The following is a 288,358-nucleotide window of genomic DNA, read 5'->3' on the forward strand; positions in this document are numbered from 1 at the left end:
CAATCCTCCAATGTGCCATCTGGTTGCTGATCCATTGAGGGAACACTAAAAGTGGGATCGGCACTAGTGAGGAAGCAATTTGGCAGACTGGCAGTGCTCACCAATCTTGACTGTTTCCCCTCAAGAGACCAGTTGTCCAGCAAAGAGGTGAATCTGAGATACAGGCTGATGTAGAGATGTAAATCTGGAAAGCGACAACCTTGTAGTCACCTGCAGGGCGAGATTTATGATGAACATCTCAGTGGACGATGACCAGGTGACAGTGTGAAGAAGAAGATATCCTATAGCAAGAGTGTATGGTCAGCAGATTAGCCAGCTCCAAGTGATGGCATGATAATGTAACCTCACTTGAGAAACTGCCACAAATCCTTGTACCAAGGTAGTGGATTAGCTGAAGCTGGTTAGTGTTAACAGTTACCTGATGCCAGTGCTAGTGAACGTCACCATAACCCGTACATTCAGTGCCTCCTGTTCATGCCAGGAATCCAATAGAGACTTGAGTGACATCACCCAATTGACTACTAGTTTTTCAATCAACTTGAGGATTGATGTCTTCTTTAGTAGGGCCATAAATATGTAACTATTTTACTGACATCACTAAGAATGCAGGACTTTACAAAACGGTTGTGATTTAAAATGTCTCCTTTAACTTAAAGTGACACAGAATGTTTGGATGGGGAAAGTGATGGTCCTACTGAACATCTGCCCAGTGACAGACCTATGTGATCTGTTTGACATAGGGAAAGACACCCAAACCAAAGTCTATGACAAAATCAAGTGATAACTTTCAGACTTTGATATAAAAGAGCACAACAATATCTTTTGAAGACAAAGGCTCAGATCTTCAGGACGGAGCTGGAGCGGGAATTGGAGATTCTGGAAGCTGAGTTTGGAGTGTGTGTGCGGGGTGGGGTAAGAACATCAATGGAAGGGGATGGGTTTTTAATGGAAGGCAGCATGAATATTATCTGGCAGGTTGGGGGAGACATTCTCAAGAAGGTAACAATTGTCTGTCGTGGACAGGCATGCTTAGGAGGTTGAATTGTCGGTGGGATGATGGTGGATGGGTGAATACTTCTGGGAGTTATAGAATATAGAGTCAAGCAGCACAGAAAAAGACTCTTCAGTCCAGTCACTCCATGATGACTATGTTCCCAAACTAAACCTGCCTGTGCTTGGCCCATATCCCTCCAAACATTTCTTATTCATGTCCTTATCTAAATTTTGTTTAAACATTATAACTATCCTGCATCCACAACTCCCTCAGGAAGTTCATTCCACACACAAACTACTCTCTGTGTTAACAAAATTGCCCCTTATATATTTTTTTATCTTTCTCTTCTCACCTTAAAATATGTCCCTTAATCTTGAAATCCCCCACCTAGCGAAAAGACACCTGCCATTCACCTTATCTATACCCTTCATGATTTTATGAACCTCTATGAGGTAACCCCTTAACCTCCTACATTCCAATGAAAGACATCTCAGCTTATCCAGCCTCTTCTCCATGACTCAAACATTTGTGATAAACATTTCTGGGAAGATTAACAGTGTTTGGAGGGTTTGAACATTATCAAAATGTGGGAATAAACATTGTTGGCAAAGGAAGTGAGTGTTCACAAGTGGGTGAATATTGTTAGGGAAGCAGTGTATATTATTGGAGAAGAGCAGTATTGCCAGGAGGGGTGTGAAAGTTGGTGAGTTTGCTCTGGGGCTGGTGTGCTTTGACACTGGAGTTGATTTATTGTGAGCTGCTTTCCTCTGCAGGCTTTAAAGCTCCAAGTAAATCTCTCTCAAACCAGACTAAGTACCAGATAAATAGACCAAAACATTATAGAAATATAGAACATAGGAGCAGGAGTAAACTATTAAACCCTTTAAGCCTGCTGTCATAGCTGATATTCCAACACATTACCCTGTTCCTACTTTCTATCCTTATCCTTTGAACCCTTTATCCCCAACAGCTACGGCCATCTGAACTCTCTGCCTCACTGATGCTTCCCATGAGACCGCAATACTTTTGCTCTCAGAGGTCCTGGAAGGTATTTCTGGGGGAGCCAGGCATTTCTCTGTTAGTGGTCATGAAGAAGTTTGTTATAAGTACAAGACACAGAAAGAGAGAGAGAGAGAGAGGGAGAGAGACGGTGTCGTGGGCAGTGGTTAGAAGTGGTGTGCAATGAACAGGAGCAACAGCACTATTATTGGGAGAGTATGAGTGGCATGCAGAGAGGTACTTATTCAATTGGCTGAACATGGATGTTTCTGGAACTCTCCAGGAGCAGTCCTGGTCTTTTCTTGCAAGGGCAAGAATTGTCATCACATAGTGGGTGAGTATCTGAATATCAGACAACCCTGCCTCCCCCAAACCTGTTCAGACTCCCTCTGCCCTGTTATGGGCTGTCTTCTCCTGTTATAATGAAAGGTGTAGAATCATTGAGGTAACAAGATGGCATGGTGGCATGTGGGGAAAAGGTGGTAAGGTGTTCCAAGGGACATTGCAGAGGGCATGCAGGATTACTAATATGGGAGGTTGGGGCAGATCGAGAATGTGAGAAAGAAGATGTCACATGCAACAGTGAAGGTGACAGGTCATGAGCCTTGGTAGCTGAAAATGTGTTGCTGGAAAAGCGCAGCAGGTCAGGCAGCATCCAAGGAACAGGAGAATCGACGTTTAGGGCATAAGCCCTTGGTAGGCCAGTCCTCCATACCCTGGAGATGGCACTGACCCAGGTGGTAACCTGTGACCAGGCTAGCAGGGTATGTTGGTGCAGTCTGCTCTGGAGACAGGATATCACTCCTATGGACCAATTAGACCTCCAGGTCCCCTATTGGAAAATCACGGTGTCATCTTCCCCTTTTCTGACATCTTCCAACTCTTTCCAACAATGAGCAGAGCAGCTTCAGAATGCCGATGTTCAACCAGGTGCATAGTGGTCTTTTAAAGATGGTGCAGCCACAAGGTGTGTTTGTCCTTTGGCAGATATCTGCTGAGTAGTAGTGGATTTGGCACGTGGTATAATGGGGCACACATTGGGCATGAGAGATGCCATAGGGACAGGGTAGGTAGTCAATGAGGTGTACTTGGTAAGAAATGACAGGAAATTTTTTTCAACTTTGCAATGAAAAACCCTCAAAAAAAAACCCAGTGCAACTTGAACCAAATGAGTGTAAGATTCAACCCTGAGTGCTTTAATTTTTTAGATAGTTAAGTAAAGCCTCCAAAGTTAAATCTCTCTGATGTGTGCTTCCCTCTTTGTATCTATTCAAATATATGGATAAAGTTAAGAATCACACAACACCAGGTTATAGTCCAACAGCGCTGTTCCTCCATCAAGTAACTAGTGGGGCAGGATCATAAGACAGTTACTGGATGAAGGAGCAGCACTCTGAAAGCTAATACTTCCAACTAAACCTGTTGGACTATAGCCTGGTTTTGTGTGATTTTTAAAAAAAGTTTTGTCCATCCCAGTCCAACAGACACATCGACATCAAATATATGGAGCAACAGCACAAACCTGTGTCTCTATCCATGTAAAGATTTCATTCATATTCATAATCTCTCCGTGGTTAGCTTGATTGTCTGGATGGCTGGTTTATGATGCAGAATGATGCTTATAGTTTAGTTCAATTTCTACCCTGGCTAAGATTACTATAAATGTCCTGCCTTCTCAGCCTTGCCACTTACGTGAGGCGTGGTGACTCAAAGTTAAATTACTGTCACATTTCACTGTTTAATGAGAGAGCAGCCCTGGTGTCCTCTGGGAAAATGGTGATCAATATTGGACTCTCAACAAACACAATCACTCTGTTGTCTTATGCTGTCTGTGCTTGATGTACCCATACATGAAATGTTGAGAGCCACTATGCATGGACTTTGTACAGACAGAAAATTTAGACTAAAAATTGGTAATAAATTGCATATGATAATTCTACAATCTTGGACAACTTGAAGGAGTTTTCTTCCCAATATATGGTAATCCTAGTGAGAGAACTTTGTGTGCCTAACTAATCAGCTATTGAAAGAGCTGCCATATTATCCAACATAAAAGCTGCAAAAGTGGACTGACAATATTCCCCTCAGTATCTCTGTCAATTTTTTGATTTCAAAAGTTTCAGATTTTAATAAGAAACAAAATCCTGGATTTTCTCTTCTTCCCCGCTTGCAAAAAATTGCATTTATTCAAATTAATTAGCAGAAGAATGGAGGTGGGCTTGTCCCAGAGCTATCATGTTTCCAACTGTACAGTCTTGACAGGGAGTCTTACCTGGCATGATTGTATATTAGATTCACTGAATGTGTAGAATTGGGACTGGAAAATTAAGTTAAATTTTGCCAGCCCTCTACACCTTCACCTATTTCTTGTGGGAAGACTGAAGGTGAAAGACAGGTTGCCTTCCCAGCACGTGGAATTCTGTCAATAGCATGGGTCTTGGCATTTAGTGAGAGCTCCTGGTAAAACCTGCTGGTTTGATTCTGGGCTGTGTTCCTGATCAACCACACAGTGGCCAAAAGAAGGAGGTCTTTGGGAATGCCCCCTTTCACTCACTAAGCCTCCCTCACTCCTCATTGGGACCTGGCTAATGGTTCACAGCATCTCCCAATGAGACATATGGACTGTTTAACATAAAGACTGTATTTTGATGGAAATATAATGTATAAAAAATATTTTCATGATGATGTATCAGATCCCTGAAGTACTTAGGACATATTGTACTTTTAATTATGTGTATTATTTTTTGGTAAGAAATATAGCAAAAAGATGATCATGGATGTAAGTTCAGTGGCTGTTTAGAGAAAAACCCTGCAATGCCCGATATTAAAGTGCCACAGGAACTTCAAACAGCAACCGGTTAAAAAGAGAAAGAGGCAAGTCAAAACAAATTGGACAATGATTTCCGGTGGCAAAAGAGATAATGACAGTCATCTCCTATACAGACATGTTAGTGTTCTCCTTTTCAAGAACAGGGATTGAAGGCCAGCTTTAACCTGGTCTGGGTACTCCAGTGGGCAGAGGGTGGTGGAGGGTTGTTTTTCAGGCTGGAAGCCTGTGACTAACAGTGTTCCACAGGATTGGTGCTGGGTCCACTGTTGTTTGTCATTTACACAAATAATTTAGATGGGAATTTAGGAGACATGGTTAGTAACTTTTGTGGATGACCCCAAAATTGGTGGAATTGTCGACAGTGAAGAAGGTTATCGAAGATTACAAAGGGATCTCGATCTATTGGGTCAATTGGCTAAGGAATGGCAGATGGAGTTTAATTTGGATAAATACAAGATTTGAGAAACTTGGTCGGCATGGAGAGTTGGAATGAAGGATTTGTTTCTGTGCCAGATGATTCTATGGTTCTATATCCTTTTGTTGATAGTTGCAGTTCAGCAGTGGTCATCACTCCTGGTGGCACTGCTAAGCTTGAAGAGCTATTCACTCTACAATTGATTCTTGGAGGCGGCCTGCTGTATTTTAAAATAATGACAGCCTAGAAACAAATAAAATTACATTTTGAGCATCACATAATGTGGCTGGGTGGCCCTTGAATGGCTGAGATGGAGTTGGCCCTGGCTTTCTGGCCCAGGTGTGAGTCTTCCAACCTGGCAGCAAAATGTATCCCATTGTGTACAAGCAAGCCTGAAATTTCCAATACCTAAGCAAGTGAAGCCAGCAAAATTGCAATTAGAAAGACTGTTTAGTAACCTTATCAACAAGCTCACTGTTATGTCTTACTGGTTATTACTGCAGACTGGGGCCAGCATTGAGACAGCACTAAAAATAAGTATTTATTTATCAGGACAAAAACAACCGAGTCTCATCAATCACACAGTTAAGTCAAAAACTCGAATTCCAATTCAAACTATGTGACCAAGGCTCTCATGTTTGGCTATTTTCTCATCCATCACACCAAATTACTTGAACAGTATAAAGGATCAAAGAATGGAGTCATATTGCAATAATTTTTGGTGATCTGCAAAGAATATTGTGTGCAGTGGCCAATTCTTCAAAAATGCTGATCAGCTCTTATTATTGAATTTTAAATACTATGTTTATACAAATTAGAGTAAGAAAATATAGTGAATTGTTTAATAAGATTCAAAGCCACAAATAATGGGACAGTGATATGCCATGACTTTCTATTGCATTGTTGAGCAACAGGTTTTTGAACCAAATACATTTCCTTTCTGCAGCTGATGTTAAATTTATTTTTGGGTGTTCATGGAGCTTTTCCTAATTAGGAATATTTTATTCAGAGAAACAAGAGTATTTTGATGTTTGCAGTGGTGAATCTAGCTGATTGTGGAATATCATGCGGTTTCTTGAGCATAAACTATTAATTTTGCTTTGCCTGTTCTCTGATGATCTTTAACTCATAATGTGAGTACTTACTGGTGTTAGCCCAGTGACTTCAGTATTGCTTTATATCATGCTTGAGCTTCACAATACTCTGCTACTGCTTCACAATGATATTTGAAATGATGTAATGGTCAATATCATCCTTAATTAGGAACTGAGCAAATTGGAGAGATCTCAGTTCAGGTGCCGTATTATCTGAAGCATTTGTGTGGCAATCCCACTGGCTAGATGTGAGATGATTGCTTCCTAACAAATGTTTCAAAAACATACAGGTCTTTATTTCTTCTTCTTATTTTCACCAATGCTCAGTACATCACCCAATGAAATCTCTTTGTGTTTCATTTGCAACTTTCTCATGAATGGATACTTTTGGCCATCGCTGGAGTCGGTGAACTGTCATGAAGGAGCTCATGAGGGAGCAGCAGGAACTGTGCATCTGGAAGTGATAGCGTTTGTAGTTGTGGAAATACAAAGGTTGTTATTGGAGTAGCCAAACCCCATTTACTACAGTTGCACATTCAACTATGATGTGGCATCTGATGACCATTGCTGTGTAAGCAGAAGCCGCCAATTCCTGGGTACAGTTCTGTAATGCAAGGTCACTGTGCTACCAAAGTTCAGACTGTTCTCATACAAATTCACATCCCTGCAGGTTTAGGATGCCATCACAGTTGCAGATATCAGAGCTCCAAGGAGCTTACGGTGTGCCATAGTATTCAAGCAATTTGTCCTCCAGCAGTTTCCAAGGATTGCTCAAGCTTAACCCCATGGACATGGCAGTTGTTCCATAGTGCACAAACCTGCTGTGCCCCTTTAGAAAGCAAGTTCTGCAAGCACTACTTCTTATTTATTATGCTTGCTATTGCCTTTTTAAAAATTCATTCATAGGATGAGGGTTTCGCTGGCTAGGCAACATGTATTGTCCATCCCGAATTGCCCAGACAGCAGTTAATAGTCGACCACATTGCTGTAGATCTGGAGTCACATCTAGGCCAGATGAGATGAGGATGGCAATTTCCTTCCCTAAAGGACATTAGTGAACAAGATAAGCTTTTCCTGACAATCAACAATGGATTCACAGCCATCATCTCTTAATTCCAGACTTTTATTGAATTTAAATTCCATCATCTGCAGTGGCAGGATTTGAACAAGGGTCTCCAAGGCCCCAGGACATTACCTAGGTCTCTGGATTAATAGGTCAAGTGATAACAGCACTCGGCCATCGCCTCCCCTGGCTGGCACGAAACAGAAATTGCAGAAGCAACTCAGCAAGTCTGGCTGTGGTCTGTGAAGGGTCACCAGACTTTAAACATTAGCACTGTTTCTCCCTACAGATGCTGCCAAATCTGTTGAGTTTCTCCAGCGATTTCTGTTTTTGTTTCAGATCTCCAGCAGCTGTAGTTCTTTGGTTGATTTCGGTGCCATCTATGTTGAGATTGTGCAATCCAAAATTAAGCACACCAGGGCGAGAACTGCTCAAGGTAATCTGTACAAACATCAGGGATCTCTTTCAGTGAACGTCAACAGCCCTCATGCTGCAGCCATTGGAGTAGCATTTTGTTAGCATCAATACGAAAAGAACAAATATAAACATTACCAGGAACATGTTACTTTTTTGAAAAATGCTATAATCTACACATGGAGATATTCGATTGGTTTCAGTTGTCGGGTCTGGAGGTAACAAAGACACTAGAGGTAATAGCGCAGGGTTTGGAAAATAAACCTTTTCAAGAGGTCATCTGACTGTGATGAGATCAGTAAAAATGGAATGAGGTGCAAGCAGTCCCACAGTTGGATAACGTTGGTGAGGTATTGGAGAAGGCTGTTATGGTCAATTATATCAGAGTCTGTATGCAAGACAGTAAAGGCAGAGGAGGAATTTTGTGCCATTATCAATTTCACACAGGAGGCCATTTGCAACAAAGAGCTGTTTCAGTACTTTAACCAGGGTGGGGAGAAATGTTAATGGAGGAAATAAACATAGAGTCCCTAGACCATAAGATAGATCATGTGATATAAGAGCAGAATTAGGCCATTTGGCCCATCAAGTCTGCTTCAATCAAAATCTGGGAAAGACAGAAACAGATTTGGAAGATGACAATACACTTCAGGACTTTGGAGAGATGGAGGATTTTCGGAAATTGGATATGTGGTTGACATGTTGCAAGCATGGAGAGACTTAGAGTTGTTTGTGTTTTGAGATTATGACAGCAGATGTAAAGGATAGAGAGACATAATCCTAGGTGAGAGAGTTGTTGATCGTATTGGCTAATAAGGGGATCAAGAGTTGGAGTTAGGTGGTCAGCGGTTTCATGGCAATAGGGTTGAGGAAATAAGACATGGATTTCATGAGCATGGTAATTCAGAAATGTCATGACAAGAGCTACAAAACAAGGTGGAAAAATCTGTGATTCAAGGCTTGGACAGAGGGATAACATCAGAGGAAGTTTGACTAGGTAGCCAATTGGAAGGGAGGGACAGGACAGAGTCAGTGACTGAATGGTCTTTAGTGGCCAGCAAATTATGAAGGCCTGAAAGTTATTACTGGAGATTATGGTGAAGGAGTCAAAAAAGAGGGGATTGTTGCAGAGTAAAGGAGTAGGGGATTATGTTTCTATTTGAGATTGGGTGAGTGAGCAGTTTTAGCATTTGAAGATGCTCATATGTTCTGGCCAGACTGGGCAGTGGATGGCTCAAACCAGATCTCTGTCATATCCTTTTAAACCTGCCCTCCTCGAACTTAAGGGAATAAGACTTAGCACCATACCACATGTCACCTCACCTCTAGAGTTCAGCTTTTGTGTTGATACCTGGGCCAAGGTCATAATGTGATCAGGAGTTGAGTGGCACAAGTAAAACTCAATTTCAGTGTCAATGAGTAGGTTATTGCTGAGCAAGTGATAGTACCGTTAACAACACTGTCCATCAATTTACTGAAGATCAAGAATGGACCAATGTGGCAGCAATGGGCAAAGTTGGATTTGTCTACCTTTCTGAAGTTAGGAGAACTAGGGGAATATTAATAGAATAGAATAGCCTTTATTGTCACATACTCAATGAGTGTAATGAAAAGTTTATATGTTGCCAATTACAGCGCCAATTTAGAGACAAAAGTATTTAGCCCAACTTCTTTAGTTACAAGATCTTAGACAATAGAGAAGTAAAATGTCCAGCATTACAGAACAAACTAGGTTCAGACCACGCTGGGACCTAGCTTCCAGTCTGCACCGGGCCCTGGCTTCACACTGCGCCAGCAACACGCCACCCCAGAAGACCGCTGTACCAGGTTGGAAGTCATGGCTCATCAGAGGTCGGGAATCGTTGCTGAACAGAGGCTGGCAGTCGAAGAGAAAAAAAGGAAAAGAAGAGAAAACAAGCACTAAGGGGAGGAAAAAGAAATGGAAAAGAGAAGCGGAACAAATGGGGTGGTCAGGGTCCGGCTGGAGTGTCTTCTCTGCCACCATCTTGATATTGAATATTTAATGTTGCTGCGTAAGTATAGTGGAAGAGTTTGGCTAGGGGCACGGTTGGTTCTGGAGCAGAAGTCTACAGTACTATGGCTGAAATTTTGTCTGGATTCATGGAATTTATGATAAAGCATTTTCAGGTGTCCTGATGATGAGAGAAGGTGCTTCTTAAACAAAAGATTTTACCCAAAACTACGAGATTATGAAGGAAGGGTTCTTGACTCAATTATTAGTCAGGACACTCATTACTGGAGTAGTAATCAAATATTAACGATGCTTGAAACAAACTACTTGGTTTTGCATTTTCAGGCACATTGCTATAACTTACCTTTTAAATTGCTCTGTGGGGACTCTCCAGACAGAAATTGAAAATGGAGGTCTAAATAAAACAACTTAAGTGTAGAACTCAATTGAAGAAGCCCTATTGCATTTTCTCTTATTACTTAGGGAAGTGTTTTGAACTCTTTCATGCTAAAACTTGAGACTGCTGTAGCAGAATGAGATTACATCTGTCAATAATTTGACGATATGTAAACAGAGACATCATCAGGCACGTACTATCGAGATTCTGAGTGGAAGGAATAACAAGCTGTAGGACAAAGGTCAGTATTAAGTAAAATTGTCTGTAAATAAGATAATTTATTGAAACTCCAGGGAGTTAGACAGTGATCACTCTTAGGTTAAAGACATACATGCAGTCCTCCAAAACACTATAGTTGTGTTCCAGTAAAACCTCACTTAACAGAAAATCACAATAGAAATAACGGGGCTATGGGAAAAGTGGGGTTAGGGGCAAACCAGCAAAAAATATCACTCACAATTGCTCAAAAATCACCCAAAAGCCTAACACAAAGTATAATACAGCATGAATTAAACTGTAAATCATATTTATCAACAAAACAAAAGTAAATTTAACAGTACAGTATTGTTAACACATTACAAAATATTGTTAATGCAGGGACTAGGGGATCATGGTGCATACAGTAGACTCTCTCATTCCTGTTAAACGAGCTATATCACATATTCTCTCCTTGTGCTTAAAATGCTTTATAATATCAAGCTTCTCTTTCAGTGTTTTTGCCTTTCATTTGCATTCACCACTCAAAACTTTATCACTAGGATGCTTCTTACTAACATTCTTGTCACTATGCCCCTCCATTTTTTCAAAAAAGTGATAATCTGGGAGTGGTGTCCCTTTCACAAGAAGCTGCTTAATGTATTTCTCTCAGAAACCTGCTGTCTGTATAGTACCTCCCAAGAAGCTGCTCTATCGGCATCTGACACCAGCGCAGGTGCAGAACAGCACAAAGGCTTCAGTGCGGACATTGGCACATGCGCAGAACGAAGGGTGAGAACTGATCACTGCTGAAATCGCATTATTGCGAACAGAGATAAACATTCTTGACACCCCTGTTCCTTAGTTCCTCAGCAACATTATGAGCAAATTGCACTGTTGGAGTGGCGTTATCCAAGAACTACGTGTACTGCATCGTCAGAGCAGGGACAGTAGAGTCTAAGAGAGTAGTCTCTCAGTAGTGCAGGACTGACCTCTGACGCCCAAATCCTGGTATCAGGCTAGACCATGGTGTCACCTCAAATTAATTACTTCTTGTATTAAAAGACTGATTCTGTAATTCTTACATTTTAAGGGGATAAACATTTTATTAGGACGAGTAGAGATTTCATTGTTTCATTATAGACCTTTACAGATAGTTATTGTTTTTAATATACATACTTTTAAATGAACATTCAAGCAACCAATGTAGGTAACCCCTTCACGTCAAAGAAAAATACACTGGGAATAGAGTCTTAGAGACAAATGGTATAGAAAAGGCCATTCAGCCCAATTGAGTTTGTACTGAGCTATCTACAGTAATCCCACTTTCCAGAACTTTGCATATTGCCTTCAATGTTATGACTGTGCACCACCACATACCTTTATAATGGTTATGAGCTTTCCCAATTCTACTACTCACCACACAGTCCATTCCAGATTCCCACCACCCTCTGGGAGAAAATCATTTCCTCAAATCTTTTCTAAACCTCCTGACCTTCACCTAAAGTGATGGACAATAGACAATAGGTGCAGTAGTAGGCCATTCTGCCCTTCGAGCCAGTACCATCATTCATTATGATCATGGCTAATCATCCTCAATCAGTATCCTGTTCCTGCCTTATCCCCATATCCCTTGATTCCACTATCTTTAAGAGCTCTATCCAACTCTTTCTTGAAAGTATTCAGAGACTGGGCCTCCACAGCCTTCTGGGGCAGAGCATTCCATACACCCACCACTCTCTGGATGAAGACGTTTCTCCTCAACTCTGTTCTAAGTGGCCTACCCCTTATTTTTAAAATATGTCCTCTGGTTCAGGACTCACCCATCAGCGGAAACATGCTTCCTCCCTCCAGAGTGTCCAATCCTTTAATAATCTTATACATCTCAATCAGATCCCCTCTCAGCCTTCTAAACTCAAGCGTATACAAGCCCAGTCACTCAAATCTTTCATCGTAAGATAATCCCACCATTCCGGGAATTGACCTAGTGAACCTACGCTGCACTCCCTCAATAGCCAGAGTGTCTTTCCTCAAATTTGGATACTAAAACTGCGTGCAATATTCCAGGTGCAGTCTCACCAGGGCCCTGTACAGCTGCAGAAGGACCTCTTTGCTTCTATACTTAATTTCTCTTGTTATGAAGGCCAGCATGTTATTAGCTTTCTTCACTGCCTGCTGTACCTGCATGCTTGCTTTCATTGACTGGTGTACAAGAACACCTCAATCTCGTTGTACTGCCACTTTACCTAACTTGACTCCATTTAGGTATTAATCTGCCTTCCTGTTCTTGCCACCAAAGTGGATACCCACACATTTATCCACATTAAACTGCATCTGCCATTCATCCGTCCACTCACCTAGCCTGTCCAGGTCATCCTGTATTCTCCTAACATCCTCTGGTAATTACAGACCAGTGAGTTTCACTTCAGTTGTTGGTAAAGTGTTGGAAAAGGTTATAAGAGATAGGATTTATAACCATCTAGAAAAGAATAATCTGATCAGGGACAGTCAGCACGGTTTTGTGAAGGGTAGATCGTGCCTAATGAATCTTATTGAGTTTTTTGACAAAGTAACCAAGCAGGTAGGTGAGAGTAAACCGGTTGATGTGGTGCATATGGATTTCAGCAAGGCGTTCGATAAGGTTCCCCACAGTAGGCTATTACACAAAATGCGGAGGAATGGGATTATGGGAGACATAGCAGTTTGGATCAGTAATTGGCTTGCTGAAAGAAAACAGAGGGTTGTAGTTGATGGAACATGTTCATCTTAATGTCCAGTTACTAGCGGCATACTGCTGTTCGTCATTTTTATAAATGACCTGGATGAGGGCTTAGAAGGGTAGGTTAATAAATTTGCCGACGACACTAAGGTCGGTGGAGTTGTGGATAGTGATGAAGGATGTAATAGGTTGCAGAGACACATAGATAGGATGCAGAGCTGGGCTGAGAGGTGATAAATGGAGTTTAATGTGGACAAGTGTGAGGTGATACACTTTGGACGGAGTAATTGGAATGTAAAGTACTGGGCTAATGGTAAGATTCTTGGGAGTGCAGATGAGCAGAGAGATCTCGGTGTCCATGTACACAGATCCCTGAAAGTTGCCACCCAGATTGACAGGGTTGTTAAGAAGGCATACAGTGTTTTGGCCTTTATTAATAGAGGGATTGAGTTCCAGAACCAGGAGGTTATGCTGCAGCTGTACAAAGCTCTGGTACGGCCACACTTGGAGTATTGTGTACAGTTCTGGTCACTGCATTATAAGAAGGATGTGGAAGCTTTGGAAAGGGTGCAGAGGAGATTTTCTAGATTTACAATGGTATGGAAGGAATGTCTTACGAGGAAAGGCTGAGGGCCTTGAGGCTGTTCTCGTTAGAGAGAAGAAGGTTGAGAGGTGACTTAATAAAGACATACAAGATAATCAGAGGGTTAGATAGGGTGGACAGGGAGAGCCTTTTTCCAAGTATGGAGACGGCAAACACGAGGGGACACAACTTTAAAGTGAGGGGAGATAGGTATAAGACAGATGTCAGAGGTAGTTTCTTTACTCAGAGAGTAGTAAGGGTATGGAATGCTTTGCCTGCAATGGTAGTAGATTCGCCAAGTTTAAGTGTATTTAATTCATCATTGGACAGGCAAATGGACGTACATGGAATAGTGTAGGTCGGATGGACTTCACATTAGTATAGCAGGGCAGCGCAACATCGAGGGCTGAAGGGCCTGTACTACGCTATAATGTTCTATGTTCTATGTTCACATTTCACCCTGCCACCCAGCTTTGTGTCATCAGCAAATTTGCTAATATTACTTTTAATACCTTCATCTATATCATTAATGTATATTGTAAAAAGCTGCGGTCCCAGCACTGATCCTCACGGCACACCACTGGTCACTGTCTGCCATTCCGAAAGGGAGCCGTATATTACTACTTTTTAATTCCTGTCAGCCAACCAATTTTCATTCCATGTCAGTATTTTGCCCCTAATAAAATGTGCCCTAATGTTGCTCACTGACCTCCTATGTGGGACTTTATCAAAGGCTTTCTGAAAGTCCAGGTATACTGTATCCACTGGATCTCCCTCGTCCATCTTCAGAGTTACACCCTCAAAAAATTCCAGAAGATTAGTCAAGCATTATTTCCCCTTCATAAATCCATGCTGACTCTGACCTATCCTGTTACTGCTATCCAGATGTGGTGTGATTTCATTCTTTATAATTGACTCCAGCATCTTTCCCACCACTGAGGTCAGACTCACTGGTCTATAGTTTCCTGCTTTCTCTCTCCCACCTTTCTTAAAAAGTGGGACAACATTGGCCACCCTCCAATCTGCAGGACCTGATCCTGAATCTATAGAACATTGGAAAATGATCACCAATGCATCCACGATTTCTAGAGCCACCTCCTTCAGTACCCTGGGATGTAGACCATCAGGCCTCGGGGACGTATGATGACCTCTTGTTATTGACTCTTCAACTAAGGAAAACAGCTAGTTCCTATCCACCCTGTCCATGTCCCTTACTTTCTTATACACCTCAAAAAGATCTGCCCTCAGTTTCCTCTTCTCGAAAGAAAGCTACCTAAGCCTAACCAGACTTTCTTCAAAGCTAAAATGCTCCATTCCAGGCAACATCCTGATGAAACTCCTCTGTACCCACTCCAGGGCAATCACATCCTTTCTATAGGAAGGGACAACAACGTCACATAGTACTCCAGTTGTAGCCTAATCAAAGGTTTATACAGAGCCTGCATAACCTCCCTGCTCTTGAATCCATCTCATAAACAATAAAAGCAAGTGTTTCATATGCTTTCTAACTACCCTATTAACCTGTCCTGCTATCTTCAGTGATCTGTTGGCAAGATCTCTCTGCTTCTCTGACCTTCCTAGTGTCCAGCCATTCATTGAGCATTCCTTTTCTTGTCATTTCTTCCATTATGCACCGTCTCACATTTTTTCAGGTTTAAATTCCACCTTAAATCTTAAGCAAAAACAGAAAATGCTGGAAAATCCCAGTAGTTCTGGCAACATCTGAAGAGAGATATCGTTGACAGTTGACATATCAAGTCTGATTTTAGTTTTTTCTGAATCAGTTTCTTCATACACTTGAACTAATTCCCTTTAAAATTAAAGTTCCTCATCCTTTAGTTACAAGCTTTGATACAAAATTCAGATTGTGCTATAAGAAGATTGCACAATCTTCTTTCCCAAGACCGCACGTATCTGTATCAGAACTTTATACTGCAGCAGAATTGGGTTGATTGAGCGCTTCTGACAGTTTGATGAAATGAAGAAAGTGGTGAGTTCAATTACAGTAAACAGCTCAACTTTCTATTCTTAACACTGATTCAAAGGACAATTCAGGGTGGTTTTAAAGGCTTTCAGCACAACAGACCTGCTGCATCACCCATTTTTCAAAAAGTAACATTGTCTTGAAGCTGACTGCTCATTCTACAAAACCAGTTGCAATCCTCAGATTGACATTTACTTGTAACTGACCCAAAATAGATCGTTTTCAAATGTGGAAATCAGTCTTCATGACTGAAAGTGCTTTTCCATTGATCTGTGAGAAACATTCCAGAACCATTTACACACATAACAATGGAAGATTGAAGTTCAGATTTGCACTGTAAACAAGTAATAAATCTATTGTTATAGGATTGTGGTTCCATTCACCTACAGTATTACAATGTTTAGGGATCTTATAATTATTTTCACAAAGAATATACTTTCACTGTTCACTGAAAGATTCCATTTCTAATTTTGATATAAACTGACATTTATATGAAGTAGCTAGAATAGCCAGAATGGAAACTTTATGTCTTTACTGGATGTCTGCAGAAACTCTCAGAAATATTGAGTTTAGCAATTTGAAAAGGCTGTCCATTGTAGTTTTTTTTTCTTTGAGCTCCCCTGCTGTTCTCCATTAATTGATGGGCACAAATAGTTTGATTGATGCATTTAGTAAGTCAGCAGCTGCAAGTTTAAATGTCTCAAATTGTTTTTATAATTAATGCCCTTCTCTTGAAATTCACAAGTTAAATTACTGGGTCTCACTGCAGGGTTGTTCAAGGGAGTGGATCCTCTATAGCATCAATCTTGTGCAGGTATAAAACAACAGAAGGGCATGGTTATACCTGAATCAGATGCCTTTGCCTCTGTGAAACAAGTTTCTGTTGGTAACTGATGAAACTCATCAGATCAGAATACTGAATATTTGGGAATTGGAAGTGTAAAGCAAATGATTTTAAAGCTCCATCCCCAGGACACTTTCATCTTCGGCAACAAATTGATGAAAGTGAAGTTTTGACTGTCAACTTTTGATCATCTTAACTGAGCATAAAATAATGAATCAAATAAAGGAGCACTGTAATATTTAACTATAATTATTAGCAGGATTGAGGCATTTCACAATGATACATTAAATACATATCTTAGACGCATTACTCCTGTTCTTATGTTGATTTTATCCTGAAAGTGCTAACATGGAGAAAATCATGAATTTCATCCTAAGCAACATTTGATTTTAGATTTCTTGGGTCAGTTTCATTCTTGTAAAGCTGCAGTAGCAATTTTATGCAGTTAATGAGAAAGATATTTTGAGCACTTTAGACCATTTACACAAACCTTGTGCAAGATCCAGTGACCTTGGAGGTCCCATATATTGTTTGCATCACATATAACAGAAGCAGGCATGAGAGTAGCCAAGGCCAGCAGTGAATATAGCCATCCCACTGTTTCTGACAGAACGATTCTCTGTGTGCGACAGCGTGTGTATGCCATTCAATGCCAAATTCAGCAGACATCATGGACGGGCAATAAACATGGAGAGAGTAGCTTACTGAGAGGCCAGTGTGAAGCAAAAGGATAAAAGAACTAGTATCAGCAAGGCATCATACAGCAGGTGGATGACAACACAGTGAGCTATCTGGGCCTCATAAATGATCAGTAGTTTAGACAGCTGTGACCCAGCAGGGGAGGTTTGTTGATCTTTACCATCTCACAAAACAAGACCCAGAAGTACAGTTGATCACCTGTGCTTGCCACTGCCAGTTAAATTTATCATGGCAGTCAACCTCCTGGTTCTGTGTTCCTACCAATCACTCACAGGTCACAAATCTGTGGTTAGCAAATGTGTACCACTGCATTAAGCATCATGATATCCTGTATTTCAAAATGTGCACATTTAGGATCAATCATTAAATGACAGTAGGAGCAGAGAGTCATAGAGTCAGAGAGTCCTACAGCACAGAGACAGGCCCTTCAGGCCAAACTGGTCCATGCCAATCAAAATGTCCGACCATGCTAACCCCATTTCCCTGCACTTGGCCCGTACCCTTCTAATCCTTTCCTATCCATGTATTTGTCCAAATGCCTTTTAAATGTTGATAATGTACCCACCTCAACTACTTCCCCTGGCAACTCATTCTATATGTATACCACTCTCTGTGTAATACAGTTGCCCCTCAGGTACCCATTTAATCTTTCCCCTCTTACCTTAAACTGATGCCTTCTAGTACTTGATTCCCCAAATCTAGGAAAGAGACTGAGCACATTCTCCCTATCCATGCCTCTTATGATCTTATATACTTCTACAAGATCCCCTTTCAATCCACTACGCTCAAAAAAAAGTCCTAGCTTGTCCACCCTCTCCTTATAGCTGAGTCCCTTGAGTCCTGACAACATCTTAGTAAATTTCTTCTGCACTCTTTTCAGTTTAATGACATCCCTCATACAGGAAGGAAACAAAAACTGAACACATACTCCAAGTGTGGCCTCACCAATGTCTTGTACAACTACAACTTCTTGCAGGACAAGCAGAGGCATTTCTTTCTACTGTTTTATGAATATGACCACATATACCTGTACACAATGCCTTTGTATACATTAACAAAGGAATAATATGTGATTATTGTTCTTTTATTGTATTGATTTTATGCTCACATCCATGAGTTTGATTTCAAGACAGACTGGCCAAGAAAGCGCAGGTCAGGGATAATGTTCAAGTTTGGACTGCTTTAGTAAATTGTGAATTACATATAAAGATGAAATTTACAACACATGGTATACAGAAATACTCCTGGCTCTAATCTTATTGCTACATTATTAAAAGACTATTCCATAAAGTCTAATGCAAAATGCTAGTCGGTCTACTCTTGCTTCTCTGCATGTTTCATGCTTTTCACTACATCTCTCCCCAACTACTTCTCCCTTCTCATAAACATTGATGAATGTTTATACATATTACCAAATGAGTTAGCTAGGATTCATCTTTTTCAAACATTTTCTGGGTAATACTTTTCCTTCCATTTTCCACAAATCTTAAAATATTTGACATGATTTATCTGAGTTGGTATGTGGGTCAGGAATGTCTATGACACTCCAGGTAAACTTGGTGAACTTTCCTTTTCCTGACTGGCATCTGTTACATTAGCAATGTTTGGGGAAGTTGTATTGTTTCTTGTCCACTGTCATTAGCATTTGGATCCAATCGTGGTGTTAATTCTCCAATAAAAGTGGGGTTTCTTTGTCTATAGGTAGTTGTTCCTAATATAAAGAAATTTGTTCTATTGTGCTATTGACCTGTTCTTCAAAGTTCTGATCCAAAGAATGAAAAGATATGTTGGTTTGGAAACAATTTGGTTTGATGCTTGGTATGTTCTTTAGATAGTGGCACATGTTTGAGAAGTGAACTCTTTTTCAACAATGAATGTGTGGTTGATGTTAGTTTAAATATTTTCTTTTCAATGATTTTGGGTTTTGGAACCATACCTGTAGCAGTAGCTTATCGAAGATTTTGCATTGATATGATCAGATGCAATATATTTTTCAGATGAAACACAAAGGGACTTGGGAGTCAAAGTTCAGGATTCTCTTAAGGTTAATATGCAGGTTCAGTTGGCGATTAGGAAGCAAATGCAATGCTTGCATTCTTTTCAAGAGTGGAAGAATACAAGAGCAGAGATACACTGCTAAGACTGTCTAAGGCTCTGGTCAGATCACATTCAGTATATTGTGAGAATTTTTGGCCAACCCAAGGAAACCTAAACACATAAATAGAAAGTGGGTCACTAACACCAGTTCTTCACCGGAGGCTCACTGATGATGTTACCTAGTATGGTGATGAAACATCTGAAAACAAACTTTTAAGCTCAGTAAGCAAACCTACATCCAGTTTTGGGCCCTATATCGAAGGAAGGATGTGTGACATTGGAAGGATCCAGAGAAGGTTTCCAAGAATGATCCTTTGAATTAAGGGCTTGCTGATGAGGACAATTGAGGATTCTGTACTTGGAGTTTAGAATGATGAGGGGGGATTTGATTGAAACTTACAGAATGTGGAGGCCTGGATAGATTGGATGTGGAGGAGATGTTTCCACTAACAGGAGAATGTAGGATGAAGGTCATAGCCTCATAGTGAAACTTAAGTGACTCTTTAGGACTGGAATGAGGAAGAATCTCTTCAGCCAGAGAATGATTAGTCTGTGCAACTCATTGCTGCAGAGCGATACGGAGACCAAGTCATTAACACAGTGATAGATAGGTTTTTGTTTGATAAAAGTATCAAGGGTGACCAGCAGAAGGCAGGAGAATGTGGTTGAGAAACATAACAGCCATGAGCAAATGGCGGAGCAGGCCTGATGGGTGAAATGGCCTAATTCTGCTCCTGTAGCTTATGGTTTTATGATTTTATTTTATATTGATATTATCATGGGCAATATATTTTTCAGATGAAACACAAATGGACTTGGGAGTCCTAGTTCAAGTTTCTCTTAAGGTTTTATGTTTCTAGATTGTCCAGTCAGGAGAAACAACCTGATGTAGCCCTGAGTACCTGGACACAGTGCCAACAGAAATTCAATAGCCTCCCAAGAATGATCAAGCTTAGTGAATCCATCTTCAGAAGTGATATCCCACTAACTGTCCTATCAGTTGCAATGCACAGCATCCCCATTTCTTGCTGGCAACATTTTCTATCAATCACAATTTATGCCTTCAATATAGCTTGTTACCACCTTCACTCACTTTGCATTGCCGAAAGCCTTAATCCCATTTCTCTCACACTGCCAGCCAAATCATAATGGCAGTGCATTACCCAAAGATATTCCATCAGTTTCTTTAATACTTCATTGCAGATCAGGACGCAACAGCAGTCAACCAGAAGATGGCAGCTACAACTGTCTGAAGGAGTTGGTGACTGCCATCATTTCAGGTGTCATCAGGAGTGGGCTTGTTACGCTGGCATTTATCCAACAATGTGGAAAATTGCTTAAGCATGTCCTGACCTCAAAACGTAGGACAAATCAACTCCAGTAAATTACTGATCGATCAGTCTGCTCTCAGTCATCAGCAAAGTGTAGAAGTTGTTAACAACAGTCCTATCAAACATGTACATAGCAATAAACTGCTCACTGATATTCTGTTTGGGTTCTACCAGAGCCACTCGGCTCTTAACCTCGGCCTTGATCCAATCATAGACTGAAAATCCGAATTCATGAGGTAAGGTTAGATTAGATATGAACAACTTGAACCTTGCTTTTTCGATATATGATGACATTTTCAGAATTAGGTTAATACCTTGTCATTTGGACCATATATTATTTACTATATTAGATGTGATGATGACAGTGTTCACTGATCATCAGTCTTAATTGAATTGTATTCTTAGGAAAAATTAAATAATAAAGGTATATTTTCCAAAACCAATCAGTCGGTTCGTAATATGACATGTTGTATTTTCGTATTAATGGCATCCTTTCTGACCACAGTAAGCAAGAGAGAAATACACCATGTTCACCATAGATCAGGACACCACACTTTAAAAACATAAAATTCAGAATATGAATAGAAGCACCAGAGGGAAAGCCAAGTTGGTCACTTCAAATGCAAAATGTAATGGGTTTTATTTGAGTATAGCTTGGAGTGTCAGTGTTCTTTTTGGTTAATGGACACACATTTACAGTTATTTCCTCCTGCTTGGTTTTTGGAGTGTACTCTGCAGCTTGTCTTATCTAAGAAATTAGATAGGCTAGGGAGTATGTGGACAGTGAGCATCAAATTACCACATAAAGGTTAATATTAAAAGAATTCGTGCTGGTTCAGTTTACATTGCAATTTAGTGCAACTGATGCAGCTATTAATTCCTGTCTTCTGAGGAGAGATACTTAAACTGTAACAACTGGAAATCTACAGTGTGTCATTGCTTCTGTTCACTTATCCATTTACTACTTAATAAATCTGGTGGTTTATAGCCTAAGACACGGTCCAATAATTCTATTTTACTACCTTCCAAAGTCAAGAAAAAGCATGAGGGGGAATGTGTTGTCACCAGTGAACCAAAATACTGTAAGAATGGTTTTCAGTGTGATCTGTGTACAAGTTCCAAAATAAATAGAGACTATGGCTAAAATAATATTTCTAGCAAAAGGGACAATGGTGAAGTTTAGGAAAATACTAGACTTAAAACTGTACAGTTAATGGCTTGTTTATCTGGTGGTCTGGGATTTGCAATTTCAATTGAGCTTTGTTCTGTCAGGTAGACCTTTTTGTCCACAATAAATTACATGATTAATCATACAAAAGTGAATGCTTTTACAAGATCTGTATGAATCAGAAATTACAGCATTATTAATGGATTACTTTTACATGCAGTATAATATTGGGAAGACAGTGAGGAAACTTCTTTTATTTATACAGCCTCCAAACTATAACATGGAAATATTTGAATGAGACATGCAAAGTCAGTGGGAATGCAATAAGTGGAGTTTCTGTTTAGTGTAAATTATTATTAGCTTATTGTTCAATATGATATAGTCTGCAATATAACATGTAAATTTACAACTTTTAAATTGGACAGAAAATCTAAGAGAATAATTAAAATTAGATATTTTACTTGATCCTCTGTTCCTAATTACACAGACTGGATCTAATGTTTCTTGATTTATTTGCATATTCTGATGGATAAGATGATTTAGATTAGATTACTTACAGTGTGGAAACAGGCCCTTTGGCCCAACAACAGTGTTACAAGGGGACATAAATTTAAGGTGAAGGGTGGAAGGTATAGGGAGGATGTTCTTTAGCCAGAGAGTGGTGGGGGCATGGAATGCGCTGCCTGTGGGAGTGACAGAGTCAGAATCATTGGTGACCTTTAAGCGGCAATTGGATAGGTACATGGATTGGTGCTTAAGCTAGGACAAATGTTCGACACAACATCGTGGGCCTAAGGGCCTGTTCTGTGCTGTATTGTTCTATGTTCTATGCTCTAACAAGTCCACACCGACCCATTCACCTACATTTACCCCTTCACCTAACACTACGGGCAATTTAGCATGGCCAATTCACCTAACCTGCACATTTTTTTTTTGGACAGTGGGAGGAAGCCAGAGCACTCGGAGGAAACCCATGCAGACACTGGGAGTATGTGCACTCTCCACACAGAGAGTCGCCTGAGGCGGGAATTGAACCTGGGTCTCTGGCGCTGTGAGGCAGCAGTTTTAACCATCGTGCTGCCCACAAAATGATGGTGGGAATATTACATTTTACTGGTTTTAACATGCAGACAACTACCAATAGCAGACAACTGATTTCCAAACAGCTCATCACCCAATCTAGCTTAGCCACATAAAAACTATCAGGTCCTCCTCTTGCCTCTCAGTACTATTTACTATTCCAGGATCATCCAGGACCACAAAGATAATCTTATCCTTTTTCTTCTCTGTTGCAAACAATGTTCTGAAAACATTCTCCTTTGTCCCTTTCACCATCACCGATAACAACACATTCATTGGCTTCTTTGCTGCTAAAATTGAGATCACGTGATCAGCTGCCTCTGCCACTTCTTTCTATTCCCTTGCCTACTAACAATCAGCCACTAAAGCTTCCTCTTGTCCTAGTAATGAATTTTACTTCCTTCCCTGCTTCTTAAGGAAGCTAATTTTGCTAATTTTCTCTCTTTTTAGGTACCGTAACTCTCCTTCTTAAACATGTCATCATTGTCCATTTCTCAACTAAATTCCTTGACCACATTGCACTTATAAACCACCATCCCAACTCCAACATCCTTTTCCTCTCCAAAATCCTTGAGCATGTCATCCTTCCCAAATCTGTGCATTTCTTTCCTGAACTGCAACGTTTGAATCCCTTTAAACGAGCTGCCCCCTCGCTACTGGAGCGAAACAGTTCATATCAAATCACAAATGACATTCTCTGTAACTGTGACTAATGTAAACCATCTCATCTCATCCTACGCAATCTATCCCCTCCCTTTGACTTGGTTGAAAACCATCCACCTCTAATACTTCTTGCTGTTGTTCAGTTAATCAGATTACACTGTTCTTATATATTGAAAACAGCCATTGAGTTATCTGCAATGGTTTCTCTTTGCATTCTTGCACTCTTACCACCCTTCTATCCTCTAAAACATTCCTAGTCATGTACTTGCCCAAATGACTTTGAGATGTTGTAATTGTATCTACCTCTACTGCTTCCTCTGGCAGCTCATTCCATACACGCACCATCCTCTGTTCCACATCCTTCTTAGATATCTGCATTCCTTGAATTTGGATCTCCTGAGTTTTATTTCCTCCATCATTGGTTGCTGTACCTTTAACTGCTCTAAATTGTCTTCTCTAACTCTCTCCCTAATTCCCTCTGCCTCTCTATTTCTCTTTTCCTGTGTTCAGACATTTCTTAAAACCCACTTCCTTGACCAAGCTTTTAATCCTTTCAATGGATATTTCTGTATGGACTCTGTGTCAAATTTTGCTACATAGTCGTCCTGTGAAATACCTGGAGGTGATTTATTATGGTAAGAATACTTTATAAATACAAAGTATTGCTGTTAATCAGCAGGACAGAGAGTTAAAAAGAATGGAAATCACCCAATATTCTGGCTCCTGTAACTAATTACTTTTTATGAATATAGAGAACAGTAAATGGCCCCCGTAGTTCAGTAAACCACTAAATCATGATGTTAGCATTCATACAATTACGAGCATTTTGGCCAGATGCTGAGTATGAATTACTGGGCGGAGACTTAACCCCTCTAAGTACTTATACACTTAATGGTAAGCCCTGGGGAGTGTTGCTAAACAAAGAGACCAAGGTGTGCAGGCTCATAGTTCCTTGAAAGAGATGTTAGGAGGACTCAATAATCCTCAGTTTCTAGTTAGGAGGCTTTTTCAGATGCTTGCTGAGTTAAACCTCAGTGGGACACATCCAAAGTCCGGAATATCCTAGTAATGGCAATATATTATGATAAGTGCATAAATGGCCAAATCTAATTGTCAACACACAACCGACAGCCAGCTTGTTGCCATTGCATTCATCCTGCTACTGGTAATATTGATCAGTGGTAGAAACATATCAGGGAGATAATCGAATATGTCATCTTCAAATTTAATTCCAAAATCCACCTTAGCCCTGTTGAATTGCACAATGCAGTGGATGCAAAGGTAATGAATATTAATCCATGAAGATACAAGCAATTCAGGGATAAAACATTCTGTATATCAGTCTATTATTTCCATCAACTGTACCAATACATTTCATCCATTCCTCAAGCAAGATACAAGATTGTTTGCCTTTGTCAGAGAATTTCATTCTTAACAACATATTTACACGTATGACTTTAAGATTCCCATTAATGAGAGGAAGACATAATGAACCTTACAACAACATAATTATGAAAAACACGCTATTCATTTTTCATAATTTAAGAATGACATCAATCATCCTGAACACCGTGAAAAATGGCTTGACAATTACCTTTACAATTTCATGTTTCAGATCTCAAAGTGACAGAGGATATTGAGAAAAATGTGGCTCCAATGTTTTGTTCATTATCTGGACTATACTGCCTGCACCACAAAAGACTTTACTTTGATATTATATAACTAATAGATAAAGATTGAAACATTTTGAACTTTTAAGTGTCATGAATAAAGAATGTGTTGTTGAATTTATAAGCAGTATAATATGCTTTCATTCATCATAGTCAATACAGAACTGGTAAGTAGTCAACAAAATTAGAAAAATTACAGGGATACTAATCTGTTGATGGAAATCTCATGCATAATTATTATGTGTTTCACCTTTCCAGCTGCAAAGTATGATTGGAAGCTGCTTGGGTAAGTTTCAAAGAGTGTTTGGTAGCAGATGAATTCCATTGTAAGATTTAATGAATGCCAAAATTTAACTCAAGGTACACCAATTCTGAATTGGGATGTGTTGATTTTTTACACTGATTTCAGAAAGGTAGTATACCTTCAGGACAGCTAGATGCTGTCACAACATATGACAATCCCATATAAAAGATGTCCATTGTACTCCCTATAAAGCCAATCTGACAGCCGGTCAGTTGGTCTGTAATTTCAGCAGACAGCCAGCCAGTCTGTTAGTCAGTCAGGCAGCTAGTCAGCTATGTACAGAATGGAACAGGAACCTCAGCATGGATTGCATATGTAAGTTTTGAGAAGTCATAGCAATATACAGAGTTAATTGTTAATAAACTTCCAGACATCTGTTTCAATATAAATCTGACGGATGATTCTTCATATTTTTGGCTAATCATGATTGTGGGTATGTTTGCTGAGTTGGTAAGTTGATTTGCAGATGTTTTGTCCCCTGTGTAGGTGACATCTTCAGTGCTTTGGAGCTTTCTGTGAAGCGTTGCTGTTTTCTAGAATTTATGTAGTTGTTTCTGCTACTTCTGTTGACGGTTCCGTTGTTTGTTATAGTGACCAGTATATTGGGTCGAAGTCAGTGTGCTTGTTGATGGAGTCTGTGGCTAAATGCCATGCTTCTAGAAATTCTCTGACTTTCCTGTGCTTACCGTGTCGTATGACCATTGTGTTGTCGAGTTGAATTTGTGGCCCTTGTCATCTATGTGCATGGCTACTAGGGACATCTGGTCATGGTGTTTAGTGGCTAGTTGGTGTTCATGGATGCGGATTGCTAGTTGTCTACCTGTTTGTCCTATATAGTATTTTGTGCAGTCTTTGTATGGAATCATGTAAATTGCATTATTCTTGCACATGATGGGTGTAAGGTCTTTTGTCCTGGTGAATTGTTGTCTGAGTTGACTGTCGGTTTATTGGTTGGCATGGATCCCAGTGGTCAGTCAAGTCTGGCTGTTAGTTCTGAGGTTTTTTTAATGTAAGGTAACATAGCTAGTGAGTTACGCATCTGTGGAAGAAGTTGCAGGGATATCCGCTCTTGGTTAAGACTCTGTCGAGGAGTTCTTCTTCTTCCCCTCATAGATCGGGAGTGCTGCAGTGTGTTGTAGCCCTTTTGAACAGGGTCCTAATGCAGCTTCCTTTGTGTGTGTTTGGGTGGTTGCTGTTGTAATTCAGGGCCTGGTTGGTGTGTATGTGGCTTTCCTGTACAATTTTGTGGTACATTTACTGTTCTGTGTTCTTTGTACCATCACATTCAGGAAGGGGAGTTGACTATTGGTTTCCTCCTCTCCCATAAATCTGATCCCTGTGAGCATGGTGTTGATGATCCGGTGTGTGTTCTTGATTTCTGTTCTCTTAATGATAACAGAAGTGCCAACAATGTGTCTGATCCAGAGTTTGGGTTGGAATTAGGGCTGTTTGTTCCAACCTTTGCCTCACTGCTTCTGCTATGGGCCCAGAGATGTGTGAGCCCATCGGTGGCCCATTGATCTGTTCATATATTTGGTTGTTGAACGTGAAGTGTGTCGTCAAGCACAGGTCTAGTAGCTTGAGTATGCAACTCTTGTTGATAAGCTCCCCATCGTGTTGTCTGTTCTGTTATCCAGGAGGTTGCTATTGTCTTTCTGGCTAAAGTTTTGTCAATTGAAGTGAATAATGCCGTTACATCAAATGAGACCATTGCTTCATCCTTGTCTATGTTTATGTTCTCGATGTTGTCTAGGAATTCCTGTGATGATTGTATGGAGTGTTTGGATCTGCTAAGAAGATGTTTTAGTTTTTGTTGGGAGCTCTTTTGCCAGTTTACGTGATGGTGTTCCTGGGAATGCGACAATGGGTCTGAATGGTGTGTTTGGTTTGTGTACTTTCAGTAATCTGTTAAATCTTGGGGTGTTGTTGCTTTCCGGTTTCATCCTTTGTAGGTCAATCCTGGTTATCAGTCCATTTTTTTTAAGGTTCCGTCATGTGTTTATTCTATTGGTTAGCTGTGGCATGGGGTCTCACTGCCTCTGTATGTAGATGTCTGTACCTGCAAATTGTTTCTCTGCTTTCTGAATATATTCGGTATTGTCCATGATAACCATCATTATCTGCTGCTATTATGATTATGTTCTTGCCATTTTTGAGTATTTTTAGGGCTTCTCTCTCTTTGGTGTTGCAGTTGTTTATTTGTCTTTTCTTTGTTAGTAAGGGTACAATAGGTTGTCTAACTGTTTGCTGTGTCTCTTCAGTTCGTCCGTTAGTTCGGAGTTTACATTCTCATGCAGCTAGGAAGTCTGTTGTATTTGCGTTCCTGTGGCTGTAGTTGAGTCCCTTGGCTAATATAGCTTTTTCTGTGTCTGTAAGTTGTCTGTTGGAGAGGTTTTTAACACAGGTATCTGTCGTGTTGTCTTCTCTGCTGTTGGTTAGTTTAGTCATTTTGTCTTGTAGTGCTATTCTCTTTCTATACGTGGTTCTGTTCTGTCTTATGGGTGATGTCCTGTTTGATTGTGGCAGTCCACTCCTGATTGGTTGTTTTTAGAAGTAACGATTTTTGATGTGCAATTTCTTGTCTGTACCTGTGTAGACTGTTGTGTGAATCTGTAATCATAACCTGGATCATCCTGAGACAATTTTGTCTGACTGTTTCCCTGATTTGGTGGTCTGTATCTGACACAGGGTAGTAATATTTGATTCCTTCAGCATCCACATAGGAATCAGAGTTGTTCATAGGCAGCACTTAATTGGTTAGCACAGGATTCCCATGTCCTTGCTTTCTTAGAGGTTCATGCCTGTAGATATTGTGTAAAGATTTGTAGCTCGGGTGCCAGTGGTCATGGCTTTAGGACTTCTCTCTCTTTGGTATTGCGAGCATGTTTACCGAGCTGAGAAGTTAATTTGCAGATGTTTTGTCCCCTGTTTAGGTGACATATTCCATGCTTTAGAGCCTCCTGTGAGGTACTGCTGTACTGTGTCTTCTGAAATTTATTTGGTTCCACTTCTGTTGCCTCCAGTTGCCGGTTCTAGTGATTTGTTGCAGTGGTCGGTATATAGGGTCTAGGTCAATGTGCTTGTTGATAGAGTCCATGGCTAAGTGCCATGCTTCTAGAAATTCTCTACCCCCTGAACCCCCAGGTACCTTCCCCTGCTGTCGGTATAGCAGAACCCTCACCTCCATCCAGGGCCCCAAACAGTCCATCCAGGAGAGACAGAGGTCCACCTTCCTCTCTTCCAACCTAGTTTACTGCATCGAGTGCTCCTGATGTGGTCTTCTCCACATCAGGGAGACTGAACATAAACTTAGGTAACAGGCCCGTAGGAGTTGATCGGACCTCCCAGTCCCTGCCCATTTTAATTCCCATTCCCAATCCCTTTCCGACATAACCATCCTTGACCTCCTCCATTGCCACAACGAACCAAATCGCAAAATGGAGGAACAACACCTCATCTTCTACCTGGGCAGCCTAAAGCTTGGAAGACTCAACATTGAGTTCTCCAGTTTCAAATAACCCCCTTCCCAACCCCTGACTCCCATCCCAGCCCTTCCCATCTCTTCCACTGCTCCCTGCCACCAACCAAATTCATTCCTTCCATTGACTAACCAGGTTGTACCCTCTACCTGTCTTCACCTATCCCTACTTCACCACCCTGCCCCTGCATCCCCATTTGTCTGCAGCTCCCTCCACACCCACTCCCTGTCCTGAAGAAGGGTTACACCCGAAATGTTGGCTTCTCCACATCCTGAGGAGAAAGTGAGGACTGCAGATGCTGGAGATCAGAGCTGAAAATGTGTTGCTGGAAAAGCGCAGCAGGTCAGGCAGCATCCAAGGAACAGGAGAATCGACGTTTCAGGCATCAGCCCTTCTTCAGGAATCATTCCTGAAGAAGGGCTGATGCCCGAAACGTCAATTCTCCTGTTCCTTGGATGCTGCCTGACCTGCTGCGCTTTTCCAGCAACACATTTTCAGCTTCTCCACATCCTGATGCTACTTTGCTGTGTTCTCTAGCCTCCTGCCTGTCTACTTTAGATTCCAGCATCTGTAGTTTTCTTGTCTCTAGAAATTCTCTGGCTGTCCTCCGTTTAGCTTGTCCTATGACCATTGTGTTGTCCTGTTGAATCTGTGGTCTTTGTCATCTGTGTGTGTGGCTACTAAGGACAGCTGGTCATGGCATTTAGTAGCTAGTTGGTGTTCAAGGATGTGGATTGCTTGTTGTCAGCCTGTTTGCCCCATATAGTGTTTTGTGCAGTGTTTGCATGGACTCTTGTAAATTACATTAGTCTTGCACATGATGGGTTTAGGGTCTTTTGTCCTGGTGTGTTGTTGTCTGAATGTGACTGCTGGTTTATGGGCTGTTATGAGCTCCAGTGATCAGAGAAGGCTAGCTGTTAGTTCTGAGACATATTTTATGTAAGGTAATGTGGCTAGTGTGTTGCGTCATGGCATATCCTTGTCACGCTGTTTGTCTGTTAGGCATCTGCGGATGAAGTAGCAGGGACATCTATTCTTGGCAAAGACTCTGCTGAGGTGCTCTTCTACTTCCCCTCGTAGGTCAGGAATGCTGCAGTGTGTTGTAGCCCTTTTGAACAGGGCCGTAATGCAACTTCTTTTGTATGTGTCTAGGTGGTTGCCATTGCAATTCAGGACCTGGTCAGTGTGTGTGTGGTTTTCCTGTACACTTTTGTGGTGTATTCACCATTCTGTGTTCTTTGTACCATCACATCCAAGAAGGGGAGTTGACTGTTGGTTTCCTCCTCTCCCGTAAATCTGATCCCTGTGAGCGTGGTGTTGGTAATCCAGTGTGTGTTCTCGATTTCTGTTCTCTTAATGATAACAAAAGTGTTGTCTATGTATCTGGTCCAGTGTTTGGGTTGGACTTGTGGTAGGGCTGTTTGTTCCAATCTTTGCATCAATGCTTCTACCCAGAGATGGGTGAGCCTGTAGTGTCCTGTTGATGTGTTCAAATGTTTGGTTGTTGAATGTGAAGTGTATCATCAAGCACAGGTCTAGTAGCTTGAGTATGCAACTCTTGTTGATAGGTTCCCCATTGTGTTTTCTGTTCTGGCTGTCCAGGAGGCTGGCTATTGTCTCTCTGGCTAGAGTTTTATCAATTGAAGTGAACAATGATGTTACATTGAATGAGGCCATTGCTTCATCTTTGTCTATACTTACGTTCTTGATGTTGTCTAGGAATTCCTGTGATGATTGTACAGAGTGTTTGGATCTGCTAAGAAGATGTTTTAGTTTTTGTTGAAGTTCTTTTGCCAGTTTATGCGATGGTGTTCCTGGGAATGGCACAATGGCTCTAAGTGGTGTGTTTGGTTTGAGTACCTTGGGTAATCTGTAAAATCTGGTTTCATCCTTTGTAGGTCAATCCTGGTTATTAGTCTGATTTTTTGAAGGTTCCGTAGCTTGGTGTTTACTCTATTGGTTAGCTGTGGCATGGGGTCACACTACCTTTGTAAGTAGGTGTCGGTATCTGCAAGTAGTTTCTCTGCATTCTGAAGATATTCGGTTTTGTCCATGGTAACCATCATTCTGACCTTATCTGCTGCTACTATGATTATGTTCTTCTCATTTTTCAGTGTTTTTAGGGCTTCTCTCTTTTTTGTGTTGAGATTGTTCAGTGGCTAATTTTTGCTTAATTGTAAGTTTTATCAAGCTTATTGGAGGACCTTTTGCCCCAAGGCCTAACAATGCTTCCCGTCATATCTTACAAGATTTGCCTGATTAACTACCTACCCTATCCCTATTGGTGCCTGTCACATTTGTTTCTGGATCCATCTTATCACACACTGTACCCAGGATAAGTCACCACTCAATGAATATCCCAGATTCCAACAAATTACTTCATTCCTATGTCACCTTTAAAGGCACTGTCGGTCTAAAGATGCCTATTTTCATTTGTAATCTTTGTTCTGGACATGATAGACAAGGTGAAATTGATAGGCCATAGTGTGCTCAGGAACCTGGATGGAGTTGTGGAGTGATGGAATTTCCTCTTTCTCCAGGACAAGGAGTGGAGGCCACAACACCAGACCAAGCCAGCCTGGTCTAAGGTCACCATTTGGGTTAAAGCAGTCTCAGCTCTCTAGAGGAATGCAAGATGCTATAGGAAGAGGATCAATGACATTCTCCACTTTGCCAGCATAAGTATCACCATCTCCACTACCTCACAATCACTCTATTTCTGCTGTTACACCCTCTTCCCACCAAAGCACATCCACTATCGCTCTCCCTGATTGCCTGCAAATCTTCTGTTCTTTGCTATCACCCATCCAAACCACTGATAGCTCTAATCCTCTTTGCTCTCTGTGCTACCTACTCACTTGTTCAGGTCACTTCCCTCCTGCACCAAAAGTAACAGATGTGCCATTCACTTTCATCTCCCTTAATACCTACTTCTCTTTAATTCCAGGAGGAAAACAGTCCCCAGTTGGCAGAAAGACTCAAGATGAGTGGAGGACTACCTAACCTTTAGCTCCTCATCCCTATGTGGAAAGGATCCTGACTATGACCATCAGAGTGACAGACTGACTGGGTCCAATTCTCTGGACTGGAATTGAAACTGCCTTTGACTTAACGTACTGGGACCCCATGGGCAATGGCTGCTCCCCTTGACTTGATTAGCACCTGCTGAGTACCATGACAGGGGTCTGGCTTTGTTTCTTAGCTAATTGGTAGGGCAAGACAGAATTAATATAAAGCTTGTAATTCTGGCTTGGAGAATAATGTACAAAAAGCCAAGTCAATGCAAGGCAGGGTTGCAGTGAGCATCAAGATAGGCCCACAGTGAATTAACACAGTGACAGCTAGTGAAGAGCCTGAATAGGCAGCCTGGTCCAGCCTACAAGCTTGGGTGTGTGCCTCTGAGTGCAGTGTTTCTTTGCTGCATCATCACAATGGTAGTTGCTGGTCCACAAGAAGTGCAGCATTGGAGTGCAGAAGTATCTTGTCAGTGGAGCAGTGCCATGGGGGATCTTCAAGGCTGGTACATATTGGATGCTAAAGTCTGTGGGTATGGCCTGTGCTCATGGAGCAGGCGCTGAGATGTTGATGCACAGTTTGCAACATGGATGCCTTTTTCCTGAAGAAGGGCTTATGCCCAAAACGTCAATTTTCCTGTTCCTTGGATGCTGCCTGATCTGCTGCGCTTTTCCAGCAACACATTTTCAGCTTTTGATGAAACAGTAAGCTGAATTCAGTAGGTTTTCATGTCAAGTTTTATCAGTGACCAGCTTACTTGTCATGTTTGGTAAAATTTAAAGTTGAATATTAATAAGAAAAGTTGAGTCATTAAGATCATGTAAAACAAACCATAATCCCCTTAAGTGGCATCTCACTTCATGAGAAATTTGACAGGCCACTTGTGAAAAACATAGAAGGGGCAGTGAGATGTATACCAACCTCACTGCAACACTATAATATGGCTCTGCAGTTCCATGCTGCACTATGCAGTGCACCAGCACCTTTCATTGGAATGCTGCCATAAGCACATGTTACATGCAGGGACATAAACACATCTCATCAATTGGACCATGCCTGGTTGCTGTCTCAACGCTTGCTTGCTTTGAATTTGTTTGGATACTCACAGATCCCAGCCTTGCCAGGTTATGCTTTACCCCTTAGCCAGAGCTTAATTGTTCACAATACACCTTTCGACTTGCCTTTTAGAGCAGACACAAAGGCAGGCAACTTCTCCTGGTTGTTAGCAATCACCAGTCAATGGATCGTACATGTAGCTGTACAGCACCCTGTGAAATAAACCTCATATTGCCATCAAGTGCCAGCATGGCAAACACACTACATGTGCTTCAACCAAATAGCTAAATCGCAATTTCTAAGGAGAGTAATCATCAGTAAAGTCACCCTTTTGACAATTTTGACACAGTAACACTAGGCAGTCTCCAATATCAGTCCAGGGGTTTGGGCTTGATCAAAAGCCCCTCCAATCGCCACCAGGACACAACCTCACTAGTCCTTACCTTCCACCCACCAACCTCCGGATACATCGTATTGTCCTCCGTCATTTCCACCACCTCCAAACAGACCCCACTACCAGGGATATATTTCCCTCCCCACCCCTATCAGCGTTCCAGAGAGACCACTCCCTCCACGACTCCCTCATCAGGTCCCACACCTCCCACCAACCCAACCTCCACTCCCGGCGCCTTCCCCTGCAACCGCAAGAAATGCAAAACTTGCGCCCACACCTCCCCCCTCACTTCCCTCCAAGACCCCAAGGGATCCTTCCATATCCATCGCAAACTCACCTGCACCTCTACACACATCATTTACTGTATCCGTTGCACCCGATGTGGTCTCCTCTACATTGGGGAGACAGGCCGCCTACTTGCGGAACGTTTCAGGGAACACTTCTGGGACACCCGCACCAACCAATCCAACTGCCCCATGGCTGAACACTTCAACTCCCCCTCCCACTCTGCCAAGGACATGCAGGTCCTTGGCCTCCTCCATCGCCAGACCCTGACCACATGACGCCTGGAGGAAGAGCGCCTCATCTTCCGCCTAGGAAGCCTCTAAACACACGAGATGAATGTAGATTTCTCCAGCTTCCTCATTTCCCCTCCCCCCACCTTATCTCAGTCCCAACCCCTGGATTCAGCACCGCCTTCTTGACTTGCAATCCTCTTCCCGACCTCTCTGCCCCCACCCCCTCTCCGGCCTATCACCCTCACCCTCACCTCCTTCCACCTAGCGTATTCCCAGCGCCCCTCCCCCAAATTCCCTCCCCCTACCCTTTATCTCAGCCCACTTGGCACACCAGCCTCATTCCTGAAGAAGGGCTTATGCCCGAAACGTCGATTCTCCTGCTCCTCAGATGCTGCCTGGCCTGCTGTGTTTTTCCAGTACCACATTTTTCAACTCTGGTCTCCAGCATCTGCAGTCCTCACTTTCTCCTTTGGGTTTGATCAGTCAGCCATTGGAGTTGACAGGATTAGGGGAGCTACGTGTCCCCAGTCAGGGGAATGGGCCACAACCAGCACTGGAGATTCAGTGTAAATGGTCTGGAGAGTTGCAGGAAGTCATTTGGGGAGTTGCATGGAATTCATTATCATGTCTGGTCAGTCATCAGTCAGAGCTGCACATCCAAGTTTGTTAAGGAAGTGGACCACTGTCAGTCACTAGTGTCTATTTACTAAACAACAAGGGTTGTTATCAGGGATCACTGTTTCATGAGGGAAGCTGGTGATCAATTATGCATATTGGAAGCAGCATGCTGGGATGGAGAAGGGGTAACAATTGTGAAAGGGGATGACTCACTATTTAAGGGGAGAGACAGTGGAGCATGGAAGGGAAAGAGGATACATGGATGTCAGGATGATCAATTGTCAACTGCACCTTGGCTTCAATGGGCGTTGGGGGAGAGGTGTGTGGATGTGACCGTGGACCACTATATCCAGCTTGTTGACTCAATATGCTTGGGACTGAAGGCATAAAATGGAAAAATGAGTAGATAATAGACATGTTGGTTCACAATATGCGGACTTTTGAAGCCTATGGGTTTGATGGGGACGGCTACCAAGAAGGGAGCATGTAGGTTTGATCATTCCCCAGTGTAAGGGGCAGTGCCTTGGACTCATTAAATGAGGGGTGACTGATATTTTCTTCCATCGTGATACAAGAAAGTGTGTAATAGAGCTGAAGATAATTGCCATGATACATGGAATAGGTTCTATGAGAGAGGAGGCTTTACTTTTGAGGGATGTGAGGGCCTTCAGAAGCCAATAGCTTTGCACAGATATCGATATAGTGTAGGTGAAAGACATCTGTGAGCACTACATGCTGTATGTGAACCCTTTAGGCATTACTTAACTCTGTGGACTACAAATCCTTGCCCTTTGCATTCTTGACTATGTCTTGGAGCATCAGGAGTCAATCCCAATACTGATTGGGCAAGTAATGCAGGGCACATCTGGACTGACAGCATTTACTAGCTGTAAATTGGTCTTTAAGTACAATGTGGCCAACATTTCAACTCCCCCTCTCATTCTGCCAAGGACATGGAGGTCCTGGGCCTCCTTCACCGCCGCTCCCTCACCATCAGACGCCTGGAGGAAGAACGCCTCATCTTCCACCTCGGAAACTTCAACCCTAGGGCATCAATGTGGACTTCAACAGCTTCCTCATTTCCCCTTCCCCCACCTCATCCTAGTTTCAAACTTCCAGCTCAGCACTGTCTCCTTGACTTGTCCGAACTTGTCTGACCTGCCTATCTCCTTTTCCACCTATCCACTCCACCCTCTCCTCCTTGACCTATCACCTTCATCCCCTCCCCCACTCACCCATTGTACTCTATGCTACTCTCTCCCCACCCCCACCCTCCTCTAGCTTATCTCTCCACGCTTCAGGCTCACTGCCTTTATTCCTGATGAAGGGCTTTTGCCCAAAACGTTGATTTCGCTGCTCATTGGATGCTGCCTGAACTGATGTGCTCTTCCAGCACCACTAATCCACCAGGAATCCCAGTCTATCTGACAGCAGTGAATGCTTCCAATTACGGTGAATGGGTGAATTCAACGAACAGGGTGCCTAGGAGCACGCATCATTGCAAGTTGGTAACAAAGTGAGTTGTGATGATAGTGTGAAAATTCATACCAGACCTCACTGAAAGAAACCCTCCATGAAACTTGCCAAGTCGTCTTGGCTACTTTATTTAGGCAATTTCTGGTAAATTGTAACCGACTGCATCATTTGGACAGTTCATATTTCTCCCTGTCAAGAGCCTCTTCTAACGAGTAGATAATTCACTCTCTGAGTAACCATTGTCAGGGTTCCTTAAGTGGATATGAATTTAAATGAGCAGTAGTAGGCTATTCAGCCCATCAAGTCAGCTCTGCTGTTCAATGATGACTGAACTAATAATTTTTAATTCCACTTTGCTGTCTGTTGCTTATAACCCTTGATTTGTTTACTAATTAAAGTTCTGTCAATTTCAGCTTTGAATATATTTACTGGCCCAGGCCTCAACACCTCTCTCCATTAAAGGATTCTACAGAATAAATTCATCCTCATCTCTTAACTAAATGGCCCCTATTTCTGAGTTTATGGCATCTGGTCATAGACTCTCTCACAAGGGGAAACATCGTTATCCATATCTACTCTGTCAAGTCCCCTAAGAATCTTTCATGTTTCACTGTGATCATGTCTCATTCTTCTAAACTCTAATGAGTATAGGACAAATCTACTCAACATCTCTTCATAAGACAGTCTCTCCATGCCTGCTATTAGCCTAGTGATTATTCTCCAGACTACCTCCAATATCAGTATATCTTTTGTTACTTAATAGCTTTAATCTGTTTATGGTAGTCTAGCTGTGGTCTGACTAGTGCCCTGTACAGTTTTAGCAAAACTTGCACACTCTTATACCCCTTCCTTTTGAAAAAAAAGGCAAACATTCCATTTGCCTTCATATGTGAAGGATTGGACCTTGCCTATGTCCCTGCCCTGTTTAAGGCATAGAAAAGTAACTTAGGAAGTTACAGGCCAGTTATTCTCATCTCAGTTATGACTAAACTCTACTAAAACAGATGAAAAGCCACAAACATTTCAGAAATCATGGAGTCATCATCAACAGTCAACATGGATTTATAAAATGCAGTTCATGTTTGTTTTTAAACTTTGTTGGGGTGAAGTAAAGGTGCAGATAAGGGGATTGCAGGAGACATTATAGAAAGAGGTTTTCAGAAATCATGAGGAGAAGTGCCATAAGAAATTGGCTCTGAAAATAAAGGCAGATTAGGGTCAACATTTCCAGATGTGAGCATTTATAAGTGCAAGGATACATATTGAGGGACTTTCAGCACTGACCCCAGCAACCTTTGTAAGATATGGGAAAATCCTTTTAAATGTCATTTATAAATGCATACACTGCTGGTGGCACATGTTGAATAGGCTGCAGGGGTGGCCCCCCTCCTAGAGAAGGCTTTGAAGTATCTTCAGCAGCCCTCACTGCGATTGAGGCACATTCAGCTCATTTTATCAATAAGTTTCATTTTGTTCTCCTGAGATCCACTCCTCTGGCCAAATTCCACAACTGACACCCAAACATGCATCTGGTACTATATGATGTCTTCCCCAACCACTGTCACTAGCTTTGTAACAGATTGGCTGAGGCGTCCTTGCCAAACAGGAGTAGGAACACAGACATTCAACTTAATTTCTAGCTCAAGACACAGCAGGACTTGCTGAAGCGCCCTGGATTTTCCTATCTATTGCATTAAATTAAATTAAATTAAATTGAAAGTAATTATCATATAGTTGGAGAGATGCATATCAATAGAAAGCAAAGTGTAGTGTTACATTTTTTGAAGTAGTTGATAAAATGACAGGTATTTTCAATAAATCACTTTTTTTTACAGAAATTGTTTTGCAATTAAACACAAAAAGAATGAGACTGAGGTTTGTTGCTGATACCAAATTAAGGGATATTTCAAACAATTGAGATTAATGTTGGCAAGTACAAGAGGTCAAAGCAGGTTAGTAGAGTGGGATATTGTGTTCAGAGACACTTACATATGAAATAAGAAGTTTTTTACAAAAACGGACATTGAGAGAAATTAACTGGAATTACCTTGAATGGTAATTTCCTTTAAGAAAAATTGCAAAGCTACAAATAGACCAAGGGGTTTAGATCTTTACAAAAGAAAGTGGAGGGAGAAGAGATAATCAAGAAGAGAATAATATTATAGGGCTTAAATATAAGGTCACTGCAATAATAACTAGGAAGTGCTGCTGAATTTTTACAAGACATTTTCGACCACAGTCAGAGTGCAGTGAGTAGTTCTATGTATTTCAATATAAGAAAGAGAACAAAGAAAATTCACTAGACTTATGAGCAATGAGCAGTTATAATAATGAAGGAAGCTTATAAAATTGGTACTTTACTCACTAATATAGAGAACATTGAAGAGAGTTTTAATAAAGGTTTTCAAGTCTGAAAGATTTTTAAAAAATAGATAAAGCTTTGGTCCACTGGTTGGATCATTGTTGAATAGAGAGATTATGTTATCTATTATTATTAAAATAAATGTGATGGTAAGTTAGAAAAATTGTTATTATATGGGGAGTTATTAGAACTTGGAATATATTACCATAAGTGGCTATTGAAGCAAAGATTATAATACCATTTGAAAGGAAATTTGGTAATTATTTGAAAAGGAAGAACATTAAAGGGAAGTGCAGATACAGAGAAGTGGGATTGCAATAGATAATTCCATCTAAAGCATTAGCATCTGCAGAAGCACGGTATTGTGAATGGTCTAGTTTTATAATATAAATGTTCATTGGAATTTCCATTTAGGCCTGTATCCAACACTTCCAAACTCCTACTAAAGTTGCAGTGAGAGAGTTTGATAATCCAGCCTTGTGATTCAATTGTGCATTCACTAATTTGCCAGAATTCCATTATATTTATATGGTGCAGGGAAGGAAAATTAGATGATATCACATAAGATGTTATTCAGTCTATTCAGTATTTTAATTATTAAAATGGCTAAGAGTTCAAGCTATGAGAAGCATATCTTTAAGTAATAATGATTGTTATGCTATTTATTCAAATTTTATCCATTTTTATCCATACATTATCCCGGATAATGATGGTTTATATATACTGTATTAATATACAAATAATAAAGTTATACTCAAAGTTATCTTTACACTTTAATACTTTGTAAGCTAAATTCATTTGTCTCACTTACTCAACCAGGAGCTTGTAATGTAAGAACAATAGTAGGCAACTCAGAATCTCAACCCTGAACTGTAATTCAGTTACATTAACTTACCACGGTTCTGTATCTTAATTCAATTTTATTGCTCTAGTTTCATTTCTGTTAAAACACTTATTTTACAACAACTTTTTGGGAGCAAGATCTAGATATCCACTGCCCTTTGTTTGAAGAAATGCTTTCCAACTTCACCCCTCGCTCAAATTTAGAATGTGAGAATGGTTCTCCGCCATATACTCACTAGTGTCCTCATTAATGCCCCACAGTCAGCTGGACCAAACTGCTCCAATTCACACCATGATATTATTGCCTAGCCCTCAGATTACAGGGCTACATGTGGTTGCCAATTACAGCCATTTGAAGTGCCCATTCGAGTGCCCTCACTCGAAGCTCAAGTGCATTCCCAAGCTGTGTAATGACTTTGTAGGAGTACTTGTGAACTGTACATAGAGGCTACAGGCTTGCACACGGGTGATTTATAATTATTTTTGGATGCTGTTAAAAAGAGATTGACTTGCTTGACACAATTATTTTACAGCTTCAGTACCAATGCATTGAATTAAGTCAGCAGAACCTGATATGTCAATATTGTTCATGCCTTTGCCATGAGGGACACTGAGCCTTCTCCACCACTCAGGAATTACAATGATGGAAACTCCACTGTACACAGCAAGTGCTCCCAGGAGGACCAATTCCACCATTATCTGCTCCCAGGAGGGCCAATTCCACCATCATCTGCTCCCAGGAGGATCAATTCCACCATAGCTACCTGGACAACATCTCCTCCCATCCCACCTCCTATAAAAACACCATTCCTTATTCTCAATTCCTCTGCCTCTACTGCATTTGTTGCTGGGGGACCAATTCCACCATGACAAGCAGGTCCTGGGCCACCTCCAACGCCTGGAGGAAGAATGCCGCATTTTCCATCTTGGGACCTGCAACTACAAAGGATCAATGTGGATTTCACCAGTTTCCTCATTTCCCCTTCCCCAACCTTATCCCAGTCCCAAGCCGTCAACTCGACACCGTCCCCGTGACCAGTCCTACCTGTCCATCTTCCTTTCTCCTACTCATCCGCTCCACCCTCCCCTCCAGAATCATTTCCACCTCCACCTTCATCTACCTATTGCATCCTCAGCTACCTTCCCCCAGCCCTACCCCCCTCCCATTTATCTCTCAGCACCACCGCGCTCCCCCCACCCCCTGATCCACAAGCCTCATTCCTGATTAAGGGATTATACCCAAAACATTGATTCTCCTGCTCCTCAGATGCTGCCTGACTTGCTGTGCTTTTCCAGTACCACACTCTTGACTCTGTACACAGCAGGTGCTGTCCAATGGCCTGTTTAACCTCCCACTTGTACAGCTCCTGCCAGCTGGCCAGGGCTATAACTAAAGCTCATGGTTTCATTATTATTCCAGAACTCTTCATTTTTTGCCAGCAGCATAAGCTATTTGCAGTTAAATCCATCGAAATGGGTATTATCTGGACTAGTCTCATTTGCATCCAATGGATGATATGTGTGTGGATATTTTTCAATCTCTTATTTTGTAAGGCTATTTGTAATGCTCATTACTGATGGGAATAATTCTTCAAGGAGATAAATGCCATTCAGTCAATTACAATTGAACAGATCAATTTTTTTTCCCAAATCAAAAGACGTCTCATCCGCTCTTTTCTTGATTTCTATTGAACCTTTTTTACCAGCTTTTTACCAGCAACTAAGCCACAGGGCAAGATTCAACTCATGTTGCACTGTCACATGCTAACATTAACAACATGACTTATTAACAAAACAAAGCTTATGGCAGCATAAATAATACTGTATCTGCTCTTAATAGACATAAAGCCAATAATGTAAAAAGGAGTTGACCAGATAAAATGAAACTAAGCAACAAAATCCACAAGCAGCATTCCATTCAGTATCAACATTCTGTATTGCTGTTGATCAATATGAGCAGAAAGATGAAGGGAGGAAGGAAAGAAGGAAGAAAGGATTGCTACAGTGCAGTTTATCACCCTCAACTAATTAGTTATTTTTGAAGTACAGGTAATGTTTTAATGTAAGGGTATGCAGCAGTTTTTTTTTGTGTACATCAAGGTTCTACAAACAGCAATGAGATAATTCATAAAGAAGTAATTGTTGAGTACAATTGGATATGGGTCCAGTATTACCCAAGTGTCTCAGAAATGTCCCCATCTAATTAAATGCCCTTTCTGCCTCCAAGCTCAAACACCTCATAGAGTATTGTCATCATAGAATCATAAAATCCTTACAGTGAGGAAACAGGCCATTTGGCCCAACACACCCACACAGACCCACCGAAGAGTAACCCACACAGACCCATTCCTCTACCCTATTACTCCACATTTATGCCTGACTAATGCACCTAACCCTGAACACTATGGACAATTTAGCAAGGCCAATTCACCTAACCTGCACAACTTTGGACTGTGGGAGGAAACCGGAGCACCGGGCTAAAAGGGGTCATGAAATAACGTTAGCGAGCAGAATTAAGGAGAATCCCAAGGCTATTTATTCATATATTAGAAGCAAGAGGGTAACTAGAAAAAGAGTTGGTCCACTAAAGGATAAAGAACGAAGATTGCGTGTCGAACCTGAGAAAATGGGTGAGATTCTCAATGATTACTTTGCATCAGTGCTCACTGAGGAGAGGGATATAATTAAGGTTGAGCTTACAGATAGAAGTTTGTTTATTCTGAATCACTTTGACCTAAGGAGGGAGGATCTGTTGGGTAGGCTAAAGGATATTAAGGTGGACAAATCCCCAGGACCAGATGGGATCTATCCCAGATTGCTGAGGAAAGTGAGAGAGTAAATAGCTGGTGTCCTGACAGATATCTTTGCAGCATCCTTAAATACAGGTGAAGTGCCGAAGGACTGGAGAGTTGCTAATGTTGTCACACTGTTTAAGAAGGGTGGTAGGGATATCCAGGTAATTACAGACCACTGAGCCTTATGTCAGTGGTGGAAACGTTGCTGGCGAAGGTACTGAGGGATAGGATCTATTTTTATTTGGAAGAGAATGGGCTTATCAGTGATAGGCAACATGGTTTTGTGTGGGAGAGACCATGCCTTACCAATTTAATAGAGTTCTTTGAGGAAGTGACCAAGTTGATAGATGAAGGAAGGGCTGTAGATGCCATCTACATGGATTTTAGCAAGGTGTTTTATAAGGTTCCCCATGGTAAACTGATGGAGAAAGTGAAGTCACATGATGTGCAGGGTGTCCTAGCTAGGTGGATAAAGAACTGGTTGAGCAACAGGACACAGAGAGTAGTAGTTGAAGGGAGCTTCTCAAAATGGAGAAAGGTGACCAGTGGTATTCCACAGGGATCAATGCTCGGGCCACTGTTGTTTGTGATATACATAAATCATCTGGAAGAGGGCATTGGATAAAAGCAATTTACTGCGGATGCTGGAATTTGAAACCAAAAGAGAAAATGCTGGAAAATCTCAGCAGGTCTGGCAGCATCTGACAAAGGATCGGTTAGACTCGAAACATCAGCTCTTTTGTCTCCTTACAGGTGCTGCCAGACCTGCTGAGATTTTCTAGTATTTTCACTTTTTGAAGAGGGCATTGTTGGTCTGATCAATAAATTTGCAGATGACATGAAAATTGGTGGAGTAGCAGAAAGCATAAGGGACTGTCAAAGAATACAGGAGAATATAGATAGACTGGAGAGTTGGGCAGAGAAGTGGCAGATGGAGTTTAATACAGGCAAATTTGAGGTGATGCATTTTGGAAGGTCTAATTCTAGAGTGAATTATACTGTAAATGGTGGAGCCTTGGAAAAGTTGATGAGCGGAGAGATCTGGGAGTTCAGGTCCATTGTACCCTGAAGGTGGCTACACAGATGGATAGAGTGGTCAAGATGGCTTATGGCAAAAGTGAGGACTGCAGATAGTGAAAATCAGAGTCTAGATTAGAGTGGTGCTGGAAAAGCACAGCAGATCAGGCAGTATCCGAGGAGTAGGAAAATTGACGACTCGGGCAAAAGCCCTTCATCAGGACAGATGGCATATGGTATGTTTGCCTTCATCAGATGGGGTATTGAGTATAAAAGCTGGCAAGTTATGTTAAGATTGTACAAGACTTTGGTTCGGCCACATTTAGAATACTGTGTACAGTTCTAGTCACATTACCAAAAGGATGCAGATGCTTTGGAGAGGGTGCAGAGAAGGTTTACGAGGATGTTGCCTGGTATGGAAGGTGCTAGCTATGATTGTTTTCATTAGAAAAAAGGAGATTAAGTGGGGGACCTGATTGAGGTCTGCAAATCATGAAGAGTATAGACAGGGTGGATAGACATAAGCTTTTTCCTAGGGTGAGGGATTCAATAACGAGGGGTCATACATTCAAGGTGAGAGGAGAAACGTTTAAGGTGGACACATGCAGAAAGTACTTTACACAGAGGGTGGTAGGTGCCTGGAACACGTTGCCAGCAGAGGTAGTAGAGGCAGGCATGTCGATTCATTTAGAGTGTGTCTGGACAGATGCATGAGGAGGTTGGGAGCAGAGAGATACAGATCCTTAGGAATTGGTTTTAGACAGTGGATTTGGATTGACACAGGCTTGGATGGCCAAAGGGCTTGTTCCTGGGCTGTACCTTTTCTTTGTTCTTGTTCACCCAGAGGAAACCCACACAGACACAGGGAGAATGTGCAAACTCCACACAGACAGTCCCCTGAGGCTGGAGTCGAACCCATGTTCCTGGCACTGTAAGGCAGACGTGCTAACCACTGAGCCACCATGTCACCCATAGTGTATTAATGGCCTCTGAAGTATGGATACCAGTTGATGCCAGTGACACCAATCCTGACTATTTGCCATGTAACATGTACTGAATGCCATGCTACTGAGGATGTTAGTATAGGCACTATATCCATGGTTTGTGAATCAGGCAGGTTCTCCTACTGATCTCATCAGTTTATGCCCGAAGTGCATAATGATGAAAATGTGTTCAAAACAGGAGGATTGCTTACCAATGCTAACTAAAACCATTACTACTCCACTTGCCGGTTAGTTAATTTTTGGGATCTCATTACTTTATAGAGTCAATGGAAGTACTGACTTATTGGAAGAGTTGTGAAAAGATGAGAAGACAAGCTGTTCATAAAGGAAGAAGGGGGAGGAGGGCACTCAGCAGCAAGTCTTACTTATGTAGAATCTTCAAGGGTTCTGAGCTATACCCAAGCCAGAGCCAGTGTTCTGGGCAGCTGTGTTTCACCATTTCTGAGATACTCTAGGAGGCAGACCTGAAGCCATGGAGCAGAACAAGGGTACTGCAGCCAGTGATCGGTAAGGATTCTGAGACCCTGAATTATTCTATCATCTGATCCTACCAGGCTGGAACTGTTGACATTGCAAAAATGCACAGTTTACCTTCCATTCTGCACTTAGATGGATCTGGAACGAGGACTCCCGTTTCACCTGGATGGAGAAGGCATGTGGGTTTGTCAAGATAGTAGGATTCCTCTTGCTGCGGGATGTCATTGATTATGTACATAATTTTAGGGACAACATCTTTAAAACCTGAGATGTACTAAAATCACACACATTACCATTCTGCCAAAATGCAGTTGACTTCACTGAGAACACCATTCTTGCAGAACACTCAGCGCCATTTGCCATACCTTTAAACACTGAAACAGGCAATGTCCAAATGCAGTGCGATCCAAACAATTTCTGGATTCGGGCTGATAAACAATGTCAGACGATGACCATCTCCAGCAGAAGAGAATCTAAACATTGACTTTCATTGGCATTACCATCACTGCATCGCTGTCCTGATAGGATTAAAAAAAAACTTCAAACTGATCATTAAGGTTTAATTGGACATGACAACGGGCAATTGAAATAAAATGGAAAAGTACTGGAAGACAGGTCTTGTTTGAAAACAACTAGTTTTAGCTGAAAGTAATTACACAGCATGGACTTCCCTATGGGAAATGTTGGGACAGGCTGTCTGACAGGGCCTCCTGGACATGTTGTTTTCTATATAATGGAATGTCTGGGGAAGTACAGACAAGTGCACAATAGTACTAATATCAGGGACATGGCCCCATTTGGGGTTCTTTGTTTTTGCCTGGGTTTTCGTGACTGTAAGAAGGTAATGGCTCCATGCATTTGCACTTTGTACTTTCGGTCTTCATTTCGGACCAGGATCAATGGACTCTTCAGGTCTGCCATCAAGAAACATGGTCCCTGATGGGTGGAACAGTGTGGGATTTGTTGTTTTTACACATATACCACTTAAAATACATACATACATACACTACTTTTATATTTGCCATATATATATATATATATATATATACTAATTTACTGCTTAAAATATATTTGTTGCTTTCCTTATATTTATCAGTTAATATTATACATGTAATATTATATATCATTGCTAATACATGTATCGATATAATTTAATTAGTGGAGTGTGTTTTTTCACATTTCACTGAATCTACTGTTGAACCATAACAATTGTCCATAATCAATACCCTGGAGACTAGCATTGATCAGAAGCTGGACTAGCCATATAAATACAATAGCGCAAGAACAGGTCAGCAGATAACTCACCTCTTGACTCCTCAACACCTGTCCACCATCTAGAAGAAAGAAGCTAAGATTGTGATGGAATACTCTCCACATGCTTGGATGAGTGCGGTCAAGAGGCTTGACGTCGTGCAAGAAGCCCACGTGACTGGCATCACATCCACAAATATCCACTCCCTCCACCATTGATACTCAGCAGCAGCAGCAGCTTGTGCCATCCTCAAGATGTAGTGCAACTATCCACCAAGAATACTTAGACAGGACCTTCCAAACCCACAACCACTTCCATATAGAACAACAAGGGCAGCATTACTTAGGAACACAGCCAATTGCAAGTTTGCCTCCAACTACTCATCAGCCTGTCTTGGAAAAATATCGCCATTCCTTTAGTGCTGTTTGGTTTGAATCCTGGACCTCCTTCCCCATTTTGTGGGCCTACCTATACTAATGGACTGCCACAGGCAGCTCACTACTACTTGGGGTCACCAGTGATGGGCAGTAAATGCTGGCCCAGCCAGCCACACCCACAGCCCCGAATGAAAAAAAAACACCATGTATTCAAGTTAATCCAGCCTGCTGTTTAATAATCTGTCATGGACTATAACAACCAGAGGATGGTTGCTTTGACAACAAGAGCTTTCCACCATATACTTGGCTGTTGGCATCCTTTCATAACCATTGCACAACTGGCCAGCAAACAGATGGTGAGAGACATACTGAGATGAGGAATCTCCTTGATGGAACCATTGCCACAATCAAGCAAAGGCTCTGCAATTTGGATCATTTTGGATGTAACTTCCAGTATTTGCTCGAATGTATATCCTAAATCCTGATAGTCTGTTGCATCCTCCACAAGCTGGCCATCATAATGGAGCTGCCCTTGTCATAAGAGGTTAGACTTTTTCTCAGGAAGTAGAAGATGAGAAGGAGAAGGAAATGAAGAGGCAGCTGGTCTATCTTGGTTTGGAGACGCTAACTGAAAGGGTCTCAGTCTCTTCCCTTGAATGATACATTGGATTCCCACAGTGTAACATTTTTCTACCTTAACCATCACCCTGTTATCATGGTGTTCTCCTGGTTACTTTCCTAAAAGTATAAAAAAGCTACAGAACAGCTATTCCATAACAACTTATATCCAACAACACAATCAATTAAAACACAAACCAAGATTAGATTACTTACAGTGTGGAAACAGGCCCTTTGACCCAACAAGTCCACACTGACCCACCGAAGCGCACCCACCCAGACCAATTCCCCTACACCTAACACTACAGGCAATTTAGCATGGCCAATTCATTTAACCTGCACATTTTATGGACTGTGGGAGGAAACTGGAGCACCCGGAGGAAACCCACGCAGACACTGTGCAAACTCCACACAGTCAGTCGCCTGAGGCGAGAATTGAACCCGGGTCGCTGGTGCTGTGAGGCAGCAGTGCTAACCACTGTGCCACCGTGCTGCCCACCAAGGAACTGTGGACGCTGGAAATCAGAAATAAAAATCAGAACTTGCTGGAAAAATCCAGCAGGTCTGATAGCATTTGCAGAGATAAAACAGAGTTATCATTTCAGATCCAGTGACCGCTCTTCAGAATATATCCTATACTTCATATAATACTCAACTACTCGCCATCGCATATTGCCTCATTGCCTGTCTTGCAGATGCTTTGGTCTGGCCTAATTCTCCTTCACAGTGCTATGAACTGATTGCAGTATGGCTGGAAGAACGCTATTGATGCCCTCAAGCAGCTCTAGGCTGTAAAGACCTGGCCTCAAATAGCTACCCCTCTGTTTGGGTGGTGTTCCATTTCACTGGAGCAATGCCTCAGCAATCCTCGTAATCTACTGGGGCACAGATCATTGGACTGATGTTTTGAGTACTTGTATCTGCATTTATAGTGACTCAGATTAATCCTCCTGATAGCAAGCAAGATAACAAACAGGGATCCCATGATCTCAGCCTGAGCTTTCCCTGCAGTACTCAGATATCACATGGCTTGTGATGGCTGAAGGAGACAGGAAGAAAGTAACAAAGGTGCATTATTACATGCTTTGCATCTTCTATGTTATTGCAAATTACAGACTGAGGGTGAAGTGGGATTTGACAAGACCAATCATGCTTTGGGGATGCCAGTGTTGGACTGGGGTGGACAAATTAAAAACAACACAACACTAGGTTATAGTCAACAGGTTTATTTGAAGGCACTAGCTTTTGGAGTGTTGCTCCTTTATCAGGTGGTTGTGGGGTGTAAGAACATAAGACAGAATTTATAGCAAAAGTTTACAGTGTGATGTAACTGAAATTATCTATTGAAAAAGATCTGGATTGTTTGTTAAGTCTCTCATCGTTTAGAATGATTATGTTGGTTTCAGTTCTTTCATATGTCAATCCCAGAATTTTCCTAAAGTTACATTATCAAGTGAACTTTAACAATAGGTGCCATGTTGGCCCAGATAATGCATTGAAGGTGTGAAGTGCCCTGTGTGAGGCTGTCTGAGCCCCAATCTTCAGCCTGATTCTAATCTAAAACAGGATCTTATATGGATTCATGCAATCTTTGAGCAAAATAAAATATAATTCTGCAAGTACAAATTCACCTCACAAATTTATATGAAGGGGTATAAGTCTATGGGCGGGTGCATGTGAGTGTATGTGAGCGCATATGAGAGAGAGCTTGTGTATGAGAGAGGGTTTGCGTGAGTTTATGGGTCTGTAGGAGTGTATGAGTGTGTGTGTGCGCGCACATATGGGTGTGTGCACGGGGGGTATGAGTGTCTGTGAGAGATTATGTGTGTGTGTGTGAGTGTGAGCCTAAAGGGTTATAAGTCTATGGGAGGGTGCATGTGAGTATGGGAGTGCATGTGAGAGCATATGAGAGAGAGCTTGTGTATGAGTTTATGCATGAGTTTATGGGTCTGTAGGAGTGTGTGTGTGATTGTAGGAGTGTGTGCGGGGTGTGACTGTGAGTGTGCATGTGCGTTTCTGTGTGTGTGTGTGTGTGTGTGTGTGTGTGGTGCAGTGGAGTCACCTGTAGTGTGACATGAACCCAAGTTTCCGGTTGATGCCATCCCCATGGGTACCGAACTTGGCTATCAGCCTCTGATCGGCTACTTTGCGTTGTTGCCTGTTCTGAAGTCAGCCTTGGAGGATGGTCACCAAGCAGTCATCCTCAATACTGCTGGCCACAGTCTTGATTATGGTCTCTTCAATTATCTTCAGCCATCCTCTCCTTCATGGAGGTTATCAGAATTTAGCCCCATCAGCTTCTTAGGGTAGATTCCAATAATCTCCTCACAACTGATTTTAACTGACAAGCCTGACTTCTATCTCTATCCCTGAAATGATGGAATGATGCTTGGAATTTTTCCAATCAGTAACATACTTCCTAGATCTAGAGAGCTTTGGAAGCTTATTACTCACATATCTGCAGTTAAATCCCAATTTCCTTTAATATTTTAGTGTGAATCATTAGATGTGTATATCTTAAATCTCATTTCTTTACCGGTTACAAATTTTAATGTTATATTCAACAAACTAAAGTTATTTCAATGATTTTCCTTCGGGACCCTTGTTTCTTTGGTATTTTATCCTCTTTCGCTGTTTAAAAACAGATATGTATTCATTTTAACAAATCTGCCAGATTCCTCTGTTCATTATATGCATGCATCAATCTTTAAAGATCTGACATTTCTCTTTGCAACTCACTTTGTCTCAATAAAAAAGTCTGCTAATTTTAGTTACAATTGCAGATCCTTTACTGTATTTTTTTTTGCACCTCCTTATTTTCTTTCAAAGCATTTGCTTCTTTCTCTAATATTCTCTATACTTCTTTTCACATATTGGTGTCCCATTTTACTTGTTGACTGCAGTTGCTTTAACACACAGTTGAAAGATTTATACTTTAGAAGCAGACACTAAATTTGTACTGTATAAAATTTTCCTTCAATACATCATTGTGTTTGTTGATTTCTCCATTAACATTTCAACCTGGTTCACCATGAATAATTTGTTTCTCATCCCTTTAACATGTACAGTATTGAAATTTAAAACATTGACATGTGACTCTCCCTCCTCTTTCTCAAACTTTAGGACAAGGTTAAGTGAAATGTGATTATTAATCAATTGAGCTAGGTTTGTCAAGGAGTGTTAATCCGACACAGCCACTCAGTTACTTCTTTTTTACTTCACAACAGAGGTTCGAGTTTCTGTTTTGAGATTCAGATCAGGGCTTCTTCAGAAACACAGAACTGTACCTTCATTCTGACAGTTGCCTCATCGTGCAGATCTCCTGCAGAAGGCAAACCATGCCCATCTTTCTCACAGCAATCAGATGCTGTATTATGAAATTAAAAGTTGCAAACCCATAGACAGCAACTTGATAACTGTTGTGAAAAGGTAAGTATGTTAGCTAATGTGTGATTAGCATGCTTGGAGAATGAGATGCAAAGTAGGATACCAGGTGGGTAGAGTGGCAGCTGGTAGGGTCACACTTTGCAAGGCTACCAAGTAAGTGATGGAGTGTTTAGGATAGGTGGTGTGTGTTACAGCTGACAGGTCTGGTGAAGGAAGGGGGCATATTGAGTTCCAGGGAGAGGGGTAATGTCTGGTGGTAGGTTTGGGTCAGGGAAAACAAGAATTGGGTATAAAGCAAGGAAACAGGTGGTTTGGTCCAGAGCAGCAGAAGGGGAGGTCAGGTCCTGGGGGTAAGGAAGTGGTTGGTTCTGGAGTGGGCAGATGGGATCTGGACTGGCAGCAGAACAGAAATTTCAAACTCTAACAAAGGGAGGGAAGAGAAGCAGTTTCGGGGCAGAGTGGTTTGGCGGGGTGGGGGGTGGGTGGTGGTGGGTTGGGAGAAGATGATCTGGCAATGGGGAAAATATGTCTGCTGCAGAGTTGGGGAAGTAAGGTTGGTCAGGTGCAGAGTGGATGAAGCAGGGGTTTGGTTCCCAGCGGACATGGTCTGGTCCCTGGTGTAGAGGGGACAATGTGGAGTTTTAACAACCTGATGGCAGGGTCAGTTCAGGGTCTAGAAGGTGCAAGGAGTCCAGGGGAGATATTTTGGGTCTATATAAGATAATTTGGGAAGTCATTTTAGCAGTTATTTATGTGCTGGACGTGGTATCTAACAGTGTAACATTTCCTGATGAACTGTTTACTTAACTGCAGTGGAACCTTGCAAATTCTTTGATTTAAATGAAGACTACCAGAAGGTTCCAGGTGTAAGGGAACTGCCTAGCTGGATCTTCAATTTTCAGGACAATTCTTTGAGAGTCTACTATACTGGGGATTCAACAGGGTAAGTTCCATCTACACTGGAAAAACAAATGTTAGGTCATTGGAAAAGCCTGGCCAAGATTTGTCCTTATTGTCAGATTGTTAACTAATTCTTATTGATCACTAATCACTAAATCTTGGGTGGCCTGGGCCTCCTCCATTGCCAAATCCTAACCACCAGATGCCTGGAGGAAGAAAGCCTCATCTTTTGCCTTGAGACCCTCCAACCACACAGGATCAATATAGATATCACCAGTTTCCTAATTTCCCCTCCCCCCTTATCTTATCCCAGTCCCAACCTCCTAACTTGGCACCGGCATCTTGGACCTGTCTACGTGTCCATCTTCCTTCCAACATATCTGCTCCACCTTCCTTTAAGGTCTATCACTTTCACCCCCACCTTCATCTACCTATTGCATTCCCAGCAACATTACCCCCATCCCACTGCCCTCCCATTTATGTCTCAGCCCCCGGGCTGACAGCCTCATTCCTGATGAAGGGCTTATGCCCGAATTTTTGACTCTCCTGCTCCTCAGATGTTGCCTGACTGGCTGTGCTTTACCAGCACCACACTGTTCGACTCTGATCCCCAGTCCTCACTTTCTCCTGACCTATTCCATTGTAGATATATTGGGTGAGTTTTATTTTACATAAAGTAGCTCCTTGAAATGGTTCCTCTATGTTTTTCTCAAAAGCTACCCCAAGTATAACTCAGAAATGTATTGCCTTTATTGCTAAAGTTCTTCTGCTTCACAACATCCTTGTAAACATTATGATTTACCAACCTGTGCCATGCAATTTGTGAAAGTACTGATGGTGACAATGCCAGTGTTTACTGACATTTCTCCTTTAAATTTGATAGAAACCTTTGCTAATCAATCGTCTTGGATGACATGACTGGGAAAAAAAATTAAAGGAGGCCTGGGATGTTTTGTTGGAAGAAAGGTGCAAGTTGTTCACTGGTGCAGACAATGAAAGCAGCTTCCATATTTCCCGTTGCTATACTGCAGCACTCAGGGATGCACACCCAGCTCATGCTCTGGACCAGTTAGCAATTCTTGGTTCTTCACTTGGTCTGATAGTGCTGACTCACTCTGACCTTACCTGGATACTCACAGACTTGTATTGCCTTTTCTTGCCTTTTCGCACTTTCCCCACTCAGTCAAAGATGCCAAACTCATATTACTGTTGTCTTACTGTGCTGTTTAGCACAATCACAAGGCAGGAAGCTTGCCATTGTTGACAACAGACTTTAGATTAGATTAGATTAGATTAGATTACTTACAGTGTGGAAACAGGCCCTTCGGCCCAACAAGTCCACACCGCCCCGCTGAAGCGCAACCCACCCATACCCCTACATCTACCCCTTACCTAACACTACGGGCAATTTAGCATGGCCAATTCACCTGACCTGCACACCTTTAGACTGTGGGAGGAAACCGGAGTACCCAGAGGAAACCTACGCAGACACGGGGAGAATGTGCAAACTCCACACAGTCGAGGCGGGAATTGAACCCGGGTCTCTGGCACTGTGAGGCAGCAGTGCTAACCACTGTGCCACCATGCTGCCCACGTCAAAGAGGACAGTCTTTGCCTCGGGTTTGACCACACAATAAGTCAAGGGCAGTGTCTGGCACCAGTCTAGGCTGTGTTCAGGCAGTCAGTCACAATTCCTACCTCATAAGGGGTCTGGAGTTGAACGGTACCATTTGTCCTAACTCTTTCTGTCCTATGGTAGTTCTGTTTTCCTCATGGATCCTTGCTTTTCCATGCTGGAATGTGCAGATACAAGACTTACCCTTGTCTCCCTGGTCTGACAGTGGAGGTAATGACAGCAGACTATACCAACCCTGATCTAAGTTGCCACTCAGTTTAAAGCAGCCTCAGCCATCTGGAGGATTGCATACTGCAGCAGGGAGAGGTCATCAACTTCTCTCCAATACCTTATACTGTACTCAGTCTACCTCACACCAAAGGTCATGCTCGTTCTCGCAATTGCTTACATGATCTTCCCTCACTCACTCTCCTACCCCAACCCTGTCCTCCAAGGCAGCCTTCAAGATACAGAACAACGCAGAATCATTGAGCAAAGACTGATAGCCTGGTTCTCCATCCATGAAGATGGCCTTAATCGTGTTTCTTGGATTCACGTTGTGCTACATGTAACCCCACCATACTATTCTGTACCTGTAAAATCTTCTTTACTGTCCCATTTTGAAACCAACACCTTGATAACTTATTATAATCTCTCTATCTTACTTAGATTGTACAGTTTTGGATTACTTGTTACTATGGTTAAATGCCGGCATGAGACTCATATCCCTGGTATGTTATTCCAGCCATTTGGTTTGTCTCTAGCATCATCTTATTTTTCATTTTTTGTGATTATCTCTCTGCCTCCAATTAATCAGATTTTTGATCATTCCTTCACTTGTTATTCAGCTGTTGACATTTTACTCACACTGTCTGACACTTTTGATCACCTGTAGAGATTTATTATTCAGTCTGTCGACACTCCACACACACTATTTGTACAATCTTCTGATCTCTCTGCCTGTAAATTCTGAGTCTGCATGCTTTTCTACACTTCACTTGAAAGAGCAACGCTCCAATAGTTTGTGATTTCAATTAAGTCTGTTGTACTATTAACTGATGTTGTGTGAATTCTGACTTTGTCCACTCCAGTCGAACACCAGTAACTCCTCATTTCTCTTAGCAAAGACCTTCACCCAGATAAATTTAAACATAATAATAAACTTCAACATTTATTCAAATGCTCTTGAGTATGTGAGAGAGAACACTTGTTAAAACAGGCCGAAACTCAATGCAGTACTGGTCCATGGTGTAGCAATTATGAGGCAAGCTTCGCATTTAGAGATGGCAAAGTGTAAACTTTAGGAATGTGCTACTCATGGAAAATTCATGTGCCTATACATATAATAAATTAAACCATAAATATTAAGTTAGCCTGGAGCAGTGTTTTGTAGAGGAATAAGACAGTGCTATTTTCTGGGTTTGTAGATTGGAAGAAGCAAAAATGGCCTTTAGTAGAGTGAGATGCTCTTCTTGTTGGCTGTGGGAGTTTAGGGAGAGTTTACGGGTTACTGAAGATTATATCTGCAATAAATGCAATGGGTTATGAATCCTATCAGATCGAAGGGTTTGGTTGGAGAGACATTCAGTGTGTGGATGTACCTACTAGAGAAGGTGTAAAACTTGACCTACTCTTGGGAAATAAGGCAGGGCAGGTGACTGAGGTGTCACAGGGGGTGCACTTTGGGGCCAGCGACCATAATTCTATTAGGTTTAAAACAGCAATGGAAAAGGATAGACCAGGTCTAAAAGTTGAAGTTCTAAATTAGAAGAAGGCTAATTTTGACAGTATTAGGCAAGAACTTTCAAAAGCTGATTGGCGGGGATGGGGGGAGGGGGAAGGAGTTGGGGGAACATGCTTGCAGGTAAAGGGATGGCTGGAAAATGGGAAGCCTTCAGAGACAATATATGCCTGTTAGGGTGAAAGGGAAGGCTGGTAGGTATAGGGAATGCTGGATGACTAAAGAAAGTGAGGGTTCAGTTAAGAAAAAGAAGGAAGCATATGTCAGGTATAGACAGGATAGATCGAGTGAATCCTTAGAAGAGTATAAAGGAAGTAGGAGTATACTTAAGAGGGAAAGCAGTAGGGCAAAAAAGGGACATGAGATAGCTTTGGCAAATAGAATTAAGGAGAATCCAAAGAGTTTTTACAAATACATTAAGGACAAAAGGGTAACTAGAGATAGAATAGTGCCCCGAAAGATCAGCAAGGCAGCCTTTGTGTGGAGATGTACAAGATGGGGGGAGATAATAAATGAGTTGTTGGGGTTCTGTTCGTCGAGCTGGCAATTTGTGTTGCAAACGTTTCGTCCCCTGTCTAGCTGACATCCTCAGTGCTTGGGAGCCTCCTGTGAAGCGCTTCTGTGATGTTTCCTCCGGCATTTATAGTGGCCTGTCTCTGATGCTTCTGGTTGTCAGTTCCAGCTGTCCGCTGTAGTGGCCGGTATATTGGGTCCAGGTCGATGTGTTTGTTGATAGAATCTGTGGATGAGTGCCATGCCTCTAGGAATTCCCTGTCTGTTCTCGGTTTGGCTTGTCCTATAATAGTAGTGTTGTCCCAGTCGAACTCATGTTGCTTGTCATCTGAGTGTGTGGCTACTAGGGATAGCTGGTCGTGTCGTTTCGTGGCTAGTTGGTGTTCATGGATGTGGATCGTTAGCTGTCTTCATGTTTGTCCTATGTAGTGTTTTGTGCAGTCCTTGCATGGGACTTTGTACACTACATTGGTTTTGCTCATGCTGGGTATCGGGTCCTTCGTTCTGGTGAGTTGTTGTCTGAGAGTGGCTGTTGGTTTGTGTGCTGTTATGAGTCCTAGTGGTCGCAGTAGTCTGGCTGTCAGTTCGGAAATGCTCCTGATGTATGGTAGTGTGGCTAGTCCTTTGGGTTGCGGCATGTCCTCGTTCCGTTTGGGTTGATATGTCGATGACACCTTTGTAACCATTGAAAACATAGAAATAGAGAACACACACCGGATCATCAACACCACACTCACAGGAACCCGATTCACGAGAGAGGAAGAAAAGGACAACCAACTCCCATTCCTAGATGTGATGGTACAGAGAACACCGAACGGAGAATTCACCACAAAGGTTTACAGGAAAGCCACACACACAGGCCAAGTCCTAAACTATGAAAGCAACCACCCCAACACACACAAACGAAGTTGCATCAAGACACTATTCAAAAGGGCCACAACACACTGCAGCACACCAGAACTGCAAAAAGAGGAAGAAGAACACCTATACAATGTATTCACCAAAAACGGATACCCTCGCAATTTCAACAACAGATGCCTAAGGGAAAGACAACGGAATGAGGACATGCCACAACCCAAAGGACTAGCCACACTACCATACATCAGGAGCATTTCTGAACTGACAGCCAGACTACTGTGACCACTAGGACTCATAACAGCACACAAACCAACAGCCACTCTCCGACAACTCACCAGAACGAAGGACCCGATACCCAGCATGAGCAAAACCAATGTAGTGTACAAAGTCCCATGCAAGGACTGCACAAAACACTACATAGGACAAACAGGAAGACAGCTAACGATCCGCATCCATGAACACCAACTAGCCACGAAACGACATGACCAGCTATCCTTAATAGCCACACACGCAGATGACAAGCAACATGAATTCGACTGGGATAACACTACTATTATAGGGCAAGCCAAACAGAGAACAGCCAGGGAATTCCTAGAGGCATGGCACTCATCCACAGATTCAATCAATAAGCACATTGGCCTGGACCCAATACACCGACCACTGCAACGGACTGCTGGAACTGACAACCGGAAGTGGCAGAGACAAACCATTATAAATGCCAGAGGAAACATCACAGAAGCGCTTCACAGGAGGCTCCCAAACACTGAGGATATCACCTAGACAGGGGACGAAACGTTTGCAACACAAATTCCCAGCTCAGCGAACAGAACCACAACAACGAGCACCAGAGCTACAAATCTTCTCCCAAACTTTGAATAATAAATGAGTATTTTGCATCAGTGATTACTGTGGAAAAGGACATGGAAGAAAAAAAATGAAGAGAAATACATGATGACACCTTGCAAAATGTCCATATTACAGAGGAGGAAGTGCTGGATGTCTTGAAATGCATAAAGGTGGATAAATCCCCAGGACCAGATCAGGTGTACCCTAGAACTCTGTGGGAAGCTAGAGAAGTGATTGCTGGGCCTCTTGCTGAGATATTTGTATAATTGATAGTCACAGGTGAGGTGCCAGAAGACTAGAGGTTGGCTAACGTGATGCCACTGTTTAAGAAGGGTGGTAAGGACAAGCCAAAGAACTATATACCAATGAGCCTAACATTGGTGGTGGGCACGTTGTTGGAGGGAATCCTGAGGGACAGGATGTACATGTATTTGGAAAGGCAAGGACTGATTAGGGATAGTCAATATGGCTTTGTGCATGGGAAATCATGTCTCACAAACTTGATTGAAGAAGTAACACAGAGGATTGATTAGGGCAGATAGGTCGACATGATCTATGTGGGCTTCAGTTAGGCATTCAACAAGGTTCCCCATGGGAAACTGCTTAGCAAGGTTAGATCTCATGTAATACAGGGAGAACTAACCATTTGGATACAGAACTGGCTCAAAGGGAGGAGACAGAGGGTGGTGGTTGAGGGTTGTTTTCAGATTGGAGGCCCGTGACCAGTGGAGTGCCACAAGGATCAGTGCTGGGTCCTCTACTTTTCGTCATTTATATAAAAGACTTGGATGCGAGCATAAGGGGCATTGTTAGTAAGTTTGCAGATGTCACCAAAATTGGAGGTGTAGTGGATAGCGAAGAGGGTTATCTCGGATTACAACAGGATCTTGATCAGACGGGCCCATGGGCTGAGAAGTGGCAGGTGGAGTTGAATTCAGATAAATCTGAGGTGCTGAGTTTTGGGAAAGCAAATCTTAGCAAGACTTATACACTTAATGGTAAGGTTCTAGGGAGTGTTGCTGAACAAAGAGACCTTGGAGTGCAGATTCATAGCTCCTTCAAAGTGGAGCTGCAGATAGGTAGGATAGTGAAGAAGGTGTTTGGTATGCTTTCCTTTATTGGTCAGAGTATTGAGTACAGGAGTTGATAGGTCATGTTGCGGCTGTACAGGACATTGGTTAGGCCACCGTTGGAATATTGCGTGCAATTCTGGTCTCCTTCCTATCGGAAAGATGTTACAAAACATGAAAGGATTCAGAAAAGATTTACAAGGATGTTGCCAGGGTTGGAGGATTTGAGCTATAGGGAGAGGTTGAATAGACGAGGGCTGTTTTCCCTGGAGTGTCGGAGGCCAAGGGGTGACCTTATAGAGGTTTACAATATCATGAGAAAATGGATAGGAAAAATAGATAACGCCTCTTCCCTGCAGTGGGGGAGTCCAGAACTAGAGGGCATAGATTTAGGATGAGAGGGAAAAGATATAAAAAAAACCGAAGGGGCAACTTTTTCATGCAGAGAATGGTACGTGTATGGAATGCGCTGTCAGAGGAACTGAGGGAGATCCTGATTGCAACAGTTACAAGACATCTGGATGGGTGTACAAATAGGAACAGTTTGGAGGGAAATGGGCCAGGTGCTGGCAGGTGGGACTTGTTTGGATTGGGTTGGCATGGACGAGTTGGACCAAGGGGTGCGTTTCCAAGCTGTACATCTCTATGACTCCATGACATCGCTAAGATAAAAATCAGCATAACTCTGCAAAGAGCATTTCCCCTTTATTAATTTATTTCATCCCTTAAAGTGATTAGGTTGCTTGTATTAATATTCCTCCTGCTCATGCAATCTTATTCTGTTACAGGACAGCTTCTTGGCCTTGGCCACCGAGGGGAGACTAAACCCAGACTGAAATTTCTGGAGAATGGGGAAGCAGACCATGCTTTAATCATTCAGCTGTGAACTGTGCAGACAATTGCAAAAAATATTTACTCTTGACACCTAAAGCCATTATCACAAGCCAAGTAGAACTTAAAATTAATAAATAGATAGTCTTTTTTTTTACTGGTGTCAAGATATGGACTAATAATCTTTGAATTTCATTGGCTGATTTAATACCTAGAACCTCTTGGTAGAAAATTATGTTAATTAAAGGGCCAAAGTACTGATTTAAAATGGACAGAGAGTGTAACTGCCCCACACAGTTTGGCCAATTTTCCTGAAGTTAATTTGGATTAGCTCAGACAATCAGAACTGAAAGAGACACCTTGCCCAAAGACATTGAAATAAGTGACACAGCACAGTACGAATTGGCCCTGATCTTATATTTAACTTTTACCATTATGAAAGTGTTCGTGTTGAAAGGATCTACTACAAACACTGAACTAGAAACAATAACCTCCAAACTGAATGTATAATTCCTTCCATCTTTCCAGAAGTTCTTTGCTCCTCTCTTGCACCTCTCGGCAAAGTTTAAAACACTTACTTCAGGCGTCGGGACCTCCATTTGCCGAGAGGTGTGAGGGAGGAGCAAAGGACTTCTGGGAAGGTTTTAAGTGGGTGAGATCTAAACCCGAGACCCTACACCATAGGGCCTCCCTCTCCTCCACTTCCTCTTAGTAAGGTTAGAGTCTGTAAACTCGGTAAGCTTTCAGGTTTCTCTTTTTTCTTTCTTCTCTTCCTTTGTTTAGTCCTGGGCAGGCTTTTAGCATAGCGGGATATGGATGTTAGGGCAGTTGCATGTTCCTCCTGCAGAATGTGGCAGGTGAGAGTCACTTCACATGTCTCTGCCGACCACATCTGCGGAAAGTGCACCCAACTCCAGCTCCTTGAAAACAGAGTTAGGGAATTGGAGTTGGAGATGGATGAACTACAGATCATCTGGGAGGCTGAGGGGGAAATTGAGAGGATGTACAGGGAGGTGGTCACTCCCCAGACACAGGATAAGGACAGCTGGGTTACTGTCAGGGGGCGGAAAGGGAACCAACGGTCAGAGCAGGGATCCCCTGTGGCTGTTCCCCTCAGCAATAAGTATACCATTTTGGATACTGCTGGTGGGGACAGCCTACCTGGGGAAAGCCATAGTTGTCAGGTCTCTGGCACTGAGCCTAGCACTGTGGCTCAGAAGGGAAGCAGGGGAAATAGAACAGCGCTAGTGGTAGGGGACTCAATTGTTAGACGGATTGACAGGAGATTTTGTGGTCAGGAATGGGACTCCCGGAAGCTATGTTGCCTCCCTGGTGCCAGGGTCCGGGATGTCGCTGATCGGGTTTACAAGATTCTGAAGGGGGAGGGTGAGCAGCCAGAAATCATAGTATATATTGGCACCAATGATATCGCCAGGAAAAGGATTGAGGGTTAGGTTGGAAGCTGAAGAGCAGGACGAGTAGAGTAGTGATCTCAAGTTTGCTACCAGTGCCATGAGATAGAGAGATGAGGAACAGTCAGCGAATGCAGCTTAACACGTGGCTGCGAGGCTGGTGCAGGAGGGAGGGCTTCAGATACCTCGACCATTGGGATACCTTCTGGGGGAGGTGGGACCTGTACATGAAGGACTGGTTGCACCTGAACTGGAGGGGCACAAATGTCCTGGGTGGGAGATATGTTTGTGTTTAAACTAGTTTTGCAAGAGGGTGGGAATCAGAGTCACATGTCTGAGAGGGGGTCAGTTGCACGTGGGGCAGTGACAGGATATAATGAATCTATCAGGAAGGTTTCTCATGCGATGAAATAAAGGGATCAATTAAAGTGTGTCTGTTTTAATGCAAGGAGAGTCTGAAATAAGAATGACGAACTTAAGAGCATGGATCAGTACTTAGGGCTGTGATGTTGTGGCCATAACGGAGATATGCATTTCACAGGGGCAGGAATGGTTGCTTAATGTTCCAGGGTTTAGAACGTTTAAAAAGAACAGGGAGGGTGGAAAAAGAGGAAAGGGTGTAGCATTGCTAATCAGAGAGTGCATCACAGCTATAGAAACGAAAGTTGTTGAGGAAGGGTTTGTCTACTGAGTCACTAGAAGTTAGGAACAGCAAGGGAACAGCCATCGCATTGGGGGTTTTCTACATACCACCTCACGGCAGTAGAGAGATTGAAGGACACATAGGCGGGCAGATTCTGGAAAAATGCAGAAGCAGCAGGGTTGTTGTTATGGGTGATTTCAACTTTCCCAAGATCAACTGGAACCTCCTAAGTGCAGATGGTTTGGATTGAGTCGTTTTTGTCAGGTGTTCAGGAGGGTTTCCTTATTCAGTATGTAGACAGACTGATGAGGGGAGAGGCCATTTTGGATTTGGTGCTCGGCAACAAGCCAGGACAGGTGTCAGATCTCGCGGTGGGAGAACACTTTGGTGACAGTGACCACAGCTGCCTCACATATAGCATAACCTTGGAGAGTGAAAGGACCAGTTACCGAGGGAAAGTATTTAATTGGGGAAAAGGAAATTATGATACTATCAGACAGGAGTTGGGAAGTACAGATTGGGAGCAATTGTTCCACAGAAAGAGCACAACAGACATGTGGAGACTATTCAAGGAGCAGCTTTTGCGAGTGATGCACAAATATGTTCCTCTGAGACAGGTGAGAAGGGGTAAGATTATGGAACTTTGGATGACAAGAACAGAGGAATTTCTCATCAAAAGGAAGAAGGCAGCTTACGTAAGGTTGAGGAAGCAAGGATCTAGCACAGCTTTAGAGGATTATAACTTGTGGAAAGGAGCTCAGAAATGGACTGAGGAGAGCCAGGAGGGGGCATGAAACAGGCTTGGCAAGAGGATTAGGGAGAACACAAAGGCATTTTACTCATACGTGAGGAATAAGAGAATGATCAGGGGGAAGGTAGGGCCGATCAGGGACAGTGCAGGGAACTTTTGTGTGGAGTCTGAGCAGATAGGGGAAGCCCTAAATGAGTTTTTTGCTTCAGTTTTCACCAAGGAGAGGGAACTTCTTGTAAATGAAAACTTTGAGGAACTGGGATACAGTCTTGACCAGATCAAGATTAATGAAGTTGATGTGCTGGAAATTTTGGCAAACATTAAGATTGATAAGTCCCCAGGGTCAGACCAGATTTATCCTAGATTGCTCCGGGTAGTGAGAAAGGAGGTTGCTAAGCCGCTGGTGAGAATATTTGCCTCCTCACTCTCCACAGGAGTCGTACCGGAGGATTGGAAGGAGGCGAATGTTGTTCCTCTTTTCAAGATGGGGAATAGGGAAATCCCTGGCAATTACAGACCAGTCAGTTTGCGTCTGTGGTCAGCAAGATTTTGGAAAGAATTCTGAGGGATAGGATTTATAACTATTTTGCAAAGCATAGTGTGATTAAAGGCAGTCAACATGGCTTTGTGAGGGGCAGGTCATGCCTCACAAATCTTATTGAGTTCTTTGAGGAGGTGTCAAGACAGGTCGATGAAAGTCAAGCAGTGGATGTGGTGTATATGGACTTCAGCAAGGCATTTGATAAGGTTCCCCATGGTAGGCTGATTCATAAAGTCAGGAAGTATGGAATACAGGGAGATTTGGCTATCTGGATTCAGAATTAGCTGGCTGACAGAAGGCAGAGAGTGGTTGCAGATGGAAAGTATTCTGTCTGGAGGTCAGTGTTAAGTGGAGTCCCACAGGGCTCTGTTCTTGGGCCTGTGTTCTTTGTAGTTTTTATAAATGATTTTGATGAGGAGTTTGAGGGGTGTGTTAGTAAATTTTCAGAAGACACAAAGGTTGGAGGTGCTGTTGATAGTATAGTGTGCTACTGCAGGCTACAGCCTGTCACAGACAGGATGTAGAGCTGGGCGGTTTTGCTATAGCTCTACAAGTCTCTTGGACCACACTTGGAAGATTGTGTCCAGTCTGGCCGCCCTACTATAGGAGAGATACAGAGGTTTTGGAGAGGGTGCAATGAAGGTTTACCAGGATGCTACCTGGACTGGAGGGCTTGCCTTATGAAGAGAGGTTGAATAAACTCGGACTCTTCTCTCTGGAGAGAAAGAGGAAGAGAGGAGACCTGATCGAGGTATACAAGATAAAGAGTGGAATAAATAGAGTCAATAACCAGAGACTTTTCCCAAGGGCAGGATTAACTGGTATGAGGAGTCAGAGTTTGAAGATATTAGGAGGAAGGTATAAAGGAGACGTGAGAGGTAGGTTCTTTACGCAGAGAGTTGTGAATGCACGGAATGCGTTGCCAGCTGAGGTGGTGGAAGCAGAGTCATTGGGGACATTTAAGTGACTGTTGGACCGCACATGGATAGCAGTGAGTTGAGGGGTGTGTAGGTGAAGTTATTATATTTTACATTAGGATTAAACCTCGGCATAACATTGTGGGCCAAAGGGCCTGTTCTGTGCTGCACTTTTCTATGTTCTATGTTCTCTGAAGGAACTTTTAGCAGGTGAAAATAGATGGCATTATGAATGACAGACGTATGAAATGATACATTATGGTAGCAATAATGCGGAGAGATAATATAAAATAACACAATAATTTCAATCTCGAAGGTGTGCAGGAGTAAAGCAATCTATCTGCATAAGTCATTAAAGATGGCAGGACAGGTGGAGCTAGTGCTTATTAACATAGAGAGTGTTCTAGGCTTTATTAATAGGCATTTAGAAATTCAAAAGCATTTCTAGTTTCCCTCCTATAGGAGGACTGTTGTGAAACTTGAAAGGGTTCAGAAAAGATTTACAAAGATGTTGCCAGGGTTGGACAGGTTGAGCTATAGTAAGAGACTGAATGGGCTGGGGCTGTTTCTCCTGGAGGGTTAGAGACTGAGGGGTGATCTTAGGAAGTTTATAAAATCATGAAGGACGTGGATAGGATAAATGGACGAGCCTTTTCCTTGGGGTGGGGGAGTCTAGAACCACAGGGTTTAGATTTAGGATGAGAGGGGAAAGATATAGAAATGACCTAAGGGGCAACTTTTTCACACAGACAGTGTACATATATGGAATAAGCTGCCAGAGGAAGTGGTGGAGGCTGGTACAATTACAACATTTAAAAGGCATCTGAATGGGTGTATGAATAGAAAGGGTTTAGTGGGATATGGGCTAAGTGCTGGCAAATGGGATGAGATTAAATTTGGATATCTGGTTGGCATGGATGAGTTAGGCTGAAGTGTCTGTTTCTGCTCTTTAAGTTATTCTTAACAATGTAGTCCTCAGATAGAGTACTGGACATGATATTTTAGGAAAGATATGAATGCATTCGAGAGAGTGCAAAGGGAGTTTATGAGAATAGTTGCAGGGTTGAGATACCTTAGGTATGGAGATAGATTACAGAGTTTGGAATGTTTATTTTGCAGAGGAGAAGGCTAAGAGGAAACTTGATTGAAGTTTTCGAAAAGGTGAGAGGTCTGGGAAGAGTAGAAAGACAGAAACTGTTTCTACTCAGAAAAGGACCAAGAACAAAAATGCATGGATTTAAACTGAAAATGTATTGCTGGAAAAGCGCAGCAGGTCAGGCAGCATCCAAGGAGCAGGAGAATCGACGTTTTGAGCATGAGCCCTTCTTCAGGAATTCTTCGGGCTCATGCTCCTGCTCCTTAGATGCTGCCTGACCTGCTGCGCTTTTCCAGCGACACATTTTCAGCTCTGATCTCCAGCATCTGCTGTCCTCACTTTCTCCTGCATGGATTTAAAGCAATTTTCAAACCTCCACATTGAATATGAGAAATATTAGTTCATAGTTAGTTCGGGTCTGAAATGCACTGTCTGCAAGTGCAGGGGAGGCAGATTAACTAGAAGCATTTTCGAGAGCATTAGATGATTATTTAAGTAAAAACTTTATGCAGGTTTAGAGGGAGTGAGTGGGAGAATTGCACTAAGTCATGGCATTTATTTGGACAATTGATGCAGATATGAAGGGTTAAATGGCCAATTTATTGATATTGTGAATGTAAAGCTGAACAAAGGCTAAGAAGTTTCAATTTCTTTCCCTCTCAAGGAGAGCCCAGTTGACAACACAGACTGGAAAGAGTGCATACTCTGAGCCAAGAAGTTCTAAAACTTGAATATCACCTATCAACAGTTAAGGGAGCAGTTTGATTTAAATTGCCAACACAACAACCTCACTGTATTGAAACCTTGGTAACCACTGGAAATATAATTTATTGTTGGTTATTGGGTTTTTTAAATTATCGCTGCAATTTCATTGCCCTCCTGAATTCTATAACTTGTTTTTTTTTCTCTTTGCATGCTATGGTGCACGTTTGTGTGATAGTGAGTTTGGGAAGTGGATTATTCTTGATTTCTATTAAACAAGGTCCTACATGTACTGCTGTAATTATCTTGCTTTGTTTAGAATGACTAATATTTTGTTTTTAATAGACATATTTTAAAAAAATACAAAAACGTATGTCCAGTTTATTTCTCCAAATTTTGTAAGATTAAACTACCCAGAATTGGACTTTAAAATTCAACTCTGTGGTAACAGTCTCTGAGATGAGGAAAGAGAGGGTATTTACTCACCCCACTGGACTGATCATAACAAAACTTAGTAACAAAACTGCTCTGTGCAAGATTACTTAAAATGGAGTATTGCTGAATGTAAGAAGTAGAATAATAGAAGAATGTTATTCTGACCACATCCTTCTGTTGATGCTGGCTCTGAATCAGAGCTATCAAGTGTAATCTGATTTCCTTGTTCTTTATACATAACCTTTAATACTTTTCTTCGACAGATGAGTATCTCAGTTTTCACTGTTCGTTATGCTTGAATCAATTTCAATAACAATTTGAGGCGATGCACTCCATATAAATTAACCATGTGCTAAATCTTCAAGGGCATAAGTTCAAGTGCTCAGATGATAGCATTTAATATAAAGCTAAGATAACAAAAATAAGGTTGTATAAGGCACAGGTGGGAGCTCATTTGGGATAATATGTTCAGTTTTGGTTTCACTCACTCCATTGGTTCTTCAGAGAAGGTATAGGAAAGGATAACAAGGATGATGTCCTGATCATTGAGCTATATGAAAGCAGACTATAAGTTAATGAGGGATTGAGTAAATGCTGTCAGGCATTTGTAATAAAGTGACCTGTGCTGACTCTAACATTAATAATGTGAGTACTGTTCTGGTTTTTAAGTAGCGCCATAAACTCTTTACATCTCCCTGAGAGTGCAAATGGAGTCCTTTATTAAACACATTGTCCAAACGTCAGACTTCTGACAAGCAGCACTCCTCCATGACTGTTTCTTTCCTTCATAAATAGCCTTTTAGTACCAATGAAGATTTTCTTCCACTCTGGCGATATAGTTTCTGAAGTGACTGAAGAGTCTAATGTTGGATCCACAAACCTTGCAACACATGGGGAAGGTGATACTTGCTGAAGTGGGTGGGTAGAATGTTTAGATTTCTGCTGATCCTTTCCCTTTTCTGGACTTGGCTTCCATCTTGATCTTTTGGAGATGTTTAGAATGGTTGTCTCCTTAGTGGATGCTTCTTCTTCAAATTGAGAAATCTTCAACAAGTGATTCCTACGAGTTTTTGAGGATTTTCCATTGTTTCCAGGGAGGCTTTGATGATGTCCTTGAGCAATCTGTATGCCCTCCTAACAAGTGCTTGTCATAACAAAGCTCAGAGTAGGGATTTTGTTTTGAGAATTCTGTGTCAGGCCTGTGGACAATGTGGCCCATCCAATCCAGTTTATGGACCGTGACCTATGTCCTGACACTGAGGATGTTGCCTTAGAGGAGAACACCGATATCGGAGTGTCTATTCCATGAGTGGATTTGAAGAATTTTGCAGAGGTTGCTGATATTTCTCTCAGGGCTTGAGATGTCAGCTTTATGTTGAACATGTCTCCAAACAAGAGAGCAGGTAGATGACTTATCCATGCTAAATTATCCATAGTATGCAGTGATATATAGGTTAGGTTGATTAGCCATGGGAAATGCAGGGTTACAGGGATAGGGATGTGGATCTGGATGGGATACTCTTTGGAGAGTCAGTGTGAACTTGATGGACCAAATGGCCTGTTTTCACACTGTAGGGATTCTATGAATCACATCCCCAGTGCCATCAAAACTTTCACTGCTCGTCTCACTTTTTCCTACATAGGAAGGTAATAGGCCAAATATATAGTTTTTGCACTAGTGTCTTATGGGAATAAGTAAAACCGAGAGACAGAGAAGTGTAGGGAGAAAACTGAAAAGCTTAGATCAATGATTATGTGATCAACTATGATTTGAACAACCTGCACATGAAAGAAGTGAAACTATTATGATATTCGAACAGATGAAAGACTCAACAGACAATCAAGGTATTTTTCAATGTATAATTTCAGTTATATCACACTGTAAACTTTTGCTATAAATTCTGTGCCTTAGAATTGTGTCCTCCACAACCACTTGATGAAGGAGTGTCGCTCCGAAAGCTAGTGCTTCCAATTAAACCTGTTGGACTATAACCTGGTGTTGTGTGATTTTTAACTTTGTACACCCCAGTCCAACACCAGCCTTTCCAAATCATTGCTATGGACTGTCCTCCTTTCAAGGTCTGTTGTTATGATTCAAATGGACCTTGTATCATGGTGGAAAAACTTATTTGGTATATTTCAATTGTCCAAATCCATTCCCCCTTGGGAATATACAAACATTTTAAAGTATAGACATCATAAAATATTTAACATAATTTAACATTTCTAAACCTCTCTATGATATTTGGAGATTAATAGCCTATCAGGGCTATCACATATGCCCTTTAGTCAGGCCTTCTCAGTAACAGCAAGTTTTCTCCTTCCCATTGTTGAAGAAATGTATCTCTTTCCTGATCCATATCACACCCAGGAAAACATCAAGTAATCTGTTGTTAAATGTTACACTCCTTTTAAATATCCTGAATCCATCCTTGCTCTTTCAAAGTGACCTAATTCGTCACATTTGATCTTTTAATATTTGAGATTTTACCTTTCAGCTGAGCAGGACACTTGCTGCAAAAAAAAACTAGAATGATACTTAGGACCCATGTTGAATTGGGAGATTCTGATGTACTGAAACCTCTTCCAGGTTCCAGGGCTCCAACATCCACACTCAGTGCAACAGCATAACCCCACGGTCCCACCTCAACTCAGTGTCTCAGCGCACCTTCCTTCCTCTCTCCTCTCACTTAGGGTCCCAGAACAATCCCCATCCATTCCCCCACTCAGGGCCTTTGCATACTTCCATAGTCTATAATATCAGCTTATAAATACACGCCATTCAGCTCAGTTAATGCATGTGCCAATTATGTTCCAACCCAACCCCCAGCCATTCAAATACTGCCCGTACAACCATATCTTTTTATTCATTTCTTCTCTTATCTAATTTTCTCTTAAATGCACATATGCAATTTACCTTGGCAACTCCTTGCAATATAGTGACCCACATTCTTACCACTTTTTCATTATGGAAGTTCATTTTCTGAATTCCCTGTATTACTAATGATCCCGTGGTTAGCCCTGCTGCCTCACAGCACCAGGGTCCCAGGTTTGATTCCAGCCCCAGGTGACTGCCTGTGTGGAGTTTGCACATTCTCCCAGTCTCTGCGTGGGTTTCCTCCGGGTGCTTCAGTTTTCTCCCACAATCCAAAGATGTGCAGGTCAGGTGTATTGGCCATGCTAAATTGCCCGTGGTGTTAGGTGCATTAATCAGAGGGAAATGGGTCTGGGTGGGTTACTCTTTGGAGGGTCGGTGTGGACTTGTTGGGCCGAAGGGCCTGTTTCCACACTGTAGGGAATCTAATCTTATATTAACGACCTTTAGTCTTGAAGTTCTCCCACATTAATTCTCTGGACTTCCATGAAACAGTCTGGAATTAATGATCTTAGTTCTGTAGATATGTGTGGATTTGTCCAAAAACAGGTAAAATAATGGACAGTAAGCACCAGCAAAATATTTTATTTTTGACACAAGCTATTGATTTATGGTAATAGCCTAATGACCAAACAGACGATCATTGCAGACTTAAAGCTCAGTTGGGAGACATTTGAGTAAATCCCAGAGCCAGTCATTATTGAAAACATTTATTGTATTTCAGTCCCAATTAGGTGGGTAGGAAACTACAAAATATGCAAGGGGACATTGTTAAGTGGTTACTACACCAATCATGTTACTGACTGGTTTATTACTGACCGAGCAGAACTGATTATCTTCTGTGAAAACAAATAGCCATTTCCCTCACAAATAATGACAGAAATAATTTGCACTCTAGTTTTAATGGGAACTGACTTCCTTTCAAAACATTATGCACCAGCATGTGTTTAGCCCCTCCAAATGATTCCGTTATATATTTCTGTAAAATGTTAGTACTTCACAATGTATGCATGGAGGTATGTTCACTGTAATAGAACACAAAATACACAGGAGGAACAATTTTCACTCCATCTCACAGAAACTGGTAGGGGTGGGAATTAAAATGGAACGTGTCAATTTTATACTCTATTACCGTCCCATGATGATTCCATGCAGCGTTTTGGTTCAGTGGCCTTGAAAAGCAGCTGCCTATATTAGACAGCAGCATCTTACATTTAGGCAAATACATGTCCTAGGACCTGGAATCATAATGAATTTATAAACTGCTGACTAAACAAAACATTCCCAGCGTTATCCCATTCAGTGATGAGCATAAAAGGACCATTTCGACAGGTTTTGAAAATGGTGGAGCCAGGAGATTTATGAGTCTGTTTCGAACCAAATAGGGGACATCTTGGCCTCTGCTAGCCCAGGCCCTATCCTTCACCTCACCTACAACTCAAGAAAAGGAAATGACATTACACGCAATTGTACATTCCTGCACCATGACTGTTATCCATGGAGTTGATTTTAACTATTAGGTGACTGCTTGACGAGAGATATTACTAAGATGGCTTTTTTGTTTCATCTCTAAGGCACATTTTAGAGGAATCACTTCAGACAAGAAAATCTAGAAACTACAGATTTAACAAAGGATACAGAGAGAAGTGGCCAGTTAGTAAGGCAGGTGGGAATTACTTGTGAGAAGTTTACTAACATACTTAAGCCAATTTAAGTCTGGAAACTGGGGCGGCACAGTGGCACTGCGGTAAGCTCTGCTGCTTCAACAGTGCACTGCGGTAAACACTGCTGCTTCACAGTGACACCACAGTAAGCACTGCTGCTTCACAGTGACACTGTGGTAAGCACTGCTGCTTCACAGTGACACTAAGGTAAGCACTGCTGCTTCACGGTGATACTGCGGTAAGCACTGCTGCTTCACGGTGACACTGTGGTAAGCACTGCTGCTTCACAGTGACACTAAGGTAAGCACTGCTGCTTCACGGTGACACTGCGGTAAGCACTGCTGCTTCACAGTGACACTGCAGTAAGCAATGCAGATTCACGGTAACACTGCAGTAAGCACTGCTGCTTCACAGTGACACTGCGGTAAGCCTTGCTGCTTCACAGTGACACTGCGGTATGCACTGCTGGTTCACGGTGACACTGCGGTAAGCACTGTGGCTTCACGGTGACACTGTGGTAAGCACTGCTGCTTCACAGTGACAATGCAGTAAGCACTGCTGTTTGACAGTGACACTGCGGTAAGCACTGCTGCTTCACAGTGAAACTGCGGAAAGCACTGCTGCTTCACATTGACACTGCGGTGAGCACTGCTGCTTCACGGTGACACTGCGGTAAGCACTGCTGCCTCACAGTGACACTGCAGTAAGCACTGCTGTTTGACAGTGACACTGCGGTAAGCACTGCTGCTTCACAGTGAAACTGCGGTAAGCACTGCTGCTTCACAGTGACACTGCGGTAAGCACTGCTGCCTCACAGTGACACTGCAGTAAGCACTGCTGTTTGACAGTGACACTGCGGTAAGCACTGGTGCTTCACAGTGAAACTGCGGTAAGCACTGCTGCTTCACATTGACACTGTGGTAAGCACTGCTGCTTCACAGTGAAAGTGCGGAAAGCACTGCTCCTTCACGGCGACACTGCGGTAAGCCTTGCTGCTTCACAGTGACACTGCGATAAGCACTGCTGCTTCACATTGACACTGCGGTAAGCACTGCTGCTTCACAGTGACACTCCGGCAAGCACTGCTGCTTCACATTGACACTGTGGTAAGCATTGCTGCTTCACATTGACACTACGGTAAGCACTGCTGCTTCTCATTGACACTGCGATAAGCACTGCTGCTTCACATTGACACTGCGGTAAGCATTGCTGCTTCACATTGACACTGCGGTAAGCACTGCTGCTTCACATTGACACTGCGGTAAGCACTGCTGCTTCTCAATGACACTGCGGAAAGCACTGCTGCTTCACAGTGAAATTGCGGTAAGCACTGCTGCTTCACATTGACACTGTGGTAAGCATTGCTGCTTCACATTGACACTGCAGTAAGCACTGCTGCTTCACAATGACACTGCGGAATGCACTGCTGCTTCACAGTGAAATTGCGGTAAGCACTGCTGCTTCACATTGACACTGCGGTAAGCATTGCTGCTTCACATTGACGCTGCAGTAAGCACTGCTGCTTCACATTGACACTGTGGTAAGCATTGCTGCTTCACATTGACACTGTGGTAAGAACTGCTGCTTCACATTGACACTGCGGTAAGCATTGCTGCTTCACATTGACGCTGCAGTAAGCAATGCTGCTTCACATTGACACTGCGGTAAGCATTGCTGCTTCACATTGACGCTGCAGTAAGCACTGCTGCTTCACAGTTGAACTGCGGTAAGCACTGCTGCTTCACATTGACACTGCGGTATGCACTGCAGCTTCACAGTGACACTGCGGTAAGCACTGTGGCTTCACGGTGACACTGCGGTAAGCACTGCTGCTTCACAGTGATATTGCGGTGAGCACTGCTGGTTCACAGTGACACTGTGGTAAGCACTGCTGCTACACGGTGACACTCTGGTAAGCACTGCTTCTTCATGGTCAAACTGCGGTAAGCACTGCTGCTTCACAGTAACACTGCGGTAAGCACTGCTGCTTCACAGTGACATTGCGGTGAGCACTGCTGGTTCACAGTGACACTGTGGTAAGCACTGCTGCTACACGGTGACACTGTGGTAAGCACTGCTTCTTCATGGTCAAACTGCGGTAAGCACTGCTGCTTCACAGTGACACTGCGGTAAGCATTGCTGCTTCCCAGTGACACTGCGGTAAGCACTGCTGCATCATAGTGACACTGCGGTACACACTGCTGCTTCACGGTGACACTGCGGTAGGCACTGCTGCTTCACGGTGACACTGCGGTGAGCGCTGCTGCTTCACGGTGACACTGTGGTAAGCGCTGCTGCTTCACGGTGACACTGCGGTAAGCACTGCTGCTTCACAGTGACGCAGTGGTAAGCACTGCTGCTTCACAGTGACACTGCGGTAAGCACTGCTGCTTCACAGTAACACTGCTGCTACACAGTGACACTGCGGTAATAACTGCTGCTTCACAGTGACTCTGTGGTAAGCACTACTTCTTCACGATCAAACTGCATTATGCACTGCTGCTTCACAGTGACACTGCGGTAAGCACTGCTGCTTCACAGTGAAACTGCGGTAAGCACTGCTGCTTCACATTGACACTGCGGTAAGCACTGCTGCTTCACATTGACACTGTGGTAAGCACTACTGCTTCACAGTGACACTGCAGTAAGTACTGCAGCTTCACAGTGACACTGCAGTAAGCACTGCTGCTTCACAGTGACACTGCAGTAAGCACTGCTGCTTCACAGTGAAACTGCGGTAAGCACTGCTGCTTCACATTGACACTGTGGTAAGCACTGCTGCTTCACAGTGAAAGTGCGGAAAGCACTGCTCCTTCACTGCGACACTGCGGTAAGCCTTGCTGCTTCACAGTGACACTGCGATAAGCACTGCTGCTTCACATTGACACTGCGATAAGCACTGCTGCTTCACAGTGACACTCCGGCAAGCACTGCTGCTTCACATTGACACTGCTGTAAGCATTGCTGCTTCACATTGACACTGCGGTAAGCACTGCTGCTTCACATTGACACTGCGATAAGCACTGCTGCTTCACATTGACACTGCGGAAAGCACTGCTGCTTCACAGTGAAACTGCGGTAAACACTGCTGCTTCACATTGACACTGCGGTATGCACTGCAGCTTCACAGTGACACTGCAGTAAGCACTGTGGCTTCATGGTGACATTGCGGTAAGCACTGCTGCTTCACGGTGACACTGCGGTAAGCACTGCTGCTTCACAGTGACACTGCTGTAAGCAATGCGGCTTCGCATTGACACTGCGGTAAGCACTGCTGCTTCACAGTGACATTGCGGTGAGCACTGCTGGTTCACGGTGACACTGTGGTAAGCACTGCTGCTACACGGTGACACTGTGGTAAGCACTGCTTCTTCATGGTCAAACTGCGGTAAGCACTGCTGCTTCACAGTGACACTGCGGTAAGCACTGCTGCTTCATAGTGACACTACGGTACGCACTGCTGCTTCACATTGACACTGCGGTAAGCACTGCTGCTTCACAGTGACACTGCGGTAAGCACTGCTGCTTCACAGTGACACTGCGGTAAGCACTGCTGCTTCACAGTGAAACTGCGGTATGCACTGCAGCTTCACGGTGACACTGCAGTAGGCACTGCTGCTTCACAGTGACACTGCAGTAAGCACTGCTGCTTCACAGTGAAACTGCGGTATGCACTGCAGCTTTACGGTGACACTGCGGTGAGCGCTGCTGCTTCACGGTGACACTGCGGTAAGCAGTGCTGCTTCACGGTGAAATTGCGGTCAGCAGTGCTGCTTCACGGTGAAATTGCGGTCAGCACTACTGCTTCACAATGACACTGCGGTAAGCGCTGCTTCTTCACAGTGACGCTGTGGTAAGCACTGCTGCTTCACAGTGACACTGCGGTAAGCACTGCTGCTTCACAGTGACACTGCTGCTTCACAGTGACACTGCGGTAACACTGCGGATTCACATTGACACTGCGGTAAGCACTGCTGCTTCACAGTGACACTCCGGCAAGCACTGCTGCTTCACATTGATCCTGCGGTAAGCACTGCTGCTTCACATTGACACTGCGGTAAGCACTGCTGCTTCTCATTGACAACTGCGATAACCACTGCTGCTTCACATTGACACTGCGGTAAGCATTGCTGCTTCACATTGACACTGCGGTAAGCACTGCTGCTTCACAGTGAAACTGCGGTAAGCACTGCTGCTTCACATTGACCCTGCGGTATGCACTGCAGCTTCACAGTGACACTGCGGTAAGCACTGCGGCTTCACAGTGACACTGCGGTAAGCACTGCTGCTTCATGGTGACACTGCGGTAAGCACTGCTGCTTCACAGTGACACTGCGGTAAGCATTGCTGCTTCCCAGTGACACTGCGGTAAGCACTGCTGCTTCATAGTGACACTGCGGTACGCACTGCTGCTTCACATTGACACTGCGGTAAGCACTGCTGCTTCACAATGACACTGCGGAAAGCACTGGTGCTTCACAGTGAAATTGCGGTAAGCACTGCTGCTTCACATTGACACTGTGGTAAGCATTGCTGCTTCACATTGACACTGCAGTAAGCACTGCTGCTTCACAATGACACTGCGGAATGCACTGCTGCTTCACATTGACGCTGCAGTAAGCACTGCTGCTTCACATTGACACTGCAGTAAGCACTGTGCCTTCACGGTGACACTGCGGTAAGCACTGCTACTTCACGGTGACACTGCGTTAAGCACTGCTGTTTCCCAGTGACACTGCGGTGTGCACTGCAGCTTCACAGTGACACTGCGGTAAGCACTGCTGCTTCACGGTGACACTGCGGTATGCACTGCAGCTTCACAGTGACACTGCGGTAAGCACTGCTGCTTCCCAGTGACACTGCGGTATGCACTGCTGCTTCACAGTGACACTGCGGTCAGCACTGCTGCTTCACAGTGACACTGCGTTATGCACTACAGCTTCACAGTGACACTGCGGTAAGCACTGCTGCTTCACGGTGACACTGCGGTAAGCACTGCTGCTTCACAATGACACTGCGGTAAGCACTGCTGCTTCACAGTGACCTTGCGGTAGGCACAGCTGCTTCACGGTGACACTGCGGTAAGCACTGCTGCTTCACATTGACACTGCGGTAAGCACTGCTGCTTCACACTGACACTGCAGTAAGCACTGCTGCTTCACGGTGACACCGCGGTAAGCAATATGGCTTCACAGTGACACTGCGATAAGCACTGCTGCTTCACATTGACACTGCGGTAAGCACTGCTGCTTCACAGTGACACTGCGGTAAGCACTGCTGCTTCACAGTGACACTGCGGAAAGCACTGCTGCTTCACATTGACACTGCGGTAAGCACTGCTGCTTCACATTGACACTGCGATAAGCACTGCTGCTTCACAGTGACACTGCGGAAAGCACTGCTGCTTCACAGTGACACTGCGGAAAGCACTGCTGCTTCACATTCACACTGCGGTAAGCACTGCTGCGTCACATTGACACTGCGATAAGCACTGCTGCTTCACAATGACACTGCGGAAAGCACTGCTGCTTCACAGTGACACTGCGGTAAGCACTGCTGCTTCACATTGACACTGCGGTAAGCACTGCTGCTTCACAATGACACTGCGGAAAGCACTGCTGCTTCACATTGACACTGCGGAAAGCACTGCTGCTTCACAGTGAAACTGCGGTAAACACTGCTGCTTCACATTGACACTGCGGTATGCACTGCAGCTTCACAGTGACACTGCAGTAAGCACTGTGGCTTCATGGTGACATTGCGGTAAGCACTGCTGCTTCACGGTGACACTGCGGTAAGCACTGCTGCTTCACAGTGACACTGCTGTAAGCAATGCGGCTTCGCATTGACACTGCGGTAAGCACTGCTGCTTCACAGTGACATTGCGGTGAGCACTGCTGGTTCACGGTGACACTGTGGTAAGCACTGCTGCTACACGGTGACACTGTGGTAAGCACTGCTTCTTCATGGTCAAACTGCGGTAAGCACTGCTGCTTCACAGTGACACTGCGGTAAGCACTGCTGCTTCATAGTGACACTACGGTACGCACTGCTGCTTCACATTGACACTGCGGTAAGCACTGCTGCTTCACAGTGACACTGCGGTAAGCACTGCTGCTTCACAGTGACACTGCGGTAAGCACTGCTGCTTCACAGTGAAACTGCGGTATGCACTGCAGCTTCACGGTGACACTGCAGTAGGCACTGCTGCTTCACAGTGACACTGCAGTAAGCACTGCTGCTTCACAGTGAAACTGCGGTATGCACTGCAGCTTTACGGTGACACTGCGGTGAGCGCTGCTGCTTCACGGTGACACTGCGGTAAGCAGTGCTGCTTCACGGTGAAATTGCGGTCAGCAGTGCTGCTTCACGGTGAAATTGCGGTCAGCACTACTGCTTCACAATGACACTGCGGTAAGCGCTGCTTCTTCACAGTGACGCTGTGGTAAGCACTGCTGCTTCACAGTGACACTGCGGTAAGCACTGCTGCTTCACAGTGACACTGCTGCTTCACAGTGACACTGCGGTAACACTGCGGATTCACATTGACACTGCGGTAAGCACTGCTGCTTCACAGTGACACTCCGGCAAGCACTGCTGCTTCACATTGATCCTGCGGTAAGCACTGCTGCTTCACATTGACACTGCGGTAAGCACTGCTGCTTCTCATTGACAACTGCGATAACCACTGCTGCTTCACATTGACACTGCGGTAAGCATTGCTGCTTCACATTGACACTGCGGTAAGCACTGCTGCTTCACAGTGAAACTGCGGTAAGCACTGCTGCTTCACATTGACCCTGCGGTATGCACTGCAGCTTCACAGTGACACTGCGGTAAGCACTGCGGCTTCACAGTGACACTGCGGTAAGCACTGCTGCTTCATGGTGACACTGCGGTAAGCACTGCTGCTTCACAGTGACACTGCGGTAAGCATTGCTGCTTCCCAGTGACACTGCGGTAAGCACTGCTGCTTCATAGTGACACTGCGGTACGCACTGCTGCTTCACATTGACACTGCGGTAAGCACTGCTGCTTCACAATGACACTGCGGAAAGCACTGGTGCTTCACAGTGAAATTGCGGTAAGCACTGCTGCTTCACATTGACACTGTGGTAAGCATTGCTGCTTCACATTGACACTGCAGTAAGCACTGCTGCTTCACAATGACACTGCGGAATGCACTGCTGCTTCACATTGACGCTGCAGTAAGCACTGCTGCTTCACATTGACACTGCAGTAAGCACTGTGCCTTCACGGTGACACTGCGGTAAGCACTGCTACTTCACGGTGACACTGCGTTAAGCACTGCTGTTTCCCAGTGACACTGCGGTGTGCACTGCAGCTTCACAGTGACACTGCGGTAAGCACTGCTGCTTCACGGTGACACTGCGGTATGCACTGCAGCTTCACAGTGACACTGCGGTAAGCACTGCTGCTTCCCAGTGACACTGCGGTATGCACTGCTGCTTCACAGTGACACTGCGGTCAGCACTGCTGCTTCACAGTGACACTGCGTTATGCACTACAGCTTCACAGTGACACTGCGGTAAGCACTGCTGCTTCACGGTGACACTGCGGTAAGCACTGCTGCTTCACAATGACACTGCGGTAAGCACTGCTGCTTCACAGTGACCTTGCGGTAGGCACAGCTGCTTCACGGTGACACTGCGGTAAGCACTGCTGCTTCACATTGACACTGCGGTAAGCACTGCTGCTTCACACTGACACTGCAGTAAGCACTGCTGCTTCACGGTGACACCGCGGTAAGCAATATGGCTTCACAGTGACACTGCGATAAGCACTGCTGCTTCACATTGACACTGCGGTAAGCACTGCTGCTTCACAGTGACACTGCGGTAAGCACTGCTGCTTCACAGTGACACTGCGGAAAGCACTGCTGCTTCACATTGACACTGCGGTAAGCACTGCTGCTTCACATTGACACTGCGATAAGCACTGCTGCTTCACAGTGACACTGCGGAAAGCACTGCTGCTTCACAGTGACACTGCGGAAAGCACTGCTGCTTCACATTCACACTGCGGTAAGCACTGCTGCGTCACATTGACACTGCGATAAGCACTGCTGCTTCACAATGACACTGCGGAAAGCACTGCTGCTTCACAGTGACACTGCGGTAAGCACTGCTGCTTCACATTGACACTGCGGTAAGCACTGCTGCTTCACAATGACACTGCGGAAAGCACTGCTGCTTCACAGAGAAATTGTGGTAAGCACTGCTGCTTCACATTGACACTGTGGTAAGCATTGCTGCTTCACATTGACACTGCGGTAAGCACTGCTGCTTCACAATGACACTGCGGAAAGCACTGCTGCTTCACAGTGAAATTGCGGTCAGCACTGCTGCTTCACATTGACACTGCGGTATGCACTGCAGCTTCACAGTGACACTGCGGTAAGCACTGTGGCTTCACGGTGACACTGCGGTAAGCACTCCTGCTTCACAGTGATAATGCGGTAAGCACTGCTGCTTCACAGTGACACTGCTGTAAGCAATGCTGCTTCACAATGACACTGCGGTAAGCACTGCTGCTTCACAGTGACATTGTGGTGAGCACTGCTGCTTCACAGTGACATTGCGGTGAGCACGGCTGCTTCACGGTGACCCTGTGGTAAGCACTGCTGCTTCACAGTGAAACTGCGGTAAGCACTGCTGCTTCACATTGACACTGCGGAATACATGCAGCTTCACAGTGACACTGCGGTAAGCACTGTGGCTTCACGGTGACACTGCGGTAAGCACTGCTGCTTCACAGTGACACTGCTGTAAGCAATGCGGCTTCGCAATGACACTGCGGTAAGCACTGCTGCTTCACAGTGACATTGCGGTGAGCACTGCTGGTTCACGGTGACACTGTGGTAAGCACTGCTGCTTCACGGTGACACTGTGGTAAGCACTGCTTCTTCACGATCAAACTGCGGTATGCACTGCAGCTTCACGGTGTCATTGCGGTAAGCACCGTGGCTTCACGGTGACACTGCGGTAAGCACTGCTGCTTCACAGTGATACTGTGGTAAGCACTGCTGCTTCACAGTGACACTGCAGTAAGCACTGCTGCTTCACAGTGACACTCCGGTAAGCACTGCTGCTTCATAGTAACACTGCGGTACGCACTGCTGTTTCACGGTGACACTCTGGTGAGTACTGCTGCTTCACAGTGACATTGCGGTAAGCAGTGCTGGTTCACGGTGACACTGCTGTAAGCACTGCTGCTTCACAGTGACAGTGTGGTAAGCACTGCTGCTGCATGGTGACACTATGGTAATCACAGCTTCTTCACTGTGACACCGCACTAATCACTGTTCCTTCACAGTGACACTGCGGTAGGCACTGCTGCTTCACAGTGACACTGCGGTAAGCACTGCTGCTTCACTGTGACACTGCGGTGAACATGATGAGGGTGACTGTGTGGTGTAAGCACGCTTTCCCCGTTTCTCTGTGGTTTTTTTCCGATATTCTGGTTTTCACCCACAGTCCAAAGAAGTGCAGGCCATAATAGATTGCTTTTGGTGTCCAGGTATGTGCAGGTTAGGTGGGTTAGCGTTGAGAAGTGCAGGGTTACAGGGATGGGAGGTAGTGCAGACTCCATGGGTTGCATGGCCTCTGTCTGTACTGTAGGACTTCTTTGGTTCTATGAAATCACTTGAATAGCTGTGATTCATCCTCTGATTTAAACCAGGGGATCGATATTTGGGCTTTGGCCAAGTCATAGGAGGAACATCACTGGGGACCTGATAAATCAGCTAATGTGCTGGTTGGAGAAGTGTCCAAGAGGCGCTGATGCTCAGAGTGAAAGATAAAGCAGGGATTGTGGGAGCTTATAGATTTCATTAGGGTCCTAAAGAGGGATTTCAGCTCCTCTTGGTCTAATGGAATTGCAAACCAAATGGAAACCCTGTTAAATCTTGTTTGGTTTTACTGTGGAAGTGCTAAGATTCAGGGCATTGCAGTGGTTCGGTGTTTGAGGAACTCAGTCTGCTAAACAAAATTATGTTAGAGTCTATATTACGCTGGGACTTCTACATTTTAAGGATGCCCTTATTGGTATTGTTTTGGACTGCACAAAGTTAAATGCATCTGAATTGGAATCTTATCATCCCTTTCTCCAGAAGTGAAAGTATTTGCCACTGCTGGGAGATCAGGGATTCCTGAAACCAGCGATGTTTTCAAAATCCAGTGTCCACTAGATTGAGTGCTACTAGCCAGGAATTGTCATTGACCATGCACTGTAGGAGAATAACAAAAAGAACTAAAACAAGTCCTCCTCAGGACATATACGTGGCAGGGTTGACACTTCACTGCAAATACAAGTGAACATTTGTAAATGTATTGCCATTTAAGAAACAAGCTACACAGGTCACCTCATCCCACTTATTAAATGGAACTTTTTTCAGTTGATGAAATCTGCTACTTTATGATATGGCATTCCCTATGTAACGTGTCTATTGTTCCCGGCACCTGGAGAAAGCCAGCTATATTGGCAAAGTCTACTGCCCAGACTATAGCACTGACATCATCATGGGGAAATGAGATGAAGTGTTTGATCTGGTACAAATTACATTAATACAGTTTCGATACTTTTTATAATGAGGGTTGTGAGGTAAAATTCAAGTCTGCAGTGGATCTGTGAAATCAGCCAGATGCATTCTGGTTTACGACACCTGTAACCTTAATGGCCATTGAGATAGGATGACGATCCAGCTCTTCATATCACAGGCCCCGGTCCAGCAGATCACATCATTCTGAGAGTGTCCTGGAACATCCTCAGTCTGTGACAGCAATGCACATTGCTCAACTAAAGGAACTGATGTGAGGATGATAGATTGTACCTCCTGTACCTCAAAGAGGAGGCTGTTTTGCAGCAGCAGGAGGTTGCTATTGGTCCTGGGCTTTCTGTTGCATATGTTGTTCCTCAGTTTCTTTGCATCTCTGTTGCACCACATAAACAGTGAGCATAACCCTACTGCAGCTGGATCCATTGGTTAAAGTGGAGAATATCAGAATCAGAACAGCGCCTTAGTAATGTGAGCAGTCAGCATTCACATCACTCACACAAATGACATTTAATATCGTCCTCCATACAGAGGGAGGACAAGGAGGACCAGGAAGACCTTTGACGTGGGGTCCACATTCTGATGTATGCAGTACAAGCCATGTACTACAAACACAGTAAGGAACTGGAATTGCAGTATAGTTACCAATACCTTGTCTTCCTGACCCACATCCCTCAAGAAAGGTAACAGTATATTTGAAGAAAGTGAGGACTGCAGATGCTGGAGAGCAGAGTTGAGAGTGTGGTGCTGGAAAAGCACAGCAGGTCAGACAGCATCAGAGAAGCAGGTGAATCGCCATTTCGGGCATAAGCTCTGCATCAGGAATCAGGCTTATGGGCCGGGCCGCGCAGCGATAAATGGGAGGGGGATTGGGTTGGGGGAAGGTAGCAAAGAATGCGATAGATATAGAGGAGATCAGTCCCATGCCCTTGTGCAACCCCTGGTGTGGTGAAGCTGGTATTTATCTGAGGCTAATGTCCATGAAGGACGATTCCTGGGCGGTCACTGCCCATGGAGCATACTCTGAGATGCTGTCAACTGAGGTACAAAAAAAGCAAGTGGCCACCTTGCATCTTACACGCTCTTACCTTCACATCAGGAATCAGCTCCGTCTGTGTTTCTATTTGAAGGATGGGAGAACAGTCCATCAATGAGGAAAGGTTAGGTAATCATGGAATGATAATGCATACAAATGAGTCTTTTGCCACTCATTACCCAGATTCCATCTCATCATTTAAAACTTTGCTGCTAAATCAGATTTCTTCCTCTTGATATTGAGAGTCTAATTTCTATTGATCTCGCCCTATTTCCCCCAACTGACTAACCAATGTCTATGTCATTCAGGAGCTGGGAAGATTACATCCATCATTACCATATTTTGAACAGTATTCGATGATTCTATCATCTTGAATATCTAGATGTCTCTGCTGCACATCAGGTAAGGGTTTGCTGCATTTGCGGCACTTGATGTGAACACCAAGTCAAAGTGATCACTCAAATCTGTAATTGATTGTCTAAGGCATCAACAAGTTTTACTGATGCTTTCTGACCAATAGATATCTGAAGTTATCTTCTATTGATTGGAAAGTACTGGTATAGCAGTAGGATCAAGCCCAATGACTTAGTTGCCGTTCTCAAAGAAGCTCAAAATCTCACATTAATCATTTCTCAAAAACTCCATAAGTAATCACTCACAAATAATATTCACAAGGTTACCTTACACTCACACTCTTAGCAGTCCTGCTTTGCACCCACATCTCATACCTTGCTCAGATTGCCAGCTATTCAACCATAATAGCATCATCATCCAAATATATTGCATCACAACCCACAAATAAAATTAAAACCTATGGGGATAATGTAGAAATGTATCTTCAAACTATGACTTCTCATACCAGTCAATCCTGCCCTGGGGAAAAGTCTCTGGCTATTGACTCTATCTATTCCTCTCATTATTTTGTACACCTCGATCAGGTTGCCTCTCTTCCTCCTCTCCATGGAGAAAAGTCTGAGCTTATTCAACCTTTCTTCATAAGGCAAGCCCTCCAGTCCAGGCAGCATCCTGGTAAACTTTCTTTGCACCCTCTCCAAAGCCTCTGTATCTTTCCTATAGTAGGGAGACCAGAACTGGACACAATATTCCAAGTGTGGTCTCACCAGGGCCGTGTAGAGCTGCAGCAAAACCTCACAGCTCTTAAACTTGACCCCCCTGTTAATGAAAGCCAAAACATCATATGCTTTCTTAACAACTCTATGCACTTGGGTGGCAACTTTGAGGGATCTATGTACTTGCACACCCAGATCCCTGTTTCTCCACACTGCCAAGAAACCTGTCTTTAATCCATTATTCAGCATTCGAGTTCGACCTTCCAAAATGCATCACTTCATATTTATCCAGGTTGAACTCCATCTACCATTTCTCAGCCCAGCTCTGCATCCTGTCTATGTTGCGCTGCAGCCTGCAGTAGCCCTCAATACTATCGACGACACCTCCAACCTTTGTGTCATCTGCAAATTTACTAACCCACCCCTCAACCTCCTCATCCAAGTCATAGAGTCATACAGATGTACAGCATGGAAACAGACCCTTCGGTCCAACCTGTCCATGCCAACCAGATATCCCAACCTATCTAGTCCCACCTGCCAGCACCTGGCCCATATCCCTCCAAACCTTTCCTATTCATATACCCATCCAAATGCCTCTTAAATGTTGCAATTGTACCAACCTCCACCACATCCTCTGGCAGCTCATCCCATACACATACTACCCTCTGCGTGAAAAAGTTGCCCCTTATGTCTCTTTTATGTCTTTCCCCTCTAACCCTAAACCTATGCCCTCTAGTTCTGGACTCCCCGACCACAGGGAAAAGACTTTGCCTATTTACCTTATCCATGCCCCTCGTAATTTTGTAAACCTCTATAAAGTCACCCCTCAGCCTCCGACGCTCCAGGGAAAACAGCCCGAGCCTGTTCAGCCTCTCCCTGTAGCTCAGATCCTCCAACCCTGGCAACATCCTTGTAAATCTTTTCTAAACTCTTTCAAGTTTCACAACAACTTTCCGATAGGAAGGAGACCAGAATTGCACGCAATATTCCAACAGTGGCCTAACCAATGTCCTGTACAGCCATAACATGACCTCCCAACTCCTGTACTCAATACTCTGACCAATAAAGGAAAGCATACCAAATGCCTTCTTCACTATCCTATCTACCTGCACTCCACTTTCAAGGAGCTATGAACCTGCACTCCAAGGTCTCTTTGTTCAGCAACACTCCCTAGGACCTTACCATTAAGCGTATAAGTCCCACTAAGATTTGCTTTCCCAAAATGCAGCACCTTGCATTGATCTGAATTAAACTCCATCTGCCACTTCTCAGCCCATTGGTTGATCTGGTCAAGATCCTGTTGTAATCTGAGGTAACCCTCTTCACTTTTGGTGTCATCTGCAAACTTACTAACTGTACCTCTTATGCTCACATCCAACTCATTTATGTAAATGACAAAACATAGAGGGCCCAGCACTAATCCTTGTGGCACTCCACTGGTCACAGGCCTCCAGTCTGAAAAATAACCCTCCACCACCATCCTCTGTCTTCTACCTTTGAGCCAGTTCTGTATCCAAATGGTTAGTTCTCCCTTTATTCCATGAGATCTAACCTTGCTATTCAGTGTCCCATGGGGAACCTTGTCGAACGCCTTACTGAAGTCCATATAGATCACATCTACTGCTCTGCCCTCATCAATCCTCTTTGTTACTTCTTCAAAAAACTCAATCAAGTTTGTGAGACATGATTTCCCATGCACAAAGCCATGTTGACTAACCCGAATCACTCTTTGCATTTCCAAATACATGTACATCCTATCCCTCAGGATTCCCTGATTCCTGAAGAAGGGCTTATCCCTGAAACGTCGATTCTCCTGCTCCTTGGATGCTGCCTGACCTGCTGCGCTTTTCCAGCAACACATTTTCACCTCAGGATTCCCTCCAACAACTTGCCCACCACCGAGGTCAGGCTCACTGGCCTATAGTTCCCTGGCTTGTCTTTATCACCCTTCTTAAAAAGTGGCACCGCGTTTGCCAACCTCCAGTCTTCCGGCACCCCACCTGTGACTATGGATGATACAAATATCTCAGCAAGAGGCCCAGCAATCACTTCTCTAGCTGCCCACAGAGTTCTCGGGTACACCTGATCAGGTCCTGGGGATTTATCCACTTTTAACCATTTATAAAAATTACAAAGAGCAGAGGCCCAAGAACCGAGCCCTGTGGGACCCCACTCATCACTGTCTTCCAGGCAGAATACTTTCCATCTACAACCACTCTCTGCCTTCTGTCAGCCAGCCAATTCTGAATGCAGATAGCCAAATCTCCCTGTGTCCCATACTTCTTGACTTTATGAATGAGCCTACCATGGGAAACCCTACCAAATGCCTTGCTGAAATCTATATACACAGCATCCACTGCTCGACCATCGTCGACCTGTCTTGACACCTCCTCAAAGAACACAGTAAGATTTGTGAGGCATGACCTGCCCCTCACATAGCCATGCTGACTGCCTTTAATCACACTATGCTTTGCCAAATAGTCATAAATCCTATCCCTCAGAATTCTTTCCAAAACTTTGCTGACCACAGACATAAAACTGACTGATCTGTAATTGCCAGGGATGTCCCTATTACCTATTACCTTCAACACTATAATTCCAACCAAACTTCAAAAGCTGGGACTCTGCTCCCTCCTCTGTAACTGGATCCTTGACTTCTTGACCTGCAGACTGCAATGAATAAAGATAAACAACACGTCCTCCATAAAAGTACTCAATACAGGTGTCCCGCAAAGCTGCGTACTCAGACTATACTCCTTATACACGCATGGCTGTCTGGTCAAATTCAGCTCTTACTCTGTTTACGAATTTGATGATGAAACAACCAAAGTGTGTCAGCGTATAGGAAAGAGATTGACATGTTAGTGGCATAGTGTGAAGACAAAAATCTCTTCCTCAATGTCAGCAAAACAAAGGAGCTAGTCATTGACTTCAGGAAGTGGAGTGGAGGACACACCCCTCTCTGTATCAATGGTGCTGAGGTCGGCTGGTCAGGAGCTTCAAGTTTCTAGGAATAAATATCACCAACAAACTGTCCTGTCCATCGATACAACAGTCAAGAAAGCACACCAATGCTTCTACTTCCTCAGAAAGCTATGGAAGTTCAGAATGTCCACAATTTTTATAGGTGCACCATAGAAAGCATCCTATCTGGATGCAAACAGCCCAACACTGGAAGAAATAACAGAGACTTGTGACCCCAGCCCAATCCATCATGAAAATGAGCCTTCCTTCCATTGATTCCATCGACACTTTCTGCTGGTTGAGGAAAGCAGCCACATCATCAAAGACCCCTCTCTTCTATCTTCTTCCATCAGGCAGAAGATACAAAAGTTTGAAAACATATACCCAACTGATTTAAGAACAGCTTTACCCCCTGCTGTTATCAGCCTTATGAAAGGATGTCTCAAATGTGAGAGTTGATCTTTCTCTGCACCTTCTCTGTAGCTGTAACACTATATTCTGCATTCTTTTATATTATCCTGATGTCCTTATGTAAGGTATGATTTGTTTGGTTAGCATACAAAACAATATTTTTTACTGTATCGCAGCACATGTGACATAATAAATCAAATCAAATTAAATACATCAATTGATTTGATGATAGTCATGACTTGGAGATGTCGTGTTGGACAGGGGTGTACAAAGTTAAAAATCACACAACACCAGGTTATAGTCCAACAGGTTTATTTGGAAGCACTAGCTGTCAGAGTGCTGCCCCTTCATCAGGTAGTTGCCACTGAAAGCGAGTGCTTCCAAATAAACCTGTTGGGCTATAACCTGGTGTTGTGTGATTTTTATTTTTGATTTGATGGTGGTTGCCTTATCAGAAAGATCATGACTGTACAGTTGAAACTATTAAAGTTGATGGTATGCTTATAGATAATCTTCCTCTTCATTTCTGCTATGATCCTAGCTGATGCTATTACTGGACAAGGCAGATCCTAATTTGAAATCTGGCTTGATAGATCATAGTTTGATTTTTTTAAGGTAGTCTCTCACTGAAACATCAGCTGCAATTTTAGTTATAGCAATAAAACAAAAGTTTATTATACAAAAAAAAGATAAAATTGAATATGCCAAACTATTTATACATACATAAGATTAATTATTTTCAAACAAAGGAAATGTATTACAATCTTATTAATCCCATAGTACTCTTTTATAAGATACCAGAGAGAGAATTCCCTTCTTTATCAAAAATAGACGCAGCTTCAATTCCTCAGGGTCAGGAAGTTGATTGTCTTTTCCTTGAGTCTTCATACAATCAAGCTTAGATTTTCTCAGCTTCAATTATATCCTTCAGGTTGTAACCAAACACTTCTGATATGAAACTTTAAAACTAAACTTCTTACTCTGCATTGACCTATTTCTTAGCAATACTAATCCATCTCCTTTCATAATTAGCAACTATTTTACACATACAGGTTTAGACAAGACAGTCACAAAACTGAAAATTAAATCCTAATTGGATTTTCCCAATCTATGGGTGTTTCTCGTGATCAAAAGAGAAAAGTCATGTCTCTGACCTTCTGGATAAGTACTGGAACTAAAACAGCAGGTGAAATACCTACTTGTAAACTTTGAATTTTTAAAATAGTATTTCTTTGGGTTGAGTATGACTCATTATTGGAACACTGGTCGGGATTTTAAGAAGTAGCTAAGGCACCATCCATTGGGTAAAATGTTGGCGAAAACATCACCTGAAATGGTGAGAGAATTCATGACTATTTATATGCGCAATTATTTTCCTGCAGTCAGATCTGCCTCTTTACGAGATGATGGCCTTTCCCTAAGACCTGCTGTTGAATCAGATGATCAGTGGCACTGCCAGTTGCTAATTCTGGAAGTGCACCTATTTCAATCAACAGCAGTCTTAAAGATCCTAGGTTTGAAGTGAATTTGAGCGGCTTGTCATGACTAATCAGGCAGGCTCCAGTGAGAATGCAGCTAGTTGTAAGGGCAGGGAGAGGAAGCTTCTTTCCGTTGGGAGAGGCAACTTGGAAATGGTGGATCATCCTGGATCACAAGATGTCTGGTCAGAATCTCTGCTCCATCCTAAGTCCAGCAGCCTCTCTCTCTGACAAAATGTCATCCCTTTAGTGGTTACATAAGTTCTTCAATTGGTGTAAGGATGGAGGGTAGGTGGGAATCCAATAGGCCACTTTCTCCCCCAGTGTTAAAGGAAGAGATTAGTGGGTATATGCCCCCCTGCTATCCCATCCAATGTTAGACCTCCCCCACCACCCCCCTTAGTGAACCTATTAGGAGCAAACATGGGAGAGAGCAACCTTAAGGCAGAGGAGAAATGAGCTGGTAAGTAACCAAGTGAAAGCTTTAGGAAATTATAACTGATCATCTCTTTTTCTTTTTCTTTTAATAGCCTAGATTAGAGACCATTTGGTCATGGAAATAATGTTGAACATAAGTCATACTATTTCCTCCATTACTTTTTTACAACTTATACTTAATCCACTAGCTGACTACATTTAACTGATTATTATGTTCCCAGATACAAAGTATTCTTTTAATAATTCTGACATTTTCTTATTATCCATTATAGCTGTACTTGCATCAATCTTTAATAAGGCTATATTTCTCCTTTCTATGCTCTTTCATATATTTTTTAAAAAAGGTATAACTTTCATATTCAAAACGTCATTTTTAATAATTCCCATTTAGACCTCTTATAACTTACCTTGTTCTGTCGTAAAATGTAATTATAATATTCCCCTCTCTTGGAATAAGTTGCTCATGTGAAATTCAGCCAAACTAGCATCGTGCACATCAACACATGCATTTCACTAACTGCAAAGGAATAAAAAGCAAAATAAACTTGTTTAATTTATATGAAATATAAAAAGAAATAGAATATAATGTTTACATGATGTCTCTCAATTTTAGATTAGATTACTTACAGTGTGGAAACAGGCCCTTCGGCCCAACAAGTCCACACCGCCCCGCCGAAGCGTAACCCACCCATACCCCTACATCTACATCTACCCCTTACCTAACACTACGGGCAATTTAGCATGGCCAGTTCACCTGACCTGCACATCTTTGGACTGTGGGAGGAAACCGGAGCACCCGGAGGAAACCCACGCAGACACGGGGAGAATGTGCAAACTCCACACAGTCGGTCGCCTGAGGCGGGAATTGAACCCGAGTCTCTGGTGCTGTGAGGCTGCAGTGCTAACCACTGTGCCACCGTGCTGCCCTTCCACTTTTTTCTATATTTAGAATAATTATCTACTTTCAGGACAGGTGAATGTCAATTTGGTGGTTCAATAACTATGAGCTAACCATCCCTTCACTTGCTTGTATAGACTTATTCACTCTACAATTGTATTGCTCACTAATTAGATATAGCCATGCTCAAAAGGTGATATTTATTGCCCATCTCTAGTTGCCCTAAAAAGGTGATGGTGAAGCTTTTCTTTTGAAAATCTCCTGTCTATGTAGTAAAGTTGTCTCACAATGATATTGTACAGTTAAAGGAATTTGGTCTGACATCAATGAAAAATAACACTATATGTCCAAATCAGGAGGAAATAAGACTTGAATCGATTAGGCCTCACTGCACCTCTTGCCCTTGCCTTTAAGAGAAGTGAAGATCAGAGATTAGTAAGGTATTGTTGAAGGGGAAAAAAAGAGATATAGAGAGAGAGAAAGAGAGAGGAGGGAGGTTAAAAAAAAACAGCTTGGACCAACCTTTTCACAATAATATTAATTATTTAGATGAGGGAACTAAATGTAACATCTCCAGGTTTGGAGACAACAGAAAGCTGGGTGGAATGGTGAGCGGTGAGGACGATACTTCAGTTTGATTTGGACAAGTTGAGTGAATGGGCAAATGCATAATAGATGAAATATGATGTAGACCAATCTAAGGTTGTCCACTTTGAAAGCAAGAACAGGAAAGTATTAATCTGAATTGCGATAGTCGAGGAAAAGGGGGAGCTGCAATGAAACTTGGATGTCCTTGTGTATCCAGTTGCTGAAAGCAAGTGTGCAGCTGCAGCAAGCTGAGAAGAAGGCAAATTGTATGCTGACCTTCGTAGGTCAAGAACAAGAGCGGAGATATCTCACTGCAATCATACTGAACCTTGATACGACAACACCATTGATTTGAATTGATTTATTAATTATCACATGTAGCTTGCTATGAAATACAATGACAAGTAAAGCATGGTTTTGCCACTCTCCAGTGCCATCCTAAAAGACTGAAAACCAAATCAAAACATAGAATATAAAGGCAGAAAAATAAGGAAATAAAGAAAATGTCCAATTTCATAGTCCTTCTTGTTAAGTGGTCTGCCATGTCCCATGGGAGTGGTGGCCATCCATAAGCACCCTTTGCCATGTCACCACCATTGGAACAAAAGTTGCCACTCTTTGGAGCCATCTTGCCTCCAGCTGAATAACCAGCATAATCTTGGCTAAACACTTGGTCACAAACTACTGGTATGGCACGGCAGTGAACCCTTCTGTTGTTTAACCCAAACACCCAGAAAAGCTCACATCGCCTTGTAATCTGTCAAAGCATGAGTGACAGAGAACTCCCAAATTCAACTACTTAAAGAAAATAATATCAATTTATTCCTTAATTCTAAAACTGAACATTAAACAATGACTCTTCACAACTCTCAGCTGCCCTTTCTCTTAATGGCTTATTATCTGCCTCCAACTCTATAACAGCATGCTGTTCCAATAAACACTTATTAAAATTATATCAACTTAATTTCAAAACCATACAGTGGCTGTCATCGTTGGTGTCTTTTTTCTTTCAGCTAAAGATCTCCCTGGGTCACCTTCTTTCTTTTACTGTGAATATTTTTAAAATGAGAAAGGTACCTTTGATAGAGATTGTGTCAATCTTTTGGGTCTATCTCTCTGTCTCTCAATGGCAGTTATTTTCTAGATGGCAAATTACTCTGTCTGACTTTCAAAATGCCTGCTTTTTTTATACCCCCCAACATCGGATCATCTCATTGGTTCGATGTTGGCAAGAACAATAAATTCAAACTCAATTAGGTTTTAGTTTCCTGGGGCATAATTAAAACTGATTGTTTCACTTCAAATTGTTGCCAAAAGAGCAACTGTCTCAGGTACCCATTTCACAGCTAAATATTACATATTTTCAATTTTCCAGTACACTCTGAGAATGCTAGTTAGTCATATGACTGGTGCTTGTAAGCTCTCAGTGCAAAACAGCATTCATACTCTCTTAAAAGTCCAGTACACGACTTCAACTTCATAACACTACCTGGAGTATTGTGTCCACATTGGTATATTTTGGTCTTTTTAACAGAGGAATGATGTTTTGTTTAGGGAGGGAATGCAACAAAAGTTTACCACACTGATTCCTGGGATGGCAGGTCTGATGTGTGAAGAGAAACTGGATCAATTAGGACTATATTCACTGGAGTTCAGAAGAATACAGAGAGATCCTGTGTAAATCTATAAGATTCTAACAGGATCAGACAGAGTAAACACAGGAAGGATGTTTGAGGTGACCAGGGAGGCCAGAACAAGGGTTCACAGTCTAAAGATTCAAAGTAGGCCATTTTGGACTGAGATGTAGTGACATTTCTTCACCCAGAGAGTGGTCGATCTGTGGAATTCTCTTTCACAGTAAGCAGTTGAGGCTAAAACATTGAATGTTTTCAAGAAGGACTTAGATATAGTTCTTAGGACTAAAGATATCAAAGGATATGGGGTTGGAATGTGGGAATAGGATAATGAATTGAATGATCGGCCATGATTATGTTAAATTGTTGAGCAGACTTGAAAGACAAAATAGCCTTCTTCTATTTTGTATGACAGATATTTCCCAATTGGAAAGATTAGATTACTTACAGTGTGGAAACAGGCCCTTCGGCCCAACAAGTCCACACCGCCCCGCCGAAGCGCAACCCACCCATACCCCTACATCTACCCCTTACCTAGCACTACGGGCAATTTAGCATAGCCAATTCACCTGACCTGCACATCTTTGGACTGTGGGAGGAAACCAGAGCAAACCCACGCAGACACGGAGAGAATGTGCAAACTCCACACAGTCAGTCGCCTGAGGCGGGAATTGAACCCAGGTCTCTAGCGCAGTGCTAACCACTGTGCCACCATGCCGCCCACGGTGATGTTGTGATGTTTTGTGACATACCTCTGGAGCAGGTGGGACTTGAACCAGGCCTTCTAGCCAGAATAGGGACAGTACCACTGCACCACAAGGGCACCAAGATGTGAAATTATGCACAACTATTTTCTTCTTTGTTTACTAATTAATATTCCAATTAACACCATAAACCATTTGGGCTTCACATCTGATCGTGGATATTGAATTAAACAATCCAGGACTGAACATATTAATGAACATTGTGAATTTACTAAATGTCATTGAGCCAAATCTCAAATAAATGCACTGCCACTCAGGAGTATGATTCTCAGGGAATACATTAATGAGATTGAGAATAAGTGAAAGCAATGAAGAAGGATTTTGTTCAATTTGAAAAAAAAATTGTATAGTTGTGCTTGGAACTGATAAGTAATTGTTTTGAATTTGTGAAGCAGCTTGTCCAATGTCAGGAATTGAAGAGTGAGCAGGAAATAATTTTCTTTAATTATGATTGAGGGTTGTGAGAAAGAATTTTTTTTTAAGGAAAGTCTATGGTCTGCTCAAGTAAACCACAATAGTTTTTCCAGTTTTGTCTATTTCCAGTCTCAATAGCTTTGGAATGTACTGTGTTGTCTTTGAGTTGATTCTTTTAAAATTTTTTACAGAGGTACGTAGGAAGTATCTACAGTAATAATTTCAATAACTAATAACAATTAGTTATTCTGTATAAGCAAGTATTAAATATAAAATTCCATTGAAAGCCCTTGAGCATACAATATGAAAATATTTGCATACCCAGGAGTAATTACACATGTATACACAATGAAACTCTCAGATCAAATTAAAGATTGGCTGGCTAATAAACATCACAGACCCCCTTAATAAGCTTTTCAATGATATATTTATATATATGTATTTGCCACATTTATAAAATATACTGTGATGATATTTGGAAGGGTTGTTACTTTTGTTTTAATTCTATTTTGTTTGCTGAAAACACCATCACATCTGATTGCCATGACCAAATAAAAACACCAAGCATTTAAAAAAAAACTTAATTTCCTCTGACAATATACTTGTGTTAAATGTGAATGGTCCAAAATAGATCTGATGCAATAAATCTGTCCTTTTATCATGAAGAATTACAGAGAATGAAGTTTTGTAGCTTTCAACTGTGAACTTTAATTCAATGTGTCTTGTTAATTATAATCAGCTCAATTAGTCCCAATTAGTTTCCACTAAAGTAACCATCTGATATAACTACTTTGGTCATGAAAATTGTGGCTGTTTGATCCCAATTATTTAGATCCACTTGTGAGAATCTCAGTTGCATGAATTGTTCTTTTTCTATTCCTAAGCTTCTATAAACATGTTTTATGTATTCTGCTAAATGTCATTTTAGACATTCTCCCCACGTAACAGTGTCTGGTGTAAATTGCAACACAAAGGGCTCTACCGCTTGTCAGAATCATCTGCAGTTAAATTTTTCTTCGTGCTCAATCAATTTACCACATCAGAGAAATATCGTTCTGAAGAACCTCACTGAACTATAGTTGACAGGGTGAGCACGAGGTCACTTGGCTTGTAAATCAAGGCAGCAATGACTTGCAACAGTAAGAAGGAGGGATAAGAGATTAGTGCAGCCAGCTTTAACATGTTAAATTGATGATTCTTCACTTCAGTTTTTGAATACTCTTCAGAAGTGATCTTTTTTCCCTGATGAATAATTTTGGTTTAATTAAGATTGATTGTTAACATCAAGATGAAGATTTTTAAGTAAGATGTCTGTGAAAATATGCAACTTGCAATTTAAGCCTGTGAAATGTGTTAAATTCCAACTGAGGTAAGCATTAAAACATTGGGCTGGATTTTCCCATGTACAGTGAAAGAGCAGTGATGGACATGTTTTAAAGTGTCAGGTCTGCCATAGCCTGGACAAATTTTCTTGCTTGGTCTTCCTGAATTGTTGTGCTTTTCCAAGACTACAGATTTTGACTCTGATTTCCAGCATCTGCGGTCCTCACTTTCTCCTTCCATTTTTCACCCTTACTAGTGATGCAACTGAGATGTGTTTTTTGGGAATCATGCAGCAATGCAGGAGGAAGAGCTTGTAAAAGTATTTAAATGTATTAAGTGTGGAAAGCCCAGTTGCACATCATTCGAAAGCTGCAACCCAGAAACTATTTGCATGTCACTACATTGTTGTCACACAAGTCTGACATCCTGAGGTGACCAGTTCAGACTTGAGAGAAAAATTGGAAATGCTTTCTTGATGCCGAGAATTGGATTTTTTTTCACATCCCATGTTGTCAGCTTGCTTGCCATTATTCTCACCCCACTAGAGAAGGGAAAAGTCTGCCCAATATCTTAAGGTTTTTAAAATATTTACTCATGAGGGTGTCAATGGCTGGCCAGCACTTATAGACCATCCATAGCTGCCCTTGAGACTGTGATGGTGCAGTCGATGTGCTATGCTGTAGATTGACTCATAATCTCCTTAGAGAGGGAATTCCAGAATTTTGATCCAGTGACAGTGAAGCAACAGAGATATATTTCCAAGTCAGGATGGTAACTGGCTTGGCAGACAACTTGTAGGTTCCTGTGTTCCCACATATCTCCTGACCTTGTCCTTCTAGATGGAAATGGTCATGGGTTTGAAAAGTGCTGTCTAAGAATATTTGGTGAATTTCTGTAGTGTATCTTGTAGATAGTACACACTGCTGCCAATAAGGATCAGTGGTGGAGTGAATACTTGTGCATATTGTGCAAATCAAACAGGCTGTTTTGTCCTGGGTGATGTCAAACTTCTTGAGTATTGTTGGAACTTCACTTATTCAGGCAATTAGAGTTCATTCCATTACAATCCTGAATTGTGTCTTTAAATGGTGAGCAGTCAGTGATGGGGGATTCAGTGATGGCAACACTATTGAGTGTTAAGGGGTGGTGATTAGATTAATTATTGTTGGGGATGGTGTTCGCCTGATGTTTGTGAGGAGCAAATGCCATTTGTCAGCCCAAGCCTGGATATTGTCCAGATTTTGTTGCATTTTGACATGGACTGCTTCACTATCTGAGGAATCACAAATGGTGCTGAACATTGTGCAATCATTGATGAACATTCCCACTTCTGACCTTATAATGGAGGGAAGGTCATTGATGAAGCAGCTGAAGATGGTTGATCCTAGGACACTATCCTGAGGAACTTCTGCAGAGATGTGCTGGAGTTGAGATGACTGATCTCCAACAAACTCAACCATCTTCCTTTGTGCAGATATGACTCCAACCACTAGACAGTTTTCCCCTGATTCCTATTGGTTCCAGTTTCGCTCGGGCTCCTTGATAGTCCATTTGGATGAACGCAGCGTTTATGTCAAGGTCTGTCACTCTCACCTCACCTCTGGAATTCAGCTCTTTTATCCATGTTTGAACCAAGGCTGTGATGAGTTTAGGAGCTGAGTGACCCTGGCAGAACTCAATTGTTACTGAGCAGGTTGTTGCTGAGTAGGTGCTGCTTGACCGCACTGTACATGACATTTTCCATCATGTTACTGATGATCGAGACTAGACTGATAGTAATTGACCAGGTTGGATTTGTCTTGATTTTATTGTGATCAAGCAACCACAGGACCCACAGGTTAAATTGATCCACAGAAATAAGGCCTAACAGAAAATTAGCCAAACTAAATTAAATAGCAGAATCAGCTATTGACAACAGGGACCAGTGGAAACAAAAGTCAAAGAGATCACAAAGAGTCGGGGTGACCAGTTACAACTAGCCTGAGGATTTAGTATTGGAAAAGTTTTGATCAGACTTTCTGGCACCTTGAGTTCCAGCCATTGCATGAGGACGTGCACTTTATACCTCCCTAGCAGAGCAACAATGAAGGGTGTTGACGTAACCCCGTTAGATTCTTTCAACCCTCCTCATGACCCCATTGGCCAAAGGCCACAGCACATTGTAGAAGGTCTGGACCAAAGAAGGAGTAAAAGCACAAGCCTGGAAGTCAGCTCCTCAACGACAACTTGCAGCAAGACTCATGGCAGTAGGCTGCACAGCAATGAAGTAAATCCCTGAAGAAGATCTGCCCTAACCTGTAAGATCCACCTTCATGGAAGAGACCCAGCCCTATGTCAGAGAGGAAGGATATTCCAATGGCCCAGCCCCAAAACATGGATCATGTGAGTAACATCCTTTCTTCGATGGTTAGAGCTAAACAGAGCGTAAATATTGTGGAAATTTGGGAAATGCTCATATTTTATTTATAAATAGGAATATTTTGTTACTAAAATCAAGTTGAATCATAAACTAAATTCAGTGTCCCTTTGTCCTCCTCACTGACAAAATCACTTGGGGAAAGTGTTTTTAATACATTAACTGATCAAAGTGTCTAAAGCACTGCCAACAGTGTACAGGACATACCTGGGCAACTTGCCACATGTCAAGTAGATGTCAATGTTGTAGCCATTCTGAAAGAGCTTGGCTAGGGGAATGGCAAGTTATGAAGCACAAGCCTTCAGTACTATTGCCAGAATGCCCACAGACTTTGCCGTATCCAATTCCTTCAACCAGTTATTGATATCAGGTGGAGTGAATCGAATTGGCTGTAGACTGTAGATTTGTAATACTGGGGATCCTGGATGAGGCCAAGATGGATCATCCACTTGGCACTTCCGGCTGAAGATTGTTGTGAACATTTCAGCTACTGGAGTAATATGAGTTCCATTCAAAACCAACTGTTCATGTTTGTGGAAAGTTAATACATTGTTTGGTATACACTATAAACTTTAAGTATACATTCTGACCCTCGATAAGTTGCCAGTTCAATATGGTCGGGGTGCTGGTGAGGTATTCCTTGCCCTTTGGTAGGTGGAGGAAGCCAGTATTTTACGGAAAAACAATTGAGTCCATATCCTGAAAACTTCCTGTGTCCATCTGTCTTTCCCAGAGCTGATTTCTGAGACTCGGCAAAATATGTATCAACAGGAGGAAGACAATTCAAGGATTTAAGGAGACATTTGGGAGATATATTGTGTGCTCTCCTTAGCTCCTTAATATTGCTCAATGTCACCACATGCCAGGGCTTTATCATTGCCAAGTAGCCCTCGGTCCTCTCAATTGCAGCACCTACTCCAAGACCTATATGTGAGCTGGTTCAGCACTGTCACTGACCAAATGGGCTGTTATTTTGGACATTTTTATGGAAAAGAGTCACAAGCTGCAATGGGGCAAATTCAATGCTACTGACTGTCCATTTACGACTAGATCCCAACACAAAACCATCCAATTCAGATGTGTATAAATTCATTATTCTGCAATTTTGTGGTTAATACTCTGGTTTGGTCAAAAAAGTGGTACAAAATATGAACTAGGAGAAAGTGAGGACTGCAGATGCTGGAGATCAGAGCTTAAAAAATGTGTTGCTGGAAAAGTGCAGCAGGTCGATTCTCCTTCTCCTTTGATGCTGCCTGACCTGCTGCGCTTTTCCAGCAACACATTTTTAAGCTACAAAATATGAAGACCATTTCAAATTTTACTTTCTGTGTTAAAGCTGCTGGAAATGTCAAAAGTTATCCATTTCCTCAAATTTCTTTTGCCACTTTTTTAGTAACCCATTTATTCATTAACACATTATAGCTGGCATTCATGTGACATTCTAATGTACTCATAATGTGAACTTCAAATTTCTGGCCTTTCCAAATTAAAAACACTAGCGGATTGACCCTGAAGTTGCTTCAAAGTAACATTTAAAAATTTTTTGAACTGATAGAATCTGAGCTGATATTACAGTCAATATGGCCAGCTAAGAAATTGAGTCCCATATTGATCAGCCCCTTCATCATTGTATAATTTTCATTCCGATCTTGTGGTGTTATAGGTTTAGTTATGTCAAGTTGTTTTCTTAACCCATTGTGTGTGGAGGTGAGATTACGCTTGTGATTATCGGTCATAATAGTTGAAAGGGAAGGACTTTTTTTTTCTTTTTTATATCCTTCCATGACAGCTGGGCTTTGCAGTCAAGGCCAGTGTGTATTGTTCATCCCTAACTATCTCTTCATTGAGAAGAGGAGGGTGGCTGCCTTCTTAAGCCACTGCAGTGCATGTACTGTAGCTAGGAAGGCAGTTCAAAGATCCAGCAATGATGAAGAAATTAGTATGATTTCAAGTATGGTTTCAAGTCAGAATAGTAAGTAGCAGGAGAGGAACCAAGTGGTATTGTTCCCACACATCTGCTGCCCTTGTCCAGAGGTCTTGGGTTTGGAAGGTGTTGACAAAAAATTTTTTGAGAGTTGTTGTAATGCATCTTATAGACAGAATACTTTGCTGCCGGTATGCACCAGTGGTGATGGGAGTGAATATTAATGTCAGTGCTAATTCAATTGAGCTTCTTTGTCCTGGATGGAAGTAAACAGCTTGAATGTTGCTGGAGCTGCTCTCACCCAAACAAGTGTATTTCTGACTGGCACCCTGTAGATAACAGACAGAATTTGAGGAGTTAGGAGAGTTACTCTTCGCTGAATTTCCAATCTCTGATTTGTTCTTCTAGCCACATTATTTACTTGTTTTTTTTTCCCAGTTTAGTTTCTTTTCAATAGTAAACCCCAGATAATCAATTGTTTAGAAGAATGATAGCAGGGGGAGGTGGGTTGATTCTCTTTATTTGGAGATAGCTATTGCATGACACTTGGGTAGCATGAATAGCACTTGCCACTTATCAGCCCAATCTCTGAATATTGATCTGGTCTATTTGCATAAAACTCATTATTTGTGGAATTGTGAATAATATGAACATACATACATTGAAAACAGGAGCAGGAGTGGGCTATTGGATCCCACGAGCCTTCTCTGCTATTTAGAAAGATCGTGGCTGGTCTGATTGTAACCTTAACCTCACATTCCCACCTACTCACATTAATCTTTCACCCGCTTGCTTATCAAGAATCCATGTAGCTCTGCCGTCAAGATATCCAAAAACTCTGCTTCCAATGTCTTTCAAGAAAGTCTGTTCAAGAGACTTATGAATTTCTGAAAGAAAATATTTCTCTTCATCTCTGTCTTAAGTGCCCCCTTATTCTTAAACCATTACTTCTATATTTTCCCACATGAGGAAGCACTTTTTCCACTTGAAGGGCTTTTGCCTGAAATGTCGATTTCGAAGCTACTTGGATGCTGCCTGAACTGCTGTGCTCTTCCAGCACCACTAATCCAGAATCTGGTTTCCAGCATCTGCAGTCATTGTTTTTACCATTCCAATTAAGTCATTCTTACTTTTTTAAACTCCAGTGGTTGTGACACTAGCTGTTCAAACATTCTTCTGAAGACATAGCACCTATTCCAGTTATTAACCTAATAAATCTTATATGAACTGCTACATAAACTGCTTCTAATGCATTTACATTTTTCTTTAAATAAGGAGACCAACATTGCAAACAAGACTCTACATCTGGTCACACCAAAAATGTAAAACCCAGGGAGTTAGTAGTAAGACTGAAATCGTAAAAGAGATAAATTTACAATGCACTCTTAGTTTAAGAAGGGAAAATATTCTTGACCCTGGTGATGTTAATTCCACTTAACCTTTGAAATCTAATCACATTTCAAAATATTCTATCCACAGTGATTGTTTTAAAAGGTAAATTGTTATAGCAAATGCAACAAATCTATAAATCTAGTCACTGAGGACTGACTGGTTTCCTTTTTAAAAATTAGTGTGCAGATACATACTCACTTAATGCTACAAATTCTGTTTTACAATAGGCCGTGCACTTTTGGTTTTGACTACACCTGATAGCATTTCGGTCAAGGTGTTAGCCTGTGCATGGGGCCTACTCAATTGGCAGACCATGATGAATTCAATCAGCATGCCACGTACTTTCAAAGTCATCACTGCCATTTTCTCAAAGGTTAGAAATCTCTTCTGAGGACATCCAAAGGTGGTTGGGCCCATAACCTTCACCCTGCCTGTCCACTCCAACCCTAGGAAGTTCAACCTAATGTGAATTCACTTGCCTTTGGCAAGAAGACCCTCAGCATGACTGGGCCAACCAGACACAAACTCCCCAAGGGTTGCCTGACCAATCCTTCAAGACAAACAGCCTCCATTTCCAAAGAGGTTCCCTCCATCCCAGCTACAGAACCTTGGGTAACATAAAGATATAGTAGGAGGAAAGGTAGGCCAATAACCTTGATGATATTTTGATGGCACAAGTGACAGTGCACTGTATATCAAGTCTCACAATTTTATAAGTTTGATTAACTTCGGACTATTTTTTTTGCATGAGTCTCTGTGAAGTCTGTTATATAGCTGTGCCAGCATGATGTCTAACTTTGCATTCATACAGTATGTACCATGGATTGATGTCTATGTTGAGAGCTTGCTGCACCACGCATACAGGGAGCCAATGTCTCAGGATTACCAGGGATCATGGGCCCACAGGACTGTGTCCTGTGTCGCAGTAATTCTGCATAATGTTCTTGCTCTCAATATAGCCTCACATTGGTGGGTCTTGCCACATTCTTCACAGTCATTGCTTCTCTGGATGTGCTGTCAGACATTTTATTTCCTGTTGTGCGATTTCAATTTCTCACACTACTGAAGGTGATACTGAGTGCTGTTTGCCAGTGGCTTCCATCGTCAGTGGGGCCCAAACATTCAGTTCACCTTTCTCACAGCTCTTCCGTGCAACCCCACAGATCTCTCACCTCCCCAAGTCTACACCCAATATACTAACATGTGCTTAACTTTTCCACAAGCCCATTGCATCTGAGGTGATCATGCCAGGTGCAGTAATACATCTATATTCTACTATTAAACCACCTTACAAATTCAGCTGTCTCCCTTAAAAATTGTCAAGCCTGCAGACCCCATCCCCTCAAATAACTCCCTACTGCAGTGGCCTATTTCAACACACACTCCCAAATCCTCTCCTCCCAATCACTCCTATTTTTCTTAGTTTTTCTGGAAGGACCACTTGGACTGACTGTGGCCTATCCTTACCCCTGGACTGGAAAGGCATGGACTTCGTGCCCCAGCACACCCTGACCACTGCCTAACTGTGTCCAATCCTATAGATTGCTATGTGAGGCTGCCCTTAGCATACTGTTCCAGGATCCCTTGACTGACTGGTGCCTCCATGCACTTTGGTGAGGACTACGCCCCTAAGCCTGTGAGACATGGTTGTCTGCTTTCTGCACATGCAGAATGTTTGACACAAACTGCTGGCACATGGTGCAGGTGTAAGACTGACCTAACACACTGTTGTACAGCAAGATGTAATCCTCCTTGACTGAGGCATACTGATCAGCAAGGCCTATTTGCGTGACTGCAGTAATGGGCATGCCAAAATAAGACAGGGCATGGATGCTGCAAGCATGCAGGTAGGCACTAAATGAGCAAGCACAAAGAGAGAAAGTGATCACCTTGTCCAATCTGTGAATTGGGTATCTTTCCTGCATGCAAAGTATTCTGGTCATGAGCCCTTCGGTGCTAGTTACTGATGTGCCCAGCAATATAGCTCTGTGCCTCCTGAATGGAGACCTACCATGATGATCATGAGAGATCGGTATTCAAGATTTGCCTATCACCATAGGCCAATTGTGTGTGTGGCTGGTGCCTATGAACTATGCCCTGAGGGGCTGTTCTGTTGTGAGCTAGCACTGAGGTAAAATTACCAGGTACCAACTCTGATTTTCATGACAAAACTGCCATATCAAGGTTTCTAGTTTGTTCAGCATCTATATTAAGACTGAAATCCAGTATTAATATGTGAGATGTGCAGTTAATAAGGCATTTAACATGCATAAACCCCCTTAATTTGTAACTACCTCACGAGAATCTCACCTCAAAATATGGCAAATGCATAAAAGATGTGGCAATTTGCTCCCAACGTAGACCTTGTGGAACTTCTTACATGATTCGACCATACATTTCCCCATAGCCAAATCATTCAGGCTCCTATAAGATTCCACCCTATGTGCTGTGATGAGGAGTTTTTGGTTACATATGGAAATATGATATAAGTGGTTTACATAGTCTACCCTCACCCAGTCTCACCATTTTGAAGTATTTATTTAGAGGACTGGCTATTTTGGTGACTTACACCAGTCTCTCTCCAGTCAACAAAATGGTTTCAAAACAAAATTATTGTTAATGACTGGATGACTACACATGACTGGACTAATTAAGAAATTACTAAATGAAGAGAGATGAATTAAACAGATATTTGCAACCCATCCAGACTGACCACTGTCTAAAGCCATATAGCTCCCATGCATTCCTTGTTTTTCTGAAGAGTTCATTTTAAATTCTGTCTTAGTGTTGCACAATCATCTGCTTATATCTTATGGTTGTTAGAGTGCAAATGGAAAGAAATGCTTAGAATTGTAGCTCTACATTATGAGTTAGTACAATGGGTTTTTAATGAGCATTGCTGGTTAAAAAAAAAACATCCAGAAAGTTGAATGGTGATATTTGTTGGACTTGCCCTTGTCCATTTACCTTCTACAATTTGCTTTCACAGCGACTTGTTCTACCTGTGTGGTTGTATTGTGTTTTGCCCTCTGTACGATTTTGGAGACCCATATATACAAGGCAAATAAGTGTGCCTTCTCTTAACCATTCAGATTGAACGATTGATAAGGAGCAATGTCTAAACTCAGAAATGTGATTTAAAAAGTAATTCAATGTCAAAAAAATTGTAGAAAGCAAAACAATGAGATGAGAATATTAGTTTGACAGAAAGAGAGAGAAAAACATTTCAGATGACTTAAAAATTTCCACAGCAAATAAAAGTTGAAGGAATAAGTCTTCACATTTGTAAAAGTTCTTTATCAGTGAGTGAATAATTGCTTGAAAATAATTAAGAGGGCTCACATTATAAAAAGGTACTTAAACTGCAATGGACCAGTCCTAACTTCCTCAGGCATATTTAGTCTGTACCTACCTTGTACGTAAATAAACTTTGTTCTATACAATATGTATCAATGATGAGTCAGACAGAATGATGGCATTTTGTGAAATGCAACAGTGGACTAGTGTATCTCAGACAGAAATTTCCACATTTTCATTTTTAAAATGCATCAGTTCTGGAAAGACATTGTTGTGTGATTCATGCATAAATAATGGTGAACTCCATTCACAATTACTTTGATGATAAATTCCGCACTAATTAATTCAAGAAAAATGTAGGGAAAGGAATTTGATGATGAGAAACAAAACAAACACCACAACACATCTTGTGGATCAATATCCTGTTTGTGCATGAAGCATACATCATCTAGACAGGGAGACCATGTGACTATCTGAGATACTAGACAAACACTGACTTTCAGCATCAATAGAGTTTTTAAAAAGAAATCAAATATTTGTTCTTCTATTATGGTGACGACACATATTAGCTATGGTATAAAAGGACAGGCAAAATTATATTTTACCTAAAACGTAAAGTAAATTGCTAGTTCCACATAGAGAATGACAAATTAACATAACACCCCTGTTTAGGAAGGGAGGGAGGCAGAAGCGAGTAAACTATAGGTTGTTTAGCCTGACCTCAGTTACTGGCAAGATTTTAGAGTCCATTATTAAGGATGAAATCGCAGAATACTTAGAAATGCATGGTAAAAAGAAAGGCAGAGTCAACACAGCTTCACCAAGGGGAGATCATGCCTGACAAATCTGTTAGAAATCTTTGAGGAGGTATTGAGCAAGTTAGACAGAAGAGAGCCAATGGATCTGATCTACTTGGATCTCCAGAAGGCCTTTGACAAGGTGCTGCACAGGAGGCTGCTAAATAATGTAAGAGCCCATGGTGTTAGGGCAAGGTACTGGCATGGATAGAGGATTGGCTGACTGACAGAAGGCAGACAGAGGGGATAAAAGGGGTCTTTGGCAGGATTTCCACAGGGGTCAGTGTTGAGACCACAACTATTCACGTTATACATTAACAGTTCAGATGAAAGACATGAGGGCAGTGTTGCTAAGTTTGTGGATGACACAAAGATAGGTGGAGGGGCAAGTAGTGTTGAGCAAGCAGAGAGGCTCAGAAGGATTTTGATAGGCCAGGAGAGTGGGCAAAAAAATGGCAAATTGAGTACAATGTGAGAGATGTGAATTTAAAGGAAGAATAGAGGCATAGACTATTTTCTAAATGGGAAAGACTTCAGAATATAAAGCATAAAGGGACTGAGAAGCACTAGTTCAGGATTCTCTTAAGATTAACATCCTGGTTCGGTTGGCAATAAGGAAGGCAAATGCAATGTTAGCATTCATTTTCAGAGGACAAGAATGCAACAGGAAGGATGTACTGCTGAGACTGTATAAGCCTCTGGTCAGACTGTATTTGGAATAATCTGAACAGTTTTGGGCTCCATATCTAAGGAAAGATATGTTGGCCTTGGAGAAGGTTCAGAGGAGATTTACAAGAATGATCCCAGGAATGACAGTCATATGAGGGGAAGGTTGAGGACCCTGGATCTGCATCTGATGGAGTTTAGAAAGATGAGGGAGGGTGATCTCATTGAAACATATATATTACTGAGAAGCCTGGATGGAGCGGGTGTGGAGAAGATATTGCCAGTGACAGGAGAGACTAGTGTCCAAGGGCACAGCCTCAGAGTGAAGGTGCAACCCTTTAGAACTGAGATAAGGGGGAATTTCTTCAGGCAGCGAGTGGCAAATTGCCACTGAAGGCTGTAGAAGTGAAGTGATTATATTTAGGACAGAAGTAGACAGGTTCTTGATTGGTAAGGGGATCAAAAGTTACAGGGAAAAGGCAGTAGAATGGGATTGAGAAACAAAGCATCCATTATTGAATGGCAAAGCAGACTTGAAGGGCCAACTAGCTTTATTTTGCTCCTATATCTTATGCTCTTATGCATTTATAGAAGATAGTGGAGATTTCACGGTGTCCAGCAACTGAAGCATGTTTGGCTCAGACATGATACATAATGACTAATGTGATGTCAACTGTAATAAATGCATCACAACCATCACATTTTAAAAATCTTGATTATTACAACATCAGTAAATCTCAGTCATAAAAGTCCCTAAAACAGAATTATTGAAGTAATTGTCCACAATTTGTATCCTCGATAACAATGTGCAACTGTCAGCTAGCTTTGCCTCTGATACTCTAAGTTTAGACAATGTACTACAATCAGAAAATGTTTCACAACAACTATTTACTGAAGTGATATACTTTAAAATTGAGGACACCCAGGCCTTGCAATGAATTTCAATGTTTTTTTGTTGATTTCATGGATATGCACTCGTTTATCAACTTGTCTCCATAATCATTCTTAACTGGAGTGAAATCATTATCAACTATATTATTTTTATTTTAATTATTATTCCCTCATGGCCTGGCCAACATTTATTGTCCATGCCTAGTTGCCCTTGAGGTGATGATGGTGAGCTACCTTCTTAAACAGCTGCCGTCGATATGGTGTAGGTAAATCCACTATGCCATGAGGGAAGGAATTTCAGGACTTTGACCCAGCAACAGTGAAGGAATGGCTACATATTTGCAACTCAGGGTGAGTGGCTCAGAGGGAAACTTGCACACAGTAGTATTCCCATATATATCCTTCTAGATAGACGTGACATGGGTTTGGAAGAATCTGTTTGAGGATCTTTGGCAAATTACGTTGAGGCATGTTGTAGATAGTACATACTAGCACTATTAAGCATCAGTGTTGGAGGGAATGGATGCTTGTGGAAGTTTTGATAACATGAGAAAATATAATTTCACAATAATAATTGATTAAGGCAGAAAGAAATACAATACTTGTCTGAGACAGTGGAAGAGCGTCTCTGGGACTGCTTGGAATTGGTTGATTGGACCGTGTTCAAGTACTCAGTGGAAAACCTGATGAGTACACCAACATCACAAACATCTTTAGCGAATGCATAGAGTTACAGAGTCATAGAGATGTACAGCATGGAAACAGACCCTTCGGTCCAACCCGTCCATGCCGACCAGATATCCCAACCCAATCTAGTCCCACTTGCCAGCACCCAGCCCATATCCTTCCAAACCCTTCCTATTCATGCCTCTTAAATGTTGCAATTGTTCCAGCCTCCACCACTTCCTCTGGCAGCTCATTCCATACATGTACCACACTCTGTGTGAAAAAGTTGCTCCTGAGGTCTTTTTTATATCTTTCCCCTCTCACCCTAAACCTATGCCCTCTACTTCTGGACTCCCCAACCCCAGGGAAAAGACTTTGTCTATTTATCCTATCCATGCCCCTCAAAATTTTGTAAACCCCTATAAGGTCACCCCCCAGCCTCCGACGCTCCAGGGAAAACAGCCCCAGCCTGTTCAGCCTCTCCCTGTAGCACAGATCCTCCAACCCTGGCAATATCCTTGTAAATCTTTTCTGAACCCTTTCAAGTTTCACAACATCTTTCTGATAGGAAGGAGACCAGAATTGCACGCAATATTCCAACAGTGGCCTAACCAATGTCCTGTACAGCTACAACATGACCTCCCAACTCCTGTACTCAATACTCTGACCAATAAAGGAAAGCATACCAAACACCCTCTTCACTATCCTATCTACTTGCGAGTCCAATTTCAAGGAGCTATGAATCTGCACTCCAAGGTCTCTTTGCTCAGCAACATTCCCTAGGACCTTACCATTAAGTATATAAGTCCTGATAAGATTTGCTTTCCCAAAATGCAGCACCTCGCATTTATCTGAATTAAACTCCCTCTGCCACTTCACAGCCCATTGGCGCATCTGGTCCAGATCCTGTTGTAATCTGAGGTAACCCTCTTCGCTGTCCACTACACCTCCAATTTTGGTGTCATCTGTAAACTTACTAAGTGTACCTCTTATGCTTGCATCCAAATCATTTATGTAAATGACAAAACGTAGAGGGCCCAGCACCGATCCTTGTGGCACTCCACTGGTCACAGGCCTCCAGTCTGAAAAACAACCCTCCACCACCACCCTCTGTCTTCTACCTTTGAGCCAGTTCTGTATCCAAATGGCTTGTTCTCCCTGTATTCCATGAGATCTAACCTTGCTAATTAGCCTCCCATGGGGAACCTTGTCGAACGCCTTACTGAAGTCCATATAGATCACATCTACTGCTCTGCCCTCATCAATCTTCTTTGTTACTTCTTCAAAAAAACTCAATCAAGTTTGTGAAACATGATTTCCCATGCACAAAGTCATGTCGACTATCCCGAATCAGTCCTTGCCTTTCCAAATACATGTACATCTTGTCCCTCAGGATTCCCTCCAACAACTTGCCCACCACCAAGGTCAGGTTCACCAGTCTATAGTTCCCTGGCTTGTCTTTACCACCCTTCTTAAACAGTGGCACCACATTTGCCAACCTCCAGTCTTCCGGCACCTCATCTGTGACTATCGATGATACAAATATCTCAGCAAGAGGCCCAGCAATCACTTCTCTAGCTTCCCTAGGATTCACTCGATCTCTCCTGTCTATACCTGACATATGCTTCCTTCTTTTTCTTAACCAAACCCTCAATTTCTTTAGTCATCCAGCATTCCCTATACCTACCACCTTCCCTTTCACCCTGACAGGAATATACTTTCTCTCTCTGGATTCTTGTTATCTCATTGCTGAAGGCTTCCCATTTTCCAGACATCCCTTTACCTGCAAACATTTGCCTCCAATCAGCTTTTGAAAGTTCTTACCTAATACCGTCAAAATTGGCCTTTCTCCAATTTAGAACTTCAACTTTTATGTCTATCCTTTTCCATCATTATTTTAAAACAATTAGAATTATGGTCGCTAGCCCCAAATTGCTCCCCCACTGACACCTCAGTCACCTGCCCTGCCTTATTTCCCAAGAGTAGGTCTAGTATTGCACCTTCTCTAGTAGAACATCCACGTACTAAATCAGAAAATTGTCTTGTACACACTTAAGAAATTCCCCTCCATCTAAACCGTTAACACTATGCCAGTCCCAGTCGATGTTTGGAAAGTTAAAATCCCCTACCATAACTACCCTATTATTCTTACAGATAGCTGAGATCTCCTTACAAGTTTGTTTCTCAATTTCCCTCTGACTATTGGGGGGTCCATAATACAATCCCAATAAGGTGATCATCCCTTTCTTATTTCTCAGATCCACCCAAATAACTTCCCTGGATGTATTTCCAGGAATATCCCCCCTCAGCACAGCTGTAATGCTATCCCTTATCAAAAATACCACTCCCCCTCCTCTCTTGCCTCCCTTTCTATCTTTCCTGTAGCATTTGTATCCTGGAACACTAAGCTGCCAGTCCTGCCCATCCCTGAGCCATGTTTCCATAGTTGCTATGATATCCCAGTCCCATATTCCTAACCATGTCCTTCCTTGCTAGGCCCCTTGCATTGAAATAAATGCAGTTTAATTTATTAGTCCTACCTTGTCCCTGCCTGCCCTGACTGTTTGACTCACTTCTGTTCTCAGCTGTACCAGTCTCAGATTGATCTCTTTCCTCACTATCTCCCTGGGTCCCACCTCCCCTTTCCCCCCCCCCACCCCCCCATCATAAGTTTAAATCCTCCCAAGCAATTCTAGCAAATTTCCCTGCCAGTATATTAGTCCCCTTACAATTTAGGTGCAATCCGTCCTTCTTGTACAGGTCACTTCTACCCCAAAAGAGATTCCAATGATCCAAAGATGTGAATCCTTCTCCCATACACCAGCTCCTCAGCCATGTATTCATCTGCTCTATCCTCCTATTCCTGCCCTCACTAGCTTGTACCACTGGGAGTAATCCGGACATTACTACCCTTGAGGACCTCCTTTTTAAATTTCTGCCTAACTCTCTGTAATCTCCCTTCAGAGTCTCAATCTTTTCCCTTCCAATGTCATTGGTTCCAATGTGGCCAATGACCTCTTGCTGGCCCCTCTCCCCCGTGAGAACATTCTGCACCATCTCTGAGACATCCTTGATCCTGGCACCAGGGAAACAACACACCATTCTGCTTTCTCTCTGCTGGCCACAGAAACGTCTGTCTGTACCTCTGACTACAGAATCCCCTAACACAATTGATCTCTTGGAAGCCAACGTACCCTACCGTTGCATTAGAGACAGTCTCAATACCAGAAACTTGGCTGTTCATGCTACGTTCCCCTGAGAATCCATCACCCCCTACATTTTCCAAAACAGCATACCTGTTTGAAATGGATATATCCACAAAAGACACCTGCATTAGCTGCCTACCTCTCTTACCCTTCCTGGAGTTAACCCATCTATGTGACTGTATCTGAGACATTCCCCCCTTTCTGTCACTGCCATCCATCACATACTGTTGCTGTTGCAAATTCCTCATCGCTTCTATCTGTCTCTCCAACCGATCTACTCGATCTGATAAGATTCGTATCCAACAGCATTTATGGCAGATATAATCCGCAGTAACCCTTAAACTCTCTTTAAACTCCCACATCTGACAACAAGTACATATCACTGCAAAGGCCATTTTTGCTCCTTCACAATCTACAGACTCAGAAAATAACACTGTCTTATTCCTCTACAAACACTGCCCCAGGTTAAATTAATAGCTATGGCTTATATTTTAAGTTTAATCAAGAGACTTATCTCCAAAAACATATAATCAAGAAAGAATCCACTATACCCACTACTGCAGCCTTTCTCTTGGACAGATTTAAAACAACAATTAACTTATCTGATTCTGTGCTGTGAACTTCGCCCAACAGTTCCTCCAAGATTAGTTGTGAATTTCACTGTTTGTTAATTTTCCCAGGTGCACTCCGATGTCCAGCGATACACAAATTCAAACAGCAAAGGCGGTAACTGCAGGTTCTCTCTCTCTCTCTCTCTCTCTCTCTCTCCCTCTCTCCGCTACACTGTCCTCACCATGTGCTTCCTTTGTCTGCTCTTCTCTCTTTTAAACTGCTGTTGTTTTGACTTTTTTTTCCCAAAGTTCCAAAACAATGCAAGAGCATATAAGACTGTAATTGCTTCTCCTGGAATTCGAGGAAATCACGTCCAGCACCTAAAATACCTCAAAAAAAGGAGCAGCTCTTACAGCCAGAAATGTTTCCCGTCCTCCATCTTGGATTAATGCATGGAGGACTGCGTGCCAAAGAAGTCAATCTGAGTGTCCCCCCAAACAGAAACCTTGGATGAACCATGAAATCCACACTCTGCTGAATACCAGGCATGCAACAATCAAGTTGGATGACACAGATATCTCCAGAAAGTCCTGATAGGAGTTCCACAAACCCATCAGAGAGGCGAAGAGGCTGTACCACACCAAGTTAGAGGCCCAAACCAACCATGTAGACACACGCCACCTGTGGCAAGGCCCACACAACATAGGATCCACTGTGAAGCAGAGCAAGACAGCAGTCAAAGGCACACCCATCCCTGATGCACTCAATGCTTTCTGTGCTCAGTTTGAGCAGAAATCCAGTGGCACAGTGTCACCCACCCTGACAGCCCTGGTTCCCTCCGTCACCGCTGCAGACATCAGCGTCAACTCAAGGAAAGCAACAGGCTCGGAGAGTGACCTGGCTGTGTTCTTAGATCCTCCATGGACCAGCTAGCTGAGGTATTCACTGACATCTTCAGCCTCTCCCTCATGCAAGCTGAAGTCCCCACCTGCTTCATGAAGACTACTATCATTCCAGTACCTAAGAAAGCACACACAATGAGTATTGCCCAGTGCCTCTGACCTCGATAATCATGAAGACCTTCAAAAGGCTGATCATGGCCAACATCAACTCGAGTCTGCCAGCCTGCCTCAATCCCTGCAATTCACCTATTGACGTAACAGGTCTACAGTGGATGCTGTTTCCTTAGCCCTGCACTCATCCCTGGAACATCTGGATAACAAGGACACCTATGGCTTAGCCATAAGGACCCTCACCAACTTTTACAGATGCATCATAGAAAACATACTAGCTCAATGAATAAACTCCACCTTCAATTCATAATCCCCCACAAATTGATCTCTCAAAACTCCGATACCTATGTCTCAGCTCCACCCTCTACAACTTGATCCTAAGCTTCCTGACCTACAGACCACAATCAGTGAAAATTCCTCCACAATAGCTTTCCAAACTGGAGCCCCCCAAGGATGCATTCCCAGCCCCCTACTGTATTCCCTGTATGCCCACAACTGTGTAGCAAAATTCCAAATGAATGTCATCTACAAATTTGTTAACAACCCCATCTTGGTTTTTTTTTATTTCAAAAATATACTTTATTCATAAAATGATTTTATGGTCTGTACATTTGATCATGCCATACATATGTCCATATTTACAAACACAGATTCGACTTTATCCTTGTCATTTACAATCCTGTGCATTTTTCAATCTTGTACATATACATATATTTGGCTGAGGCATCAGCAGAGCCCAAAAAAACGTCCGCATGGGCCCCCTGTTCTTCTTTAGGCAGGCCGATCTTACACGGTGGTCTTTCCCCACCGCGCCTTGGCGGCAGCTGCCCCAAGCTTCAGTGCGTCCCTCAGCACGTAGTCTTGGACCTTGGAATGTGCCAGTCTGCAACACTCGGTCGGGGTCAACTCCTTCAGCTGGAAGATCAACAGGTTTCGGACCGCCCAGAGAGCGTCCTTCACCGAGTTGATGATCCTCCAGGCGCAGTTAATGTTCGTCTCGGTGTGAGTCCCAGGGAACAGGCCGTGGAGCACGGAGTCCCGCGTCACGGCGCTGCTCGGGACGAACCTCGACAAGCACCACTGCATTCCTCTCCAGACTTCCTCTGCATAGGCACATTCCAGAAGGAGGTGTGTGACAGTCTCGTCCCCCCCGCAGCCACTTCGAGGGCAGCGTGCGGTGCGGCAGAGAGTCCGGGCGTGCATAAAGGATCTCACAGGCAGAGCCCTTCTCACCACCAGCCAAGCCACGTCTTGGTGCTTGTTGGAAAGTTCTGGCGATGAGGCATTCTGCCAAATGGCTTTGACAGTCTGCTCAGGGAACCGCTCGACAGGATCCGCCCTCTCCTTTTCCTGAAGGGTCTCAAGGACGCTACGTGCTGACCACTTCCTGATGGACTTGTGGTCAAAGGTGTTTTTCCTCATAAATTTCTCCACGAAGGACAGGTGATATGGAACGGTCCAACTACTCGGAGCGTTCCGCGGCAGCGAGGCCAGGCCCATCCTTCGCAACACCGGGGACAGGTAGAACCACAGTACGTAGTGACACTTGGTGTTTGCGTACCGGGGATCCACGCACAGCTTGATGCAGCCACACACAAAGGTGGCCATCAGGGTGAGGGTGGCATTGGGTGTGTTTTTTCCCCCATTGCACTGGTCTTTGTACATAGAGTCTCTTCGGACCCGGTCCATCTTTGATCTCCAAATGAATTGGAAGATGGCCCGGGTGACTGCGGCAGCACAGGTCCTGGGGATAGGCCAGACCTGTGCCACATATAGCAATACTGAGAGTACCTCACACCTGATGACCAGGTTTTAACAACCCCATCTTGGTAGGACAGATACCAAACAATGATGAGTCAGGATACAGAAAGGAAATAGAGGGCTTGGTGACATGATGTGATGAGAACAACCTCTCTGTCAATGTTGGTAAAACTAAAGAACTGATCATTGACTTCAGAAAGAAAGGAGGAGAACACGTCCCTATCTACATCAACAGAGTGGAGGTTGAGAGCATGATATTCCTTGGAGTGATGATAACCAACAACCTGTCCTGGATTTCATATGTAGATGCCAAGGTCAAGAAGGCACAACAATGCCTCTTCTTCCTCAGGTGGCTCAGGAAATTTGACATGCCCATAAGGACTCTCACCAACTTTTATAAATGCACCATAGAAAGCATACTGGCCAGGTGCATACTGGCCTGCTACGGCAACTGCTCTGTCCAAGATCGTAAGAAACTACAGAAGGTGGTGTGAACAGCCCAGACCATTACGGAAGCCAACTTTCCATCCATGGACTCCATTTACAAAGCTTGCTGCCATGGACAGGCTTCTAATATCATCAAAAACCCCTCCAACCCCAGTAATGATCTCATACAGCCTCTTCTGTCAAGCTGAAGATACAGGAGCTTGAACACGCACCAACGCACCACCAAGAACAGCTTCTGCCCTGTGGTTATTAGACTGATGAATGAATGGACTTTCCAGCTTCAAATAATGCTGATCTTGTTAATGTTGATCTTATCTACCGCACAGTGTAACCTGTATTCATTACTCTGTCCAAGTTTTTTCTCACCTGCTGATCTGTATGTCCTTGCTAACTAGGATCTGTCTGTACTGCTCACAAACAAAGCTTTTCACTGTAGTTAGGTTAATATGGCAATAAATCAAATCAAATAATCAACCTATTTGTAAATTTTGTTTTGGTTATTATTGTATCACGATATTTACTCACCTAAAATAAAGATTCAATAAATTTATATCTGTGTTAAAATTGGACTGAAATATCATGTGAATGTGTTGTATTTTCATATGTTCAAAACACAGACATCTCTAGTTTCATATTTTGTGTTTTTCAATGAAGTTGACCAATTAGGTCATTTTTTTAATTTCATGTCTCACAAATTTGTATATGCCACGTAGTTAATCTAGTTAACAATAAAATTGAGAAATTTGACATTAAAAACAGTTTTCATTCATTTTCTAATTCTTAGGTCTGTAAATATTTCAACTACTAAAATAAATTTGGGTGGCATAGTGGCTCAGTGGTTAGCACTGCTGCCTCACAGCACCAGGATCCCAGGTTCAATTCTAGCCTAGGGCGACTGTCTATGTGGAGTTTGCACATTCTCCCCGTGTGTCTGCATGGGTTTCCTCCCACAGTCCAACGATGTGCAGGTCAGGTGAATTGGCCATGCTAAATTGCCCATATTGTTAGGTGCATTAGTCAGAGGGAAATGGGGTGGGATGGGATACATTTCAGAGGGTCAGTGTGGACTTGTTGGGCTGAAGAGCCCGTTTCCATGCTGTAGGGAATCTAATCTAAATTATGAAATATCAGCAGATGAAAAATGATGAAAGGACAAAGAGAGGCGGTGACTTTGTGTTGTTCTAGGAAACGGGCTTGCTATTTTTAATACTTGGAAAGATGTAGGACAGAGAACAGAACATAGTTCTGTACATTTTATATCTAAAGACAGTCCAAGTACACTGGACCCCAATTATCTGAATGAGAATAGACAAAGAATCTGCTTGAATAATCAGATGCTGACAGACATAGTTGGAAAAATATTCACTTGATCATAAATTAGTTTGAAAATTACATCATATTGAAATTGCATATTAATGTTTGGTTAAATAGGATACAGGTTGTTATTGAAGATGGAAAATCCATGCCATTAACATGCAAGTACAGACATTGTTCTGGTAATATACCTCATGCACAAACTCAAAAATAGTTTTCCGTGCTAACGAATGTCTCGATGACTTAAACATAAAACATTTTTTGGTGGAAGAGATCTCTGCTGTTGGCACCTGGTTATGGATGGATCTTTACTAGGTGGATACACTGCTACCAAACTTTCTCCCAATAACCATTTATGGGCTTGCTTGTATTAAGCAGTGAAGGATTAAATCAATCTTCAACAGAAAAGGAACACACTTCAATAACAAGAAGCTGTTTAATAGGTGAAAATTAGAGAACAAGCTATCTGAGTTCAAAACTGGTTAAGTACATTAACACTAGTTTAGATACATCGCAATCACCTAAGAGATAGTACGTGGTCTATGCTTTATAGTTATAAATGATCGAACTGACTGTCTGTAGCATTTAAAAGCAAAATGACTAGTTCCTCCCAGCAACAGTCATTTTTTTTGAGCTGCAGAGCTATTTTAAAGCATTCAAGTTAATAAAAGACCTTTCTGCTCAATACTTTTACATATTGACATTTTCAGTTACTGTGTTGCAAAATGAAAATCATTGACTCAGTTGCCAAATTTGAAGCACTTTACATTATGGATGTGGATAAAGTTGAAACTGTCAGAACTTAGTCCATCGATAACAGTTTTTGTCAGTGAGTGCTCGTCTCACAGAGTGGCCCCACTCATGCTAGATGTGTCATTTAGCTGTATGACAGAAAGTTAACCTTGTGTAATAATGCAGTGAAATTACTTGGAAAAGGTTTGGCTTTTAGAAAAGTCAAAATGCGTCTAACATTATGCTGCTATGAATGTGAGTGAACATTCATTTCAGAAATAAAAGCAAATTTTCTAAATGTGTTTTCATCTGTTGTTTATGAGAATGGTAGCATTTTATCAAGTTGAATAGGGAAAGAAAGCTAATGAGAACATAAAATGAGAGCTGGCTGAGAATTTTGTATATTTTTGTGGATAATATTTTTTACAGAATCAGAAATTGCTGGAGAAACTCAGTGGGTGTGGCAGCATCTCTGGAGAGAAATCACAGTTAATGTTTTGGGCCCAGTGACTCTTCATCAGATTTCAAATCTTCAGCATCTGCAGTTCTTTTGTTTTATTCAAACTTTTTGTTTCAATGTGAATGGGATTGATGGCATTAAAGACAGAAGGAACTCACATTTATATAATGTTTTAGGTAGTTTTGAACAGTCATTACAGTATCGTAGAATTATTATGCACAGAAGATGCCATTTGATCAATCATGCCAGCACCAGCTCACTAAGTGAACATTGTGACTTAGTGCCATTTACCTGCTTTTTCCCCCAAAATCTTATACATCAAGATTCTGATAATTTACCTCATTTCCAAGAGCAGTGCCACTTTTCTTGTTGGACTGGACATACACTGTTGGGTGTATATAGAGAGAAGGTATGGGCCGGGTGGGGGAGGGGGTGCAAATGGAGAAGGTAGGTATGGGAGGGGTGCTGGGTGTTGGGGATATATATAGAGTGAGAAGGTCATTGTGGGCTGGGTGGGAGGGTGTGGGCAAATGGAGAGAGTAGTTATGCGTTAGGAGAGATGTGGATAAGGAGGGTTAGGAGAGACCTCACCCCTTGCGCCATCCCACCCCATCCCCTTCACCCCTGAACCCCTAGGGCAGGCTGCTTCCTGGAAGGGAGAAGGAAAACTCCGGTTTCAAACCTCTGCTGCCTTGCGGTCAGATCCATACATGTGAATGGCTTCGGGAGTAAACCTCGAGGAAATATCTGGAACCAAGGTCCCAAAGGCAGTTTGTCGTTACCTACAACCTCATTCTGGCAGTTCCTCTGATGTCACTGGTACCAAACTGTAACGGCTTTGCTGTTCCTTTGGATGAGGCAGTGTCATGGAGAGGCGGGGGGGGAGACGTGCTTCATGGGCAACAGCTTGTTCCCCATACCACACCACCTAGGCTTGCATCCTACTACTGCCGCACCTGGAGAAGACATGCCAGCTTCACCCACACCGTCGATACAATATGGGGGGACAGCAGATACCGGAGTTAAGGCATCGCTAGATTGGCATAGAGTGTGATGCCAGGAGTTGCTCCCGACGGTGAGAGGGATTTTCGGATCCCAGTGGACAGCTATTACCCACCTGAAGGTGGCCAGCCCCCAGCCAGTAAGGTGCTGTCCCTCCACAATCTGCTATCCTCCTTGGGTGTATGGGGATTAGGAATTATCCAAACAGCAGATTGCGATCACCGCACCAAGCAACAAAAAAAAGCAACAAATGTGACCAGCTCTGAAACTGGGAAGTTGGAACATCCGGACAATGATGACCTGTCTCTCAGAAAACCTCCAGGACATCAGCAAATCAAGGAAATCAGCTGTCATAAATAATAAACTCACAAGACTCAACGTGGACATAGTCACCCTCCAGGAAACAAGGCTGGCAGAGGCAGGCTCACTGAAAGAGAAGGACGACATGTTTTACTGGTTGGGGAAGGACTCTGATGAGCCCACAGAGTACGAAGTTGGCTTCGCAGTAAAGGACAGCCTGATGGACACAATAGAACCAGGCAGCAATGGCTCAGAGTGACTCATGACTCTTTGCCACAACACCACCGCAGGCCCAGTCACCCTCGTCAGCATGTATGCCCTGACACCGTCCTCCACGCCAGACACATAGGACGAGTTCTACGACAATCTCGCCCCTTTCGTTAGTAGCATCCCTAGGAAGCAGAAACTTGTTCTTCTGGGTGACTTCAATGCCAGAGTGGGAGCAGACCACAACTTGTGACCCTCCTGCCTTGGGCATTTTGGTATGGGCAAAATGAATGAGAACGGGCAGCGACTGCTCGAGCTGTGCACTTACCATGATTTGTGCATCACCAACTCCTACTTCCAGACAAAGCCTCAGCAAAGGTTTCCTGGAGACACCCACGATCAAAGCATTGGCACCAATTTAGGTGCGCTGCTATCAAACACATTCTCCATACACACTCTTATCACAGTGTGCACTGTGACACAGACCACTCCTTAGTGTGTTGCAAGATCAGGCTGCAACCTAAGAGATTCCATCGCACTAAGCAGTAGGGGAACCCTCGCATCAACGTCAGCAAGATGTCCCAGCCAGACCTTATGTAACAGTTCTCAGAGGCTTTTGAGAGAGAATTCAGTACCTCGCAACACAGAGAAGTGGGAAACGTTGCAGGATACCATGCACTGCACATCCCTGGCTCAGTTTGGGAAGAAGACCTGCAAGATACACAACTGTGTTTGAGGCTAAGCCAATCGAGGTGACCCCCGTCATTGAAGTCAAGCATGTCGCCCTAGCTGAGGACAAGTGGTCAACTAGCAGGAAGAACCTGCAGATTCTCAGGGCTCCCAGGAACAAGGTTCAGCAGACTGCCAGGCATTGCGCTAACATGTACTGGATGCAGCAAAGTGAGGAAATTCAGACAGCTGCTACAATGGGCAACATGAGGGAAATGTACGGAGGCATCAACAAGGCACTAGGACCAGCTCAAAGCAAAACAGCCCCCCTCAAATCCTCTAGGGGGGAAATAGTCACAGACAAAAGCCAGCAGATGGAGAGGTGGGTTGAACACTACTCTGATCTCTACTCCAGAGAGCATACCAGGTCCGCTTCAGCACTTGCTGCCATCATGTGCTTGCTGACCATGGACGAACTAGATGCAGAGCCATCAGGAGAAGAGCTCAGTGAGGCCATTGACAGCCTGGCCTCAAGTAAGACCCTGGGTAGCGAGGGGATTTCTCCTGATCTGATCAAGAGCTGCAAGCCTAGCTTCCTGCTCCCATTGCATGAAGTCCTCTGCCAGTGCTGACAGGGAGCTGTACCGCAGGCCATGAGGGATGCCAAGATCATTGCCCTCTACAAGAACAAGAGTGAGAGAATCGACTGCCACAATTACAGAGGCATCTCTCTCCTCAACACTGTCCGCAAAGCCCTTGCTTGGGTCACCTTGACTTGCCTGCAGAAACTGGCAGAACGTGTATACCCAGAGTCACAGTGCAGCTTCCGAGTTAAAAGGTTAACAGTAGACATGATCTTCTCTCTTCTCCAACTGCAGGAGAAGTGCAGAGAACAGAAAATGCCCCTGTAAGCCACTTTCATTGACCTCACCAAGGTGTTCAACCTGAGCAGCAGAAATGGCCTTTTCAAGGTTCTCCTAAAGATCAGCTGCCCACTGAAATTGCTGAGCATAATCGAATCATTCCACAGTAACATGAAGGGGACAGTGCAGTTCAACGGCAGCTCTTCTGAGCCCTTTGACATCTGCAGCAGTGTCAAACAAAGTTGCTCTTTGCTCCCACACTCTTTGGGTTTTTGTTGCTATGCTCCTGAAAGATGCCTTTGGCACCAAAACGGAGTGAATTTACCTACAAACCTCAAGCTGACAACAAAGACAAAAATGTCAGTCTACAACACCTGCACTAGATCCGATGGCAGGCTCTTCAACCTGGCCTGTGTCAGAGCCAAGACAAAAGTACGTGCGGCACTCATCAGGGACATGCTGTTTGCCAATGACACTGCAGTTGCAACACACACCCAGCAGGAAGTCCAGTTGCTGACAGACCGCCTCTCCCACACTTGCAAGGATTTCAGGCTGACTGTCAATCTGAAGAAGATGAGCATCCTGGGACAGGACACAGAGGCACTGCCGATCATCACCATCGATGACTATGAACTCAATGTTGTCCATCAGTTTGCGTGCCTTGACACAACTATCACTGACAACCTCTCCTTGGACACAAGAGATCGATAAGAGGATTACGAAAGTAGCCTCAACTCTTGCTCACCTCTTGACTCGAGTATGGACAAATCTCAAGCTGACAACAAAGACAAAAATGTCAATCTACAACACCTGCGACATAAGCACACTGCTGTATGGCAGTGAAGCATGGACTACATATGCCACACAGGAGAGAAGACTGAACTTGAGGAGTATCCATCGTATCCTGGGCATATCCTTATAAGGCAGAGTGTCCAATGCAGCGGTCCTATCTCACGCTGGTCTTCCCAGCGTGTACACTCTGCTCAGGCAGCAGAGACTGCACTGGCTGGACCACGTCCACCGCATGGAGGATAGCCGAATCCCAAAGGATATCCTCTATGGAGAGCTTGCAATCCAGAAGAGACCCAGTGGGTGTCCCCAGTTGCGCTACAAGGACGTCTCCAAGAGGGACATGAAGGCGTTTGATATTGCTGCAGAGTCCTAGGAACAGCTGGGAACAGCACGAGATGGAGAAGCACCCTGAACCAACACCTCAGAACAGTGGAAAAGAAGCTAATGAGCACTGCAGCAGACAAGCGGGCACCAAGGAAGGAGTGCAGTAGCTTGAGCAGATCAATGACCATATACAAATGTGACATCTGTGACCGGGACTGTCACTCCAGTATTAGTCTCTTCAGTCACAAGCGATGTTGCTTCAGGGAAGCAGAAAGCTAGAACAACGAGGATGCAACCAATGGTCGGCCATGATCGAAAGGGACATATACTGCAAAAAAATATTTTCTGAATACAGTCTAGCTATGTTTGCCCCTCACTGCCCTTTACATTACTGCTGTCTCAATCTATATTCAAATGATTATAACTACCTTATGATTTTTGCACCGATGTGTAATTTCCTGTACTTCCTTCACACTCATCAGTTGTTTGTAAATTATTCTGATGATGTAATTGCACTTTTTTTGTTCCTTAGCTCCTTACTTCCTGAGTCAAATTGATTCTGTCCTTGACCCATCTGGGATGTCTAACAGGGTGTATGGGAAGAGATTGTGGCAGGGGGAAGGTGCAAGCGGGGAAGAGAGCGAGCAAGTGGGAAGCAGAGCTGGGCATTGGTGAAGAACCAGGGGCCCACAGCGAGAGCAGAGGGATACTGACAGGCAGAACACGTCGTCGGTCCTTGGGTCTCCCTGTCATCACCCTGTCCTACTAGCTTCAGGGCCCTCTTCCCTCTTTACTCCGGGCGGTGTTGGGGGGCCTCTCCCATCTCATTTCCCTCTCCCCACCACTGAAACCCTGTTCAAAATCTTGCATACTTTTCTGAACATGCACATTAATGCATTTGCACCTGATATCACACGTCAAGTCTACATGACGACATCAGTGTGTGGAACTGTGTGTTTGCCAGTGATCATGCATGTCTATTGGCCTGCAGTTGTTAGTGTCAGTAAACAATGCTGTTAGTGTATCATCATAATTCCAGCCGGCAATCTATACCTGTACCTCACTAACCATACTAGCTGTATTCTTATACATACATACCTTTTTAATATGAATATCTCCCTTAATCCAAATCCACCAATTAATGTACGATTTGCTATTTTTATGCTAACAGTCTCTCTCAATATTTTGTGTATTTTATGCCCTGGTATTTATCTCTGATATTTTCTTCTGTTTCGCACAACCTTATCAAATTATTTTAACACCACTCCTCCCAGAACCAGTGCTATGTTCCAAGTATCTTACACCTTTTGTCTTACACTTTCTTTCCAGTTATGCATTCATTTGTCTTATTTTCCTATTTCTTTACTCACTTATATATAGCACTATGAGTCATGCAGGGATTACTACTTTTGAGACCATGTTTTTCTTTTCACAGAATCCTTACAGTGTGGAAACAGGCCATTTGGCCCAATTAGTCCAACCACTGACCCCCCTACCTTATTACTCTGCATTTCCCCTGACTAAAGCAACTAACTGACACATCCCTGAACACTCTGGGTAATTTAGCATCGCCAGTTTACCTAAACTGCACATCTTCGAGGGAGGAAACTGAAGCACCTGGAGGAAACCTACACAGACAAGGGGAGAATTTGCAAACTCCACACAGTCAGTTGCCTGAGGCTGGAATCAAACCCCAGTGCTAATCACTGGGCCACCATGCTGCCCCAAATGCATGCTAATTGTTTATTCTTGCAAGAGATGTGAATGTTGTAGTTGCCCATCCCTATTGGCCATTTAGAGGGCAGTTTGAAAGTCAGTCAGTTTACTGGCTACCGGATAAAGCCCAAACCAGGTAAGGATGATAGATTTCAACATCGGCTTTCATGACAATTGAGAATGGCTACATGGTTAATTCCAGATGTTATTGAAATCAAAGTTGGCCATCTGCCCTGATTCAAGTCCATAGTCTATAACATTCATCTTGGGCACTGGATTACTGGTACAGTGACATTATCACTATGCCATCACCTTCTTTAGCTCTTTAAATTCTGGCTACTCGACTACATACCCTTTCCTCTCTATATCAATGGCACCTATGTGGATCACAACATCCAGCTGATTACCCTCTCCCAGGAAAATACTGAGCAGCTACTCTGGGATATCATTGACTCTGGCACCAAGGAGGTAACTCCTGGAGGCACGCCTGCAGTCTGCAGTACCTTGTGCTTACTTGTGAAATATTTATTTTGTATTTTCTAAAAGAGAGCAGAAAGTAGATTTATTCACCTTTCCCCACTGTCTCTCTCTTTTGTGCCTATAAATTGAATACTTAAGCATCAGAGGAAGGACCAATTCCTACAGGGTGGAAATATTAGAAAAAGAAGTGAAGTGAGCACACCTTTCTCCTCCGCCCATAGTTTCTTCACTTCCTCAACTCCCAGCCCTCCAGTCAAGCTCTACGCCTACTCACTGTACTAATGGAGCAAAGTTCTCTGGAGAAACTAGAGTACTGATAGAAATATAGTCTTCAACCAGTTACTGATTATTTAATGAACTTCCCATTATTTCACATTCTGTAAAGCTTCCAGAGAAGGGACCATATATATATTCATGGTCCCTTGAATTATCATTATATAATTGCTTATACAAGGATAAGATTTCCCTACTCTAAATTGAACCATTTGGGAAAGTAATTATGTAAACAGTTTCAAGCATCATTGACAAAAGTTGTTCTATATGGGATTTATCAACAGTATTTGTTTCAATGCAAATATATTAGGCTGCACTGCTGAGGGAATGTGACCATTTCAGATGAAATATCAAACTTACCTTTCCTTTCAGATGGACATGACTCTATTTCAAAAAGGAACGATGAAGTTGGTTTTATCCCTCAAACATCACAGAATCAGATTATCTGCTTGTTATTACTTGTTTGTGAGAGATTGTTGTGTACATTGGCTACTGTGTTTCTGACATTAAAACCATGGCAACACTTTAAATCAGCTTCATTTGCTGCAGAGTGATTTGTGACATCCAATGGTCATGAAAAGCACTATGTAATGCCATTCTTTCTTTTTACTACTTTCACAAGCAGAATACTTGTAGTTGACTACAAGCCAAAATAAAAGGTTTCAGCCAGAGAGAGTGTTAAGCAACATAAGAAAGATTTTTCTGGGATCTTTTCTTAATGCTGTTGAAATTATTTTGTGCCACTGACATCAATGACAAATTGTGCAGAATTATATCAATTGTATCAGAGTCAGTGAAATTACTTAGTGTTGTCACCATACATGTCCAAACTCACTGGACATTACACAAAGCAGCAGAAATGACAGGACATGGAAGAAAGCCAAAATAGTCAGTGAAATGAATAGAACATTTGTTATCAAAGTAAACTGATTACTCTCCAATGAAAGAAGTTGATTAGGAGATCACTTACTCTGAGAGTGGTCAAAAGAAACTAGACTTTTTTCAGACCAACATGAGAAAGTGATAGCATCATTTCATTATCTTGCAATATCCAATATCTTTCGACTTAGCACTTCCTGTGTTGTCCAGTAGCACAGCGTTCAGGGTTTCTCACAAATATTTGGACTCCTCAGCAGCATTGTGCAGGTTTGGACATTTTAGATATCGACAAATATATGTTAATAAGGGCATCAGATCATGAGTGAAATAAATCTATTGACAAAATAAATATCAATAATTTTTTCTACACAATGCATTTGTAATACTTCATTTTGGTATGAAAGATGCTCATCTTTGCAACTTGTCATGTATTGTAATTAAGAGACTAATAAGTATCTTTTAAGATTCCTTTGCATTGAGCTTCAATTCCCAAAACACTTTTGTGCTGGGGCAAATTTAATTTGATTTGCCTATTGTTTATCAGCATGATGGCAGAATTAAATTCACATTACACTACTCACCAACCTGTGACCATGCCACCATCATATTTACAGAAGATCTCCATTAGGCAGTCCAGACATAATTACAAACCTCCTTGCATCATAATTTACCCCACTGCTGTCCATAAATTAAAGCCCTTTGAAATTTATTGATCCTTTTTGTAATTTAGAAGGGCAATTGTGCTCAGTATGTTCAGCTGAGCCGAGTAGTGCTGAGTAAAAAGTTCCAATAATGTAATAAAATATTGCTTTGAGGGATAGGAGCACCAGGTAGTGCTCCTCCAGGCTCTAATGCAGCAATGTGTGCTTATGCTGCCCTCGGCTTCCTATTTGTCCTTGCAATGTCTTTTCCTGGACTTGGCCATTTATGTGCTGAATTAATCTGTTGGTTTCCCAATATTGCACCAATCCACACCTTGTGGGTTGCAGTGGGATGATCATTCATGAAAAGTAATTCCCCATGGGTGTTGAAATTAGATCTATTGTGGGGCAAGCATTCTTTAATAGAAAAGGTGTGTGTTCTGTCCATGACGAGGTTGTTACATGTCTGGAGTTAAAATTTCCACCAATGTTTGGAAAACCCTTACCAAGAGTCTGTCACTACCACAATGTTTATAATTACATATATCCTAGCTTCTAGACTGCTGAAAATGGAAAGACTACTCCAATACGCTGATGGAGATTGGTTGCATCTTGAATGCAATGAAAGGAATTGGTGTGGGCTAAATCAGTATCGTCAGACCGCTAAGGATCAGATATGTTCTCAGCTCTTGACTTACAAAAGTGAATCAATCTTCATGACAACTGTAGGAGATTTAATGTGTTGCTACCTATACTCTGAGGAAAATTGTTTATGTCTTCATCACTAAAGTACAGAATATTGAATATTCTCTTATCACTAGACCTACATTCTTACCACTAGATAATTAAAGATTGGATGTGGCCAATAGTCCTCTTGGCTTAGTGCAATGACTCTGACAGTGGATGCACCTTTGAGATTGGTGTTTTCCAAGTGTCATGGTTCAGACGCACTGCAGACGTAGCCCCCTTTCTTGGGCAGGCCTAGGATTGGTATGTGGGGAGCGGCATCAATAGGATCAGCAGCCAAAATTCTTTATGCCCAAAGATTAACCTTGAGGAAATGTTTAAAATAGCATGCTGTTAATCATTTGTAGTATCTCAGGATCCTACAAGCCTGTTGAATATCATTGTTTTTTGGGGTGAGTTGGGGCAAGGCTGGGGTAGGGGCATCTTTCTATTTGTCCTTGAAGTGCAAATGAAAAAAACTTGAGGTGGAAGGTCAGGACTACACTTAGTTCTTTTTGATGTTGGTCTATATTCCATCTATTCTGGAAAATCCTAGAAAGCAGAAAAATGGGGCTGACCTGAAGCAATTCTTTTTTTCCACTGTAAGGGAACTGAACATTTTCTAATCACAATGAAGAGGAAAATCTGCATTGCTATGTACTAACCTATATATTATTACCATACCCAGGATTTGGATACATCCTCTCTATTTACTATCAATTATTGTACCTAAACACTGCCATGGTGACTTGAAACTCAGTACTTTTTTTCTGGATAACATTTCAACACATTGACAAAACACTCAATTGAAAAGCTGTTCTAAAAATTCTTTGTTTTAACATATTTAACCCAGAATTGTTACACATTCAGCCACAAATAATTGAGAAGTGTATACTCTATGTAACTATGTTTAAAAATTCAATACATGAATACAAATTATCATATGGAGTAACAGTAATAATTCTTGACATTAGTGAGATATTCAAATATTTACTTTGTGCAAAATACATGTACAAATGTAGAATTTGAATTTTGGACCAACAAAGTTATCTTTTCTGCTAATGTAGTGAGGCAATACCAATGCAGTATTAAAATAATCACAATGCTAACCAAGAAAACATGTGAAAACTAAAGAGCTCTTAACACCACACATTTAACTCCAGTTACTGATCATATTGAGAGAAATCTATAATCTTAGTAGTGAGTTTGCAGAAAAATGTAACTACTGTATGTCAAGACTTTGATCAGCTCCAGTTGTAACCAAACACTCATCAAACTATAACAATTACAAAGATATTAAATGTGCTTTCCACTTATCTCATGTATCAATTCTTGGCTGTATCGAGAAGCTCATGAAAGCATACTCTTATTGATTTTCATACTCTGGAGAATGGTATTATGAAATACCAAAGTGAAACTAAATTCAAAGGTTACTGTAAGGATTCTGAAAAAGTGCCTATTTTTAACAGTAAAAACACAATTCCAGCAAACTGCCTAAGGCTGGTATAAAGTTAGCAATTTTTGGTTATCATGCACCAATTCAAAGTAATGTAGGTAACATATAAGCTTTATGTTGCTGATAATTATAATAATGTTGGCATGTAGCCCAGTAGATAAAAGGCTGGTGTGCAGATACTGGCTTCAGCCAGGATCCCAAGGTCATGTGTCTAGCACCATTTAAAGCAAGCCTGCTTCTCTTTTAAAGTTGGTCTGTGTCATTCAAATCATCACTGTCTACAGGAATAGTGCCTGAGGACTGGAGGATAGCAAATGTGGTTCCCTTGTTCAAAAAGGGTAGTAGAGACAACCCTGGTAATTACAGACCAGTGAGTCTCACTTCAGTTGTTGGTAGAGTGCTGGAAAAGGTTATAAGAGATAGGATCTAGAAAAGAATAATCTGATCAGGGACAGTCATCACGGTTTTGTGAAGGGTAGGTCATGCCTAACAAATCTTATTGAGTTTTTTGACAAAGTGACTAAATAGATAGATGAGAGTAAACAGGTTGATGTGGTGTATATGGATTTCAGCAAGGCGTTCGATAAGGTTCCCCACAGTAGGCAATTATACAAAATGCAGAGGAATGGAATTGTGGGAGACATAGCAGTTTGGATCAGTAATTGGCTTGCTGAAAGAAACAGAGGATTGTAGTTGATAGAACATGTTCATCTTGGTGTCCAGTTACTAGCGGCTTACCGCAAGGGTCGGTGTTGGGTCCACTGCTGTTCGTCATTTTTGTAAATGACCTGGATGAGGGCTTAGTAGGGTGGGTTAGTAAATCTGCGGACAACATTAAGGTCGGTAGAGTTGTGGATAGTGACGAAGGATGTAGCAGGTTGCAGAGAGACATAGATAGGATGCAGAGCTGGGCTGAGAGATGGCAAATGGAGTTTAATGTGGACAAGTGTGAGGTGATACACTTTGGACGGAGTAATTGGAATGCAAAGTACTGGGCTAATGGTAAGATTCTTGGGAGTGCAGATGAGCAGAGAGATCTCGGTGTCCATGTACACAGATCCCTGAAAGTTGCCACCCAGATTGGCAGGGTTGTTAAGAAGGCATACAGTTTTTTGGCCTTTATTAATAGAGGGATTAAGTTCCGGAACCAGGAGGTTATGCTGCAGCTATACAAAGCTCTGGTATGGCTACACTTGGAGTATTGTGTACAGTTCTGGTCACCGCATTATAAGAAGGATGTGGAAGCTTTGGAAAGGGTGCAGGGGAGATTTACTAGGATGTTGTCTGGTATGGAAGGAATAAGGTAAAAACAATGACTGCAGATGCTGAAAATCAAATACTGGATTAGTGGTGCTGGAAGAGCACAGCAGTTCAGGCAGCATCCAACGAGCAGCTCGTTGGATGCTGCCTGAACTGCTGTGCTCTTCCAGCACCACTAATGCTGGTATGGAAGGAATGTCTTATGAGGAAAGGCTGAGGGCCTTGAAGCTGTTCCTGTTAGAGAGAAGAAGGTTGAGAGGTGACTTAATAGAGACATACAAGATAATTGGAGGGTTAGATAGGGTGGACAGGGAGAGCCTTGTTCCAAGTATGGTGACGGCAAACACAAGGGGACACAACTTTAAGGTGAGGGGAGATAGGTATAAGACAGATGTCAGAGGTAGTTTCTTTACTCAGAGAGTAGTAAGGGTATGGAATGCTTTGCCTGCAATGGTGGTAGATTCGCCAAGTTTAAGTGCATTTAAGTCATCATTGGACAGGCATATGGACGTACATGGAATAAAGTAGGTGGGATAGGCTTCAGATTAGTATGACAGAGCAATGCAACATCGAGGGCTGAAGGGCCTGTATTACGCTGTAAGGTTCTATGTTCTATGTTCTATATGTCTCTTACAGCAGTGTTTCCCAAACAGTTTCCCATTGTGATGCTGGGTCGAGGCTTGAACGTTGTCACAACCCCTTTGTGGAAGTGCAGGGAGATGGTGAAAGCCAATGACAGCATGGACAGCTATTGGTGCCTCAGAGCCTGTGATCCCAGATTTCATTTGGAATATCAGCCCCTTGAATGGGTAATTCTGACTACTGAGATCACTCTTTCCATGCTGCTCCACACGCAAGCATCTTTTCTTCTTATTCAATGTCTTTGATGATCTTCCTTCCAAACTGAAACTCAAGGAACCCTTTAAGATTGCGAGCAATTAGTAGGCAAAGAACACTGCAGTCACAATAACATTATCACCACATGTAGGATCACCCCTGCAGACTTCAGCAACTGGAAGCAACACCTTAAACAAAGTGCATTCCATAAATTCCAGCCACCAGCAAAGAATCAACAATGGGCTCACAAGTAAATGCCAATACCTTTTCATCATGCTGATAAGTCTTTCCCACTGCTATCATTTTGATATGATTACACCCTTATTTATCCTCATGCAGTACCTGCCCAGCTGAATGAGTTAGGAGAGGCTGTTAACAGGTGGCAATACAGGTATTAATCTGTATTACACATTAAAGTCACAGCCTGTCTTCTCTGCACTCTATCACTCCAAGTCCATTATGCTTGCACTAATATCCTCACCAAGGTGATGACCAGAAGGAGCCACCCTAAATGTGGTTACAAATAATACAGGTGATAGTGAGGGAATATATGGCCCCAGTATCAAAACCATGGTCACTACCTAACTAAATTCTGTGACCAAGAAGCAAGAAAAACGGAGTTAAATATAGAGCCACACGGAATGCAGAATAGCAATGAGTGTCTCTAGTGATGCTTAACTCCAGGTTCTCTTGCCTTCTCAGATTGAGCAACTAAATATAGATTATTTCCTTACAATTCTCACTTTTTAAAGCTTGAAGTGTTATTGCTGTAATGAGATGTGCAGTAAGGTCATTTTCGATTCAAATATTTTTGATATCATACAATATCTATTTGGTCTCATTGTAATTATTAATTATTTCTTAACTATCAAAGCATTATAAATGTCTCGACAGTATTTTCTCATGAAGGGAGTCATTTATCACTGGTCAAAAAATGGGTGAAATGAAATCAGCGTCCATGTTACATGTTGTCCCTGATTCCAGACTATCAAGGTCTGCTGCTATTTACATTACATGGTATGGCAAAGTGACCTGTACTTTAAGAAGACTATCGAGCAGTGGCCATCAGCCACTTTTTCTTATTGGTGGTACATCACTTAATGTGAAAGATAAACTGAGAGTCTCCTTTTCAGACTGCTGATAAAGACCCCTTAGCATCATTTGGATAAGCTCAGTAATGTGCCCTGTTTGACATGCCAGTGTCAAGCAAAAACAGATTGATCATGCATTCAACTGATGAGAGACAGATCTTGTGCTTGGGATATTAAAACTACTCTTTGCTTTGGATATTAAACACAGCTTAAAAATGTGTTACTGGAAAAGCGCATTAGAGTCAGGCAGCATCAAAGGAGCAGGAGAATCGACGTTTCGGGCATAAGCCCTTGTTCAGGAATGAGGAGGGTGTGCCAAGCAGGCTAAGATAAAAGGTAGGGAGGAGGGACTTGGGGGAGGGGCGTTGGGAATACAATAGGTGGAAGGAGGTTAAGGTGAGGGTGATAAGGTGAGGGTGATAAGGTGAGGGTGAGAGGCCGGAGAGGGGGTGGGCGCGGAGAGGTCGGGAAGAAGATTCAGCACCGCCTTCTTGACCTGCAATCTTCTTCATGACCCCTCCGCCCCCACCCCCACTCCGGCCTCTCACCCTCACCTTAACCTCCTTCCACCTATCATATTCCCAACGCCCCTCCCCAAGTCCCTCCTCCATACCTTTCATCTTAGCCTGCTTGGCACACCCTCCTCATTCCTGAAGAAGGGCTTATGCCCGAAACGTCGATTCTCCTGCTCCTTTGATGCCGCCTGACCTGCTGCGCTTTTCCAGCAGTACATTTTTAAGCTCTGATCTCCAGTATCTGCAGTCCTCACTTTTTCCTATTAAACACAGCACCTAACAATTTATGAAATGTTGATTTGTCATTGATAAAGCAGCTAAACAAGGTTGAGCCATACTTGCCATCCCAAAAAGCTCTGACTGTAATGACTTGGTGATGTACTGATTCAGTTTTGACAAACACAATCATTTTCCTCCATGTTAGGTACAAACTCAGCCACTTCAGAATTTACTGATTGACCTCCATGAACTTCAGTTTTGTTAAAACTCCTTGGTATCAGACTCAAATGCTGACTTGATGCTGAAAGCAGCTCTCTTGTGGCGTTCAGAATTTATATCCATGCTTGGATCAAGGCTCTGACAAGGTCAGGAGCTGAATGAATTTGGCAAAACCCAAACTGAACATCAGTGGACAGGTTATGGGTGAATAAGTGTTGTTTGATGACACTATTAATTACTTATTCCATCACTTTGCTGATGATTGGGAAGAGGCTGATAGGGTGGTAATTGACTTGGCTAGATTCATCCTGCTTCTTCTTGATAGGACATACTTGAGCAATTTTCCACATTGTTGGTTACTGATTAAAAAAATACCTTGGGTATCCATCTTTAAATTGCATCTATCAAACTTTCTTCATCTACACATATAAAATGAATTACTGCTCTAGAAATTTCATAATCTGAATCTTGTTTGCAGACTTGCAGTTTATTTCAATTTCATTTAAGTTAAATCTTGCTGCTTGAATAGCAAGCGGCTGGGGCACTTTTTTTTTCAGGGGATGAATGTTTAAGATTTTATAAGTCAAGACCAACTAGAATTTGAATTCCATGGGATTACAATTGTCGAAAAACATAGAGGGGACACATTGGAGAAGCACATAACAACCAGGAGAAACCAGAAGAGAGACAAAACAAAAGCAGCAAAGTGTATAAACAGGGTTATGACTACATTTCCAACTGGGTTCTGATGGCAGATTGTGCGTAGCTCTAAAGAAATTCCCAGCCAACGTTGCAAGAAAGAGAGTGAGAAAATATGGAATAAACTGACTGTTTGGAAACTTGTATGAAGTACAGAAGAGAATCAAAAAGAAATAAGATGAAAAGAGCTGGAAGGGTTACTTTCAATTTTTGTTACATTTTCAGTACATAGCACAGCACTCGTAGGCTGTTAAATTAAACATAGGATAGGAGTAGGCCATTCAGTCCTCAGGCCTGTTCCACCATTCAATGAGATCACTGCTGATCTGCAGCCTAACTCCATATATTTGCCTTTTGCCCATATCCCTCAACACCATTGTTTAAAATTAGCAACTGATCCAGCATCCACTTTTGCTTGTGGGAGAGAGTTCCAAACATCTACCAACCTTTGTGCCTTCCAAAATTCTTCCTAATGTGTTTCCTAACATCCTGAACAACTGGCCTTAATTCTCAGACTATGTCCCTTAGTTCTAGAATCCTCAAACAGTGGAACTAACTTACTTTTGTCTACCTTGTCTTTTCAAGTCAGTACCTTGAAGACTATGATCAGATCACTATTTCGGTGTGTTGTTTCAGACAGGACAGCAAATTCCTTTGGTGCTAATTTAACTTATATTTGGTTCTTGGAATTTGTCCAGAGGAGGAGAAGAGTTTTGACAACATAGAAAAATAGTCTTAGAAGTATGTGAATGACCTTTGGATTACTGCTAATGATTACATGATAATATGAGAGTAATCTGATTAGATAGGTTCCATTTGGTGCTGTTAAAGTTGCAAGGAAATCCTAGATATCTCCTGATTATCCCACACATACTTTACATATTCCTGTTCATCTTCTGCTATCTGATATCAGGTTTTCAAGGGCCAAGTGACTTTACACTGCAATTGGGGAACATTCTCTAGCAGCATCTTTCAGAAACTAAATGAAGACAATGAATGATTTTCAATGATTAGTTGAAACGTCAGATAAAGCATCTGCAACATGTAAGCACATTTCAATATATACTATTAGATTAAATCCTAGAATAGCTACAAGACTGGAGGTCATTCAGTCCCATCAAGTTCATGCCAGCTCTATGCAAGCTCAATTTAGTTAGTCTGCCTTATGTGCTCTTTCCTTACGGCCCTGGGAATTGCTTTTTCCTTCAAGCCCTCAGCCAATTTCCTTTGAGAACCTCAGTTTATTCTCCCTTAACTATATTCTTTCATGCATTACAGATTCCAACTACTCAACACTAGGAATGAAAGACTTAACACCAGGAGCACTACAGCTTGAAAATAAGCACATCTGTGGTATCTTTGAATTTGAAGACAAGCAAACAGCATTAAATGCAATTGCAGTTCAGGAATTTAATGCTGCAATTCTGTAGAGAGAGGGCAGATCACATCTGAGATTTCAAAATTTGACTGGATTCTGGAAATATTAATTCACTTAGTAATTTCAAGGCGTATACAAAGTTACAGATGCAACTTCTGAAAGAGTCAGAACAACTGTCCCATACCTGTACCTAATGCTGGCCTAGTCATTTAGAGTTCTTGACAAATATAGGCTTACATTCCTCTGAGCAGGGACAAATATGAAGAACATTACATTTAGCTATGTTTCCCCAAATAGCTCATTGACTCTCATATGCTGCAGGTTGATCTGGGAAAATCATTGCTCCCCATGCAGCCTATGGCACAGCATACAGATTAGCTTTTCCCAGCAAACCCTTCTTAATATTCCTGTCAGCTGATCAACATTCTCTTCGATTTGGCACAGCGTGTGGCACATAGATTAACTTCTGAAGAGAAGCATGTATTCTTTTTTCTTACTTAACTTGATAGGATTACAATATTTTAAATACTGATATACTATCAGGATATAATTTCAATACAATTATTATTAGAAAAATATTATAAATCACTGAACAATTAAAGTTAATTCGATAATAAAAATTGTAGACCAAATTAAAAATGTGTATTTGTAATAATTATCATTTTAGGAGATATAAATGGTGTAAACTAAATGGGACAGAGAAGTATCTATGCTGATAAAGACAAGGGTTTGTTGTTTGCAGTGTGTCCAGTATGAGTCTGTCAGACAATAAGATAGCCTTCCACCTTCACTGCTTTAATCATGGAGCAGACAGTTTGCTGCTTATTAGACCTGTCTGATTGTTATTCCACTCATTTTTTATGGACTCAATAGTATGATCTATTCTGAAAAATTATTACCAAGGTGATAAAGACAAAAAAACCCCTCTACTTTACAAAGGAAGAAGGCAGATCTTGATTTGTATGTTACCAATAAAGATGTCCATGCTGTACATCTCTATGACTCTATGACTATGTACAACCATGTGAACTAAAGTACCAGTGCTGATCTACTCCTGAACATGCTATAGGGTCAGTAAGAGGCTGGCAGGTATGACAACCTATTCCAAAAAAAGGGGACTGAAATTAGCCTGGAAAATATAGGCTGGTTAATTTGATCTTAGGTGTTTGTACAGCTGTATAACAGTTTAAAATTATTAAGCTCTTGAAAAACCAAGTTTGTCAAGTACAATTACATATGTTTCTAAAAAGTATTAACCAAAATTAAGGACTTTTTAAAGCTATATTTGTAGAAAAATGCAGTAAATTTGGCTGATTTGCTAAAAAAAAAAAGAATAATGTGTTTAAAAGATATTAATTGTATGAGAAATTAAAGGGGAGTTTGTGAACTTTTGGAAAGAAAGATTGTCCCAAACCAAAAGGAATTTGAAGTAAAAGAAAATGGTCCAGCCTCTCTCTTTGGTCAGATGGATTTTGTAACACAATGGGAGGATCATGAAATGGTCAATAACTCAGTCAACACTTGTTATACCTTATTTAGCTATTTCCATCAGTTCTGATTGAGAGGGTAAGAAACATTTTCTTGAGCACCGTCTAAAGCTTTGGTTTCTAAATCAGAGTCTGCAAGACTGAGAAATCTTCCATTTTTTCATGCTAAGTGCACATTATGTCAAGTTTTTCACTATGAGGCCGAGTGAGATTTCTCACAGGATGTTACCAAACTCACCTTGTTAACTCACTCCTGATGAAGGCCTTTTGTCCAAAATGTTGCCTTTCCTGCTCCTCGGATGCTGCCTGACCTGCTGCGCTTTTCCAGCACCACTCTAATCTTGACTCTGATCTCCAGCATCTGCAGTCCTCACTTTCACCTTGTTAACTGCCTATTCTACCCATACAGTGTCCTTCAAGTCCAATTTAACCTCTCTTTACCACGTAACCTACCTGGAAAAATGTGCCACTTACTGGATATCTGCTGAAAGACCACCATCGCTGCTGCCCGTACCATCTTTAAAAGGCCATTTTGGTAAATAAGCATTATTCCACACCTAAATGTAGTGGCAGAGCAGCTACAAAGCCACCAGGCTCACAGCTTGTAACCAGCATGGCTTACACTCCCCCATATGTACAACTCCAATCTATTACCAAAGTCAATGTTTGATCATCATTTCACGCATTTTACCTGTTCTTAGCTATATCTTGTCTGAACACGCTCTGTAAGTTATCACTCACCTGTCTCCAGTGCCAACTGTGGACACTCATTGTCATTGTCCACGAGGTGAAAGTCACATACTGGCACACACTTGAACAATTACAAATATATCGCTTTTATTTATAGCCAGCCAAAATGATGAACACAAAATACAAGAATCGAGGCTGCATTTCACCTCCACTATGCCAACCAGATTCTAGCATGATAACCAGTGACTATTTTATGGTGCAAGATGATCTGCAGCATCTAGTTCTCGTGTGGGCGGCACGGTGGTACAGTGGTTAGCAGTGGGCGGCACGGTGGTACAGTGGTTAGCAGTGGGCGGCACAGTGATACAGTGGTTAGCACTGCTGCCTCACAGCGCCTGAGATCCGGGTTCAATTCCCACCTCAGGCGACTGACTGTGTGGAGTTTGCACATTCTCCCCGTGTCTGCGTGGGTTTCCTCCGGGTGCTCCGGTTTCCTCCCACAGTCACAAAGATGTGCAGGTCAGGTGAATTGGCCATGCTAAATTGCCCATAGTGTTAGGTAAGGGGTAAATGTAGATGTAGGGGTATGGGTGGGTTACGCTTCGGCGGGGCGGTATGGACTTGTTGGGCCGAAGGGCCTGTTTCCACACTGTAAGTAATCTAATCTAGTCTAATCTAATCTAATCTAATCATCTACTAGAACCGAGTGTCAATCAGATTCCATTTACCTTGTTGCACCCGATGCAGCTGAGCTCTGTCATCTGTAAGGAGGGTTTTTTGTAGCTCATTGTGCTCCTCCTCTTCCTCAGATGGCTGTCCACTCCCACTGTGCAGAGCACAGTGCGCCAGTATGATGCGGCACACTCTAGCTGGACTGTAATGTGGGGCATTACAGTCCCAGGACTAGAGTCGTGGAGTCATAGAGATGTACAGCATGGAAACAGACCCTTCTGTCCACCTCATCCATGCCATCTAGCTATCCTAACCTGATCTCATCCCATTTGCCAGCAGTTGGCCCATATCCTGCTAAACCCTTCCTATTCATGTGCCCATCCAAATGGCTTTTGAATGTTGTAATTGTACCAGCCACTTCCTCTGGTAGCTCATTCCAAACAAGCAACATCCTCTGTGTGAAAAGGTAACTGCTTAGGTCCCTTTTAAATCTTTCCCCTCTCACCCTAAACCAATGCTCTTTTTTAGACTTCCAACACCCCAGGGAAAAGATATTTACCCTATCCATGCCTCTCGTGATTTTGTAAACCTCTACAAGGTAACCCCTCAGCTGCTGATGCTCCGGGGAAACCAGCCCCAACCTATTCAGCCTCTCCCTGTAGCTCAAACCCTCCAACCCTGGCAACACCCTTGTAAATCTTTTTTGAACCCTTGAACCACATCTTCTCAGCCTGACCATCTATTCTACCACAGCTGAGGTCACACTTTGTGCACCAACTTGGTGAAGGTGCTGCACTGCCTGATTGATGAACACAAGACCACTAAAAGAGAGTGACTGCTCCTGTCTAAACACCATCCCACCCGAGAACCATATCCACCATGACCATTATGGCCTCACCTCGTCCATGTCCCCTTTTGCCTCACTTTGCTCATTTTTATTAATTTCTCCCATGTGGACACCACTATTGGATCTTCACTTATAACTGCCCTCCCCACCCCTTGAACCTGAACATTACACCTAAATGATGCTCACACACTTAACATATATCTGCATGCTTGCAGCATCCATGCCTTGCCTTCCAATTTATGTCTGCTAACATAGGAGTTCACTGGTAGGGCAAAGTTACAAATAATAAGGTCCTTCAGCAAGTTATGTATGACAACATGCTGACTACTCTCCAGAAAATTCCAGTTATACGGCAGGCCATTTCTCATATGATGACTACGTGATCCTCAAGGAGATCCTTTGGAGGGAAGTTTCAGGGCGAATGGAAACCAAAAAAGAGACTTACAAACCTTTACGTTGCAGACCTCCTCTCATTGCAAAACCATTGGTTCAGCATGATTTGGGCACCATTGATGCTAAACGTTTATAGCCAATATAGCCAGAGGAAGGTCAGAACTGACAAGCCACAGGAGTTCCATCAAGCATCAGTGACAGCCTATCCTTTCAGTTCCAGTTTTCAGTCATGAGCTGATGTGTAGATGATGATGAAATCATTCATAGATTGGACACTATCATTATTTGAAAGGGGTTAAAGGCAGGAATTTCTTATGTCAATAGATTTCTGGTTCTGTGATCTCAATGGAATCCAAGGAATGTTTGTATACAAGGATACCTCCTCTCAATCTTTTTGAATAGGCCACACTGAGTGTAGGGACTGAAGGACAGTGGTTTAGATTACGATTAGTCTTGGATCCAAAGATACTTGAATAGCTTCATGACATGGAGGCACCTCACCAGGATAAACAAATATGTTTAGCAAGCATTTGCCATAAGCATAGCCCTCCACTGCTGCAGCCTGATATTGCAAACTCCACTGCATAGTTTTACAAACTGCAGGGGGTTTAGAGAGAGAGCTTTGCAAGGTGTTTGCTTCTTTAAATAACTTATGGAACTGTGGTTCCATGCATTTTTGAGACTAAACATTTCAGAACTGGAAATTGTAGTGAGTGGGGCTTCATTGGGGTCAATTTCAGAGTCAATGGGGTGAAAAACTAACACAGATCTTGCCACTTGATACACACCTAAAAATGAGTGTATGAGCTCAATGTCAGCATCACTTCTAAAAGAAAATCATGGAAGTCATGACAAGCCAAGACGTAATGGCAGGACGGCAAGAGCATCAGATCTTAACCATTGTACCCTAGATCTTTCTGAAATGAGGGAGTTCGGAGGCAGAAGCTATGTTTCATTTTTCTTTGTAATCTCTGCCACAGAACATAGTATCAAGCAGAGTATATCAAAACAATTAACCATATACATCTGATTTTTATATAAATGTTAAAAAGAAATAATGATTTGAGCTGAATTTCTACTCCTTTGTTGTATCATCAATCAACTAAAATTATTCTTAATGTAGTTTCAAATCTCTTCCCTCTTCCTTCCCGGCTGGGGAACACTTCAGTGGTTCAGGACATTCGATCTCGGACCTTCAGGTGACCCCTCTAAGGCGGACTTCGGGACAGGCAGCAGTGAAAAGTGGCCGAGCAGAGGCTGATGGCTAAGTTCGGTACCCACAGGGAGGGCCTCAACTGGGACCTTGGGTTCATGTCACATTACAGGGTGATCACCATTGCACTATACACACACACTCCTATACACACATACACGCGGACACACATATACACAGACGCGCACACAGAGACCCACACACACCCTTACAGACACACACACTCCCACACTCACACATGCACCCCCTCACAGACTTAAGACACTCTACACTCACTACACGGACGCACATTTGCTTTCTCACATTTACAACCCCCAATCCAGACAGACGCACACACACAGACAGACAAAGACCCACATGCACACATATATTTTGTGGGGTGAATTTGTACTTTCAGGGTTACATTGTACTTTGCTCAAAAACTGCATACATTCATGTAAAACTCAGTTATCTCACTTTTTAGATTAGAATCAATCTAAACATCATGGCATAGATAGAGAACACAGGGGGCTAACACCTTCAACATATTGTCCAGCTATCACCATTGTTAACAGCTAACCCGAGAATGCACCTTTTTAAAAAATAGGTTTTGTGATTTACACATGAAAGAAGTGAAACTATCATAGTATTCAAACAGATAAAAGACTTAACAATCAATTTTTCTGTGTACACTTTCAGTTACATCACACTGTAGATTTTTGCTATAAATTCTGTGTGTTAGGATTGAGCCCTCCACTACCACCTGATGAAGGAGCGAAGCTCCAAAAGCTAGTGCTTCCAATTAAACTTGTTGGACTATAACCTGGTGTTGTGTGATTTTTAACTTTTCCCTCTTCAGCATTCTGGTCTGTTGCTGCATTTATAATGTGCCATTTTATTTTTTTAGAAACTGGGATAAGGTATATGACATAAAGGGTTGGCTTAGAGTTAGCATAGAGTGGAGAGAATATTGGGAAAATCTGTGCTGAATGTGTTTTTTTCAAGTAAAGCTATATTGATTATAAATTTATGAGTCTATTTCTATGACTGTTCAACTTTTGGAAGTTGTCAATGCCAGGGAACTGTAGATTCTTGTCTTACCAAATACCTTGGCAGAGTAGCGCCACACATAATTGCTTTCTCAATGTGGTATGTGCCTCTGGGATCTCTCACACCATTTATTACCACGACTGATATTAATAGCAATAAACTATTTGAACATATAGTTAACCTATTGGAAATTATGGAGAAATGGGTCTTAGTCTTGCCTCAAAAAGGAACTTGCCTCAAAAAACCATTACTTTTAGATGAGAATTCAGGTATATTTTCTTTGTGATGAATTTCAGATTGTATTCTTTAAGAACCCATTTCCTCTGTTTTCTGCCAAATCATCCCTAAAACAGATGGTAATTCAAAGGGAAATTCTGGCTGTGGTCTCCTAAGCTCATCTTAATTAAGATCTTTAATAGCCATTTAAAAAACACTATCAGTACTCCATCTGTCTGGATTCAAATCCAGCTCCCAGATGGTTGTACAATTGATACAAACTGAAGCTTGTAACTTCGAAATGAAGAATGTGTTTATTAAAGTGGATTGTATTGTTGACCTTGTCAGAATGACCAGTGTGACAATAATGTTTCTATTCAGGGCCCGGGTTTTTGCGAGGATACTCAATTACCATTATAGTTGATACAGATGCAGTTTTCATTTTCCAAGTATTCTACTGGGGAGGTGATTGGAGAGAAGAATTCCATCCAAAGCTAACCTTGGAGTGCAACTTGTAGAATATAAAGAGGAATCACATGCTGTTCATGGTAATGGGAAGAAAAGTGGGGGTACTTATTTGGACATGAGATAAACTGATAGAACCCTAAGATGAATTTTGCAATTAGGTTCTAGTAACATGTAAAGCGGGTTAAGCATTCCACTGGAAAGTTTCAGGAAAACCATTGTGCGCATTTGAATAGCACACATGCACATTAAAAGACCAGGTCACCAGAATTAGTTCCCCTTCCCAGTTAAGTTCTTCATGACTGAACAATACCAGTTTTCAGATTCATGATTGCACAACAGAGGTGTATAGCAGATGAGATAGTCATCTTCCTGGATCTCAGAGTAAATAGCTGTTGCTTTGCCTTCTCTGGGGAGCATTTGAGTATGGGTGAGCAAGTTTAACTTCAGGTAGCAGCAGTCTAACTTGCAAGGGACACAGAGGATGAAAGAGGAAGAAAGTGCTACGTGCATGGGGCGATAAGGCAAGCCAAGGGTGGGTGTGCCTTGCCAAGGATAGCAAAGTCTGTTTGGTCAAGGGGTGCAGGCTAACTGAGGAAGGGGAGAAAGGCCATAATGTTTAGTTACAAGCACCCAGTCTGAGAGCCCAAGTGATGTTCCTGGTTGTGAGGAGGGATTGCTTGTCTCACTGCCCTTTAATATGGTTTTGAGGATCTTCTAGCTCAATATACTGTAATGGCAGGACTGCTCCTCCGTATTGCAAAATTAACCAAGCTATTCATTCATGTACATGTACTGAGCAGAGAACCGTTTAATTTTGAAATCAAAACCGATCTATACCTCGAGTGAAAGTAACACTCACTTCCATGCATCTACTAATCTTAAATTCTGGAATGGAAGATTCCACCAATATTGTATTGTTTAAACTGGAAAATAAAAAGAAAAGATCACAGGAGTCTAGGAGGACAATATTGGTGTTACCAAAAATAAGTTTTATCATCAGCCAACAACTGAAAATCAATATGAAGCTGTGTTTAAGGCTGGAGTAAATGTAATCTCAGAGACTAAATGTCCTATACTTTATAAAATATACATTAACTCCATTCTCTAATCCCTAAAAATGTGACTGAAATAGCCCAGTTCTACACATTCCCTGTTATTACTACCAAATCTGATCATCTTATAAAATGATTTCAATGCCACAAGGACATTTGTGGTTTTGTTCATTTGCCCATTGATCTTTTCCCCCCCTGTCTAGAAAAGCTGGGTTACCTTCACTGTTCCCATTTGTACAGTGCTATTTAACCTTAAATTCATTATGGATTTGCCCTGTATTCCGTTACCATCCAGAATGTGTATAACTATGTTAGCTACATGCAGCTTTTGAAATACTGCATTCAGAAAATATGTTATACCACTGTGAAAATCAATGTGCAATAATCTATAAAGAAGAAACAAATGTTTACACCTGGACAATTTTAAAAATGGTAACCAGTTGCCTTGTTTCAATGTGTTCATTTTAATAATTGGCTTATTAAAACAAAACGAGTCCATATTAAAATAAGCCAAACCATCAGTAGGTGTTTAATTACATTTAGCAGCTATACAGAGAGTCAGCTATCTTTGTACAATATCTCCATAGTTGTCAGTTCAACTAGTGATAGTAAAGTTTTCAATTATTCCAATTTCATAAATTTCCAAGAATGTCTTGAACGTCTGTTTAGTTTCTTTCTCTGACCACAGGTTTGAAGGACGGCATGGAAAACAGTCAACCGATACCCCACATAGGCAAACACCAAACAATTCACAGAATCTCTGTGTAATACAAGTGTTAGAGCACTGAAGCAGGCCACTCAGCTCATCTTGCCTGCATTCACATGTTAAATAAGCTAGCTACATCACCGACTGCCAACCTCTTGCTTTTCTCCATACCCTCGCACATTAATTTTTATCAAATAATTAATCAATGTCTTCTTTAATGATTCAACTATTCCAAGCAGTGGCAACTCAAACAGCTTGCCCCTGCACTCCTTGTTTTATGAAAAGAGACAGCTTTGCATATTCGCCTTTGTAGAACAAAACAATCTTATTTTTAATTAAACCTAAGGAGCAAAAGCATTTGTACATAAAGTCATTTCTTAGAGTTCAATACAGCTGCTTTATTAAAGTACAGAAAGTCTTTGAGAGGAAGCTTGTTGTCAATGGTGCTGATATCCACAAATTTGTGAGTGATTCTCCGTGATCAGCTCAATGAGCCAGGTGACCAACCTTGCACTCACTCTTTGAAAAGGGAAAGAATCCTTAGAATCATTGTCCTTGAAATATCTTGGTCTGTTTGCTTTCAATTGTTTTGTTCTACTTCTTGTTCTCACCCAACAGACCAGCACCAGCTTGTTTCACCTGAAGAGGGCTGAATGTAAGTTGATAGTCGCAGTTTGGCCTTTTGATGTAATCTCAATCTTCAACTTCAAATCATGGTTTCCTATCAATTGTTTATTGTTGAAGTATGCATTTGCTTTCCCTTGTAACTCTGATATTTCTTCTGCTTTCGCTTGGACATTCTCATTGGATGACAGTGATGGCTTAGGAATGGTCAGCAGCTTCTGCAAGTTAGAACCAGTTGTAAGTTCAGCTGTTGGCTTTCCAGTCAGAGAGTTTGGAGGGCATCAGCGTTTGTAAAGTAAAATATGAATGTTTTTTTCAAATATTTTCTCTTCCAGCATGTTAGCTATCAGAGTATCCTTGATCATGTTGTTGAATTATATGATATCACCATTTGATTGCACTTGGTATTGCAGTTGGTATCAGATGGTGGTGAATTCCATTGCTTGTTAGAAATTGATTAATTGACCAGAAACAGATTGCTGTTCATTGTCTGAAGTCATGTTTCTGTCAAACCCATTTTCTAGATAACTTCCCTCACATATCAATGACCATAGTAGCGTGAAGGGAATTTGTTGTACTTCTGGCTATATCTGGCCATTTGCTACAGAGAACATAGAAAACACAAAATATCAACTGGGAGTTGTTTCCATGATTTTGTAGCCATGGGGTCGAGCATAGAATTTGGAACATTGTTTAACAGATTTTTATTCAGTGTACAAGCCACTGATATGAATTTTTAAAATTAACTTGTGGGACGTGGGCATCGCTGGCTGGCACAGCATTTATTATCCATCCTAGTACGTTTGAGAAGGTGGTGGTGGTGAGCTGCATTCTGGAGCCATTGCAATCCAAGTGCTATAGGTTGATCCATAATGCCCTTGGGAGGGAATTCCAGGATTTTGACCCAGCAACAATGAAGGAACAGCAACACATTTACAAGTCAGGATGGTGAGTGGCTTGAAGGGGAATTTGCAATTGCTGGCATTCCGATGTATCTGCTGCCCTTGTCCTTCGAGGTGGAAGTGGTCATGAGTGTGGAAGGTATTGTCTAAGGATCTTTGTTGAATCTCTGCAGTGCATCTTGTAGATGGTGCATGCTGCTGCTACTGAGTGTCAGTAGTGGAAGGAGTGAATGGATCTGGTGCCAATCAAGCGGGCTGCTTTGTCTCGGATGGTGTCAAGTTTCTTGACTGTTATTGGAGCTGCACCCATCTAGACAAGTGGGATGTTTTTCATCACAGTCCTGACTTGTACCTTGTAGATGGTGGACAGACTTTGGGGAGTCAGGAGGTGAGTTACGTTTTGGAGTATTCCTAGCCTCTGACCGGCACCTCCAGCCACTGTGTTTATATGGTGAATCCAGTTGAGTTGCTGCTTAATCATAACACCAAGTATGTCTAAAATGTGGTGTTCAGGGATGGTAACACCATTGAATGATAAGGACGGTAGTTAGATTATCGCTTGTTGAAGGTGATCATTGCCTAGCATTTGTGTAGCACAATTGTAACTTGCCACTTGTTAGCCCGAGCATGGATATTGACGAGATCTTGTTGCATTCAAACATGGACTGTTTCAGTATCTGAGGAATAGTGCTGAACATTGTCATCAACACACATCCCCACTTCTGACTTTATGATGGAGGCAATGAAATCTTTATTCAGTGATCTGAACATCAGATTGCTTCAAGGGATTATTGTTTCATTTTAATGACACCTGCATGTCCATCAAGGTCAAGAAGCAATGCATATTGCTGGAGCACCCTTGGAATGTCTGTTCAAGTTCTACATCCAATACTGTTGCATAAAACTATTCAAGTTCATTCATTACACAGTTGTAGGGGACTAATTCTTTGTTAATTTTATGGAGCCACTATATATTCAGAGTTTCTAGGCACTACCTTGTTTTTTCGAGTACACTGTCACTGATTTTGCCTTCATCTCTTCTCATGTAACAAGATTCCCAGTCATATATGAAATCATCACAATCATATTGTTTTCAATGTCACAGTTATTTTGCTGAGGCTGTCTGTAATAGTATTATGGCTAAGCATGTCAGATACTTGGTTGCATAAAACTCTGAGATGCTGAACATTAATGATATACTGATGAACTTGATCTGACTAACTGTAGACATTGATGAACAAATCTAGATGTAGCTAGCGATCTAGTTTGCAATTGGTGATTTGTTCAGAGAATGAATTTTCTGTCATGGAGATATCCACAGTGCAGATGACAAATTGTGTTACCTAATTGCCAGCAAAATATTTACATTCAGCAGCCCACATTAGGAAGATCTGTACAAATATTTTTGGATTAGCTTCCTCCATTGCATTGTGAGAGTATAACTCCAATCACATTTCCTGATGCATGTGATGCAACATATAATTTCACATGTGGGTTAAAATCCATGTGATCTGGCAAAAATGCGATCTTTTTCTTTAATGTATCCAACACAGTTTGCTGTGAAATCATCCAATCTCATTGTGCATCTTCATGCAGTAACTTCTGGAAACACTCCATCGTCTCTGCGTACTTAGGAACAGATTTGTGAGAAAACTTGGTAATAGCAAGAAACTATGCCAAACCTTTCACATTAAACAGGGTAGGGAGCACATGAATGTTTCTGGTGTAGTTGCAGATATGCATTTCTCCAGCTGCTATCATGCTGTTCCCAAAACATCAATCTTGGATGTGAAGAATGTACATTTTTCCTTATTGACTTTCAAATTATGTTGGCTAAGTCAAGTGAACATTGCTGAATGGCTTATTATGTTTGTTTTATATGGCAATGGTTTCGAAAGAGTTTACTTTGAAAATTGCATTAGGCTCCACCCAATCTGATGATGTCATGCAGTCTTGTGTGAAGAACCAGAGAATGTAGCATAAGGTCCAAATGGAGACACAGATGCCTTCACTGGCTCGTGCTGTTTGTTTGTAATTATGTCAAACTCATTCTTGTAGCTTGGACCTATTGCTATCATATGAACACATGACTTAGCCCATTAGCCCCTCAATCCAGTTCTGCCATTCAATAAGGTTATGGCTGATCTGATTACTACACATTTCTGCCCAGTCTTACTTAGTAAGAATCTAAGCATCTCTGCCTCAGAAAATATTCAAGGACTCTGCTTTCACTGTCTGTTGAGGTTCAAGGAGAGTTCCAAAGACTGACGACTCACTTTGAGAAAAAAAACACTTTAGTTCTCATTTAAATGAGCGACACCTTGTTAAACAGTGCCCCCCAGTTCTAGATTCTCCCACAATAGGAAATATCCTTCCTTCATCATGTAAAAAATGACTCTATTATTAAGTCAAGTGCTTCTTCTGTAAATACTTGATTTTGGTTACCTTTCTCTGACCACCAAATAAAAGCTCATTTCGAGTCAGGTTAGAAAAGAGGATTGGCGAGAGCTCTTGTGGTGCAGTGGTTGTGTCCATATCTCTGAGCCAGGAGGGCTGGGTTCAATCCCCTGCTAGCTTAGAAATATGTAGTAACATCTCTGAACAGGTTGATTAGCAATCAAACAAAAAAGTATTGGTTGAAGCATTCTACCCAATCACAAGCTGCCAGCAGTTGATACCACAGTATTTTATGGTGTCTATGGACAACAACGTCACTAAGCAGGTTGAACGATTGCCTCTCAGTGCCTGATAAGATCAAGAAAATTATCTTTGGAATGCAATCTGTGATGTATAGGTATTCTGTATAATGAATGTGAGTAACAAAAGCTGTCATATAATGGCTTTGCTCTACAAGTGTTAACTAAAGAAAGATTCATCACAAATTAGTTGTAACTTCATTTAATCCCTTGTAAAAATAAATGTTGGGTTATAGCCCTATTTCAAACAGTTTATAAACAGAACCATCAATCAGACTGTGAGTTGACAAGCAATTCACTGCCATAATGAGAGACTGTTACATCAGGGAGAAAGTGAGGACTGCAGATGCTGGAGATCAGAGCTGAAAATGTGTTGCTGGAAAAGCGCAGCAGGTCAGGCAGCATACAAGGAGCAGGAGAATCGATGTTTCGGGCACTTGCCCTTCTTCAGGAATGAGGAAAGTGTGCCAAGCAGGCTAAGATAAAAGGTAGGGAGGAGGGACTTGGGGGAGGGGCGTTGGAAATGCGATAGGTGGAAGGAGGTTAAGGTGAGGGTGATAAGGTGGGGGTGATAGGCCGGCGTGGGGGTGGGGGCGGATAGGTCAGGAAGAAGATTACAGGTTAGGAAGGTGGTGCTGAGTTCGAGGGTTGGGACTGAGACAAGGTGGGGGGAGGGGAAATGAGGAAACTAGAGAAATCTGAGTTCATCCCTTGTGGTTGGAGGGTTCCTAGGTGGAAGATGAGGCGCTCTTCCTCCAGCCGTCGTGTTGCTATGGTCTGGCGATGGAGGAGTCCAAGGACCTGCATGTCCTTAGTGGAGTGGGAGGGAGAATTGAAGTGATGAGCCAAGGGATGGTTGGGTTGGTTGGTCCGGGTGTCCCAGAGGTGTTCTCTGAAACGTTCCGCAAGTAGGCAGCCTGTCTCCCCAATATAGAGGAGGCCACATCAGGTGCAACAGATGCAGTAAATGATGTGTGTGGAGGTGCAGGTGAATTTGCAATGGATATGAAGGACCTCTTGGGGCTGTGAAGGGAAGTAAGGGGGGAGGTGTGGGCACAAGTTTTGCATTTCTTGCGGTTGCAGGGGAAGGTGCCGAGAGTGGAGATTGGGTTGGTGGGGGGTGTGGACCTGACAAGGGTTTCATGGAGGGAGTGGTCTTTTCGGAATGCTGATAGGGGAGGGGAGGGAAATATATCCCTGGTGGTAGGGTCCGTTTGGAGGTGGCGGAAATGACGACGGATGATACGATGTATATGGAGGTTGGTGGGGTGGTAGGTGAGGACCAGTGGGGTTCTGTCCTGGTGGTGATTGGAGGGGCGGGGCTCAAGGGCAGAGGACCGGGAAGTGGAGGAGATGCAGTGGAGAGCATCGCCGATCACGTCTGGGGGGAAATTGCGGTCTTTGAAGAAGGAGGCCATCTAGGTTGTTTGAAATTGGAACTGGTCCTCCTGGGAGCAGATGCAGTGGAGACGAAGGAATTGGGAATATGCGATGGCGTTTTTACAGGGGGCAGGGTGAGAGGAGGTGTAGTCTAGGTAACTGTGGGAGTCGGTCGGTTTATAGTAAATGTCCGTGGTGATTCGGTCACCCGAGATAGAAATGGAGAGGTCTAGGAAGGGGAGGGAGGGGTCTGAGACGGTCCAGGTAAATTTGAGGTTGGGGTGGAAGGTGTTGGTAAAGTGGATGAACTGTTCAACCTCCTTGTCGGAGCACGAGGCAGCGCTGATACAGTCATCTATTTAGCGGAGAAAAAGGTGGGGGGTGGTGCCAGTGTTGCTGCGGAGGATGGACTGTTCCACATATCCGATGAAGAGGCAGGCATAGCTGGGGCCCATGCGGGTGCCCATGGCTACTCCTTTGGTTTGGAGGAAGTGGGAGGATTGGAAAGAGAAGTTGTTCAGAGTGAGGACCAGTTCAGTCAGTTGAAGGAGGGTGTCAGTGGAAGGGTACTGGTTGGTTCAGCAGGAAAGGAAGAAGCGGAGGGCTTTGAGTCCTTCGTGATGGGGGATGGAGGTGTATAGGGACTGGATATCCATGGTGAAGATAAGGCATTGGAGACCAGGGAAGCAAAAATCATGGAGGAGGTGGAGGGCGTGGGTGGTGTCCCAAACGTAGGTGGGGAGTTCTTGGACTAAGGGGGACAGGACCATGTCGAGGTATGTAGAGATGAGTTCAGTGGGGCAGGAGCAGGCTGAGACAATGGGTCGGCCGGGGCAGTCAGGTTTGTGTTTTTTAGGCAGGAGGTAGAAACTGGCGGTGCGGGGTTGTGGGACTATGAGGTTGGAGGCGGTGGATGGGAGATCCCCTGAGGTGATGAGGTTGTGGATGGTCTGGGAGATGATGGTTTGGTGGAGGGAGGTGAGGTCATGGTCAAGGGGGCAGTAGGAGGAGGTGTCCACGAGCTGGTGTTTAGTCTCAGCGGTGTAAAGATCGGTGCGCCAAACTACTACCGCGCCTCCCTTGTCTGCCGGTTTGATACTGAGGTTGGGGTTGGAGCGGAGGGAGTGGAGGGCTGTACGTTCCGAGGGTGAGAGGTTGGAGTGGGTAAGAGGGGTGGAGAGGTTGAGGTGGTTAATGTTGTGGCGGCAGTTGGCTATGAAGAGATCGAGGGCAGGTAAGAGGCCAGCACGGGGTGTCCTCTTCCACCTAGGAACCCTCCAACCACAAGGGATGAACTCAGATTTCGCTAGTTTCCTCATTTCCCCTCCCCCCACCTTGTCTCAGTCCCAACCCTCGAACTCAGCACCACCTTCCTAAACTGCAATCTTCTTCCTGACCTCTCCGCCTCCACCCCCACTCTGGCCTATCACCCTCACCTTATCACTCTCACCTTAACCTCCTTCCACCTATCACATTCCCAACGCCCCTCCCCCAAGTCCCTCCTCCCTACCTTTTATCTTAGCCTGCTGGACACACTCTCCTCATTCCTGAAGAAGGGCAAGTGCCCGAAACGTCGATTCTCCTGCTCCTTGTATGCTGCCCGACCTGCTGCGCTTTTCCAGCAACACATTTTCAGGCTGTTACATCAGCCACGCAAAACATATGTCCTGTCCTATGTTTCAGACCTTTGATATTTCAATTCCCAGACTTCATTCAAATATTAGTGGCCTACATTCTGCCCTTGGTAAGTGACATAATGTTTTCTGTAGAATCTCATGGTATGGAAGGTTGTTCCAAAGTTGGAGAAGCTAAAGTTATCTTGTGAATTCTGAGGGATTTACATTTTCCTCCTGGCACCTAAATAACAATCTTTACTTCTCTGGAGCATGTTTACATGCTCCCCAAAATCTGACAGCCTGATTCCACCTGGCAGGAAGGATGTGGAACATAATTTCAACCCATAGCAGAGACATCAACATAATGGAAGACTGATTTATGCCTGACTGGAAAGTAACACCTCATCTGCCTACAAAACCCTGCAGATGAACAATAGAAGTGACAGAAAAGGATGACGTTCTGCACGGGTAAGTACTCTCCCTCTGACTGGCTCCTAATAAACAAATAGGTTGAACAATGACATGAGTCCTCCTTGTCTCAAGTCAAAGTGGTGGTACATCAGAAAGCTTTTTTGTCCTGACTCATCCCACAGTAGCAGCTAATGGGTCAACACTACAGCTGTTCTGACAAACTTCAGGCCACACCTGAAAATGTCTAAATATGTACAACTGCTTGACTGTAGATTATAAATGTTAGACTGCATTTCTGATAACAACCTAATGGCCAGCATGAGTATTATAAAAGAATCATGTATCACAATAAATTGCTGTGCAAAGCCATTGAAAGGTGTGCATGCTGCAGAGATTTAAAATTGTATCGTCACAGTGTGCCACACTGAAGAAGGATTCATACTAAATAAATTGTAAGTGTATAATGATATAAAAGAACAGTAAATATAGAACAAATTACAGTCACTCTTTATGAAATGTAATCTTGGATTGTCTCCCGGGAACATATATTAGATATCCTATCTTGCTGGTTTCTGTAAAATATGGCGTCTCTTTTACACTTGTTTTCAGGTTGTATGGTTACTGTATACAGCAGAAGTCCATTGGCTCTTGCTTGATCCAGTTCTGTCTTGTTGGAAGGTGACCTCAAGTACCAAACAGCATAAACTTTGCCATCTCCTCATTTTCCAAACAATCAACAAGTGTTCCAATGCTGTACCTTCCCAGATAGTACCAAATGGTTCGAATGCTATTTTCCTGTTGTCTGATGTTCTAACAATCTCACTACTACTCTATAACCTTCCAAGGCATCCAGAGGTATATGCAAACTACTTATAGCCTATCCCAGTCATGCTGCAATCACAATTCCTGCATCTAGACCACCATAAGAACAACAATGTTAAAATGATATAAATGATCTAACCTCAAAATATACTCTAGGTTTCTAGATCCAGCCATCTGTGGTGGCTTCAGCAATAACCTTGCCTCCATTATTAGGTCAGAAGTGGGGGTATTCACTGATAATTGCAGAATGTTCAACACCTTTGACATCAACAATCTTCATCTACATCCAAGTTTGGACTGATAAGTGTCAAGTAACATTTGAGCCACAAGTTTCAGGCAATGATCATTGCCAACAAGAGAGATTTGAACCATTGTCTCATGACATTAAATGGTAATATATCATTGAAGCTCCCACAATCAACATCCTGGGATTACCATTGCCCAAAAGCTGAAATGCACCAGTCATACACATATTGTGGCAACAAGTGCAGGTCAGAAACTTAGAATTTTACAGAAATTAACTCATTCTTCCCAAATTCTGAACTCTATCTACAAGAGACAAATCTGGAGATCTCTGCACTTGCCTCAATAGTGCAGTTCTAGCAACTGTCAAGAAGCTTGTCACATCCAGAATAAAGCAGCCTGCTTGATTGGCATTCCACCCACCATCACAACTTTCAGTCTATTCAACACTGACACCCAATGACAACAATTTATGTAGCCATCAAAATGCACTGCACAAACTCATCTTGTCTTCTCCTGGACCATCTTCTAAATGCATGGCCTCAGGTCCTCAGATCTAATCTATATACTCAGGGTGAGCTTCTGACAGATGATTCCCTTTTTGATTTTTTTCCATGGTGACCACTGCTGATATCGTGTGGTAGTTACCATCTCTAACAGAATGTGCTACACGTTAAGAGTGATTGAGGTAGTTCGCTGCCACCAATATTCCTTTATCTTTACATTGTCTTGGATTTATTTAACAATGAGTGATAAAGTAATTAATGATAAAGGATGCACCACTGTTAACTATCCACAGAAAAGTCATGTTCTTGGATAATGAGCAAGTTTACAGCATGAAAGCAACAAGTACAAATTCATTTGATCAGGCATTGTTACTCGGACATTAGGAAACTGGGTTTAAATACCCTTTTCCTTCTGAAGCCAGAGTAGCACTCATTGTTTCCACTTACACACTGTATATGGCCTCATTGAAATAGGAGGTGCCAATGTAACATGAACACTAATCTCTTCAGAACCATTATACAACAATTCCTGACAAAACACTCCTTTTTTGGACTCACTGGCATGCCAAAACATACCACTTTTCATTAAATGAAGAAAGTTGGATGTGCCTCTCAGCATCAAAGTTAAAAGAATATTATGAATGCCATGAAGAAAACTATTGTTGGCAATCTATTCATAACGTCCTTTATTTTGATCCTCAGGGAACTGATTGAAATCACTGCATCTTAAGCAAGTCAAGGTTGTCCAAAAGGATCTGAATCTATTATTATATTATTCACTACCTCTGTAAAATAAAATGGGATGCTTATCAAATCATAATTATAAAATCAGTTTATATCAAGCGTCAATCAATTCAGGTGGTTTTTAACTGAATTAAAGTTTCAACATAAAGCATTAGTACCTGATGACTAAACACCAAAAATATTCAGTAAATGTCAGTCTCTGGGAATCACAATATGCTGTGAGATCATCGTCAGCAATCGCTGGCTAATGAATATGATCTATGAGATAAGGTTATCTATTTCTTTTTTATATAATTTTGGGTCATTGCTGTTTCACAGTGCAGATTGACAGAAGAACGGTCTACAGATTACAGAGAATGAGACATAATGAAATCTGTTTTGTTAACACATGGAAAGCTATTGAATGCTAATTTTATAACACGACAAATAAACTTCACATATTGTTCTGGAGTAAATGAGGCTTTCCTTGAATCATTTTAACTAAAGTATAGCATTGAATCCTAAAGTATTTTTGAAATAAACGTGTCCCAAATGGAATGGACATCAAGCAAGATACTTAATTAACGAAACAGTTGCTGAGAGTGATGCTGGCCATGAAAGTAGACTGAATTTTGGCATATTCCTCGGTGTATTCATATGTTACTCCATGTCCCATAAAAGAGGAAGTTGCTTGAAATGCAAATTTGCAATACAGATTATTATTGTCAAAGTGAGAAGACTGTCAATTGGTTGGAACTACTGAGATTGCATTTTTAAAAATCTCAATTAATTTAGTCATCCTTGCTTTAACGTTAGAAACTGAAGATATATTAATTTTACTGTCCTTCTCTACAAATACTATGATGAAAATGTCCAGTGAAAAGTCAGAATTATAAATAACGATACAATAACAAGCCCGTAGCACTTTTGAGCTTTAACCAAAAATAAGGACAAAAACTATAATAAAGCTTTATGGTTAAAGAGATGAAAGGGAACATGTAACAGCATTTTACTGAAAGGAAGCTAGAACATGGCAAAATAGAAACATAGTAAGAGGGGTAGGCTGTCAGCTCCTTGAGCCTGTTCCATCATGGCTGACCTAATTCCACATACCTGATTTTGGCCCATATCCCTTAATACCTTTGCTCAACAAAAACTTATCTATTGCTGATTTAAAACTAACAAGTACAACAAATGGCATTAAATGTCATTAGTGGAAGAGGATTTCAAATCTCCCACTATCCTTTGTGTACAAAAGTGCTTCTAAACATCCCTTCTGGATGGTCTGACCTTGACTTTTAGACTATAGCTCCTAGTGGAAGTAGCCTAACTTTAGCTTTTCCTGTTAATAAGTTAAAGACTCAATTGGATCACCTCTTAACCTTCTAAATTCTGGTGTAAACAGGCTTTCTATAATCACTTGTCAAATCATTATGCCTGAAGGTCCAGGATAATTCTTATGAATCTCCATTGTACCTCCCCCAAGATCAATATATCGTTGCTAAGGTGTGGTGCCCAGTTCTGCTCACAGTACTTCAAGGGGGGTCTAACCAGATTTCTATATAACTCAATCTTTGTACTAAAGTCCTCCAGATATATAGGTCAGCATTCCATGAGCTTTCTTGGATTATTATCTGTACCTGTTCATGACATTTTAAAGATCTATGTACCTGAACCCCTAAGTCTCTTTGGCATCCACTGTACTTAACTTTATTTTATCTAGAAATTACCCTGCTATTCTTCCTTGTTATGAAAGAGATAATCTCACACTTACTTCCGCTGAACTCCATCTGTCACAGTTTGGTGTATTCACCTAATATATTAAGCTTCCTTTATAATTTAATGCTATCATCTACACTGTCTACAATGCCACCTGACTTTGTGCCATCAGTAAATTTGGATATATGACTTTCCATGCCAGAACTTTGCAATAGCTTTCTGACCTGTTTCAGCTAAGTTTTAGGACTAAAACGATTCTTAGGAATCTTGCACACAAGGTTTAAATTGACTTTGCTACAGAATAGTTTCCTTGGTTCTGCTTTGGTTTTGCTCATTAGCTCCAGACACAGCAAACCAGGCTAAAATCCTCGAATAGTTTCAGGCTACAGTACTGTTATATAGTTAATGCTTCTGTCGGGTTAATGTTAATACTAATTTGGGTCAACCTTTTTTTGCTGCTGTCACAATGTGTAGTTGGACACAAGAGATTCCACTCCAGGTTTTTGTGGGAGCATATATATCTGAAACAGCTTCCTAAAATCCTGGTAATTGTGCTGCAGTTTTGCTTTCTTTCTTGCTAATGTGCAACAAAACTTTCTGTTAGCAATAGCAGTGCCTCTCCTGGAGGTACTCAGCAATAGTGTAATCTCTACCACTAGTCACTAGGGAAATCCAAGTCAAAGCAAAGGCAAAGGAGGATTAGTGGCAGCAAATTACCTCAATCAACTCTTGCCCAGTATCACACACTGGTAGAGGTGGCAAATTCAACAAATTACCAGGAGAACTTTGTCAAGGAAAATACCACAAGCACCATTTTCCACTTGAATTGTCCTTGTGACCATTCCAGGTGAGATTGTTAATCTTCCTGCCAATCACTGCTGAACTCAGGAGAGCTTTTATTTTTAGAGCCTTTGTCAACTTGAATAGGCAACACTCAGGGGTGGGTTTAAAAACAAACCCATCAAGTTCAGCTGCCTTTGAACCCAGAATACAAGCTGAAGAGCTGTTTTTCAATCTAGGCGTAAATGAGGACTGCAGATGCTGGAGGCTAGAGTCAAGATTGTGGTGCTGGAAAAGCACAGCAGGTCAGGCAGCATCCGAGGAGCAGGAGAATTGATGTTTTGGGCAAAAGCCCTTCATCAGGAATGAGGCTGGGAGCCGAGGAGGTGGTGAAATAAATGGGAGGGGGTGGGGCTGGGGGGGCGGGGTGGGGGGGGGGGAAGATAGCTGTGAGTGCAATTGGTGGATGGAGGTGGGGGTAATGGTGATAAGTTGGAGAGGAGGGTGGAGTGTATAGGTAGGAAGGAAGGTGGACAGGTAGGACAGGTCATGAGGGTGGTGCAGAGTTGGAAGGTTTGAATTGGGTTAAGGTGGGGAAGGGGAAATGAGGAAACTGGTGAAATCCACATTGATGCCATGGGGTTGGTGGGTCCCAAAGACGAAGAAGAGGCATTCTTCCTCCAGGCATCGGGTGGTTAGGGAGTGGCAATGGAGGAGATGCAGGACCTGCATGTTCTCAGCAGAGGGCGAGGGGAAGTTGAAGTGTTCGGCCGTGGGGCAGTGGGTTTGACTGGTGTGGGTGTCCTGGAGATATTCTCTGAAGCGCTCTGCGAGTAGGCTGTCTCTCCAATGTAGAGGAGACTGCAGCGGGAGCAACAGAGACAGTAAATGATGTGTGGAAGTGCAGGTGAAACTTCGATGGATGTGGAATGCTCCTTTGCAGCTTTGGACAGAGGTGAGGGGGGAGGTGTGGATGCAGGTTTTGCAATTCCTGTGGAAGCAGGGGAAGATACTGGGGGGGGAGGGGGGATGTTGGGGGGAGGCGTGGACCTGACGAGGTAGTCGCGGAGGGAACAGTCTTTACAGAACATAGATAGGGATGGGGAGGGAATTATATCCCTGGTGGTGGGGTCTGTTTGTAGGTGGCAGAAATGGTGGAGGATAATGCGATGTATATGGAGGTTTGTGGGGTGGAAGGTAAGGACCGGATGGTTCTGTCCTTGTTGCAGTTGGAGGGATGAGGTTCGAGGACAGAGGTGCAGTAAGTGGATGAGATGCACTGGGGGACATCATCAACCATGTGGAAGGGGAAATTGCTGATTTTTTTAAAGAATGAGGCCATCTGGTATATTCTGTGGTGGAACTGGTCCTCCAGGGAGCAGATGTGGCCGAGGCAGAGGAATTGAGAATAAGGAATAGCATTTTTACAGGAAGCAGGGTGGGAGGAGGTGTAATCCAGGTAGCTGTGAGAGTCGATGGGTTTGTAGAAGATATCAGTGTTGAGTCAGTCACCAATGATGGAGTTGGAGAGGTCCAGGAAGGGGAGGGACATGTTTGAGACGGTCCAGGTAAACTTAAGGTTGGGGTGGAATATGTTGGTGAAATTGATGAACTGTTCAACCTCCTTGTGGGAGCATGAGGTGGTGCCGATACAGCCATCGATGTAGTGGAGGAAAAGGTGGGGAGTGGTGCCAGTGTAACTGCAGAAGATGGACTTTCCTATGTAACCAACAAAAAGACAGGCATAGCTGGGGCCCATGCGGGTGCCCATGGCTACCCCTTTCATCTGGAGGAAGTGCGAGGATTTGAAGGAGAAATTGTTGAGGGTGAGGACCACTTCAGCCAAATGAATGAGAGTGTCAGTGGAGGGGTACAGGTGGAGACGTCAGGAGAGGACAAAAGGAAGGGCTGGGAGGCCCTAGTCATGGCAAATGGAGATGTCCACGGGCTAAATGTCCACGGCGAAGATGAGACATTGGAGGCCAGGGAAACAGAAGTCTTGGAGGAGATGGAGGGCATGGGTGATGTCTCAAACATATGTCGAGAGTTCCTGGACCAGGGGGATAGGACAGTATCAAGGTAGGTGGAGATGAGTTCGGTTGGGCAAGAGCAGCATTTTCAATCTAGTCAGCTGAACTGAACTATTTACTGACTTTGACCCACAAGGATTGATTTTTCTTTCCTATTCTTGTTGTTATGCAATGCACCAGACCCAAATATAACTTGTATCTTTGGCTTTCAAACTACTATATACAATGTCATAAATATGAAGTTTGTAGGAATCTGACTGCATGACACTGAAACACCTGGCTGTGCTTTCTTCCAAAGAAAGTGAGTGATTTTATCATAAGACCATTTCGAGTGAATTCAACCATATATCAGTCAGAGGAAATCTCTTGAGCTTTCGTTTTACTATCATTCCTGCAGACACTGCAGGTTTAACTGGTCCCCTGTGAATAAGTAGGTTTTGCTACTGTGTTGTAGAAATACTTTTTAAAGCACTGCACTTCAAACACTGCAAACCAGACTAAATTCTACAGCCACAATTAAACAGATCCAGTGGGAACAATTCCTTTTTCACACTGATAATGTTTAAGTAGTTTTTAGTTCATTCTCACAAACCAGCACATCTGGATATTACCTTCTGAGTGTAGCAGAGTTGTAATATAAGTAGGAGATTGATAATGAAGTATTCAACTGATTGGCATGACTGACATGCAAATATGCTACTTGATGATTTCCTTGAGGCATTGTAAATGACAGAGAGGCTCCATGTGAAACAATATTAAAATGCATCCATATATTCACAACTGTACCATGTTAGATTCTGTGGGCTGGATTTTCAAAGTTGGTGTGAGCATGAGCTGATGACTGCATTCTTGAAGTTATCCTGGATCTCAAAGCAATTGATCATGTTTGAATTTTCAAAACGAGGGCTGGAGAAGGTGGTTCAGGATCCAACAACCTCCAATTAACATTTTGACAAGCTCCTTGAGAATTTCATAATGAGCCAGGGAGACAATTCTTAAAGTGCAGTATGTAATTGTGCTTCTTGAGTGGGGAATTGTTGGTAGCAACAAGATTAGATTAGATACAGTGTGGAAACAGGTCCTTTGGCCCAACAAGTACACACTGACCCTTTGAAGAGCAACCTACCCAGACCCATTTCCCTCTGACTAATACACCTAACACTATGGGCAATTTAGCATGGCCAATTCACCTAACCTGCACACTTTTGGACTGTAGGAGGAAACCGGAGCACCCGGAGGAAACCCACGCAGACACAGGGAGAATGTGCAAACTCCACACAGTCAGTCGCCTGAGGCAGGAATTGAACCCGGGTCTCTGGCGCTGTGAGGCAGCAGTGCTAAGGTTGGCTTGGATAGCAATTCAAAGTGAGAAAGAAATAGGGCAGGTGAAAATAGATTTGCTGGCATACATTCGGTCATTTCAATGCACTATAATGGGAGTTAGACTGCTGATCTGTCGCCTGCACCATTCAACAAGACTTGTCCTCCAACAATATAGTCTACCATCACTGACTCCAAACCAGTCCTCTCATTGATGATTGAACCAAAGAGTTGATTTAAATTTGAAAATTCTGCCATTTCACAAATGCATCATCACATTGAAACATGGAAAATTCATTTCCATTCACCTCCCTTAAGATGATAAGATCTAGAAGCAGCAGTAGGCCATTTAGCCGACCGAACCTGTTCCCCATTCAATGTAATCATCACTGATCTGAAAGTCCTCAACTCCCCGTTTCTCACAAACCAGCATATCTGGATATTACCTTCTGAGTGTAGCAGAGTTGTAATATAAGTCGGAGATTGATAATGAAGCATTCAACTGATTGGCGTGACTGACATGCAAAAATGCTACTTGATGATTTTCTTGAGGCATTGTAAATGACAGAGAGGCTCTATGTGAAACAACATTAAAATACATCCATATATTCACAACTGTACCATGTTAGATTCAGTGGGCTTTACCCCATAACCCTTGATTAAAACCTGTCTCTCTCAGCTTTGAATATACTTAGCAATCCAACCTTGATAGTTCTCTGTGGTAAAGAATGTTATTGGTTCACTGCCCTTTAAGAAAAGGAATATCTCATCTCTTAAATATGTGACTCCTTACTTTGAGATTATGCTCTCTGGTCCTAGACACACCCACAAAGGGAAACAAGCTTTCAGTAGGTAACCTGTCAAGTCCTCTAAGAGTTTTACATGCTTCAATAAGGTCTCCTCTCATTCTTTTAATCACCAATGAATACAGACCCAATATGGAGTCATAAGGCTATTCAGCACAAAAACAAACTCTTCAGTCCAACTTGTCCATGCTGACAAGATAACCTAGATTAATCTAGTTCCATTTGCCAGCATTTGGCCTATATCTTATTAAACTCTCCTATTCATGAGAGTTATCAGACAGAGGTCTTTTAAATGTTGTTATTGTACCAACCCCACCACTTCCTCTGGAAACTCATTCCACACACGCAACACCCTCTGTTGAAAATGTTGCCCTGAAGGTCCATTTTAAATCTATCCCCTCTCACTGTAAGCCTATTGCCTCTAGTTTTGGACTTCCCTACGCTGGGAAAAAGATCTTTGCTATTCACCAAGCGGCTATCTATGCCGCTCATTATTTTGCGAACCTCTATCCCTCAATCTCCGATGCTCCAGGGAAAGTATCTCTCGCCTAATCAACCTCTCCCTATAGTTCAAACCCCGGCAACATCCTTGTAAATATTTTCTAAATGCTTTTCCTACAGTAGGAAGGGAAGAATTGAACACAGTATTCCAAAAGTGGCCTAACCAATGCCCTGTACAGCTGCAACATGACATCCCTACTCCTATAATCAATGTACTAATCAATAAAGGCAAGTATACCAATCGTCTTCTTCACTATCCTGTCTACCTGTGACTGCACCTTCATGGAACTATGAACATGCACTCCAACGTCTCTTCATTTGGCAACAATCCCCAAGATCCTATCGTTAAATTTATAAGTTCTGCCCTGATTTGCTGTACCAAAATACAACTCCTCACCTTTATCTAAATTAAACTCAATCTGCCACTCCCCAGACATTGGCCAATCTGATCAAGGTTCTATTGTACTCTGAGGGTTATTTCAACCTCTCCTGATAAAATCTCTTCTTATACCCTTGTATTGTTCAACCTCCTTTAGACAATGTGGACCACATTTACACAGCTCTGCAGAGGTGACATTGGAGATAGGACAGTGATGCTGTATTTAAGGCTGAACAATTGCCTAATCAGTCTGAACCAAGTAATGGTCTTTGACAGAATAATGCAAACATATATGATGGCCACATTCTCCAAAATTTGTGTAAATTTGGGGAAGGAGTCTGCAATTAGATTCAACTGCTCTCGACAAAAAACTGTAATATAGTTTCAACCAATGAGTAGGAACTGGAAAGTTTATCTATCAAATAGCTGCAGGCTTACCCTTTCTCCTCTATCCTGGTCATTTATTACACGGGCACCTTGAATCGACCATGTTTGCAGAAATATGTTGGAAACTTTTAAACAAAGGTAGAAGAAATGTACCCTACATCACTCTCATCCTGGTGTCCACCTTTGTGCATGGCTGCATCAAACTATGTGTAAATCTTCAGTATGTAAACAGCAAGTACTATTAATGCTGAGGTCCTATCAAACCCCAATGTTGCAAAGGGTCTGGCAGTGTTGTGGTAGAATGCTCCAAGCAGTCAGAACAACCTCTCCTCTGTGGAAAAGTTTGTGTTAAAAAGCCCCTTTGACTACAACTCAAATCAGCTCAAAGTTTGCACATGATCTCTTACAGGCCTTATGGGAAAAGGAAAATGTAGACTCTGCAAGTTGTTCCACTGAGCAGACTGTCGGAAATAACAGAATGCCTTATCAACATTATAACCTACAAACAAGTACCAAGATGAAGCTTGTTTGATGGTGAGAAAGCACCCCTCAGATCCATCCTACATCCCCAGAGTGTCACTGACTTTATATATTGCCCTCAGGGTGACTGTGGTGGAGTAGAGTCTTGTGCCCATCTCCTTCTGGAATGTTCTGTGTAAAGAAGATCTGGAGAAATATAGAGTGATCTTGTCAAGGTTCTTGTTGAATTGTTCTTTGTCAGAGGTCTTGGTACTTTAAAGGCCATTCCCAGAGATGCACATTGAGGTAAACATCAATTTTGCTACAAGGACAATTAACTCAGTGAGCGACACTCTTTGCCCTGTACAAAAATTGCTGTGCTTTCAGTATAAAGTGCTATTCTTGATGAAGTCTTGTGCAGACTGGTGCATTTCAAGGCCCAAGATTCTATGCTAATGGACACTTGGCTCTCACACATTAACAGTGGCAAACCAATTAAGACACTTAAAAATGGCATTAAATGTATTGTAGGTGGAATAATGCACCTCCCATTGATTTTCTCCTCAGCAGATGAAAGGGGACAGTTTCACAGTGAGAGGATGCAGCCTCAGAACTACTAGCAGTATATAGCTGTCTCACCTATCACAGCATTGCCAGTCAGTTCTGAAATTGGGAAAATAGATTGCTCTGATGGTCAGATGCATGTCATTGTTCATATGGATACTAATGCAGAACACAATACCTACCTCATACTCCATCACTCTGGCCCTCAGCAGCTCTCCATTACTCTCACAGTGGGGACTGTTGACCTCCATTATTACGGGCACTAAACCCCCATGTTACTGCTTTGGAAAGCTGCCATCGCTGATTGGACAATGGATACAGAAGTCACTTGTTAATTACCTGCCTCTTGTAAATGAGAGCTAAGGGTATATTTCCAAAACATGTGAGATTGGGACCTGCAAGTTATTCTGATGTCAAGTTCCCTATGTTCTTGGAAAATTCAGTCCCATAAAAATCAGGATATTTTGGGACAAGTATATTTGTGTATTTTGCTTTTGGGTCTGTATGTTAAATACTGACTTATTTTGTAATGTTGTCAGATCTAATTATGCTGAGATACCTTGGCATATGCCCCAATCAAATTGGCTCAAATTAGTTACAACTAAGAGGAGTAGAAACCTGTACAGAAACAAAATCTAATTAGGTTGCAGTGTCACTGTAGCTACCATTATACACAAGAGCTAAGTAAGAGAATGTAATACTGTTGTTTATATTCTATACTGTATGTATATATTGTATATATTTATGACTATATTTAAACATAATCCTCTTAAATCAGTCTCTTTAAGTGAAACTGAAAGACGAGGCAGAATTTGGCACATATTTAAAGTAAATGGTTTCTGAACTTGATTAGTTTTACGATTTAATTATGCAAGGATGTGCTTGTTCTTTTGCCTCTCATCTGCGCATCTGGCTGATCTAATTCTATCCTATCTGGTGGAAATACTGTTTTTTACCATTTAAGGGCAGACAATGTATTGGAGGGACTTTCAATCTAGGTCAAAACAGAGTCTATCTCTCTTAAATGTTTGGCTATAAATAGAATTTTCTGAAAGGAGCAGACATATGTCTTCCATGCTCCTTTTAACATTATTAATTTTTCAAAACCAAAATGAGATCAATGATCCCAAGAGAGAGAATGCTGGAAAATCTCAGCAGGTCTGGCAGCATCTGTGAGGAGAAAAGAGCTGACGTTTCGAGTCTAACTGCCCCTTTGTCAGCTCTTTTCTCTCCTTACAGATGCTGCCAGACCTGCTGAGATTTTCCAGCATTTTCTCTTTTGGTTTCAGATTTCATCATCTGCAGTAATTTGCTTTTATATGGGATCAATGATCACTGCATTGGAAAATTAATTATAAATAATCATTATTATGGCGTTGTAAAACTAAATGTCTTGTCAAAATATCAGTGTTGCTAAACAAAATCTATGTATAGGGTGTCTCTTTATTAAATACATAATTACAGTTTTACATTTCTATTTATTGTTATTGTCACAACCAAATAAAAGCTGCGAAGTGATAGTACAATCTTATTTCACTTTTAGTGTTGTTCATTAATGTTTCAGAATGTAATTATGCCCATAGGCGCAAACTGTCTGACAGGCCGATGACACAATCCAATGACATGGGCAACAATCATAGACTGTGGTTGATTCGATGCGTGAGCCATCAGCACTAGTAACTGAAAGGTGGCAGTGCTGAACTGTCCTAACCCTGGGCAAGGTTCTCCAGTCTGCAACAGTTGTCTGAGCTCCACAAAACTCTACATGACAATGATCTCTACTGCCTCATTCAACGCACAAGTTTTTCTTTCCACATTGTAGTTGTTACATGAAAAATCCTCGCCATTGCTCATCATATTTCATGATTGGAAGACTGTAAGGACTGCAGATGCTGGAGGTCAGAGTCAACAGAAGTGAAGCTGGAAGAGCACAGCAAGTCAGGCAGCATCCGAGGAACAGGAAAGTCAACATTTCAGGCCAAAACCCTTTGTCAGGACTGGGGAAAGGGAGGTTAATTATATTTATCACTACCCCACCTCCTTCAAAGTCTCTGACTTCACAAATTTAGGCACTCTGGTAGTATTACTTACTCTGCTAAAACACATTCTCTTCAGGTTTGGTTTATTATCGAGCCATAGAGATGTACAGCATGGAAACAGACCCTTCGGTCCAACCCGTCCATTTCTGACCTGATATCCCAACCCAATCTAGTCCCACCTGCCAGCACCTGGCCCATATCCCTCCAAACCCTTCCTATTCATATATCCATCCAAATGCCTCTTAAATGTTGCAATTGTACCAGCCTCCACCCCTTCCTCTGGCAGTGCATTCCATACACGTACCACCCTCTGCGTGAAAAAGTTGCCCCTTAGGTCTCTTTTATATCTTTTCCCTCTCACTCTAAACCTATGTCCTCTAGTTCTGGACTCCCCCACACCAGGGAAAAGACTTTGTCTATTTATCCTATCCATGTCCCTCATAATTTTGTAAACCTCTATAAGGTTACCCCTCAGCCTCTGACACTCCAAGGAAAACAGCCCAGCGTATTCAGCCTCTTCCTGTAGCTCAAATCCTCCAACCCTGGCAACACCCTTGTAAAGCTTTTCAGAACCCTTTCAAGTTTCACAACATCTTTCTGATAGGAAGGAGACCAGAATTGCATGCAATATTCCAACAGTGACCTAACCAATGTCCTGTACAGCCGCAACATGACCTCCCAACTCCTGTACTCAATACTCTGACCAATAAAGGAAAGCATACCAAACGCCTTCTTCACTATCCTATCTATCTGCGACTCCACTTTCAAGGAGCTATGAACCTGCATTCCAAGGTCTCTTTGCTCAGTAACACTCCCCTAGGGCCTTACCATTAAGTGGATAAGTCCTGCTAAGATTTGCTTTCCCAAAATGCAGCACCTCACATTTATCTGAATTAAACTCCATCTGCCACTTCTCAGCCCATTGGCCCATCTGGTCCAGATCCTGTTGTAATCTGAGGTAACCCTCTTCACTGTCCACTACACCTCCAAGTTTGGTGTTATCTGCAAACTTACTGACTGTATCTCTTATGCTCGCATCCAAATCATTTATGTAAATGACAAAAAGTAGAGGGCCCAGCACCGATCCTTGTGGCACTCCACTGGTCACAGGCCTCCAGTCTGAAAAACAACCCTCCACCACCACCCTCTGTCTTCTACCTTTGAGCCAGTTCTGTATCCAAATGGCTAGTTCTCCCTGTATTCCATGAGATCTAACCTTGCTAATCAGTCTCCCATGGGGAACCTTGTCAAACGCCTGACTGAAGTCCATATAGATCACATCTACTGCTCTGCCCTCATCAATCTTCTTTGTTACTTCTTCAAAAAACTCAATCAAGTTTGTGAGACATGATTTCCCATGCACAAAGCCATGTTGACTATCCCTAATCAGTCCTTGCCTTTCCAAATACATGTACATCCTGTCCCTCAGGATTCCCTCCAACAACTTGCCCACCACTGAGGTCAGGTTCACTGGTCTATAGTTCTCTGGCTTGTCTTTACCACCCTTCTTAAACAGTGGCATCATGTTTGCCAACCTCCAGACTTCCAGCACCTCACCTGTGACTATCGATGATACAAATATCTCAGCAAGAGGCCCAGCAATCACTTCTGTAGCTTCCCACAAAGTTCTCCGGTACACCTGATCAGGTCCTGGGGATTTATCCACCTTTAACCGTTTCAAGACATCCAGCACTTCCTCCTCTGTAATCTGGACATTTTGCAAGATGTCACCATCTATTTCCCTACATTCTATATCTTCCATATCCTTTTCCACAGTAAATACTGTTGCAAAATATTCATTTAGTATCTTCCCCATTTTCTGTGGCTCCACACAAAGGTCGCCTTGCTGATCTTTGAGGGGCCCTATTTTCTCCCTAGTTACCCTTTGGTCCTTAATATATTTGTAAAAACCCTTTGGACTCTCCTTAATTCTATTTTCCAAAGCTATCTCATGTCCCCATTTTGCCCTCCTGATTTCCCTCTTATGTATGCTCCTACTTCCTTTATACTCTTCTAAAGATCCACTCCATCTCTCCTGTCTATACCTGACATATGCTTCCTTCTTTTTCTTTACCAAACCCTCAATTTGTTTAGTCATCCAGCATTCCCTATACCTACTACCTTCCCTTTCACCCTGACAGGAATATACTTTCTCTGGATTCTTGTTATCTCATTTCTGAAGGATTCCCATTTTCCAGACATCCCTTTACCTGCAACCATCTGCCTCCAATCAGCTTTCAAAAGTTCTTGCCTAATACCATTAAAATTGGTCTTTTTCCAATTTAGGTCTGGTCTATTCTTTTCCATCGCTATTTTAAAATGAATAGAATTATGGTCGCTGGCCCCAAAGTGCCCCACCACTGACACCTCAGTCACCTGACCTGCCTTATTTCCCAAGAGTAAGTCAAGTTTTGCACCTTCTCTAATAGGTTCATCCACATACTGAGTCAGAAAATTGTCTTGTACACACTTAAGAAATTCCTCTCCATCTAAACCTTTAACACTATGGCAGTCCCAGTCGATGTTTGGAAATTAAAATCCCTACCATAACTACCCTATTATTCTTCCAGATAGCTGAGATCTCCTTACAAGTTTGTTTCTCAATTTCCCTCTGACTATTGGGGGGTCTATAATACAATCCCAATAAGGTGATCATCCCTTTCTTATTTCTCAGTTCCACCCAAATAACTTCCCTGGATGTATTTCTGGGAATATCCTCCCTCAGCACAGCTGTAATGCTATCCCTTTTCAAAAATGCCTCTCCCCCTCCTCTCTTGCCTCCATTTCCATCCTTCCTGTAGTATTTGTATCCTGATTGTTAGGTCTTTGTTCTGAGGTCTGTTGATCTTGCTTCTACTCTTGACAGTGTGATCTGAAATGTTCCTTTATTCTGAAGGACATTTTATCTCATAGTCATCCTTCACAAAGACATCTTTTCCATTGAACAGACAACTGTTCCATGACCTTGTCTCTAGGAAGTTTAATCTTATAGATTTCCTCTGGAGATGATAGTTCTCCTGCTGAATGAGGCATTTGCTCTACTATATCATCTGGAGGACTTTTACTGTTTTGAATTATCTTCCTGAAGGATTGCACTCTATTTAAACAGATACTTTTTTTTGTTGTTTCCTGGATTTTTGAACAATGTAATCTTTTTGTTGCAGCATCCTCAGTCGGGGAGCCTGATAGTTCCTCTTTGATTATGCCCAGAATCTATGGATATTGGTCATTCCATCTCACTTATGGCTGCTAAGAAGTCACTTGCGATCTAACTTAAATCTGTTCAAGAAATTGTTGCTTTCAGTCTCCCATTAAGCTTATAATGAATTGTACAGATGCTGCATTTCAACTTCTTAATTAGATCAGACATTTACATTCACCAACTGTGGTTGTTTTATGGGTGAAACCAGTATGTTCAACATGTTCACCTTCTCAGTCATGCGATTTGAGGACTGCTGCTTCCATGTGAGATGTCTGTCATTGGTACTGATGAGTCTTCCTTTGCAGAGGAAGAAATTAAATGTTTTATTAGAACTTTCACCTCTTCAGCAACTGACATTGGGTTCAAGTTTAACATGACAATGTTTTTTCATCAGGCTCTAATTAATTAAAGCTTCATAATTAAATAAAATAATTAAAGCTTCATAAATGAGCTCAAGTAGGTTATAAAGCTCATTGCTTTTTTCTTCTTCTGTATCTCCTGATAAACTTTCCTGCTCTTGCCATCTGAACTCTCTTCAGTGTGGAAAAAAAATTCTGCCAAATATGTAACATCACAGATTTATACCTTACTGATGGGGAAAAAAATTCTCATCCCAACATAAGTAATGTCTGTGGATTCTAACTTTCCTTTTGACGGCACCATGATTCTAAGAAACACCATGAAATCCTTGACTGGTTGTTTGCTGACTGGTTGTTCAACAACAATCAACTCCTTAACCTGTCGTGCCATGACTGGCTGTTCCTTCAACATTTGCAGCAGGAATGGTCACTTCTGCAACAGTTGTTGCATATTACCAGCAGTTACTTGGTCAGTTGTCTATAGGCTGTAACTAGCTTAACTCTTTCAGCATGTTAATTAGAATTGAGGACAAGACACATATTCATGCTCAAGAATCAACATTCTTATTTGTGAAGTATGTAGACTTTCCTATCAAATAACACTTGCAGAGTTGCATAGAGCTTGCATATAGTTTCAATATCTCAAGCAATTCTCCATGGCTCACCTCATTATGCTTTGATGATATTGTAAAATGCATATTACAATTAGTTTCTGCAAGTTTGAGTTCTTGGATTTTTAACTAAAATGTGTGGGTTTGTCTGTGTGTTTGAAGTTAACAATTAGCATTTTAGAAAAACAAAATTACACAATTTCAAGTGAGAGGAAATTACCCATAGTCCTCAGGAACTATCCAGAGGGCTTTAGGGCAGAACTTTCCACACTGATTTTCATATTTAGTCAATGATGGGAAGTCATTTAAGACAGAAGGATGTACCAAGCTCTGAATTGCTGGGAAGTGTTTAAGTGGAATAACCTGTGCTGTGTAGCATTCCTAAGAATGAAATTATTATTAGTCCCCAACTGGATGTTGGGATACAGTCAATCAAATGTTGCTCCCAGCCTGGAATAATCCTTGACAGTACACATAGTAGGAGGAAAATGAGAAAAAAAAACTTTTGAGATCACATAGGTGGCATGGACGACATTTAATTGGAAATAGAATCTGACATGGATAAATGTACTGCCTCTTTATATCATCACCTATCTGATTGACTGTCATTGTAACTGCAGGTACAAGGATCAAGGGACTACCTGTCCTTTGCTGCATAACACATAAGTTGAAAGAGAGATTCTCTTTCCTTAATACCCAAAGAAAATTAGATTTTATCATGTGATGATGTTAACTTTTATTGGACAGTAGGAAAAGTGGAGAAACAACAAGCAAACAGCTGCATTTGTTGTTATGAATTAACAGAGAATGTTTGCATAGCAATAAAGAACAGATTTCAATTTAAAAGTAATGACTTTGCCCAACTCACACCCATTGGAACCAGGTGTCAATCAAGTCATGTCGGGCTTGAAACCAATGGTCATGCTCTCCCAGTTCTTCAACATCCATCACATCCCGTCTTTGCCTGCTTCAACTGTGCAGAGCGCAGCATGTTCAGATTATGCAGCACTCAATGTATGGAGTGTACTGTGAAGCTCCCCCATACCACTTCAAGCACCAGAAGCTCATTTTCAGAGGGCATATTCATAATGGCTCAGGTAAAAGAATGAAGTTCATGTATTAATGTTCAACCTCAGTCAGGAGGTTGCATAACAGACTATTTAGCCATGGCTGCAGAGGGTAGCCCCAATCCTCCAGTCACCATCCTTGTAGAGGATCTAACCCTTGAAAGAAAGCAGGGCCCTCAGAGTTATCAAGGATTATAACCATCAAGGCAGCTGAACATTATTTAATGTATTGATGAGCTGTAAGTTTTCAGCTGTAGTCCCAGATGAATATGAAAGCATATTGATTTGCTTAGCTTCAAGTTAGTGTCTTATCCACAAACAATTCTGTATCTTAACTATTTTCTCCAAGATGTCCAATTCTGTATTCTGTTCAGAACATATTGAAATTAAATTTTCCTTGCATGTTTTTTTTCTGCTGCCTAATTGATTATTTGCTGATCTTCTTTTAAAGACTTTCAACTTAGCAGTATAAAAATGCTGGTTTATCCTCCCTGCTGTAAAATATTTTGATTCTGTAGTATTATAATGTTATTGCTTTTTATAGCGGAATGGATGGAGTTTTCATGCTTAAGGAAGACAACATGGTGTTCTGCTGCCAAACTGATGGATTCCTGCCTTCTGTGAGTAAAATAGATGATCTCTACCTTTTTTTTGAGCAATATAAATGATGCCCCACTTTTCTTTTGTGACCTATATCGATGAGTTCCATCTTTGATGGCCTAATAAACAATTCCCATTCTCTTCAACAGCTTTGCTGAATAAATCCCACAGCTCTTTGCTTCAAAGATGATTCTCTTCTCTCTGTGGTTTTATTGAACAAATTGTACCACTCATAGCTTCACAAAATCAGGTGAAATGGCCATGCTAAATTGCCCATAGTATTAGGTGCAATAGTCAGAGGGAAATGGGTCTGGGTGGGTTACTCTTCGGAGGGTTGGTGTGGATTTATTGGGATGAAGGGCCGGTTTCCACACTGTAGGGAATCTAATTTTATTTTTTTAATTAAACTTAATTTTAAATTTAAATTTAAATTGAATCCCATTCTCTTTAGTGGATTTACTGCTGGGTTGCTTTACGCTGTTGTGTGTAGCACTACCAACCATTCTTGTTCCTTATTATTGTCCCTAGATGAGTCCCACTGTCTGAGGCCACAATTATTTTTTCTCACCTATGCCAGTTTAAATAATGGATCTCCTACTCTTACTGCCCCCTTCAGTGGTCTCATTACTTTCTACTTCTATTACCCATTGTCTGCCTAAATCTGAAGAAGGGTGATTGGACCCAAAATGTTAACTCTGATTTCTCTCCTCGGATGCTGCCAGACCTGCTGAGATTTTGCAGCAATTTCTGATTGCGATCTTGTTTCTGATTTCCAGCATCCACAGCTCTTTTTTTAATGTTTGTGATGTATAGTGATGTCAACAGTGTGGGCTCAATTTCCACATGAGCTGCGGTTACCATAAAGGACTCTCTTACTCAATCTCAGCCCTTACCAGATGCATGGTGACCATCAGCTTAAACCACCAGAAAGAGCATACTGTGGTCCTCTGGGACTATAGTGACTTCACCCTTACCTTACAGTGTATCTCATGGTTAAAACTTCAGGATGTCTTCATTTTCATCCTTGCAGTCAAGTCTTTGGTTTAGGGCATCTCTGTTTTGCTCACTAAAAGCTCTAGTCATGTCCATATTTTATTCTGTGCATGAGCTAACTCACATTTTGCAGGTATAGAAAGACTAAATGAATGGGAAAAAAAATTGGCAGATAACCAATAATGTGGGAAAATGTGAGGTTATGCACTTCAGCAAAAAGAATAGAGGAGTTGAATATTTTTTAAACAGAGAAACACTGCAGCACTGAGGAATTTGGGATCCTAGGGCATGAATCACAAAAAGCTAGCTTACAATTTCAACAGGTATAAGAGAAGACAAATGGAATGTTGATGTTTATTTCAAAGGGAATAGAGTATAAAAATAATAAAGTCTTTCCAAAACTACAAAAGGCACCAATTTGACCACAGCTGGAACACTAAGTAGTTTTAGTCACCTTATCTAAGAAATACTGGCATTGGTGGCAGTCCTGAGAAGGTTCACTAAATTGATCCCAGATATGGAGGGAGTGTCTTATGAGGAGATGTGGAGATTGGACACGTATGCAGTGGTGTTGTGAAGAATAAGAGTGGACCTTATTGAAACATATCAGATTCTTAGGGAGTTTGACAAAGTGAATATTGAAATGTTGTTTCCTTGTCTGGGAAAGTCAAGGACTTTCTGACCTTAATGTCAGAGTAAGGAGTTACACATTTAAGGCAGAAATGAGGTGGGATTTCTTCTTTCAAAGTGAAGTGAATCTGTGGAACTCTCTAACACAGAGGGCTGTAGGAGCAGGATGGTTAAGTATATTCAGGCTGAGATAGTCAGACTTATAGTCAGTAAGGGAATCAAGAGTCATGTTGAAAAGGCAGAAACATGGCATTGAGAATGGTCAAATCTGCCATGATCTCACTGAATGAGGGAGCAGACACAATGGACTGCATGGCCCACCTTTGCTCCACATCATATCGTCTTAAGGAGATGGTCACCAGCATCCAGTTAATTACTAGCTTCTCTAAGCAGTAAATCTGGCAGAGATGGTTTCAGGCATTGTGGAATGGAACAGGTTAATGGTAACATGACGACTGCCACGAAACTGAGGGAGACAGCTGTTCATGTATACTCTAGAGTCACGATACAAAGCACACAAGCCAATATAAGCAAAGGTAATTTTACACAATCAGGACCTCATTCTTCTGATGTATTGACTCCATTGTCATCCTACCCTTTACTGAAAAATGTGTTGTTGGAAAAGTGCAGCAGGTCAGGCAGCATCCAAGGAGCAGGAGAATCAACGTTTCGGGCATAAGCCCTTCTTCAGCCCGAAAGGTCGATTCTCCTGCTCCTTGGATGCTGCCTGACCTGCTGCGCTTTTCCAGCAACACATTTTTCAGCTCTGATCTCCAGCATCTGCAGTCCTCACTTTCTCCTACCCTTTACCACTTGACATCCTACACTCATCGATCCTTACCCACTTGGAATCCTACCCACCTGAAACTCTCTTCTTAGCATGCTCCCCATCAGGAGGAGGGAATCCATAATCTTCTTGATAAAAGACAGCCACTGCCATTGACTAACAGAGTTCTGTTCAACTGTTGCAACTTAGAATGTCATCAAACGTAAAAATTCCAAAGCACTGTCACGGTCAGCCACAAGAATGTGTGAACTGATGTTCAACAGCAGTTCCTGCTCTAATAGGTGTAACAGCCCTATAGTGGACTGCCTAGTGAACAACTGGACATACCACTCTTTACTGAGCTGAAGGCATGATACTCTTGTCTAGTAAACCCGTGAGAGGGTAAAGCCTTCTTCAAGTTCACTTCCTGTGGTCCCTGAAGTTCTTTGCAGACTTGTTTCCTGTCAGTTAGTCTTCCAATGCCAATTCTAATTCAAAACTGAGCATCAGATTCAGGTAGCCCAAGGACATTTGAACTGAAGTTCCTTAGCCAAATTTCCAGTCCAGCTCCAAAAAGATAATTTCAGCCAGATGTGGCAGCAGAGCCAGAAATAGGTACAATGGTTAACTAATATTTAAGTGATTAACCATGTACACCAGCTTGGAATTGCTTCAAATAATCTTGGTGTAGTATTCCTTCCAACAATTAGCTGAGTTTAAGATTGACTGAATCTAAACATTGAAGAAACTGTAAATGGGGGTTGTAGTCCTGAAACAGGCACAGAGGGCTGATTGAAATATGCAGATCTGGTACTTTTGCCTCTGAGGGGGAAGCTTGTTGATAGCTTACATGAGGAACTGATCACAAAACTGAAGTTTGAAACTGCTGCTCAGCACTTTAAGAAGAGGTTTTCACATGAGAAGGCAAACCAAGGCCCTGTCTGTCTCCTCAGTGCATATAAAGGAACTGGCAGCACTCTTTTAGAGAAAAGCAGGAATCATTCCTGTTATCCTAACCAATATTATTAGAGCAGATTTTCAGATGGCCAGACAGTCGTTATTCTCGCGTAAACAGGTGAACCTGCAGAATCTGTTTTGAAGTCAATTCTGAACAATTGTCCAGGAAACTGAATGTTACGGTTGGCATTCCCCCTGTGCCTGGGACCCTCCAAAAGTATTCATTTAAAGCCAGGGATTTCCAAGGGCTGTGATGAAAAGAAGTTAATAATTATTCAGGAAAGGTTAGACAATGAAACACATAGTCTAACTCCTAAAATGATTACTCAATTGACTCCATACCTAAATCACATTCCTCCAATTGCACTGCCCTTGACTCATTACACCACTAAGACCCTGATCTGGTATCATCTTATGTGACCCAGGCCCACACCCTTTTACCATGCTTGAGACCTGCTGCCCTCCATTCCACCTTCTTTCCCCTATACCCTCCATCCACTGCACCAGATCTGCCTCTAGGTCATTATTCCAACCCTTCCACACTATGACTACCATGACTGGTCCAGATCCACTGCAACCCCTTCTCTCACTTCAGACATTCTTCCAATGCTCCACTTTCACCTCCTGTCCTATTCCTTGTTACCCTTTACCTCCACTCTAGACCCAACCTGCCTCTGCCCCTTCATCAAAAACCCAACGTCCCCTTTTCTGACCCCACCAGAACTCGATATCCACCTTACCCACATGCAAGTAGACCTGATATCTCCCCCATCCACACAAACCTTCCTCGAAATACTGCATCACTCACATGATCCCTTTGTCACCTTGCACCCTATCGAGCTGGCATCCTACCCTCTACCACTTGACATCCTACACTCCTGGCACCTTACCCATTTGGAATCCTACCCAGCTGAAACTCTCTTCTTAGCATGCTCCCCATCAGGCTTCCTTATCTAGAAATGAGATGAGATGCAAACCTGGCACCTGATTCCATCTGGCACATGTTCCCCTCCCACCTAGTGCCCTACCATCATGGCACTCCTGGCAACTTCACATCTACGTAATGTACTTGCTATTTGACAGCAACTTTGAAAATGGTTCCCTGTGAATTTGAATCTTTAGGTTCCATAATACAGCAGTTGACTGCTGTGCAAAAGGGACATGGTTTGACTTGCCATGATACATCTGCAGATCGATCAGAATGGAAGTATGGCTATGCATTTTTGAACAGGGTCCTGATCAGAATCTTCTCTCAGAAATGTGGAATTCTCTAGTTTAATAAAATGATGAGATTACCATGACTCAAAAAGTTCAACCCTTTGTCTCAACAACATAATAATAAAAGTTGATTTTGCCTTTGGTGTCTGTGGGAGTCTGATATGCACAATCTGGATGCTGTGTTTTCTACATCACCACAGCGAGTACACTTCAAAAACACTTCATTCTTATGAAGTGCAACACAACATTTTGTGGTTGTAAAATATGCTATATCAATGCATTTCTTTCTGTTATTATTAGGCTCCTCCAATTTCTGTTAGGCATTTTATGTGATCAAAGCAAACTTTCCTGCAGTGGCATCAGATAAATTTCATTACCCGAGTGAGGCACTTACAAAATTTGTAGATGTGTTGTCCATTTTTCCAGAGCCAAATGGGAAGCCATAAAATGCACATCACCCCCAGTATATCTTAATTTCCTTCATTTATTCAATGAGTTAATTCCAGTTCAATTGCTTAACACAGTTGAAAAAACATATTAATGTAATTGTGAACCTGGAAGTCATCTAGAGGTTCTATCTAAAGCTAGGGATTGAGTTATCGCAGATTATACATAAAATGCAATGAATATTTAATTGGATAAAAAAAATTAAACCAAATTGGATTTCTTGAATTTCATTGCAGTATTGATAAAAGCTAAATAAATGGTCATACTTCCATGTAAAATCCCAGTTGTTGAAATTTAAATCTTGGAACACAAAGAATTTTTGAATACAATTTTATTTTGTCAATTAAAAACCCCGGTATAATATATGGTATTGGGTGAACAACTTAATTCATAAAAGTTACTGTTAACAATATAACTTATATATTTATAGAACACCTTAAATCTAACAATACTGCCCAAGGTGCTTTACAGAAGCATTAAAAAAATATGACACTGAGATGCATAAGGAGATATTAGGTCTGTTGATTAAAAGCTTAGTTACAGATTTTTAAGGGATGTTTTAAAAGAAGGAAGTGGTAGAGTAGTGAAGAAATGTTAGAAGGGGAATTCAGTTTTATTGCCTGAATTACTGAAAGCAGAGTCACCAGTGGTGGACCAATTAAAATCATTGATATTCAAGAGACCAGAATTATAAAGGAGTCCCAGATATACAGGAGGGTTGTGGGGCTGCAGGAAATTATAGAGACAGATATGAGGTGGTGGAGGCATTTGGAAATAAACATAAGAATTTAGTTTCAAGACCCCTGTAAATACTTGAGTCAGTGCAGGTCAGTGAGTACAGGGCTTATAGGTGAATAGAACTTAACAGGCATCAGACCTTTGGATGTATTTAGAAGGTAGAAAGTGGGAGACCAAAATGCAATAATCACGTTGAGAGATAACAAATATATAGCTGGACTGCAGCTGGACTGAAGTAGAGGGAAGACAGGCAATGTTTCAGAGGTGGAAATAGGCAATTTTAGTGTTGGTAGGAACATGTAGTCAAAAGATAATCTCTGGATCAAATGTAATACCACGGTCAGACTGACTTCAAATCAAGAGCATTGCCAAGGAGAAGGATGCAATCAATGAAGTTGAAGCAGAGACTGAAAATAATGGAATCAATCTTCCTAATATTTAATTGGAAGAAATTTCTGTTTGTTCTGAACCTGATGTAAAGTGAGGAATAATTCAGTGACAGTAGAGGATGCAAAAAAGATGGTAGAGATTCATATCACCTGGTGCCCATATCTAATAAAAATCTGTCAATAGACATTTGGTTAATTTCAATTTATCCGCCATCCATAACCTTCTGAGGAAGGGAACGGCAGATTTTTATGACAGTTTGTTTGAAAAAACTTTGACATGCTTTCGCTCTGAAATAATTTAGCTTCAATGTTAAAATTATATCCAATGCTCGGGATTCCTCCACTGAAGGAAATTGTTTCTGTATCAACATCAACAACAGCTTCTATTCCTATAGCTTGTAACAGACGTAATATAAAAGTTCAATAATTAATATCAGCCTGTAAGAACATGAGAAAAAATCTAACAGGGATGTAGAGCAGAACCTAGATGCTGAGAGTACTACCAAGTAAAAGGAATTCTGAGGTAACTTCAGAGGAGGAAAACGTCCAAATATAGAATACTGAAAATACAGGCAAACTTTAAAAGGAAAAACAGCCTACCAAGATGGATAAAGAAATACTAAACAGAAAAGAAATTTAATTTAAAGTATCAGAACAGTGATACATTATGGTGAAAGAATGATTAGAATATGTAAGATAAGCAACAAAGGATAAAATGCTTTGGATAGATACTGAAGCAGATTCAGACAGGAGAGAAAATATTGTGGAGGGGAAGGATGTTCATTTCACAAGTTTGCTGAGACTTTTGAGTGTAACATGACAAGTTCATGACAAATGTTCATATCAATTCATCTGAGAGTTTGGTTTCAGATTTGCCCCTCAAGCCAAATAAGTAATGCAATGCTGAAGGTTGACAACATTATACAAGTAATTTACAGGGCATTATTTTTATGATAGAGGGATCACCCACCCACCCCCCACCAGCACCACCAGTACCACCACCACCGCCACCATTTGAAGAGTGGAGGGAAACATATTCTTGCTAATCACAGTAGCACTGTGGTGTGTGTGTGTATGCATATATAAGTTTGATTGAGTGCATACACCTACATGGGACTCTGTTAGCTGTGACTGTAATAAGTCCTGTTACAGATGCCATGGGTGAAGAAGCACCCATGGGATGTGGACCTTCTCATAATGGCCAGCTGATTTGAAAAGGTCTCACTTGATGCAAGCATATTCCCTTTCCTGCCTGCGGCCTGAGCAGGTTAATTGGTCAGACTTCACCCTTACCCCTGAACTCCCCCTGCCCATCTCAAAATTGAGGACACTTGGCTGATAGCTCTTTAGAGGCCAATTATTGACGACTTAAAGATTTTTATGACTGGGATGAGGATAAGTGGACTGCCTTAGGCCTTGTTTACTTCATATAAAATTATTAACAGTTGAAAGTTAAACAGGAAGTCTGCTGGGGAATTTTAAGCAACATACATTTCCTGAATTATTTGAATTGGTCACACCTGGTGTTTAAATTGATAACATAAACTTATTCTATTTGAGTATCTTTGAATTTTGCATTTACATCCGCATTAACCTATCCAATTTGGTGCTGTGAGTTCCTACCTATTCACTTGTGTAAATCTTGAAATTAAAGAGAGTCCCAGTGAAAAGTGGGTCAGACACATTTGTGCTTGATGAGTGGTTTGTCACAGATACAGCAGTTTGCTTTGAGGTTTAACTAATAGTCTATCATTTCCTCTTGTTACCCTTACCAAAGGTCATTGTGAATCACTTGAAATAGAGAGAATTCCAATGGTCTTAATTGAGATGTTACTGTTTTAGTGAGCAAGATGTGAAAGCTTTTCTAGATTCAAAACAATGCCTAACAAGCAGAATGACACCTCTCAAAATTATTATTCCGCACTTGGGTGACAACAAAGGGTCAATACCAGAGATTGCTGTTGGATTTGTAATGCACAGCATTCAAACTTCCAAACTAACATTAAATATTTTCAATGCTGCTGTTTCAGCTCCTTTCTAAATAATTCCCTTCGGCCTGCAAAATCTTGACTTGTCACATGAGACTCATCCAACTATAAAGCTCATCATTCATATTCCTAGTCACGACTATATTCTGTAGCATCCCGGTCTAGAAGGAAATATACACTCAGCGCTTTAATCCTCCCAGGCCCAATTCAGAAAATTGCTTTTAATTAATTGTTCTGTTTTTCTAAGATTAATTCCTTTTGATAACAAATTTATTAAGCATAATTTACACATTTCAAGATTAAACAAACAAATGTTCAGTGGTTGTAAAATGGATCATTAGAAAATTGACATAATTTCTGTTAATACATGACTAGTTCAAGATTACAAGTTTATTCATCTGGTTTTATGGATACATTATGTTGCTGCTCACTTCGGACACTATTCAGTTTCATGAGAATTATTTTCATTATTATCAAAAGCTCCACTACATAAACATAAAAACTAAAAATTTCATAAATCAAGAAAACCTTGTACATTTAGGTAAAGCAAAACTGCTTTTCGCAGATTATACATTCAGTTGTGATTTTCCTTTAATGAATAAATTATTTCATTAAAAAGAAACCTTCTTTTAACTCAAATGTAACTGCATATATATGCTAGAAAAAATTAAATCCAATAAACAATTTCACTTACCATGTAACTCACTAAATTAATGCTGTTTGTGTGATAGTGAAATCATTGCCTGTTTGTATTGATTTCCTACTGCTCATCTTGTTTTGCACAGTGGAATGTGTCATACAGATCCAATTGAATTCAATATCTTCAATCATAACCTGCCCAGAAATATAGAGGAAAATATCAGCATTTATTGTCTGTTTTGCATGAGAGATTTAATCAATGGGAAGAACAATTTTAGGTGTTATTTCCATGCCTGATCACCTCTGGTAAGTGCTACAACCACCAAATTGGATGTTGGGGAATTTTAGCTTTCCACAGCAGTTCCCTGAAGTTGTCATTAGACTGTTTGTATTTGCAACTCTGGGCTTTAATTCTAGTTGTAGGAACACAATTAAAATTTGTTTACAAGTACCTATGCTAACATGTTATTCCAGATTTTGTGTGACGTAGCTAACAGTTCTAACTGGGACAGTGGGAGGTTGCTGATGAAATGGCAAGAGTTAAAAGATTCATTTCTACAGTGTTGGAGAGCTCCTCTTGGCTTTGTGAAATTCTGAAAACCATTGACAGCTCATGTTTATCACACAATACCTAAATGAGCCAGCCAACCCTTTGGTGATCCACCTACAAACCATTGTGAGGTCAGAACTCTCAGAATTCATCAGACCCTAACAGGAGAACTATATCTCATGTTTGCCTGTTTCATTCAAATGAAGTCAATGACAAATTTAACTCTGGTCTCTTGCAAATATGATTGGATATATTTTCAGATCTCTGACTTCCAGCAGCAATTGAATTTCTTGGCTGTTGGCCATGAGTTATATTTTGTGAGCGATTGCATTCCATTTCTACAATCTCTCAATTTTGGAATAACAATCTTGTTTTTGAAGACAGATTTATGCCTGTGTTCTATAACAGGAAAAACAATTATTTTTAGATTAGTGTTCATTGAATTAGTTTTTTTTTAAATCAATGCTAATATGGTTCATTTTCACATTAAACTGACTTACAGTAACTGTGTTTAAACTGCTTTTTTTTCTTTCTCATCAATCTGTCAGTAAAATTAATCCACTAATACTCAATCGTTCTGGCACACAAGATTTTAGTATGAAAAGATTTCATTTGATAATATGTGTAAGACATTTTTATGGAAATTCTCATTCTGAATCTTTCTGCAATGTCAGCCAACCATTGTGATGTTACATATCTTTAATGCCAGAGTGTGCTTTGCATATATTACAGGATAGTAACTGCAATAATCAATTTCATACTTAAGAAGACACAAGATTTGCATTTATACAATAACTTTCATGACTTTAAGATGTCCCAAAACACATTATGCCAACAAAGTTATTTTGAATTGGAGTGACTATTGTAATGTAATATTCAATTTGAATGCAGCAAACTCCCACAAACAGCAAAGTGATAATGAATGAATGATCTGTTTTTGGTGATGTTAACTGAGGGTTAAATAAAGACCATTACAGGTTCCTCTTCAAAATAGTGACATGAAATCCTTTACTCACACCTTCAGGAGCAAATGGAGCCTTGGTTTAACATTTCATCCAAAATGCAGCATATCTGACAGCCCAGAACACCACAGGAATATCAGGCTTTATTGTTGTACAGGGATCTCTGAAATGGCACTTGACCCCACCAATGTTCAACACTTAAAGGTTAGCATGTTCCTGCCTGAGCCAAGACTGACAAAGAACAATTGCATGATATTTCTTCAATCCATTTTGTAGTTTTGTGCTAAAGACAAAAAAAATTGCTAGAAATACTCAACAGGCCAGGCTGTATTGTAGAGAGCAACAAAATTGATGTTCCGATCAACAATTTTTCACCTGAGCTGGAAGAAAATCCAATAATAGCAATGAATAAAGAGCCAGGAATAAGGAGGCTGTTCCTCATTCATTCACAGGGTATAATGCTGCTACATTTATTGCCAGTGGGGCAATTTCGAGTCCACCACATTTTTGTTGGTCTGTAGTCAGATATAGGGCAAAAAGGACAGGAAATTTCCTTCCCTAAAAGATATTGGTGAACTAGATGTTTTTTTGTTCATAATTGACAATGGTCATCATTGATCATCATTATTCTCTAAATTCTAGATTTTTAAATTGAATTCAAGTTCGCCTATCTACTATGGCGGACTTCAAACTTGGGTCCCCAGAAAATTACCTGGGGGCTGTGGCTTAATGGTCTAGCAATAATTCCACTAGGTATTAATACCCAATGCTGAGCATTTATTTCATTTAAGGCTTAAATTTAAGATTTCTTTTCTTTCTTTCCTATTTTCCTTTCCCAAGGGTGGCACAATGGCTCAGTGGTTAGCACTGCTGCCTCACAGTGATAGGGACCTGGGTTCAATTCCAGCCTTGGTGACTGTGTGGAGTTTGCACATTCTCCCCATGTCTGCGTGGGTCTCCTCTGAGTGCTCTGGTTTCCTCCGACAAGCCGAAGATGTGCAGTTTAGGTGAATTGGCCTTGCTAAATTGAACATGGTGTTCAGGGATGTATAGGTTAGATGCATTAGTCAGGAGTAAATATAGGGTAGGGGAATGGGTCTGGGTGGGTTGCTGTTCAGAGGGTCAGTGTGGACTTGTTGAGCCGAAGGGCCTGTTTCCACATTGTAGCGATTCCATAATTCATAAATGGAAACAACAAATTTTAAGTAGGGACAATGTTGACCAAGTCATAAAAGATTTATAATTTTGCAACTAAATAGGAAGCTGGTATACTTTTCATAAACCTTGAATTATTTCAGTTAGCATTAAATAGTGTTGTTGCATACTACTTACATCTCAGAAACAGATCATTCAACCTAACTTGTCTCTACAAAGGAGCCTTATGTGCTCTTTTAAAAAAAAAAGTTCCATAAACATATTCTTCTACACCTTCCTCTACTATATATTTATCTAGCTTCCCCTTAAATATGTCCATATTAGTCACCTTAACTTTTTTCTGAAATGAGTTTCACTGTTTGCCTAAAGATGTTTCTTAGAAATCCTGTTTGAATTTTTGCATGAATATCTTAATAATGTAAGTGCTAGTTCTGGACTCTGTACATGTAGAAATATTAGAGGCTACATTCAACAGTCTCAGAAACAGTTCACAGGAATCATGAGTAACTATTCATTCCAAGAGATCCAAGTAACAAGCCAATTTTATCTGCCTACTCATTTTTATGATTTCAGCATCCATCTAGATGTAGCCATACTGTTTATGAGTGAATGCATGTGTACCAGTATTGCAAGCAAATGGCTAGCACTACTTACAACTAGTCTGCATTATTAGAAACTAGCCATGATCTTTTAAAGGGGAGATGCAGTCGAGAACTTCGGGTTCATCATGTTTTTTTTGCAAGAAGTGAGTCCGATCTGAGAAACTTCAAAGAATGGCACAGAATGGGAGCGAGCAGTCTGCATGTTTTGAATGTTGTGCTTTGGAAATTGTTGGATGGTGTGGAAAGGAAGAGTGATGTTCTGTGTATGTAGGAGACCGAAATGCTTTCTAGGTATCTATTAAGAGGATACATGGATGATGCTAGGAGTCAAGTCCATCTAATCTCCATACAATTAGTTTCCTGATGAAGGGCTTATGCCCAAAACATCAACACTGCCCTGCTCCTCGGATGCTGCCTGACCTGCCGTGCTTTTCCAATGCCACACTCTTTGACTCTGATCTCTAGCATCTGCAGTCCTCACTTTCTCCTGTACAATTAGCACTATAAGATTTTGAATTTGGGAGCAGCAGATACTGAAGGTATGCAGTCAATGATTTTGTCAGTAATCTAAGGTAATTTATGAAGTTTTTGAAGAAGCAACAGCTTAGAGGTAATGCAAAGGTCAAATAAGCAGCAAAAGTATACAACCATTACTGCTGGGAGTGGTGCTGACACAAAAAAGTCATAGAGACATGGCAACATAGAAAGTGACCCTTTGGTCCAACTCATTCATGCAGATTTGGCACAATGTATCTTGATCTCTTGTATTTTGTGACAGCAAAATCCTGTTAGAGCTGATTGTTATGAACTTTTCCTTTGGTTTTCCTCCATCTTTGCTGGTGCAAATTCCATCTCAGTGTGATTGCAGTCAAGAACTACCATCTGCTGAGAACTCATTAATGTACTCCACCATAAAATCTGAACACTCATGTAGTCTAAAGATCATCAAGTAGGGATTTATCACACTGGCAGCAGAAAATTACAAACACAAAGAAAATTAATTATTTTGGAAGAACTAATTTGTTTACCTGGTTGTTCAGCCCATCAGGCTACCTTCAGGAAAACATTGTCATTTCTTCCAGAGAGGATCTGTTCAACAGCTCCAGCTGACTTCCTTCACAACCGCCACCTACTGCTGGATGTCCAATTATAATAGTTTATTTCTCAGGGCCTCATTTACCCGATACAGTCACGACTTTGAGCCATTACATTGAAAAGGCCTGTCCGCCACTTACAATGCACAAATCAGAAGTGTGCTTTAATACACTGTACAAGATTGACTCAGTGCAGCTCCAACAACACTCAAGAATAATGGTATATTCCAGGACAAAGACGCTCACTTGATCCCATCTAACACCTTTAACAATCATTCTTTTCACCACTGACAAAATGGCTACGTGTTCACCATTAACAAGATACACAGCAACAGCTCACCAAAGTTCTTTGGAAAGTATCTTTCAAAGCAGTGACTACAACCATCAAGAAGGATAGGTCAGCAGATATATGGGAACATCACCACTTGCATCTGCAGCTGGGGAGGAGTGTGGTGGGGAGGGAGATTTTATGGGACCTGTAAGGGTGGGAAACATAACTGATGGCATGGCTGAATTATGTGGGAGCTGAAATTTCACTTCTCCATTGGTGGATTTGCATTTTGAGAGTTAGTCACACATTGTCCAATAGTGGCTTCATTCTCAATATATGTTTGCCCGACATGAATACACACGACACTGAAACATTTTGATCATTATGTCCTACCTTCAAGATAACGTCAACGTCACATGAAAATCTCAAGGCATCTGGTTCACATTAGTTTCAAGGTGATGCACACCGTTTAGTTTTGTGCAGCTTGCCCAAGGTCAATATGTTTCCTTGTTAAAGGAAATTGAGGGAAACAGCTGAATGGCAGCTTGCATGCATTTTTGGGACTGGCAAGATGAGGCAGTGTTGAAGGAGGTGAGGGAGTTAAGCTAGACATGCTCGGCCTGTATCCTCTAGAGTTTAGAAGTCATGGGTGATTTAGTTGAGACATATGAAATCCGGAGGGGACTTGACTGAGTGGATGTGGAAAGGATGTTTCTAGTGGTGGGAGGATCTAGAACTAGAGGTCATAGTTTAAAAATAAGGGGTCACCCATTTAAGACAGAGATAAGGGAAAAAATAACTCTCTGAGGGTTGTGAGGCTTTGGAATTCCCTTCTTCAGAAGGCAGCGGAGGTAAAATTTCAAATATTTTTAAGGCAGAGGTAGTTAGATTCTTGATTACCAAGGAAATGACCAATTATCGGGGATATACAAGAATGTAGAGTTGACATTAAATTCAGACTCGACCCAATCTTATTGAATGGCAGAGCAAGTTTGAAGGGCTGAGTGCTATGCTCTTGTCACTTCTTCGGATGTTTGTAAACAGATTGGGGACCATAGAGGAAAAGAAAGATCCAAGAAAGATGGTGCATTTGGAGGTAGGGAAAAGGACCTGGCATCCTGACCATGGTGGTGGGGACATTGAGTCAAGGTTAAAAAATGAGGAGCCTAAAACACGGTTTCAGCACTCTCCGAATGTATGTCCAACTCAGAGTGTTAACTGGGAACGTCCTTTCAGACTGAAGAGTTCACCTACAATTTCTGCTGATACTGCCCTTGGACAGTCTCAGAAGGGCCAGCTGAGCCTGAAAGATGCATCCTACAGAACAAGCAAGTACAATGTCTGACACTAGCATGAATATTCAATGCAGTTTTAAAGAAGAGTTTCTTCTACAGTGAAGGAAAAGTCTCAGCTGCTCTGTAACCATCAACTTGTTTCAACTTTGAGGAGTGCCAAAACATAGAACATAAAATGTAGAACATTACAACACTGTACAGGCTCTTCAGCCCTCAAAGTTGCGCTGACCTGTGGAACCAATCTGAAGCCTATACACTATTCTATTGTCATCCATATGCCTATCTAATGACCATTTCAATGCCCTTAAAGTTGGCGAGAGCGTTGGTGAGGGCAGTGCATTCCACACCCCTACTACTCTCTGAGTAAAGAAACTACTTCTGACATCTGCTCTATATCTATCACCCCTCAATTTAAAGCTATGTCTCCCTGTGCTAGCCATCACTGTCCGAGGAACAAGGCTCTCCCTGTCCACCCTATCTAACCCTCTGATTATCTTATACGTCTCAATTAAGTTACCTCTCAACCTTCTTCTCTCTAACGAAAACAGCCTCAAGTCCCTCAGCCTTTCCTCCATACTACCAGGCAACATCCAAGCAAGTCTCCTCTGAATCCTTTCCAAAGCTTCCACATCCTTTTTATAATGCATTGACCAGAGCCGTACACAATACTCCAAATGTGACCGCAGCAGAGTTTTGTACAGCTGCAGCTTGATCTCAATGGTTCTGAAACTCAATCCTTCTACCCATAAAAGCTAACACACCATATGCCTTCTTAACAACCTGGGTGTCAACTTTCAAGGATCTATGTACAGAGGAACCTCGATTATCTGACTATCAATTATCCAATTATCGGATTATCTGAAGAAGATCTCGAGGTCCCGATAGAACCATTACATCAAAGACATGTTTCCAACACTGGTCGCGTCTTTTGTTTACGGTGATTAAATAGGTACCATCTCCAAATGACTGACCTCCTGCCCCTTCTCTCTACTCCACACTTGCCCTGAAGATCTGCACAGGGGTGTACCCTAAACTCCCCTTCCCCAGATAATCTCTCCAACATTGTTCTGTACAGGGAAAAGGTGGAACCTGTCAAAACGTTGCAGTAAAAGGACGCGCGCTATTTGGAGACTCCCCTCTCCATTCCAAAGGCAGCAGCAGCAGCAACAGTCTTGTTGTTGATGTCCAGTCCAGCTGCCCCGGAAAGGGGCAGGGGTGGAGGGGGTGCAGTGTTGGAGGGGGTTGGAGAGGCGGTGCTGGACGGGGGTGTGGGGGCGGTGTTAGACGGGTGGAGGGGCGGGCTGGTGGCGGTGTTGGACGGGGCAGTGTTGGACCAGCAGTGGGGTCAGTGTTGGAGGGGGTGGGAGCACGGTTAAGGGGTGGTATTGGATAGGGTTGGGGGCAGGTTGGGGTGCTATGTTGAATGGGGAATGGGGAGCACGAGCAGGGGTTGGTGTTGGACAGGGTTTGGGGGTAGGGGCCAGTGTTGGACAGACGGAGCCAGGCGGGAGCGGTGTTGGACGGGGTTTGGGTGGGCGGGGGTCAGTATTGAACAGACGGGGGCCGTGTTGGACAGGCTTGGGGGGTGAATGGGGTGCGGTGTTGGACAGGGTTGGGGGCATATGGGGTGCTGTGTTGGACGGGGTTTGGGGGGTGTGTGTGGTGCGGTGTTGGACGGGGTTTGGCTGGAGTGTGGGGTGCGGTGTTGGATGGGGTTGGGGGGTGTGTGGGGTGCGGTGTCAGATGGGGTTGGGGAGTGTGTGGGGTGCGGTGTTGGACGGGGTTGGGGGGGCATGTGGGGTGCAGTGTTGGACGGGGTTGAGGGGTGTGGGGTGCGGTGTCGGACGGGGTTTGGGGTGTGTGTGGGGTGCGGTGTTGGACGGGGTTTGGGGGGTGTGAGGGGTGCGGTGTCAGATGGGGTTGGGGAGTGTGTGGGGTGCGGTGTTGGACGGGGTTGGGGGGCATGTGGGGTGCAGTGTTGGACGGGGTTGGGGGGTGTGGGGTGCGGTGTCGGATGGGGTTTGGGGTGTGTGTGGGGTGCGGTGTTGGACGGGGTTTGGGGGGTGTGAGGGGTGCGGTGTCAGATGGGGTTGAGGAGTGTGTGGGGTGCAGTGTTGGACGGGGTTGGGGGGTATGTGGGGTGTGGTGTCGGATGGGGTTTGGGGGGTGTGAGGGGTGCGGTGTTGGACATGTTTGGGGGTGTGTGGGGTGTGGTGTTGGACGGGGTTGAGGGGCATGTGGGGTGTGTCGTTGGATGGGGTTTGGGGAGTGTGTGGGGTGTGTCGTTGGATGGGGTTTGGGGAGTGTGTGGGGTGTGTCGTTGGATGGGGTTTGGGGGGTGTGTGGGGTGCGGTGTTGGACGGGGTTGGGGGTGTGTGGGGGGTGCAGTGTTGGACGGGGTTTGGTGGGTGTGTGGGGTGCAGTGTTGGACGGGGTTTGGGGGGCGTGTGGGGTGCAGTGTTGGACGGGGTTTGGGGGGCGTGTGGGGTGCGGTGTTGGACGGGGTTGGGGGTGTGCGGGGGGTGCAGTGTTGGACGGGGTTTGGTGGGTGTGTGGGGTGCAGTGTTGAACAGGGTTTGGGGAGAGTGTAGGGTGCGGTGTTGGACGGGATTTGGGGTGGGCAGGGGTCAGTGTTGGACAGACGGGGCAGACGGGGGCGATGTTGGACAGGGTTTGTGGGGTGTGTGGGGCACGGTGTTGGACTGGGTTTGGGGGGTGTGTGGAGTGCGATGTTGGACGGGGTTTGGCCAGTGTGTGAGGTGTGATGTTGGACAGTGCTTGGGGGGTGTGTTGGGTGCGGTGTTGGACGCAGTTGGGGCAGGCAGGGGTCTGTGTTGGACAAATGGGTCAGGCGGGGGGCGGTGTTGGACAGATGGGGCAGACGGAGGCAGTGTTGGACGGGTTTGTGGGGCGTGTGGGGTGCGGTGTTGGACGGGGTTTGGGGGTTGTGTGCGGTGTGGTGTTGGACAGGGTTGGTGGGCGTGTGGGGTACGGTGTTGGATGGGGTTGGGGGGGTGTATGGGGTGTGGTGTCGGACGGGGTTGGGGTGTATGGGCTGCGGTGTCGGACGGAAGTTGGGGGGTGTGTAGAGTGCGGTGTTGGACGGGGTTTGGGGTGTGTGGGGTGCGGTGTTGAACAGGGTTGGGGGCGTGTAGGGTGCGGTGTTGGACGGGGTTTGGGGTGTGTGGGGTGCGGTGTTGGACAGGGTTGGGGGGTGTGTGGGGTGCGGTGTTGGACGGGGTTTGGGGTGTGTGGGGTGCGGTGTTGGACAGGGTTGGGCGGCATGTGGGGTGCGGTGTTGGACAGGGTTGGGGTGTGTGTGGGGTGTGGTGTCGGACAGGGGTTGGGCGGTGTGTGGGGTGCGTTGACGGACGGGTGTTGGGGAGTGTGTGGAGTGCGGTGTCAGATGGGGGTTGGAGGTGTATGGGGCGCAGTGTCGGACAGGGTTTGTGGGGTGTGAGGGGTGGGGTGTCGGACGGGGGTTGGGGTGTGTGTGGGGTGCGGTGTCAGATGGGGGTTGGAGGTGTATGGGGCGCAGTGTCGGACAGGGTTTGTGGGGTGTGAGGGGTGGGGTGTCGGACGGGGGTTGGGGTGTGTGTGGGGTGCGGTGTTGGATGGGCTTTGAGGGGGTTGTGGGATGCGGTGTTGGACAGGGTTGGGGGGGTGTGGGGTGCGGTGTCGGATGGGGTTGGTGTGTGTGTAGGATGCGGTGTTGGACAGGGTTGGGGAGTGTATAGGGTACGGTGTCAGGCGGGGTTGGTCAGTGTTGAACAGACGGGGGCAGGCGGGGGATGATGTTGGACGGGGTTGGGTAGCGTGTGGGGTGCAGTGTCGGATGGGGGTTGGGGTGTGTGTGGGGTGCGGTGTTGGACGGGGGTTGGGGGGGTGTGTGGGGTGCGGTGTTGGACGGGGTTTGGCTGGTGTGTGGGGTGCGGTGTTGGTCAGTGTTTGGGGAATGTGTGGGTGCGGTGTTGGATAGGGGTTGGGGGATGTGTTGGGTGCAGTGTTGGATGGGGTTTGGGGGTTGTGTGGGGTGCGGTGTTGGACGGGGTTTGGGTGTATGGGGTGCAGTGTTGGACAGGGTTGGGGGCATGTGGGGTGCGGTGTTGGATGGGGATTGTGGAGTGTGAGGGGTGCGGTGTCAGACGGGGTTCGGGTGTGTGTGGGGTGCGGTGTCGGACGGGGGTTGGGGGCCGTGTGGGGTGCGGTGTCAGATGGGGGTGGGGGTGTATGGGGTGCGGTGTCGGACGAGGATTCGGGGGTGTGTAGAGTGCGGTGTTGGACGGGGTTGGCCAGTGTGTGGGGTGTGGTGTTGGATGGGGTTGGGGGCATGTGGGGTGCGGTGTTGGACGGGGTTGGCGGGCGTGTGGATTGCGGTGTTGGACGGGGTTGGGTGGCGTGTGGGGTGTGGTGTTGGATAGGGTTGGGGGGCATGTGCGGTGCAGTGTTGGATGGGGTTTGGGGGGTGTGTGGGGTGCGGTGTTGGATGGGGTTGGGGGGGTGTGTGGGGTGCGGTGTCGGATGGGGTTGGGGTGTGTGTGGGATGCGGTGTTGGACAGGGTTTGGGGGGGCGTGTGGGGTGCAGTGATGGACAGGGTTGGGGGTGTGTAGGGTGCGGTGTTGGATGGGGATGGGGGTGTGTGGGGTGCGTTGTCAGACGGTGTTGGTCAGTGTTGAACAGACGGGGCAGGCAGGTGGTGATGTTGGACGGGGTTGGAGGGCGTGTCGGGTGCAGTGTCGGACGGGGGTTGGGGGTGTGTGCGGGTTGCGATGTTGGATGGGGTTTGGCCGGTGTGTGGGATGCGGTGTTGGTTGGGGTTGGAGGGGTGTGTGGGGTGTGGTGGTGGATGGGGTTGGGGGGTGTGTGGGGTGCGGTGTCAGACGGGGGTTGGGGAGTGTGTGGAGTGCGGTGTTGGATGGGGTTGGGGGGCCTGTGGGATGCGGTGTCGGACAGGGGTTGGGGGATGTGTGGAGTGCGGTGTTGGACGTGGTTGGGGGGTGTGTGGAGTGCAGTGTTGGACGGAGTTGGGGGACGAGTGGGGTGTGTTGTTGGACGGGGTTTGGGGGGTGTGTGGGGTGTGGTGTTGGACGGGGTTGGGGGCGTGTGGGCTGCGGTGTTGGACAGGGGTTGGGGGTGTGTGGGGTGCAGTGTTGGACGGGGTCGGGGGGGTGTGTGGTGTGCAGTGTTGGACGGGGTTTCGGGAGTGTGTGGGGTGCGGTGTTGGACAGGGTTGTGGGGTGTGTGGGGTGCGGTGTTGGTCGGGGTTGGGGAGTGTGTAGGGTGCGGTGTTGAACGGTGGTTGGGGAGTGTGTGGGGTGTGGTGTGGGGCGGGGTTGGGGGGTGTGTGGGGTGCGATGTTGGACGGGAGTTGGGGGTTGTGTGGGGTGCAGTGTTGAACGGGGTTGCGGGGTGTGTGGGGTGCGGTGTTCGACGGGGGTTGTGGGGTGTGTTGGAGTGCAATGTTGGACGGGGTTGGGGAGTGTGTGGCGTGCGGTGTTGGTCGGGGTTGGACGGGTGTGTGGGGTGCGGTGTTAGACGGGGTTGGGGTGTGTGTGGGGTGCGGTGTTGGATGTGGTTGGGGTGTGTGTGGGGTGCGGTGTTGGTCGGGGTTGGGGAGTGTGTGGGGTGCGGTGTTGGTCAGGGTTGGGAAGTGTGTGGGGTGCGGTGTTGGACGGGGTTGGGGGTTGTTTGGGGTGCGGTGTTGGATGGGGTTGGGGTGTGTGTGGGGTGCGGTGTTGGACGGGGTTGGGGTGTGTGTAGGGTGCGGTGTTGGACGGGGTTGGGGTGTGTGTGGGGTGCGGTGTAGGATGGGGTTGGGGAGTGTGTGGGGTGCGGTGTTGGACGGGGTTGGGGGGTGTTTGGGGTGCGGTGTTGGATGGGGTTGGGGTGTGTGTGGGGTGCGGTGTTGGACGGGGTTGGGGTGTGTGTGGGGTGCAGTGTTGGATGGGGTTGGGGTGTGTGTAGGGTGCGGTGTTGGACGGGGTTGGGGTGTGTGTGGGGTGCGGTGTAGGATGGGGTTGGGGAGTGTGTGGGGTGCGGTGTTGGACGGGGTTGGGGGGTGTTTGGGGTGCGGTGTTGGATGGGGTTGGGGTGTGTGTGGGGTGCGGTGTTGGACAGGGTTGGGGTGTTGTGGGGTGCGGTGTTGGATGGTGTTGGGGAGTGTGGGGGTGCGGTGTTGGACGGGGTCGGGGTGTGTGTGGGGTGCGGTGTTGGATGGTGTTGGGGAGTATGGGGGTGCGGTGTTGGAAGGGGTTGGGGTGTGTGTGGGTACAGTGTTGGACGGGGTTTAGGGAGGGCGGGGGTCAGTGTTGGACAGGGTTGGGATGCGGGCGGAGCACCGAGGGCTCACGCGCAGTGTGCTGCTGCCTCATCTCCTGTACGTGGAGAGGACTTTAAAAGCTCCAAGCCCCAGAGGATAGGCATTTAATCGATTAACTGAATAATTGATTATCCAAATGAAATTGTGCCCGCCCATCTCATACAGATGATCGAGGCTCCTCTGCACCTGGACACAGAGATCTCTCTACTCATCCACACTACCAAGAATTTTACCACTAGCCCAGTAATCTGCATTCCTTTACTCTGTCCCAAGTGAATCACCTCACACTTTTCCACATTAAACTCCATTTGCCACCCCTCAACACAGCTCTGCAGCTTATCTATGTCCCTCTGTAACCTACAACGTCCTTCGTCATTATCCACAACTCGACCGACCTTAGTGGCATCTGCAAATTTACTAACCCATTCTTCTATGCCCTCATCCACATCATTTATATAAATGGCAAACAACAGTGGACCCAAAACCGATCCTTGTGGTACACCACTAGTAACTGAACTCCAAGATTAACATTTCCCATCAACCACCCCCTCTGTCTTCTTTCAGCTAGCCAACTTCTGATCCAAACCATTAAATCACCCTCAATCCTATGCCTCTGTATTTTGTGCAGTAGCCAACCATGGGGAAACTTATCAAATGCCTTACTGAAATCTATATACACCACATCAACCGCTTTACCCTCATCCACCTGTTTAGTCACCTTCTCAAAGAACTCAATTAGGTTTGTAAGGCATGACCTACCCTTCACAAAACCGTGCTGACTATCCCTAATCAACTTATTCCTTTCTAGACGATTATAAATCCTATCTCTTGTAACCCTTTCCAACACTTTACCCACAACTGAAGTAAGGCTCACAGGTCTATAATTACCAGGTTGTCTCTACTCCCAGTCTTGCTATCCTTCAGTCTTCTGTCACTATTCCTGTAGACTGACAACATAAAGATCAAAGCCAAAGGCTTGGCAATCTCTTCCCTGGCTTCCCAGAAAATCCTAGGATAAATCCCCCACCTAGCCTAGGGGATTTATCTAATTTTACATTTTCCAGAATTGCTAACACATCCTCCTTCTGCAGCTCAATCCCATCTAGTCTAGTAGCCTGTATCTCAGTATTCTCCTCAACCACATTGTCTTTTTCTAATATAAATACTGATGAAAAATATTCATTTAGCACTTCCCCATCTCCTGTGACTCCAAGCACAACTTCCCACTGCTATGCTTGGTTGGTGCTAATCTTACTCTAGTCATTCGTTTATTTCTGAGATAGCTATAGAAAGCTTTAGGGTTTTCCTTGATCCTATCCACCAATAACAACTCATGTCCCCTCCTGGCTCTTCTTCGCTCTCTCTTTCGAAAACATTTAGTTTTCTGACTAAGCTCATCTCAACAAAAAATAATGATGCACATATGAATAAGCTGAAAGCAACATGATATGAACGATTTAGAAGTGAAACATAATTTTGAGAAACATTCATGTCACTTTCACAGTTTCAACAAATTTTATGTTAGTAGCAGTTAGGCAGGAACATTATGGCTGTGATGAAGAGCCTCTCTATTTGTACAGGAAGCTCTTTTATGTCCCATCCATAACTCTTGCTTTGTCAGCAGACAGTGAGCAAGCCAATGAAAAGTTCCTCCTATCATGTGATTGCATATGTCTCCTTCATAGCCATTAGCACTTTACATTAATTGGAATCATGTAGAACTGGTATAAAAAAGTAAAAGTGGAAGTGGAAGCACTTTGTGTTCAGCCATTGAGACCAACACACTATAAGGACAGGGGTCTGCTTGAGTTGGCCATGAGAATGCCTGTGCCAGTTTACTTCAGAAGTAACTAGAGACTATAATCCCTGGATGCACACCGAGACAAACATCAACTACACTTGGAAAATGATCAACTCAGTGAAAGACTCTGTGGTCTACTTGAAACTTGTTGGTCTTCCAAAACAAGGAGTTAACCTTGACCCGAGTGTTGCAGACTGGCATATTCCTAGATCTAGGACTATGTGCTAAAGCTTAGGGCAGCTGCAGCCAAGATGCATTGGGGAAGGTCCACCATCTGAGGTCTTTCTGCTGAAGTTAAATGGGAGTCCATTCAGTTACCAAATCCTCCTAGTACCTCAAATGCAGTTAAATATAGTTTTGTATATGTAAGAGATGTCTTTGGTTTGTTTGGATAGAGTTAAACTCCAATGTTTGTTTCCTTGAAATGTTACTGTATAGAACTGAACTGCATTTGTGACTATGTATGTATATAATTTTATGAATAAAGTATATTTTTGAAATTAAAATATAAGCACTTTGAAAGGGAAACCTACAGAAAAACATTAATGATATTCAGCTACTTGAAAGCTAATTACATAGTTGTTGGCTCAAGAAATATCTATCCATTCATTAGCATTTTAACTCTTACACATAGATCTCCACCCTCCCTCACTTGGGCAGAAAAAGCAGAGAAGGAGAGGTAGTTCATTGGAATGTCTGGGAAAGGGTACTGGAGCTTTTTTTTTTAAATTTTCATGAGATGAGGGCATTGCTGACTAGACTATCTGTCCCTGATTGTCCTCAAGAAGGGGACAGCGAGATCCCAGCTTGAACCGCTGTGGTCTATGAAAGGTAAACCCACCCAAATTGCTGTGAGGAAGGGAGTACCAAGATGTTGATGCAGTGACAGTGAAGAAACAGCTATGTAGTTGTAGTAGTCAGTAGTAGTCACTCATTTTAGGTGAACCATCACAGGACTCATGTAGACTATTCACCAGCTCAGAAAGTCCTATATACTGGGACCGGTAAGGGAGATGGTTGGGTGAGTCATACATGAGAAGTGATGATGGAGGTAGGGGCAGCAGCAAAGAATCAACATCAGAGGACAGGGGGTGCTTCAAGCTGAATGCAGACAATGAACCTTCAGTGAATAGCAGAATAGATGGTGTGTGAGACCTGGCATGTTTTTCATCCATAGGCTGTCTGCTTGTGGAGTGAGTCAAGAATAGAGTGGTTCTGGAAAAGCACAGCAAGTTAGACAGCATCCAAGGAGCAGGAAAACTGACATTTTGAGCAGAAGCCCTTCATTCCTGATGAAAGGCTCCTGCCCGAAATGTCGATTTTCCTGCTCCTTGTATGCTGCCTGACCTGCTATGCTTTTCTAGCACCACTCTAATCTTGACTCTAATCTCCAGCATCTGCAGTCCTCACTTTTGCCTGAGTGATTCAAGAAGTTCATTTCAGGTATGTTGCATGCCTTTGTAGTGATGCCTTCATCCCTGACAACTTATATTCAACATCAAATATAACACTTCAAAAAAAAAGTTTGGTGGCCTTTGTTATTGCAACACTCCAAAGGCTGCCTTAAATAGGTTTGTGGGAAGTCTGGCCTTGTTCTGCTTATACATAGTAAAGAGTTCTCCAGCTCAAAGCAGCAATGTATAGGTGGGCCTTCAGAGATCCTAATGGAGAAATAGAAATGGGAACTGGGACTTGGCTCAAAATGCTTCCATTTTTCATTAATCATATTTCTAGCCTCCACCTCCACTGACCACAAATAGTCAGTGACCCACATGCTGCCTATCGTCTTTGTGACAATGTCTACCTCTGCAAAGGTGCAGCTAGTACAGTCTTTGACATGGCTGTCACTGGCTCCAAAACCCAGGAGATGTCAGCTAGGAGAAACTTAGCTGTCAGACAAGAAACTGAAGTAGCCTTTCTCTGGCACAGGCAGTTACATTTACTGTACCTTCACTGCTGGCATATCTACCTTACATTTGCCTAAAACAACCAAAAACATTTAAGAAGGTTACCTTCTTTACGAAGGAACAGATCTTCCTTTTCATTTCCACTATCAATGAAAAGCAAGCTGTCACCTGCCTTTTCAGACACAGGGGTTGCAACTCGTTGAAATATAAGGAAGAGGAAGATCATGGATATGTATTTCCAGACAATTATGCACAAGGGATGAGTTAAAAAATGTTACAAATTTATGTGATTTATGAACTTCATAAATACGATTAGTTCACATCATTTTATGGCATTCCTGCATTCTTAACATTGCAGTGACTTGCTCTATGACTGCTCTGGTTTCTGTTATCATTCCTGGTTGTTATTATCTGGATTTGCTTCTTAAAACATCAGGGTACTACCATCAAACACTGCATTCCCTACCACTCCATCATTCCACAGGTACCATTCCCTCTGTAAAGCTGGAGTTAATTGAGTGAGTGGGCAAAGACCTGACAGATGAAGTAAAATGTGGAGAAATTTGAGGTTATCCATTTTCACAATAGGTTATTATCTGAATGGTAATAGTTCAGGAGGCAGGAGTGTGTAATGAGACCTCGCTGTCCTTGTACACTCCTCACAAGTGTGGTTGGCAATAATGAAGGTAGATGTGTCTTTCCAATGAGAGGATTCGAGTATATGAGCACGGATGGATCACTGCATTTGTACAGGACCTTGTTGATATCACACTTTGAGCAATTTTTGTCCCTTTATCTGTGGAAGAATCGTCTGATTATGGAGGGAGCATAACAGATTCCTGAGATGATAGGACTGACATACATGGGAGTATTGGATCAGTTAGAACTTTATTCAGTTAGATGCATGGGGCAGGGAGACGTATCTCTTAGAAAGTTATAAAATTCTAACTGGTTTAGACAAAGTAAATACAAAAAGGATGTTTAGCGAGCTTTGAGAAGATTTGTAGCTCAGGTTGAAGTTTTGGATGTAGGTTTGCTCGCAAAGCTGTAAGGTTCATTTCCAGATGTTTCGTTACCTTACCAGGTAACATCCTCAGTGGACCTCATGCGAAGCAATGCTGAAAATTTCTGCTTTCTATTTATATGTTTGGGTTTCTTTGGGTTGGTGATGTCATTTCCTGTGGTGATGTTATTTCCTGTGGTGAAGTCGCTTCCTGTTCCTTTTCTCAGGGGGTGATAGATGGGGTCTAACTTGATGTGTTTGTTGATAGAGTTCCGGTTGGAATGCCATGCTTCTAGGAATTCTCATGCATGTCTTTGTTTGCCTTGACCTAGGATAGATGTATTGTCCCAGTCGAAGTGATGTCCTTCCTCAGCCGTATGTGAGGATACTAGTGAGAGAGGGTCATGTCTTTTTGTGGCTAGTTGGTGTGAAGGGATGCTCCTACAGGGGAGGGGTAATCAAGGTTCACAGTTTATGGTTTATAGATATTTTTGACAGAAATAAGGAGAAATTTCTTAACCTCAAGAACGGTGACCCCGTGGAATTGTCTGCTGTGGAAAGCAGTTGAGGCCAAACCATTGGATGTTTCCAAGAGGCAGTTAAGTATAGTTCTTAGGACTAAAGTGATCAAGTGGTATGGGGAGAAAGTGGTATGAGGAACAGGACACTGAGGTGGGTGATCAGCCATGATCACAATGATTGGAGGAGCAGGTTTGAATGGCTAAATGACATACTCCTATGCCATTTGGTTCCATGTCCACTCCAATAGGGACAAACACTAGCATCAATTGACCATACCTGTTCAGAAAGAAAACATCTTCCTAGAGGTTGCACAAGTCAATGGCCCCCTGCCTCCTAAGGCAACCACGTTGAGGAAGCTGATCCTCTGGCTACATGCCTCCTTGATGGAGCAGCAGCCTCCGAGGACAAAGCCCACTCTTGTTTCTGCTCATGAGGATGTTACAGCTGGAGCCTTATGCTGCTAGTGTGCTGCTGGAGCTGTTAATGCTGCTGGCCAGCTTAATCTTCATCTGAGATCAATATCAAAACAGCTTAAGCAGCAACTATGCTGATCTGCTAGATGGTAGGTAGTGAGTAGACATCAAAAATACAGCATCCAAGGCAATGAAAGTGACCTTCATACTAGTGAAAATGACCTCTGAGGTGGTAGACGTAACCTGTAAATTAGTGAAAGTAATTTCTCCCCTCTCAAGCCCAGCAGCATTTTGAAGTATCACTGAGGTAATGTTTAGGAATTCAGTTGCATTTCCCACCCCTCATTCAGGCTTCCTCCACCCTACCTCTCTCGTATGCAATCTATTATGGACCAGGCCAGAGCCCTTCAGAACATTTTCTGAAGGTAGCCTTCTTAAACGTCAAATCACTCAGTTTTAAACAAAATAGAATTTAATTACAGACTACCGAATGAAGCACAAAAAAAGAGAATAGAATATAAAATAACTTAACCTATCTGAAAACCCAACTGACTCTATTGCAACTTAATGATGCTGTTCCAATTTCCTGCAACATCCCCATAAATACATCCTTGACTAAAAAGGTAAATTCAAACCAGGGTTCTTATAGGAGAGATATTAGAGAGCTCAGGATCATTTGCTGGAGCATGAAACCTCTTTTCACTGTAGCTGCTCTCCTGTCCTCAGCAGTTTCCAACTGCTAAACCGAAACCAAACTGGAAGTATCCCTGTACTAGGAGAACTGGCCACTCCCCTTTTATTGTACAAATCTTTTAAAGAAACTTAAAAGCCTTTTCCCTGATTGTTGCCTTGGGCAGTATCTGTTAACCATTAGCAAAGCCCCCAAATGCCAGACAATTCCAAACCATTCCATTTTACAACCCCTCTTGAAAAAAAAACAAGCTCAACATAACCTTGTTAAAGGAGCAGCATCGTCACAAATATGTCATTGCTTCTTTGCCAGGCAGACGATGTTAAAGCAAAATCCAAATAGTGCAGTACGGGAAACTCTGATGCTTTACAATTTCATTTGAGTTGACATTTGACTTTTAGTTTAACTAATTAATCTGAGAACAATTAGACTCAAATACTTGCTTTATTCTTCCTACCTCTGTTGAAATTACTGCTGTCATCGGAGGAAAGCTGATGATTAAAGTCAGACTTTTTTGAGTAACATCTGCCCACCAATTCCCAAACCATTTGGATCCAGAATGGGCAAAATCTTATCCTCTCTCAAATGACGGGGTTGAAAGTGGATAGGGCACTGAGTTGGGCAAGAACATGATGGGTACACAGTCACTGTTTTCCTGCTTCCACTTCAATCAAGTCTCTAGGAGGTGGGTTGATGGTTGGCGTTCCCACCACAGCATAAGTTGATCCCCTTGAGCAGAAAACTAATGACTTCTTGAGGGCATCATCCTGGTGTTGATGTGAACTCAGCTGTGGGCAGGCCTGTCATCGCAAGGGGGAGCACATCATGAAGACTTGTGCTGCTTGCTTCTGGTCCTCACAGGTGGCCCAGCATTGGTAAGAGGAGTGCTCACTGAGGTCCCAACACTCTGGGCTTCCAGCCAATATGCGCTTCCACACATTATACACCACCCATCCCACCAACTGTGGCCTGGATCATCTATTGATTCTAGACCTCTGGTGGATGTCATTCCAGCACCTCCCCAGTAATGCTTCTGAACAAAAGAGTTATCTACCTCTGATTAATGGCAACTCTCAACATAGGTGGGGCCCACACCATATTGACTCTATGGAAAGTCCTGTTGGTGGATCTTCAACAGAGGAGGGTTTTCCAACTTGGAGGAAACTCCTGTCTCCTCCATAAGATTTTACAAATAATACTAACACTTGCTCATGAAAGAAACATGATACAAAATCTGACTTTACCAGTAGTAACTACCATAATAGCCACATTAGTTATGCCACTTACGTGTAATTGAGCCACGTGACCTTGACAAGTAAATTAATGCTGCACAGGAGCGACACCATGTCTTAGTGCAGGCACACAGTGGAAGGATTATGTAAAGGATTAACATTCAAGGTTAAATAGCGTGGGAATCAATGCAAACGAGAAGCAGGAGAGCTGTATAATTGGTGGCTTAATCGATACTGCCAAACCTGATGTAGTGCTTTTTTTCATTTCTAGCTGTGCCTGAAACTTTTGGAAAGGCTGTATGTTCATTGATTGACTGACCTTTGTTGGCATACATTCATTGGGTGGGGTTCTGACATTATGACCTTATATTGGACATCAATGAGTAAAATGTTTGTGATACCATTTGAATGCCATAACTGTGATAAATTGAGAACTGCAATGTCAGTGGGAACACATCCCAGCTATGCTGGAATTTGGATAAAAGCAGATATAGGAAGACAGTAAAACTCTTTGTTTTTATTACAAGAACAATAAAAGTGTTGCAAGCTTCTATCCTCTGAGGTTTCTCATGACCAATTTCCCTTCTGAATGCCAGTTTCACCTCAATATCCAGTTTGACTGAGGTGGGGGAAAATGGGGAAATCTGGCTGAGGGCATCCTTTCACCAGGTCCATTTCCACTGAACACCAGATGGTTGATGAGAACTTCCTTTCATCCATCTTTGTTGTCACAGGCTTCTTGCCCAATCTGAAATACAAGGTGGAGGCACACTGATAGCCCTACTGTGTAATTCTTCTGCTTATATACACCACTGACTCAAGGAAATTCATGGTCAAACCAGTTTTCAGTTTTGCAGTAAGAAAGTTTCATGTTTTAAAGATGGTGCCAGCCCACAGGAAAGCAGGAATCCTTTTCAAATTGCAGCCCATGTCCACCTTGCAAGAAGTGAATTGTATTGTATTGTAAAATGCATGAGGATGATTTTCTACCCACTGTAGAACACACCTGGCTTTCATTTTGGTGCACAAGCAGCAGTCACATGTTGACAGCAGATTTAAGATTTCCCACTGAAAATATGCGACTCTATTATCTGCCCTGTCTATGGATTCACAGCTTCCATTCATCTTTTCATCAACAAACTGTGTGTGTCTGTGTGTGTGTATGTGTGTTTTGGTGAGGGGCATGTGTGGCCATAAAACCTTAAAAATGGGTCAGTTGGTGACCATATTAAAATTTACTTCCAGTTTGAAGAGATGTCGTTGAGGGAAAGGTTATCACTTAATTCTTGGGGCTAGGTGAGTAACTGAAATCTTTTAAGTACTCTGCACCTCCTTTTTATTTTAAATTGATGGATGTTGGGAATCCCCAATTAAGGAAGCAGAAGGACTAAACCACTGAAGTGAATGTATTTCTAGCACTGTTTGTGGGACATTGTACCTCACCCATGCCCAATAGTGTCCACTTATCCCTCTTCTGCAAAGCCTGGACAACATGCTATGCTCTCCCCCTCATCTGCCATCTGCTGTTTTCCTTCCTGTCCCTCAGACTGGAAGTCAGCTAGGCATTCTGTTCAGAAAATTTAAAATGTTTCCCATCGTTAAGACTGCAAACTTCTGGACAGTTCACAATTTCAAGAATTCCTAAGAGAAGATAATTAGCTGGCTACACATAACAAGGTTCAAAGGGTCTTGTTCAGCACTACCAATGACCAGCAGAGGACTGGAGTCATTATCTGGCAACATTCTGCAATAGTGCAGCAACATATCTAGAGAACTAAAAGCATGGTGAGCACTGTGGTCTTCCACTATTCGCAGTAAATTTCTGCTCATCCATGACTAGTAGCCACAATTCACAGTATGAATTAATTTTATTAAAAGCTGTTCCCTCAATAAACATATTATTCTGTGGAAGAGGCTTCTTATGATATAAACACATTAAGTTCAACTATCAACAAAGCAGCATTTGAAATTAATAGCCCAGAGTTTTCTGAGGTATTCAGTGCAGTCTAATATTATTGCTTTATCAAACCTGCTGTGTTACCACAGAGTGTCTCTGGTTTGCATAAAACTAATGAATTATTCATTCATTTGCTACTTGATAATGCTCACCTCTTGGGTCAGGGACCATGATAACATATATAATTAATATATAGCATATCACCACTAAGCTAACACGTAATCTTGGCTTGGTGCATTTGAATGTCTTTTCATCGATTTTGTACTCATCACATCCCAGCACCAATATAGTTGTTCTATTCTTTTGACCTGATCTAAATACAATTGTTAGAGAAAATAAATCAAAGTAACTCAAAATGCTGATATTTGTTATGACTATGCTTTATTCAACCTCCTTATTTGATGAAAATAGCATTTCAAGCAAAGTTGAACATGCCAATACCAAAATAAATGTTGGTAATTTGGCATGTAGAGTAATAGCCTTCATCTGAAATCTTTGATAAAGAAAGCATCAGATGTGTGATGATAAATGTAAGAACTTTGTTTTAACAGTATTGGCGGAGCATCATCTCAGAGGCATAAACAATTTATTTAGCATTAATTCCTGTTACATTGAACTCTTGACCCATACATAACACTTAAGAATGTAATGTTGATCAAGTCATAAATTGTTCTTCAATTATTCCTGTTTTTATTGCCCAGTGCACTGTCACTTGTATAGATCAATCATCTTTTTTACATTAACAACTTCTTGTAAAGGAACATACTTCATAAAGTACAGTGCTGTCATTTCGATTCAGTTGCTGCACAACTGATTAAATGGGTTGAGTACATATATTACAAATTGGTCTTTTTTATATGCATTTTATTGGAATTCTGATCTAAACATAATCCTGAAAAACTAGCCACGAGTGCAGTAATCTAACTACTTCCTTATCAGAATTCACTCCAATTAAAACACAAGGAGCTGTATTTTGGCTTTTGATTTTATCAGAATGTTAATCCAATAGTGATGAAACCATCCAATTTATTATTTGTTATAACTGCAAAAATTAACTAGCTCAAGAAGTCAGTGACAAATATTTCGACCTCCAAAAATAGTTCCAGTTATGGCTTAATATTCCTTTATTCTTTATAAAGTTCTCATTAAGGCGTGGCATGTTGACCCCTGGGAAAGGGAAACTTTTCTAATTGCAGGAAACAAATCAGAGCCGGGGTGAGGATTATCAGTTTGCACTTTTCTGAAATTTTGTGAGAGCAAGGAGAAAATCTCATCCCTGGTGTTAGCCTCGAGGCATTCCAGGTTGGGAATCTTAATGCTTCCTCCACTCTTACCTCACAAAATATCTCATATTCAACCACAAGATTACATCCTATTGCACCAGTTGTATTTCTCATGCCTGTTATCCTGTCACCTATCCTGCCAATCATTGCAGAATTAACATCCAGCTTTACTGGCAAACATGTTGCAGTCACCAAGACCCAATTAACATAATATTCTTAAAGTTGTTACACCGTCTATTTAATTGAATTGGATTTGTATCCAGCAATTTAATCGCATCATATTTTTACATCAAGAATCTGAAAAGTAATAAGGAGCGTTTTTCTAATTCCCACATGTTTACTGCTAAAATTTAAGAAGCAACAGGGGACACAGGAATGGGAAGCTTTTCTTTGCTAAAATCTATTGTCAGCTAACAGCCTTTCAGACAAATAGGAAAGCTTTGAAACATAGTGACAACTTCACTGCCAAGCACGAATGCCTGCCTTCTATAACATCTTCCCTGGCTAGCTGTTTCCTAACCAGCTTCCCTTCTGAGGTTGCCTATTACTGTTATCATCCCTCTGTTGTTGACTAGCAAGATCTCTCTTTGACGTATCCTTCTCCCACTCTCTTGGTCCAGGAATATTGGATGTATAATATCCATAAGTATTGCAGTAATTGAACTGTGTGAAGAAGTAGTGTGAGAACATGAGTGCCCATAGATCTCAGACCCAAAATTGGAAACTAGCGTTACTTATTAATTGCGGTTGCCCACAACCAAAATTCCATGCATTACACACTGAAAGCCTTCCACTTCCATCTCCAACAGTGGTACAATAAACACTGATGGAGACATTGCAAAAGTAACTGTTGTAAAGTTTACCGGGGAATGCAATATGCTACACCATTTCTCTGTCACCTCCGTACATAACCTTCATTCCTCCCAATATCACTGTGTTCCTTTCTCCTGTGATCCTTCAACCTCCCCCACCATTATCCTCATCCCTGTCAGCCTTTAGTTAGAAGCATGATCTCTCCTATCTGAGCCAACATCTGTTGCCTTTGACATTTCTCCTTTGACCCTATACTATCCCCACATACTTGTTGGAGTAAGCTTCTCTTACAAGATCTTTGATTATGCCAAACTCTAACCAGACTTGACTCCTAACTGAATCATTATCTCCCCGAATGCTCCCTCTATTAGCAACATCCTCAGATGGATGCACATATGGATAATACAAGATGATCCTCTCTTCATTTTCTTACCGTGACTGACTGACATGACCACCATTCCCATCCCACCCAGGACATTAGGACTTTTCTAATTTCTTCCTCCATGCCTCTGACCACACCTTCTGTCCTCTGTCAGATCATTCTTGAACTTGTTTATGGTTCTCACCCCTCGCTACATCCCACTCTACTGGAGTCCAACTGGCCCTTGCCGCTCGCAAGCTTTCATGTGAGCTTATCATTCTCCTGTTCCTTTCTTTTGGGCTACAGAATTCAACATGAAAAATCACTGGCTTCAGACAAAACTGCACAAAGTCAACTTTTTCATGTCACCTGTAGAAGGAACATGAACTGGGGGCACAAGATTTCCACTGGCTTAACCTTGAAGATCCAATATAATTATAAAAATGAAATATAATTAGTATTTTTGGTGTCCATGTGTATTAGAAGTAGGAAACCTTCACAGGGCAACATGAGGCCTGATCCACACCTACAGCACTCCTAACCTAAATAAAAACCAAAAGAACTGCAGATGATGTAAGTCAGATACAAAAACAGAAACTGCTGGAAAAGCTCAGCAGGTCTGGCAGCATTTCTGGAGAGAAATCAATTACTGTTTTGGGTTGAGTGACCCTTCCTCACAACTTAACCTCTGCATCTCAATTCACCATCAGGAAATTGAAATTTTGGCTCCTGCCTACTTAAGTCATCCAGCCACCACATTCTTCATTCTCACAGGCCCCAGAAAACAAAGCTCTCAGCACTAGATAAATATGTTCCCCCATAGAACCTGTAAAATCTCAAAGAGTGAGGAACTGCTTCGAAGGCAAATATAAAAAGCATATTCAAATTAATTTTCAGAAAACAAAGTGAGAACGTGAATCAATTATTCAATAATTTAAAAAGCATTCAAAGAACTTCATAACAGTAAAGAAATTCATTGAATACTTTCAAAAGTGGTTGAGTTATTTTCTTGAAACATTAATTTTACTCTGTCCACCACTTATCCAGTGTTTCTCGGTGGAATTGCAATAGCAAGGAATGTATATTCTTCATCTATGACTGGTCACATTGATCAATATGTTTTTTTCTGGTTTGGACCATTTATACCTTCATATGTTACTATATAAATAATACAACATGCCAATTACAATATCTGATCTTTGTTCCAAACAAAGGCACCCAACATTGAACCACAGACTTTGACCTTTCTTTTAAGATCAAGAATGAAACATCATTTGCTTGCTTTAATAATTCACCACCTGTTCACTCAACACTGACTTGCATTTCTGCCTTTTGTATAATGTTCAGTTTCCCAATTATTTTACTTGCATGGCCAAACACAACTTTACAATATAATATTATCTCTCATGTATCAGTTCAATTCAAGTACACAACACAAGCAGACACACATTGCTTTATATTTACAGAGCAATTGCACCATCCAAATAATTGTTGTGGAGTGCTGCACACTCCAAGATATTTAGATCGGTGATAGAACAGATGTTAACATAGAAATTATGGATTATTTTACCTTTATATTTCTGTAATTTTGAAGAAATGTGATATGCTGGATTTTAACATGTAATTTTTGGAAACCAATTAACTATTTGGCTCATTAAATTTGAGTTTTACTTGACCAGGTTTGCATTTTTGTGAAGTAAATTCTGTTTTGCAATAAGTAATTCTGATTTTATTTTTAGAAAGTCTGGCTTATGAATCTTTTTACTTTTTGTCTAATATAGAGACAGTTAATGGTAAGTCAGAGGAGGTACTGAGTGAAACAATTTTATTTATGCTTAAAGAAGGACAGAGATAAAAACGAAAAAAGGAGAAAGAGAAAAGAGAGAAGGAAAAAGAGAGAAAAATGGAGTTAGTGCACAACTCCCATCTCAGTTAAAACTAGGGCACAAATATTGACACCTCCCTACTTAGCCGCATTCTCCCAAAGAATGGAGAGAGTCACCCCTCAGGTGTGCTCTCATCTCTCTGCATGACATTCATAAATTGAAAGTGCGCGACCTTCTTTGTGGTAGTGCCAAGTTGAATAGTCTGCCTATGAGCCAATGGGACATTGTATGTTTCTCTTAGCACTTCCTGCAATGTTGACTGCACTGCCCAAACTGCAGATCCATATTTCACTAGGTTCTGAGAAGAAGTGCAAGGACACACATTGCTGATGCAGTGAGGCATTCAAAGGTGACCCAAGGGAAGGGCAACATCTCCTTATAAGGGGGAATGATGCTACATTTTCACTTCAGACAGTGATGTAGGCACCTAACTGTAAAACAAGACTATAGCAAACATTAGAAATTATGAAAGCTAACACATATCTATATGTGTAATATTTCTATACATGCATGAAATGCTCATATTATTAAGCTTCACTCAAAGGGATTTCTTCTTCTTTTGCCAATACTGGAATTTGGGTGGACCCAGCATCTGCATCTGGGATGGAAGAAGCTTGCTGACTGCATGCCCTGGTGATGATGATGATAACTTTGGTGGATGTCTTTTGTGGGCTTGGAACCTATAAGATCCCAGGCTGATGACAATATAATGCACAAGTACTAGTGTACTCTCCTCAGCTTGGTCACCTGTAGGCAGTGGATTCACTGCCAGAGGGGAAGTGGAGTGGCAGGCAGGATGTTGGGTATTTTTGAGATGGAGTTGCCAGGTGCCTCTGTGCCACTTCTCCCTCTTACAGGTGCCTGTTGAAACCATTCTGTTTCCTTTAGAAGAAAGGACAACTGGAATGATGTCAAGATACTACATCCCTCTTTTGCTCATGTCCTAAAATATGGTCAGTTCAATGAATTGTGGGGAATCTGGTCCCTTCTGTTAGATCTGCTCTCCAAAGGAGCCAAACACTCGCTTTCCTGAGCTACTGTAGTAGACAGAAGACAGATGGATTCCTCCAGCTCGCACTTCAGTCTAGAGAGCACCTCAGCATTGCTACCTGATGTCCACCGGCCTCTCTCTGCATACTGACCATGTCACTTGGCTGAGTACAGAGACATGATATCTGCATGAGGGTGAATGAGTGCTGAGTCTCTGGCCTGCATCTGACGTCAGAAACCTTGACTGCTTCTTCCTTCACTATCTGTATTCTAGTTTAGGTATCGTCCAAACTGGCATCTTATCCACTAACAGATGGCACAAGTAAACACTGAGCCAATGCATCCTCTGACAGACTTCCTCCTCATAGCTGCTGGGTTGAGCAGCCCCTGAGGTCTCTCTTCCATTTTGCTGTTGATCAATGAGGTAGAGGACCTTATGCAGAGGAATGTGTGAATGTGGCTACACATCTGAAAAAAGCAATGTTCACTGCCTTCTACCATTCTGATCTCTCCATTGACATAGCACCTGTCCTGATCCTGTCTCAACAGCTGAACTATATCTTCAAACACAGTGAGGATGTAAAGATCCAGAACCTCTCAGCTAATTTGGGCCCTTGCTTTTATATTATGCACCACCTTGTCCTGTAATTAACTGAAGAGAAGTGTTGAATATGATGGAAATATGCACATGAACACTCAATGAGCATGCGTAGCCCAGGTAGATGGTAACCCCTCCCCAGTAACTGAGTGGATAACACAATGCCCAAGACAGGTCAGAAGGTTCTTCGTATATGTTTGGCAGCCTTTCCAGCCCCTTGACTGATTGCTGCAGGCAGGCATGACAAGCTGTTGGTTTTGTGTCTTCATTAAACAGCAAAGCAAGACAGAAGTATTGAGAATTGCTGTGAGACTGTAAGTTCTTGCTGAAGGGGTAAAGCACAAAAAAGACAAAGAAAGGCAAGGCAGAGATGCTGTAGAGATTCAACTGGCTCAAAATGAGTGAAACTAAGATGGATGCCTGTCCTGACAGCAGCATTCCAAGTATAGGTGCCAGTGTGTCCCTAATTGCAGCAGTGAAGTGTAATACTGTGTTGCAGTTAGATTGGAGATCTTCACATGATGGTGGTGAGACTGGTACATGTCACATGTCAAAGCCCTTGGCTAAGAATGTGCCCTGAAATGTTGGAGAAAGTGAGGACTGCAGTTGCTGGAGATCAGAGTTGCACTGGGAAAGCACAACAGGTCAGGTAGCATCTGAAGAACAGGAGAATCGATGTTTCAGGCATAAGCCCTTCGTTAGGAATCATTCCTGATGAAGAGCTTATGCCTGAAACATCGGTTCCACTGCTCCTCGGATGCTACCTGACCTGCTGTGCTTTCTCAGTACCACACTCTCGAACCTGAGATGTTGGATCCTGGTGTCCAAGATGGAATTCTGGAGAAGCAACTGGCAAGATGGAGTCACCAGGTAAATGTTCTCTGACTTACATGTTGGGAAAATTGTCACCATCCAATTTCTATCCTGCATATTAATGAGGTGAGTTTAGATAAGAATGAGATGTTAATGCAGGCAAGTAGACCCCTTCACATTTACTGGCGACAATCTCACTTTACCATTCAAACTCCAGGTGGAACATAAGGTATTTCACTGTCAATATCAAGAAACTCCTTGCTGGTCACCCCACACGATTTTCCCAACTTCCTCAAAAATGCCCACATTGTCTCAGGACTGGCAAGATTCTATGCTGTGTCTTTCCTATTGGCTTTTGAATTTTTTTTTAATGTCTTTATTTGAACGATCTAGGAGGATTTTCTGCTTGAATCTTCAGTTTCCTTGCAGTTTCCTGTTGCTCTTCTGTATTGGGTAACTGCCCATACAAGACCAGTCCCAACTCACATCCAAATTAATTTTCTTTTTTTGCATCAATGCTGTTGCTTCACAATGGGAAAGCTTTCACCTATATTACCAGAAGAAAAGAAAACCATTGATCCCATAAAGAGACCGGAAATTGAGAAAGAGAATCCGGGTTAGTGTTGCAAATTCTAATGCCTGCAATTTCAAGGTCAAGGTCAAAGACAGAAGCCTGCAATCTGGAGTTATATCCAGGTAGATGTAGATTAAGTGCATCCAAAGCCCTATCACAAAAGTACTAACCTGAACATAAAGAACCGTTCTTTAACTTGAGGATTTCACAGTTTTAGTTTTAGTTTATTGATTTGGTATTGCATTTTGCCATCTAAACTAGACCTCATAAAGACCTGCATCACCTTACAGCAAAAAAAATACACAATTTTTGTACGACAGAAACGGTGACAATCCACTAATATTTCCCATAAATAAAAGCGGGGTGGCACCAGGCTTATGTTACTTTAGCCATGAAGAGTTCAATTTCTTAATGGATATCAGCATAATCATTCTGGCTCCTCAGAATCAATTTGAATTGGCTTCTAAACCACTTATGCTATCCTATATAAAGTTTCCTAAATAAAGCAGAAGAGATGATAGAACTTGTAGTTTATCATGACAGTAAAAATAATAAACTTTTACTGCAGGAAAGCCAATAATTCTAGAATCTGGAACTGATGTTTTCATTTAGTTAATTATTGCTCTCTTACATTAAACCAGAAGTCATTTATATGTTTGATAAATAGTTAACTCATATGAAATTCTCTCTGCAACAGTACTGGAATCTTTGGACAGTTTAAAGTAAACAGTGATGAAGGCAATTTGATATAAGTGTGCATTTCTTTTATACTATCGCATTGTCAGCTAAAATTTCCTGAATAATGAATACTTCATCTCTCAATAATGGTGCTATATGGCTTCAAGGCAATACATTTCTGTCAGCCTTTGTCAACATAATGTTAGTTCAAACATGCGATTACTTTGCATTCATCTAACACAGTGATTGGAAATAGAAAATGAACATTTTATTCTATTCAGTATATCATACATACCTGGCAGCTTGGTTTAAAGCTTTTTGTCAATCTCAAGAGCCCAGTTGACACTCTGAGATCATGCCATCAGCTCCACTTGACTGGATTACAACCCTTATTACTCATTGCTAGCTGCCAATTTTCCCAGTTATTTTCATAGAACTGATCGTATTGGTAGTAGAAAGTGAGTACTGCAGATGCTGGAGATGAGAGTTGAGAGTGTGGTGCTGGAAAAGCACAGCAGGTCAAGCAGCACCCGAGGAGCAGGAGAATCAACATTTTAGGCAAAAGCCCTTCACCAGTAATGAGGTTTGTGAGCCAAGGAGGTGGTGAGATAAAAAGGAGTGGGATGAGCCTGGAGGGGGGAGGTAGCTAAGAGTGCAATGTGTAGATGAAGGTGGAGGTAATGGTGATAGGTTGGAGAGGAGAGTGGGGCGGATAGGTGGGAAGGAAGATGGACAGGAAGGTTGGTCATGAGGGCGGTGCTGAGTTGGAAGGTTGGATCTGGAATGAGGTGGGGAGAGGGGAATTGAGGAAACTGGTGAAGTCCACATTGATCCCGTGTGGTTGGAGGGTCCCAAGACGGAAGATAAGGTGTTCTTCCTCCAGGCGTCAGATGGTTTAGGGTTTGGCAATAGAGGCGGCCCAGGAGCTGCATATCTTTAGCGGAGTGGGAGGGGGAGTTAAAGTGTTTGGCCACAGTCGGTGGGGATGGTTGGTATGGGTGTCCCGGAGATGTTCTTTGAAGTGTTCTGCAAGTAGGCATCCTGTCTCCCCAGTCTAGAGGAGACTGCATCGGGAGCAACGGAGACAGTAAGTGACAAGTGTGTAAGTAAATGACAACTGTTATCCACCCTCAATCTCTTTATTTCCAACTGCCACTGGCACATTGACTGCCTTGACTGCCTTAGCCTGTCCAACCCCCTCACTGACTCCAAACTCTCACCCTCGCAACATACAGCCCTCCACTCCATCCTCTCCAACCCTAACCTCACAATCAAACCAGCAGACAAGGGGGGGACACAATGGTAGTTTGGTGCATTGACGTCTACACCGTTGAAGCCAGGCGCAACTCGAAGACACCACCTCCCACTGCCCCGATGACCATGACCTCACCTCCTACCACCAAACCATCATCTTCCAGACTATACACAACCTTATAACCTCAGGGGATCTCCCATCCACAACTTCCAACCTCATAGTCCAGGAACCCTGCACCGCCCGGTTCTATCTCCTACCCAAAATTTACAAGCATGACTGTCCCAGTCAACCCATTGTCTCAGCCTGCTCCTGCCACACCAAATTCATCTCCACTTACTTGACACCGTTCTATCCCCCCCGGTATAGGAACTCCCCACATAATTTCAGGGCACCACCCATATCTTCCACCTCCTCCATGACTTTTGTTTCCACAGCCACCAACACCTCATCTTCACCATGGACATCCAGTCCCCATACACCCCTATCCACCATGATGAAGGCCTCCAAGCCCTCCATTTCTTCCTCTCCTGGCGTCCCCACTAGTACCCCTCCACTGACATTATCATTTGTTTAACTGAACCCTCAATAATATCTCTTCTGAATCCTCCCACTTCCTCCAGACCAAAGGGATAGCCATGAGCACACATATGGGCCCCAGCTATGCCTGTATCTTTGTTGGTTACATGGAACAGTCCATCTTCTGCAGTTATACTGGCACCAGTCCCCATCTTTTCCTCCGCTACTTTGATGACTGTATTGGCCCCGCCTTGTGCGCCCAGTGCTCCCATCAACCTCACCAACACATTCCACGCTGACCTTAAATTCACCTGGACCATCTCAGGCACCTCCCTCCCCTTCTTGGACCTCTCCATCTCCATCAATGATGACCGACTCAACACTGACATTTTCTACAAACCCACTGACTCCCACGGCTGCCTGGTTACACCTCCTCCCACCCTGCCTCTTGTAAAAATACTATCCATTATTCCCAATTCCTCTACCTCCACCACATCTGCTCCCAGGAGGACCAGTTCCACCAGAGAGCTCACCAGATCGCCTCCTTCTTTAAAGACTGCAATTTTCCCTCCCACATGATTGAAGATGCCCTCCAGTGCATCTCATCCACATCCCGCACCTCCGCCCTCGAACCCCACCCCTCCAACCATAACAAGGACAGAACACTCCTTACCTGCTACCCCACCAACCTCCATATACATTGCATCATCCTTCGCCATTTCTGCCACCTACAAATGGATCCCACCACCAGAGATATATTTCCCTCCCCACCCATATCTGCCTTCCGTAAAGACCATTCCCTCCCCGAGTGTCTTGTCAGGTCCATACCCCCAACCAGCCAACCCTTCCCTCCCAGCACCTTCCTGTGCCACTGCAGGAATTGCAAAACCTGTGCCCACACCTCCCCTAACACTTGCGTTCAAGGCCCCAAAGGAGCCTTCCACATCCATCAAAGTTTCACCGGCACATCCATATATGTCATTTACTGTGTCCTTTGCTCCCGATGCAATGTCCTCTACGTTGGGGAGACAGGATGCCTACTCACAGGTCACTTCAGAGAACATCTCCAGGACACCCGCACCAACCATCCCCACCACCCCATGGCTGAACACTTTAACTCCCCCTCCCACTCCGCCAAGTACATGCAAGTCCTGGGCCTCCTCCATCGCTGAGCCCTAACCATCCAACGCCTGGAAGAAGAACGCCTCACCTTCCGCCTTGAGACCCTCCAACCATATGGGATCAATGTGGATTTCACCAGTTTCCTCATTTCCCCTCCCCTCCACCTTATTCCAGATCCAAGTGTCCAACTCAGCACCATTCTCATGACCTGTGCTAACTCTCCATCTTCCTTCCCAACAATCCACTCCACCCTCCTCTCCAACCTATCACCATTATCCTCCACCTCCATCCACCTATTACATTCTCAGCTACCTTTTCCCCAGTCCCACCCCACCCCCTCCACCTCATCTATCTCTTTACACCCTTGGCTGATAAGCCTCATTCCTGATGAAGGGCTTTTGCCTGAAACATCAATTCTCCTGCTCCTCGGATACTGCCTGATCGCATTGGTAATCTAATGTCAGGCAAATGTCCTCAGAAAAATACAAAAAACTGGATAAAAATTAATTCATGGTCTATCAGAAAATGTTGCGTATGAACAAATAGAAATGTGTTGGTCGATGGTATAATATCTTGTTCACAAAACAGCCTGCACAGTAGGTTCCATAAACTCCTTCAACATGAAATTAACATTTGCATCAGCAATGCCAGTACTCTTATCTTAAGAAAGACTTCTCAAATTTGCACAACAGAACCCTTTCAAACAATGCAGGAGGCTTGTCAAAGAGCAGCTATTGTGTAACTGAGGTCCCAGATGTCCCTTCTCAATCTGCTGATAATTCGATTACATTCCATGCCTGTACACCACAGAAATGTGACCACCACACATTCTGACACAGGAAATACTTACTCATCAATGTCTTCAGAGATTTTATTGCATACTTCTGGAACAGATGAACCTTGAACCCAGACTTGCTGGTTCAGAAGTGGGGACACTGTCATTGCACCACAAGAGCCCACCACACAGTTTATGAAAGGTATGTTATTTCCAGACTACAGGATGCCATGAATTATATTCATGTCTCAGTTTTAGCATTTCTACAATAATCGTTCACATCCATCAATATTCTTTTCTGTTTTCATTAAAACAAACATTATTAATGACCTGGAAAACAAATATTTTTAAACAAAACATACAGTGAAATGCTCTGGTATACATATTTCCATTGAAGATAATAGTGAAATTTCACTGAGTTTTGGCAGACTATGGTCTTTTTATTACATTGCTTCATTTGTTATATTCTTGAAAGGGTAATGCTTGGATTCTTCCTGTGTAGGCTACTGCTGGCTGCTTTCTTCTACGTACTAACGTCTGCTGGTCCTACCTGTGTGTTAGAAATAGCCTGTCATCTTTAAGCTCTGTTTGATTTGGGGACTTACCCTGCCATCTGTCCAGAGGTAGTTGTCAGACAAGTAGCAATTTGACAGTCATTCACCTGCTCCAGTGCACCTGCACAAAATTCGACTGAAACTGACTCCTCAAGCCACAATTCATTTATTTGAACACAAACTATTGCAATGCCAATGAGGTCCCAAAACAAATCATTCCGAGTTCCTTGTGTACTGAAGCTGGCTGTTATCACATAATGGATTGTCATCATCTGTGTTTTAACAGCATTAGTGTGAACATTCCAGAGGACTTTCCAACTGTGCACATGCTTGCCTGCCTGAGGTCTCCCCAGCAGATGCCGCCGATGTTTTATGCTACTCAGTGTCAGACGAGATAACAGAAACCTTGCTGCACCACAGGCCTATTCTTGTACTGACTGTTCATATTATGCTTTGCAAGCAGACAAGTGACTAGTGCACTCATTTGTATTGCTGAAATACCCTCTATTTTTGAACTGACCCTGTGCTGTCTGAATGATGAAGTTAAGTCAACAGGGACCTCTACTCATGCCTTCACCCAGCGACAGTTCTTTAAAGCTGTATGAAGTGACTCACTCCGTGCTTTTTTCCCAAATCACTAAAATTCATCAGCTGCTCTGCTGACGACTGCTGCACATAGTCAAACACTTCTGAGAGGCTGTGGCTCACTGCCCAGGCTGATTTTAACATCAAGGAAATAGCACATGGCAAGTGTAATTCAATCTTTCATACCAATCTCATGTTTGTCCTTCCACCTTTCAGTACGTTTGAAGACAAGGAAGGTATCAACTCCAACAGGATGGTGGCAGCTGGTACTCCATCACCTTATGCCCAATTAAACCCACGGCAGATCACCTCCTCTCACAACCATCAACTGAATCACGTATGTGGCAATTAGTGTTAATGAAGGCCTTCTTTTTATGGCCACTGACATTGACCTAACAGAGGCAAGCCTGTCATCATGATGGGCATGGCAGGCTTGTGGTCTAATAGGTGGAGGTGTGTGCTCCCTTTTTTAAAGGTGTCCAGAGCCTGATCAAGGGACTTGGCATCACCAAAGGAACTCTGATGACTGCCAGCACACTTCCCTAGCTGCACCTCCATCCACCTCCCTCATAAAACCCACCTTATTGAACTCCTATTGTCATAACGGACCTCTGGCCTGGTCACTCTCCAATCCTGGGCCTCAGGCGGGTGTCTTCTCTGCAGAGTCACTGAAATAACTCCAATGGATTCAGTTCCCCCTCCCCCGGCTGAGGTTACCATGAAGGATTCACCTTCTCAACCTTTCCCTGTCCTGAGGTATGATGACCCTCCGGTTTAACCAACAGCAGTCATCCCTCTCTCATGAAAGAGCAGCCCTACGGCAAGACATTAGCAATCTTATTTTTTAACCTTCAACATTTTGGCCTGAATTTATTCACCGTGGCTCCTGAGACCAAGCCCACGATCACTACACGAGCAGCAGATAGATGGAACACCATCACCTGCAAGTTCCTCTCTAAGCGACTCACCCTGACCTTGAAATATATTGCTGTTGCATGACTGTCACTGGGTCAAATTTCTGGATCTCCCTCCCTAATAGCACTGTGGGTCTACTTATCATGTTAACTGCAGAGGTTCAGTAAGACAGTTCATCACCACCTTCTCCAAGACTGTTAGGGGCAGGCAATAAATGCTGCCTCATCTATTAAAAACCCATATCTCTTGGATGAATTTTAAAATATATAGAAAACATGGAATCAATCACTCTCACTGTATTGGCCCTTGCTACTACTACAATCCATTTCCTTTCCCCTCTGGATTTGTTCTGTCGACAGTTAGCTCTACCATGCTGCAGCATTGACTTTCATCAAAACAAGCTAACTAAACTTCAAACCTGTTGGACAACTGCAAAGACTCCTGACCACTTAGTGCCTTACTTGCCTTACTTGTCGTAAGAATCCATAAAATGCCTACATTGCAGAAAGGTGGCATTCAGCCCATCACGTCTGCACTGACCGTCCGAAGAGCACCCCACCCAAACCTAACCCCCTACCCTATCTGAGTAACTCCACATTTACCATGGCTAATCCACTGAGCCTGCACATCTTTGGACACTGTAGACAATCTGGCATGGCCAATTCACCTAACCTGCACATCTTTGGACTGTCACATCTTCCAGTTCCTGAACATTGTCCAATGAAATGACACCCATACCAGGTGTGTGACCACATTCTGAAGTACAGAGTGTCCAGGTAAGTTTCATTCTCATTGATATCCAACTGTCAGCAGCACAATAATTCTGACTCAATTGTTTCTGCAATTGCTGACTGCAGTTGTGTTATTCCCCCCACTCCCTTCATACCAGCATCCAGAATCACCCCTATTCTGCAATCACAGCACATCCTCTGCTACGCCATCTCTAAATGTGTTAATTAAGTAGTAATTGCTAATTAATTAACTTATAATTAGTACAGCTTACACCTTCCAAAATGTTTCATCACTGCCAGTAAACTTTACAATGCTGATGAATCAATATAATACATAATTGATAACACTTACTGTTTCAAGTAATACCAGTTAATGATTTATCTGCTCTTTCTGCTACACAACATTGGAAATCATCTGGCAGGATTCAAACCCAGGTCCCACAAACATAAACTGCGTTTCTAGATTAGTAGTCTAGTGATAATAACATAAGATCATCGACACCCCCAATGACAACAATATGGCTGCCATTATTAGCTATTTTAATTTAGCCTGTAATAGTGAACTTGGAAAAGATTTACCATTTGAATTCCTATTTTGAACCAAATTTCCAGATATATTCACTCAGAAAATGTCTTCTGCACATTGATTTCTCTTTCCCCTTCTTCATCTCTCTCCGGCACAGTAGCACCATGTTTACCTCTGCTGCCTCACAGCATCAAGGCCCAGGGATTGATTCCAGCCTTGGGTGATTCTCTGTGTGGATTTGGACTTTTTCCCCATGTCTGTGTGGATTTCCTCCAGATGTTCCAGTTTCCTTCCACAGTCCAAAGATATGCAGTTTAGGTGGATTGGCCATACTAAATTGCCCATAGTGTCCAGGCATGTGCAGTGAAGGTGGATTAGCCATGGGAAATGTTGGATTACGGGGATGGTGCAAGTCTAGGAGGGATGCTCTTTGGAGGGTTGGTGTGGACTCAATGGCCTAAATGACCTTTATCTACACTGGAGGAACTCTATGATCTTTTTTTTCTTCTAACACAAGTGAATGAGTTTACTAATTTCAAAAAAATGCAAGAATAAATAATAAACCAAATATTTGCATAGATTAGAAACGAGAAGCGCATCAAATAAAAATAACATTTAGATTAAAAATTATGGTTCAGTCTCTGAGTTCCATGTTTCAGCCATCACTCTGGTGCTACCAATGGCTATGATACTGGTATTCCAGGATTGAGAATCTTCATTTTTGAGGACAGATTGAAAAAATTGGGACTGTTCTCCTTGCAGAGAAAAAGGATGAGAAGGGATTTGACAGAGGCTGTGAAAATCTTGAAGAGACTGAATAGAATAGATAGGGAGAAGAATGAGAAGGTATAAATTTAAGGTGATGTCCAAACGAAGCAAGGGTGATGTGAGAAAAATCTTTTTCATACAGTAAGTAATTAGAGTGTAGAATGTACTGGCTGGAAATGTAGTGGAGGCATGTTCAATTGTGGCATTCAAAAGGACATTAGATGAATATTTGGATAGAAGTGGAGCGCAGGTGTATGGTGAAGAGAGAGGAGATTGTCACTAGGTAATAAAACTGGTACAGGCACAATGGGCCAAATGGCCTCCTTCTCTGCTGTAATTCTGTATAGGGTGCGATTGATTTCATGATCCAAGTCAGCTGAAGGACCTTTGTCCTGTTTTCTTTCAACTACTGTTCATTTGCTCTCTGGCTTCAGCATTGAAAGAGTGACATCCTTTCTTTTTACCTGAAGTGCAGAGATGACTGGGCATTCTCTGAGTTGTGACATTCAACTTTGCCCATTATCACACATTAACCAGTGCTCAAACTGGCATTCAGCCACAGTGCTTGTGTATTCTTGAAAGGGGAAAACACAAAGATGATTCTGCTCCCATCATGTTAACAGTCTGAAGTATCTCACAAGAGATTAAAGTTCAATTTGCATTGTGCAGTGATTGGAATGAGTGGATCTCATTGAATATGCGATCTCTGATTTGGGGCCAATCAGGAAGTCCTGGCTGGCAGATATAAACAGGAGTGTGTGTCTTTCACTGTGTCTCACACCTGCGCACACACACACCATGGGTGCTGGGAAAAATAAGCACTACCGCAGTTAGGCGGTAGTGTGGGGGTTAAAAAAAAGAACAGGGATGTGAAAAAATGAAGAGGAGTTTTTGATCGCACAGCATTGCCCTTTAAAAAAAAAGAAAAAAGATAAAAAAAGAAAAAAAAGGGAAAAAAAATAAACAGGAGTGTGTGTCTTTCACTGTGTCTCACACCTGCGCACATACACACCATGGGTGCTGGGGAAAAATAAGCACTACCGCAGTTAGGCGGTAGTGTGGGGTTAAGAAAAAAAAAAGAAAAAACTAATAATAAACAGGAGATTCACTGGCCACTCGGGTGATTTCCTATCTTCCTGGTGGTGGAGATTGAATAAAGATTCATGCACTTTGTGTCTTTTACTGTGTCTCACACCTGCACACACACACACCATGGGTGCTGGGGAAAAATAAGCACTACCGCAGTTAGGCAGTAGTGTGGGGGTTAAATAAAAAAATAAACATGAGATTCCTCCCCTTCACTGTTTTGATCATACAGCATTGCCCTTTGGTTTTGAGGGGCAGTGCTGGTCACTGGCCACTCAGGTGTTTTTCCCCCTTTTGGAAGAAAAAAAATTAACAGAGGAGTTCCTCCAACTCTAGAAAAGAAAGAAAAAAAAAACAGGAGTGAAAAAAAAGAAAATAGATTAGATTACTTACAGTGTGGAAACAGGCCCTTCGGCCCAACAAGTCCACACCGCCCCGCCGAAGCGTAACCTACCCATACCCCTACATCTACATCTACATCTACCCCTTACCTAACACTACGGGCAATTTAGCATAGCCAATTCACCTGACCTGCACATTTTTGGACTGTGGGAGGAAACCGGAGCACCCGGAGGAAACCCACGCAGACACGGGGAGAACGTGCAAACTCCACACAATAAACAGGAGTATCTGGAGAGGCACTATTTGGATGAGCAAGTGAAGATGATCAAGAAGCTGGGAGATCACATCACCAACCTGAAGAGACTGGGAGCCCCTGAGAATGGCCTGGGAGAGTACCTGTTTGACAGGCTCACCCTGGGAGAGAGTGACTGAACTGACTGCAGGGAGCAAGCTGTGTAACTTTTGGTATTAATGGGAGACGTGTGCAGAGTAAGGTTACTTTTCTTAAGAAGTGTCCTGCCCTCTATTGTGAAATATGCCAAGTGTAAATAAACTGCTCAATATTGTAAAAAGAAATAAACAGGAGTGTCGGGGATTCTCCTGACTCTAGGGATTGGCGCTGAGTTGCTAGTCAGAGTACATATACTATGCACATGAGAATAAAGGGTGACTAGGTGACAAGATACCAGCCCCCATGGAGTTTTTTTCACAGTGCATTTCTCCTTTTGAAATTTCCTTGACATCTACCAAGGATAACATTCTACAGTCTCCCTCAAAGCTGAAGATAATCTAGAGGCTTTCTACATTGACAATGCTTAAGATTTACATTCTCAATCATTTTTTGCCTGCATGTACTCTTTTAAAAAATGCATGCTGTAATTATAGGGTCAACATCCTCATTGGTGATATGGGGTTACGATCCACCATCCATGATACCTAATATGTTGATTTGTTTCTCTGCAAAAGAATATAACCGATGACAACTTTTTTCTAGGCAGATTTCTAAACAATAAGTTAGCAGGCATTCTGCTGTTAGTTGTGTGACATGCGCTACAATGAACAACAAAAAAAAACACAAGCTTGTAATTCAATAACAAACAATGTCTCTTGCAACTTCTATTTGGCATTTTATTAACAAGACCATGTTTAATAATTTGTACTATGTGCTCTGTTGCTCCAGTTAGAATCATTCAGTGGAACTCTAACATGCATTTTCTAATTCATCCTCATGAATTGTGCAAACCCTTCTGAACAAAGCTGAGGTCCATTTCTGGACAGAATTTCCTCTGGGAACCCATTAGCAACAAATAAACCATGCAAACTATCTCGAGCTTTGCTGTTGTTTGATTCATTGGGAATCCCTCAAACCAACTGGAATTGCTATTTATCACATTGAATAGCTATTGTCCTTCAAATTCAGTGAAATCAATGTACAGCCTCTGGTCATTTCTGTAGTTGCCAAGGTGTCGATGGCAGCTTCTTTCTGACTGCTTGACATAGCCTACAATGTTAAACAAAATTTTCTATGTTGCTATCTGACTGGAGCTATCAAAGATAGATTTCCAGTAAACATCAAATTTGTCCCTAAGAATTGATCATGTAGATCAAATTGCAACTGAAATCTGTACTTATCATAGATTAAAATTCTGGGTCCACATATTGCAGAAACTTTGTCACTCAGCAACTCATTCTTACATATGAAAAATTGCCTGACTTCTAAATCCAGAATTGGTGTTTGGCACCCATTTGCAGATATAGTTGGACCTGTTTGCCAATACTGGGTTCCATATAAGCTATTCTATTAACGTCATGTATTGACTGCAACTAATCTACATGCAAAAAGAAAAATACATCTTCCCTGTGGCGCTCTACTTCCAATGGGGATAGTAATCCAGACAATGCATCAGCTTTATAATGATCTTCCAACTACCTGAAGCTAATGTCACATGGATAAGCAGACAAAATCAAACATTATCTTTTCATTTGGGCTGCAGCTAAACTGAGTGCTAGACTTTCAATTTAGAACAGCTCTCAGTGATTTATAATTAGTTTGATTATGAAATTTTAACGACACAAGTATTTACTGTTTTAGAGCAGACCAAAGTCCCTCAAAACATATCAAAGAGATAGTATGATATCTAACTTTTATCCTACTTAAAGGCAAGTGTAAAGTGCTGCATGTGATTTGATTGGTCAAACTGCCATGTCTAAGCAAACCATACTTTATTCTTACACCACAGTTAAAATACAAACTAAAAAAAAGGCATAACTTAAACTCAATTAAACAATTTTGTTAAACAATTAACAAAACAAAATTTTTTTTATCTGTGACTCATCAACTGTTGCAATATAGCAGCAACCCATAAAACACAAAGGCAAATTGAGTAAAAGAAATTTCTCTCACTTGCTATCTCCTTCGGCCAGGAGAAGGAACACCAACAGAATGAATCTAGCAGCAGAGAAGGAACTCAAACTTCAGCAGCAACAGCAGCAGCAGAGAGAGAGCTGTATCTAGCAACTTCAACTCCAAATATCCCAACTTCAACAACTGAAAGCAGAACTAAAACCATGCGTCTGTGTGAGTCTGACTCCATCACTCATGTTTTGCTTGTCTAATTGAAAAAATCCCAAAGCTGTTTACTCTGCTTTCCACTGTTCAGACATTTTGTTACCAGGTTCAAAACACCTCTCTTCAAGAGAAACAGGATGGAACATATTCCTCTTAAGGACACACTTCATCATATTATGACATCACCTTACTCTAAAAACTAAAAGACAATTTTCCATTTTCTATCTGAACACTACTTTGCCTACCTGCACTAAGAGGGCAAGAAATAATCATCTCACCACTCTGTTATTGAATATCCAAGAGAGATCACAGCACCTGCTCCATATACAGAGGCATCACATGCTAGCTTAATCTCTTTGGATACTTTGGCCAAATCTTACCGAATTTTGGGTGGGTGTCAACTTCAGAATTTCATGGATGATCTCTCTTGGTGAGTTTTCTCAAACACTTTTATGCTGCTCTTATTGATTATGTTTGCATCTTTCCTCTGTAGTACCACACTCGAGCTATTATTTGCTGACCACTGTCAGGACTTTCTGGGATTTCTAGCATAGGCGCCTCATTTGAAACCCAGCCATGCACTACGTTCTACACTGCCAAGTAGAATAGCCCTTTATAGTGCAAATTGTGGAAGAGAAATGGAAAGGAAAAATTTCTGAGGTCACATAAGTCCACAGGTGATGTGACACTTCTTTGCAAACACAAGCTCTTATTTGTAAATGCATTGCTATTCTGTATCATCATCTGTCTTACTGATTGTCAGTGTAACTGCAAGCTTCACACACTATCAGTCCATAATGCAATACCCTAAACAGTATTAAGGGAGTGATCCCAGACACCTTGAGTGATATAACAATGTTGGCAAGCTTTCAAACAGCTGAAAGCATTAAGATTTATTGAACAACAGCAAAGCACAGAAAATAATAAAAAACAAACAAAAAAAGCTATATTTGCTTCTGGGAACAAATAGGGTCGGTTGGCCTTTTGAGCAACAACACATTTGACGTAAATCAATGATCACTGCACCCAGCTCATATCAGGATGGTTTACACCATCTGATGTGGCACTGCTCAAACATTCAGAAGGTTACGCTCCTCCTGCTTAATGTTTTCATCTTCCTCCTTGATAAACCGCTGTTGCTCTCCCAGCCCTTCATCATCCATCAATCCCCTTTTCCCCTGCTCCAGTTAGGCAGGGCACAGCATGCTAGGATTATGTGGCACCTACTGTCATGACCCACCCAGACTGACCCAAGCATTTGCACTTCTGAACCAAGAGGCCTGGGGTCAAGTCCTACCATTTCCAGCGGTGTGAAATAATATCTCTGAATGAGTTGATCAGAAAATATCTATAAAGCAAACCAATCGCTCTTGATCTTTGGCCAACTGGAGTGGAGTAGATGTGGGCAAATTGGACAACTTCCTTGTGGGCCTGATCCTGGGCCTACAATGCTCCACAATGGCCCTGATTGAAGACTGGGCTGCACTGTATCTACATGCAGTCTCAGTTAGGTGGTTGCATAATGGAATCATCAGCCGTTGTCATAGAGGGGTGTGCCTGTCTCCAACAAAACACCCTTATACAGCATCTGAACCTTAAAATGAAGCAGGAGCTTGTCACCTTCCAAGGTATTATGGCTGCTCTCAGGGTGGCTGATACAATCCATAGCGCCCTCCATCTGGGGGAAACCATTGCTGAGACTGCAGCATTCATATCAACAGGGCAGACACGTGGTGAAGTGGTGTGATTTGGCACAAATTGCATTAGTAACAGCCTTTATGCAAATGTGCATTGGGGAGTGAGTGCACCCACTCAAGTTCCCAATGGATAATTGGAAACAGATAGTTGTATAAATGTTTAGGACAGCTGTCACCTTGACAGCCACTGGATAGGATAGCCACCCACCCATTCAGGTCACAACTCTGACTCCAGCAGTGACTACGTCCCGGGATATCCTTAGTCTGTGGTGACATCATCAGGGATGAAAGGCTCTGTCCTTCTGTACCTCCTGCCCAAACTGACAGGACCTTTAAGCGGCAATGTCCTCATATGTACACTGTTCAGCAGATGCTGGAGGTCAGTGCTGGCTCTGCACTACCTCAAGTGTTTGTCCCTTTGTAGCACTGAAGCAACAGTGATAATGATCACTGCTGCGTCTGGTCCCAGTTCCAATGAAACTTATGTGGGAATTATCAGAAATAGAACAGATCCTTAGTGATATGAGCAGTCAGGATTCACATCACTCACAATGACAGTTCAGCATGGCCTTCCATACAGTGGGGGTCATAGCTGAAAATAAGCAGTCATAGAATGCTTGTACATACGTTTGACATAGTGGAACTTATTCTAATGTATGTAACACAAGCAAACATTATGACAGATTTTAATTGTGATAGGATATCTGATACCTTGTTCCCCTATTTCCACCTCCTCTATCATCCAAAGGAAGCTGCATTGCGTATATGAGCACATTGGCAAACACTTGAGTTAGGGATAATCTATGTCTAATGCAGACTTTAAGACCTTTAATGGACTTAGTAAATTTTGGCCTTCAGGTGAGATTTTTAAGGTCGCGATGATTGTTTCCGTTTCACAGACGTGACTGTGCTCAATCTATAATAACCAACCACATGGTTAAGTTTGTTTGAGACCAGGATTTGTATCTGTGATAAGCTGCATAAGGCCTGTGGGGAAATCAGTGATCCATCTCCCAGTGGAGCACATTGACTATAAGGTCCAGTGGGAACAAGCTGGAAATCCCCATCAGACTCCTTCAATGGTAGAATTCTCCCCTGCCACACAGGAGGCCTGGGTTTGATTCCTGACCAATGTATGGCAATCCTTTCCTTCTGTTCTTGCCATGCACTTTCTAGGAGAGTTATTTGGTAGTGTCCCCACCTCTGATCCAGGAGACCCAGGTTCAAGTCCCACTTGCTCCAGAGGTGGATAAGAACATCTCAAAACACATTGATTATAAATTTTAAAATTATATCTAAAGCAAGTATGGTGTCTTCCCACTCTCCCTACCTCCACCTCACTTTTGATGGTTTGCATTGTCCAAAATGGGCTATGCTTGTAAACTTCTAATTGGCTGCACGGCTGTTGGTTAATAGTTAAAAACCAAAAGAAATCACAGTGATTTGGTCGTGGGAAAGTCATTCAGTTTTTCCAGATGTAAAAAAAAACGCAGGGATGGACAAATCTTGGTGTGCAGTGGTACTGTACCTACCTCTGAACCAAGAGGCCTGGGGTCAAGTCCTACCATTTCCAGAGGTGTGAAATAATATCTCTGAATGAGTTGATCAGAAAATATCTATAAAGCAAACCAATCGCTCTTGATCTTTGGCCAACTGGAGTGGAGTAGGTGTGGGCAAATTGGACAACTTCCTTGTGGGCCTGATCCTGGCCCTAGCCTGGCAGGTTATTAACAGGCATGGGCAGAAATCTGTGAAGGGGCTTATCACTGTTGACTCTCTGCCTCTTTTCCAGAGTTATGGCTGTGCCTAGGTGTCTTTGGAGAGGGATCATGTGGTGCCTATAAATGTGGTGAATTGGTGGTTATGTGTCACAACAATTCTGAACATAATAATGAAATAAAGCAGAAACATCTACCCTGCCCTTCACTTTTAATGGGTTTCATTGTCCCAAGGGGATTCACATGTAAATATTTAATTGCCTACATAGGTGGTTTACTGGTGGGGTTAGTCGGTTAAAAACAAAAAGAAATGTTGTGGTGATTTGATGGTGGAATAAAGCCATTTGGTTGTGCATAATAGCACTTCTGAATAGATAAAAGGAATAAAGCAGACCCACTCAGCTGACTGCCCATCTTCTGAGGTTACATTTATGCCCGGGTGTACTTGGAGAGGGAGCAAGCAGTACCTACCAGTACTCTTAATGTCTTTAAAGAGAGGTGGGCACAGCAGAGGAGACAGTGCTTTATCTCCCCCTCCAACTCCATTTTGATTTAGCCCCTTCCTGCTCTCCCTAACTCCTCCCTCTCTGTTTGCATTGCCTTTAACAATAACTCATTCGGGAATAGGATAAACTTTTCAATGGCCTCACCGGGTAGTTGGTTCTTCCTTCTGAAATTATAGCTTTTCACAATCTCCAATGGTGTGTAATTTCTGTGCTGCTCAAGCTTACACAAAATGTCTACCCCTGGCATATAATTTGATTTTGCTGATGTGAGCAAAGTCATGAGCAGCCCATGACCTCTTTGGAAATAGAACCAGTCTGACTCAAGGTTGGGATACAGACAGACTCTGATCTCACACCTTTAATGAATTGTCTGAACTGAGATGCCATGTTTTGTTATAAAACCTTAAGTTATCTCAAGAAGGTAACTTAAAAGAAGTTTTGGGATATACATATTAATGACCTAAAACTTGCAATCCATTCTAAAAAAAAATGAAAAGCTTAACAATCCAGATCTGTTTAATATATCACTTCATGACACTGTAATCTTCTGCTATAAATTCTGTGTCTTACGATCTTATACCCCACATGCACCTGATGAAGGAATAGCACTCGGAAAGCTAGTGCTTCCAAACAAACCGGTTGAACTATCATCTGGTGTTGTGTGAAGTTTAACTTTGAAATAAGCAGTCTTCATGTTAAGGATATAACAAACTGGGATGAGGAGGAGGATAAAATGTGGGGAGGGGAGAGGCTGGAGATTGTGGTGCATCATAGGACAATTAACAAGTATTGGCTAGGGAGAGTTTCTTCATATGGGGGAGAGGTGTGAGAAAAGGAAGGAGAGAGAGAAATGTCAGATACAGAAGAGTTGGGTTACACTCATCAATTTTTCTCTTAACAATGAAAGGTGGATCTAGACACAGTTCCAGTTCTGTGTGGGAGTAGAATGTTTTACTTTCCATCTGAGAGTTGAAATGTTACAAGGTACTTGTACAGTTTCTGATTTCAGTTTAGCAGTTAAGGGACATGAAATTCATTAGGGGTGAAAAGGATCATAACTGCTGTTGAGTTGAGTATTAAGGGTTTCCTATTTGTCTTGTTTGTCCAAGATCTTCCACTTTATTAACAGAGAAGACCAGATGGTTAATTCCCTGGTTTGCATACTTTTGCTCAATGTTATTGACAATTTATTCCTTCAATTCACCCCAGGACATTTGATCTCAAGTTCCTGCCAAAAATATTATTTCAATATCTTTGCTCAGCTGTATGGTGGGGGAATAGAAACAAATGGTGCATTCTGCTCTGCCAAAATGCACAAGACATGCGCAAATATATAAGCAGCCATGTTAAAGATTTTATTTGCATCTTCCCAACAGGTAGGGCAGCAGGCAGGGCAGTAGAAAGAACTGCTCAGCTTTTAAAATTTTACTGTACTCTCTCTCACTTCAAAAACATGTACACATTAAATGGTAAAATGGGACTTGCAAGTAATTTCCCAGAATAGAATAAAATTACAAAATCAGAATACCTGTATTCTTATTCGGCAAAAAAAGTAAAAAAGAACAAATATTTCTTCTTCCGGCATACTTTAAGTTCAGCCTTCTTCCTATCTGGATATCTCATTCCATTTTGATTAGCTTGACTCCATCACTGCACAAGACAGCTAGAGACACCCTGACAAGCAAAGCTATCTGCTAACCAAGTGATGGAGACCCACTGAGCAGCAAAGATAGCTGCCTGGTGAAGTGACTGAGACCCACTGACCAGCAAATCTTGCTACCATTGAAGTGACTGAGACCCACAGACCAGCAAGGCTAGCAGCCTGGTGAAGTGACATGGACACACTGACCAGCAAGGCTAGCTGCCTGGTGAAGTGACTGAGTCCCACTGACCAGCAAGGCTAGCGGCCTGGTGAAGTGACTGAGTCCCACTGACCAGCAAGGCTAGCGGCCTGGTGAAGTGAGTGAGACCCACTGACCCGCAACACTAGCTGACTGGTGTAGCAACGGAGACCCACTGACAAGCAAGGCAAGCTGCCGGGTGAAGTGACTGAGAAGCACTGACCAGCAAGGCTAGCTGCCTGGTGAATTAACTGTGACCCACTGACCAGCAAGGCTAGCTGCCTGGTGAAGTGGCGGAGACCCACTGACCCGCGTGGCTAGGTACCAGTGAAGTGACTGAGACCTACCGACCAGCAAGGCGAACTGCCTGGTGAAGTGACTGAGACCCAATTACTAGCAAGGCTAGCTGCCTGCTGAAATGATGGAGACCCAATGACCAACAAGGCCAGCTGCCTGGTGAAGTGACTGAGATCCACTGACCAGCAAGGCTCTCGACCGGTGAAGTGAAGTAGACCCACTCACCAGCAATGCTAGCTGCCTCCTGAAGTGACTGAAACCCCCTGACCAGCAAGGCTAGCTGCCTTGTGGAGTGATGGAGACCCCCTGACCAGCAAGGCTAGCTGCCGGTGAAGTGACTGAGACCCACCGACCAGCAAGGCAAACTGCATGGTGAAGTGACTGAGACCCATTGACAAGCAAGGCTGGCTGCCAGATGAAGTGATGGAGACCCACTGACCCGCACGGCTAGCTGCGTGGTGAAATGACTGAGACCCACCGACCAGCAAGGCAAACTGCCTGGTGAAGTGACTGAGACCCACTGACCAGCAAGGCTAGCTGCCTGGTGATGTGACTGAGACCCACTGACCAGCAAGGCTAGCGGCCTTGTGAAGTGAGTGAGACCCACTGACCAGCAACACTGGCTGCCTGGTGAAGTGTCTAAGACCCACTGACTAGCAAGGCTACCTGGCAGTGAAGTGACTGAGTCCCACTGACCAGCAAGGCGAGCGGCCTGGTGAAGTGAGTGAGACCCACTGATCAGCAAGGCTAGCTGACTGGTGAAGCAACGGAGACCCACTGACCAGCAAGTCCAGCTGCCTGGTGAAGTGAATGAGACCCGCTGACCAGCATGACACGCTGCCTGGGGACGTGACTGAGACCCATTGACAAGCAAGGCTGGCTGCCAGATGAAGTGACGGAGACCCACTGACCAGGAAGGCAAGCTGCCTGGTGAAGTGACTGAGACACACTGCCCTGCAAGGCTAGCTGCCTGGTGAAGTGGCGGAGACCCACTGACCCGCGTGGCTAGGTACCAGTGAAGTGACTGAGACCCACTGACCAGCAAGGCGAGCTGCCTGCTGAAATGATGGAGACCCAATGACCAACAAGGCCAGCTGCCTGGTGAAGTGACTGAGATCCACTGACCAGCAAGGCTCGCGACCGGTGAAGTGAAGTAGACCCACTCACCAGCAATGCTAGCTGCCTCCTGAAGTGACTGAAACCCCCTGACCAGCAAGGCTAGCTGCCTTGTGGAGTGACTGAGACCCACTGACCAGCAAGGCAAACTGCCTATTGAAGCGACTGAGACCCATTGACAAGCAAGGCTGGCTGCCAGATGAAGTGATGGAGACTCACTGACCAGGAAGGCTCGCTGCGTGGTGAAATGATTGATAAGCACTGACCAGCAAGGCTAGCGGCCTTGTGAAGTGATGGAGACCCACTGACCAGCAAGGCTAGCGGCCTTGTGAAGTGATGGAGACCCACTGACCAGCAACACTAGCTGCCTAGTGAAGAACTGGGACCCACTGACCAGCAAGGCTAGCGGCCTTGTGAAGGGATGGAGACCCACTGACCAGCAACACTAGCTGCCTGGTGAAGTTTCTAAGAACCACTGACCAGCAAGGCTACCTGGCAGTGAAGTGACTGAGCCCCACTGACCAACAAGGCTAGCTGCCTGGTGAAGTGACTGAGAAGCACTGACCAGCAAGGCTAACTGCCTGGTGAAGTGGTGGAGACACACTGACCAGCAAGGCTAGCTGCCTGGTGAAGTGACTGAGAAGCACTGACCAGCAAGGCTAACTGCCTGGTGAAGTGGTGGAGACACACTGACCAGCAAGGCTAGCTGCCTGGTGAAGTGACTGAGACCCACTGACCAGCAAGGTTGGTGCCTGGTGAAGAACTGGAACCCACTGACCAGCAAGGCTGGTGGCCTTGTGAAGTGACTGAGAAGCACTGACCAGCAAGGCTAGCTGTCTGGTGAAGTGATGGAGACCCACTGACCAACAAGGCTAGATGCCTGGTGGTGACTGAGACCCACTGAGCAGCAACACGAGCAGCCTGGTGAAGTGACATGGACCCACTGACCAGCAAGTCTAGCTGCCTGGCGAAGTGACTGAGAAGCACTGACCAGCAAGGCTAGCTACCGGTGAAGTGACGGAGACCCACAGATCAGCAAGACTAGCTGCTTAGTGAAGTGACTGAGAAGCACTGACCAGCACTGCTAACTCCCTGGTGAAGTGACTGGACCCACTGACCAGCAAAACCTGCTATCGGTGAAGTGAGTGAGACCCAAAGACAAGCAAGACTAGCTGCCAGTGAAGTGACGGAGACCCACTGACCAGCAACACTAGCTGCCTGGTGAAGTGACTGATAAGCACTGACCAGCAAGGCTAGCTGCCTGGTGAAGTGACTGAGACCCACTGACCAGCAACACCAGCTGCCTGGTGAAGAACTGGGACCCACTGACCAGCAAGGCTAGCGGCCTTGTGAAGGGATGGAGACCCACTGACCAGCAACACTAGCTGCCTGGTGAAGTTTCTAAGACCCACTGACCAGCAAGGCTACCTGGCAGTGAAGTGACTGAGCCCCACTGACCAGCAAATCTTGCTACTGTTGAAGTGACTGAGACCCACTGACCAGCAAGGCTAGCTGCCTGGTGAAGTGACTGAGACCCACTGACCAGCAAGGCTAACTGCCTGGCGAAGTGACTGAGATCCACTGACCAGCAAGGCTAGCTACCGGTGAAGTGACGGAGACCCACAGATCAGCAAGACTAGCTGCTTCGTGAAGTGACTGAGAAGCACTGACCAGCACTGCTAACTCCCTGGTGAAGTGACGGAGACGCACTGAGCAGCAATGCTAGCTGCCCGGTGAAGTGACTGAGAAGCACAGACTCGCAAGACTAGCTGCCAGTGAAGTGACGGAGACCCACTGACCAGGAAGGCTCGCTGCCTGGTGAAGTGACTGAGACCCACTGACCAGCATGACTAGCTGCCTGGTGAAGTGGCTGGGACACACTGACCAGCAACACTAGCTGCCTGGTGAAGTGACTGAGACCAACTGAGCAGCAATACTAGCTGCCTGGTGAAGTGACTGATAAGCACTGACCAGCAAGTCTAGCTGCCTGGCGAAGTGACTGAGAAGCACTGACCAGCAAGGCTAGCTACCGGTGAAGTGACGGAGACCCACAGATCAGCAAGACTAGCTGCTTAGTGAAGTGACTGAGAAGCACTGACCAGCACTGCTAACTCCCTGGTGAAGTGACTGGACCCACTGACCAGCAAAACCTGCTATCGGTGAAGTGAGTGAGACCCAAAGACAAGCAAGACTAGCTGCCAGTGAAGTGACGGAGACCCACTGACCAGCAACACTAGCTGCCTGGTGAAGTGACTGATAAGCACTGACCAGCAAGGCTAGCTGCCTGGTGAAGTGACTGAGACCCACTGACCAGCAACACCAGCTGCCTGGTGAAGAACTGGGACCCACTGACCAGCAAGGCTAGCGGCCTTGTGAAGGGATGGAGACCCACTGACCAGCAACACTAGCTGCCTGGTGAAGTTTCTAAGACCCACTGACCAGCAAGGCTACCTGGCAGTGAAGTGACTGAGCCCCACTGACCAGCAAATCTTGCTACTGTTGAAGTGACTGAGACCCACTGACCAGCAAGGCTAGCTGCCTGGTGAAGTGACTGAGACCCACTGACCAGCAAGGCTAACTGCCTGGCGAAGTGACTGAGATCCACTGACCAGCAAGGCTAGCTACCGGTGAAGTGACGGAGACCCACAGATCAGCAAGACTAGCTGCTTCGTGAAGTGACTGAGAAGCACTGACCAGCACTGCTAACTCCCTGGTGAAGTGACGGAGACGCACTGAGCAGCAATGCTAGCTGCCCGGTGAAGTGACTGAGAAGCACAGACTCGCAAGACTAGCTGCCAGTGAAGTGACGGAGACCCACTGACCAGGAAGGCTCGCTGCCTGGTGAAGTGACTGAGACCCACTGACCAGCATGACTAGCTGCCTGGTGAAGTGGCTGGGACACACTGACCAGCAACACTAGCTGCCTGGTGAAGTGACTGAGACCAACTGACCAGCAATACTAGCTGCCTGGTGAAGTGACTGATAAGCACTGACCAGCAAGGCTAGCTGCCTGGTGAAGTGACTGAGACCCACTAACCTGCAAGGCTAGCTCCTGGTGAATTGACGGACACCCACTGACCAGCAAGGCTAGCTGCATGGTGAAGTTACTGGGACCCGCTGACCAGCAAGGCTAGCTGCCAGTGATGTGATTGAGACCCACTAACCAGCAAGGCTAGCTACCGGTGAAGTGACTGAGACCCACTGACCAGCAAGGCTAGCTACCGGTGAAGTGACTGAGACCCACTAACCAGCAAGTTGAGCTGCCGGTGAATTGACGGAGACCCACTGACCCACACGGCTAGCTACCGGTGAAGTGACTGAGACCCACTGACCAGCAAGGCTGGCTGCCTGGTAGAAGTGATGGAGACCCATTGACCAGGAAGGCTCGCTGCCTGGTGAAGTGACTGAGACCCACTGACCAGCAATACTAGCTGCCTGGTGTTGTAATGGAGACCCACTGACCAGCAACACTAGCTGCCTGGTGAAGAACTGGGACCCACTGACCAGCAAGGCTAGCGGCCTTGTGAAGGGATGGAGACCCACTGACCAGCAACACTAGCTGCCGGGTGAAGTTTCTAAGAACCACTGACCAGCAAGGCTACCTGGCAGTGAAGTGACTGAGCCCCACTGACCAGCAAGGCTAGCTGCCTGGTGGTGACTGAGACCCACTGAGCAGCAACACGAGCAGCCTGGTGAAGTGACTGCGACCCATTGACAAGCAAGGCTGCCTGCCAGGTGAAGTGATGGAGACCCACTGACCAGTAATGCTAGCTGCCTGGTGAAATGATTGAGAAGCACTGACCAGCAAGGCTAGCTGGCAGTGAAGTAACTGTGACCCACTGACCAGCAAGGCTAGCTGCCTGGTGAAGAACTGGAACCCACTGACCAGCAAGGCTGGCAGCCTTGTGAAGTGACTGAGGCCCACTGACCAGCAAGGCTAGCTGCCTGGTGAAGTGATTGAGACCCACTGACCAGCAAGGCTAGCTACCGGTGAATTGACTGAGACCCACTGACCAGCAAGGCCGCCTGCCTGGTGAAGTGACTGAGACCCACTGACCAGCAAGGCTAGCTGGCTGATGAAGTGACTGAGACCCACTGACCAGCAAGGCTAGATGCCTAGTGAAGTGACTGAGCTAATTGTCACACGATGGCAAATCATCAATGCTACGAGTATGCCGGTCGGTCCTCAGTGAGTGAGCATTGTGAGCAGCCCTGAGATGCAACTTGATCCAATCCCACCAGCTGGCTGCCTGTCCCTACATGCTATGTTTCCTTGCAGCACTCTTCTGATGCTATTTGCCTCCATTTCCTTTAGTTATTTGCCCGACTGCACAGACCTCTCTGGTTTGTGCACGGCAGCACCTTCCAAAATGTGCAGGGCTTTTGGGGATAAAACGGACTTTTGTTACTCAGACAAAATGCTCTGTGCGACTGTGTAGACTTGATGGTTTGGATTGCCTCTTCATATTCTGTAATAATTCTGTGATCCTATAATTGATTGCCCATCTCTGAATGTGCATTCCAGGATTTTGCCCCTGGAATACAATGAAACTACAGCAAAATGGCACAAAGTCAGGATGTTGTGTAACTTGGAGATTTTTCAGTTAACAGAATGGCAAAATATCCTGATTTGCGTGGACAATCAAATTTGCTGATTGAGGGCAATCCTTACCTCAAGAGAGATCAATGAAGTCAAAGACGGACAGTGCATCATGGTCACTCTCACAGAAACTACATGTGACGTATATTTTTAGTTACATCCAGTTCAATGTTGTAGCATCTTCTGTCTGTCCTTACAGGTAATGGAGATGGTGAGTTTTGAAAGCATTGATAAAGGAAATTTGGCAGGCAGCTGCGGTGAATCGTGTAGGTGGCACCATACATCTGCTGTTGTGCATTAGTGGTGGAGGAAGTGAATGTTTAAGGTGTTGAATGTAGTTTCATTTGGAATCATTTCCGTATGGTACTGACGTTTCACTCAGTAAGTAATTGGCCAATGGAATGCACTGCCTGCCGGAAGTGTGGCAGAGATTGGATCGTTCAAGAGGGTGTTGGATAATTATTTGCATAGTCCTATAATGCAAGAGTATGGGGTAAAAGCCGGAAATTGGCAGTAGGTAATGGTGCTCAGTTGAAGAGCTGGTGCTGGGTAATGAAGAGTGTAATACTCTCCTTCTGTACTGTGACACTTCTGTGATTCTGTGAATCTCATATTTTGTTTAAAGTAACTGGAAGCAAGGTCACAATTTCTCAATATCCATATTTTTGTTGGAAAATGTTCCACATTTCAAACCATCTATTTTTCAGCCCATTACTAAATCTGGCAGATTTTCTAGGGTGAATCTATTTGCATAATTTTAGATGGGCCCCAGCCTCTGCAGTTACTTTTCTTCCTTCAATTGTGTATCTTGTAGCAAACTTCAATTGTGCTTAATATGAGAGCCAGAACAAAGGAAGTGATCCATCAGCCAATTCCAAAGGGATCATGCTTTTAACATTTCAAAGGTATATTCTACCATTATTTTGATCATAAATAAGCCTTCGTGTCAACAGCTATGCAAAGTATCCTGATTTACATGAACAACCAGGTTTGTGGATTGAGAGCAATCCTTACCTCCAAGAGAGATCACCAACATCAAGGATAGACAATGCACATGGTCACTCTTACAGAAATGATATGTCCCTAATATTTTTAGTTTCATCTAATTCAATGTTGGAGCAACGATTGAAGCTCCTTGATGAAGAGATTCAAATAAATTCTTTTGGTTAGCTGAGCGTGAAGTTTGCAGGGAATGAGGGGACATAAAGGGAAAAGAAGATTAGAAGTGGGATTTTGGTTTGAGGAGACACAAGCCAAAGTTGAGTTTTTAAATGTGATGATGGCAATGATTTTGAAACTGTGTGCAATTTGCAGGAGAGACAAAGATGTAAATTCTGATTCAGGTAGTGGGTAAAGCCTCAGGGGAAAATGTGGCTCACGGCTGCCTTTCTACCAATCGAACAAAAATCTGGAACACCCTCCCTGATAGTATTGTGGGTGCACACCACATGCACTGCAGCAATTCAAGAAAATGCAACTTACCACCATCTTTGCAAGGGCAATTAAGAATGAGCAATATATGCTGGTCTTCACTGCAATAACCAAATCCTATGAAAGAGTCAAGAAAAAGTATGCATATATAAAAAAGAAAATGACTGTAGTAGTTCATGATGGCTTAATGCAGAAAATTATTGGAAGCCCATGAAAGAATGCCGTGTACTGTTCAGGAGGACCTTGATCCACTGGATTAGGAACAGGCAACAAAACGTACCCATTAGGAGAATATTGCAACATCACTTCAAGAGATCAAATTGATTTGAACTAATATCTCTGGAGATGTTAGTCTCATACATAATAAAGAAAAGTTCCAGAGTCTTAATCCAATCTTAAAGCTGACTGTATTGAACCTTGCCTGGATACTTAAAGAGATGCCAACCCAATAATCACAGGAGGATAAAAACTATTGTGTTCAGTGAATTTTGATTACTTCAGTTTGTCCTAAGCAACATAACTTTCAATTTTATTTTTAATCAGATACACGTCAGGTTCATTTCAAACAGTTTGACAGAAATAGTAGAAACTGCTTTTGCTCAGAACATTTACATCAACCAATTCTACCAAGGTTTCTAATTTTGTGATGTCTTCCTGGTTGAAATGATAATTCAAGTTAGATAACTCATGAACAGCTGTGATTTTTGTGTTTTGCAACATGACGGGATGAATCTGCTAATTTATTTTCTTTGGAAACTTTAATTTAGCAAACATCTCCTGATATCTTTGAGCTTTAAGTCTCAGAATGATCCTTATCATTCTTCACTAAACCTTCCACTAAACCCTCTTGTTTGCATCAGTGGCATTTTAAAGATAGAAGTGTAGAAATTGTAACAAGTGAAGAAATGGGAATTGAAGGGTTCACAATACCATTCATACCATCAAGCAATGTCAGGTTTGTGCCAATGCAGTATTGATTAGGACACTGCATACATACACCAAAATAGATATTAGTCTTGTTTCATAACCAAATTAATAACCTGGTGCCTTGTTCAGGGCATTTTCCCATGATGGATGTTGTATACTGATGGCAGTCAAATCAATGCTTTTCAAAGGGTTCGCTGGAAACTTTCAACAAATTAAAATTAACTAAGAATTTACATGAATGTGATGTAGCCGACTTCATCAACCCCTCTGATAAGGGCATAAGACTATAAGATCTAGGAGCAGAAGTAAGCCATTCAGCCCATTGAGTCTGCTCTGCCATTCAATGGATGACGGCTGATTTGATAATTTTCAACTCCACTTTTCTGCCTTTTAACTATAACCCTTGATTCTCTTACTGATTAAAAATCTCTCTATCTCAGCCTTGAAAAGACTAAACAATCCAGCTTCAACAGCCCTCCGCAGTAAAAATTCCACAGATTCACTACCATCTAAGAAAAGGAATTCCTCCTCATCTCCATCTTAAGAGGATGACTCCTTATTTTGAGATTATACACTATGATTTAAGGTCTCCTGGGAACCAAACATTTCACATCAAATCAGTCAAATCTTCTAAAAATCTTGTATGTTTCAATGAAGTTACTTCTCATTCTTTGAAACTCCAATGAGTACAGGCCAAAACTACTCAACATCTCCTCATAAGACAATCACTCCGTATCCAGGATCAGCCTAATGGACTTTATCTGGACCGCCTCAAATTCCAATATATTATTCCTTAGATCAGGAGCCCAAAAACTACTCGCAGTATTTTACCTGTGGTCTGATTAGTGCCTGATTAGCAAGACTACCTTATGTTTGTACTCCATAAAGGCCAACTTTCAATTTGCCTTCTCTATTAACCACTGCACTTGGGTGTTAGCTTTTTTGTGGTTGACACTCAAAGACATGCAAGTCTCTGTAATGTAGTTTTTTGCAGTCTGACTCCATTGAAATAATATTCAGATCCTCTATTGTTTTTATAAAGTTCATAACCTCATATTTCCCCATATTATATTTTATCTGCCAGGTTTCCACATTTACTTAACCTGTCAAGCCTTCTGTAGATTTTAGAAAGGTCCCATCAGATTGAAAAATAGCAATTACAACTACTCAATTCAAGAAAGGATGGAGACAAAAAAAACAGATGAATACAGGTCTAAAATCTGTTATCGAGAAACTATTATTAAAACCGGAGCACGATTTCTCATGGCAGTTCAGTCATTGAATTTGTTCAAGGTTTACATTAGAACATAGAACATAGAACATTACAGCACAGAATAGGCCCTTCAGCCCACGATGTTGTGCCGACCACTGATCCTCATGTATGCACCTTCAAATTTCTGTGACCATATGCATGTCCAGTAGTCTCTTAAATGTCCCCAATGACCTTGCTTCCACAACTGTTGCTGGCAACGCATTCCATGCTCTCACAACTCTCTGTGTAAAGAACCCACCTCTGACATCCCCTCTATACTTTCCTCCAACCAGCTTAAAACTATGACCCCTCGTGTTAGCTATTTCTGCCCTGGGAAATAGTCTCTGGCTATCGACTCTATCTATGCCTCTTATTATCTTGTATACATCAATTAGGTCCCCTCTCCTCCTCCTTTTCTCCAATGAAAAAAGTCCGAGCTCAGTCAACCTCTCTTCATAAGATAAGCCCTCCAGTCCAGGCAGCATCCTAGTAAACCTCCTCTGAACCCTCTCCAAAGCATCCACATCTTTCCTATAATAGGGCAACCAGAACTGGACGCAGTATTCCAAGTGCGGTCTAACCAAAGTTTTATAGAGCTGCAACAAGATCTCACGACCCTTAAACTCAATCCCCCATTGATAGATTAAAAATATTAAATACATCAAGGGATATAGGGTTAGTGTAGGAATATGGTGTTTTAAGAGGCCAGCCGTGATCTGACTATATGGCAGAGAAGAGTCAAATGCTGAGTGCCCTATATCTACTCCTATATCTTGTGTTTTTACATGCTAGGTCTTATCCACAACTGCAGCCCCTTTCTACCAGTAGTCTCCTCCTCCTGTTAGTCAGGTATGAAATGGAATTAAAAATTTGATTGTCAGTTCCCTGGTCCAGCTACGTTCAAGCTTAACCACCTCTGTGTAAAGCTAGGGATCTTTCTCACTGTAGTTTGAATTTAACATTGTACTCTGTCAGGCTCCACTCAAACGTCTTTTAGATGCTGATCAATTTGCTGCACATTTTAAACATTTTTTGCTATAAAAGTGGCCAGGAATTATTATTGCTGTCAATAACAGATGACCTTAAAACATGCACAAAATATACTTATCTAACAGAGGTTTTTAATCTCCAAATAAAACAGGTGACAGAGAAACATTGTTCAAACATATTGTGCCTTCATCTACTGTTATTACCAACAATAATTTTGAGTGTTTATTATCATTTTCTCCTGTCAATGTGCTTCATTTTCTTGTACTGGAGACAGTAACAATTCCATACAGCAAACATTTTTTGAAAAGACTGATGTGAAATATGATTTATATGAATTGAAACCAGGAACTGAATGCTCTCAGGTAGACCTAACTGACTGGAGGTATATTATTTTTATACACAAAAATAGCCATTCAGCTCAAAAGACCCAGGCTTGTGTTTATGTTCTCTTTCTATCCTTCTTTATCTGCCACATCACCAACATATTTTTCTAATTTTGTTTCATGCTTATCTCATTTTCTTCAAGATACATAAATGCTATTTGTCCCAGTTTTTCCACATTGTAGGAAGTTCCCAATCTCACCACTCACCCTCAGATTCTTGACAACTGCCTACAAACCCCTTTGGATCTGAATTAACATTTTCCCAAACTCCACCACTCCACCGTACCGTGCTGTCTGGAACTCACTCCCTAACATAGCATCACTCCAACACTTCTCCAGAGCCACACCTGACCAATGCCTTTGTTGAGAGCCATGACCCCACTCCCCACCTGACCAATCCAAAGCACTCAGCCACTTACATGCCACCCAACCCCACCATGTACTTGGCACTCTAACCACTTCACCATTTGTCACCTAAACCTTCACCTACTTGACACCCCAACCCAACCCATCATGAACGACACATTCCTATCTACCAACACTGTCTCCCATTTACCATCGACACTAAACTTCTCTCTGAACCTGTCAATGTCTCTTTGAGACCTTCAAATCTTGAAATACAGCAATTAATATGAAAAAAGAGGTATATGTTCAATGGCTGATTCACTCCACTCCAGCTGCATAGATTCCTTGCTGAGACCTCTTCAGCTTGGGAGGTTCCTGTTCCTAATGGTCACATGAAGATATCCTCTACAGGTAAGTGTGTAGCTTTTAGTTTGATCAGTGTTCAAAACAGGCTTTTTGATCCTGCTCAGAGGCATCAGGCTTAAAGCACTTTGAGACGGTATGTTCATTGTTGCTAAGGCAGAATTTGCTTTGGTGAACTGAAGTGAAGTGAGGAGTAAACCATAGAAGAATGAAGGCAGGATTCTAGGATTTAAGGAGTAACTGAAGAGTGATTGTATTCATTTGAAGATAAAGATAAGTTAATGAAATTGATGTCTAGAGGTACGATAATAAATCAGTTGAAATTAATAGAATTGCCAGCCTTTGGGTGGAGTAGAATTAGAACAGCAGTGCTCTGAATGATTCCTGGCCTATGACTATTTTCTAAATGGGGAGAAAATTCAGAAATCTGTAGTGCAAATGGACTTGGGAGTCCTAGACCAGGATTCTCTTAAAGTAAATTTGCAGGTTGATTCAGTAGTTAAGAAGACAAATACAGTGTTGGCATTTATTTCACGAGGACTAGAATATAAAAACAGGGATGTTTGAGTGAAGCTTTATAAGGCTCTGGTCAGCCCACATTTAGAGTGCTGTGAGAAAATTTGGGCCCTATACCTCATGAAGAATGTATTAGTTATGGAGCGGGTCCAGAGAAGGGTCACAAGAATGATCCCAGAATTGAAAGGCTTAACATGTGAGGAACATATGTTAAGCCTTTCATTTCTGGCTTAATGAGGACTGTGTGTCTATACTCAACAAAGTTTAGAAGGATGGGGGGGATGGGGGGTGGGTGGGGAAAGGCTGGGGGAGGTCTAATCGAAATTTACAGAATACTGAACAGCCTGGACAGGGTGGACCCTGGGAAGATGTTTCCATTAGCAGGAGAGATTAGGATCAGAGCTTACAGTCTTAAATTAGAAGGAAGACTCTTTACAACGGAGGTGAGGAAAAACCTCTTCAGTCAGAGAGTGGTGAGTTTATGGAATTCATTGCCACAAAAGGCTGTGGAGGCCAGATCATTGAGCATATTTAAGACAGAAATAAATAGGTTCGTCATTGCCAAGGGGATCAAAGGTTATGGGGAGGAAGAGGAGAATGGGTTTGAGACACTAATCATCCATAATTGAACGGCAGAGAAGAATCAATGGGCCAAATAGCCTAATTTCTGCTCTTATGTCTTATGATCTTATGACAGATGCAAGTCAGAGAGAGATAATGCACTAGGGAACTACAGCCTCGAAGTAATGAAGATACAAATGAGACTCAGTCACAGTGGAAAAAGATGGCGTTTGGAAGGCAACATTACAAAGTTGGAAAGCAAAAGAAGCTTATTAATAGAGTAGAGTAGAGAAAGTACAAATTATAAAATGGCATTGCTGGACATCACATCTGAAGTACTTGCAACACATTAGTTCACATCACATAACAAGGTAGCCTATGAGAATAAAATTGCAAATATGGGGAACTCTAATCTTCAAAATAAAGTTAATCTCATCATCACTTGCACTCACCACAATTCTTTATCACCAATGTTATGTATTCTTCTCCACAATAACAAACATATTCAAATAGAAAACATCATCTCCTCTCAAAAAAATGGTTGTTGTCATTCTTAAACTGAACAAATCTTCACATAGTTAGAACAGCAGGTCATGCCCTGAAAATTTATTTGAGAGAATAAAAGTTGCACTTCGGCGACCTACTTCCTATGTACAGGTTCTTTAAAAAGCATAAACCAAGTGCAACTGCAAGTACATGTGACTATCAGAAATTGTCAGTTAATTTGAAAAATTTCCCACCTCAAGTTAACACATGACTAACAGTGATTCTGAAAAAGTCTAGTCCCATTCTCAAACTAATGCTTTTGGTCATAATGTACTCCGTTTTCATTTTCCGATCAGTTTGGCTCTAATCTTGCCATCCAACTGATTCAATTTTGTAATCTGAACATTTTCAGTTTCAGTAAATAAAGGTGTGATGTTTCTTGTAAAACGTTTAACAAGCTGAAACATTGGGTGCCAGGTTAAAACACTGACAGTTGGCTTGTATGCTAGGCTGTGTTTACCTCATGCCAGCTTTCTAACTTTAATATAATCTATCATAGAGTCTTTTGAGGATTTAGTTACATGTTCAACATTGAGCATCACAAGCAATTACACACAAAGAGACTTTACTTGGTCACCCTCTGTCACACACAATTATACTCAGAAATGCAGTAATTGTCTAGCTGGACTATCAGGGCAGAAGGCTATAATCAGCTGGAACATTCTAAAATTGATGGAAATAATCAAGCAAATTCCAGCAAAACAGCCATTAATATTTCCTTAACGGAATTTCCCCGTACAACACACATTTCCTCAAGGATTAATCTTACTAAACTCTTCATTAGTACAAATTCATCATTAGATTTAAACTCATGTCAATAACATTCCACTATTTTCCTTTGTGCAACAATCCTGTTAAATCTGCAATACTTGGGCTCCTAGTATGGATTCACACCCACACAGAATGCAGGTCAATATTGTAACCCCAATCTATTTCAACTTGCCATCTGTTCTTCACCATCTCTTAGGTGTGGGAAAATATTTCATCTCGACTTCATGACACACCATGACAGCCCAGCTGAGATCATGAACCTATGATGTGGTGATCGGAGTTGGGGAATACTTACATAGTGAAGGCAGATCCAATTTTCCTTCACTAATTCACAGTTGTGTCTTTGAACAATGTTCAACGAGCAACACAATCTCAAAAACAGCTGAAAATAAAGTGTCCATCAGAAGTATTATAAATTGTTCATGAGCGTACATGTATTTTTCTTCACAAATGCAAAGTTTCTTATTTTTAAACACACAAATAATTTGTAATATTACATGTTTTAAATTTTTCATCGATTTTTGATATTGTGGTGCTAGCTGAGAATTGTTCAAGGAACATTTTGCATTATCCTATGTAGCTCTGAAGGTGCTTACACAACACAGAACCAACTGATGAATGGACTAAAGGCAATATAAAACTTTCATTGTGTTCCGCATATTTCCTTCACAGAATGCCACATAAAAAAGTTGCTTAATAACTGTTAAAAAAAAGTCTTATCAAAGCCACAGAAAAAGGTGTCTGGCAAATTCTGCTACAGATAAAGTGAAATTCTCAAGAAGACTAGTTTACAAACGAACAACAGATTAAAGAAAAAAAAAGTGACATCCTCCTACCCTCAATCCCATCTTCAAGTAAATGCTTTTCATTATTTGCTTGATATTCTTCACAGGCTACCTAATAATTAACAATTCCATGGTCAAATTGCTTTGTAAAAATTGCTTTCACAGGACTTTGTTGCTTGGTAACAAAATTCCCCACTGAATAGCTGCAGGAACAGTCTGCATGAGGATCTGACACAATAGCATGATAATTCTTTTTCCTTCAGGAATTAGAATCCCTTCCCCTTAGGTTCAGTTTTGATTTATACTTTTGAACCTAAACTGATGAGTATCATCTACATGTTCATTGCCTGTTTTCTTTACTGTTCTTGATTTTTATGAACTTAAATAGGACAATAATGAAATACACGAATCCAAAATGAATAGCTAAAATATAAACGCTTCATCATTGTTAGTGTGGTAGTACTTCCTAGTTGTTTACTCCATTGTAATGATGCATGGATTGATAGTATTGTGAGAGATTGTTGACATTCCTGCTATTACATAATCTAAGGATTCCATTTCTCTTTCATTTCAAACAATCTGTAAAACTTCCGTATTCAGATAATGTATTTCAAACTCTATTCAGCTGAGGCTTTATGTCAGGTCATAAAGATGAAAATTTATCCTATTCTGTCTAGCGATACACTATAAGTCGACAAATTCTGATATATTTATTATTTGAGCAAGTAAAGACAGCTTGGTCCATATTTCAACTAGAAATCAACAGAATGGACAGACTCTTATCAGGGTCTGAATGATGTGGTCGATAGTAAGACATGTGGCAGAATTGGAAACGAAATCCAGGATGGTCCATCTCGAAGTCCCGATCATATAACTGATTTTTACTATTAATCAATTTTTCGAACCAACCTATTCAGAGATGTTATTACTCACCTCTGGAGCAGTTGGGACTTGACCCTTGGTATCCCAGTCCAGAGATAGGGACACTACTGCTGAATCCAAAAGAGAGCACCTTCCTCTCACGGTTATACTTTTGAAGAGATTTGAAACAGCAGCATGTTGCCAATTGATGGAGAGTAAAACTTGTTAAATGCCTTGCTAATGGACCCAATCATCTCATTAATGTTCACACTCCGTGTCAAAAGTGCCAGCAAGCTCAATATTGAGAAAACTCAAGATGGAAACTAGAGCGTGTAACCTGGCAGGTTCACCTTGCCACAGGCTTCATGTTGCCTCCGATCAGATCATAACCGAGGACACGATCCACAGTCACCAGCTGCCTGCACACTTTACTCAAAGGTATTGACATGTTGCATCCAACAATCCATCATGAGCAGCTACAAAGAGTGGATATGCAGGTAATAATCTTCCAAGAACCCTCAGGCTATGGAAAGTTCTAGAGGATTGGAAAATTGACAATGAAACACTTTTAGAAGGAAACAAACCAAAGGCCAACAAAAAACAGAAATTGCTGGAAAAGCTCAATAGGTCTGGCAGCATCTGTGCAGAGAAGTCAGAGTTGAAGTTTCGGATCTGGTGGTGACCCTTCCTCAGAACCGACGGTAGCTAGGAAAATGTTGGTTTATATGAAGAAGATGGAATGGGGGGAAGGGGGCAAGGAGTAAATGATAGGTGGGGATAGATCTCAAAGAGAGAGAAGGCAGTTATACAGACAAAGGAGTGGTGGTGAGAGAGAGACGACGGAGGTGAGGGGGTAGATGTGGGCACAGGTTTTGCACTTCTTGCGATGGCAGGGGAAAGTGTCAGGAGGGGAGGGTGGGTTGGTGGGGGGCATAGACCTGACAAGGAGTTGCAGAGTGAATGGTCTCTCCGAAATGAAGGTGGGGTGGGGAGTGAAATATATCTCTGGTGGCGGGGTCTGGAGGATGTTGAGGTGAAAGGTGAGGACTGGGGGGTTCTGTCCTTGTTACAGTTGCAGGGGTGGGACTCAAGGATAGAGGTGCAGGAAGTGGAGGGGATGTGCTGGAGGGCATCGTGAACCACATTGGGAGGGGAAATTGTGGTCTTTGAAGAAGGAGGCCATCTGCGATGTTCTATGGAATTGGTCTTCCTGGGAGCAAATGCAGTTGAGGCAGAGGAATTGGGAATAAGGGATAGCATTTTTACAGGATGCAGGATAGGAGGGGATGTAGTCCATGTAGCTATGAGAGTCCGTGGGTTTGTAGTGGATGTCTGTGTTCAGTCGGTCACTGGAAATGGAGATGGAGAGGTCCATAAGGGGGCAGAGGTGTCTGAGATGGCCAAGGTGAACTTGAGGTCAGGGTGGGAGATGTTAGTGAAGTTAATGAACTGTTCAACCTTCTCCTGGGAGCACGAGGTGACGCCAATACAGTCATCAATATAGCAGAAGAAAAGGAGGGGAATGGTGCCAGTGTAATTGTGGAAGATGGACTGTTTCACGTACCCGAGGAAGAGGTAGGCATAGCAGGGGCCCATAAGACCATAAGACCATAAGACATAGGAGTGGAAGTAAGGCCATTCGGCCCATCGAGTCCACTCTGCCATTCAATCATGGCTGATGCGCATTTCAGCTCCACTTACCAGCGTTCTCCCTGTAGCCCTTAATTCCTCTAGACAACAAGAATCTATCAATCTCGGCCTTAAAGACATTTAGCGTCCCGGCTTCCACTGCACTCCGTGGCAATGAATTCCACAGGCCCACCACTCTCTGGCTGAAGAAATGTCTCCGCATTTCTGTTCTGAAATGACCCCCTCTAATTCTAAGGCTGTGTCCACGGGTCCTAGTCTCCTCGTCTAACGGAAACAATTTCCTAGCATCCACCTTTTCCAAGCCATGTATTATTTTGTACATCTCTATTAAGTCTCCCCTTAATCTTCTGAACTCCAACGAATACAATCCCAGGATCCTCAGCCGTTCCTCATATGCTAGACCTGTCATTCCAGGGATCATCTGTGTGAATCTCCGCTGGACACGTTCCAGTGCCAGTATGTCCTTCCTGAGGTGTGGGGACCAAAACTGGACACAGTACTCCAAATGGGGCCTAACCATAGCTTTATAAAGTCTTAGTAGTACATCTCTGCTTTTATATTCCAACCCTCTTGAGATAAGAGACAACATTGCATTTGCTTTCTTAATCACGGACTCAACCTGCATGTTTACCTTTAGAGAATCCTCGACTAGCACTCCCAGATCCCTTTGTACTTTGGCTTTATTAATTTTCTCACCATTTAGAAAGTAGTCCATGCTTTTATTCTTTTTGCCAAAGTGCAAGACCTCGTACTTGCTCACGTTAAATTCCATCAGCCATTTCCTGGACCACTCTCCCAACCTGTCTGTAGCCTCCCCACTTCCTCAGTACTATCTGCCTGTCCACCTAACTTCGTATCATCGGCAAACTTCGCTAGAATGCCCCCGGTTCCCTCATCCAAATCATTAATATATCTGCAGGTGCCCATGGCTATCCCTTTGGTCTGGAGGAAATGGAAGGATTGCGAGGAGAATTTGTTGAGGGTGAGGACCAGTTCAGCCAATTGAATGAGAGTGTCGGTGGAAGGATACTGGTTGTGCTGGTGTGAGAGGAATAAATGGAGGGCTTGCCGGATAGATGTGTAGATGGACTGGATGTCCATGATGAAGCTAAGGCATTGTGGGATGGGGAAATGAAAGCTATGGAGGAGGTGGAGGGTGTGGATGGTGTCCCGAATGTCGGTGGGGAGTTCCTGGACTAAGGGGGACAGGACGATGTCAAGGTATGCAGAGATGAGTTCAGTGGGGCAGAAGCAGGTTGAGACAATGGGTCGACCGGGACAGTCAGGTTTGTGGATTTTGGACAGGAGGTGGGTAAAGGAGTGGGTAATGATCTGGCAGGGAGAGTCAATAGCTGTTCATGGAGATTGTTAGTAGCTAACAATGGGTAGTGTGTAATGCAGTCTAGATGATAACAAGGCCTGGTGTGCAAGGGCGTGGCACAGTTCAAGCCCTAAAAATATTGAACTCAATACTAAGTCCAGAGGCCTGCAGAGTCCCCAAGTGGAAAATGAGGTGTTGTTCTTCCGGCTTATGCTGAGCTTCACTAGAACATTGTAGCAAGCCAGAGGCAGAGATGTTGGTCGGGGAGCAGGATGGTGTGCTAAAGTAGCAGGCAACTGGAAGTTCAGGGTCATTTTTGTAGGTAGAACATAGGTGATCTGTGAAGTGGTCACCCATTTTATGCTTTGTTTCCCCAATGTAGAGGGGATCACATTGTGAGCAGTGAATGCAGCAGGTTAGATTGTAGAAAGTGCAGGTAAAGTGCTGCTCCACCTGGAAGGTATGTTTGGACCCTTTGATGCTTTGGAAGGAGAAGGTAAATTGACAGGTGTTACACCTTTTTAAATTGACAGGTGTTACACCTTTGGCAGTTGCAGCGGAAGGTGCCGTGGGGGTGGTTGGGAGTAAAGAAAGAGTGGACTAAGGTAATCGAAGGGAACAGTCTCTGCGGAAGGCAGACAAGGGACGGCAAGGAACTGTATGTCTCGAGGTGGCATCTCGCTGGAGAAGGCAGAAATGGCAACCTTCCAGATGTGGATGCTAGTGGGACAATAGGTAAGGACAAGGGGAACTCTATCGTTGTTGCAGGAGGGAAGAGATGGAGTGAGTTGAAGTACGGGAGATCAATCAGACCCAGTTGAGGGCCCTGTCAACATGGTGCTTGGGTGTCCTTGGTTGAGGAAGAAGGTGGACATTTCAGAGGGTGCCTTGTCGAAGTTGGCCTCATCAGACCATACACAACAGAGACAGAGGAACTGAGAGAATGGAATGGAGTCTTTACAGGAAGCAGACCTATATGTCTCATCCAGGTAACTGTGGAAGTCAGTGGATTTGGAGTAGATATTAGTAGCCAGTTTATCCCCAGAAATGGAAACAGATATTGAGGAAGGGAAGGGAAGAGTCAGAGATAGATCAGGACAAAGTGAGGGCGGAGTGGAAATTGGAAGCGAAATTGATAAACTTTTCCAATTCCAGACAAGAGAAGGAAGTAGCAGCGATGATATCACCAATATATCAGAGAAAGAGTTGTGGGTGGGAACTGGAGAAGGCCAGTTCACTTGCTGTCCATTATTGGGAAATATTAGAGTCTCTTATAAAGGATGTAAAAGCAGATCATTCAGAATTACAATAACATGATCAAGCAGATTCAGCACAGCTTCGTGAAGGAGAAATTATGTCAAGTTTACTCGAATGTTCTGAGGACGTAACATGCAGGGTGGTAAAGAGGATGCAGTGGATATAATAGAACATAGAACAATACAGCACAGAACAGGCCCTTCGGCCCACGATGTTGTGCCAAACATTTGTCCTAGCTTAAGCACCCATCCATGTACCTATCCAATTGCCGCTTAAAGGTCACCAATGACTCTGACTCTGCCACTCCCACAGGCAGCGCATTCCATGCCCCCACCACTCTCTGGGTAAAGAACCTACCCTTGATATCCCCCTCTCCCTTCCACCCTTCACCTTAAATTTATGTCCCCTTGTAACACTCTGTTGTACATGGGGAAAAAGTTTCTGACTGTCTATTCTATCTATTCCTCTGATCATCTTATAAACCTCTATCAAGTCACCCCTCACCCTCCGCCGTTCCAATGAGAAAAGGCCTAGCATTCTCAACCAATCCTCGTACGACCTATTCTCCATTCCAGGCAACATCCTGGTAAATCTTCTCTGCACCCTCTCCAAAGCTTCCACATCTTTCCTAAAGTGAGGCGACCAGAACTGCACACAGTACTCCAAATGTGGCCTAACCAAGCAACATCACTTCACGACTCTTGAATTCAATCCCTCTGCTAATGAATGCTAATACACCATATGCCATCTTACAAGCTCTATCCACCTGAGTGGCAACTTTCAAAGATCTATGAACATAGACCCCAAGATCCCTCTGCTCCTCCACCTTACTAAGAACCCTACCATTAACCCTGTATTCCGCATTCTTATTTGTCCTTCTAAAATGAACAACCTCACACTTGACAGGGTTGAACTCCATCTGCCACTCCTCAGCCCAGCTCTGCATCATATCTAAGTCCCTTTGCAGCCAACAACAGCCCTCCTCACTATCCACAACTCCACCAATCTTCGTATTATCTGCAAATTTACTGACCCACCCTTCAACTCCCTCTTCCAAGTCATTAATAAAAATTACAAACAGCAGAGGACCCAGAACTGATCCCTGCGGAACTCCACTTGTAACTGGGCTCCAGGCTGAATATTTACCATCTACCACCACTCTGACTTCGACAGGTTCAGAAGGTGCTTGATAAGGTCCTGCACATTAGGTTATTTAATAAGACCCATACTGGTGGGGTAATATATTAGAATGAATTGAAGATTAGCTAACTAATAGAAGATACAGATTTATGATAAGAAGAGCATCTTCAGGATGCAACATGTAAGTTGAGGTATGCCACAGGTATCAGTGTTGGGACTATAATTATTTACAAGATTCATTAATTACTGAGGTGATGAAAGTGAGTGGCCTATAGTCAGGTTTGTGGAATGATACTATAATAGAAAGGACAGCAAGTGGTCAAATGGACACAGAGTCTAAAGAGGGATATAGACAGTTTAAGAGAGTGGGCAAAAATTTGGACATGGATATAATATGTGAAGTTATGCATTTTGGCAGGAAGAATAGAGGAACTGGATATTATTTAAATGGGGAAACATTGCAGAAACTTTGAAGGGTAATAATGTACTCTAGCCTCATCAGTATCCACCTGTCTGAAATGCTGCAGAATGTAGTGGACACTGAATGTTCCCTCAAAGGATGTCCATGCATGGGTGTAACCGTGAAAGAGAGACAGGTAGTCAGGCATTATGATCGTCACCATGGACACTGCCCAAACCTATCGATAGCCATTTTGACAAAGAACAGCTCTTTTGGTCTGGAATTAAACCAGCAACTTAAGTATGCTAGTTACGTGACCCTCTACAGTCATGAGTTCATCAGCTGAGCTATTAAAGGAATACAGCTCTTAATTTCTTTTCACATGCAGCCCTTAAATTGCTCAATCTGACCAACAAGCAGCTGCTCAAACAACTCTGGAATTGATCTGTTTAGATCTTAAAGGGTACTGCTCTGACTACAGCAATTTTCTTCATGAGCAGTATCTTGTACAACAGTGTGAGAACTGTTTATTGTAATGAACTCTGTACTAGAAGGGACTCTGTTGATAATTGACTTTGTCTTGTTGATCGTTGGTTTTATCACCTGCACTGTCTTGTGTCTCTGGGTCTAGCAGGCCTTACTGTGAGCCAGAAGGCTCATGGGTCGTCCTGAAAGCTGTCACACCAAAAGCGAGAGGGTGGATAGGTCATCCTGTCGGCTGCCCCGAAGGCCAGATGGTGTGTAGGCCACCCCGATGCCAGTTGCCCCGAGCCAGAAAGTGGGTAGACCATTCAGAATGCTGTTGTCCCGAGAAAGGGTAAAAGGAAAAGTTGTCCTAAAGGTGGTCGGAGGTGTGTCAGAGTAGCCAAGAGCCAGAAGGTGTGTAGGGGCAGGTTGAGATCTGAAAGGCTTGTGGGCTACCCTGTGCACCATCATCCCTCGAAGGGAGACAAGCTGTCCTCGAGAAGGTCAGAAGGTGTGTCAGGACAGGCCAGATGGTGCATCAGGGTGAACAAGAGCTAGATGGCATGTAGGTGCAGACTGAGAGCCAGAAGGTAATTAGGGCATGCTCCGCGTTGTCACCCTGAGTAGGTACTGGATGGGCTGTCCTAGAGATGGTCAGAAGGTGTAGAAGGATGGTTAGGGTAGCCGAAAAGTGGGTAGACTGTCCTAATTGCTGTCATCTGTGGGGAGGAGGGCAGGGATACAGGATGGGCTGTCCTACAGGTGGCCGGAAGGTGTGTCAGGGCAGACCGAGAACTGGAAGGGGCATGGGGTGGACCGAGAGCCAGAGGGGCGTAGGGGCAGGCTGCCTTAGAGTGACCAGACGGTGGGAGGGACGGGGACTTGCTGGGTTGCTAAGGGTCTGTATTATATGCACTTTTTTTATGTACTTGTCATTTGTAACTGTTTTGTGATGATTGAAACTGGGATTTGAGGTTTGTCCTCATTTCCCTGAAAACTGGTTGAATGGTAGGGTTTGGGGCCTGGCTTTGCCACTCCTCCCCCTTGTAAAATTGTTTCTCTGTTATTGTTAACTGTATTGTTTAATAAAATAAAAAAAGGAAACAAAATACAACATAGCAAGGCAGCAGTGCCGATCTAATTTGACTGCTCATTCAACACATGATACTGTGAAATTTTCAAATTCAGCTTGAAGCTCATACAGCACTTTCAGCAACAAGAAAAATCTGAAGTGTCAAGAACCCTACAAATACCAATTCCAATATTTGAAGTCCTGCTTCTAAGTGGCTCACATATTAGGTTGATAACAGTCCTAGTGTCTGTATGGGCTTTGACTTTATTTTTCAGCTACAATGTATCATGGTTTGGGCTGAAGAGGGTGGCCTTGGTTTCAGGATTATCTCAGGGGTGCAGTATGACTGTTACCAAGGAAGCAGGTGTTGACTGTCTTGACATCAATAGAAGAGTTGTTATGTTTGTTGTTCACTTGAACCACAACCAGAACACAAGATCGATGGAGGGTAAACTTAAACAGGAAAGACTTAATTGTTCATCCTCTCAGATCCAAGTAGATCCCAGACTGCCCCTCGATCTCCTGCCTCCAGATCACCTGACCCACTCTCTTAAAGGGGCAGCATACAGCCAACTACACACATAACACTTACGCAGTTTTTAAATGGCATGATTTTGTGAGACTGAACTGGTTATATGGATGTTAGAATGTTTTGGGTATGTGCTATATGGCCATGTGAGATCATGACAAGGTAATTGTTGGGGGAATCTGTGAAAGATAACACAATTTCATCGAAAGCCCATGTTATGCCCTCACACACTGTGACATAGAGGCCTCCCAAGGGTATCCACTGTCAGGCGTGCAGCAGGAGCTTGGAGGGATGTAACATTATCCAAATGCATTTCGCACAAACACAAATTTTCCAGTAAACTACACACGGCAACAACCCATCACCAGCTTACCCTTCCCCCTCCCAATGAAAAGTCTCCCTTTTCCATATCCTTGAGCATTTGCAGTTTTGTATGTGAATCTGGCAACCACAGAGTGTTGTTTCCCAGTGCGAGCTATGGAAAGTGTTTTTAAAATGGAAACATTAGGTTCTGCTTTTAGGTGCCCTGTTCTGATTACATTTGCTTAGCTGACATTACACAGATATAATTACTGTGCACATGTAATAGTCTTGATTGTTTGAAGCCACAATTTTTAACGGGCATTCTTAGACAAATGAATGATCTGCCGATAAAATGCAGATAGAGGCCAGATGGCTGGCATCAATGAAACATGGAGGCAGGATCATGCATTTGTTCCCAGTATATCCTCAAATTCTAACACACTTATTCTGCCCCTGAAGAAAATAACAGCAACTTACTCCTCCTGCGCTACATGTGGTGTCAGCTATTTTGTGTAGTTATTGTGCAGTTGTCTTTTCCAATGACCTGATAAATTTCAGCGTGAGTAACTCACAGGCTCTGCTTGTGAGGCATGGGTTTCCCTCCTCCAGCTCAAATTCACTTTTGTGTTGTTATCCCTATGACTCCTGTGACGTTTCAAGCCCCTCTTGTTCCACTAAGCCTCATTATATATTTATTAATTTTCCTGTTCTATCCCCTGAGCCCTTTATTTTGAAAAGTTCCACACCCTTATTGGCCCCACACCCTCTCCAGTTAAAGTCCAATTAAAACCATGTCCAGTGTGAACGCCACCTGTTCACTGAGATTCTAGATTCCTATCTACAATTACCTCTTAACATTGTCACCATTCTCCCAGTGACTCAGCACAATGAAGTTCATTCCCAGACTTGATTTACCCACTTCTTCAGGACTCCATAGATTGCCCCCTAATCACCCCCATGACAATTATTGACCAAAGCCCCAAAACTGTTACTGGCCCACCCCTGAGCCTAACTTGGCAGGATAGCCACAACTGATCACAATCCAACCCCTGAACTAATTCTCCACACCACCCAATGTTGTGGCTGTAAATTGGTTCCACTTGACGAGCAGCACTGACCATGGTCCAATCCCAGGACTGCAAGGACACAATCCCTGGGTGCTGGTAGGAATGAGAGGAAATCTTTTTGCAGGTACAGTAACTGATTAGGAAGCCAAGTTATAATTTGTAACTTATTTCATGGAGAATGGAGAGCAGGGAAATTTCACTGCAGCTTCACAGGGTCTTGATGAGACCACATCTGGGTTACTGTGTACTGTACAGTTTTTGTCTCCTTACTCAAGAAAGGAGATAATTGTGTTGGAAGCAGTTTAGAGTAAGTTTACTCAACTCATTCCTGGAATAAAGGGGCTAATTTATGAAGAAAGAATGAACAGCTTGGGCCTTTACCCCTTGTGGTTCAGAAGAATGAGAGGCAATCTTATTGCAATGTATAAGATTCTGAGGGGACTTGATAAGGTGAATTCGAAAAGAACATTTTCCCTTGTAAGTGAGACTAGGACCAGGGATTGGAGAAAAGAAGTAGGAAATCTCACTTTTAAGAAAGATATGGCATCATTGTTCTGTGGTATTCTCTTCCCCAGAAAACAGTATAAATTGAATTATTGAATTTATTCAAACCTGAGTTGGATATATTTATGATGGATGAGACTAAGGGATATGCAGGTCAGACAACAAAGTGGAATTTACATCACACCCAGATCAATCACAACCTACTTAAGTGATCAAGCAGGATTGAAGGTCCAAAGGCCTAGTCCTGCTCCTCTGCCCTGTATTTTTTTGTTTCTCTGTAACACAGAAATAGAAGTTGCCACATCCCAATTGTCACTGGTAATCAATGGCGAATGAGAATAATTGTCCACTTAGGAAATTCTGTGTCACTGGTCATGCGTTTAAGGGTCACTGTGTGGCTGATGAACCCAATCCTCAAACTACATCTCCAGCCACACAATTGACGGCCATCATGATGCACAACTTTGGCATGATGAAGGCAAAGTTAAGACATTTGAAAAGATATGTATAACTCATAGAAAGAGTAAGGATCTAAAGGAATATTATGATGTTCTGTATTCTAAGTAACATTGCCTTAAGAGGAGGCCATATTAGAGGTGATGAGATTAAAAGGTCCCAAAGGGAATTGGGCTTCTATCAACAATAAATACAGAAGATTGCCAAGACATTGAGTAAAGGAGCAGTGTCGGCAGATAGCTCATATTGGATGTGATGGCCAATGCATGCTCCAAACAACTAGACTTCATGTGACCCTTTTTATTAGACATAAGAATCTAAAACTGTACAATAATTATAAATCATTATTTCTCAACAATTGATGGAAACATTATTTAAGTACTTCCATACATGTTCTTGCGACTGTGTATATAAACTTAAAAGAATGCATTCTAACATGGTTTGTCTCTGATATGCAAGATCTAGTAAGGTCATGAATATGTATATATTTAAACACTTGCTAGTTACAGTTGTCACAAATTGTCCTGACTATCTTATTCCACTGGACTTGAATCAATGACTTTGGAACTCTGAATCTCTTTATTCTAAATTACTTCTCACTTCTCTGCCTAAAGCCCTGCAACAGGACCTCTGAAGCAAAGTCTCTAAAGCAGGGGCACTCTACCTTGTGTCAAACCCTTAGACCTTTACTTTAGATGAAAGCATTTCATAAAGTAACACAACTGTAAGGGTGATAGGTTTTAATTCCTGCACTAGCTCACTCTTTCTCACTACCCATTGTCAGATGTACTGTTAATGCCAGCAAGTTGCCCAATTGATAGTTAGGCCACATGTTTTATCACATGTGGTAGTGTTGCCCACTTCACGTTAGGCGAGTGCAAATTAATTCTGCCTCTCATCTGTTCAATATTCCACAAAAGCAGAAATTTGTTGCTGTTTACTCTGTTCATCATTAAAGGTCTGTGAACAGAAAGTCAGTTACATGCACTTTAATCAGTAGCTCTCAGTCTTCCACTTTTTTTTTCTATTTGTATCAGAATTAGTTTCACACTTGTACTATGCATATTGGGTTGTGTGAAATCAAGATTGTGAAATCTGTTTTTAAAATAGGTGTCAAGCATGCAGACTTTATTTTATCATTATCCTCACAAAATGAATCGTTCACATCTGGCTACCAAGACATAACAGGACCTTTCTTTGCATTTCAAGGGTATTAATGTTCAAATAATTGGGATAATCATTTGTCTCCTCTCTACAGAATGTTTTTTATTGCACTGCAAATGTCTCACTTGGCTCAATGCCCAGTGACCTCTGGTGCTACATGAAATAATTGTGCTCCAGAAAAATGAACATATAGTGAGTGACCTCTCTGATTTAATTGGTAAATGATCTCAGTTTGACCCAATACAATGTTGCCTGAGCGACACAACAGACTGTCTCCCCAGTATTGAGCCGATTGTGCTCTCTGCTAGGTGATATAACAGATTGAGTACAGAGATCTCAAATATGTGAGAGATTTCTGGGAATGACTGATGGATGAATCTATAAACAGTACTTCTTTGCCCCATGGGAACGTGAAGTAAACAGAAGACAAATGCCTACGATACTAAGAAATAGTTTTGTTTTCTTTATTTGAAATCAAACAAAATATAACAATTGTTTTCTCAGTGACGAAAAATAAAATTACAAATTGATTGGTGTTTATATGTATTTTATCTTTTTGAAGAAAACATTGGCATATTTTTTGCTTCTACAAGTATGACACAATTCAAATGTTTCCTATATCCATGTTCTCTCATGGTTTAGGATATAATCAGTATATTGCACAAACTATTTTTAATATTTACATAGTTTGGAAAAGCTTTATACACTACATAACATCCAAACAATGTAACACAAGCTTAGATAAAATAATACAGCATCCGCTTATTAGATTCAGGTTAGTCTGGCAGAAAAAAAGTACAAAATCCTTGATGTTTTCTAACGTGGTGCTCCTCAGAGGATTCAAATAATATTCCAGCCTTCTACCCTGGGAAAGCTTCCAAGGTGAAAGCTTCTCAAATATTTTCATTTTGTTAATTCTGTTTGGCGTTTTATTACAAATATATGGAGGAGATGTTGAACAAGGCTGAATACAGCAATGGGAAACACAATGTGCCATCAACCTAGTTGTTCCAAAGAAAACTTCATCCGGCCTGCACATTTCGGTGACAACAACATTCAGTTCAGTGCAATGTGCACTGACGAGTATTTGCAAGTCTTAGCAGAGGACCCGGGCCCATGTGAGCCTAGGGGCACTGAAAACAAATGCTGTATTTAAAACCAGCATGAGCCTCTTAAAATGGGGTGGGGGCTGCATTATGGATGTAGGAGGTGCAAGACATGGTTGCATTGATATTCTGAGCAGGAAATGATGTGGGTTTGCCCCCAGCAAACATGTGGCAATGCTTGTGGCATCTCTTGTAACATAAGAAACTGGGCATGGATATTGTGGTGTTAAAGAATCCAATTGACGTTTATTGCAGCTAACAATTTCATATAAACATTACGAAGTTGAGATTTTCCATTGGCCAGATAGTTGTTCCTGCAGTGTAAATGGGAGTTGCATACCAGTACAATGCAGAATCCCCAATGTAGCAGACTTGTAGGCAAACTGATAATCAAAAGACAATTGCTCTGCACCCGGAACCCTCTGAAAGAATGCATATGAATTCACGAACTTAGAAGGTTTTGCTGAAGTTAAGTAAATAGTTACCCAAGATAAATTAACAATTAAATAGTTAGTCTACACATAATATCACCTTACCCACTTGATACTCTGGCATCTACCCACCCAGCACCCTGAACTCACACTTACCTTATATATTACTGTTTCACAGGAGTTGTTAATGTGGTTGTTCACGATACTGGCTATTCAAATCACAGAGCTGAAAATGTGTTGCTGGAAAAGTGAAGCAGGTCAGGCAGCATCCAAGGAGCAGGAGAATCGACATTTCGGGCATGAGCCCTTCTTCAGGACTCATTAAGGGCTCATTACCTGGTTCTACATTACCTGGTATGGCCTACATTTGACTCTAGGTACACACCGTCTTGATGACTAGGATGGGCAATAAACACTGGCCTAGCCAGCCACGCCCACATCCCATGAACAATATTTTCAAAGTTCTCAGATATCTAATAAGTTACAACAGAGCAGCAAGTGTTCAAGAGCATGTCATGCTTCATGTCATTTAAGGCAAGATGGTTTATGAGATCTTTACATTCTCAGATCAAATGCTATGCTTCAGTAAGAATAGTAGGAGCAGATCTCTTAAATTATTCTGTCATATACACTGTGAGGCATAATACAATCTCTTCTTTTAAAGATAAAAATATATTCCAAACAGATATACATCATGTACAAAGGCATTTGTTGTCAATTCAGTAATTCAGTAATCATACAAACAGGTACAATAAAGTGTAGAAATTAAATACTTCAAATTTAAATTTGATGCTTTGGAGGTTTGACAATTCATCCTGATCTGGTTATCATAAACCTATCCAATGTTTCTGTAACATTTATTCACCCCTTGCTTGTCTTCATCAATATCATAATATAATCATCACTACCAGAGTGCTGTTCCACACACTTTTTAAGCATAGAGTCACTACAGAGTGAAACAGGCCATTCGGCCTATCAAATCCACACTGACCCTGCGAAGAGCATCTAACCCAGAGGTAAACCCCTATAACTCTGCATTCCATTGCTAATCCACCTAACCTAAATATCTCTGGACATTATGGACAATTTAGCATGGCCAATCCACTTAGCCTGCATATAAGACATAGGAGTTGAAATTAGGCCACCTGTAGGCTATGGGAGGAAACCCACACAGACACGGGGAGAATATGTAAACTCCACACAGACAGTTGCCCAAGGCTGGAATTGAACCATAGTCTCAGGTGCTGTGAGGCAGCAGTTCTAACCACTGAGCCACCATGTCACTCCCAGACATGGGGGAGGGTGTCATATGTTGGCCTGAACTGGTTTCTTTTTCGGCAAATGTAGTTCTATGATCATTATTTACTTTATAGGATTTGAGTTGGTTGCAATTTATAGAAACAATTGTTGGATGCCAATGTTGGTATTTGGATTTCTAACTCACACTATTTGGCTCGTGCAGTTTTGCTACTTCTCTATCTGTTCATTCATTGTGTATCTCTTTCACTCTATGCTATGTTCTTTAAAGAAGAAAACGGCTATCCTTGACTGGTCTGGCCTACGTGTGACTCCAGACCAACAGCAATGTACTTGACTCTTAACTACCCTCTGGGCATTAGGGGTGGGCAATAAATGCTGGCCTAGCCAGTGACTCAAACATCCCGTGAATGAATAAAACAAAGTACTTACAGAAGCCAGACTAAATTCAATCTCTGTATTTTTAATCTTAGCATTCCCTGTTTTAAATAATCTCACACAGAGATTAAGATCATTCACATATAATAGAATAATTGCACCAATTGTGAGCCAGAAATGGAGGGATTTTTGTGGCTCAGTAATAGTGTCCCCATCTTTGAGCCAGGATGTCCAGGTTCAAGTCCCACCTGCTCCAGAAGTGTGTAATAACAACTGAGCAGGTTGATCAGAAAATATTTAGACTTAGAAATGTTGCAGCATCTGATTATAATATCTCAACTTCAATTCCAGCACCAGCAAAGTAGCCCAGTCTGAATGCTGAGTGCCCAGCAGTTGTCTTGATGGCTCTGAATACTTGTGCTCATGCCTTGAGGACTTCATAGCAGGGACTCTGTAGGAACATCAGCCTATTGCCTTCTCTCTGAATTACTGTATTTAATATCCCATCAATGCTATTTTACCATTACACGTGCTGTTATGGTAAAGCCAAGCCAGCTAAACCAAACTGCTGTCACCCAGGTCAAATTGATGCATTCCACAGCTGGACCTTAATCAGCAGAGCTATTCAAGGTCATACAGTGAGCCTTTATGAGCCCGCAGCCCTCTTCCTCCCTCTGAAAAGCAGCAGCCTCCATGCTGTTAACCTGGTCCAATCAGGGAGCCCTGGCTGACACCTAAAAAGGGTGAGTGTCAGAGATACTGACATTCTGGAGCCTGTGAGGCAGTACAATAGTCCAAGACTGTTCATGTGTAAATAGCAGCCGACTTGGTGATGGGATACCAGTCTCTGTGATGTTCTTTCTTATAGCAACACATATAGCTCCCAGACTAGAAAAAAGTGGGCAGAAAGCAAGCACAGTGTGTACTTAATTAACTTTTGTATGGAATATTGAATTTGTTGATAACATTGATTTGGAATGGTTTTTATGCAATAGTTTTGAATTCACCAATGTGACAAGAAGACACTCTGATAGTGACATGACAAAGGTATGGTGTGGAACTGTTGTAGGTTGAGGATTTGGAGATGTGTTCACTGGAACAGTAGTTAGTTGAAGTGATCGTGGGCACTCAAAAATGTGACTTGTTGGTTCCTTCCTTCCTTTCCTTCTCCTCCTCTTTTTCTGTGCCCAATATTCAATTTAGTGGCAGCACATTAGGCACTATCCAGTGCTCATCCACTACTCTGCGTATCTTGTTTCTCTTCTGTTTTTCTTTTTAATTTTTGCTTCAACTTACCTTCTGAGGAGAGCGTGGTCATGGTTCAATGAGGAAGGTAGAAGGAAGGTAGCTTCATCAATGCCCAGAGCATGGTGGTAGCTGGTGAGCCTGGAGCTAGACCCCAGTGGACATTGGTGAGACAGTTGATGAACGCAAAGTGGGACTATGGCAGTCGAGGAGGTGTAGATGGGCTGGCACAGGACCCGATATCGGCTGTTATATCAGTGGAGGTAACATCAGTGAGGCAGGCCCAGTGGAAAAAGATGGTGCCAGAGGAACGACAACTTCGGCATTGATTATGTCCAGTGCTGGCAGCAGTGAAGCAGTGGCAGAAGGGTTATCGACGCTCTTTAATTTTATTTTACATTCCTTACAATATTTATATGCAGTGTATAATTATAATACTTTATATTAATTATATCTTTTTTTAAAGTATTCTTAAATTATTCAAAATGGTGCCAGAATCGTAGTGACAGTGGAAGCTTTTTGTTGTATTTTACTGTATTTTTCGCTGTAAAATATGCATGACAATAAAATCCTTCATTCATTTATCTCCTGCTACTCCTCACGAGTTTATACACCCAGTGTCATGGATCATTACAAATACACACAGGTGAGTGCAACAGGACACTTTAGTGTGCGCCAGGCCACAGAAGCATTGCTTCAGCATCCACGATGTCTGCTTGACAATGATTCACATCATAGCAAGGCTCCACTCTGATTTGGTGAAAACGCACCATGTCTGGTTTTGGTTTGATTCTGGAGTCCTGATCCAGGTAGTCAGCAGATAACTCCGGTCTCCCATCAATCAATCTCTCAGTTTCTGTGGTGTGGAGTATGGAGGATTGTGGCATGCTGACTGGCACCCTTTGTGATTGCAGTATTTCTCTACATTTAAATGTATCACAAATGCAAAGGCACACATTTGTCTTCAATGGCACAATGCAACATGGGAAAGGCCATTCATGCTACACTCTGCCTGCTTCTCTCCAGACAGAGAGAACACAATTTACTCCCCTCTCTTAATACAGAGTCCATCAATCTGTTACAATGCAGTGAAAGGTAAGCTGGAAGATGATGCAGATGTTGCCTGATCCAGCAGGAAGGATCCTAACTTAATTCATAGCACATTCACGCTAATAGTTGATGGCAGTACTGCCCTTATTCTGCTTTGAGGCTGCAGATCTTCAACAAGAGGTTTAAAATTAAAATAGAGAAAAAACATTTATTTACAGACTCAGGCAAGGAAAATACTCCCTGATGGCCTGAGATGGATAAGGACTTTTGCTGAAACCCCTTCTCATCCTCTAACTGAATTCTCCTCTGTGATGGATCTGCTTGATTTTCCTCTCATGTTGTCAGCCAAAGGGAATACTAACAACAGCACCTTGATGCAAGTAGTCTAGTCAAAGTCCTTGAAGTGAAGACTAATGTGTTCATCACAAGTAACACCATTACCTGTCACCTTCACCATTAAATAGCAGTAGAAAACTCACAGCACTTCTACAAACTCAACAGAGCCAGTCAAAATCAATCAGCCACTGACCTGAAAGTGATCCCTTCAAATAATGCTGATAGTGAGCAGTCTTCCTGCTGTTAAATGATTGTTTAGCTGTTCATGTGGCTGAAGCAGCAAGATTGAAAATGGCAGCATTGATGTCAACACTGCATTACACATTGACTTCTCAATTCATGACACCTGTAATGTTCTCACCAAAGTGGAATTTATTGTGCATCATATTGAATGTGCATGCACCAAGTGCCAGTGCCTGTTGATCCCAAAATGACACATGTACTAAATGCACTACATCTTACACTTTTGTTGATGTAGAGGTACCAGTGTTGGACTCGGGTGGACAAAATCCGAAGTCACACGACACCAGGTTATAGTCCGACAGGTTTATTTTAAATCACAAACTTTTGGAGTGCTGCTTCTTTACCAGGTGCAGGACGAAGGAGCAGCGCTCCTAAAGCTTGTGATTTTAAATAAACTTTTTGCACTATAACCTGGTGTCATGTGACTTTTGACCTTACATTCTTGTGGCTAAGTTTGAATTGTGGCAAGATTTGTTTGGAGAGAATTTAGCCATGAAGCCTCGTGAGATTTCTCACAGTATGTTACCAAATTCACCTTATTAACTAGCTAGCCTACCCTATTGTGTTCCTCATGTCTGATTCCAACCCCTCATCACACACTACTCCCAGAACAAATTATCACACAGCCCTTACCCAGGCATCTCTTGCATGCCCTACATCTTCAAAAACCCACTGTCTCCCTGAACAAACACTGACAGTCTCGAGCTGCCCTGCATGGTTCCTGAATTCTGCCCTGGACATGCTAGACAGAGGAAATCAGTGCCTCTCTTTGTGGGCAAGGACCTGGAGGTTCTGCTGGACAGAGTGGTGTATCATCAGCCTAGTCTGATGTTACCTCATGAGTTAAAGCTGTCTCAACCACCTGGAAGAATGCACGGCACTGTAGGAAGAAGACCAATGACCTTCTCCATTCTGCTCAGAGTTAAGTACTATCATCTGCTGTCCAATATTTCACACTTAGTATATCCTTGCCACTGTACCCATCTCTCACCAAGGTTCATGCTCTATCACTCTCATTATTGCATACAATATCTCCCCTCACTTACTGTCACCCATCCCAACCTTCCACACTATTAATTCTGCATGCCCTCTACACTGCCTACTCACTCGCTGTAGCACCTCCCTACCTGCAGAAAAAGTACAACCCAGTTTCATCTCCTTTAATACTGCCTCACTCTCATTCCAGAGAAAAACAGCTATCAATTAGATAGAAAGACTCAAGGTGGGTACTGGACAGTTTGTCATCCATAATGTGGAGGGCTTCCTGACTCTGACCACTTTGAATGACTGACTGACCATTTTCACGCTTCTGGACTGGTATTGACATTCTGCCTTTTACTTATTGTGCTGAGCAAAGGCTATCACTTTTAACCTGGCTGAGGACTGCTGACAACCAGGTTGAACTTTGTGTCTACACCACAGGGCTAAGGCAAGACTGAAGTAATATGAACTTTATATCTCCGACTGAGGCAGATAAATGCAAAAAAGCAAGGCAATGCATGGCAGAAATGATGTGAGTGTCCAGAGTGACTGCTATAACAACAAATGAAGAGCCTGGAGATGCAGTTTCTAGATCTGTGTTCCTGAGCACACAATATCCTGGCTTTAGAATTACAACAATAGTTACCAGTGTAATCTGAGGTATAACATTGATGTGCAGCAATATTTTTTGTATAGATCTGAGATGGGCCAGGGGGCTCTTACAGGTTGGCCCACATTCAAGGTGAGTGTCTGTGGATGTGGGGTTCAATGGCAGTTCCCACAGAGTGAGCCCTGAGATGTTAGTGCCTAGAGTCCAACATGGAAATCCTTTACAAATGTAATTGACCAGAATCCTGGCCTCTGGTTTCTACGTTGAGTTTTCTTGGCATTTATGTTGTTTGACATGTTTGGTAAGATAGATAACTGAATATTGATGAGGTGAGTCAACAAGGTGCTCAATAAGCTATAATTTCCCTTAATTGGTAACTCACTGTGAGAAACTCATCATGCAAACTGTGAAATGCTCTCAACATTGAACTGGTCTTGTTGGAATCCAATGTCCTACTCGGCACAAATCTAACCACAGCTCAGATCGCTCAGACTCTGTTACAATTCCATGTTATGGGCACTACAGAACCAAATTTTGCAGCTAAAACTTTTAAAAATAAAGGATAAATAATAAATTCATTCACTTAAAAGCTATATGGTATTCCTTTTTCTACATTCATCTATTAATTTTGTGAAGCATAAAAGCTCCTACTTCAAAATTGTGCATTTTTAAAAAAAATGACAGCCAGTTTGTAGCTGCAGGTCTTGATGATGACAAAGCTAACTTTCAAAACATTTTGCTCCCAGTGTTTATACAACATTCTGTTTAAAATATATGAAGGGAATAATAATGTGATTGAACTTATCAACAATCTGCGTAATCATTTTCTCTTGAGGTGAGGTTACGAGCTACAAGTCACTTTTGTATATCCATTATATTTTGTAACATATATGATGGAGTTGGTCAAGGTTTATTTACACTTTCATTTATGATTCATTGATAGCAAGCATTTTCCATTCAGTCTGTACTTGTTGATGTCCAAACTGAAGGATACAATAAATTATTGCAAATGGCATTGTAATTTAATTGAGTTAGTTTACAGTTCATTACAAAAAAAAGCTTGAGCTAACAACATAAATTTGATAAATGTTCCTTTTTTGTACCATATCCTTTTTACTCCTACAAACAGTCAAACAAAAACTACTGTCTCAGCATTACTACATACTATAAATCTGGCTTCTATGTTTAATATACAACCTGACCTTGGATTGCAACTGAACAATTGGTTATTCTATATTCAAAACATGTCTTTTAAAATAAAACAGAAATAAAATGTAATTGCATCATGAATCTTCAGGCCTGGGATAACAAGTAGGTTAAACTATTCTTGTTTATTGAGACCTAACTGAAACCCAGTTGTAGCAATGTAAGGCAATGTTAAAACAAAACTGTTTTCACTGCATTAATAAGCTCATAAAGTATAATGTAAATGCTTACCTAGAAGGTAAAGGAGTTTGCCATTGAAGATATGTTAGCAAGCAGAATTTCACATGAACCAAACATTTTTCCAGACTCATAGAGCAAAAGCTACAGAAAGGATTTAACCTATTGATGTATGTTACCATTACCCATTTGATTGACATTTAAGAGACAACACAATCTGTGAATTAGCCAAATATATATAACATTTTCACATCAATGACATTCGATGCAAACAACAGCATTTAATCCTTTCCAGTTTGAAATATTTTTATAGCTTGAAGCACACAAACACACTTTCATCTAACATCATATATTATCAATGATATCCTGTCCAGTGATGATGCTATCATTAATGAGATAAAACAACGTAGAACATATGCAGAATGAAAGGGCTTCATTGACAATATAGATGATAAACCCAGGAAAAAAATGCAGTGGAACTACTTTTTAATAAAGAGGTGAGGTGGTCAGTTTGGTTTATTGTTCTTCTAACATTCATGCTGTCACGATGTGATAAAAGCACAATTAAAAATAGATTTTACATCAAATGTCATCACTTTTCTCACAATGAATTTATTGATAAATAGATGAAACAAAGATGAAATCTAATGAGCACTGTTTGTATTGACAAAGAAAATGCACCATGGGGTGTAAAATGAACTGTCTATTGACTATAGGTTTGTTTTGCATTACTATCAAAAACCAATCCGAGAACTTTTATAATGTTCGAGAAGGGTCAACTTTCCAACTCAAAGGTGCTCTTGTTGCAGCCTACCCGAAACAGCAACTAAAAGCATAACTAACATAATCTTTGCAAAAGAACTAAACTCAGCAGAAACTCGATTTCCAAAAGTTAGTTTTATTGGCAATTGAATATTTGACAACATGATCAAATCCAAGTGGCACAGTTGCATGCTAAAACTTTCACTGTAGACCATACATATTACCATATTTGATTCCTTGTGAAATTGTGATTAATTGTTTTTCACAAGAAATTGAAACCAGCAAAGATAATACACTTCTAGAAATAAATGATACAAATTAAGAGGATTCTTAAAGAGTCTTGAATGATGTGAGCTACAGTGGGAAATCTGGGAGAATTATTTGAGAAGTCAATCAAGACGTTTTTCAGCATCAGAACCAGCAAGTTGCATTTTCCAACAGAATTCCAGACATTAAGTCAAAATTCTTGCCTGAAATGGCTAGATGTCTATTAATGGGGATTTTTGCTCATTATCACCCTCGTTAACACTGAATCTCAACTTATTAATATGCAGCTTCCCATCATACCAAGGGATGAATAGAAACTAGATGCTAAGAATTCCCAACATAAGTCAGAGCCTGACAATTCTGGCTAGCTACTTGCTGCTGTGGCTTGCCATATTTGACAACTTGCCCCAATGCTTCAGGGCACACTCCAGAGCATGAGCAGCACATATACACATTCACAAATGCTGATATTTCACTTTGTGCCATCATAATGCACCTTCCACCCATTAACTGTGCACTTCTGCACTTCAATGCTTCACTTTTGAGTACACTGGCATTCATCATTGGAATGCAGCTGCGAGCTTGCTTTCCATGCAAGGACAGTCATCCAGCTGGACCAGGAGGCATCCCAGGGCTTCTCATTGCTCTCTCAGCTCTCATTCACTTAAGTACCTACTTGGATGCTCACAATATCTTCATCTTGTTTTGCCTTTTTTCACTTTGTCTCCTCAATCACCGAGTTAAAGGCTCACAGTATTACTGTTGAAGTGTTACACTCTGTATTGTCCCAAATGTAACTGTGCCAGCTTGTCCACAAAGGATGAACCATGAATCAATGTCTATGTTGAAAGCCTGCTGCAACATATGGAAACAAGTGAATAAGACGTATATAGGATGATGGGCCATGCTGATACCATAGCCCGTCATCCTGAAACATGCCTGCATTTTCTCTGGCCTGTGTCCAAAAATGTTGGTGTGAATGATATTGTCACCAATATCTGAGACAGAATGTAGGATGTGTGATTACCTGCAAGCTGATATCTTGGTCTAAACTGAGGCAGTTTAAAGCATTGTATCTAAAACATTTTACATCACTCTTGAACTAACTTAGGTAAAACTAGACAAAAATATTCCAACTAGAGCTAAGCTAGGGATTAATATAGACTTAGCAAACCTTTCTAGTTTTTGTTCATAAGGGCATAAGACCATATGAAATAAGAACAGGAGTGGGCCATTCGGCCCCTTAAGCCTGTTCTACCATTCAATAGGATTATGGCTGATCCGATATTCCGCACATCCACTTTCCTGCCCTTTCCCTGCCAACTTGATTCCCGACTGATCAAGAACTTATTTATCTCATCCTTCAACATGCACAAGGACTCTTCCCTCACAGCTTTCTGAGGCAAAAATTCACAACCTTCTGAGAGAAGGGATTCCTCCTCATTTTTCTCTTTGTTCTAAGACTATGCCTTCTGCTCATACATTCTCCAATGAGGAGAAATATCCTCTCAGCATTTACCTTGTCAAGCCTCTTAAGAATCTAATATGTTTCAATGAAATAATCTCTCAATCTTCTAAACTCCAATGAATGGAGTCCCAACCTGTTTAACCTTTGTTCATAAAACAATTGCTCCTTACCAAAGATCATCCTAGCCAAACTTCCCTGGAACTGCTTCCAATAAAATGATACCTTTCCTTCAATAAAGGGTCAAAATTGCTCACAGATTCCAGATGTGATCTCACCAGCACTTTGTACAGTTGCAGTAAGACTTCCCTACTCTTACACTCCAACCCCTTGAAATAAGGGTCAACATTCCATTAGCCTTCCTGATTACCTGGTGGACCTGTAGCTTTCTGTATTTTATGCTCAAGTAACCCCAAGTCTGCATGTGCTGCAGCTGTCTACAGTTTCTCTTCGTTTGTTCTCTCTTCCAAAGTGAAGAACTTTACATTTTCTCACATAATACTCCATTTGCCAATGTTTTTCCCACTTACTTAACCCAGCAATATCTCAAAAATCACTAGCAATATCTCTCTGTAAATTGTTTCTATCCCTCTTACCACCTGCCTTTCCAATTACTTTAGTATCACATGCAAATTTGGCTACAGTATAACCACTTCCTCCCTCCACGGTTTTAATATATATTGTGAACAGCAGCGGTTGCCAACCTGAGAAAATAACTCCTTTTCCCCACTCACTATTTTTTGTCCATGAACCAGTTCTTTAAACATGCCAATACCATGGGCTGTTTTGATTTGGCCTTTTGTGAGGTATCTTGTTGAATGCCTTCTGGATATCCAGATGCAGTGTATCTACTGGTTTCCCTCTATCTACTTGGGTTGAGACTTCCTCAAAAAACTCTATTAATTTAGCTGAAACAAGATTTCTCTTTCATGTAGCCATGCCAACTATACTTGATTAGATTATGATTTTCTAAATGTTTTGCTATTATTTCCTTAACAATTGACTCCAATACATTTTTTTGATACCATACATACCTTTTCTTCAAATTACTGCTCTCTTTAACATCCTTAGTTAGTCATGGTTGGTTTATCCCTCTCTTAGAATCTTTCCTCCTTACTGGGAAGTATTTTTGTTGAGAGTGAGGAATTACCTCTAAAAATGTCTGTCACTGCTTCTATGCTTAAAAATGTATTGCTGGAAAAGCACAGCAGGCCAGGCAGCATCAAAGGAACAGGAGAATTGACGTTTCGGGCATAAGCCCTTCTTCTATGCTGTCATTCCTGCTAAACTATCCAACCAGTTTACTTTAGCAAACTATCCTTACTTCATTGTAAGTCCCTCTGCCTCTACTTCTAGACCTCAGGCTCAAATTTATTACCTGTATGCCCTGCCAACATCATAGATTTGTGCATAAGCTCCCACAGTTCTCTATGTACTTATCATGGAGTCATAGAGATGTACAGCATACAACAGACCCTTCAGTCCAACCTGTCCATGCCAACCAGGTATCCCAATCCAATCCAGTCCCACCTGCCAGCACCCGGCCCATATCCATCCAAACCTTTCCTATTCATATACCCATCCAAATGCCTCTTAAATGTTGCAATTGTACCAGTCTCCACCACATCCTCTGGCAGTTCATTCCATACACGTACCACCCTCTGCGTGAAAAAGTTGCCCCTTAGGTCTCTTTTATATCTTACCCCTCTCACCCTAAACCTATGCCCTCTAGTCTGGACTCCCCTTCCCCAGGGAAAATACTTTGTCTATTTATCCTATCCATGCCCCTCATAATTTTGTAAACCTCTATAAGGTCACCCCTCAGCCTTCGACACTCCAGGGAAAACAGCCCCAGCCTAGTCAGCCTCTCCCTGTAGCTCAAATCCTCCAACAATAGACAATAGACAATAGGTGCAGGAATAGGCCATTCTGCCCTTCGAGCCTGCACCACCATTCAATATGATCATGGTTGATCAACCTTAATCAGTATCCTGTTCCTGCCTTATCTCCATAACCCTTGATTCCACAATCCTTGAGAGCTCTATGCAACTCTTTCTTAAATGAATCCAGAGACTGGGCTTCCGCTGCCGAATGGGGCAGAGCATTCCACATAGCCACCACTCTTTGGGTGAAGAAGTTTCTCCTCATCTCTGTTCTAAATGGTCTACCCCATATTTTTAAGCTGTGTCCTCTGGTTCGGCACTCACCCATCAGCGGAAGCATGTTTTCTTCCTCCAGAGTGTCCAATCCTTTAACAATCTTATATGTCTCAATCAGATCCCCTCTCAGTCTTCTAAATGCAAGGGTATACAAGCCCAGTCGCTCCAATCTTTCAGCATAAGGTAGTCCCGCCATTCCAGGAATTGACCTTGTGAAACTATGCTGCACTCCTTCAATAGCCAGAATGTCTTTCCTCAAATTTGGAGACCAGAACTGCACAGAGTACTCCAGGTGTGGTCTCACCAGGACCCTGTACAACTGCAGAAGAATCTCTTTGCTTCTATACTCAATCCCTCTTGTTATGAAGGCCAGCACGCTATTAGCCTTCTTCACTACCAGCTGTACCTGCATGCTTACCTTCATTGACTGGTGTACAAGAACACCCAGATCTCTCTGTACTGCCCCTTTACCTAAATTGATTCCATTTAGGTAGTAATCTGCCTTCCTGTTCTTGCCACCAAAGTGGATAACCATACAGTTATCCACATTAAACTGCATCTGCCATGCATCGGACCATCACCTAACCTGTCCAGGTCACCCTGTAATCTCCTAACCTCCTCCTCACATTTCACCCTGCTACCCAGCTTAGTATCATCAGCAAATTTGCTAATGTTATTGCTAATACCATCTTCTATAGCATTAACACATATTGTAAAAAGCTGCGGTCCCAGTACTATCAAGGAATAGGGAGAGAGAACAGTTTAATGCGTGGCTACAGGGATGGTGCAGGAGGGAGGGATTCCGGTATCTGGATAACTGGGGTTCTTTCTGGGGAAGGTGGGACCTCTATAAACAGGATGGTCTACACCTGAACCTGAGGGGCACCAGTATCCTTGGGGGGAGATTTGCTAGTGCTCTTGGGGGGGATTTAAACTAACTCTGCAGGGGCATGGGAACCTAGACTGTAGCTTTAGGGTGCAGGACCTGGAGTGTAGGGAGTTTAGGAACATGGCATCAATCTCAAAGGAGGGTGCTTGCAAACAGGAAAGTGGCTTGAAGTGTGAATACTTCAATGCAAGAAGTATACGAAATAAGGTAGGTGAACTTGCAGCGTGAGTTGGTACCTGGGATTTCGATGTTGTGGCTATTACGGAGACATGGGTAGAACAGGGACAGGATTGGCTGTTGCAGGTTCCAGGATTTAAATGTTTTAGTAGGGTCAGAGGTGGGGGTAAAAGAGGGGGAGGTGTGGCATTGCTTGTCAAAGATAGTATTACAGCGGTGGAAAGGACGATGGATGAAGACTCGCCATCTGAGGTAGTTTAGGCTGAGGTTAGAAATAGGAAAGGTGAGGTCACCCTGTTAGGGGTTTTCTACAGGCCTCCTAATAGTCCGAGAGACGTAGAAGAAAGGATTGCGAGGATGATTCAGGAGAAGAGAGAAAATAATAGGGTGGTTGTTATGGGGGCTTTAACTTTGCTGATATTGACTGGGAAAGCTATAGCTCGAGTTCGTTAGATGGGTCGGTGTTTATCCAATGTGTGCAGGAGGGTTTCCTGACACAATATGTAGACAGGCCAACAAGAGGTGAGGCCATACTGGATTTTTTTTTTGATTAGATTGGAAGCATGGAAACAGGCCCTTCGGCCCAACAAGTCCACACCGACCCGCCGAAGCGCACCCACCCACACCCATTCCCCTACATTTATCCTGCAGCTAACACTATGGGCAATTTAGCATAGCCAATTCACCTGACCTGCACATTTTTGGACTGTGGGAGGAAACCGGAGCACCCGGAGGAAACCCACGCAGACACGGGGAGAATGTGCAAACTCCACACAGTCAGTCACCTGAGGCAGGAATTGAACCTGGGTCTCTGGCGCTGTGAGGCAGCAGTGCTAACCACTGTGCCACTGTGCCACCCACGGTGGGTAACGAACCAGGCCAGGTGTTAGAATTGGAGATAGGTGAGCACTTTGGGGACAGTGACCACAATTCGGTGACTTTTGCTCTAGTGATGGAGAGGAATAAGTGTGCACTGCAGGGCAAGAGTTTTAGCTGGGGGCAGGGAAATTATGATGCGGTGAGGCATGACTTAGGATGCGTGGCTTGGAAAAGTAGGCTTCAAGGCAAGGGCGCAATTGATATGTGGAGCTTGTTCAAGGAGCAACTATTGAGTGTCCTTGATAAGTATGTACCTGTCAGGCAGGGAGGAAAGGGTCGTGTGAGGGAGCCATGGTTTAATAAGGAATTGGAATCCCTTGTTAAAGGGAAGAGGGCGGCCTATGTAAAGATGAGGCGTTTGGGGCGATTGAGAGTTAGAAGGTAGCCAGGAATGTTCTGAAGAGAGAGCTAAGAGCAGCAAGGAGGGTACATGAAAAGTCCTTGGTTGGTAGGATTAGGGAAAACCCAAAGGCTTTCTATAGGTACATCAGGAATAAAAGAATGACTAGGGCAGGAATAGGTCCAGTCAAGGATAGTAGTGGAATGTTGCGTGTGGAGACTGAAGAGATTGGGGAGACACTGAATGAATACTTTTCATCAGTATTCACTCAGGAATAGGACATTGTTGCCGATGTGAATACTGAGTCACAATTAATTAGAATGGACGGCTTTGAGGTATGTAGGGAAGAGATGTTGGAAATTCTGGAAAGGGTGAAAATAGATAAGTCCCCTGGGCCTGATGGCATTTATCCTAGGATTCTCTGGGAAGCAAGGGAGGAGATTGCAGAGCCATTGGCCTTGATTTTTATGTCCTCGTTGTCTACAGGAATAGTGCCAGAAGACTGGAGGATAGCAAATGTGGTTCCCTTGTTCAAGGGGAGTAGGGATAACCCTAGTAACTATAGGCTGGTGAACCTCACTTCTGTTGTGGGCAAAGTCTTAGAGAGAATTGTAAGGGATAGGATTTATGAACATCTGGATAGGAATAATGTGATCAAGGATAGTCAGCATGGTTTTGTGAAGGGCAGATCGTGCCTCACAAACCTTATTGCATTCTTTGAGAAGGTGACTAAGGAGGTGGATGAGGGTAAAGCGGTAGATGTGGTGTATATGGATTTTAGTAAGGCGTTTGATAAGGTTCCCCATGGTAGGCTACTGCAAAAATTACGGAGGTATGGCATTGAGGGTGAGCTGGAGGTTTGGATTAGGAATTGGCTGGCTGGAAGAAGTTTGGCTGAGCAAGTTTGCAGATGATATGAAAGTCGGAGGAGTTGTTGACAGTGAGGAAGGATGTGTCAGGTTACAGAGGGATATAGATAAGCTGCAGAGCTGGGCAGAAAGGTGGCAAATGGAGTTCAATGTGGGTAAGTGTGAGGTGATTCACTTTGGTATGAGTAACAAAAAGATGGGGTATTGGGCGAATGGTCGGATACTTGGTAGTGTGGATGAGCAGAGGGATCTTGGTGTCCATGTGCACAGATCTCTGAAAGTTGCCACCCAGGTAAATAGTGTGGTGAGGAAGGCATGTAGCATACTGGCTTTTATTGGTAGAGGAATTGAGTTCCGGAGTCCTGAGGTCATGTTGCAGTTGTATAAGACTCTGGTGCAGCCGCATCTGGAGTATTTGTGCAGTTTTGGTTGCCATACTATAGGAAGGATGTGGAGGCACTGGAACGGGTGCAGAAGAGGTTTAACAGGATGTTGCCTGGTATGGTAGGAAGATTGTATGAGAAAAGGCTGAGGCACTTGGGGCTGTTTTCATTGGAGAAAAGAAGGTTTAGGGGTGACTTGATAGAGGTGTACAAGATGATTAGGGGTTTAGATAGGGTTGACCATGAGAACCTTTTTCCACGTATGGAGTCAGCTATTACGAGTGGGCATAGCTTTAAATTAAGGGGTGGTAGGTATAGGACAGATGTTAGGGGTAGATTCTTTACTCAGCGAGTCATGAGTTCATGGAATGCCCTGCCAGTAGCAGTGGTGGACTCTCCCTCTTTATGGGCATTTAAACGGGCATTGGATAGGCATATGGAGGATAGTGGGCCAGTGTAGGTTAGGTGAACTTGGATCGGCACAACATCAAGGGCCAAAGGGCCTGTACTGCGCTGTATTTTTTCTATGTTCTATGTTCTATGATCCCTGTGGAACCCCGCTGATCACTGCCTGCCATTCCAAAATGGAGTCATTTATCACTACTCTTTGTTTTCTATCAGCCAACTAATTTTCAATCCAAGTTCGTACTTTGCCCCCAATACCACGCGCCCTAATTTTGTTCACTAACTTCCTATGTGGGACTTTATCAAAAGCTTTCTGAAAGTCCAGGTACACTACATCTACTGGATCTCCCTCGTCTATCTTCAGAGTTACATCCTCAAAAAATTTCAGAAGATTAGTTAAGCATGATTTCCCCTTCATAAATCCATGCTGACTCTGACCTATCCTGTTACTACTATCCAGATGGGTCGTAATTTCATCCTTTATAATAGACTCCAGCATCTTTCCCACCACTGAGGTCAGACTAACTGGTCTATGACTTCCTGCTTTCTCTCTCCCACCTTTCTTAAAAAGTGGTACAACATTAGCCACCCTCCAATCCGCAGGAACTGATCCTGAATCTATTGAACTCTGGAAAATAGTCACCAATGCATCCACGATTTCTCGAGCCACCTCCTTCAGTTCCCTGGGATGTAGACCATCAGGCCCCAGGGACTTATCAACCTTCAGACCTAACAGTCTCTCCAACACCAATTCCTGGCAAATATAAATTCCCTTAAGTTCAGGTCCTTCAGCCACTGTTACCTCAGGAAGATTGCTTGTGTCTTCCCCAGTGAACACAGATCTGAAGTACCAATTCAATTCTTCTGCCATTTCTTTGTTCCCCGTAATATATTCCCCTGTTTCTGTCCTCAAGGGCCCAATTTTAGTCTTAACCATTTTTTTGCCTTTCACATACCTAAAAAAACTTTTACTATCCTCTATATTTTTGGCCAGTTTACCTTCGTACCTCATTTTTTCTCTGCGTATTTCCTTCTTAATAATCCTCTGTTGTTCTTTAAAAGCTTCCCAGTCCTCCATTTTCCCACTTATCTTTGCTATGTAATACTTGATCTCTTTTAACTTTATATGTTTCTTAATTACCCTCGTCAGCATCGGCCATCCATGCCTCCTCCTAGGATCTTTCTTCCTTTTTGCAATGAAATGATCCTGCAACTTTTGCATTGTACACAGAAATATCCGCCATTGTTCCCCCACTGTCATCCCTGCTAAGGTATTGCACCATTGAACTTTGGCCAGCTCCTCCCTCATAGCTCCATAGTTCCCTTTATTCAACAGAAATATTGTCACTTCCGATTGTACCCTCTCCCTCTCAAATTGCAGATTGAAGCTTATTATATTATGGTCACTACTTCCCAATGGCTCCTTTACTTCGAGGTCCCTGACCAATTCTGGTTTGTTGCACAATACCAGATCCAGAATTTCCTTCTCCCTGGTCGGCTCCAGCACCAGCTGTTCTCAGAATCCATCTTGGAGGCACTCCACAAAGTCTCTTTCTTGAGGTCCAATACCATCCTGATTCTCCCAGTCTACCTGCATGTTGAAATCCCCCATAACAACTGTAGTAACATCTTTGCGACAGGCCAATTTCAGCTCCTGATTTAACTTACATCCGACATCCAGACTACTGTTTGGGGGCCTGTAGATAACTCCCAAGAGGGTCTTTTTACCCTTCGTATTTCTCAGCTCTATCCACACTGACTCTACATCCCCTGATTCTAGGTCTCCCCCGCGCAAGGGACTGAATATCATCCCTTACCAACATGGCCACCCCACCCCCTCTGCCCGTCAGTCTGTCCTTACGATAGCACGTGTAGCCTTGAATATTCATTTCCAGGCCCTGTTCACTTGAAGCCACATCTCAGTTATCCCACAATGTTGTATCTGCCAATTTCCAAAAGAGCCTCAAGCTCATCCATCTTATTCCTAATGCTTCGTGTATTCATGTATATTATTTTTAATTTGTTACTGCCCTCACCCTTCCCATCAACTCCTATTTCACTCAACCTTACAGCATGATCCCTTTGTGAGTTTTCTGCCTCATTGATATAGTTGTCTTTCTTGACTTCCCTTGTTCTAACTTTCCCTTCAATTTCCTTCTTCAGCATCCATTTTGTCTCCTACCCTCCCCCCCCCCCCCCCCGCTACTAAAGTTTAAACATAGCTGTGTTGCAGTAGCAAACCTGCCTGCCAGAATGCTGGTCCCTAACCTATTACCACAAAACATACCCCAGTGATCCAAGAATTTAAGTCCTTGCTTCCTGCACCAGTTCTCCAGCCACATGTTCAAGTCCATTTTCTCCCTGTTTCTGGCCTCACCAGCCCGAGGAACTGGAAGCAAACCGGAGATAACCACCTTGGACGTCCTGCTTTTCAGCCTTCTTCCTAGTTCTCCGAAGTCCCGCTGTAGTATGTTCCTCCTCTTCTTCCCAACATCATTTGTGCCGACATGTACCACCACCTCTGGCTCTTCACCTTTGTCCTTGAGGATTTCCTGCAACCTTGGCAACATCCTTGTAAATCTTTTCTGAACCTATCAAGTTTCACAACATCTTTCCGATAGGAAGGAGACCAGAATTGCAAGCAAAATATTCCAACCGTGGCCTAACCAATGTCCTGTACAGCCACAACATGACCTCCTAACTCCTGTACTCAATACTCTGACCAATAAAGGAAAGCATACCAAATGCCTTCTTCACTATCCTATCTACCTGCGACTCCACTTTCAAGGAGCTATGAACCTGCACTCCAAGGTCTCTGTTCAGCAACACTCCTTAGAACCTTACCATTAAGTGTATAAGTCCTGCTAAGATTTGCTTTCCCAAAATGCAGCACCTCACATTTATCTGAATTAAACTCCACCTGCCACTTCTCAGCCCATTGGCCCATCTGATCCAGATCCTGTTGTAATCTGAGGTAACCCTCTTTGCTGTCCACTACACCTCCAATTTTGGTGTCAGCTGCAAACTTACGAACTGTACCTGTTATGCTCACATCCAAATCATTTATGTAAATGACAAAAAGTAGAGGACCCAGCACCGATCCTTGTGGCACTCCACTGGTCACAGGCCTCCAGTCTGAAAAACAACCCTCTACTACCACCCTCTGTCTTCTACCTTTGAGCCAGTTCTGTATCCAAATGTATGATCTGGAAATTTATAGCACTTAGCTTATATTATCTTTTCTTATTCTTCTTCCCAAAGTGTAACACCTCAAACATTGTTTTCATTTGTCATGGAAAGTGAAAGTTTATTGTTTGAAATATTCTCAGGTTTGTCTTTGACTTTATTTAGAAGTTGGTATATTGTGGTTGCTTTGTTGTCCAGTTGGAAGCAGGTATTCCTCTGACAATGTAAATATTGGCTCTCACTAAATTTTGTTCACAGTATGTGTGTATAGTGATTCTATCAGAAAATGAACTTGACCATTATTGGTCCCCTGCCTTCATCAATCATAGATGTCATCACCTATTACAATGTCTTCAATGATAATTCTGAATTGCTTCATTCATTCATCTCCAACTATATCCTATTTATAGGTATTTTAAATCAACCTGGTCAGAAATGTTAAAACACACCTATGGAGCAAATGCAACTTGGACCCATACCTCCTGGTCCAAAGGTAGAGACGTTGTCATTGTGCTACAAGAGCCTGAGTCTACTTAGTTTCCAAAATGTCGTGGAAGCAAGCATTTTCAGATTAGTATGGTATGCTATTTTTATTCTTCACTTAATATAAGGGCAAATTAGCAGAAGTAGTTTGATAAAACTTATGTTGCTACAAGGCAAAAGAAGACTCAGAGTACAAAAAATGATTATAGTTTTCAATGAAAGTGAGAACGTTGCAAGCTAAACACACACTATAAAATGTAAAATAATTGTTAAGTGCTTTACTTTGTGAGTCTGTTTACTCTTGATGCTTACAATGCTTGGTTGGTTAACTCAGAGAAAATAAATAAATGAAAGAACAGAGCTAGAAACCTAATTGTAGTATGGACTAAATGTTTTAAAACACTGCATGAAGTAAACTGTGAATAAATTCCCTGCACATATAAAAATAAATGTCATTTCTGCAGATTTGAGTTAGAAAACATATAAATGTACACTTTGAGAGAATATACAACAATACTTACATATAGTCCTAATAGGTTTTAATCTTTAGGGAACAGCATACCGATGGACGGGGAAAGTGCAATTTAAACAGCAGTTTTCTGAGTCCATGTAGAAATAGTGCCATTCCTCCTATAAGATTTATAAGAATTGGAGCACAATAGATAGCTTTACTATCTCCAGATGAGAAAGTGGATTTTGCAGGAAATCTATTTTGGTTAAAGAGTTAAACAAAATTAAACCCTTTGAAAATGCTTTAAAGGCAAAGTTTTCATTTGAGCCGCCTTTGCTCAGATTACAACTCATTTGATAGAAAATATATTTTCTTACACCAACTGCTGGAATTCAATGACCCAGTGTATAAATGCTTGACCTTCATGAATCACTGAAAGCTGAAGCCTTACCCTTCCCACTTCAGGGTTACACTATCATCTGATAAAATGGATTAAATCCATTGTCCTCAGTTTATCAACAGAGCCAGGAAATATTTGACACTAAATCCCAAATCCAGATCTTATTTCAACATTACGTCTGAAAAGCCTTCAGACTATTTCCTTAGAAAATGCATTAATAGAAGGCAGATTGTATTACATTTTCTGATTTTTCAGCATAATACTATTTGAATGGCCTGATGAGAAAAATGACAAAATGTATATACAACCCAATTGGTCTTTGGTCTTTATTTATTTATGGATTTGGAATTGAAGCTCCATTTTTAAAACTTTAGTGACCTGTAGCAATCCCAAAATAATATTTCCAATACACATACAGCAGTAGGAAGCTAAATAATGTGTGCATTATTTCCCCCAGCATCATGTGCACTCTAACGTTTGCAGGGCAAGGGTCAATTTCAAGGTAGAGTAGTTTGTGTATTCACAACTGACCTGCACCAGCTCAGTGATAATTGTGTAGACTATGTCAAACCAGACAAACAAGGCTCCTCTCAACAACAATAAGCTTTAGATTATTGCATGAGCTTCTCTAACAATGCCCTTTACACTTAAAGGTCAAACTAGTATTTTCTCCTTTGATTATAAGTTGTTATTTCTTTCAGGTACATAGAATAGCAATGACCTTTATCCAGTTTCATCGACCAATATAACACACTGCAAATAATCTGGGCCCCATACAGCATCAGCACTGTTAAAGCACACTATACATCTGTGCATGAAAGAGTTGACCTTCCTATACTGTGGGGCTTCTTTGTAGCAGATGGAGGGAATTGAGGTGAGCTGTTAGGCTGTGTATTGTGCACAAAGCAATTTCTTGGTGTGTGGGTGTGGAGAGAAAAAAAAAACATCATTAGAACTAGCAGGCATGGACAACATTGACTCTTTTCTCTTTCTTCTAGGTTAAAGTTGTGTTTCACCATATTGGGCGCTCGGTGCCAAATACAGGCAGCTTCTGTGTTTTTGGTAATTCATTGCCACTAATCTTTCACTTTTAATCAACATTATGCCACACCTTTGGATCAGGTAGAACTTGAACCAAAGCCTCTGGTCTTGGAGGCAAAAACACTACCAATACAGGGGTGGCATGATGGCTCAGTAGTTAACACTGCTGCCTCACAGTGCCAGGAACCTGGGTTCGATTCCCGCCTCGCACATTCGCCCTGTGTCTGCGTGGGTTTCCTGTAGGTGCTCTGGTTTCCTTCTACAATCCGAAATGATGTTCAGGTTAGGTGAATTTGCTATGCTAATATGCCCATTGTTTTAGGTACATTAGTCAGGGGCAAATATAGGGAATGGGTCTAAGTGGACTTGATGAGCCAAAGGGCCTGTTTCCTCACTGTAGGTAATCTAATCATTATTACTAGAGTCCTAATCCTTCATTCTATGCTTGGTAGAGTATGCCCATCTAATAGTCAGCTGTAATGGTTGGCTATTAGAGAGTCTTAAAGAAAAGGAACTTGTTTGTCATTACAAGATGTGATTCATTTCATGATATCAATAGGCATAATTAACATTAATTAGGCATGATTACAAAGATCAGAAACTAACCAGTGCTCAGATTTACCATCCCCCCAAAGAAGAAAATTTCCCTTATCTTTATCTTAAATCAGTGATCACTTATTCTGAGATTCTGCTCTCTGGTCTGACACTCTCTCAGAAGGGGAAACAACCTCTCATTATCTACCCTATCAAGCTCCCTAACAATCTTACATGTTTCAAAAAGGTTCCTCTCATTCTTCTAAACTCCAACAAATAGGCACCCAACTTACTTAAAATCACCTCAAGAAAATCCCTCCAGTCCTGAGATTAAACTGGTGATCCTTTCTAATGCCTGTAATGCCAATATATCTTTCCTTAGATAAGGGTACCAAAACTGTTCATGGTATCCTATGTGCATTCGGCTTGGTTCCTTGCATTGTTCTAGCAAGATCTCCTATTTTATACTCCATTCCTTTGTAATAAATGCCAATAGTCCATTTGCCTTCCCTATTTCCTGCTGAATTTATATGCTAATCAATGTGATTCATGTAGGAAAAAACCCCAAATAACTCTGAGCTGCAGCTTTCTGTAATCTCTCTGCTTTTAAATAATATTCAGGTCCTCTATTCTGCCTGCTGAAATGTATAAACTCAAATGTTTGCACATTATATTCTGCCTACCAGTTTTCTTCCCTCTCACTTACTTAACTTGTCTCTATCTTTAGATTCTCTATGTCATTCTCACTGCTTACTTTTCCAAATAATTTTGAGTCATCTGCAAACTTCGCTACAGTACATTCACTTTAATATCTCAAGTTATTAATATACATTGTAAATAATTGTGGCTCCAGCATTGATACCAGTGACGCTCCACGAGTTATCTATTGCCCCCTGAAAATGCCCCCTTTATCCTAACTCTGTTTTCTGTTAGCCAATCCTATATCTGTGTTAGTACACCACCATCATCACCAAGGGCTCTTATCGTATTAAGTAAACTTTTGTGCAGCCTTATAAAACGCATTTTGGAAATCAAAACTTATTACATCTACAGCTTCTCTTTTGTCTATTTTGCTCATTACCTCCTGAAATATATTGTAACATTGACATCAACAGTCATGCAATGAACTCTAAGGAGAGGAACAACAGTCTTCACCAGTGAAGTTCTTCTCCCAGTACAACGTATAAAATAATATAAATAAAAGGAATCTTTCAGAAACTTACCAGTGTTAAACTGCGATCATCTTAAGTAGTGGAAACCTTACTAGTGTATAGGAGGACACTAGATATCTGAATAGGGATCTAATTGGCATCTAAAAATGGAACCCAAAACACAATACATTATGTGCTTTTGAAGTAGTCACTTCTGTAATATAGAAAGTACAATGGCCAATTTGTATGCAGCAAAAAGTGCAACAAACAGAAATTTGATAATTACATAATAATCTGTTTTTTTGTGATGTAGGTGATGGGCTTAATGTTGTCCAGAATACCAGTGAAAGCTTATTCATTCATCTTCAATAATAGTGCTATGATATTGTTATTTGTCCCTCTGAAAGTGTACACAAAACCCATGTTGATGTCTCATGGCAAAGATGGCACTATTAACAATGATAGCCTTGATTTTTATACTTATTTCCTGGGTGGAACTTGAGCATATAACATTCTGAATCAGAGTGTTACCTATAGAACCAGACTTGGCACTAATTATGGTGTCCTTTGTGCTTGTTGCCACAAATGGTAGGTGCCAAGTATTTTGGTTATTTTACAAATCATCCATCCACTCTATCAAAATGAGTAGTTGTCAATGTATCATCAGATCTCCACTGTGGGGACACAGTCAGAGCAGAGTATTTTTTGGGCTCAACATGCATCCTTATGATAAGCGAAACTCATAGAATTCCTACAGTGTAGAAACAGGCCTTTCGGCCTGACAAATCCACACTGACCCTCTGAAGAATAAGCCACCCAGACCTATTCTCTGAACCTTTTATACTACACTTACCCCTGACTAATGCACCACACCTACACATCCCTGAACACTATGGGCAATTCACCTAACCTGCACATCTTTCGACAGTGGGAGAAAGCTGGAGCACCCAGAGGAAATCCACGCAGACACGGGAAGAATATGCAAACTTCACAGAGACGATTGCCCGAGGTTAGAATCAAATCTGGGTCCCTGGCGCTGTGAGGCAGCAGTGCTAACCACTGAGCTACCGTGCTGTCTCTTACATTGAAAGAGGCACAAATTATGTCACAGAATTCCCAGTTTGAACTGAAAAGCTTAACGAGGAGAATCAGCTAAACCTTCTGAGGTTTTGCAGAGGAATTCCTGCCAGGATATAAGAATATCTTATTTCGATGAAACTGATCCCCTTTTTAATTAGGCCAATTACCTATACTGTAACACACCGTCTGTGAAAATGCCAGGACTCCACCTTCTATTAGGCATCCTAGAGATAAACTTGATAACAGGGATGGATGCTAGCCTGCATTAACTAAATATTTGCTGAGATCAGGAGCTGTAATCCCCAGTCATGCTTGCAGCACTTACACTGTCCTACATTGTTCCTGTTATTATGTTTCCATGGGCTGAGGGCTGTTTGGAGAAATGCAATTTTATTTTGTGTATTGGCTAGTTTTCTGTAGTTGTGTGAATGCCTTCACAGGCAGGCTGTGGCAGCCATAAAAAACACATCACTTGAAACCTGATGTCAGTGCAGTCCAACAGGAAATATGCTGAGTTTCAGAGCTGTAAGAGCCAGCTACAGAAAGAGACAAAAAGGAAAAAGGAACACAAAACAGCACCCTGCAACTTTAAATGACTTTGCAATTCCACTCCCTGCTTCTGTGGGCACCAAAAGTGACATGAAACAGAATTGGAAACCTTTCCACTTTTAGATTGTTTTTTAGATTACTTACAGTGTGGAAACAGACCCTTCGGCCCAACAAGTCCACACCGACCCGCCGAAGTGCAACCCACCCAGACCCATTCCCCCACATTTACCCCTGCCCCTAACACTACAGGCAATTTAGCATGGCCAATTCACCTAACCTGCACATTTTTGGACTGTGGGAGGAAACCAGAGCACCCGGAGGAAACCCACGCAGACACGAGGAGAATGTGCAAACTCCATACAGTCAGTCGCCTGAGGCGGGAATTGAACCCGGGTCTCTGCCGCTTCTAATGGCAAAACTATGAAATAGCAGAAGAATCTTTTGTTTGGAAAAAGCTGAGGCAAATAAGCATAGCAATCCTGTTGTTGGTGCTGGGAATAGATTGCTACAAATTGTATTGCAGCCTTGATCTCACTGAGGAGCAGCAAGGAGAGAAGAGGCAGGGGAGAGTTTGAAGACTTCAAAGATACTCCATGAACCCCACATTAATCCTACCTGTGAACAATATTCCTTCAACATCAGAGCTCATGGGCAAATGGAGACTGGTGATCAGCAATGTTCCCTGTGTATTGCATTGCTATGTGGTCATTTTGAGGGTCCATGCACATTAGTTGGTGTGTGGATGCATTCAATTCCAAGTCCAGAAGCCACTGCTGTATTTAAACCTCACAGGTTGGTGTGGTGGCCAGAAAAATTAGAGAGAACATAATTGAACAGCATCTGTTCCCACTTAGATATGTGGCTGAATCCTGTGAGTTTGGACAACTGAAAGATAATCTCTTCAGAGACTGGAATGTCTTGTGTCATCACAGATACTGCCATTAGAATATCAGCCTACAGAGGAGAAACTCTCAAGAAAGCTGCCAATGTGTAAAATCACACAGGTTATCAATTATCAGGCACAGGGTATTAATGGAGGAATCTTATGGTGAGATATATTAGATTAGACTCTCTACAGTATGGAAACAGGCTTTTCAGTCCAATAAGTCCACACCAATCCTCCGAAGAATAGTCAACCCAGACCCGTTATCCTACCCTATATTTACCCCTGAAGCTATGGGCAATTTAGAATGGCCAATCCACCTAACCTGCATATCTTTAGATTGTGGGAGAAAACCCACACAGACACAGGAGAATGTGCAAACTCTACACAGACAGTTGCATGAGGCAGGAATCGAACCTGGGTCTCTGGCGCTGTGAGGCAGCAGTGCTAACCACTGAGCCACTATGCTATCCCATAATGTCAATATAGAAAATAGAATCAGCCTTTTGAGCCTGCCCAGCCAATCAATATATTCTTGGGTAAGCATTATCTTCAGGCCACTTTCTCACATACCTCTTGATGCCTTTAGTCTCTAGAAATCTGTTTTTCTTAAATGTATTTGGTGACATGGCCTCCACAGCCTTAGATCTCATCTTAGTCCGAGATATCCTGGCCCGTAGCCTGAGAAGATGACCTCTTCTTTCGGACCTCTTAGCCAAGGAAACGTGATCAGTGCATCCAGCAAGAATTTTATACATTTCAGTGAGATCCCCTCTCATTCATCTAAACTTCAGTGAAATATGCCTTGTGAAATCTCCCCTTATATGACAGATCTGCCATCCCAGAGGTCAATCTGGTAAATTTTTGCTGCATTTCCTCTTAGTTAAGTATATCTTTTCTTAAGCAAAGACGCCAAAACAGCACACAATAGTCTTGATGTGGTCTCACCAAGACCTTGTACAGCTGTAGTAAGGCATCCTAACCCCTGCACTCAAATCTGCTTCCAATAAAGGCTAGCACATGATTTGTCTTCCAAACTGCTTGCTGGGTTTGCTGGGTTTTTTTCAGTGACAATTATACAGAGACACCCAGGTGTCTTTGTACATCAATATTTGTGAACCTATCCCCATTGCCTTTCTGTTTTCTTATCAAAATGGATAACTTCACACTTATCACTCACACTTCACACTCCCCACATTATACTGCATCCGTCAGGCATTTTCCCACTCACTGAATTTATCTAAATTACCTTGAAACTTCTTCATATCTTACTCACCATGTGCAGTTCCTCATTATTTTTATCATCAGCAAACTTGGAAATATTACGTTTGGTTCAATCATCCAAATCATTAGCATATTTGCAATTACGAACGTATGAACAAGGAACAAGAATAAGCAATCTGCCACTGAATAAGATCATGATTGCTTTGATTTTAACCTCAATTCTACATTCCTGTGTAGCCCTGATAATCTTTCATCACTTTAGCAATCAACAATATATCTATCTCTATCTTGAAAATATTCAATGATTCTGCATCCATTACCTTTTGAAGGAAAGAATTCCAAAGACTTGCAATCCTCTGAGAGAGAGAAAAAATGTTGCCTCATTGCTGTTTTAAATTGGCAACCTTTTATTTTTAAACTATGACCCTTACTTCTAAATTCCCTCACAAGAGAAAACTTTTTTTCCACATCAACCCAGCCAAGTCCCCTCAGGATCTTATATGTTTTACTTAAGTCATCTCTGGCTTTTCTAAACTCTAGGGGATACAGTTTTAGCCTTTCTTGCTTTTCCTCATAAGGTAATCTACTCATTCCAGGTATTAATCTGGTAAACCTTCTCTGAACTGCTTTCACAACGTTAACATCCTTCCTTAAGTATAGCGACAATACTGTACTCAGCACTCCTGATGCAGTCTCTCCAATGCCCTGGATAACTGAAGTTTAACCTCCATGCTCTTGCATTTAATTTCTCTTGCAATCAATCATAACATTCTATTAAGCTTTCCTGACTACTTGCTGTATCTATATGGGGAGGCAATGACCTAGTGGTATTATTGCTGAACTTTTAATCCAGAAGCCCAGGAAATGTTCTGGGGACCCGGGTTTGAATCACACCACAACAGATGATGAACTTTGAATTCAATAAAAATGTGGAATGATGAGTCTAGTGATGACCATGAATTCATCGTCAATTGTTGGGAAAAACCCATCTAGTTTAGGAAAGAAACTGCCATCTTTACCTGATCTGGCCTAAAGTTTGATTAGGGATAGTCAGCATGGCTTTGTGAGGGGCAGGTCATGTCTTACAAACCTTATTGAATTCTTTGAGGATGTGGCAAAACACATAGATGAAGGTAGAGCAGCGGATATGGTGTACATGGATTTTAGCAAGGCGCTTGATAAGGTTCCCCATGGTCGGCTCATTCAGAAAGTAAGGAGTTACGGGATACAGGAAAACCTGTCTGTCTAGATACAGAATTGTCTGGCATATAGAAGACAGATGGTGGTGACATTTAGCCTGGAGCTCAGTGATTAGTGGTGTTCCACAGGGATCGATTCTGGGACCTCTGCTCTTTGTGATTTTCATAAATGTCTTGGATGAGGAAGTGGAAAGGTGAATTAGTACATTTGCCAATGAAAATGAGGTTGGTGGTGTTGTGGATAGTATGGAGGACTGTTGTAGATTGCAACATGACAGTGATGGGATGCAGAACTAGGATGATAAGTGGCAGATGGAGTTCAACCTGGGAAAGTGTGAAGTCATTCACTTTGGAAGGTTGAATTTGAATGCAGAATATAGGGTTAAAGGCAGGATTCTTGGCAGTGTTGAGGATCAGAGGGATCTTGGGTTCCATGTCCATAGATCCCTAAAAGTTGACACCCAGGTTGATAGGGTTGTGAAAAAGGCATATGGTGTGTTGGCTTTCCTTAGCAGATGATTGAATTTAAGGAAAGATGTGGAAGCTTTAGAGAGGGTGCAGAGGAGATTTACCAGGATGCTGCCTGGACTGGAGGGTATGTCTAATGAAGAAAGGTTGAGAGAGCTAGGTTTTTTTCTCACTGGAGCGACGAAGGGTGAGAGGTGACTTGAATAGAGGTGAATAAGATGATTAGAGGCACAGATAGATTGGATAGCCAGAGACTTTTTCCCATGGTGGAAATGTCTATCAGGAGGGGACATAATTTTAAGGTAATTGGAGGAAGGTTTAGGGGGACGTCAGAGAATGGTGGGTGCATGGAATGCATTGCTAGCAGTGATAATAGAGTCAGATACATTAGGAACTCTTGGATAGCCACATAGAAGATAGCAGAATGAAGTGAATGTAGGTTAGTGTGATCTTAGAATAGGATAAAAGGTCGGCACAACATCAAGGGCTGAAGGGCCTGTACAGTGCTGTTCTGTTCTATGTTCTATGTTGGAAATGTGACTCCAGAGTCATAGCAATTTGATTTACTCTTAACTGCCCTTTGGGCAAGGAGGGATGAGCAATAATGCTGACCTAGTCAGCAATTGCCTCTTCCTGTGAATACATTTTAAAAACCCTCCATAGTGACCTTCAGTGAATCATGCACTAGGACATCCAGTTCTCTCTGCCACCTCTCAATACTTAAATAATATGTCTCTTATTTATGTTTACTGTCAAAAGGGACAATTTTACTCTTTCCGACATTGTAATCAATTTTGCAGATCTTTGCTGCTCACATTTTATCCATATCTCTTTGTAAGCTGCTTCTGACCTCTTCACAACTTACTTTCCTACCTATCTTTGTGTCATTAGAAAGTTTAGCTACCATACCGTGATGTCTTCATGCAAATCATTCACACAAATGGTAAAGAATTGAGGCCACACTTCAGCCTCTGTGACATATCACTGCGGACAAAAGAAAATAATATTTTTTAATATCTGCTTCCTTTTGGCAAGTCAATATTTTATTCATGCCAAAATGTTACCCCTTATATGATGAGCTTTAATTTTCCACAATAACCTTTGATGTGGGAATTTATCAAATATCTTCTGGAAATCTGTATACATTACATCCACTGGTTCCCCTTTATCAGCAGCACACATTTCTTCTTCAAAGAACTCTAATAAATAAGTTAAACATGATTTCCTTCTGACAAAACTATGTTAGCTCTGCCTGATTACCTTGAACTTAACTAAGTGCCCTGTTTTAACATTTTTAATAAAAGCTTCTGGCACTTTCCTTATGACAGATTAACTAAGGCGAAGGCCTTTATTATCCTCTCTAGTCACTGTCATTTATTGTACAAAAGGCCTATGCACCTAATTAAACATTCTCAATCCATTTTAGTATAATACCACTAACCTCACTTGCTTTAATTTTGCACTGTAATCTCTTATCAGAAGCTTTCTAAAAATCTAAATACATCACATCCACTTGTTCTCCCTTTTCTATTCTGCCAGTTACATTCTCAAAAAAAACTGTAATAGGTTTATTGAACATAGTTTCCCATTCATAAATCCTTGATGATGTTCTAATCCCTTTGATATTTTTCCAAGTATCCTGTTGCCACTTACTTTTTAACAGAATCCAAAATATTTCTAATATTAAGTTGGGCTAAGCAGTCTATAATTCCCTGGTTTCTGCTCAATCCCCCGAGTCCTGCCTTGTTTAAACAATAGGCTACATTTGCTGGGACCATTCCAGAATCCACAGCAGTTTAAAAGATGACAACCAACATATCCAAATATTCAATGGCGTTCTCCTTTAGTATTCTATGATGTCGGTTGTCAGAGCACAGGGATTTATTCGTTTCTTATTCCCATTATTACTTCAGCACATTTTAAATCCTAACTCTAGGCTGAATATGAACAACAGGCTAGGAGGAAGAAAGATCGATATGCTAAAAGGTCAGTGGGAAGATCAGGTTGGAATACAAGATGTACATGTTATGGAAGATATTAGACGAAAAAAAAGGAAACAATACTCCAACTGCAAGAAACAAAATTACTTTGCATGCAAATGTTTAATTGGAAAGAAGTAACGCAAGTTTATTTATGACTGTTGCAGTGTTGTCCATCAATGATTCTGACAAATCACTCTGTATCATACAGTTGTTACTGTCAGGTCTAAAGAGGATAAATGGGTTTTGACTGTTAGAATTATGACAGCAGAAGGAGTGAAGATGAAGTGTCTGATAGACAGCAGTGCTTTGTGCAACATGATGAACTTCACTGAAGTTGCTGAAAGTGGTGACCCAAAATGAAGACTCAAAAGTAAGGTTGAGGCATTTCATGAAACAATTCACATCCCAGGAGAACACATGATGCCAAGGGGAGTGAATGTCTTGAATTCTCTACCCCAGAGAGTTGTGGAGATTGGATTACTGTAAGTAATGAAAGAGGAGGTAGACGAACTTTTGAAATACTTGTGAGTTGATGGTCATGAGGAGGTGACATGAAGGAGATGTTGAGGTCTAGGGCAAATCAGCTCAAGAATATAAGGATCAGAAGCAGGAGGAGGCACTTCAGCCCCTTGGGCCTGATCTGCTATTTAATTTGAACATATCTGATCTCTTCTCGGCCTCACTTTCCTGTCCACTCCCCATAATCCATTAAACCATTATTAATTAAAACACCATCTGTCTCCACCTTAAATTTATTCAATGTCTCGGCATCCACTGCACTCTGGGGTAGTTAATTCCACAGAGTCACATTTCAAAAGAAATAATTCCTCCTCATTAGTGAGTTTGAGAAGATTTGTAGCTCAGGTTGAGGTTCTGGATGTAGATTTGCTCACTGAACTGGAAGGTTCATTTTCAGATGTTTCGTCACCATACTAGGTAACATCTTCAGTGAGCCTCCAGACAAAGCATTGCTGATGATTCCTGCTTTCCATTTGTTTCTTTGTCATTTCCTGTGGTGACATCATTTCATGTTCTTTTTCTCAGGGGATGGTAAATCGGGTCCAAGTCAATGTGTTTGTTGATAGGGTTCCAGTTGGAATGCCATGCTTCTAGGAATTCTCATGCATGTCTCTGTTTGGCTTGTCCTAGGATGATGTGTTGTCCCAGTCAAAGTGATGTCCTTCCTCATCTGTATGTAAGGATATTAATGAGAGAGGGTCATTTGTTTTGTGGATAGTTGATGTTCATATATCCTGGTGGCTAGTTTTCTGCCAGTTTGTCCAATGTAGTGTTTGTTACAGTCCTTGCACCATATTTTGTAAATGACATTAGTTTTGCTTGTTGTCTGCATAGGGTCTTTCAAGTTCATTAGCTGCTGTTTTAGTGTGTTGGTGGGTTTGTGGGCTACCATGATGCCAAGAGGTCTGAGTAGTGTGGCAGTCATTTCAGAGATGTCTTTGATGTAGGGAAGAGTGGCTAGGGTTTCTGTACGTGTTTTGTCTGCTTGTTTGCGTTTGTTGCTGAGAAATTTGTGGACTGTGTTCATTGATGTTACCTAGTATGGTGACAAAGCATCTGAAAAAGAACCTTATAGCTCAACGAGCAAACCTGCATCCATAATTCCTCCTTGTCTCTGTTTTTAATCTGCCACTCCTTAGCCTAAAACTATCATTCTAGATTACCACAAAGGGAAGCATCCACTGTATGTCAACTTTGTCAATCTCCCTTTAGTATCTCATATACCTCAATTACATCTTCTCTCATCCTTCTAACCTGTAGCAAGTACAGGCCGAAACTATCCAATGTCTCCTCATGAACCTTTCATCTATGGAATTATTCCAGTCAACTTTCTTTGAACTTCCTCAAGTAAGAAGACAAAAACTGTACACAGCACTCCAGAAGCAGTCTCACCTTGTACAATTACAACAACATGTCTCTACTTTTATACTCCACTTCTCTACCAGTAAATACCAAACTGATGTTATTGAATGATGGGATAGGCTTGAGGGGCCAAATAGTACACTTTTGCTCCTCTGTCAGGCATTCTTATATTCTTATGAGAGCGTGCAATGAAATAAGAAGAATGATGAAGTAGAGTTGAAAATCCATGCAATTCCTCCCCAACACTATGTGGCTGATCAATGAATTTAGGAAATAATTAGACCTAAAATTCTCAATGATGACTTTTTTTTCAAGAGTTGATGTTGATCCAAGTTGGAACCAGATCAAGCAATTGATAGACATCAGTGGATAAGTGCCAACTGGCCTCTTTCAGAGTTCCATTATTATCTGGGAAAAGAACCATCTAACATCAAACTGGCCCTAAGTAAAATAAAATTGTGACCCATTCTCCTCCCTAAATTAGAACATAATCTCATTCACTTCATTATATTATACAAAGGTCTATATTTCATGAGTTTAGATTCTTCTCAGCTATCTTGGTAATGAAAATGCTTAACACTAGCATTCACCAAGTGTCCTTCCCCTGCAGCATTTTCCAAAGCTGTGATATCATCCACCATGTGAGTAAATTAAAACTGAATTCCAACCGATGTGTTAGATGAGGACAATGTGGGTAGTTTGACAATCTGTTGTTCTGTGAAAGCGTCACGATATCTTATATGTACTAGCTACTGTTTCACGACACTGATAGTAAACCTTCAGACATGTAATCACTAGATTGCCCAGACCTTTCTTTATTCATTTTCTTTAATGTGTTTCCCAAAGGTGTTTCCCATTTGCTTTCACACCAACATACTCCCCTAACCGTCACCCATGCATTTTTTTTCCCCTCAAGGTTTAGTTTGTATAATTGAAACAGTTTTACACTTGCCCTGGAGGCCAGGTAAGCTTCTTCTGAAGTCCCTTTCGGAGTTTCATCGGTTTGGTAGAGAACAACAGGAGAGTGGGAGGTACCATATAGTACTCTTTCTTCCTTCCGCTGGTGATGAATGTAGCATCAGGCACAATCTTATCCATAACCACTCTTCATGGCAACTCACTACTCCATCACTGGAACTGATACCCAGAGAGCCAAATGAGACCAGTAACATCCACAATCTCTCAACAAAACGCTGTCATCTGTTTAGCGAAGACCATGAATAGTACCGCGTTCTGAACGTTTTTCCTGAACTTTTTAGAGTTTAATGTTACAGTTTGCTTGAATATCTGCACTGGACCTCAAAAAAAAAAAGGCCTTGATGATTTTGTACAGACTGTTTGGTAAAACGTTGAGAAGGACTTTCCCAAACAGTAAATAGCTGTGATTTCCACAATCTGGTTGATCATCCTTACATTTATGTTTCTTGTATCTGTGGAGGCAATATTTCTTTAGTATAATTGCAGCTTTCAATGAAACTGAACTGTGCTAGATTTGTTTTTCTGTTAGTGAATGCATTATTTATAAATTCTTTAATCCAGCATTGTTAGTATTGAATGCAGACTGAAAATGCTGGAAATATGTAGCAAGTATGATAAGAGAAACAAAGTGCTGAAGCTTACTTTTTTTCACTATATGTGAGTTGCACTGTGTCGTTTGGAGAGATACTTGTCACAAGGTCAACACATATTCACACCATTTCTTAGCAAACATACTTCAATAATTATCTACTCAGTCTTAATGGTATCCCTCACATCCAATCTATGCCCATTTTAGTACACTCAGTTGCCAGAACAAATCACAACTCAGCAAAAATTTGCCAAATGACTGGCATCCATTGTGGACGTCCCATCTTTGAAAGGCACCAGACTAATACAAGCAACGTCCAATTGCCCAAGAGTTGCAATGTAATGGCACATCAGCCACACTGCCGATGGCATATAGGCTGCTATGACATGGCCTCACACATACAACCCCATTCCCTCACTCCAGTCACTGTTTCACCAACAAGCCACACAGATAATCAGATCTTAGCTACATTCTACCTAAACACCGTGGAGAAAGTGAGGACTGCAGATGCTGGAGACCAGAGTTGAAAAATGTGGTGCTGGAAAAACACAGCAGGCCAGGCAGCATCTGAGGAGCAGGAGAATCGATGTTTTGGGCATGAAGAAGGGCTTATGCCTGGCCTGCTGTGTTTTTCCAGCACCACACTTTTCAACTCTACCTAAACACCATCTCTAGGCTACTGTGACTATTTCCCCGATGCCCACTGAACACCCGTTTCTTGTCATTGTCCAGTAAGTGAATATCATAGCCAGTGAAAGGGAGCAGAAGGGAAGCAAATAAAAGCTGCAGTTCACACCAAAAGGCAAGCCAAATGATAGAATCATGACCTTGACAGTCCATGATAGTCTTCTACACACTTTGAGATCAACTGGAATCGGGTGTCAAAGGGATCCTTCTTACCTTTCAGTACTCAATGCAGCTTAACTCTGTCACCTACAAGGACAGCTTCCTACAGGTCAGTGTCCTCATCCTTCTCCTCAGGTGACTGCTGCAGTTCCCCAGTTCCTCAGCATCTATCACTTCATCTCATTGCCTGCTCCAATTCTGCCAAAATAGCACAGCAGGATGGTGCATCCCACTCTGTCTAAATGATACTGTAAGGCCCCCTCACAGACTAATCCAAGGTGTGGAACCAAATCCACAGCAGCCTTATTGTTGATCCACTAAGTCCTGTTCAGAAAATATGCACCAAGTTGGAGAAGGTGTCACGTTAGTTGAGAGACCAACACATCATAAAGGGAATGTCTCCTTCACTCTGATCTCCTTCCCATCCCAGATTTGCATTAATCATTCCATCTTTCATTGCATTCATCAGAATCTGTCATCATACTTATATACATATAACACAGCAATTTTCCCCTTAGTCCAAAACATCCTTGTAAGCTCCACAACCGATGAGATGGTTTGACACATAAGCACATTCATTGTGCATGCATAGCAAATACAGTCATAGAGTCATAGAGACGTACAGCATGGAAACAGACCCTTCGGTCCAACCCGTCTATGCTGACCAGATATTCCAACCCAATCCAGTTCGACATGCCAGCACCCAGCCCATATCCCTCCAAACCTTTCCTATTCATATACCCATCCAAATGCCTCTTAAATGTTGCAATTGTACCAGCCTCCACCACTTCCTCTGGCAGCTCATTCCAGACACAGACCACCTTCTGTGTGAAAACGTTGCCCCTTAGGTCTCTTTTACATCTTTCCCCTCTCACCTTAAACCTATGCCCTCTAGTTCTGGGCTCCCCGACCACAGGGAGAAGACTTTATTTATTTACCCTATCCATGCCCCACAGCCTCCGATGCTCCAGGGAAAACAGCCCCAGCCTGATAATCCTCTCCGTATAGCTCAGATCCTCCAATCCTGGCAACACCTTTGTAAATCTTTTCTGAACCTTTTCAAGTTTCACAACATCTTTCCAATAGGAAGGAGACCGGAATTGCATGCAATATTCCAACAGTGGCCTAACCAAAGTCCTGTACAGCAGCAACATGACCTGACAACTCCTGTATTCAATACTTTGACCAAGAAAAGAAAGCATACCAAACGCCTTCTTCACTATCCTATCTAACTGTGACTCCACTTTCAAGGAGCTATGAACCTGCACACCAAGGTCTCTTTGTTCAGCAACACTTACCATTAAGTGTAAAAGTCCGGCTAAGATTTGCTTTCCCAAAATGCAGCACCTCACATTTATCTGATTAAACTCCATCTGTCACTTCTCAGCCCATTGGCCCATCTGGTCAAGATCCTGTTTTAATCTGAGGTAACCCTCTTCGCTGTCCACTACACCTCCAATTTTGATGTCATCTGCAAACTTACTAACTGTACCTGTGATGCTAGCATCCAAATCATTTATTTAAATTACAAAAGGTAGAGGACCCAGCACCGATCCTTGTGGCACGTCACTGGTCACAGGCCTCCAGTCTGAAAAACAATCCTCCACCACCACCCTCTGTCATCTACCTTTGAGCCACTTCTGTATCCAAATGGCTACTTCTCCTTGTATTCCATGAGATCTAACCATACTAATCAGTCTCCCATGGGGAACCTTGTCGAACGCCTTACTGAAGTCCATATAGATCACATCTACTACTCTGCCCTCATTAATCCTCTTTGTTACTTCCTCAAAAAACTCAATCAAGTTTGTGAGACATGATTTCCCACGCACAAAGCCATGTTGACTATCTCTAATCAATCCTTGCCTTTCCAAATATATGTACATTTTGTCCCTCAG

The sequence above is a fragment of the Chiloscyllium punctatum genome, chromosome 15 (genome assembly GCF_047496795.1).
Source record: "Chiloscyllium punctatum isolate Juve2018m chromosome 15, sChiPun1.3, whole genome shotgun sequence".
Lineage (NCBI taxonomy): Eukaryota > Metazoa > Chordata > Chondrichthyes > Orectolobiformes > Hemiscylliidae > Chiloscyllium > Chiloscyllium punctatum.